The sequence below is a fragment of the Stegostoma tigrinum genome, chromosome 6 (genome assembly GCF_030684315.1).
Source record: "Stegostoma tigrinum isolate sSteTig4 chromosome 6, sSteTig4.hap1, whole genome shotgun sequence".
Classification (NCBI taxonomy): Eukaryota; Metazoa; Chordata; class Chondrichthyes; order Orectolobiformes; family Stegostomatidae; genus Stegostoma; species Stegostoma tigrinum.
This window is the reverse complement of record NC_081359.1, coordinates 22,745,051-23,033,408: the sequence shown is the minus strand read 5'-3', so window position 1 is coordinate 23,033,408 and position 288,358 is coordinate 22,745,051.

The window sequence follows — 288,358 nt, the reverse complement described above, 5'->3', positions numbered from 1 at the left end:
TATTACTCACCAGGCTGCAACTCACACACAAGCAACTTTTATGCGCACTCGTACAACACAGAAATGCTGAATATGTCACCCCTTTCAACCCTTTATAACAGAAACTCACGTTCATATGGCACGTTTAAGTTTTGAAATTGTCCCAATCTGGCTTGGAGGTTGCACATTGTATTAGTACTCTTATGGGGAAAAAAATGGATTAATTTGGAAGAGCTAGCTTGAATTTCTAAAACAAACTTGTGTTTGACTAACTGGAGTCTTTTGAAGAGATAACAGAAAGGTCAATGAAGATAACACTGTTGATGTGTTGTACACAAATTTTCGAAAGGCATTCATTATGAAAGCACACAACAAACATGTGAGGCAAATGATAGTTTATAGAATAAAAAGGGCAGTATCAATGTGGATATAAAATTGGTTGAGTTATGGGAAAGGGAGTAATGGTCAATGGATATTTTTCAGATTGGAGGAAGGGTTTTACTGGAGTTCCCTGGGGTCAGTGTGGAGAACTTTGCTTTTCCTGATATATGCTAATAATCTAGATTTGGTGTGTAGGAAGCCATTTTAGTATGTTCAAGTGCTACAAACATTGAAAGCGCTGAAAACAATGAGGATGACAGTGTCGAACTCTTAGAGAACACAGACAATTTGGTGCAATGGCACATAAGTAGCAAGTTCAATGCAGATTAGAACAAAGTGATGAATTTTAGTCGGAAGAAAATGGAGAGACAATATTGAATAAGACACAATATAACATACAATACTTCAGGAAGGTTCAGAAGCAAGGCACCTTTCTCGATATGTGCACAGATCATTAAATGTGAAATCAGGACATATGGTGTAAGGAGTGCTTGCCTGGTTTACTGTTCACCAGCTCCATGGTTCTGACACTGGCCTTACGTAGTGGAATCTGGTGTGGTGGAAAAAACAGAGGCAGATGCTTCAGAGGCAAAAGAGAGCTCTGATTTTATTGAAAAAAAAACAAAATTTAATATTTACAGAAAACAAAAAAGTGAACCTTTCTCTGACTGAGACCCACAGATCTCCCAGTTAACCGAACTCCAGTTAAGCCTTGCCGACTCGTTACAGTGGGTAACCGTTACTTATGCTGACAGGAGAGAGACTAGGAGAGCCCATGTTGACCTGAAGTCCTATTCTACTTCCCATCCTGAGGGGTGGCCTACACCATTAGCCCTGAACCCCACCTTCCCCCATCTACGACTAGCCAAGCTGGTTTATAGGGTCTCGATGACCTTAGGCTCACTCCTGGTGTGAAAATGTGGTTTTCATGGAATCCCTACAGTGTGGAAACAGGTCCTTTGGCCCAACAAGTCCACACTTACTCTCATAACATTCCATGCAGACCAATCTACCTAATCTACATCCCTGAACGCTATGGGCAATTTAGCCTGGCCAATCCACCTAGCCTGCACATCTTTGGACTGTGGGAAACCAGAGCACCTGGAGGAAACCCGCACAGACTAGGGGAGAATGCACAAACTCCACTCAGAGAGTCACCCAAGGGCAGAATCAAACTCAGGTACTTACTGCTGTGAGGCAGCAGTGCTAACCATTGAGCCACTGTGCCGCTGGATCTTGTCCGTAGTCTCTTGCCATAGATGGGACTCTGCAAAGGGCCGCAAGTACCAGTAATGGTCAGTCTAGTGGTGTCCGCTGATGTGGTTAGAGGAGTGGGACCGGCCTGGTGAGTACCTTGGTGTTTCTTTCTTGTATTGGTTGTCCTTGCGAGTAGGTTGTTGTTGTGGATGGTGGTGGATGTTGCTGGTGTTGCCCCGATCAGAGTTTGCTGTCTCTGGATGCTTTCAGTTGCATCCCAACATCGAGTGGAGGTTTGCAGTTAGCTGCTGATGTGCAGTGGTTGGTATCGCAGTGCTGGTCTCACAGAACCCAAACTCGCAATGCCCGACTTACAGTGCAGGGCTCTCGGTATACTCACTCTCTTTCTCTTCTCCTCTTCCTGCTCTTCTTCTGTCACCTGCTTCTCTTTCCTTCACTGCTGTGCTGGTCTGGGGTCTCCAGCTGTACCCAACCACAGTCCCCTTATCTCCTCTGAAATCAGTTAAGCTATTGTTTCCTTGTTTTGAGGGTGAATGGGCTTCCCGAGCACTGGAGTAGGTGTGAATCGGTTTTCAATTGAAGTGAATGGTTTTGATGGTTTTGGAATGTTTGACATTTCCCTTGGATGGGTATCCATTCAGTTTCACATAGTAGTGTGAATTTTTGTTTTACATCCAAGATGAAACAGGTTTGCACGTAGCACAATGGTGTGGAAGGTTCGGTACTCTTGTGCCCGAGCACTGATGGAGAATTCAATGGTTTTGTACTTCTGTAGGCTCCAAAGGGTCTGAAGTTTTTGATGTTGCTTGGTTCCCACAAACATGCTCGCATTATTTAAGTTGGGACGTGAATGGGGGTCTTCCTTCAGTTTCTACAAACTAACCCCCATTCCAGACATCTGCCCCGGGCTTGAGTATATGCCACTCTGCCCCAGTTAGCCTGTTCCTAGCTCAGTTGCAGCCCATGGTTTCTGGAGCCCTAAAAGCTCAACGAATTTAATCCAATGTCATTTCCACAATTTCTGCCTTCAGAGGGTTTTAAACTCAGGATATCTCCATGAACAGATGGAGATTTTTGCCACACCATACAGTAGAGAGGGGCAGGCTAATAAAGCACACAATGTCCTAACCTTAACTTAATCAGGGCACAGAGAACAAGGGCAATGAGTTTATGCTGAACTTATTTAAGACACTTGTTCAATATAATTTGGAGTTTTGTGTTTAGTTCAGGGAGAGAATTTATAAAAAGGGTGTGAACATTTTGAGTTGAATGCAGAAAAGAATTACAAACATTGTTCCAGGAATAAAAAACTTCAGTTATGATGATAAATTGAGAGCTTGGGACTGTTGTCCTTGAAGAATAAAAGGACATCCAACAGATTTTTTCAGAATTATGAAAGGGCTAAATGGAATATTAAAAAATGTTCCTTTTCAAAAAACCTATTGAGAATGAGATGGAGTTAGTAGGAACTGCCAATGTTGGAGAATCTGAGATAACAAGGTATAGAGTTGGATGAACACAACAGGCCAAGCAGCATCAGAGGAGCAGGAAATCTGACGAAGGGTCTAGACCAGAAACGTCTGCTTTCCTGCTCCTCTGATGCTGTTTGGCCTGCTGTGTTCATCCAGCTCTACGCTGTGTTATCTCTAGAGAATGAGATGGCCCAGGATTTGAAGAAAATTGCAAAATAGCAAATATGATATGGGATAGACCTTTCACACACACTGAATAGTTTGGGTTTGGAATATACTGCCCGGAATTGTGATGGATGCAGGTTGAATTGAGGCATTGAAGAGGGCATTAAACCAATGTGCAAGGTTGTGAGGAAAAGGAAGGAGAATTATATTTAGTTGTGATGCTCATCAGAATAGCTCAAGACATCTGTCTGCATTGTAACAATTCTGTGACGGCAAACTTTACAAAACAAAATTGGACATCAAGTCATAGCAGACAATACTTAGTACAGGTGAGCAAAAGCTTAAACAATGCAGTTGGTTTCCAATTGGGACTTAGAAGATGAAAACAAAAACAGAAGTCAAGAGACAGATAGACGCTTAGTTTGTGAGTTCCAAACCTTCGGACCAGATAGCGAAAGAAACAACTGGCGATGGTAGAGTGATGAACATGATTGGGATGCTCTGAGGAAGGGTCACTGGACCCGAAACGTTAACTTTGTTTTTGCTTTCTTAGATGCTGCCTGTCCTGCTGAGCTTTTCCAGCAACTTTGATTTTGTTCATGATTGGGATTGAGGAGGTTATGTAGACAGAGCTGATTCCTCAGGAAATGATTTATAAATGAAGATGAAAAGTTTTAAATTGTCTCATTGCCAGAAAAAGAGTCCGCACTTGGGTGATGTTATAATTATTGCTTTGTTGGTATCGTACAAGCCACTGAACTATTCCCACTACATTGCTTCTGACATACTGTTGCTAGGCATATCTACAAAGTGGTCCATTAGTTTTAAATTTGTTTCAGCTCGTGCACACTTCCCTTTTCGATTCTGAATGTTTTAATTTATAAACAATAGGCAGTCCAGCACAGTTAGAGGTTATGTTATTGCAAAACTACAATAGTTATTTATTTAAAAGTGCCAAGCTATTAACTATAAATGGATGATCAAAAATTGAAAGGAAGTAAGGATACAAGATAAAGTTGAAAATAACATACTTATTGCAATGATTGCATAGATCATTGCAGCTCTGTTCATTACTTGAAGATTCCAGCTCCAAAGTGAGTAGTTGAAAAATTAAACTTCAGCCAGTATAAATATTGAGTTATCCCAGGTCTGGGAACAGACTCTTCCATGGCATTTCATTTGAGGTAATTTGCTTTTAACTGACTCAGCCTTGAGCTCGGATGTCTCTCATTTTAAGAGAGAAAAAAATAAAAATCACTAGAAAAGCTCAGTCGGCCTGGCAGCATCTGTGGTGAGAAATCAGAGTTAATGGGCCCAGTTCTAAGGAAATGTCACTCAACTTGAAACGTTAACTCTGATTTCTCTCCACAGGTTCTGCCAGACCTGCTGAGCTTTTCCACCAATTCTGTTTTGTTTTTGATTTACAGCATCCAAAGTTTTTTCCATTTTCATGGCTTTCATTTTGACTGGTTCTTCATGAGATGGGAAGTGCTATTCATAACTTGAGGGAAATTGTCAATAATTTAGTTGTCACTCTTGGAAATTTTCATTGAATTTCAAAAGGCTTTTTATGATATTGAGACAAGTACAGATTGGTTGCGATACTGGCTCAATCTAAATAAGTAATCATGTGGCTTTTGGGAAACATTTTGTCAGATTCTTTAGGCTGAATATTATATGTTTATGTTGGAAAAGCCTGAGTTGCATCACCTACTTTGGAGGGATTCTTGCTGGGGGGCACAGTAAGTTTTCTCACTATGTTTTTCTGAACTCACTTCATTCGCAGATAGTAGTAACTACAGATGCTGGAGAATCTGAGTTAACAAGATGTGGAGCTGGATGAACACAGTAAGCCAAGCAGCATCGGAGGAGCAGAAAGGCTGCTGTTTCAGGCCTAGACCCTTCTTCAGAAATAGGGGAGGGGAAGGGGGTTCTGAAATAAATAGGGAGACGGGGGGTGGGGTGGATAGAAGATGAATAGAGGAGAAGATAGGTGAGGATACAGACAGGTCAAAGAGGCAGGGATGGAGCCTGAGAAGGTGAGTGTATGTGGGGAGGTAGGGAGGAGATAAGTCAGTCCAGTGAGGACAGACAGGCCAAGGGGGCGGGATGCGGTTAGTAGGTAGGAAATGGGGGTGCGGCTTGAGGTGGGAGGAGGGAATAGGTGGGAGGAAGGACAGGTTAGGGAGGCAGGGACGAGCTGGGCTGGTTTTGGGATGCAGTAGGGGGTGGGGGAGCCACACCTTGTTATTTCACTTCATTCACAATTCACTCTAACCCCAGGCAACTGTCTCATCTGATTCTGTCCGCATTCTACCGTGCACTGTTCCCAGAACAATTCAACACTCAGTGGATATCCTGGAATCCAGGAGCACACTTCAAGTTTAGGATATCTTTTAAAGCCCTTTGTATGCCAGACAAGCCCAGAGCTGCCCTGCAAAATGTCTGAAATTTATCTCAGCTTTTTTTTAACAAACAATATTATTGTATATGTGGGAAATATAAACTATTAACAGTTGTGCAGAGAATATCATGGGGAATATAGAAGAGACTAAGTCGGTATTGGCTAAACTGTGAAAAAGAACCAAACTTTGCACAAATGAAATCACTGAGTTTGATTACTGCGTTTAAGATATTTAGTATGATGAAATACTGCCAAATCAAATCCAAATCTCTGTAAGTAATTTTAAAGAGCAAATGAATTAGTTATTCAAGGTTGAACCATGCCCTTCATTTGATTTGATTTCCTAACTTGGGAATTTGACATCTGCTCTTTATCCAGATGCGGAATATATCATTTCATTTCCACACCTTTTTTTTTTAAATGCCATGTTAATTTGAAATTTGCAACTCTGTTGATATGGTTGACTGCAGAGACTGTGCAATTATATATATATAAGTACTGTTCTATTTGGCTGGATGGGTGAATTCTATGAAATCAGGCATGGACAAATGAGAAGAAACTAGTGCTGCTGAAGACTAAAAATTCCAGACCCTGCAACTTCAAATAGGTTCACATTTCAAACTGAACTCACAAATTACAAAAGCTCACAAACTGTGGAATGGCTCTTTAGAGAAAATGGCATGCATTGTACTAGCAGGACATTAATAATAATAATAAATGATTTCAGGAAAAGAATGACTTGGTTTGACTTTTAACAACCTCAGGGTGTCTACAAGAATCTTACACCAAGTGAAGTGGTTTTTACTTATTAGTCATTGCTATAACATTATTGTAGGATGCATGACAGCCAAACTGTGAGATCTCACAAACATTGGTGCTATAATGACAATCAGTTATAATTATGATGTTTAAGAAATAAATAGTGGCCAGAACCATATTTCTTCTTTGGGCTTTACTGGCTGGGCCAACATTCCATAACTGCCCTTAACAAGGGTGAGTGTTGGAGTTTCAGTGAGATGGTACAATACTGTTACAGGATGGGTTTCAATGAAAGGAGCAAGGTGTGAATTGGAAACTTAAGCTAAAAGATCAAGAGGGAAAGGATCCTGTGGAAGTGGGGATGGAGGGTGGTGAAGGAGTAGTAGAAATTAGTAAGGAGGCAATCCAATGGGTTCAAACACTCATTTAGTAGGGTCCCCCTTGCCCACTACCTGTCCACACAGAGAAAAGTACTGGTCTGCGGCTTGGTGTAGGTCTCCCTCATTGATAGTTAAACCTACAGGGGTGAGATGAAGCCTTTAACTGGAAATTACTTATCTACTTAAGTGCATCAATTGGCACACATGTCAACATCTCCCTCCCCTTTCTCCACAACTACTCACTACCCCTAATATCTTTTGAATTATTTGGGGAAGAGGCAGTCTTGTTGACATGGGCAGGTAATGCAAGGATATCAAACTCAACAAATTTGTGTTCTTAAAACTAAACCTGATTCTACCTTCTCCTGAAATTCATGTGTATTTTCCTGGTTGACTTCAAGGACTTGGAACCCTGCTCAATTTTCTTCCTTTGTAGAATGTGACGTGGCTTGTCCTTTCAATGTTAACATTAACTAATATCCTGCATACAGGGCTACGTGTGCTGGCACTAGTCTATCTGTGTGACTTCAGAATGTCCCATCATTGCAATTTTTCAGTTAAATTGGTCACAAATGAGCCACCTGACCTTTACAAACACATCTGGTGTTGTTTCTTCTGCTGTTAAGCAACTCAGAAATGATGAGTAAGAAACAACCGAAATCTGTGTCCAACATTCTGGAGCTGCATTACTATTCAATGAAATTACAAAGCAGCAAGAAAGTGAGTTGGGTACCATCAAAGTTTTGCAGCCTCCTGTTGGTCACAAATTTGAAGCAGGAATAACAATTGCATCAGGACAATTGAATGAGGAAATTGTCGAAAGCATCTGAAAAATTATAAGATGTCAACCAAAGGCTAAATTGCCTTCAATAAACAAACTAGAGTGGATAGATTTCCATTCACATCAAGAAATAATAACGAGAAGCAGATGCAAACTTATCCAGCAGGTTACACTCATTAGGGAGTCAAAAGAATGGAGCTCTATATGAAGGTAAGCAGAACTGGACAAACAGTGAATATCACTTTGGAAGATAGGAAGGGTATCCCAGGAAAGGAAACAGCCTGACATTTCCTTGTGGGCCCCAGAGGAACACAGTTGATTGAACCTGGCCCATTAGGAAATCATCCAAAAAATTATTTAGGTCTCTCTTGGATTTACTGTGTGTTATGAAGGTGTGTTCATTTTTGATGTTTTTGGAGGACTTGTGTCCAAAGTTTCGTGGGAATTGAGAAGGATTGCAGAGTACTGGGGAGATATTATGTTTCTTCTAACAAAAAAACACTATCGGTCAGCTTTTTTCCCAACACTGCTTACAGTCATTGATGTGTATAACACAGAAACAGACCCTTCGGTCCAACTCATCCATGCCAATCAGATATCCTAAGTTAATCTGTCCCATGGGCAAGCATGTGACCTATAACTCTCTAAAACCTTCCTAGTCTTGTACCTATCCAGATGCTTTTAAAATGCTGTAATTGTACCACTTCTCCTCCACATTCTCTCGCAGTTCATTCAATACATGTGCCACCCTCTTCATGAAAAAATTGCCACCTAGGTCCCTTTTTAAATATTTTCCATCTCACCTTAAACCTATGGCCTAGTTTTGAATCCCATATCCTAGGGAAAAGACCTTGGCTGTTCACCCTATCCATGCTCCTCATGATTTTATAAGCTTCAATAATGTCATCCTCAGCCTCCAATGCTCTAAGGAAAATATCCCCAGTCTCTTCAGCCTCTCCATGGAGCTCAAACCCTTCAACCCTGATGACATCCTTGTAAATCTTTACCTGAACTCTTTTAAGTTTATCAACATCTTTACGATAATTGGGAGACCAGAATTGCATTCATGTTTCCAAAAGTGGTCCAGCCAATGTCATATACAGACTCAACATGACCTCCCAACTCCTATACTTAATGCACCACCCAATAAAGGCAAGTGTGCCAAATGCCTTCTACACTACCTTGTCTACTTGTGACTCCGCATTCAAGAATCTATGAACCTGCACTCCAAGGTCTTTTTGTTTGGCAACACTTTCCAAGACTTTACCATTAAGTGTATATTTCCTGTTCTGACTCTCCCTACTAAAATGCAGTACTTCACACATATCTACATCTTGGAAATCAATGTTTTAACTCTGTAAATTACAAAGGCTGTTGGTCTGTGAAAATTTCTGGATTTATTAGAAGCCTTATCCAGTTTATGTTTATTAAGGTGTATAATTGGTCAAATCAACAACTGGATAAAACATTTAAAATAGTGTTGTGGTCAGAGGAATGGTGTGATGAGAGAGATTCCTCCAATCTCGATCATGACAACTGTTTAAAGGGATTAACAGTGCAGCATGGGCAAATAAAAATCAGGTTGGAGTTTCAATAGCATAACAACCTGAACTCCAAAATATCAGTAGGGGGCCCACTTTTAAGTGATCTGCCATTGACAAAGGCCCCAGTAGTTAAAATGGCAGATGCACAGAGAAATAGACATCCACTATCTTGTTTCCCATATTACCTCCAAGGTTAACGGCATAACTGCAGAGAGGCCAGTATCCCATCACTAAGTCGCCCTATATTTACTTCTGCACAGTAAAGTTCCTGGAACTGAGGAGATTCTAAATCTCCCGGTCATATTGTTCAGCCAAGGCTTTCCTCTTTTGTCCAGGTGAACAACCCCAATTAAGGACGTCATAGTCAATTAGATCCACCTGGCTCCAATCACTGCAGATAATATTCAGTCAAAGTGTGTTTTTCATGTTTATGGTGTTGTGTCTCACCGACTTACTGTCCTTCTCAAGTTACCTTTAAAAAGGTGGTTTCTTGACCCTCTGCTGTCCATGGAATCCAAATTCAATTTGGATTCTGGACTCCATGTGAATCATGCTTGGTCAGATACTACTAACTGTGTTTTTCATTGTATTATATATGAATAATATCACATATGAATCAAACTGACAGAATATTGCCATTGCAAAGATGTGTCCCTCTGATCATACTGAATAGTGGAGTAGGTTCATAGAACTTGGAACATTACAACACAGTAGAGGCCCTTCAGCCCTCAATGTTGCGCTGACCTGTGAAACCAATCTGAAGCCCATCTAATCTACACTATTCCATTATCATCCATATGTTTATCCAATGACCATTTAAATGCCCTTAAAGTTGGCGAGTCCACTACTGTTGCATTGGGCTCAATGGCATACAGCCCGAAACGTCAGCTTTTGTGCTCCTGAGATGCTGCTTGGCCTGCTGTGTTCATCCAGCCTCACCTTTTATTATCTTGGAATCTCCAGCATCTGCAGTTCCCATTATCTCTGGCATACAGCTGCTGCTATTTTGTTCTCTGAGTGAAGCTGAGAAGATCCAGCTGCTTGACAGCTTTTTGTTTAATTCAAGGGATATGAGCAAAACTGACAAGTCCACCATTTATTGCTCATTCTCAGTTATAAACCCACTGATTATTGGTGGTTGTTACTTGTCCTCAAAAATCCCTTGATTTAACATAGCTTTCTACAGCGACACACCAATACTGGCATTTCTTAGGGGAGGGAAAACAAAAACCTTCACTCGACAAAATTGGCACAAATCCAGCCAAGAGTAAAAATTTGATGAATTAAGCTACGGTCAAAAAAATACACTTTAAACATTTGTAATGGGTAAAAGTGCAAAACAGATTACTGTGATTTACATTTAATTAAGCATTCTAACACGTGTTAAATAAGCCAAATAAAGTGTGGAAACGTGCCATCAGTAAGTTATGATCTGCTATCCAGAAAGGAATGATACATGTGTGGAAAGCGAACTATGATTTCTGGTCCACCCACACAGATTACTTCTTGCAACTGTACAAGCTGGCTGGGGCAATTAAATGAGGTTTAATTCACTGATTAGTATGTTTACCAGGTACGTCCCTACACTTAGTTCATTTATTAATAGACTCACCAGATGTCCTCCTGTTTATACTTGCTACCGGATCGGCTATAGAGAAAGCTGACCATCAATAAAAAGGAGGTAAAGATTAGAGGACTGCTGGTGTCACAAGCAAATGGTTCTGGAGTTTCAAGTTGGGAGTCTAATCGACCTAATCTACCTGAGATTTGTATAAGCATGTGCGAGTCCTGCCTGACTCAGACAGGTGTCACACAGGCTTGAGAAATCTGGCACACAAAAATTGCAACAGATTGGGATGAATCACTGCATTTCCACAAGGCAGCAAGAGTTAACATTATATTCCTGCACCACACGCCATTCTAGGTCTGAAGCTAAAATCCACAGATTAACAATGTTTTATGAATTCATCTGGGACAACAAGAATAATGCAAAAATTAGATCAAGTACTTAAGGAAAATAAAAAATACATTTTCATTTACACAGCATCTTTCACCACTTCATGCTGTCCTAAAGGGCTTTACAGCAAAATGGTTTTGGATATTGCCTGCTGTAAGTACACTAGTTCTTTCTTGTTATAACTCAACAGCCCTTAAAGTATTAAAGGCTCCTGTGTAAATTGTCACAGCAGCTCACCATCAGCATGTTTTACTTAACCAGAGGAGAGTAACACTCAATATACAAGATTAGATAGATTTCTGAGATTATGCATTGCCTCCTGACATTTCAACAGCTTTGCTGTGGAGAGTTGGTTTTTCAGTCGCCATAATGATTAAAATGGAGTCATAAAGTGGTGGAAAGTGAATGATAGTTGGATGGGGAGGCTGAATGATGCATTGACCCTTCGTACCAGTGCAGTTTAATAACTTTCTGTCTGTCTCCATCATAGAGAAACAGGACACGGCTCTATGGCACCACCTGCATGTAAGCAGTAGCAGAAAGCAGAGCACAATAACCTTTTGCTACTTCTCCTCTTTCTACCATTGCTGATTTTCTCTGCAAGGAGCACCAAGATGTTAGTTGCATACACTGGAGCAGTTGCAGAGGGCTGGGGAGCAAAAGTCTTATGGAAAACACCCTTCTCTCACGCCAACCCCCTGTTAATCACTGGACTAAAGCCTTGGTCCAATTTTGGGCCTGTTGAAAAATTGTAAACTAGCCTCTGGGGCTGTTTTAACACTCCTACTTTGCCTTCTCTGTTCAGGTGCTTCTGCAATTTAGCTGGTACTCTGCTTTGCAGCAGACATGGGGCCTATCTTTCTGTTGAAAACCCCAATGACAAATTCCCACACAGTTAATTATTTGTAATCCAGGAAAATGAGTTGAGTCAAAGTTCTAAATTTACTCACATTTGGGAACATACCTGCTCGAAAGAAAGCCTCAGCTTAAGTCCTCCAGTGTACGTTTAAAGCTTCATCATAACAGTAATGCGACACTTTTCAATAATTGTCACAGTGCAGAAACAGGCCATTCAGCCCACATGTCCTTACGCACATTTATGTTCTGCACGAACCTCCTCATAACCCTCTTCATTTCATCCTATCAATATATCATTCTATTTTTTTCTCCAACACATATTTATCTAGCACCTCTTTGAAAGCAGCTATGGTGTTCATTTTAACCATGCAATGTTCCAGATTTAAATAGTTTTGAAATTCAAATACCTTTGTGGTGCAGCTGTTTGAGATGATAATCATGTATCTGTCTGTCTCTGGTCATTTATTGGATGCTTAAGAGCTTGATATTTTCAATGATCACAAAACTATCTTCTTCAACAATTGCAGAAAATACGAGTGATACTCAGCAGATCTGCCAGCATCTGTGGACAGAGACAAACAGTTAACATTTCGAGCCTGGTATGACTCTTCTTCAGAATTGTTCTTCGATTCCTTGCAGATCTGTAAACCACAGTATTCAATTTTACTAAATGACTAAGTAAGGAGATTTCTAACAAGTTTGCGCTGTTAGTAATTTTTATTTAATTCAAAGCATACTCCCCCCAAAATAACAGATAAATCATAGACAGCAACACTGAAGAGTAAATGCAACAAAAAGTATCTGTGAGATTTTATAGCCAGCCTGGACAACACCTATTTTAGTCACATGGTTGTAGAACATCAGTTTGGTAGGTGGTGTTTACAGTAGTGGATATAGATTGAGTGTGATGCATTGAAGAGAAGATGGTGGCACTTAAGCTGGCAGAGTGGAGAAGGTCATTGGCTGAGACTGCAGTGAGCCAGGAGCCAACCTCAGACCAGATTGACATGATTTGGTATCGTGGCACAGACTACTGTCATTGAGACAAGAGGAAGTCCCATTTTTACACTACCCTATGTGACAAGATTTCCATGACACTGCCACAAAGTGGGCACCAGCTTCCACTGCGCGCAATGTCTGAGGAAAATATCAGAAACCATGCAATGCAGCTCTAAAGCTGACAGTGCAAGTCCAGATGCACAATGATCTTTTAAAGGTGGTGCGGGTGCAAGGGATGACAGTGAATTTGGAGTTATGTGCAGAGTGGTGAGATACGTTGGGAACAGAGCTTAGTAAGATGAGTTTGAAATCGGGTATGAGGGGAGCCATGTTGGGGTGGTCTAGGTAATCATTAAGAGAATATTCTTTATTGTCAATGTACTCAAATACAGAAGTGTAGGAGTACAGTGAAAAGTTTTACAGTTCACCTCTTATGGCACCATCTTAGGTACAAAATGGGTTTGGTAAGTTATGGTGAGAAAGCCTGCTAGGCTTCATGGTAAGAAAATCTCCAGAAATGTCAATGCAACTTGGACTTGAGCAAAAAAATTAAGATTCAATTCTAAACGTGTATCTCAGTCTAACGTTTAGCATTTTCTTCACTTCATAAGCTTGTTGGAGCTTTCAACATTCTCTGACGCTTATTATTTCCCAAGATCTTCTCTCATAACTTATGCAAAAACTGTTACATTCTCTTTCCGGTTTAACTAAGGCAAAACTATTGCAGTTAATTTTTACAAACTAAATTACCTTTTTCTCATATCATTGTTGGATGAACAAAGCTAAGCTGACATATATTGACATACATATTAAATGCCTAAATTTTTAAAAATATCTTCCTTGGAACCCTCTATGTCTTCTCCCTTTCCTCTCTTTGTAAGCTGTTCCAAATTCTAGAACCCTGCCAGATCTCATTGCATCTTCTCAATAGTGATCATCCACTAGAGGCAAATACACATCCAGTTATCAACACATTAAGCCTGGTTCTCCTTTCCTATGCCTGTTTCTTTCTGTTTAAACCATCCCTTTAAATGCACCTGATAAATTGTCTCTTTTAGATGCTAATGTAAAGCTATCTTCATCTCACTTTATATGGTTTGGAGTGAAATCTTGTTTAATGATGCTGGGAGAGTTTACCACATTAAGGAGATTATATAATTGCAAGCTACTGATTGTGATCAGTTTCCTTTTCTGTTCCTATCATGACCTTTACTTCTTTTCAGTCTTTGCTTTTTTCTTTCCCTCCCTTCCCACAGCACTTTTGGAAAGGTTAATAAAAAGCTGACAATTTATTCACGTCCGATGTGAATGCTTCCATTTAAATTGAAATGCCGCCTTCAGGTCCTGCAAGCTCTTGCAGTCTCTCCTTCACTGACCCCTCTATCCCACTACACAAGGCACCAACAACACAAGGTGCATATTCAAAATGGAAATAGGCTTGGCATCATTGTAGCAGATGAGCCAGGTCTGCACTGTGTTGCCATGTTTTGCAGTCCAGCTTATGCACCTATTAGGATAATCATAGAGATATTATTGGCTGACAAAAGTTGCGCTTCAGATGCCTGCAGTGATGAAATGACATATTACAATATGGTCCCACCAGAGCATCCATGCTCAATTCTATCTTGCGTAAGCTCCACAACTTTTCTATCCTGCATGGAAGAAGTAAAGAAGAAAGTCAATTTTCAATATGCTCCATCCATTAACAAGTTTACAGAAGATGGCAATGCTAAAATAATTTCCAGCCTATGTCCTTAAAGGATGTATTGAAATAAATGTCTGAGCCACCCAATTTTACAGAATTTATAGCTCATAAGCAAGTTATTCATCCAAAGTGATATATGGATATATGCTCAGAGATAATAGGAACTGCAGATGCTGGAGAATCCAAGATAACAAAGTGTGAAGCTGGATGAACACAGCAGGCCAAGCAGCATCTCAGGAACACAAAAGCTGACATTTCGGGCCTAGACCCTTCATCAGAGAATATACGCTAGTGTTTATGTGCTGTTAACCTTATCATCATATCCTTCTGTTCCATTTTCCCTCAAATATTCATTTCAACTACGCCATAGTTCCATGTTCCTACCACTCGCTGGATAAAGTACATTTTCCTGAATGTTTTATTGGATTTATTACCAACGATCTTCTATTTAGTATTGCTGGTATTGCTCTCTCTCTTATCACACATTTTGCAAAATTTACCCCACTTTCACTTAGCTTACATACTTCCAGTCACAACAATGAAAAATCATATTTCCAAATACTGCAATTGCAAAATAATATAATAACCTGGAATTTTATAAGTCAGAATACGATTAACAGTGAAATATTATGACAGTTATCTGCTTTAATTGGCATATGTTAAGGAACTTAATTACATTTATCTATTAGTAATTGTTATTCTCATCCTCACCTTATTAAAAAAAGGATTATATGTAAATAAAAATACTGTTTAAATTGGTAAATTAGTGTAATTCAAAGCATGACAGGTGTAAGCAATGTACATTTTTCATGCTGAAACACAAAATAACTGTTCGGAGGCATTTTAGCAAGAAAACAAATGTATTGAATCTGAATATTAATGTTTGTGTGTTCTGCATGCTAACTAATGATGCTAACAGCACAGTCTAAAACCAATACACAATGTTAGTTAGCATTGTAGGCCAACAGCAGGAACTTAATGGGTCTTTTTATTGTTTATGTTCCATCTCCATATGGTTTGAGTAAAACAGAATTGGAAAAGAATCTGAATGAGCATTGTTGTAATAAATTCAATAAATAAATAAGTTGCTGGTGAGAATATATTGCATCTAGACAGGGGATATAGGACAGTTTAGCATCAATGCTGACAAATCTATGTTTTTTTATGATTTGTGTTGTTTCTAAATTTCAAACTTAAAGTGGCAGTTCTTTCGGAAGTTTAGTTTTGCAGATTTTTATGCCTTTCATAAGTTCTGCACATCATTAGCACCAATACTGTTAGGCATTCATGACAAATGTGTTAATTAAATAGATGCAAATTTTCCCAGTTTTGAAAATTACACAAGCATCTTTAATTTTCAAGGGAGCACTCCCAGCTCAACAAACCAAAACATTAGTTCAAGAATCTGCAAATGTGAAGTACACACCAAGTTTCCGAAAAAAGACAAAATCTGAATTTGGCTTGGACTGCCTTAAAGGAGCTAACACAAGTGGATGTTAAATAAATTTATCAAAGATGAAATACATACAGAAATAACCTATTTGGCTATTTCAGATTGACGAAATCTAACTCCTATGTTGCCTTAGTCTAAGCATTTTAATTTCCATTGCAATCCATAACATACAATCTTATAACATATTGATATAGATTTTGCCTTCACCAGAAAGTTGCATCAAATGTTTTGCCCACAATTGGCATTCTATATTGGACCATAATAGTCATTTTAGCTCAAGCATTTTTAGAATTAACATACTATCAGTGAACGGTAAATCTGCAAAATGCAGCACCTTAACGTAAAAGCTGCAAGACTATTGGATCACCAATGGGTAATTTAGAAAATGAGAGTAAGAGACAGAGAACAAAACAAAAAGACATAGACAGGCAAAGTATGAAGAATAAAAGAGGAGAAAGTACAAACAATGAAAGTGAAATGCAGTCTAAAGACAGCTTTTGGAATTACCATCTCCAATATGCTTGCATCTGCAGAACTAGGTTTGAATTGAACTATGGTTGGAGTCGCCAGAGGAATAATAAAGAGAATACAAATAATCATGCCACATTATAGTCCTACAGGTTTATTTGAAACCACAAGTCTTCATAGCACTGCCCCTTCGTCCGGTGAAGGGGCAGTACTCAGAAGGCTTGTGATTTCAAATAAACTTGTTGGACTATAATCTGAAGTTGCCTGACTTCTAACCTTGTCCACCCCAGTCCAATGCCAGAACCTCCACATCAAAATTATCAGGCAGTTGGAAATAAATGTAAGCACAATAGCTTGAAATTGTCAGAAATATAAGAAACCTAAGCTGAGTATTATCAACAGGTTTGCAAGTTTAAAATAAATCTCTCTCCCTACTCCTACCAACTATCTTTCAGCAAATTGTCAATTAATTTTCTCATTTTTAAAACAGTGGTGGCATATTTCCTCACTCCCTCTTGCCTGTGAGCTCTGACTTTGGCAAGGCTGCAACAACACTGTTGTAAAGTCAACCTGAAAGCAGGGATCACTTGACATACTCTTATGGGTGCCTGTGTGTATGGAGTTTGCACATTCTCCCAGCATCTGCCTGGGTTTCCTACAAGTACTCCAGTTTCCTCCCACAGTCCAAAGATGTGCAGGCTAGGTTGATTGACTATGTCAAATTGCCCATAGTGTTCAGGGACGTGTAGGTTAGTTGGGTTACAGGGGGATGGGTCTGGGTGATTTGCTGTGAGGGTCGGTGTGGGCTTGTTGGGCCAAAGGGCCTGTTTTCACACTGTAGGAATTCCATGATTCTATGATACATAAGGTTGGGTTGAAAGTGGAATGCTTTGTAACACAGGCATATTTGCAAAGATAAAGCATAGATTTGATTAAAAAGATAAACAGATTATTCAGTTAGCAACAACTTAAGTATAAACCAACAATGGGTTGCACATTTAGCAATGTCACTGCTTTTAATGTAGATTCCCAAAGTCTGAAACTGGCGTTAGCTGTGTGGACCTCCTTTGTGAAGCTGATTGCTTCGCTACCCAGTGGCTCTGGAGTTGTAGATCATTTTGCTTCTTTGAAAATCTCTCTAAGGTCTCAATAGACAATAGACAATGGACAATAGGTACTGGAGTAGGCCATTCAGCCCTTCGAGCCAGCACCACCATTCATTGTGATCATGGCTGATCATCCACAATCAGTATCCTGTTCCTGCCGTATCCCCATAACCCTTGATTCCACTATCTTTAAGAGCTCTATCCATCTCTTTCTTGAAAGTATCCAGAGAGTTGGCTTCCACTGCCTTCTGGGGCAGAACATTCCATATACCCACCACTCTCTGGGTGAAGAGGTTTTGCCTCATCTCTGTTCTAAATGGCCTACTCCTTATTTTTAAACTGTGTCCTCTGGTTCTGGACTCACCCATCAGCGGAAACATGCTTCCTGCCTCCACAGTGTCCAATCCCTTAATAATCTTACGCCTCAATCAGATCCCCTCACATCCTTCTAAACTCAAGTGTATGCAAGCCCAGTTGCTCCAGTCTTTCAATATATGATAGTCCTGCCATTCCGGGAATTGACCTCGTGAACCTACGCTGCACTCCCTCAATAGCAAGAATGCCCTTCCTCAAATTTGGAGACCAAAACTGCACACAATGCTCCAGGTGCGGTCTCACCAGGGCCCTGTACAGCTGTAGAAGGACCTCTTTGCTCCTATACTCAATTCCTCTTGTTATGAAAGCCAGCATGCTATTAGCTTTCTTCACTGCCTGCTGTACCTGCAAGCTTGAGTCTCCTTCAGTATATTGCATAAATTTAATGTCTATGTTGTTGAAACAGAAGTTTTATTCACAGACAGCAGAAATTCAGCAGAACGTCTATTCTTGTTCCTGATTTACAGCACCCACAATTCCTTTGGCTTTTAATTAAGTTAATTAGTCCATTAGAAAGAGCATAAAAGATGCACTGAAACTTTATATTGCAAGTATTCACTAATTATCCAACCAAGATAGCCGCAGATGCTAGTAGGTCCTGTTCAAACGTATTGCTAATGGAAAATTAAGATATCCAATCAGATGTTAATTGAACGTATTCAAATTTTCTGCCTTATTGGCTGGAGTAGTTACTCCAGCAGTAATTACTCCAATGTAGCAAATGTGTCCCCTGTCATCATGCTCTCCTCATGGTTTAATGATTCTTTTGTTTTAAATTGCATTTATATAGCACCTTGCATACCACAGGATACACCAAAATGCCACACTGCCAAACAAAAGCATTTGTGGTGTAGTAACTGTGATAATGTTGGAAACATCACTATCAATGTGTCATAAATTTCGATAATCTGTTTTTGTGATTTCCATGGAGGAATAAATATTAGCCAGAATCCAGGAAGAATTTCCCTTTCTACTTCAAAATATGGTCATCAGTACATTATATTCTTAATTTACTGACAGAGCCTGAGCATAATGTCTAATTCAAAAGTGTCATGACAGCAGGTTAGAATTCTGAAGTACTATGAACTTTCAATTCTAAAATGAGTGTTTTTTAAAAAGAGGGCTGATATGGTCAAAGACGGCTACGAAGATAAATTAAGTATTTGAATGGAGAGAGAGACTCATAGAATGTTGCACCTATGGGTCAGAAAGGAATTACAAAAACAACCCTTCAAAGGCAGGTACAGACTCCTAAAAACTGCGATATCTTGTGACTCACAAAAATAACAAGGCATTGACGACACACTGCTCAACAGCAAAGCACCCTGCTATGGATTATATCCCAAACTGTAGGCATAGTTTCTGTTTATTTCCCTTTGAAGAATTCACAAGGGTAATAATTAAAAAGCCAGTTTTAACTTCACTGGAGTGTACCAGTAGGACTGAACATTCTCATGTGTACAAGTTTGTTTTCGAATGTTCGCATACTGTGAGGATCACAGTCAAAGAACTATCCCTAGTTACTGTCATGTGGCAAATAAAGATCACTTTCACTCCAAGTGCCAGACATCAGTTAGATAGATGTTCGACAAAAGGATGACAAGAGGACCTTCTCTCACTTTGAAAGCTTGACTTTCATCATGGTTGAAAGGAATCAGAACTATAGAATCTCAACAAAATTGTAAAACTAAGGATCATAATGCCTGCTCTTCATTAACAATGATAATGTTAACTTACAACCTTTACTGAGATGCTCGCAGCAATTAAATATCGACCCTGTATGAGTAATTCAGAGACTGATCTGCTGATCTGTGTATTTTTAACTTTTATCTTTTTGGACTCCCCTCTCATTTCTAATCTGTGCATATTGGTGTTATGTTACTTTTTTTGCATTTAATGAGTAATTAACTCATTCTTTGCTAACTGAAGAAAGCCTGGTTAAATTGACTCCTTTTATAACATTAATTCATTTGAGTTTGGGAGAAATGCATCCTCAAACAAAAGGGTCCATTTTTAAATGAACATTGTGTGACAACACAGGGGGCAGGTGAATAAGAAGGCAAATCAATTCTCCTCACTTGATACCTGGAACATTTCAGGTATCCCATCTGGAACCATGACAAATTGGAAAACTTGACCAGATTCTGAGCATAACAAAAGGTAGGAGGTCTAATAATTTGACCTGGATTTTGTTCTCAAGCCTCTGGAATGGGATTGGAAACCATAACTGCTTAAATCAGTGTTATGTGTATATATGAGTCACTGCTGATACTGGAGGAAGACACTACCAAAGATGACCATACGGCAGAGGTAGGATTGGCATTGCTTGTGCCAGGCTTTGCATGTAAACATTGATTGGCTACACAGGTGATTTACTGGTGGTTAGCAGTTTTAAAACAAAACAAAATTCGTAGTAATTTGGTTGTGGAAGGATAAAAAACTTTCAGTTGTGTGTCATAGTACTTCCAGATAAGTAGAGAAAAAAGACTGTGTATTTCCAAAGGCTAAATTAGCTGTATCAAATAATTTCTTTTTTTTTGTTTGAAGTTTCAAGATGATACAGAAAGGCTTCATCACCGAGCTGCAACAAAGTTCTTGACGTCTCTGATGATAGTATACTTGTAAATTATACCCATGACCTCAAACAGGTAGCAAAAAAAATGAAGTCGCAACAAGCAATTCTTCATATCAGAACAACAATGCAAAGTTTCAAAACAGAAGTTTTCCGTTTCGATCTCATGATATATCCTCATGTTGTTTGATAACTTGAAAAACTGCTGAAGTCTGCTTCGCCTGTGTGATTTTACTCCTCCATCAACATAAAGCTGCCAGTCAGAGTTTCTACCTGTAATGCTCATTTTCCATTTCATAAGTGACTAACCAGCACTTCACAAGTCAAGAACTAACTGGGGCTATTCATTCAAATGTGGAAAGCTCTTTGTGTATCTTCCTCCCATTCAATAACAAACACCTAATGAGGGTCATATGGATTGCACTTCTTATCTCAGCTTTAATTCTACTCAGCTGTACTTCATTCTTCATGTTGCTAAAAGGGCTCTGACAAGGTGTCTTGTTAATGATGATGAAATTCTCTGTGTTTGAATTATAATTATATACCTAAAAGCATGCTGTACATCTCGAAGTAGAGATAGCTCAACATGATTCAAACAGCTTTAAACATTCATTCATGGCCTCTGAAAGCAAAGTTGTCCATTTCTTCTTGAGAACATGTTGGTGAGTAACTGTCTTGAACCATTGCACTCCATATAAGTTGCGAGTCAAAAGGCGGGGATGCTACGTAAACACTACAAGTGTTGAGGTATGATGTTTACCAATGGGTGTTTGCTCCCTTGTGTTCCTGCATTTTTCATTTGAATATGAGAACAGAAGAAACAGGAGCTGGAGGCAGGCCATTTCACCATTTGAGCCTGCTACATCATTCAATAAGGGAATGGCTTTTCATTTACCTTTTGTTCACTTCAATGTATATACACCGTATCCCTTCATTTCCTTAGTTTTCCAAAATATAGTGACTGTTGTGTTGAGATTATCACTATTTTTCTTTCATTATTTTTGATTTGGAACTGTGAGTTGCAGTTGAGAATTGAACGTTGAATTTTGAGCAGCCACTTGCTTTAGTAAAGAGGAGAGAACAAAGGGTGGAATTTTGTTGTTGGGAACCGGCATGGAAAGATAATGCAAGTTAATTGTTGATCAAAAGACACTGTAGGTGTGTGGAAGAATGGTCAGTAGCGTTATAAGAAGGTCAATGGTTTCTCTCTGTCAAGATGAGTTCCACGTTCTTTAATCTGCAACTACATACTCACTCTGTATCTGCTACTGCACTGACTTGTCACCAAAGCTTACGTTCTACCACTCCAACTTTTGCATGCAATGTCATCCTTCACTCATTCTCCCCTTCCTAAACTCCCATACCATGAACGTTATATGGCCTCTCCACTTCTTCACCAGCTTTCACTCACCTGTACTAGCTGCAAAACAATGCCACCAATTTTGCCTCACTCAACCCCTCTTTTTCTCTCGGTGCAGTAGAAGGGAGCCAATAACAGTTTAGAGTGAGAACATGCAGGTGGTGGGGAGCCAGGCATTAGGATTCACATACAAGGAGAGAATCATTGTCTTCATGGGAGAAAACTATGACTGCCAACCAAGTAAGTAACCATTCTTCATTCCACTGGAACTCATACATTTAACTCTCTGGTCAGTCTCATTCATTGGATACTATGTCTTACCTCTGGCCATAATGCCTGCTCTCTCAGATGTCTCATAGATACAGAAATACCATCTCCACAATGAAACACTCAGTTCTTCCAAAAGCCACCAACTTGATCCATGAGAATGATCGTACTGATGTCTTCAATATAAGACTACCTCCTGCAAACCCCACCAGGCCAGATACTGAGAACATTAGACTTGGAAGGTGTGAGTGCAGAATCTGGTTAGCCACTCACAAGCAGAGCTCTGCAGTTAGCTGTGGAAGAAACTGCTGGAGACCAGTTCCTGCATAGCCCCAGATAGGAGAGGACCCAGTGGTGTCAGCAATCAGCATGTTCGCCAACATACACAGAGAGGAACAGGAGCACCAGACAGGTACGTAGAATGCAATGACCTTTATTGTCCAGAATCTGCAGTAATGCAGTGAGTCAAGTCACCATCTGTCTCCATGAACAGGCTGATGGTTGCTCTGGAGGACCAGGTCCTGCTGGCAAGGTGCATACACTTGCTGTGCACTTCTGCCCTGCCTATCCACATAAGCCCCTTTCATGTTGAAGCTGAGGATGATCAACATACTTCTGGCAAGAAGACCCGTGGTATATCTGGCCCATCAGACATAAACACCTCTGGAGTCATCTGGTCAAACCTCCAGAGACAATAGGCCCCTTCCATTCCTGCTGCAGAAACTGAGGAGTACCTTAAAACATAGTGGAGGAGAGAGGAGGAAGAATACTGAGATATTTTGGTAGCTTGGGTGAGAAAGCTTTGTGTTTTGCACTTTCCTGTAATTGTCACGGATATCCAGTTATACATAGTTGTACATCTCTCTCTTTGTAGCCCCAAATAGAATTACCATTGCATCAGGCACTACTTCATGGCCATAGACAATATTTCAAGCTGAGAGCCTGCATCAGGTTGATCAGGAAATACGGACCCCACAGCTCTGTGCCGTGTGCAGTACATAGATCTATAACCCATATCGCAGGGTGCTGAATTACCTGGACAGAGTGGATGTTGGGAAGATGTTTCCATTGGTAGGAGAGACTAGGACTCAAAGGCACATTTTTAGAGTAAAGGCAAGACCTTTTAGAACAGAGATAAGGAGAAACTTCTTCGGCTAGAGAGTGGTGAATCGAAGGAAATCACTGCCACAGAGGCCAGGTCATTGAGTACATTTAAGACTGAGATAGATAGGTTCTTGGTTATCAAGGGGATCAAGGGTGAAAGGGAGAAAATGGGAGAATGGGGTTGAGGAACTTATCAGCCATGATTGAATGGTGGAGCAGACTCGATGGGCCAAACACCTAATTTCTGCTTCTATATCTTATGATCTTATATTGCTTTCCTTTTAAATGCCAGCATATTAATAGGTTCTGCCTTTCCCTTCACCCACTTCACAGGTTGAGTTACTGACCTAGTCCACGCTTAATGTGACTTTCGATTTGTGGCCTGATGGAAAGTGATAGTGAGTGAATCTTGGCTATTAGCAAACATCAAAATTCCTTCCTTGTAGCCCAGCCCATAAATCCCAAATAATTTACATCTCCTTATATCCCTGTCCGACCTGTCTACATGAGCTTGCATCTACTTAACTCACTCAGCTCTTGGCTTATGAAGTGATGGTGCCAAGAGTAATCATTCACTGTCCCTCCCTTGAAGCCAGGATGTTCCTGACCCTGGATGAACACCCTCTCTCATGAACAAAAACAGAAGTTGCCATAAAACTTCAGCAGGTCTGGCAGAATCTGTGAAGAAAAAAATCAGAGTTAACGCTTTGGGCCCTGTGACCCTTCCTCAGAACTGAAGGTAGTTGGGAAATGTTGGTTTATATGCAGAAAATAGGGAGGGGGGTTCTGTAGCGAGTAGGCAATAGGATAGAGCCTGAAGAGAGAGAGAGAGGGAGAGCAGCTGGATAGACAGTGGAGTTGATAGCAATCAGGCTAGGAGCGTGAATAGCTGTTAATGGGGACTGTTAGTGACTGACAATAGGTAGTGTGTAATAGCAGACTATGTGATAACAAGGCTAGGATGGGGGCTAGAACATTGGAGAGTTTGGGCCCTAAAATTATTAAACTCAATATTGAATCTGGAGGGCTGCAGGGTGCCTAAGTATAACATGAGGTGTTGTTCTTCTAACGTGTGTTGAAATTCACTGGAACACTGCAGCTAGCCTGAGACGGAGATGCTGGCCAGGAAACGGGGTCTTGCATTAAAGTGATAAAATGTGAGGCTGGATGAACACAGCAGGCCAAGCATCATCTCAGGAGCACAAAAGCTGACGTTTCGGGCCTAGACCCTTCATCAGATGAAGGGTCTAGGCCCGAAACATCAGCTTTTGTGCTCCTGAGATGCTGCTTGGCCTGCTGTGTTCATCCAGCCTCACATTTTATCATCTTGGAATTCTCCAGCATCTGCAGTTCCCATTATCTCTTGCATTAAAGTGGTAGGCAACTGGAAACTCAGGCTCTTTTTTGCGAGCAGAATGTAGATGTTCTGCGAAGTAGTGAAACAGTCTATCATTCATTTCCTCAATTTAGGGAAGACCACATTGTGAGCAGCGAATGCAGTAGACTAGATTGCGGGAAGTGTAAGTTAGTTCACCTGGAAGGTATGTTTGAGTCCTTGGATAGTGGGGAGGGAGGAGGTAATTGGGCAGGTGTTGTACCTTCGCTGGTTGCAGCGGAAGGTGCCGTAGGGCTGTTGGGAGTGAAGGAAGAGTGGACCAGGGTGTCTTGGAGGGAACGGTCCCTGCGGAGGGCGGACAAGGGAGGGGAGGGGAATACGTATCTGGTGGTGGTGTCTCGCTGGAGGTGGTGGAAACGGCATCTGATGATCTTCTGGATGTAGATGGTGGTGGGATGGTAGGTAAGGACAAACGGAACCCTATCACTGTGGCAGAAGGTAAGAGAGGGTGTGAGTGCATGAGTGTGGGAGATCGGTCCGATCCAGTTGAGGGTCCTGTCAAGAACGGAGCTGGTGAATCCTTGGTTGAGGAAGAAGGTAAATATATTGGAGGCTCCGTTGTCGAACTTGGCCTCATCGGAACATATGCGATGGAGACGGAGCTAATGAGAGAATGGGATGGAGTCTTTACAGGAAGTGGGATGTGAGGATGTATAGTCCAAGTAGCTGTGGAAGTCTGTGGGTTTGTAATGGATATTAATGGCCAGTCTATCCCCAGAAATGGAAACAGAGATGTCGAGAAAGGGAAGGGAGGAACCAGAGATAGACCACGTGGAAGTGAGGGCAGGGTGGAAATTGGAGGCGAAATTGATGAAGTTTTCCAATTCCTGATGAGAGAGGGAAACAGCACCGATGATATCATCGATGTATCGGAGAAAGAGTTGTGGGTGGGGGCCGGAATAGGACTGGAACAAGGAATGTTCCACATACCCCACAAAGAGACCGGCATAACTGGGGCCCATGCGGGTACCCATAGTCACTCCTCTGATCTGAAGAAAATGAGAGGAGTTATATCCATACTTTATTATGTCACTATCTTACAGATAAAGTGGCTCTCACAGCCCCAATTTCAAAATTTTCGTACTCCCTTTCCCCCAACTGCAGCCTCAGTTCCTAAGATTAACTCATTCCCATGGCAACACCAACTTGCACCCATCCTGCCCTCCTTTCCTCTTGGTTTCTGCAGTCAGAGCAAATGGACTGACTGTGTTCCACCGCATGAATGACTGCCCCAGGGAGAAGTGCCCAGCCTCCTGACTGATGGCCGTACTATTCTCTAACCTTGTTAGCTCTGGCCCAAGACTGACCATCATACAACTACAAGACTGATAATGACCCAATCCCAAACTGCCAAAACATGGAACCCCTGTCTGAGAACACTCCAGATCAACAGATGGCTGTATTACGGTTCTAACCATTTCAAAATGGTTGTCATGGTGCACTGGTATCAGGGGAACCAATTGAAACATTAGCTGAATGTCTCATCTGTGTGGTTTCATCGTCTAAATACAGCTACTAGAATTGTTTGTTGACATCTCGCTTAGTAAAGACCAAGCTTTTCACCAGTTTTGTGGGCCTTTCACCTACAAATACTGCTATCGACTGGACCTCTCTGCCATGACCTGTAACATGGTGGAAAGCCAATTAAGTACTGTTGAGGAGGTAACAAGGTGTAGAGCTGGATGAACACAGCAGGCCAAGCAGCATCAGAGGAGCAGGAAGGCTGATATTTCGGGCCTAGACCCTTCTTCAGAAATGGGGGAGGGGAAAGGGGTTCTGAAATAAATAGGAAGAGAGGGGGAGGTGGATATAAGATGGATAGAGGAGAAAATAGATGGAGAGGATACAGACAGGCCAAAGAGGAGGGAATGAAGCCAGTAAAAGTGGGTGTGGGTGAGGAGGTAGGGAGGAGATAGGTCAGTCCAAGGAGGACGGACAGGTCAAGGGGGCAGGATGAGGTTAGTAAGTAGGAGCTGGAGGTGGGGCTTGAGGTGGGAGGAGATCATAGGTGAGAGAAAGGACAGGTTAGGGAGGTGGAGCTAAGCTGGGGTGGTTTTGGGATGCAGTAGGGGTAAGGAAGATTTTGAAGCTTGTGAAACCCACATTGATACCTTTGGGCTGCAGGGTTCCCAAGCAGGATAAGAGTTGCTGTTCCTGTAACCTCGAGTAGTATTGTTGTGGCACTGCAAGAGGCCCAGGATGGATATGTCATTTGCAGAAAGGGAGGGGGAGTTGAAATGGTTTGTGACTGGGAGGTGCTGTTGTTTACTGCGAACCAAGCGTAGGTGTTCTGCAAAGTCGTCCTCAAGCCTCTGTTTGGTTTCCCTGATGTAGAGGAGGTCACAGTGGGAACAATGGATGCAGTATACCACATTAGCAGATGTGCATGTGAAAAATCTTCTTGGGGCTGAATGGGGGTGATGGGCGAGGCATAGGGACAGGTGTAGCACTTCCTGTAGTTGCAGGGAAAAGTGCTGGGTGTGGTGGGGCTGAAGGGGTGTATGGAGCAGACAAGGGAGTCACAGACAGAGTGGTCCCTCTAGAAAGCAGACAAGGGTGGGGAGGGAAACATGTCTTTGGTGGTGGAGTCGGATTGCAGGTGACGGAAGTGTCGGAGGATGATGCGTTGGATCCAAAGGTTGGTGGGGTGGTACGTGAGGACGAGGGGGATTCTGTTTGGTTGTTATTGTGGGTAGGGGGTGTGAGGGATGTGTTGCAGGAAATGTGGGTGACATGGGCCGAGGGTGTTCTTGACCACTGTGGGGTGGGGGTGGGGGGTGATGTTGCGGTCCTTGAAAACCGAGGACATCTGAGATATTCGGGAGGGAAATGCCTCATTCTAGGAGCAGATGTGGTGGAGGCGAAGGAATTGGGAATAGGGGATGGCATTTTTGCAGGAAGGTGGTTGGGAAGAGGTGTATTCTAGGTAGCTGTGGGAGTCAGTGGACTTGAAATGGCTATTGGTTTCTCAGTGGTTGCCAGAGATGGACACAGAGAAGTCCAGGAAGGAGTCCGTACTCCCTGGACTGACCTATCCCCCCCACCTCACCACCTACACTCACCTTTATTGGCTCCATCCCCACCTCTTTGAGCTGTCTGTCTCCTCTCCACCTATCTTCTCCTCTATCCCTCTTCTATCCGCCTCTCCCTCTCTCCCTATCTATTTTAGAAACCCCATCCCTCCCACATTTCTGAAGAAGTGTCTAGGCCCAAAACATCAGCTTTCCTGCTCTTCTGATGCTGCTTGTCCAGTTGTGTTCATCCAGCTCTACACCCTGTTATCTAAGCACTTTTGAAGCCAAGCTACTTCTGTGTTAAAAATATTGTTGCCAGTTTTCATTCAAAAAGGTGCATCAAACAGCAATGAGTTAATCACTGGAAAATTTATTTTTTCACGTGTTGTCTGAGGAATGAATATTAGTAAGACCGTGTCGGGGAACTCATGTGCACCTCAGAATTGTTTGATGGATTATCTCACATCAGTATAAGATTGCAGGGGGTGGTGGCCTCTGGTTTAACATTTCACTGTAAAGGCACCTCCAACAATGAATAATTCTCCTAGTATTGCACCTGGGAGGCTCAGCCTGTATTGTGTAGTCAAGTCTCTAGAGTGTGAGTTGAACCCACAACTTACCGTGCAAACGTGCAAGTACTATCCACCAAACTATAATGCAAGCCAGCTCGGTGATTTTACCATGTCTACTTACATTTATAGACATCTGTGCTTGGAAGAGAGTAATCAATCATTTACAAAGATTGATGGATTAATAGCAGCAAAGCTCCTTCCATAACAGCCATGAATATCAAGTTCACCTTTTTTCTACTTCTTTCATAACGACTACAGCCTGTTGCAGATATGCATTCAGAAACTCCTTTACTATGCAGCACACAGCATCACGGTCTCCCTGCATAACTTTGCTGGTATATGCCATAAAATGATCCCTGCAATGGAATTTCTACTTACCAAACTTCAAAACACTGTCAAATGTCAGTGATATTTTCAAATGTCCTGAAGCCAAAATTAAAAATGTGTGTCATTTCACACACTCAAAGTTAATCAACAATAAAGCAAGAAATTAAAAACTGGAATTTTAAAATAACAATCCCAACAATCTGTTACATTTTCAAGGCAAGGAAATGTTAATGGATGAATGAAAATTCTCACGATCTGCAATTAAGCCCTAAGACTATTCACAGTATAAATGTGTTAAATAAAAGGTCACACATTTCCATGTATAATGGTCTGTTCATTTATTTTTACATAAATGCTATATCAGAACTTTAAAGTGTGACAACAGACGCATTAATCTATTGCTCTCCTTCAGATTTCTATTGACCTGTTGAGCATTATCATAATTGCACTGGGGAGCATTTTGAGGGTCTGTTGAACATTTTCGATCATTTCAAAAATATCACATTGTATTCATTGTTTAGAAATACTGAACCATGTTAGCACTATGGTCATAGTGCCAATGAAATAAATACACAAGACATGTTTACCTCTCTCTGCCTTCTCCACCTCTGGTACTGGTAAACTAGAGGAGAGACTAGAATGTACTATATAATTAGTCTGGTACTATATTTAGTTACACTGAAATGGAGGAAGCAGACAGAATATTAACTTGATGGTGGGGATGTAACCAACATAACTGGAAAATATGTGAACACTGAGTCCATGCTGCATAATATAGCAGTACTTTTTTCCAACTTAGAAGCAAAGAAACATTTCTGAATCACGTAAACTTTAAGTACATTTAAGACATCATTGGACAAGCATATGGACGTACATGGAATAGTGTAGGTTAGATGAGCTTCAGATCGGTATGACAGGTCGGCACAATTCGTGTAATGTTCTATGTTCTATGTTCTATGTATATATTTATGACGCAGGAATTTTCATTGGCTCTATCAAATCCAACCAGGAATATTTCTCTTAAATTTCTTCATTGTTACAACATTCCATTTTCAACATTGGACTATCATGTTGCATGAGGCACAATGAAATAAAGTTATAATTAAGTAATTCAAATTGATTTTGTGGCTCATTCTTGATTAGTGCCCAAGAATATTCACTATCATGACATGCATAATTATGTCAGTTAGTAACATGGGCAAAGGAATCATACAAAGAATGTACATTCCTTGTCATATACCAAGCATCTTATTATATGTGTCCTATTTTAGTGTTCACCTTTTTTTAAGAATGTCTCATGTATTATTTTAAATTTATTTTTTAGGTTTGGGGCATCACTGGTAAGGCTGGCATCCTACTTTGCATTGGAGAAAGTAGTGGTGAACTAATCATTTTTAAAATTTGTTCATGGAATGTAAGCTTTGCTAGCAAAGAAAGAATCCCATCTCGAATTGCGCTTGAGAAGATGTTATTGAGTCATGAGCCACTGCAATTTTTACCTTCAGTGTAGATGAGTGTAGATATAGTTCCAAATCAGGACGATGTGTTACTTGGAGGGGAAATTTGATGGTGTTGCTCCTCTGCCATTATTCCAAATGGAAAGCGGTTTGAAGCAGGTCTTTTAAAAAAAAACAACAAAATTTTGGCTTGCAACGTCTTGTTGATTGTCAGAGTTCTAATTTTGCTCTCCGTGATGGTTCTTAAACTGGCAGTTGCAGGCTTTCCAATAATTTCCTTAAATCTCTCAATTATGATAAACATGTTAACGAGTGTCTTGTTCTTTGTACTAGTTTCAACTATGTATCACTCCAATCAGTCAAAACATCTTAAAGAATCACTGTACATCCAAACATTATGAAAGATGCAAATGTATATAATCCTCTTGTTTCCCCCAGTGTAACTCAATTGATTACCAGCGTAATTAACTGCTGCTCTGTGATGAGACTTCTATTGCAAAATTGGTTGAAAGCTCTCAGAAGCATTTGCATCTGTTTTGTCAGATGTTCCAGACAATCACGCAAGAGGACAGCAGAAGAGTATTTTCTTTTTGTTCAAGATAATAAAATGTGAGGCTGGATGAACACAGCAGGCCAAGCAGCATCTCAGGAGCACAAAAGCTGACCTTTCAGGCCTAGACCCTTCATCAGAGAGGGGGATGGGGAGAGGGAATTGGAATAAATAGGGAGAGAGGGGGAGGCGGACCGAAGATGGAGAGTAAAGAAGATAGGTGGAGGGAGTATAGGTGGGGAGGTAGGGAGGGGATAGGTCAGTCCAGGGAAGACGGACAGGTCAAGGAGGTGGGATGACGTTAGTAGGTAGCTGGGGGTGCGGCTTGGGGTGGGAGGAAGGGATGGGTGAGAGGGAGAACCGGTTAGGGAGGCAGAGACAGGTTGGACTGGTTTTGGGATGCAGTGGGTGGGGGGGAAGAGCTGGGCTGGTTGTGTGGTGCAGTGGGGGGAGGGGACGAACTAGGCTGGTTTAGGGATGCAGTAGGGGAAGGGGAGATTTTGAAACTGGTGAAGTCCACATTGATACCATATGGCTGCAGGGTTCCCAGGCGGAATATGAGTTGCTGTTCCTGCAACCTACAGGTGGCATCATTGTGGCAGTGCAGGAGGCCCATGATGGACATGTCATCTAGAGAATGGGAGGGGGAGTGGAAATGGTTTGCGACTGGGAGGTGCAGTTGATTGTTGCGAACTGAGCGGAGGTGTTCTGCAAAGCGGTCCCCAAGCCTCCGCTTGGTTTCCCCAATGTAGAGGAAGCCGCACCGGGTACAGTGGATGCAGTATACCACATTGGCAGATGTGCAGGTGAACCTCTGCTTAATGTGGAATGTCATCTTGGGGCCTGCGATAGGGGTGAGGGAGGAGGTGTGGGGGCAAGTGTAGCATTTCCTGCGGTTGCAGGGGAAGGTGCCGGGTGTGGTGGGGTTGGAGGGCAGTGTGGAGCGAACAAGGGAGTCACGGAGAGAGTGGTCTCTCCGGAAAGCAGACAGGGGAGGGGATGGAAAAATGTCTTGGGTGGTGGGGTCGGATTGTAAATGGCGGAAGTGTCGGAGGATGATGCGTTGTATCCAGAGGTTGGTAGGGTGTGTGAGAACGAGGGGGATCCTCTTAGGGCGGTTGTGGCGGGGGCGGGGTGTGAGGGATGTGTTGCGGGAAATACGGGAGGCGCGGTCAAGGGCGTTCTCGATCACTGTGGGGGGAAAGTTGCGGTCCTTAAAGAACTTGGACATCTGGGATGTGCGGGAGTGGAATGTCTTATCGTGGGAGCAGATGCGGCGGAGGCGGAGGAATTAGGAATAGTGGATGGAATTTTTGCAGGAGGGTGGGTGGGAGGAGGTGTATTCTAGGTAGCTGTGGGAGTCGGTGGGCTTGAAATGGACATCAGTTACAAGCTGGTTGCCTGAGATGGAGACTGAGAGATCCAGGAAGGTGAGGGATGTGCTGGATATGGCCCAGGTGAACTGAAGGTTGGGGTGGAAGGTGTTGGTGAAGTGGATGAACTGTTCGAGCTCCTCTGGGGAGCAAGAGGCGGCGCCGATACAGTCATCAATGTACCGGAGGAAGAGGTGGGGTTTGGGGCCTGTGTAGGTGTGGAAGAGGGACTGTTCTTTTTGTTTCTTTGTTTCTTTTTGTTCAGTTGTGTTTTGATACTTGTCATACATGTTGCTGTACTTGCTTTTGTAATCCACATGTAGAAATTGTTACAATTGTGCTCATCTCCATCACAAAGCAAATGGATTAGTAACATGACATAAATTGCATTTAAAAGAGTATAGTCATTTATTTATTAGAGATAATGGGAACTGCAGATGCTGGAGATTCCAAGATAATAAAATGTGAGGCTGGATGAACACAGCAGGCCAAGCAGCATCTCAGGAGCACAAAAGCTGACGTTTCGGGCCTAGACCCTTCATCTGATGAAGGGTCTAGGCCCGAAACGTCAGCTTTTGTGCTCCTGAGATGCTGCTTGGCCTGCTGTGTTCATCCAGCCTCACATTTTATTATCATTTATTTATTAACTAATTTAATTGTGTTCTCATAAATCATTGATGATTTCCAAGACTTCTCCACTTCCTGAAAACTGCCTGATTTTTATCACTGGCAATTTGTTGCCATATTTTCAGTTGCCTAAGCCTTCAATACTGGAATTTCCCCCTCAATGTATCTACCTTTCAACATCTCAATTTTCTTCTTTTATATTCTTTTATATTCAACATCTCAATTTTCTTCTTTTATATTCCTTACGATCCATCCCTTTTTAATATTATTCCCGAATATTTTCTTATCTAGCACAATCAAATTTTGTGGCATAACACTTCTGCAAAGCCTGTTGGTATATTTAATGCAATTAGTTCAAAGACATCTCTGCAGGAATTGCTCAAGGTGGTGTCATAATGTCTTCAGATGATCCATCAAAGGCTTTTCTTCCATCATAAAGTCAGAAGTAGTGATATTCAAGATGATGACACATTTACAGTTTACACTTGACAATTTACACATCCTCAAATACTGTAGAAATCAATATCCATAATTATGCAAGGCCTGGCCAATAGCCAGACTTGAGTTAACAAGTAATAAGTGTAGTAATGCCACACAAGTGCTAAACAATGACCATTTCCAATGAGAGAAAATATAAGTATTACCTCCTGACCTTCAGCATTACCATTGCTGAATATCATATTATAAACATTCGGGTGACTACCATTGAGCAGAAACTGGACTGGACTAGTCATATAAGTAACATGACTACAAGAACAGGTCAGAGGTTAGGAATTCTATGGTGAGTAATGCATCTCAACTGTAAGGCACAAAAGGGAGTGTGATGGACTACTTTTCACTTTCCTGGATGAGTGCAGCTTCAGTGCCCCATTCCAGGCAAAGTATTTAACTTGGTTGACATTATATCCGAGATAATGGGAACTGCAGATGCTGGAGAATCCAAGATAATAAAATGTGAGGCTGGATGAACACAGCAGGCCAAGCAGCATCTCAGGAGCACAAAAGCTGACGTTTCGGGCCTAGACCCTTCATCAGAGAGGGGGATGGGGTGAGGGTTCTGGAATAAATAGGGAGAGAGGGGGAGGCGGACCGAAGATGGAGAGAAAAGAAGATAGGTGGAGAGAGTATAGGTGGGGAGGTAGGGAGGGGATAGGTCAGTCCAGGGAAGACGGACAGGTCAAGGAGTTGGGATGAGGTTAGTAGGTAGATGGGGGTGCGGCTTGGGGTGGGAGGAAGGGATGGGTGAGAGGAAGAACAGGTTAGGGAGGCAGAGACAGGTTGGACTGGTTTTGGGATCCAGTGGGTGGAGGAGAAGAGCTGGGCTGGTTGAGTGGTGCAGTGGGGGGAGGGGACGAACTGGGCTGGTTTAGGGATGCAGTAGGGGAAGGGGAGATTTTGAAACTGGTGAAATCCACATTGATACCATTAGGCTGCAGGGTTCCCAGGCGGAATATGAGTTGCTGTTCCTGCAACCTACAGGTGGCATCATTGTGGCAGTGCAGGAGGCCCATGATGGACATGTCATCTAAAGAATGGGAGGGGGAGTGGAAATGGTTTGCGACTGGGAGGTGCAGTTGTTTATTGCGAACTGAGTGGAGGTGTTCTGCAAAGCGGTCTCCAAGCCTCCGCTTGGTTTCCCCAATGTAGAGGAAGCCACACCGCGTACAGTGGATGCAGTATACCGCATTGGCAGATGTGCAGATGAACCTCTGCTTAATGTGGAATGTCATCTTGGGGCCTGGGATAGGGGTGAGGGAGGAGGTGTGGGGGCAAGTGTAGCATTTCCTGCGGTTGCAGGGGAAGGTGCCGGGTGTGGTGGGGTCCAACCTGTCTCTGCCTCCCCAACCAGTTCTTCCTCTCACCCATCCCTTCCTCCCACCCCATGCCGCACCCCCATCTACCTACTAACCTCATCCCAACTCCTTGACCTGTCCGTCTTCCCTGGACTGACCTATCACCTCCCTACCTCCCCACCTATACTCTCTCCACCTATCTTCTTTTCTCTCCATCTTCAGTCCGCCTCCCCCTCTCTCCCTATTTATTCCAGAACCCTCACTCCATCCCCCTCTCTGATGAAGGGTCTAGGCCCAAAACGTCAGCTTTTGTGCTCCTGAGATGCTGCTTGGCCTGCTGTGTTCATCCAGCCTCACATTTTATTATCTGACATTATATCCATTGCCTTGAGCACTCTTTCCCTTCATCACAGAACTAACTGTGCATCCCATTTACAAGACATACTTCAGCAACTCACCACAGCTCTTTCGACAGGGTCCTCCAAACAGATTGAGAACTGTTTCGGTCAGGAAAGGAGGACCAAAGGATTGAATATTAAGGGGGAAATGGTATGAAAATAAGCCTGCAGAGAACATAAGAGCTGATTGTAAATGCTTTTTATTGAAATGTAAGGAGAAATAGATTGATGGAAGCTAATGTAGGTTCCGTACAGTCAGCAAAGGAGGAAATTATAATACAGAATGAAGAAATGGCTGACAAGTTAATTTCATACTTTGCTTCTGCCTTCACAAAGGAGTACACAAATAATGCACCAGAAATTATGGAGAACATAAGGTTTACTGAGAAGGAGGAACAGATGCAAATCTGTATTGGTAGAGAAATGGTGTTGCAGTACTTGATGGGAATAAAGGATGATAAATCACCAGGATCAGATAATCTGCATCCCAGAGTACTTAAGAAAGGGCCCTAGAAATATTGGATGCATTGATGGTCATTTTCCAAGATTCTTTAGACTCTGGAACAATTCCTATAGATTGGAGTGTAGCTATTGTAAACCCATGATCTAAAAATGGAGATACAGAGACCAGCCTGACATCAATAGTGGGGAAGGTGTAAGAGTCTATTATCAAGGATTTTAATATAACCGGGAGAGTTTATCAGGGAAGCCACTTGACGTGGTTTATTTGAACTTCCAGAAGGCTTTTGACATTATCCCACATAAAAGATTAATGTGTAAAGTTACAGTGCATGGGATTGAGGGTGATGTATTACATTGATAGAAAGTTGATTAGCAGATGCAAAACAAAGTATAGCGATACATGGGTCTTTTTCTGAATGGCAGGCAGTAGCTAGTGGTTATCACAGGGATGGCATTAGGACCCCAGATATTTACAATACGTGCCAATGGTTCAGATGAGAGAACTAAATGCAATACCTTGCAATTTGCATATAACATAAAGCTGAATGGAAGGGTTAGCTATGGAAGGAAGATGCAGAGGCATTATCGTGTGATTTGGACAGGCTGAGAAAGTGGGCAAATGCATAACAAATGCAGTATAGTGTAGATAAATGTGAGGTTAGCCACTTTGGTAACGCAAATAGAAAGGCACATTATTATTTGAATGGTTGTAAATTGAGAGAAGGGAATGTTCAATGATACTTGGGTGTCCTCATGCACCAGTCACAGAAAGTAAGCATTGAAGGTGCAGCAGGCAGTAAAGAAGATAAACTGTACAGGCCTTCATAGCAAGAGGATTCAAGCCCAGGAGCAAGAATGTCTTGGTGGTGTTATACAGGGCATTGGTGAAACCACAACCTGGAATATTGTGTGCAGTTTTGATCTGCTTTTCAGAGAAAGGAAGTTCTTGCTATAGAGGGATGCAGCAAAAGTTTACCAAATTGATTCCTCTAATGGCAGGACTGATATATGAGAGATGATTGAATTGTTTAGGATTGTATTTACTGGAGATTAGAAGAATGAGGAGAATCTCAGAGAAACCTATCAAATTCTAGCAGGTCTAAAGATGTTAAATGCAGGAAAGAAGTTTCTTATGATGGGGGAGTCCAGAAGTTTAAGGATAAGGAGTCAGTCTTTTAGGGCTGAGATAAAGATAAATGTCTTCACCCAGACAGTGTGATGACTCTCACTACTACAGAAAATGGTTGAGACTAAAATAATATGTATTTTCATGAAGGAGGTAAATATAACACTCATGGCTAAAGGGATCAAAGGATATGGAGTATGGCAGGATTAGGGTATTGGGTTCAAAGATCAGCCATGATCTTATTGAATGGCAAAGCAGATGTGAGGAGTTGAATGGCCTACTCTCATGCCTGTCTTCTATGTTTCTATGTAAACCTACACTCTTTACCATTTAGAAGGGCAAGGACAACAGAGGGAGCACAACAAACTGTATGTTCCTATCTAAGTCATGCACCATTTTGACTTTTATCAACATCCTGGAAGTCGCACCTTAACAGCACGTGGGTGAACATGCCCCCATGGACTGCACCAATTCAGGAAAGCAGCTTATTATCACTTTCTCAAAAATAATGAGAGAGAGGCAAGAACTGCTGGCCTAGCTTGCAGCAACCACATCTAATGAACAAATATTTTAAAATAAAGAAACAAACACAGAAGATGGTGGAGACACTCAAGTCAAATATGACTCTGCTTGGGCATCCTCTATTCCAGCTTAGTTTCTCTAGCATTCTCAGTATTTGATTCAGATTTCCAAGCACTCACAGTATTTTGCTTTTATTTTAAAAAAAATGAAGTTGAGAGAATTACTTAGTTACAAAACTAGGTTTGAAAAATGACCATAATTTATCTTGTATACTTCTGTTTTAATCAATCACAAACATTGCACCTAGAATTATTTCAGAATCTACTAAAACTGAAAAAAGCAAAAATTGTCACGATATTTATTATCACAATGTGTCATAACTCATAACAAATTTGAGCACAAAGTTGTTTGCTAGGAATTGAGGGTCTATGATTTTGCTGTATAACTTTGGTGGAATTTTAACAGAGACACAATTTACTGCAACTTTAATGTGCATTTATACAGTACTTTAATAATCATAAATTGACCCAAGATGCTTCATCAGAGTGACATCATACAGCATTTAACATTGAAACATATAATGAAATATTATAACAGATGACCAAAGGCTCCAAGAATTAGTTTTTAATTTTGCTCTAAAGAAGGAAGGAGAGGTTGGGAGATAGAGAGAGCTAAGAAGGGAATTTCAAAATTTAAGGTCTAAATCACCTGAAGCATGGATATCATAAGTAAAGCAATAGAAGTCGCAATTGTGGAAGAGATCAGGATTGGAGGAGTACAGGTTTTCAGGCTGCAGGACATTACATAAAAAGAGAAGGGCGATGTCATTGAAGGTTTTGGAATCAAGAATGAGCATTTTAAGATCAAATCATTGACAGATGGGAAAGTCACAGTCAATCAGCAAGTACAGGTATGGTGGCCGAGTGGTACTAGCTGCGAGTTACCATACAGGCAGCAGAGATGCAGGTGAATTCAAGTGCAAGGTAAAGGTTTGTCAAGGGAATCCTAACTGTACAAGTGGGATTACAAAAAACTTCTATCTAACTATGGGTCCAAGGTTTGGTAAACTCTATAGCAAGAAATGATGCAAATCTTTGTCACAGATAGATCTATTGTAATTTCTTACTGATCATGATCAGCGTACACTGTATGGATACACTAGCTGAGGTTACCAAGGTTCCTTGTTCTCAACCTCATCCCTTGCCCGAGGCATGGTGACTCTCAGGTTAAATGAGTACCAGTCATCTCTCTTTAATGAGAGCAGTCCTCTGGTCCTTTGGAAACAAGGCAACTTTACCTGCCACTCTGTGCATGATTGGGATGTGATTTCTTAACCACAAACTGACTGCCCTTGTTTAAGTAATTTCAGCAACGAGCTTTTTTGTAAATTTTAAAATAAACAATTTTATTTATTTTCACACGTTTACCCTGGATACGTAAAACAATTTTTTTTAATGTTATGGAGAGAGGTCTGAGTGACATGTACTTGCAACACATGACCGTCTGGAGCTGAAATTATGAAAGGTTACATGATTTACAATGTAACAGTCTGCTAGAGTTAAAAATTTCAAACTATTTGCTGAAATTTCATCATTTCCTGGATCATAATATCCTGAATGTTAGTTCTCTTTATAATGGAGTAGTGAAACAGGTTTCTTTGTATGTTTTTTATAACCACTGCTGGTAAACAATTTAATATTCACTGGATTGATAAGCATATTATTTCAAGCAAATAAAATGTTGTGGTCAAACAAGGACTGTGAAGGGAAGGGTGCCATCTTACCACACCTAATCTAATTATAACACTTAAAAGTTACAATCCACATAGAAATCAATAACTTATAGAAATTTAACTTTTCAGTGATTAATTGGAAGGATTAAATGAAACAAGCAAACTAACAGCAACAGTGACTAAACACTATTTCAGCAGGCATACTATATTCATGAGAAAAGCCTGTACAGTGATCATGTCACTGGACTAGTAACTCAGAATCCCAGGATAATTGCCTGGGGACATGATTTGAAATCCCAACACAGCAGCTAGTGGAGCTTAAATTCAATTATTTAATAAAGCTAGCCCCATTTTGATCTGCAGGGCCTTCAGGTTGGTTCTGAGAAGTGGCATGCAAATTCATGCCATACAAGTTTCAGGTAATTAAAGCCTGCAACAGGTAAGAATACAAATATCTCCCTTTGGCATTCTAAGGCAATAACTTTGCCAAATCCCAGCTATCCACATTGTAGGATTATCACTGATTAGAATCTGTACTATATCAGCAATATAAACAATTTGGGAAGCGAGGAATTCTGATGCAAATAACTCACCTCTGGACTCATTCTGGCCATTATTTACAGGGCAGAAGTCAGGACAGTGATGAAATATTTTCCAAATGCCTGGATGAGTGCTGCCCCATTAACCCTCAAATGTCATTATCTCAAGGATAAGGGCAACAGAGTCATGGAATCAGTACCTGCAAGTTTCCCTTCAAATCATGCACCATCTGAATTGGACCCTATATCACTGTTCCTTCAAAGCCATTTGTCAAAATTATGGAACTCCCATCCCAGGACAACTGTGGATGCACTTAAGCACATAGAAGAGTTTGAGAGGTCGCTCCCCATTACCTTCTCAAATGCAATTAGGGTGTGCAATAGGTGTTGGCTTTGCCAAAAATGTTCAGTCCCATAGAAAAAAAACTTTAGACTGTGCCATAAAGAATGCATGTACAAGTCTATTTGGGACAGAAGAGTATACAGGTAATTATGGCTCAGTTGATTGAGCACTTATCTCTTAATCACACAGTTACAGGTTCCCAAGCTTGCTTCAGAATTTGAACACGTAAATCAAAAAGCTGAGACTCAAAAACAGTACTGTTGGAGGTACTTTTTTTTAAAAAATGTTTTGGTAAAACAATGCCCAATTTGCCTTCTCAGGTGGGTGTAAGATATTCGATAGTGGTGGTTTGAAGAAAAAGAGGAAGTTATCTCCTGTGTCCTGGCCCATTTATGTCTCAATAAACAAAAACATTATCTGATCATTATCAAATCACTGCTAATGGAGCCTTTCTAGCTGCAAGTTGGCTGTTATGCTTCCGACAATAAAGCAGTGAATATATTTTGAAAGCACTTACTTGTCTCGCTCTAAAGCACTTTGAGACAACTGGTGCTCATGAATGCTGTTATATGAACACAAGTTTTTATAAATTGTGTAACAAACATTATTTCATATATATATATAGTAGAGTAAAACTGAACCAATTGAAGTGGTGAGAGATGGTAAAAATGTGGACAATGTATTCATCGTTGATTCACACTTGGATTCACATGTGTAAACAAATGAAGGGGTGCTTGTTAAGATGTGTAAAGGTCATGTTAAAACTTTTCCTGAGAGAACAATGTTCAATTGTGCAGAGTGGACCTGAATGAAAAGTAAAGTATGAGTCCCAAGCTCACATTCAGAACAGGGATGTCATGCCAAGAAAGGTCAAGGAACTATTGAAACATATTCAGTAGTAAATAATACAGCAGCCAGGGTCAGTCATTTGATGGTGCAGAGATAGCTGGAGGAATAGATACCCTTAGAGTGTAGGAGAAATTGAAAATACACAATCCACAAAATAAGCTACTCCTGTGAGTGAATCTATCTCAGCAAAGTCACTCACACTGAGAATGCCACAGGTTCATCACATGGTGAAGCTCAGGCTGTTAGAGAATTGGTTCTTCTGATTCACAAAGACCCGAGGCAAACTCAATTATTTATGCTGCAGCATCACTGAGTCAAATCCCATGACTGCCCTCAATTTGTATGCTAAAGACATTTTTTGAAAAACCAATGGAGACTTGGTAGGTACCATTTATTATACCATCCCATGATCCCAAGAATATGTCGCCCCATTTTATTCAGTTCATATGCTTTATCAGTTTATAGTAACTGAAGTAGGTGTAGGTGCAGAAGTGCTTTTCTATTTGGGTTGTTTTGCCCCTCAAATACAATTCCCAGTGTAGTTAATGAAAATGTGCCATTGCAGGTTTGCAAAATATGGACATAACAATTTAATGTAGCCATCGGACAAACCACTGGGCATTTCCTGAAGGATTCATCTTATCAGCTGCTGCATATGAGCAAAGGATTCACAATATCCTTGAATAGTCAATTGTGGACCACAAGGATATTGGTCCTAATGGTGGCCTTTCATGTTGAACCTATTGGAGTTTGCTGAGCAGGAGGAAGTCTGTTATTTACATGGGTAGATGGGAATAAATGCTACTTTGACATTTCTCTAGTACCTGCTAAAAAATCACCACCCACTTACTGGGGATGATACTTCCTAGGCTTTCCCTAAAACCTTGCCTTGGAAAAAAAATGGATTTGCCTAGATTGGTTTCCATTGGTGAAGCCTATACCTCAACTGTTTGAAACCAACATGCCTCTATTTGTTTGCTTTACAGGCCACCACTTAAAAGCAACAAAGAAACTCCAGTCACTCTTTGAGCTTTTCTGGGAGGATGCAAATGGTCTAATTATTGATTTGTGTGGAATCTCAACTTTCCTATTAATACAAGTGTGAAGTGTAGCTTTCCACCTCAATAAGTTGGATTATTCAGTATCATGATATTCAGTCTAAGTGGCTCCTCTCATGCAAAATATGTTGGTCAGTCGCCATTTAAGTAGAATGGTAATAATTACTGAATCACCCATGCTAAATGTATGTTGAACTCCATGTATCACTGCTTTGTCCAGTCACTTAGTCCATCAATAACTTTTGCAATTTTATGCTTTCATCTGCACTGTCTGTGCAATGCTGGCTAACTTCGTGTTGGCAGCATATTTTAAAATATGACTCCCCAAGTCTTTAATAAACAGTGTGAATACTCAAGGACTCAACGCAGCATCTTATGGGATACCACTGGTCATTTCCTGATGATTTGAACACTTATGTTATAATTACTTTCTGTCACCTTTCACACAAACAATTTCTTAACCATGTCAGTAATTTGTCATCAATTCCTTGGACTTCTATCTTAATTAATGATCACTTATCTGGGTGGGGCTTTGTCAAATATCTTCTTGAAATCCTTATAAACATCCATAGATACTACCTTGAAAGTTGCTCATTCCAATGTCTTTGAAAATTGTTATCATAATTAATTTAAAAGTTTTGTTCTTAGGTGCTCTTTTGCCCAGGACACACGACCTTACCATGATACAGATGATATGGCATCTTTGCTTTTTAATATTGAGTGGTACTGTCTAAAGTAAGGTAAAGTTCAGGTATTTTATGATAAATAATGCCTGTCATTCTGCAAAAATTGACCTTGTGTGGAATATTTTTCCAGGAAATCAGGACACACCAGAAACTTATAGGTGACAAAGGTGGTGTTTTGATCTACTGTGGCTCGCCTGCCTTTAGATCAATACTTTGTTAAAGGAGTTTAAATGTCTATTTACCCTGAGGCCGTTAAAACTCTCGATGCTTAATTAATTGTGCTCCTTCACTCATGAAAGAGGCAACATGTCATTTTGCTAAAGAAGTTGCAATCAGTGACACCTCAAAGGAAGAGGCAATCGGAACTGCAGATGCTGAGGAATCTGAGATAATAAAGTGTAGAACACAGAAGGCCAAGAAGCATCTTAGGAGCAGAAAAGCTGATGTTTTGGGCCTAGACCCTTCATCAGAAATGGGGGAGGGGAAGAGGATTCTGAAATAAATAAGGACAGAGGGGGAGGCAGATTGAAGATGGGTAGAGGAGAAGATCGGTGGAGAGGAGACAGGCAAGTCAAAGAGGCGGGGATGGAGCCAGTAGACCTGAGTGTAGGTGGGGAGGTAGGGAGGGCATAGGTCAGTCTGGGGAGGACGGACAGGTCAAGGGGGCGGGATGAGGTTAGTATGTGGGAAATGGGGGTACGGCTTGAGGTGAGAGGAGAGGATAGGTGAGAGGAAGAACAGGTTAGGGAGGCGGGGATGATCTCAGCTGGTTTTGGGATGCAGTAGTGGGAGGGGAGATTTTGAAGCTTGTGAAATCTACATTGATACCATGGGGCTGCAGGGGTCCCAAGCGGAATATGAGTGGCTGTTCCTGCAATCTTCGAGTGGCATCATTGTGGCACTGCAGGAGGCCCAGGATAGACATGTCGTCTAAGGAATGGGAGGGGGAGTTGAAATAGTTTGCGACTGGGACTTGCAGTTGTTTATTGTGAACACAGCGCAGGTGTTCTGTAAAGCAGTCCCCAAGCCTCAGCTTGGTTTCCCCAAAGTAGAGGAGGCCACAACGGGTACAGCTGATGCAGTATACCCCCTCCCCACCCTTTTCTGCTTTCCAGAGGGACCACTCTCTCCGTGACTCCCTTGTTCGCTCCACACTGCCCTCCAACCCCACTACACCCGGCACCTTCCCCTGCAACCTCAGGAAATGCTACACTTGCCCCCACACCTCCTCCCTCACGTCCATCCCAGGCCCCAAGAAGACTTTCCACATCAAGCATATGTTCACCTGCACACCTGCCAATGTGGTATACTGTATCCGCTGTACCCGGTGTGGCTTCCTCTACATCGGGGAAACCAAGCGGACCACTCAGCCCCCTCAGGTCTGTTCCACCACTGGATGAGATCGTGACTGACTTGGTCCATATTGTTTCATAATTTTGCTTAAAAAGGTTATGTCTCTCAGGTTTGAAATTAACAAATGAGCTCTCCTGCACTGTTATTTGAGGACGAGAGTTCGAATTATTTGTCTTTAGATATCCATTGTATTTAAATCATATCATCTAGAAAATAACCTGGTACGTCCGTTTTCAGTCCAAAATGGATTATTTCACACATGCTTCCATTGAACTCCATCTATCACTGTTTGGCCTATTCACTTAGCATAAAGTTGCAATGGATATCGATATACTATCATCTACTCTGTCTGCAATGTCACCTAGAACAAAGAACAATACAGCACAGGAAAACACCCTTCAGCCCGGCAAGTCTGCACAAACACATTTAGCCCTTCCAAACCAAAACTGTCTTCGCTTACAGGGTCTTTATCCTTCAATTTCCTTCCTATTCAAGTATTCATTCAATGTTTCTTGAATGCTGCTATTGTGTCCACTTTCACTGCCTCCTCTGGTATTACTTTTCAGGCACTCATCACCCTTTGTGTAAAAAAACTTGCCTCACACTTGACTTTTAAATTATCTGCCACCATTGCACCCTGAACCCATACAAGGCAACATCCCAGTAAACCTTTTCTGCACCCTCTCCAAAGCATCCACATCATTCTAGTTTGTGCTATGCACCTGATTTGTATTCGCAGAAAATTTGGAAATGTGACTTTCCAAGACACTAATAAACAATGTGAATACTTGAGGTTCTAGTGCAGATCTTGTGGAACATCACTGATCCCCTCCTGCTAGTTTGAGTGCCTACATTATCACTACTTTCTGCCACCTATCACTCAAACAATTTCCCAGTCATGTCAGTATTTTGCTGTTAATTCCTTGGGCTTTTATCATAGTCAACAAACAGTGAGTGGGACTTTATCAAATGTTTTCAGGAAATCCATATAACTGACATCCATAGACATTCCCCTGTCCACTACTTCAGTCACCTCTTCAAAAAAATTCATTGAGTAGGCCTCTTCCACCATTCAATGAGATCATGACTGATCTCTGACCATGACCCTATGTAGCTGCCTTTGGCCCATACCTCTTAAACCTTTTGCTTATCAAAAAAAAAACTATCTCAGATTTCAAATTAGCAACTGATCTCTTGGACATCTCTCCTGAGCAGTCACATAACTGTAGTCAACAGAATTAAGACATCTTTGGTGAGTTTTGCATACGTGCTTAAAGCTATGCTCAGCTTTCACCACTACTCCAGTTACAGGTTGTCTGGTTCTGCTAGAATTTAAGAGGAATTTTGAGACATTTTGGGAGACTTTTTCAGACAGTTTCTCAATAGTTCATCAGCATTTCATCAACACTCATTCTGGAAATTGATAAGTTCAACTACGGCAGTAAATGTTGTTCAATTGTTTGAAAATCTGACTGTTACTTAACATTTACCACAGATTTTCTAACAGGGCTGCAAAGCTACCAAACACATCTCTATGCACTCCTGTTAGGCATTTCCTGAAGGGCACTTCATTGAAATTCTCATTTGAGACCTAAGCAACAATATTCCAGCGAGCAGACATCTCTACCACCTTCATCCCCTGACCTGATTGCAGCCCATTTCGTCCTAGTGCCTTACCATGTCAGATCCCACCTCAAACCATCATCTAAAGTATACGCAGTGTCATGTCTGAGCTGGTAGGTGAGTGTGGGAGTGAATAATGGTGTTTCCATGTGAATCACTGTTCTCCTACACTTTTATTTCCACCACTGCCTGACCAGATTGCAGTACCTTGACACTTAAAAGGTAAAAAGCACAAAAGAAGGTTTATGAGTGTGGTACATACACATGTGTGTTTTGCATACTAATGCCATCTGCCACTTGGGAATCAGAAGAGACTGTGGAAGAGCAGAAATGTGGGATGTGAGAAAGTGCATTAAATAGAAGGATGCCATCTGTTTCAATGTTTTTGGCCTTGACGCTGACTCCAGTTTCAGTCATTGTTCTTTCCAATGGTGGTAAGTATTAACTTGGCTTTGAGGACTGGAATATGTAATTAAGTCTGTCCTCTATTCGCCACCTCAATGATTGTGAATTTCCTTGTCCATAAGACCATAAGATATAGGAGTAGAAGTAGGCCATTCACCCCATTCAGTCTGCTCCACCATTCAATGGGATCATGATTAACCGAATAACCCTCAACTCTATTTTCCTGCCTGTTTCCCATAATCATTGATTGCCTTACTGATTAAAAACCCATCTCTTTCAGCCTTCTACTTAATGGCCCAGAGCCTTCTGTTGTAAAGAATCCCACAGGATTAACTATCCTCTGAGAGAAGAAACTCCTCCTCATTTCTGTTTTAAATGTGCAATCCCTCATTCTGAGATTATGCCTTCTGGCCCTAGACTTTCCCACAAGAGAAGACAAACTCGTTGCACCTATTCTTTCAATTGTTTTAAGAATAGTGTGTATTTCAATAGGGTCACTGCTCATTCTTCTAAATTATAATGAGCACTGGCCCAACCTGCTCAACTTCTCACAAGATAGCACGTGTCTCTGTCCTGCAAGAAAGTTGGACATTTATCAATGAATAGGGTACAATGTATTTCTGTGATGTAATAATTATTTTTCAGTAAGTTACAATGTGCGCAAGCTACAAAATGATGGATTGAGTGTTCAGAGCAGTAAGAATAAGCAAAACTATGAACATTATTTGCCTGAGCAGGTTGGTAGCTGAATCATGGAAGTGTGCTGTATTGAGCAATGTGTGCGACAGTGATATAATTAGTGAGACAAGGCATTTGAAGGTAAATTCACTGACCTTGATTATTCAAACTTTTATGATACCACTTATAGATCATGGGGAGAAAATCCAGGTATTGGCCTTAAGAGCTATCTCCATCTGACATAGTTTATCTCCTGCAGATAGAAGTCCTATCACATTCTTCCATATTCTCCACTAAGGCACCCACTGCAACAACAAATAATTTTGGAGTCTGTGTGGTGCCCCGCCATACCATAATTCAAAGTTCTTCTTGCTCATACTCTCTTCTACAAATGATTTTGTTAACTGCATCAGTAAGAATTCACTTTGTATTTTTGTCGAAGTTTGGTGTGTGGGAGATACTGGTGCTGTAGCCCACAGAAATTATGCAAACCAGGATGAAGTGTAAAATTTACACCGTCCTGAACTTCTGAAGGAATATCTCAACTTAGTAGCACTTCAACAATTTCTGCTTTAAAGACCACTGGTGACATTATCCTTCTAAAGGTGACGTCCTGCCTGCTTATTGCTGGTAGTGGAAATTCCGCAACAGTGTATTAGGTGTGATCTAAATGTATTAATGCTTTATAATATGAGGTTGGTATGAAAGCAGTCAGAGATCCAACAGAATCTCATTCTCACCCATCAAGCTGAAACATGAGTTCTTGTTGTTCTCTCCATTGCTGCTGCCTGATATGCTGAGTCTTTCAAATGTTTTCTCTTCTATTTCTCTCTATCACTCCCTCACTCAGCATTATACTGTGTCTAAATGCCTTGTTGCAACAATGAACAATTCTTCACCTATTCCATTGACTCTGTTTAATTATATCCAGCCTCTCAAATGGAAATTTAAGAAAAACTGTAAAATTTCAGTCTCTTTCTGACATTGTCTACCATAGGATGAGTGAAAACAAACACAATTAATTGTTTAGGTTATAATTTAAATGTTTTAATAAAAAGAAATAACTTACATGTATATTGTACCATTTTCAACCTCAGGATGTCTTAAAGTGTTTTATCTGCAATGAAGAGGTTTGAAAGCAACATTGTTTGCTGTAAATGGTTATGTTTCTGGCAGTTGTATTATCAAATTCATTTTTCACTGATTCAACCATTAGACCATTTAGTCTTACTGTTCTAATTGTCAGGCATTAACACCAATGAATAAAAAGGCATACTTTATTTTTCATCCAAGTATATTTCCATCATTAATGCATCTTCCAAAATAGTACTGTACATATATCAGCTTTAGTCAAACATCATTTTACATCACCAGTAGTGCTCAACTTCCCAAACTATAATAAAAGCAAACTATATCTTCAGGAGTGGACAGGCTTATGAATCTTATTCCTAATGGAATACATAATAAATAATGCATGAGTAGTATTTTAGAAACAAAAAAAACTCATTTTTGATTTCACCTTATTGACTTAGACTTGTGTGACCAGTGTTTTCTCATATCTGCTGCCGAGATGCAGAAGCTTTTTTTTAAAAAAATGACTGCTCCATTTTACAAACAGAATATCCCAAAGGATTGGAATTCAATTCTTTAAATTGGTTTTCCAAGACATCTATAAGGTGTCACTGCGTATTTATGTCAGGTTTTATCCAGCTAATGTTGCCCATTGGTCTCAGGCATATCATCAGGATGCACATTCAGTTTGTTATGTTCTTCAAAGAATTCTTTGTTGTCTTTGATGCTTAGTTAGTTTAGTAGAAAGCCAATATGTAATACAACAATGCAGCTACATGGGAGAAATGATGTGCTAATCATATAGACAGTAAAGTAGTGCAAATTATATCTTGATTGGATTACTGAAAATAATATTATCATCCAACTTTTACAAAACAGTGTAACATTTTGCATTTTGTTTTTAACAGCTTAGGCCTTCCTAATGTGCAATCTTCTTGTGCAGCCTTCAATTTCTCTGTCACTAAGTCCTCCAAGCTAGCTGTAATATTACCAGCATTTATTGTTTTAAGCAAAAATAATGAATAACATAAACAAAAATCGACAAAAAAAATTCTAAAAATACCATGAGCACCAAATGCACTATTCAGGTTATCAGATTATTGAACAATTGGTTTCATTAAATCAATTCATAAAAGGAAGAGATCTTTTGGCCCATCAACTTCATGCTGGCTATCTGCCGTGTAATTCAATCAGTTTCTTTCTGTTGTTTCATTATTTTCAACCTGCAAAATTAGTTCGCCTAAGTGCTCAAAAAATGGTGCAACTAATTTACAAAGTTATTTGCTCACAGTGTCTAGATGGTGCGTATTTATGAACAGAATCTGCCTTGCTGCTTGGTGCCCTTGCATACTAAGTTCAGACTAGTGCTTAAGGCAAAGAAGCAGGATGATATTTCTCAGGAATCCTACATGTCAAAAATACATGTAGATTGTTTAGAGGGAGAACCAACAATTAGTCACAGCATAAAATTTACCATACATAATAATATGCCTTAAAATATCTGTGTTTGATAATTGTCAGTCGTACCTTTAAAATGTTCAGTATTTTGCCCCACCAAACAGATCTCCTCAAACTTGAACGTTTGCTTCATTTTTAGGCTGACAAATCAAACAATGCAAATTTAATAGTGTGCTTTTATTAGAGACCAGGACTCGAGCCGGGATCTAACTTTTTTTTAGCTGTATTGATGTGAAAAGAGGAGGAATTTCCATAATCCGTCTACAACAGACTACTTTCATGAATTACTTGATCATATTATTTTGTCATTGCCTGGGAACCAAGAATAATTCTGACCATTGCCTCTGCCCTGTTTTAATCAGTCTGCTCATAACCTTGGGTCCTGTTAACACTTCACTGAGCTTTGTTACCAAGTATGCCAACACCCCTTCTGCAACACCACCTGATGTTCATCCTGCATCAATTGAAAACCTCATTCATGTCACTTTTTACCTTTAGACTTAACTATTCCATTACACATCAGATCAGCTTCTGACTGTGCACCGTCCTTAAATTTGACCCCATGCAAAATGTTACTGCTTTTTTTGTAACTGGAACCAAATCTGTTGACCCATCATTCCTGTACCTGCTGATCTACACAGGTTATCAAACAATCCAATGTCTTGAGATTAATATTCTCAACTCTGAAAATATTTTTGTGATTTTTGCCCTTCCAGTTTCTGAAATGTCCTTCAGATACAGCGACCTTGAAAATCTCTGAGTCTTGTGCATCATATTTTTCATTGCACAGAGAATGGTGGTCATGCCTTCAACCAGCCTAGTCTGAAGCTCTCGAGTTTCCTCCCTAATCCTTTCCAGTTCCAGATTTCTTCATGTTTGATACTGCTTTAACAAACTTCCTTGGAATGTCTATCACAGATAGATAGAGCTCTTAAAGATAGTGGAATCAAGGGTTATGGGGATAAGGCAGGAACAGGATACTGATTGTGGATGATCAGCCATGATCATAGTGAATGGCGGCGCTGACTCGAACGGCCGAATGGCCTACTCCAGCACCTATTATCTATTGACTATATATTGTCTAAATAGAAACAGAAATATATAAACAAAAGATCAAAGAGCTGGAGGAGACCACTTGGAAAGCTGAGAGAGCCATGTTCTGTTCAGAAGGGAATCAATGGTGAATGTATTGTTTTAAATGTGCCTTCTTGCTATATAAGATCTCAGTTAGACTGTTTCTCTAGCCTCAGCTCCTTCTGTCTTTTTGTTTTTTAAACAGATCTAGGTATCTTTGTGCACGAATCACAAAATGCCAAAGTGCAGGTACAACAAGAAATCAGGAAGATCAATAGAATATTATAGTTTATTGAGAAGGAATTGGAATGCAAGTGAAAAGTTATGAGAAGGATTAAGAGGCTATCCTTCAGTTATACCCAGCTTTAGTGCAACCACATTCGGAATACTTTGTAGAGTAAGTACTGGTCACCGTACTTATGGCAGGATGTTACTGCATTGGAAGCAGTAAGTTTGCAAGGTTAACACAAAAACAGGCATTCTATAAAGAAGAGTCACTGGGCTCGAAACACTGACTCTGCATTCTCTCCACAGATGCTGCCAGTCCTGCTGAGTTTCTCCAGCAATTTCTGTTTTCATTTCAGATATCCACTATTCACAGTTCTTTTCTTTATTGTATTAGACTAATACCTGGAATAAGTGATTATCTATAGGAGAAATGCTAGACTGGCTATGCCTGTCTCCTGTAGTGCTTGGAAGAGTCAGAGGTGATTTAATAGAAACATGCAAGATCCTGAGCGGGCTTGGCTGAGTAGATGTTGACAGCACATTTCCTCTTGTAGGATAACGTAGAACTAGGGGCCTGAGTTTAAAAACAAGGTGGTATTGTATAAAATAGAGAATAGGAAAGTTTGTTTTTCTCTCAGAGGATTGCGAATCTTTGGAATTTCCTTTCTCAAAAGGTAATGGAAGCAGAATGTTTAAATATATTTAAAGCAGAGGTAGGTAGAGCTTTCTGAATTTGTTGTTCAAAAATCAAGGTTTGTTGTCTAATGTTAGCTGCTGTGATAAACTGTTTGTTGCAAAGTTTGTTTCAGTGCTGCAATCAGTGAGTCTGCTGTGTTGTTGAATGAAACCTTTGCAAGTTAAGATATCCTGAATAGTAGACTAATCGGAATAAATACTTCTTCCCTTTGAAGTTGAATAAATCTATTGGTAGTCTTTTCGATGGCCTGCCTGAAAGTTTTGAGAAAAGTAATGGTTCTGTTAGCACATGACAGTTTATGATATATATTTGATACAATAAGATGAAATTATAAATTTTCTTTCAGAATGTTGGCTACAGTTCTGTCAGCTCTCACTTTGCATTTTGTGACCCCTAATTACCCCCATGGAATCTCTGTGGAAACTCTTTTCTGACAGACTTTGCTATAGCAATTCTACAGTCATGTGCCAATAGATTTTCCACAGTTGTGAATTGGTGTAGTTGCTTGTGATAATTTATAAATACTTGATCTGCTGGATCATATTTCAACCACCCCTGCAGACAGAGTTGTTAAATTTTTGTACACTCCTCATCTGTTTACAGAATTGCATGAATTTCTGATTTTTCACTCAGTACCTGCAGTATATTAGTCATTGCTGTAAATGTGACGCCATGTCATTGATAAAAATTAAATCTTCCTTTTCTGTTTGATCCATTGCTGCCTTTGAGGATACTTCACTTTTGTTTGTGCCTTGTCTGGAATATAGATTATTAAGTAATCATAAGTCATCAGTTTAAGCCTGAAATATTGTCATTTTTGACTGGGTTCTTGCAATCTCCTTTGATCCTAATAGTGTTATTAATGCCTTACTTCTCATTTCACCCTGGAATATCAATCCTATGAAGTAATCTGCAAATGTTACTTATCCCAATGTTACTGGCAAGGCTTCTTTTTCAATTGTGTGTACCTCAGTTCAATTTCCATTCAAGGTCTCTGTGTGAGTTGTATAAGTTTGTTCAATCCATCAGTTTGAATGTGTATAAAGACTTCTGGTGCTGGGATTTTTACATCCATGATTACTATGATAACTAAAGTTATATTTTAATGAGCCAGAGCTAGTGGAGAGTGTTATAAAGCAGAAGTTGACCCCCCCTCTGATAACTAAAACCAAAACACCCAGAGAGAAGCGCCTCATTCAATAATCTGTTAAAAGGAGTGTGAAAAGAGGCGTAACCACTCCTGACACTCACTTTACAATCAACAAGTAAAAACTTATTTATCTAATTCTAACTAAATTATTAACAAACTGGATAAAACAAGATTTTAGATACTAACTATTCCTGAATGAAACAAGATTCTAATTGTATGCTGTTCCAATATATACCAGTCCCACTTATATAACACAAAAAAGAATTTAGTCTCTCGAAATTGCAGCCAGGTTATGGGTCTTTTTGATGAGTTTTCTCTCATTTCTCATTTTTTTTCTCAGTTCTCTCTCATTTCGGTACACTCGGACAATGAATGTCATCAATTTAACTAGGAGGACAGGACCACCCTAGCCCAAGCCAACCATGGACATGCACAGGAATTCCTGTGGGCCTCATTCTCCACCCATAATGCAATCAATAAACACGTGGAATTAGTTCTCATACACAAACTCTTGCCAAAAAGAACTAGAAATGATACAAAACACCTCAACAGACGGGGCCATGTAAATACTAAGCAGAGCAGAACAACATCGCTTCATCAGAGGCAGCACTGATGACGCTGCCTAGCCTGGTGACAAAACATTTGAACTATAAATAGCCATCTTGGCAAGTGAATTAACAACATCATGAGGAGGAATTTTTTTCAGCCAGAGAACGGTTAGTTTGTTAAGCTTTTTGTTGCAGAGGACTGTGGAGGCCAAGTCACCGTATATAAGATAGAGACAGATAAGTTCTCAATTGATAAGGAGATCGAAGATTATGGGGAGAAGGCAGCAGAGCTGCGTTGAGGAATATATTAGCCAAGATCGAATGCTGGAACAGACTCAATGGGCTGAATTGCCAAATTCTGCTCCTATGTTTTATGGATATAGTTTTTGATGAACATCATCTCATCTATCAGTTAGACTGTCAGCCATCCAGACTTATTACTGAGCTCAACAAATTCTGTTTGGCTGACTTGTTGAAGATTCTTTTATTCCTGTCTATTACTCCTCCAGGCCCACCCTCAGCTTCCTCCATTTCCATTTCAATTAATTTTTAATCAACCTGTTTAGATGTGTTAGGGTACGCCTCTGGAATAGGTGTTCATGATCCTAGACTTCCTGGCTCAGAGGTAGGGGCACTATCAGTGTACCACAAGCCCCACTACTATTTCATTCTGCCGAGCACCATCAAAGCTTCTGATAATTGACAAAACAGCCTGTGGCAGGTGTTTCAGTGTTGGTTAAAATCTGGATAAAGCTACACTGAGATGCTACACATGGCTCAGAGATAATGGGAACTGCAGATGCTGGAGAATCCAAGATAATAAAATGTGAGGTTGGATGAACACAGCAGGCCAAGCAGCATCTCAGGAGCACAAAAGCTGACGTTTCGGGCCTAGACCCTTCATCAGAGAGGGGGATGGGGGGAGGGAACTGGAATAAATAGGGAGAGAGGGGGAGGCGGACCGAAGATGGAGAATAAAGAAGATAGGTGGAGAGAGTGTAGGTGGGGAGGTAGGGAGGGAATAGGTCAGTCCAGGGAAGATGGTCAGGTGAAGGAGGTGGGATGAGGTGAGTAGATAGGAAATGGAGGTGCGGCTTGAGGTGGGAGGAAGGGATGGGTGAGAGGAAGAACAGGTTAGGGAAGCAGAGACAGTGGGGGGAGGGGAAGAACTGGGCTAATATCCTTGGCACCAACACCTTCATCCGCCTAGCCGAACTCGTCCTCACCCTCAACAACCTCTCTTTCGATTCCTCCCACTACCTACAGACAAAAGGGGTGGCCATGGGCACCAGCATGGGCCCCAGCTATGCCTGCCTCTTTGTAGGCCACGTGGAACGGTCCCTCTTCCGCACCTACACAGGCCCCAAACCCCATCTCTTCCTCCGTTACATTGAAGACTGTATCGGCGCCGCCTCTTACTCCCCAGAGGAGCTCGAACTGTTCATCCACTTCACCAACAATTTCCACCCCAACCTCAAGTTCACCTGGGCCATCTCCAACACATCCCTCACCTTCCTGGGCCTCTCAGTCTCCATCTCAGGCAACCAGCTAGTAACTGTTGTCCATTTCAAGCCCACTGACTCCCACAGCTACCTAGAATACACCTCCTCTCACCCACCCTCCTGCAAAAATTCCATCCCCATTCCCAATTTCTCCGCCTCCGCCGCATCTTGACCATGTCTCCTGCATTTCCCGCAACACATCCCTCACACCCTGCCCCTGCCACAGCCGCCATAAGAGAAGTCCCCTCGTCCTCACATACCACCCCACCAACCTCCAGATACAACACACCATCCTCCGACACTTCTGCCATCTACAATCCGACCCCACCACCCAGGACATTTTTCCATCCCCACCCTTGTCTGCCTTCCGGAGAGACCACTCTCTCCATGACTCCCTTGTCCGGTCCACACTCCCCTCCAACTCCACCACACCCGGCACCTTCCCCTGCAACTGCAGGAAGTGCTACACTTGCCCCCACACCTCCTCCCTCACCCCCATCCCAGGCCCCAAGATGAATTTCCATATTAAGCAGAGGTTCACCTGCACATCTGCCAATGCGGTATACTGCATCCACTGTACCCGGTGTGTCTCCCTCTACATTGGGGAAACCAAACGGAGGCTTGGAGACCGCTTTGCAGAACACCTCCGCTCGGTTTGCAATAAACAACTGCACCTCCCAGTCGCGAACCATTTTAACTCCCCCTCCCATTCTTCAGACGACATGTCCATCATGGACCTCCTGCAGTGCCACAATGATGCCACCCGAAGGTTGCAGGAACAGCAACTCATATTCCGCTTGGGAACCCTGCAGCCCAATGGTATCAATGTGAACTTCACAAGCTTCAAAATCTTCCCCTCCCCCCATTGCATCCGAAAACCAGCCCAGCTCATCACCACCTCCCTAACCTGTTCTTCCTCCCACCTATCCCCTCCTCCCACCTCAAGTTGCTCCTCCAGTTCCCACCTACCAATCTCATCCCGCCTCCTTGACCTGTCCGTCCTCCCTGGGCTGACGTATCCCGTCCCTACCTCCCCACCTATACTCTCCACCTATCTTCTCCTCTATCCATCTTCGGTCTGCCTCCCTCTCTCTCGCTATTTATTTCAGAGGTCTCTCCCCATCCTCCTCTCTGATGAAAGGTCTAGGCCCGAAACGTCTGCTTTTGTGCTCCTGAGATGCTGCTTGGCCTGCTGTGTTCATCCAGCTTCACACTTTGTTATCTTGGATTCTCCAGCATCTGCAGTTCCCATTATCTCTGATCACAAAGTTATAAAGGACTTACTTGTACGTTTAATTATATCTTGAACCTTTAAGTAAACCACTGAAATGATTCTGGCTCCTTAGTTGTTTCTTCTTTCCCATGGATTTAAAATTAGGGCTTTTTATTTTTGAATAAGTAGATTAAGTGGCTTAAGCATAATGATGAAAATCTATTTTGGAGATTTTTCAGGAATTAATTCTGTTGCCCTTTTCATCTTGAATTTAAAATCAAAACTCAGGTTTAGTTCTCTCTTGACTTTATAGAATACATTTATTTTGCACAATATTGTTAGATTCAGAGCTGGCACATATTTGTTCAAGCTCGTAGCCTAGGTAGGGATGAAGGAAAAGGAAATGTCTTGCCTCTGTGTACACAATATTCAATACATTTGCTTCTTTGTTTGTCATCATTACTTGTTGAAGCTGCAGCTTTGTTTAGCTTCTTCTCTGGCTTTCTTCTGGCTGACCACAACCCAACATCATCCATCCATCTGATTTTTCTTTATCCTTCAATTTACCTTCAATTGCTGTCAGGATAACAGTGTCAGTTTTTATTTCTGGTGTCTAAACCTGGTAAGCTTTCTCTTTCTAACTGCACTTAGCAACTTTTTTGATTTCTATCTTTTTACTCTTGTTCGAGCCCTTTTATTTGTCTTTCTGTCCATCAATCTGAATCAGAGCATCGTCCAACAGAAGCATTTTTCAAAGGCTGTCAACATCCTCTCATCCTCTTTCTTCGCAGTCTGACGTTCCCATCCTTAGATCATAATCCTCAACACAAATAACTATACCAAGCCATTTTTCAACATTATTAGTCACAAAAAAACTATATTGAGCACTTTTATTTGAAAATTGCATCATATCAGTGCAGTATGCATTAGAGATTGAAAGATGATCACAATATGAAACATTTTGTTGATAACCTTTACCTGAAATTGGGCAGAAAAGAAATTGATACTAACTTACTATTTTCCATTTTAGGATTAGTTACCACTTGGCAAGATAACTTATTTCTCCAATGAAACAAATGTTCATAGTATTACAAAACTGTTTCCAAACCACATGTGCATCTTATGTAATGTAAAAAAAATTAAAATAACATTGCACTTGTGGTCCTATCTATGATTTATCCCCAACAATGACAATTCTCATTTATGGGATAGCTTTAAGATATTGAAACATCTCAATGTGTTTCAAAGGAGCGGTATCAAACCGAAATTTACATCAAGTCGCGTATAAGGAGGTATTGGGGAAGTTAACCAAATGTTGAAATTTTACGTGCCACCTCCAGATGTGCTTTCGCAGAAACTGATGTCTCATCTGCTATATTTCATTAAATAAAACTAAGAACCAATCTACTTATTAGCAAGCCAATTGGCCCCAATAATATGCTGCTCATTCCATTACACAGTAGGTGTGGCCAAACTCTTAAAAGCAGGCAATGTTTTTTTTCTTTTGTAAGTTTTGTTTTAAATGAAAGGGAGGCTACTATCCTACTCCATGCGTCTAGGTAGCCTCCGCCAAAAACCTACATGTTGTCTTAAATCCATTAATCTATTCCTTTATTCCCCACCAACCACTCGCCCCCAACCTCACCCCACCACCCCCCACCATGCTGGTCAAATCATGCCACCTAACACCCAGAAATGACCTCAAGGGGGATTCAAGGGGATCAATTGGACTCTTGCCTTACTCTCCTCATAATGCTCAGTACTTGGTTTTCGGTGTTGGCAGAACTGCTGGAGCTACTGCCTGATCCTAGGGGTGAAAGTCCCACTCACCGTCAATTTAGCTCATCTACAGTTTGCTATGGCTGCAGGTTGGCCTCATCTCAGTCTGTCAGCTTGCTGCTGACTTTCCTTCCAGCAGGGGATAAATAGTCCACCCCTTGTAAAAACCTGTTTCAAAACTGATTCAAAAAAATAGAATTTAATGTGTGTCAGGGTGCAGGACAAAAGAGTTGGAGAAGCAAAAATATTTAGGGACGGAATTTGAGTGTTTAGATTTAGGCAGCCAACTACATAGCTGCTAATCTTAGCACTGTAATGATCAAAATAAATTGCATAAATTACCATCTCCTTCAGGGAACCCCGGGTTGATAATTTGCAGGTGACCTGAAGATCATTTAAAAGGCCTCTGCCCACTGTGAAAAATTCAATTGCTGAGGATCATTGAATAATCTGGTAATGCCCGCTATCTCTACAGAATTGGGATATGCTTAAAATCACCAAAATACACAAATAGTAGTTCAAAACTTCCCCTTTCTCTGAGGCTTTTGTGGGGTGAGGTGCAGTTGGGACAAATTGAGAATTTTTGGCCTCTCTGTGGCTATTTTCTCACCCAATCTTATTTAATATCACAGGTCCAATTTTAATACACATATCTATAAAGACACCAGTGCCAACCACTCTTGCCCACATGCATATATTCCAGGTTCCAGACACACACAAGCCGAGAGAAAATCCAGAAGCAAGTATTGCTAATTTACTTGAATCACTCATGGGCTGAATTAATGTTCTCCAAATGCCTAGGTCATCACATTATTATGTCTTCTAATTCCCATGTCAGAAATAATCACAGTTTAGATGTAGAAAAGTTACAGCTCTTTGTGTTTAATATCATTTGTCATTCTGCTTGGTAAGACTACAGCTTTAGACTGGTGACCTGTTACATGTCACATGATTCCCCAGTGTTGTCATGAATGTAACCCTTCTGGAATATTTATACTTAACAACTGGCTTCTGGCTAATTAGTCCCTAGCTGTTTACAGACAGCGTAACAATGTGTAATAAACCTGTAAATACTGGAGTTCTGAACCTTATTTTAAAGTCCTCCTCCATATTATTCATATGCATCTGTGTCTCCCATCTTTTTAAGACATCAGCAAAGGATTCTCGGTCTGATTTGGATTAATCACAACATATCTGTTCTTTCACAAGAGCAGTACAACTTATTACAATCCCCAAACATAAAATATCATTTCTTTTTGATATCATCCCCATCTACTAAACTGAAGCACTATTGCAATTTAGATGGACCTGCATTTTTCTCTTTTTTATTACAACAGGTATTAATACACAATATTTGAATTCTTATAACAGTATTCAAATAGAAAAACTATCATTTGTTCTTTGGCTCAAAGCCAAAACCAATCAATTCAAATACCAACATCTTCTAAATTGCATATTTGACTGACAACACTTATGACATGACAAGGATACACTTTATCCCCAATTTTCTTTGTTCAAACAAATTTAAAATGCATCAGAAATTGATTTCCATTTCAGTTACTAGTCAGAGAAAAAATTAGGCTAGACTATAGGTCGAAAGACATGTAGCATTATGACTGAGGGACTCTGCCTTCATCACTGCCTGCAGCTAGAGTTAATACAGGAGCAGGGTTTCTATCGTTTGTTTTTCTGAAGTCAGTAAATAATGTGTTTATTGCAGATCTGGTACTTTGAATAGCATGGTTCTTTTTAGCTACTTAGTGTTCAATAAATGTGTCTAAATGTGTCTAGCATTACTAAAGTGAGTACGTCTCCAAGTTTCTTCTTTGGCTGTAAAGAGCTTTGGTTCACCCTAAGGTTGTGAAAAATACCATATAAACCCTGGCATTTCATTTAGTAGATTGCCAACAGCACAATCTAACTCAATATTTATGATTCAGTATACTGTTAGCAAATAACCCACTTGAGGATATGTGATATATTTGGCAAATAGTAACGCCATGACAAAGATTTCCAGTGAAAATTCTGGGCTTGCCACAATAATCTTCCAAGTACCGAACAATAAAAGTGTACTATAGATGGTGAAGAACAAAGAAAAGGCCTAAGATTCTGAGGTGAAGAAAATCATCAAATTCAAAAAGAAAACTAATTTGGCAAAATGTTAGTGGTGCATGTTGAAAATGTTAGTGGTGGAAAACTTTTCTTGTTAAGTTCCTTTTCTAAAGTTTGGCCCAACCACAGGACATGATCTCCAAATTAGGTGGAATAAGGAGGCAGGTCCAGAGTCCACCCCAGCCAGGGATTCAGCTCCATGCTTTTGGCAACAGTCTGTGGCACACCAACCAAGCCAACTGTAACGTCCACCCTAGAAAAGTCTTAGTTTCCGTGGCCACAAAGAATTTTATCTGCATGTAATAGCCTGGAGCTGTGAATACTAATAATACAGGTTCCAATGTTTTTTCCACCACCTGGTGGCTGACCAGGAATCTCTCCTGTTTTTCTTGCCCATCGTTGGTGTATGCTGAGAGAATTTACAACCTGATAGTCAAACTGTTTTGTTGCATGGTGTATCCAAGTGTTAGAGTGAACCTGAACCTTCTGGCTTACAAACAGAACTGCCATTCACTGTGTCACCAGACCTCAACCATCATTGATTTTAAAGGTGAAATAAATTGATGTGTAGGTAATAGCAATACATGTATTTTTTTTTGAATGTCTACAAGAATTCAATGCTTTGTCTTCATTGAAACACAGAAACATAGAAAATAGGAGAGGCATTAGGTCTTTTAGTCCTTCAAGCTCACTCCACCGTCCAAAATGATCATGGTTAATCACCCATCTTAGTGTCTTGTTCTCACTTTCTCGTCAGATTTTTTGATCTCTTTATCCCTAAGAACTATGCCTAGCTCCTTCTTGAAACTATTCAATGTTTTCACCACAACCACTTTCTGTGACAGAGAATTCCACAGGCTCACCATTTTGTTGGTGGAGATATTTTTCAACTCAAAGCTTAATAGGCAAATCAAAAACAAAACAAAAATATAGGTCACTTAGAAGGGAAGAAGTGAAATGCTTTGAAGAACAGAAACAAAGTCACAAACTAAAGAGACTGGAATACTGATGTGAACTCAATGTTGATGATAAGAAAGGCTGGTATGGATTTGAAATGGAGAAATGCAACTCTACATTGCAAGACTGAATGAATCCATTGTTAGCTAGCCTTCAGTTCACTGAATCACTGTGGTACTTCTCTGTAAAGCTAAGACAGTAACACAGCTGAAGGTCAACTCAGCATACTAACATGTTGTGGTCAGGCGACTTATGGCCTTCGGGACTGTCAAAAGTATATCGATATCTTTTCATGAGCATGGATAAAAACTCGAGATATGGAAGTCAAGTTTAAACCTCAAATTGCAAACTGCATAGCTGGAACAGGTCATATTCGTGCAGACAGGCCTTAGGCAATCAACTTCCTGTCAAAACCAGACAGGCCTGGAGATGTCTGGCCATATGCGCAGTTTCAGAATGAAATGTTGGTTACACCTCCAGTGAACCTACTTTCTTAGAAGAGTGCCATGCAGAATTGGTGACACCCAGCTCAGTCAGAGGCCAGAGGCATAGTGTGACAAAGACAGCACTTGACAGTGGAAGATTCAAAACTATGTTTTGTGACCTCCAAATATGGAAAGTAATTACCTCATTGAATCTTCCTGCCCCCACCCATTGCTCAAAATGACACGGATTTGAAGTCTTTGCAAAGAGCATGAAGCTCACTTAGCTTTTTGCACCTTCATCAACAGCATCTCCAAAAAGACTGCCTTAGTGAGATGGCCCAAAAACTAGAATCAGCCCAAATTGCTGACTGCAAATCCTGAGACGTCAGCCATCTCTTAAAGAAAGAGGAACAACTTTTCCCGGCCTTATTGATTGGTTAATTCTAGTCTTTTCAGACAAACAGTTCAAGTGGTAGGAACCTACAGATAAGGTGAAGTGAATACTTAGAAGCACATGTCAGAAGTAGACAGTGAGTGTAAATCTGAGACTGTTTACTTAGAGATTTAAGATCGTTTAGTGGAGAATCCTATGAGGGGTTGGTAGACTTTGATAGAATTTAATTACCTTCTTAGAGCCTGATAAATATTATTTTTCTGGATAAAGAGGTCAATGAAATTGTATTAGACCTTGCCCGACTGTTGCCCACTTTGTCCATCTCACCATGTAATGCGCCTGAGTTAAAAAAGGGTTAATCGAAACAGGTCAAGGTTGGATAAGACACATTTACCCATCTTTCACTTCACAACACTGCAGGCTGCGAAAGAATGTTCAGATTCTCACATTGTTATTTATCTCAGGACGTAAGGGGAGAGCAACCATGTTTATTTGAACTCAGCAAAGTCCTTAATGTATTGCCTTTCAGACATTTTGGAGTCACTCTGCATTTATGTGACCTTCGGGGAGACATTCATTGCTGTTACAAAAAGCGTAGTATCACATAGTAGATATGTGAACCAATAGCCTCATAGTAGCATGCTATGAATAATTCAAGTGCAAGCAAAGGATACTAAGTTAACTAAGGAGTAATAAAAAGAAGAAATGAAATGCAGACACTGTAGCATGATTGTCTTTCCTTTTAAAAATACAAATAAAATGTAAGTTTCATGAAATTTTGACTGTTTTATGAATTGCAATCTTGTTTTTGTCAGAAAACTGTGTAACAAAGCAAGGAAAGCCAACTCGCAGAATGACATAATTTCTGCAACTATTTCATGTAGAAAACCTGAAATCATTTCATGCTTCAAGCATCTGCAGTGTTTTGCATTGGTGTAAAATTTCTGCTACAGAAACCCAATGGGATTTGATGCAGCATATTTCGGAAAACAGGTTCAGAAGGCACAATCACCAGGGACTTTAATTGCGTTTTCTACCATAGCATGTCAAATTGCTGCTTCCACAGAAGAAATGAATTCTATGGCCATGTTTGTTTGCAAATAACAAAAATAACATTGTTTTAAGAACAAAAGGATGTAACAAATAATGATAGGAGTAGATCATTCGGTCCTTTGAGTCTGTTCTGCAATTCTGTATGATCATGTCTAATCTTCCACGCAGGCTTATTAAGTATATATACATTGAAATTTTTCATGCATTTTTTCACATGAATATGAATTTTAACAAGTAAAATGGTGATAGCATTAAAGGAAATAGATTTTTTAAAATTATGTTAGTTCACTTATTAGTCAGATGTCAAAATTCTGAAGGAGATGTTTTGGAAAAGCTGTTTCCCTCAGCAATGTTTAAAGTAATTGGCAAAGTAGTTAGACATGAGATGAAATGATTTTGTTTTGATGCAGTGAATTATGACCTGGAGTTCATTACATGGAAGAGTGGTGAAAGATTCAATAATAGCTATGAAGAGGGAATTGGGCAAGCACTTGAAAAGGATAGAAAATATTGGGCTTTGGGGAATGTTTTGGAACTAATTCGGTAGTTCTTTCAAAGAGCTGAGTCAAGCTTGATGGGCCAAATGGTGTTCTTCTCTGTGACTTGATTCTATGATGTTGACGGTGTTTATCTACACGACATGAATGCTTTATACACTGTTTTCCACATCGAGGAGGCCAGAACATAATAATAAAAACAAAAACAAAAATTGCTGGGAAAACTCAGCAGGCCTGGCACCAGCTGTGGAGGCAACACACACCTAATGTTTCGGGTGCATTGATCCTTCTTCAGACCTGACAGTAGCTAGGAAAAGGTGGTATATATACTGATGAGAATGGATTGGGGGAGGGAGCAGGGGGTGGGGGAAAAAGGAGTGAGCTGATAGGTTGAGTAGAGAAGGACTCCAGAGAGAAAGAAAGATGGTTAGGCAGACGGAGGTATGGATGGTAATAAACTAGGGATGAAGGAAAGCTGGTAAAGGGGATCATAAATAGGTGAAAATGGGTTGCCTGTGCTAAAAACAGGACATGTCATGATAGCGGTAACAAAGTGTGAAGCTGGATGAACACAGCAGGCCTGAATTGTTGCTTGGTTTGCTGTGTTCATCCAGCTTCACACTTTGTTATCTTGGATTCTCCAGCATCTGCAGTTCCCATTATCTCTGATCACACGTCGTGACAGGGCCTGGGGACTAAGAGTGGGTAAAGGACATGGAGGCGGTATTTGGACTCTAAAATCTCTCTTAAGTCTCTGTTTCCACCTACCTACTTACTTCCACCACTGTCATCAGCATATATATCATCGTTTCCTAAATACTAACACCAGACTCAAAATGGTAACTCTGCTTTCTCTCCATAGATCCTGCCAGGCTTGTTGAGTTTCTCCAGAAAAAACAGTGTTTTCTTCAGATCTTTAGCGTCTGCAGTTCTTTGTCTTAAAATAGAGTAAAGAAAATATATGATGATAATCTGAGTCATCGTCTAATCTCTGTCTGCTTTTCTCAAACCTGAGTTACATGATTCTAGCCCCTCACTCCTTTCTCTCCCTTAACATGCCTCATCACCTGAAGTGCGCTTTCTACAGCCGAAAGCCTCATGTCAGCTGTGGCTCAGTTAATAACACACCTGCTTCTGAGTCAGAGAGTTTTACTCGGCTTCTGCTGACATCTAAGTATGATTCTAGGCTGACACTCCAGCATAATACCAAGGGATTTGGAGCTGTTGACATTCAGACAAGATGCTAACCGGCTCCTCCATCTGCTTTCTTAGGACAATGTAAATGATCATAGGCAATTGTTGGGTGGGAGGGTGAACTGCAACAAGGATGCAGAGGATGTAAATTGGGAGAGGGGACCTGTGCAGACAAGAGGGGACCTGTGTGCCCTTATCCACCAATAGGTGAAGGTAAGCATACAGTGCAGCAGGTGATAAAGAAGGGAAATGGTATGTTGGCCTTCATTGCGAGAGGTTTCAAGTACAGGAGTTCTGAATGTTGTTATAGTAATACTAGGATTTGGTGAGGCCACATCTAGAATAGTGTGTGCAGTTTTGGTCTCCTTCTCTGAGGAGGGATGCTCTTGCAGTCGAGTGAGTGCAGCCACCATGTATCAGGCTAATTCTGGGAATGGTGGGGCTGGTGTCTGAGTAGAGCTTGACTAGGTTAGGATTGTTTTTGCTGGAGTTCAGACAGATGAGGGGGATCTCACAGAGGCTGTTAAAATTCGAACAGGACTAGACAGGATACCTGCAGGGAGGATATTCCCTATGGTGGGTGCATCTAGAGCCAGGGGTTATACTATGAGGTAGACCATTGATGATGGAGGTGAGGAAACATTTCTTCACCTAAAGAGTGGTGGGCCTGTGGAATTCATTACCACAGAAGGTAGTTGATACCAAAACATTGAATGTATTCAAGAGGTGGCCAGATATAACACTTGGGATGAAAGGGATCAAATGTTATGGGGAGAAAGCAGGATTAGACTATTGAGTTAGACAATCAGCCACAATGGTGGAACAGTCTCAAAAGGCTGAATGGCCTCCAACTGCTCCTATTTTCTATGTTTCAATGTTTTAATAAAGCAAAGAAGAGCAATAATTATTCCTGGTGGTCTGGTGAACATTTGTCCTTCAATTAACATCACTTAAATAATTAATAAGATGGAATTTTCCAGTCCCACTGGATGTGAGAAGGATAATGGGCAGGAGAACTTGAGAGCTAATAGATAATTTTCTCATTGGCAGGATAATCTTCTGCATTTAAGTTTGCCAGTCCTGCAAGGCAGCAAACCTCCCGTCTGCATTTATCTGTAAGTCTGTCTGCAAAAGTTTGCATATCATTAAAAGCACAACTGCCAGAATTAAGCGCTGACTCACAATTAACTTCTGTCCAATTGATAAATCCGTCCTTTCAAATAATCTAATGATATAATTGTTCCTGATGACCTTCACTTCTTTCTTTTTCTGTTTGTCCTTGTAATCCTAGAGCTTTAAATGGGCCTTACTGAGGCAAGGCACACTGCCCATCACGAATGGAATGATAGACCTCACAGTTTTCTGAAGGGTCTAGGCCTGAAACATCAGCCTTCCTGCGCCTCTGATGCTGCTTGGCCTGCTCTGCTCATCCAGCTCTACACCTTGATATGTCAGACCTCACAGCAGTTTGTTTCCTGTCCAGGTGTTTCAGCTGATGGCTTGCAAGCAAGAGTCACAGGAAACAGTGCGTTCCTTACATGGCCCTTACTGCAGTAAACTTATTTCTGGATATGTGTCTGGTTGACTTGAGGATGAGAGGATATGTTTAAAGAGACAAGCAATGAGCTTAATGTTGTGGAGTTAGAGTTGGAATTTTGGAATTGGGCATCCTATAGTTTGTGGGATGGGATTTTAAGGGAAGATTATGATGGGCGTGATATCAAGGAAAGGAGGTTAGAGGGCAAGGAGGGCCATTAGAAATACGATAAATAATGGACCTGGGGTTAAAAGCAGATGGTTAACATATAAAGCTTAGAATATTTGATTGACTGAGGGTTGTTGTCACATTGGTCATGGAGCCAGTGAATGAGAATCATGATGAATTGTGTTCCCTTCTCAATGAACCTTCTCAGCTCTAGAACTCATGTCATCAAATTCCAATGAAATCACATGAAGGCATAGAGTTGCAGAATATTGTCGACTGATTGCCATCTCATGATATCTGAGTTGTGGGTGCAAGCACGGAGAAAGGGGGAGAAATGTAAACCATATTGTGCCTTGTTCATGTAGGGAAACTATGCCAAGGTTTGGAAGCTCTAACCCTGTCTGTAAGCTCCTGCCAGACAAGGGGAAGGTGGGATTGTTGGTAAGATATTTGATTTGTCTTTCATGCCTAGGCAAGAATAGAATAATCTTATATTATTACACAGTTCTCAGAAAGGCATGATACTTTTAAGATCACTAATTAACATTGTAATACATGACATTCTAGAATAAAATATTTCCATCCTACTCTCACTACAGTCAGTTGTTAGTCAGCTCATTAGTCAGCCAAACAACTTTGTACATATGTTCGTATGCTAAGTAAGGAAATAATAGACTGCACACATATATCTGAGACACAATAACAGTGAACATAATCAGTCGATATGCTTCCAGATATTTGACTCAAAGGAAGTACACTTTCAAACAAAAACAAAAAGAACTGCAGATGCTGCAAATCAGGAACAAAAACAAAGTTGCTGGAAAAGCTCAGCAGGTCTGGCAGTATCTGTGAAGGAGAAAACAGAGTTAACGTTTCGGGTCAGGTGACCCTTCCTCGGAACTCTGAGGAATCACCAATTCACCATTTAAGTTGAAAGCTGAGTTCTGAGGAAGGGTCACCGGACACGAAACGTTAACTCCAGTTTCTCCTTCACAGATGCTGCCAAACCTGCTGAGCTTTCCAGCGAGTTTGTTTTTGTTCTTGACACTTCTTTGCAGTATGTATTACATGAACTAACATATAGAAGACCTCAAAGCATAAACTGGTGATAAGAGTGGCAGGAAGTGAACACGAAAAGACGCTGACAGCAAAAGTATTTAAGAAGTGGTGACAGCAAATTGGTACCAAAGAATAGAAAGATAAATGCAACAGTTGTGAAAAGTTATTTTTTTTAGCAGTCACCAATTAACCATTTAATTTGAAAGCTGATATTGCAACCAAGACTGAAGGCTACAGTTGTACTGAAACAAGAAATGATTTGAACTAAGTTATCTCTCTCTCTCTCTCTCAAACAAACACACACACACACACACACACACACACACACACACACACACACACACACACACACACACACACACCTGATTTGATTGAAAGAATAGGAATAGGAATTTTCAAAAGTCCTGAAAATATAGGTACAATCTAAAAAAAACCATAGAACAAAATATAGATAAAAACACCGAATTTAAAAAAATTTTAAAAATTATTACTCGGTAACTGAGCCTAAGTTGGCTCTAAAACAGATGTTGGTGGAAAAGCTCAGCAGGTCTCGCAGCACCTGCAAAATAAAAATCAGAGTTAACATTTCAGGCCCAGTGACCCTTCCTCAGAACTGGCTTGAATTCAGACCGTACCATCAATACCAGGTTAAATTATTGACCAATTCACATACAGATGTCAACACAAATGTATAGAATGTGATTTCACTGATGTTAACCTAGCTGAAAGGTTGTTGGAACTAGTCATTGCCATCACATCTATCAAATCTTTTGAAAGGCACTTCCAGACAAACCTAAAGTTTACATCATTAACCCACTGCTAATAGAAGGACGCAAGTGCAAAGCAATTACAGTAGGCAGTAGCATTTGCAGCCGTTTGGTCCTGCAAATGGTATTGTAGCTGTCAAATATGAGCATTAAAGTGTCCAAGTCTTGAAACATTTGTAGATTGTCTCATTTACAAAAGCACTCCCCAGCATCTTGTTACACATGCAAGTTATGTTGTATAAGAGGACATCAGGCTAAAGTGTGCAACGTGTCTAAGTGTTCATTGAAACACAAAGTACAACTCAATTCTGCACTGCAGCATGTGAAGAAGACCCAACCAAGGAGCAATTCCAGATTCATTTCCAAACTTTCATATGTGGCTCTGAGACATGTCAACGAAGTCTAACAGGTAAACACAGTGATACAATTTGCAGAGTCCAGTCAGGCAGCACACGTTGTCAACCTAACACTTAAGATAAATATCATCAGAAAAGTTTCAGAGACAGTTTGGGATTTCCATCAAGTTTCCAGGTCAGCGACTTATTAATGCGTCTGGGAGGTGACTGATGAATTCTTGATGTGGTGCAGAAATTAGTGAGGATCCTATTGGATGTCGGAGGCCAGGCAGTAGGACAGTGGAATGACTGCTACGGGAGGATTTCCATAAGTGCAAGGTACTAAAGATTGCAGCCACAATACCCTCAGAACACCCTGGATGCAGCCAACCATCTTAAGAACATTGGGATAGAAATAGGCTATTCAGCCTAACGGGACTGCCCAATCCATTTAATATGATCTGGCCTGATCAAACACTTCAGTATGTTTTACCCTCCTTATCCCCATTATCCTGTCTACCACTGAAAATCAGAACTCTATAAATTGCATTTGTTAAATTTACTCATAAGCCAGGCTTATGACATGAATTCCAAATGTTGACTCTGAGTAGAAAACATCCTCCTCATCTCAGACCTAATTGACAGCCCCCTTATTTTTAAGTTGTATCCCTTGGTTCCACGCTCCCAAACAGTGGAAACAGCTTACCTGCATTTACCCTGTCAAGGCCTTTTTAATACTGTGTCATTTTCAATGTGATCTCCTCACATTCAACGAAATTCCAGAGAATGCAAATTCTATTTTCCCAATCTTTCTAAATAGGACAGGTCCACCATTTTGGGAAAGCTTCTTGTGAACTTTTGTTACACTCCTTCCATGGCAAAAATATCTTTAATGAGATAAGGAAACAAAAACAGCACGCTATACTCCTGGGGTACACTTGTTGCTATACAGGTGGAGTAAAACCTCACTTCTGCTGTCCTCAAATCCCCTTGCAGTGAAGGAATACATTCCATTAACTTTTCTAATAGCTTGCTACACATGCATGATAGCCTTTGGTGACTTATTGACAAGGACACCTAGGACGTTTTGTACATTTACTCTTCCCAATGTGTTACCTTCTAAGAAATACTCTTTACATTTGCTTATCCTACCAAGTGTGATCTTAGCATCACATTTTTCCCATTATATTTCAATTACCACAAAGGATTTAAAATTGGCCTAAGGGGCAACTATTTCAAGCACATGTGTGGAATGAACAGCTCGAGGAAGTGGTGGAGACTGGTAAAGTTACAGCATTTAAATGGCATCTGGATGGGTATATGAAAAGGAAGGGCATAGAGGAATGTCGAATGCTGACGAATTAGGCTCAATAAATTTAGGATATCTGCTCGGCATAGACAAGTTGGACCGAAGATCCTGTTTCTGTGCTATACTTTTCGATGACTCTACGACTCTATGTTCTAGTCCATTCACAAGCCTGTCTGAATGCTCCTAAAGTAGCTTTGTGTTTTCCTCGCAACAAACATTTCCACTTCACATTGAATCATCTGAAAATTTAGAAATATCACACTTGGTTCCCAATTCCAAATTATTCATACACATATTGTGGACACCTGGGACCCAAGCACATTTCCTTGTGATATCTCACCAGTCACAGCCTTCCAATGTGAGAATGATCCGTTTATTCCTCTAAACAGTGTCTGTTAGCTAATCATTCATTCATGCCAACACATTATCTCCTATTATAGGTGCTGTATTTTACTAATCAGGCTCCTGTCGGGGGCATTATCCAAAGGCATCTGAAAGTCTAAATATACTATGCCCATCAGCTCATTTTATTAATCATGATGCGGGATATGGTGGCTCAGTGGTTAGCACTGCTGCTTCACAGTACCAAGGACCAGGGTTCGGTTCCACCCTTGGGAAACTGTCTGTATGGAGTTTGCACATTCTCCCCATATCTGAGTGGGTTTCCTCCAGGTACTCTGGTTTCCTCCCACAGGCCCAAGGTGTGCAGGGTAGGTGGATTGGCCATGCTAAGTTTCCAGTAATGTTCAGGGATGTGTAGATAAGTTGGGTTATAAGGGGATGGGTCTGGGTGCTCTGAAGGTCAATGTGGACTTGCTGGGCCAAAGGACTTGTTTCCACACTTTAAAGGTTCTATGATCTGTCCTACATTAGTAACATCTTCAAAAAGTCCAATAAGTTTGTCAAACATGATGTTCAACTTGCGAATCTCTGCCGACAATACACAATCTGACCATTATCAACCACGTAGTATTTAGTATTTTCCTTCCTATCAATTTAAGGCTAACTTGCCTGTACATCACTGTCTTTTCTCTTGTTCTATTCTTCAATAGAGGGATGACATTTCTACTTTCCAATCTATAGAAATCATTTCAGATTCAATAGAATTTTGGAAGATAATCAGCAATCTATTGGCTATCTCTGTAACCACTTCCTTCAATAGTCTGGAATATAGATTATCAAATCCTGAGCAATTATTAACTTTCAGACCCATTTATTATCTAGTATAATCTCATGACTACTAATTTCCGCCAACCCCTCATTCTTTTTATCCGGTTAGGCCTCTGGTTTTAGAGGCTTCCATTATTTCCCTCAGTGAAGACAGACACAAAGTTAACATTTAGATTCTTTGCCATTTTTGTAATTGCCCTTAAAAATTCTCTTGACTCTTAAATGTTTCCTTTTTACTAATTTATAGGTTATGGACATTACTGGCCAGGCTGGTGTTTATTGTTCATTCTTAATGGCCTGAAGGCCAGTCAAGAGTCAACCACACTGCTATGGCCTGGAGTCACATGTAGGTCAGACCTGGTAAGACCAGCAGAATTCCTTTTATTTTAAGACAATCAATAGTGGTCACTGTTAGACCTTATATTTTTAGTGCAATTATATATGTTGTTCTTCAAAACTGAGAACCTCTTTTTGAGTATACTGATCTCATCCCTCATTACCAGTGCAACTCGACTTCCCTTCCTTCCGGTCTGTCCTTCCTAAATTTTGAATATTCTGTTCCTTGTCCTAGTCGCCACATGACCATGTTTCTGAATTGACATCCCTATGTATTTCAATTTGTGTCTTTAGATTGACTACTACATTGTGAATCCTGCACACTTTCAGGTAGAATGCTCTTAACTTTGTCTTTGGCTTTAATTAGAATCCTCCCAGTGTGGAAACAGGTCAATTGGCTCAACAAGTTCACATCAACTCTCTGAAGAGCACCCCAATCAGACTCACGCCCCTACCCAATCCTTATACGCCTGTATTTCCCCTGGATTATCCACCTAACCTGGATGTCCAGAGGCAGGATACATCTGGAGTGTCCCAATATAAATCAAGGGTATTGGGCTATGACTCCTCCTTCCTACTCTGGAACCCTGCTCACAACCTCTGTATCCCTGAAATGAAGAGGTGCCTGGAGTGAAGTTAAGCTTCTTCACTTCTTGCTTTTCCTTATCATGCTGTGCACTCATGCAGGTTCAAGGCCATGTCCAGCAGCCACTCTGTGTTCAGGTGGAGCCAGCGCTCAAAGGCAGCTGTCACTTTTTCAATGGACACAGTTAACTGCTCACGATCCAAAACTACAACCATGAGCAGAATCTAGACAGTTTCCTCCAATTTTCAGTGAAGACTGCTGACGGCCTTTGATATCACTGTCTGATGTTCCCCTGCCAGTCTCTGCAAGTATAACATGTAACTTTCAACTGAGTACAGATGCCTGACTTCCAGCAGCCCTCTAAGTCTCAAAGGCCTGTTCTGCCCTTCTTACAGACAAATAACTGCACTTCAGCTGCATGTCATTGACTTTGAGATCTTTGAGGCAACATGAATATGTGAAGGGTATCTTATTAATACAAGTCTCAGTTTTTTTTTCCATTGCCTGTTGTGTCATTGCGTAGATGCAATTATTCTTTTCCTGTCAATGGCAAGTAATGGCGTTATCAGGCTTGGCTTCCAGGTGAGGTGCAGTGCTTTGGACATGCCTCCCCGCAATCCGTCATCTCTCTTGTCCGTCTCCAAAGATGAACCACAGCTGGTGAAATGGTGGAAAATGAAATATCCGGAACTGCTTCCCTGACATTAAAGGTTTTACATTATTCTTGAGCGTTATAAAGAACTTACACACTTTATGAGACCAACCCAATCCAGCTGATCAATTTGTCTGCTTCCTTAAAGGGAAAATGTAAAGGTCTGTGTGCATCACCTAAGTTAGCACAGCTCAGTGAAACCAGGGACCATTGCCCTGTCTCTTTGATTTTAATGGGAACATAGATAATAGCAGAGGGTTATGTTAAAGAATTAGCATTCTGGAGGTCTGGACTAAATTTTCAGAAATTTGAATTCAGATCTCATCTTGGCAGCTGGGGAATTTAAAATAATTAATGTATCTTGAATAAAATGCTAGTTTTAGAAACTATGGGATTGCTGTAAAAACTTATTAAGTTTGTTAATAGCCTTCAAGGAAGGAAAACCAACAACTTTACTGGGACTGCTTTATATGTGATTCATGTTGACAGCAATGTTGTTGCCGATGAAACATTGAAGCAAGTTGTAGAAAACTACTAGAGGAAAGAAAATGGCTGAGGGTGTACCTGCGCCATGTGGAACAGAGTGATTCATGAATGTAGCTCACCACCATTTTTACGAAAGCAATAATGGCTGAGTAATAAATGCTGGTAGTCACAAAAATAAATCTATTAAAATAGATCACTGTGATTGTATTCGATGCCTACATCTATCATTCATTATGTAAAGGTCCTAGTCAACGTTGCAGATAAACCATTTTGATGGAAAAGTCCTTTCAAAGAGGAGATTGTAGGCTCATATCTGTTAGCAGTGTTGCATTGATAATTTCTCGTTAGCGGCTCCTCTAAAAGCTTACAACATACCTGTTCCTTTACGAGGGGAAGACGGGTGAGAAGGATGCAGTATCTGGTTGTGGGGTATACGGAAAGGTGAGAACATACGCATGAACTAATGGCATCTTTTGGCCAAGGTACATTATGAGCCATTTCTTCTTTCTCTGCTTCACATCTCAATCAAAAATGTTACTGAAGCTGATCAAAATGCATATTAAAAAGACCATTGCAATCTGTTGATCTCCCCATTACAGTGTGAAGCACGTCAGCTGCTGAAATAATACTTGGAAGCATTTAAATAAACTTAGGTGGCAAATTGGAAAAACTAAGTATCTTATCCATTGCAAAACAGAAGGGACAATTTCCGAGGAATTACACTTAGGCCGCAAACATGAAGTCTAAAGCTTTATTAGTCCTCTAAAGGTGTAAATGAGAGGAATGACTTGAGTCAGCACCATATGATCAAGGACAATGGTGGCTATATCAGCATTGCCAATTGTTATGAAGATCCATTTAATTCTCAAACGTTCTTTAGGGAAGGAAATCAACTGTATTAACCCAGTCTGGCCTGCTTGCAACTCCAGAGCCAAGCAGTGTTGTTGATGTTTCACCATTGACTGCAGTTGCCTAGAATTTTGTGTTCAAAGACAATCAGGGATAAGCAACAAATGTCAATCTTGCCATCAATGAAAGCACAAATCCAATACAAGATTAAAGAAAACCGCTTACATCTTTTTTGCAGAGATAGTAGGAACTGCAGATGCTGGAGAATCTGAGATAACAAGGTGTAGAGCTGGATGAACACAGCAGGCCAAGCAGCATCAGAGGAGCAGGAAAGTTGATGCTTCGGGCTGAGACCCTTCAAAAATGGGAGAGGGGAAGGGGATTCTGAAATAAACATAGAGAGAGGGGGAAGCAGATAGAAGATGGATAGAGGAAAAGATAGATGGAGAGGAGACAGACAGGTTAAAGAGGCGGGGGTGGAGCCAATGAAGGTGAGAGTGAGAGTAATTCCCCACCTAAACTCTCCTTTACTGGCTCCACCCCCGCCTCTTTGACCTGTTTGTCTCCTCTCCACCTATCTTTTCCTCTATCCATCTTCTATCTGCCTCCCCCTCTCTCCCGATTTATTTCAAAATCCCCTTCCCATCCCCCATTTCTGAAGAAGGGTCTAGGCCCGAAACGTCAGCCTTCCTGCTCCTCTGATGTTGCTTGGCCTGCTATGTTCATCCAGCTTGGCACCTCGACATTTTTCTTTCTCTCTTTTCAAGTTAATGAGCCAAAGTAAGCTCTCAAGATCTAAAGAGTTCAATGCAAGTGAATTACAATAATTGATTTTTTAACGTGTCCAATGAAGGTTTCAGCTCACTAAATTAGAATCTAGCCTCAAACATGGTATTACTGATATATGTCATAAACCCCTTGAACTTATTTTGCACAAGAGAACAGAAGCCAAATGATGAGGATACATCATTCCAATGATGTCAGTTACTAGGAAAATTGTTTCCTTTAATTATCATTCAAAGATTTAATCAATATTCACATTAGCTCGAGATAAACTATTTTCTAAATGGACTTTTGACACCATAACTTCAGCTTACTGCCTTTGCTACAGCCTATGGGACTTGTAAGCTGTCAACACTCTGCTGATAAATTACACCATTCACTTCTTGTGATAACCACATCTTTCTTTAAAATTCCTTTATACATGTTGAAATCTAAAAGGATTCAACTTCCCTACATCACAGTCATCCCAGCAATCCTCTGGGATTAAACTGTTATCAATAACATTTGTTCTTTGACCATCCCCTCCCCCTTGTTTATTGCCACAGTCCAAAAAATCCATCTGATTGCTGGTCCTTTTTATTACAACAGTAACGAATGCAATGCTTATCAAGTGATTTTCTTGTAAATGTGCAAATTGTTGTTAGGAATCCTCAGATAATGGACTCAATAAGAAGCCAGGAGCTACTATTCCTATCATAGTGACAGAACACGAAAGGAATAAGGGTCTTTGAATTTATATACCCATCACCCACATCTCTGTTCAATTACCTCTGATGCAATCACATCCAGTAAATTTGAGTAATTCTGTTATTTCCTAATACAGCATGCAGTTAGGTTGCAGTAAATCTGATCGAGTAAAGCACTTGTAGCACTACCAAAGAGCAATGGATAAAAGGTCAAACCATGGCCTTGCAGTAAGCAATTGTATAATGGACTGTCTACAATAAAGGAAATTAACTCCATAAATAATGTTCACCTTGTTAGACTTCTTTCAAACATTGCTTTTTTATATTATTTATTACATTCAGCCATCAAAGGTTTTAAGAGTTATATCAATGATATAAGTAAATCTTAAATACATGTCCACTATATTCAGGCTTTTAAAATTTTATCAATGCTTATTGAGGGAATTGGTTGAAGAATATCAGATCTATCCATTGATGTTGAACAATAGCATTTTAATATAAATTCCTCTGAATACATTGTATCCCTTTATTCTTGAATTGAAACAATTACTGGTTTTGAATTATCAAAAAGCAACAACAGAATTTACAACGTGGGACAAAATCTGAAGTACTTTGACAACAAAGTGTAAGCTATCCAGTCATAGACTGTGGACTAAATGACCATAACTTCTAGCTGGAAAGAAAACATTAGTAGGAATAGTGTTCAGGGATACGTGGATTATGGGGGAATGGGTCTGTGTGGGAAGCTATGAGTGTCAGTGTGGACTTGCTGGGCTGAAGGCGCTGTTTCCACGCTGTAGAGATTCTATGAAATCACCATTGTCTTGTCAAATTGTCAAGCTGCTCTCTCATGAGAGAGAGATAACTAGTGGTGGATTAACCTGAGGGTCACCATTCCTCAAGTGAGGGGTAAGGTTGAGAATGATGGTCCTCTTGGTTATCTCCAATGATGCAGGAATTAAATCCATGCATTGGCATCATGCTGCATCTCAAATTAACAGTCCAGGCATTGTAGCTCACCAACCCCTCTATCAAGATTATTTAACACAGATTTCAAAAGGGAAAATCATGCTTGAACAACTTTATGGAAGAAGTAACAGGAAAGGTAGATCTAGGTGATAGAGTAAATGAAATATATCTAGGCATCCCAAAAGGATGTACTAAGATTTCATACTATACACTCAAAACAAATGCCATAGAAAATTGAGTCAGCTGACAAGTACCAGGATATCTTGGCTACAAAACAATAGATAGTTAATGTCAAAGCTGGCAACAGAGACTGGCAAGATATGGAAAGGGCTGTTTGACAAGCATGGGTGCTTTGAAGGAAGACCAAATCACTGCAGATGCTGAAATTTGTACTGAAAACAATAAATGGTGGAGATCACAGCAGGTCAGACAGCATCCATGGAGAGGCAGCCAGCTAACATTTGAAGTACAGATGTAAAGTGAAGTATGGAGGGGGCAATAGTCATGGGTGATGTTGTGACAATGGTGGTGGCAGATGGCAATAGTTTAGATCAATTGATCGGAATGTGAGAATGGTAGAACAATGGTGTGTCTAACTGCCAGAGTTGAAAGAGAAGACAGTCCCACTGGGGTGGGGGTTGGGGAGAGAGACCATGTGGTTAGAGAATGTAACAAGTAAAGCTAAACAAAAAGGAAGGAATGGAAGTTGGTCCACAATTTGAAGGTGTTAAACTCAATATTAAGTCCAGAAGGCTGTAAAGTGCAAAGTCTGAAGATGCACTATTGTTGCTCCAGTTTACACTGTGATTCATTGGAGCACTGCAGCATGCTGGGTACAGGCAAGTCGGCACGAGAGCGGGACCACCTACAGGAAGGTCAGGGTCATGCTTGCGCGCAGACCAGAGATGTTCTGCAAAGCGGTCACCCAGTCTGCGTTTGGTTTTTCCAATGTAGAGTAGGCCGCATTGGGTGCAATGAATACAATACACAAGACTGGAGGAGGTACAGGTGAAATGCTGCTTCACCTGCTGGAAAGACTGTTTACGCCCTTAGATGGTGAGCAAAGAGGAGGTGAAGGGACGGGTTTCACACCTCCTGCGGTTACATGGGAAGGGGGTTGCTGTTGGCGGTCACGGAATGGACTAGCATTTCCTGGAAGGAACAATTCCTGTGAAATGCAGACAGGGGGAGCGAGGGGTGATGAATTACGTAATGGTGTTTTTTCTGGAGTTGTCTGAAATGGTGGAGGATGATCCTTTGAATACAGAGGCTGGTGGGATGAAAAGTGGGAACCCAATCACATTCTTGTGAGTGATGGGAAGGGGCAAGGGCAGTAGTGCGGGTGATAGGTCAGATGCTGTTGTGAGCCCTGTCAACTACAATGGATGGGGAACCATAGTCATGGAAGAAGTAAGCCATGTCAGCAGCACGATTTTGGAAGGTGGCACAATCTGAACAGATGCAACATAGGTGAAGGAATTGGGAGAACGGGATGGAGTTCTTGCAGGATGTGGGGTGTGAAGAGCTGTAGTGAAGAGCTGAAGTGATTTGAGGATTGTTGTTGATAATTCACTAAGACAATTTCAAATAGGGGATTGGAATTCTGCTTTTAAAATTTGCATGCTGTATCAAATTGGTTAGTCAGGGTAAAATAACATAATACAGGAACACATTAATAAACTAACAAAATGGGTGTAGAAGTTAACAAATTAATTTCAATACAGATTTAGTGGCACATTTTCGTGGGAGATATAAAGAGAAGAATTACAAATTGCAAAGTAATTGTCTAAATGGAATTGAACAACTAAAGCTATCTGGAGTTACAGATGCACTAATGACTAAAAGTACTAATACAGAGTAATTAGGGCATGTGAAAGCAAACAAAACATTGCAATTCAGTTTTAGATAGTTTTATAAAATAGGGAAGTTAGGTTACATGACATTTTGAGTATAGTTTCCGTATTATTACAATGATAGAAAGACACTGAAAAAAAATACAAGGAGATTGACCAGTTTTTTAAAAATCAGAACCAAAGAATTACCATTCAAAAAAGATTCAACATTTTGAGATTCTTTACTTGAGAAAAAAATAAATAGGCAAAACGCTGCAATTTCCTAGATTTTGTCTGTGTCAATTTTGGGGAGATTCATGGAGTTTCCCTTCATAAGCCTAAGGAACTTTTCACATCCAACTCCCCACTGTGAATACCATGGGCTATCAATTGTGGCTAATGCCTTAGTTATGCTAACCATCATGTTGCAAGATGTTCCGATTGCTGTTTAATTAGTTGTTACCACTAACTTTATACAGCAGGAAAAGTCAGAGATATTTTGAGCACCCGAGTAGATGCAAAGTGAGTGAATGCAAAGGAACCAAGTGAGCAACCCTGAGATACACATCGGAGCAGTTCATCAGGTGTGTGCCTGCCCCTGTATGCAAATTGTCCTGGTAACAGTATTCCAATGAAAGGTCCTGGTATTTTCCAAATGTAACACTGAATTGCAGAGCCATATTGAGTGGTTTGGAGATGTGTCTTGAGGCCACAGAGAGGTCGGTACATGTCTGATGCCATTTTCCATGGACTGAGGTAGGAGTGTGGGCAGTCTTTGGAATGGTGGGGTCTGCTACCCAAGATGGAGGTCCAGAGGAACAAACAGTGAGCTGGAGTTGCCAGTTGGCCCTCTGAATTTCATTTCAGGAATTGTCACTGTCTCCTTTCTGACCACGGTAGTGGAATAGGGAATTTCAAGTTTTTAAGAAGATTTGTTGCTTGGGTTGTGGATGAGGTTGTGGATTTGCTCACCAAGCTGGTGTGTTTCATTCCAGATGTTTCGTCACCCTGCTAGGTAACATTATCAGTGTGCCTCTGGTGAAGCATTGGTACTCTGTCCTGCTTGTTATTTATTCCCTCGGTTTTCTGGGGTGGTTGGCATTACTTCCGGTTCTGTTTTTCAGTGGTTTGTATATCAGGTCCAGTTCAGTATGTTTGTTGACGGAGTTCAAGTTGGAATAACAGGCCTTCGGGATTTCCCTGGCATGTCTCTGTTTGTGCAATTATGTATATATTGTCCCAGTCAAATTTGTGTCCTTCTTTGCCCATGTGTATTGCGAGCAGTGAGAATAGGAAATTTCATGTAAGTGAGGTTGCTTTATATAATAATGCTATATTAACTTGTGCAAATAAACCTCTTGCCTCTCAAAGGTGAGATTTTTGCCTTTCAAAACAGTTGTAGAATTAATATTTTTGCTCACATCATCAAGAATTGCATTATTGCTGATCTCACCCTATCTCACCAATATACACATAAATTAGGGTCAGGAAAGATTCTACCCAAAACATTTGTTCAATGCTTTCACCATTTTCTCATTACCCATGAAAAAGTTCCCTGACTTATTTTTTTTTAATCGAAAAATGTTCATTTTAATTATGTTTTTCCTTTTAATGACTTGTAAAATCTCTTAATCTCTGTTTCTATATTCCTAGCTAGTTTTCTCTCATGCTTTAATTAGTCCATCATTATTAAGTTTTTTAGTCATGGTTCGCTGGCATTTAAATTCAGTGCAATCTTCTCAGCTGCCATAAATGTTCACAGAATTCAATGCTTTTCCTTTCAGTTTAATGTTATCTATTATTTTTTCCGATAGCTAAGGGTGGTGCAATCATTGACTCAATTCTTTTTTTGTTGGAGTGTGTCTTTGCTGAGTGTTACAAAATATTTCTTTAAATATCTGCTACTGCATTATGACTGACCTATCCTTTAAGCTATTTTTCCAGTTCATTTTATACAGCTTCAATTAAATATTTCCTCTCTATTTACCTTATCAAGGCATTTAATCATTGGAAACATCTCAAGCAGCCTTGTCTGTACAGAGGAATGAAAGCTTTTTCTCAGCAAAGAATCCGAAATGTTTTCAGCAAAATAGAAAAAAGTGTATTTCCTATCATTTTCTTTCATAGCTCTAGCTATCTTTTAATAGTACAAGTGTAACTGGGAGATGAAATATGCTCTTCTCATTCTTGGAAGATGATGAAGCTACAACAAGCAGTGTGCAAAAGGTTATGGTGAGGCAGGAAAGTGAAGTTACAGCCATAATCAAATCAGCCATGGTCTTATTGAATGGTGGAACTGGTTTGAGGGGCTAAATTAATTTTTACAGCAAGAATGAAAAAAACAGAATAATAATCAAATGGAGAACAGCTGTAGAATCGTAAAGTGCAGAGGGTTCCAAATAAAAAACCGAAAGAAATGCGGATGCAGTAGATCAGGAGCAAAAACAGAAGTTGCTGGAAAAGCACAGCAGGTCTGGCATCATCTGTGAAGAAAAAAGTCAGAGAGCTAACGTTTCGGGTCCACTGACCCTTCCTCAGAACAGAGGGTTCTAGGTGTTTTGGTGCATGAATCATAAAAAAGTAGCATGCACGTACAAGTAATTATGAAAGCCAGTGGAGTGCTATGCTTTGTTTTAAGAGATATTCAACATAACTGGAAGGAAAGTATGATACAATTGTACAGGGCATTTGTGAAATCACATATTGATTACGGGGCTGCCATTTTGGTCTCGTTGTTTAAGGAAAGATGTACATGTGTTGGAGGTAGTTCAGAGGAGGTATACCACCTTGCTTGGAATGAGCAATTTGTCTTATGAAGAAAGTTTGGAAAGACAGGGATTTTCTCTACCATAGTTTAGTGGAGTGAGGGGTAAAGTGAATAAAATCCAGAATAGCCTTGACAAGATATTAAGAACATGTAAGAAATTGGAGCATGTGATCAGATTGTTACCTTAATTAATGATCATACTAAATAATTCAATGTTTACACTTAGTGCTGTGTTTTTTTAATTGAAAGGCATTAATAATTTTGTTACAAAGTTTACATTTGCAAATTCTTTATTTTTGCGTTTCACAATTCTGTAACAACCTGATGAACTCTGAAGTATGCATGAACCCTTACTGTTCAATGTGCTATAGAATAATCTGCTGTGGGGTTCTAACGCCCATTATCACATCTCTTGAATACTGCAAACTCACAAGTGTTGCCACATATGTTAATTCTATTTGGGAAGGCAATCAAATGCACTGTAGTGAAATTAGAGCAATCATAAACCGACAAACAAACTTAGTTTTACTTGAAATGTGTCAATGAACAAAGTACAATGTTCCATTCAAACTTGATCCAGTCAATCAATTCTGTGCTGCTCCATATGATATGTAAATAATGAATTACACATTTTTACTATTTTGTATGAGCCCACAAGTTTTTGATTTTGGAACTGACTTCCAATACTCATTCTGACTGTTGCAGTCTGCTCAGTAATAAAGCAAAGCTTTGGCTCTTTTTTCAGATATTGCCACTTCAATCTAGTATTCAAGTCCATTAACTTGAATGGGAAATTTCTTTCATCGCCATGCAGGCATATCTGAATGGAAACCAAGACAAGGCACTTGACCTGTTCACTCAAAATGCATAGCTATTAGAATTGAGTCTGTTCTCTCAACTCTATTGTGCAGGACCAGCAGCGATCTGGTTGCAGTGTGTGGTGGCAGTCACCTTCTGTACTCATCTGCTGTAGACAAGCCTTGAAGAGAGACTATGCTGTTTGTCTTTTTAACTTGATTCTTATATTTCTGACCTATGGATACATTGAGTATAACTGTAATGTAAAGATTGTACTTAGGTACATTGACATAAGAAGGCACCAAGTCTTGACATTATTACCCTGTAACTAACCTGTACCTGAAGAAGCTGTACCTAGGTACCTTCGCATCTAAGGTGGCACTGTAAATGGCAACTCAACTTTTTCACTGTACTCATTTGAGTAAACATGACAGAAGAGCCAATTTATTCATTCATTCATTCATCCTACATCTGAGAACTGCCTCTGAGCTCTACAACAGACTGAATTATGGAATCTTTAGTCCAGTCAGTTCAGATAGCAAACACTGTTGCAAAGAAGTAAGATTGTGTAATTTATTATTTCGATGTTAAGTGGAGAAACATAGAATTGATTTCTGTTTTGAATATAGCTGGAGATTCAATTTTCTTTATTCACACATTTCATGGCAAATAAATCTATTCTGGACTTCAACAATGTACTTTAGAGCATACTAGCACCTTTCATTAGAATGCTGTTGCGAGGGTACTTTGTGCATAAGGGTAAACACCCATTTTATAGTCAAGGCTTCTTGCTTGCTCTCCTAGTGCTCACTCTGCACTTACATAGATGCTCACTGCATCTTTGACTTACTTTGCTTTTTCTGTGTTTTGTCTTCTTCAGCCAGACCGTAAAGGTTCACAATACTTTTGTCTTTTCTTGCTGCTTGGTACAGAGACAGCTTGTCACGGCTGTCAACAGTAAAGGGTGTGGACACCTTGCCTTGCAGCATCCTGTCACATCAATCTTACACCTGCAGCATGTGCCAGAGGCATGAATGGCAAACACATGCATATGCTTCAGGCATGCAACCATGTCTCAAACTCTATGAGAAAGATCTCACCAGGATATCCATAGAGTAGGTAGGCAGTGAGTAGAGTGACTCAGGCATGGCAAATAATGTTACCAGTCACCTACCCTGAGAAATCTAGCTGTCATGAGGCCATAAAATGCCAGTCTGCAAATGTAAACCAGAGTGGAAGCTATTAACATTCTTTTTGCATAGATTTCGTAAACAGATGTAAAGGATAACCAGCCTAAATTTCTAGGTATAAATGCAGAGAATGCTAGAAAATCTCAGCAGGTCTGGCAGCATTTGTGGAGAGAGAAATAGAGTTAACATTTTGAGTCCAGCATGACTCCTTTTCAGAAATGAATGGTATTGATGTTTTTTAAACTTTTGACAGAGGCGAAGGAAGAGCAAAGAGCAGATGATGTAGATGCCCAATGGAATAGGCAAAGGATTTGTTAATGGCAGTGAAAGTGAAAAGAAGATGTAAAGTTGGTGTAAATTAGAGCCTGAAAGGGAGGGAATTGGTTCCTCACTTCGAAAAACAAAATAAACAAAACACAAAGAGGTCAAGGTTGCAATGGAGGGGTGGTACATAGAAATGAAAAATAAATATCAAGCAGTTAGTTTCTGAAGGTATGGAATTCAATGTTGAGACCTCGAGGCCTAAGTAGAAAATGAGACCTTGTTCCTTGAGCTTGGGTTGTGCTTCATTGGAAAATTGCAACCAGCCTCAGACTGAAATGTTAGCATAAGAGCAAAGTGGTTTGCTGAAGTAGCAAGCAAATGGGATGAGAAGGCCATTCCTATGGGCAGAATCTAATTTTCTGCCATGTGGTCATAAATTTCTAGTTAGCCTTACTTTTGACAGCTCCTTTTTTTATCCCAACAAATCGCATGCATAATTGGAGCTTTGTGGTTTAATGGTGCATTGTAGCTTGAACTTAGTGAAACAAAAAAAACCCTTCAAGACAAAAGAGGCAAAAATCTCAAAGGGAACAATTTTAACCATAGCTTGGGCAGGCAATCAGGTGGAATGCTGATTCCACATCCAACACATTGGGAAGTTTTTTTTAAACTAATCCCAGAAATTGAGTATCTGACAGGATTAAGCACAGTCTTAGTTTTACAATCCTTGCCTGCAACTTCTGCTTCCCTTGCTCTGCTATCCTGTAACCAATTTTGTTCTCAGCTAAAGTGAACAAGTAATGTTGAGCAGGTATAAAATTAGTATTCTACCAAATCCTGTGGGTTTCTCACTCAGTGAGTTGCGATAGCATTTCCTTTACATATTTCAGAATTCTTCCCCTAAATTCCAGTATTCTGTAAATTTCAATGTGAACCCCTCTTCATCCTTCCAAACCACGTTGACTATATTGTGGAATTATGTGAGGTTTGCTACTTTGGTAACAAAAACAGGAAAGTGAATCATTATTGGAATGGCAAAGTTGCTGGAAAAGCTCAGCAGGTCTGGCAGCATCTGAAAAGGCAAAAAACAGAGCTAACGTTTCAGGTGCGGTGATCCTTCCTCAGACCTCTGAGGAACCATGGATAATTGGGACTGCAGATGCTGGAGAATCCGAGATAACAAAGTGTGGAGCTGGATGAACACAGCAGGCCCAACAGCATCTTAGGAGCACAAAAGATGCTGCTTGGCCTGCTGTGTTCATCCAGCTCCACACTTTGTTATCTCTGAGGAACCATAGCTTGGGCTATGGTTGTGAGGAAGGACCATCAAACCCAAAACGTTAACTCTGTTTTTAACTGCACAGATGCTGTCAGACCTGCTGAACTTTTCCAGCAACTTTGTTCTGGTTCCTGATTTACAGAATCTGCAGTTCTTTTGGCTTTTATTATTGAAATGGCTATAGGTTGGAGGAGGAGACGGTACAATGAAATCTGGGTGCTGTCATACACAGTTGCTCATGGTGAGCATGCAGCTGCAGCAAAGGGTGAAGAAGGCAAATTGCGTGTTGACCTTCATAGCAAAATGGTTTGAGTATGGAGCAGGGGTATCCTGTTGCAGGGGGAGGTGATGGCCTTGTGGTATTATCGCTGGGCTGTTAATTCAGAGACCAAAGATAATGTTCTGGGAACCCAGGTTCAAATCCTGCCATGGCAGATGGTGGAATTTGAATTCTACAAATATCTGGAATTAAGAAGCTAATGATGGCTGTGAATCTATTGTTGGAAAAACCCATCTGGTTCACTAATGCCTTTTAGGGAGGAAAGTGCCATCCTTACCTGGCCTGGCCTGGCCTACATGTGACTCCAGACCCACAGCAATGTGATTGACTCTTAACTGACCTTTGGGCAATTAGGGATGAGCAATAAATGCTAAGATAATAAGGTCTAGAGCTGGATGAACACAGCAGGCCAAGCAGCATCAGAGGAGCAGGAAGGCTGACGTTCCGACCCTGCTTCAGAAAAGTTGGTTCAAGGCCTGAACGTCAGCTTACCTGCTCCTCTGATGCTGCTTGGCCTGCTGTGTTCATCCAGTTCTGCACCTTGTTATCTCAGATTCTCCAGTATCTGCAGTTCCTACTATCTCTGGGCAATAAATGCTGCCTGGCCAGCAATGCCCCTCATTCTGTGAATGAATGAAGAAAAAATAACATGCAGGGTCCTGTTGAGACCACACCTGGAATATTGTGCAGTTTTGGTCTCCTTATGTGGAGAAAGATTTTATTGATAAAGAGGGAGTGCAATGAAGGCTCACTAGACCTGGGATTCCTGAGACAGTGGGGCTGCAGCATGAGGAGAGGTTGAAGCTTTCAGCATTATATTTACTCCAGTTCAGGAGAATGAGGGGATCTCATAGAAACCTATAAAATTCTAATAGGGCTAGATAGGGTAGATACAGGGGGAACCTACCAATGGCAGGAGAGTCCAGAACCAGGGCCATAGTTAAAGGATACAAATTAAATAAATGGCTGAATGGTCTACTCCTACTCCTATTTTTGAAGTTTCTACATTTCTACAGCAGCTGGGAGAATCTGACTCGCATTGGATGAGAGTTATGCCACTGGGGCGCAGTAGATAGTTCATGAGGCAAGTTTGGCATGCTAGACTAAGAAAATGCATTCGGCCTGGCATGAAATTTGAGGAAAATGATCATTTGCAAAAACAGGAGAATATTAAGACTGTTGTATTTCACTGTTTACATGCCAATTAAAAATGCTCCAAAATTCTTCATCCTACAGCATTCAGGATGCATGTCATGCAGTGCCCCATGGGAAGACACAGATCCACCAGTAATTTGGTCTTTAGCATGCTTTCACTTGACATTGTGATTTGTTGATATCCCAACAGCATGGGAAACTCTTCCCATGGTCATTTTTCCCTTTAAGGCTGCCACACATTCTGAGACTAAAGTGCACCATGGGTATGCGCTTCTCTTCTGTTTAAGTAGCACATATAAATGAAAGGTTAATCATACAGGGTTCCCTTCTTTACTTAAATGCATGCATCAAATAAAGTAAATCATAAAAATAGTGTTTCAAAGGCAAAATTCTCACATCACACAAACATGGCTAAAATGTTTGGATTCAAGTGCAGTACATACATCACTGCACAACACGACAACGGGCCACCCAGCTTCAATCCACTCCACAACAGTCAGCAAGATGTAAAAGTATCTAATTTATAGCTATAATGTACAAAAGCTGATGACATGAATCATATAAATTATATGCTGCGCCTGAATTTGTTGAATGACATATGCATTCTATTTACCAAGGAGGTCTCTTATAACTGATGAGTAAATTTAGCTGGGCTTCTTCATTAATGGAAATGCCTTCTCTTGATCAACTTGGGAGGGGTGAGATGTGTGAGAATATTTAATCTTGACATAATTGCCAAGGGCATGATCTGCCTGTCATTCTAAACCAAGAATGATAGATTTCTGAAATCACCGTGAATTTGTTCTCCTCTACCTGCAACTACATGTCAACAATGGTCAGGAAATATATTTGCACTGCAGTTTATGGCATGTGAGCAGGAATGGAGAAAACAGCCTTTAAAAACCATGATAACAAGGTGTGGAGCTGGATGAACGCAGCAGGCCATGCAGCATCTTAGGAGCAAGAAAGCTAACGCTTTGGGCCGAGATCCTTCATCAGAAATGGGGTAAGGCAAGAGGGTTCTGAAATAAATAGGGAGAGAGGGGGAGGCGGATAGAAGATGGATAGAGGAGAAGATAGGTGGAGAGGAGACAGACAAGTTAAAGAGGCGGGGATGGAGCCAGTAAAGGTGAGTGTAGGTGGGGAGGTAGGGAGGGGACGGGTCAGTCCAGGGAGGACGGACAGGTCAAGGATTTGGGATGAGGTTAGTAGGTAGGAAATGGAGGTGTGGCTTGAGGTAGGAGGAGGAGATGGGTGAGAGGAAGAACAGGTTAGGGAGGCGGGGACAAGCTGGACTGGTTTTGGGATACAGTGGGGGGAGAGGAGATTTTGAAGCTTGTGAAATCCACATTTATACCATTGGGCTGCAGAGTTCCCAAACAGAATATGAGCTGCTGTTCCTGCAACCTTTGGGTGGCATTGTTGTGGCACTGCAGGAGGCCCAGGATGGACATGTCATCTGAAGAATGGGAGGGGCAGTTGAAATGGTTTGCGACTGGAAGGTGCAGTTGTTTATTGCAAACCGAGCATAGGCGTTCTGCAACACGGTCCTCAAGCCTCCACTTGGTTTCCCTGATGTAGAGGAGGCCACAACGGGTACAGCAGATGTAGTATACCCATGTCTGGGCAGAATAGTCACTAGAGGTGGAGTGCAATTACATGGAGTTTTTGCTGCCCAAATAGGGTAGAAATATTCAAACTAACATTCAACTCATTGTTAGTACATAATGGGTTCCTGGAGGGTTTGTCAAATTTATTTACCTCATCATGTCACAGCATTGAGAAACAAATTTGTAAGACAGTTATCCATCACTGCCAGGAGCAGGGTATACTCCTTCTCACTTGCTATATCTTTTGATTACTTATTCAGCATGTATTTAAGCTTTTGCATTGTGACTTGTTCTCAAACCTATGTTATCTCACTGATAATATACAATCACAGACCAGGCACTGGTGGAAGATTATAAAGAAATCTCACTTGAATGTTTTTGGTGATAAGCAAATGTCACAAAACCAACAATTGGATGGTTAGATGTGAAAAATAGCCATGTGATGCTACAGGATGTTCTTAGAGCTTAGAACATAGAACTATACAGCATAAGAGTGGGGCCTTCAGTTCATAATGTTGTGTTGAACAAGATGCCAAATGAAACTAATCCCTCTGCCTGCCATTGCTCCATATCCCTCCATTCCTTGCACATTCATGTGCTTACCTAAAAGTCCCCTAAATGTCCCTATTCTGTTTGCCTCCACTGCCTCCCCGACAATGCATTTCAGACTTCCACCACTCCCTGTGTAAAAAAACTTGCCCCTCACTTCTCGTTTGAACTTGTCCCCTCTAACCTTGAATGCATCTCCCCTCATATTAGATATTTCACCTCTGGGAAAAGATTCAGACTGTCAATCATATCTGTACATTTCATAATATTATTGACTTCTATCAAGACTCCCCTCAGCCTGCAACACTCAAGGGAAAACAACCCAATTTTTTCTAGCCTCTCCTTATAGTTCATACCCTCTAATCCAGACAGCATCTTGGTAAACCTCTTCTGCACCTTTTCCAAAGGCTCCACATCCTTCCTGTAATGGGGTGACCAGAATTTAATGCAATACTTTAGATATGGCCTAACCAAAGTCCTACAAAGCTGCAACATGACATCCTAACTCTTGTACTCAATTCCCCAATCAATAAAGGTAAGCATGCCATATGCCTTCTTTACCACTCGATCCAGTTGTGTGGCCACTTTCAGAGAGCTACGGACTTGAACCCCAAGCTCCTTCCGTACATCAGTGCTGTTCAGGGTCCTGCTGTTAACCCTATACTTTTCCCTAACGAATGATCTCTCAAAGTGCAGCACCTCACACTTACCCGGAGTAAACTCAATCTGCCATTTCTTCACCCATATCTGAAAATGATCTATATCCTGATGTATCATTTGACAACTTTCTACAATACCCACAACTCCATCAATCTTTGTATCATCTGCAAACTTACTAACCTACCAATCTACATTTTCATCTAAGTCATTTAGATATATCACAAACAGCAGTGGTTTCAGTATGATCCCTGTAGAACACCAAGTAGCCATGGACATCCAGCCTGAAAAACACCCTTCCACTAATACCTCTGTCTTCTATGGGCAAACCAATTCTGAATCCATGTGGCCAAATCACCAGGGATCTCATGCATCTTAGTCTTGTGGATGACCCTACCATGAGGGACCTGTCAAATTCCTTACTAAAATCCATGTAGAGAAAATCCACTGCTCTACCTTCATCAATAACCTCTGTCACTGCCTCAAAAAATCCTACCAAGTTAGTAAGCCTTACACAAAACCATGCTGACAGCCCCTAATTAAGCCATGCTTTTCCAAATTTGTATAAATATTTTTCCTAAAAATGCTCTCCAATAGGTTCCCAGTCACAGATGTGAGACTCACTGGTCTATAGTTTCCTGGGCTATCCTTGTTTTCCTGCTTGAACAGAGGAAAAACATCAGCTACTCAACAGTCCTTGGGACCTCTCCAGTGGCTAGCAAGGACACAAACATCTTGGTCAAGGCCCCAGTAATCTCCTCTCTTGTCTCTCTCGATAACCAGGGTTAGATACCATCAGTCCCTAGGGACTTATCCACCTTAATGCTGTTCAAGAGATCCAATGCTGCTTCTTTCATGATCTCAAAATGCCTTACCATATTAGCATGCTCCATACAAACCTCATTATCCTCCATATCCTTTTCCTGGGTGAATACTGATGTAAAGTACTCATTTAGGATATCACCCACATTCTCTGTCTCTGAGCATATGTTTTCCCCCTTTATCGTTCAGTGATCCTACCTTCTCCCTACTTTACTCTTGCTTTTAATTCATTTCTAGAGTTCCTTGGGATTCTCTTTAACCCAACTTGCCAAGGTCATTTCATAGCAGCTTCTTGCTTTCCTAATGCACTGTTTGAATCCATTTCTGCTTTCATTATAGGCCTCACCAGCCCTGTCAAATTTTAGCTTCTTAAACTTTAAATATACTTCCTTTTGACTAAATTCACAACCTCCCTTCTTATCGAAGGGTCTCTTACCTTGCCACCCTTATCCCTCCTCCTTATTGGAACATGCTGATCTTGAACTCTTTATCAGCAGATCTTTAAATAGTTCCCACATGTCAAATGTAGACTTGCTTGATAACAGCTCCCTCCAATTAACACTCCCTAGCTCCTGACTAATATTGACACAATTTGCCCTCCCCCAAATTCTTACCTTCTCACAAGGAGCTAACTTACCCTTATTTATAGCAATCTTAAAAATTAAGGAGTTGTGATCACTGTTACCAAAATACTCTCCCACTGAAAGGTCAGTCACCTGGCTGGAAAATGTTGGAAGGAAAGCATAGTAAGCACAGCATGGAAACCATGTTTCGGGCTCACTCAAGACTCTTCATCTAACCTTCTGCACATAGTAACCAATGGTAATTGCCTCAACTACTCTTTATCTGCCCTCAAAGTTTGCCTAAGTTCCTTATTGGTGATTTTAAAAAAATTATATTTAATTATTTTTCAATAATTTGATTGCTTATCGCCAAACATAATAAGGCGCTCAGTTTGACATCGGAGCAGACAACACCAACATGAAATTGATTACCCTGCTAAAGGCTTAATTACTTTGATGGTGTTTGCAGAATATTTACTTCATGCAGCAATGAACAACATTTGATCTTATACACAAGTGGATCAGTTATCCGGGCAAACTGAACGCCAGCTAGTGTTTGATTAATTTGTAATTTGCATGTATGTACACATAAATACTGAGAGAAAAGATCTGAAGTCTTCCAGAAAGCGTGATTCATTACAGATTATGGTGTGACTCAAAATATTAGTTGGTTCTAGCACTGGAGGAAGCATGTTAATTATCTGCTGAATTTTTGATGTTACTTAAGAACAATTAAGCAGCAAAGCCAGAAGTACAACATGAATTTATTGGATAAATACTGTATCTGTCAAATATCAAGTACTGGTTCTATTTAGGCAAATATTAATTAAAATCTATGGGGAGATATTTGTGCCAATCGATATCTATTTGCCTTATGAAACCTATCTCCCTGTCTGTTATCACTTTTTAAAATCATAGAAACTTAATAAAAGTTTAATTTAAATAAAGATCTACAGAAAAAAAATGAAGAAAAATATCTCTATTTTCAATTCAAATTCTGGAATATATGTTCTATCACTGATGGGTAGACAATGAGAAAATTGTTCTAAATATGAAGACAGGGCAGGCAAGTTCAGTTTTCTTCATTTGGCTGACAGTCTGTATTATGTTATGAGAACATTCAGCTGCAACCTAGCAAGTTGGAAGCAGTGAAATCAGTCAAGTTGTTAATGAAAGCTGAGCATTTAGATCTATCAAGGAATGAAAACCTTAAACATGAAGAGATCAGAAGGAGGGGTGCATAGGACATTTGATCTTGGTGCCATTGGTTTTATTCCCTAGCAGATACCTGTATGGTTTGAGGAAGAGCGATACACAACAATTCATCATTGAAATTTAATAAAATGTAATCTTAAGAAGTGAAAAAAAATTGGAAAAAGTGAAAGAGAAAATAAACAATCTGTTGTTCATCTGACTACCTCAAGAAGACAAGCTCCATGACAGGAACATTATTAAAAATAGAGTAACACTATTGAAAGAAAGCATTAAAATAAGTTAAATATTAACATATATATGAAAATGGAGAGAATGCATGAAATCTCTATTTCGAGGAATATTTAAGGAAAACCAAACTAAAACAAACCAAAAAAGGATTGCATTCCACTGAAGATAAAGCACGAACCTTTGAAGTAACAAGCAAAATATTAACTAGGATTGAGTGAATGTTGCCACAAATGCCGTAAGATAAATGTAAAGACGAAGAATTGAAAAACAAAATAATTAAAGTGCGGTAGCTTTCTTTTCTTCTTGCATGGAAGGAGAAAGTTTATATCTTGCATATTTTTGGATGTCCACAATAAATTATAGCCAATTCAATTATCAAAGTGTTGCAAAACTATTACCATTTATCATCGAACAGATATCTTCTACTTTTCAATTGTATTCTGCAGGCATAATGGAATGAGTGTAAGCATGCTCCGAGTAGAATGATTAATGGATTGACATGTACAAGCTATTTCTCTTCTAAGAATTCCAGTCAGAATAAAACTAACAATCATTGAATTTAATTACGCGTTTTCAAATCTTTTGGGTATCCCTTCTGCAAGATTTTTCAATCTGTTGCTCTGCTTTTTTTGCTTCATATTTGTCATCTTCCATTCTTCTCTGGTCCCTCCATCTTACTCTTCCAAGCCAACATTGCCTCACCAACAAAAACAGAAGGCGCTGGAAAAGCTCAGCAGGTCTGACAGCATCTATGAAGTGAAAATCAGAGTTAACGTTTTGGATCCGGTGACACTTCCTCAGAATGTTGCCTCACTTTGTTTAATAAGACAGTAAGGCAAAGGAGCAGAATTAAGCCATGTGGTCCATTAAGCTGGCCCACCATTCGATCATGGCTGATATGTTTCTCAACCCATTCTCCTGTCTTCTCCCCGTAAATAAAACCTTAAGACATAGGCATAGAGTTTGGCCATTTGGCCTAATTTGAAGTTGTGAGGAGGAAAATGATTGGGCAAGCCAGCTCTAAAGGGATTCTTGTCCCCTTCTTGTCACCCACCCAAACAAATACTGGGTGAAAACCTCCACTGGGGATTTTTTGACTTGATAAAGAAGGCCCTTTTAGTGGTCAATTGACAGAGATTTAAGGTATTCACCTCACCAGCTTCCTGGTTATGTTCTTTCCTGACTGCTTTCCTGACTGGCTAACTAGACTAACCTGCCTGCTGAATTGTGAGTAGGGATGTTTCACCTCCCCCAGTCTGGTCTGGAGAGGTAGTGAGGGTAAGGAGAAAGGGTGGTCAAGGGGATGGACTCTGACATTTACTCACTTGCTCTCATATCTGACACCCCTAGACCCACTTTCCTCACAGTCACTTCCCATGAGAAGCAAATGAGGAAGATTCACCTTCTTGTTGTTGGATCGTCTGAAAAAATATATACATTAGGACCCCTTGAATTACATATATTCAATGGCCTTTAGGGCTTAGTTGTTCCTGGTTAGAGATTTGCTGGCAAGTTCAGGTGAGCTGGGAAGCCAGTGTCAAGACCAGTGGCAGGCTGAGAAGCCCTCAGTTTTTTGGGGGTCAGCTTGTAACAAGCTGATTTGTCCATGGTAAGGAAGGCTTTATCTTCAGTGCAAACAATAGGTTCGTCAAGATCTAACATGTATCATCCCATACTTTGTCTGGTAAAGGAAAAATCACAGTCGTGGAACAATTTTGTGGACAGCAAGCTCCTACAAACATCCATATGATATGTCAGATAATCTCTTTTCGATAATGTTGATTAATGTACAAATATTGATCAGAACACCAGAGACCACCTTCTTGTATTCCTTCAAATCATAAAACTTTCAAGTGAAAGGGCAGACTGAATGGTTCAATACTTCATCCAGAAGGCAAGATCTTTATTAGACTGTTCCACAGTGTCGAATTTGAACTTTGTGCTCATGTCACTGAAGTGGGACATGATCAGCAAACTTCTGATTCAGATCCAAGTAGGGAACCCATTCAGCCTTGGCAAGGAACAAAAATAAATTTAATGCAATTCCTTACCTCACTAAAATGAAAACTCACTTCCTTTACACCACTTTTATTGCAAATGTACTTAGTGACAGATTTGACAGAATGATACTGGAGATGAAAAGTTTCAATAATTCTACTGGAGGGGAATCAGTAACCAAAGGTTATATGCTGGCAATATTTTCAAAAAGGACATGACAGAGATGGGGAGCATTTTTTTGATTTCAACAGTCCTGCTTTAAAGCATCATATAAGCAAATTTAATCATTCAAAAGGAAATTGGATATTATCTGAAAAAAAAATATTTTCCAACAATGGAAAAAGACTATGATTCTGAGAGCCAATAAAGGCACGATGAGCCAATTGGTTCTGAATATGCTGAACGATTTTTTTTTCACCTTAAATTCTAGTGTTTTGTTATATTGCTAAAACAATGTCCATGGAATGAACATTAATTTTAATTAATTTGATGTTCAATTTTAATAGCAGACCACAAAGAGTTAAACAGAGCTAACCCGACATCGGGGAGGGAAGATAGCATCATAATAACACCAGGGAGAGCAATGCCTGTGTAGTTTATGATGAGAATCTAAAACTTGAGATTAGGTAACTCCCTTGTATCTATTACTTTTTATAACATATTTCGTTCCTTTCCCTTGAGGCTTTATTCTGTTTTCTTTCTACTTTTGCGCTAAAGTCAGCTGTTGATATTTTGTCCAAGGGACACTTTATTACCATTTTGATGAGTAGTTATTCCAATTTAATTGACATTGGTGGATTAAGCTACAACCGTCAATACACTTAAGTGTATTGCTATGTTAACTGCTATGTTAACTGACCAACAACATTCTCTTGTTATTTAGGGCAAAGGACTTGTAAGTCAATTGAAACCATATTAACCTATTTGAGAGCACTGATGTTGCACATATCCACCATATGGAGCTCACAGCAACACAGCGGGTTTCATTACAGTGTTCACAAATCGCATGTAGCAAACATGGAGGTCGACGTAACATTATAGCAATCAGCACTGCAAGAAGCAGGACCTTTTATCACACTTAATTTAAGAAAACCTGCTTTACAGATGCTTTGGCGTGTGAAGAATTTCGAACCTGTTTCCAGTTCGATACATGACACACTGGTACTTTATTCATACCTATCACCATGTGGTTGTATGTAACTCATGCACAAATGCTGTTAACCAATTAAACCATATGCCTACTGGAATATAGCAGAAAATACTCAAGGAAAAATGATCCAATTTGTTGACAAAATAGCCCATTTCACTTCTCTGGATCTATGGTAGGCACGCTGATCTATCAATGGAAATATCCCTGGATAAGCAATGTATATGGCAACACAAGTTATGGATGCCCACCCTGTGATGTTCATGTAACCAATATGGTCATGTCATCATCTGAATGGTGTATCGTGCTAAAGTGACATGTAAATTGATCGCCAAATATGGTTCAGAAACGGATGCATTTGACAGCTATGGAAATATTCAAGAGTTTAAAAAAAGTACCTGTTTAGAAAGAGGCATTGAATCTATTTCGTTTGTGTCAGCTTCTGGGACCTATGACCAGATTGACCCATTCCCCTATTCTTTCCACAAAGCATTTTCAAATCTGCATCCCCAATTTTTTTCTGAAACTTACGGTTGCATTTCCCTTTATTATTCTGAGTCAACATGAAATACATCCTATTTTCCCTTAGCATTTTAAAACACGGTCAGAGACCTGAATTTTCTAGATATTGACAGTTCAGCTATTGGCTACAATCTCATTCTATTTAATCCCTCAAAATTCCTCATAATTTCAATCACCTCCATATTCATACCTTTCCATATCTTCTGATTACTTGAAATAGGCATCGTGTAAGTTTCTAACCCATTTATGTTTTTTTTTAAATCGCTCTTTGTGCATAGCCCATGAGATCTAAATGATAACCTTCTGACTTGCTGCTGCTGCGCAAACTCAGTTGAATAGTCATGGCAATGCTTTCAGATATGTTTGGTGTTGAAATATTTCACTATTTTAAAATCATTGCATTATATTCTGAATCTTTGAACATTTATACAGTTACAGACTATGTACAGCAAACAACTGGGGAGGCAAATGATGTGTTAGGCCCATATTTCCGTTCCTAAGTCAAGTGGGCTCTTAAAAACCAATTTAAAAACAAACTTCTCATTTGTGATCTGGCCCTGGGCTGTAAGGTGACCCAAGCACACTTAGAAGGCCAGGGGATGTTGCCCTGCTGTAGAAATAATGTTGTCAAACTGGAAAGGGTGCAAAATTGTTGACAAATATGTTACCCTGACTGGAGTGTTTGAGTAAAGAGGAGAGGCTGGACAGGTTGGAACATTTTTCCTTTGAGCGTAGGAGGTTAAGAGGTGACATTATAGAGGTTTATAAATTCATGAAGGGAAATGCTGAAGGTGTCATTCACATAGCGTATCCATAGTTTTGGTTGGATTTGTGGAAGGGCCATGCTTCCAAATCTCTGCTTCACCACTTTGGCTATTAGTCTGGAGATAGGTGATCCCATGGGTGTCCTATTGATATGTTCATATATTTGGCTGTTAAATGTGAAGTGGTGGTGAGGCATAGGTCCAGTAGCTTCAGCATGTTGTCTGTGGAGATGATGTCAATAAGGTCTTGATCTTGTCATAGTAGTGTTGTCAGTGTTTCTCTTGCTAGTGCTATGCCTTATCAATGTGAATAGGGGAATAATGACAAATGATGCCTTGGTCTCATTGTCACCTATTCTTTTGTCCTTGATGAATAAGGAGAATCACCAATTTGATTGGGACAGGCAAAACAGAGAAAGGCATGGGAATTCCTAGAAGCCTGGTACTCCACTAAGAAAGCCATCCACAAACACAAAGAGCTCAACCCCATATACATTCCACTGCGAAGGGAAACTGGAGATGAGGTAATCCAGCTAAACGGACACCAGAGTTTAAATACCAGGCAGGAAAATACAACAGCGCTTCATTGGAGGCTGCACTGATGATGTTACCCAGCAGGGTAATGAAACGCCTGTGAAACAACAAACCAGCTTGATGAGCCAACCAACCATAACATCCACAACCCAAGCTTCAAATCTACTCCAAAATCTTAAAGTGTTATGTGTTTTAATTATCAACACTCTTAAACAAGCATGCTTTTGGGCTGAAAATGCTGGAGCTTAATTGCATGCATTTCTTGCTGTTCTCAGTGGATGTTTGACTGATATGTCATTGCTTAATACCTGATTCTGTGCAACAGTGAATGTCACGCTCTAATGCATATTCTTATAACAACTAGTACTTAGCTCCTTACCAAAACAAAATCAAATTGCAAAAACGTAAGGAAGACTTGCCAAGTGGATATAAAATTAGCTTGACCACAGAAGACAACAGGTGGTATTAAGGGCAGTTTTTCAGACTGAAGACCTGTGGCCAGCAATGTTCCACAGGAACTTCTGGTTTGTCATTGCAAACTGCTTTGGATGAGAATTTGGTAGGCACAGTTTGCAGATGACGCCAAAATTGTGGTACAGTTGATAATGAAGAAGACAATCTATGATTACGAAGGGATCTTGATCGATTGGGCCAGTGGGCTGAGGAGTAGAAGATGGAGTTCAATTTGGATAAATGTGAGCTATTGCATTTTGGTAAAACAAACAAGGGCAGGACCTATATAGTTAATGGTAAGGCCATGTGTAGTGCTATTAAACAGAGAGACCTAAGGGTTAGGTACATTGTTCTTTGAAAATTACATCACAGGTAGACAGGGTGATTATGAAAGGGGTTTGACATGTTTGTCTTCATTGCTCAGAGAATTGAGTAAAGGAGTTGGGACATTATTTTGTGGTTGTACAAGACATTGGTGAGGCCACTTTTGGAATACTGTGTACAATTTTGGTCAGCCTACTAAAGGAAGGGTATTGTTAAATTGGAGAGGGTTTAGAAAAGACTTACCAGGATGTTGCAGGGCTGGAGAGTTACAGTTATAAGGATAGGCTGGACAGGCTAGGACATTTTTCACAGGAATGTAGGAGGTACAGGGGTGACCTCACAGTGGTTTATAACATCATAATGGGCATAAATAAGGTGAATAGCAAAAGTTGTTTCTCTTGGGTACGGGAGTTCAAAACTGGGGGGCATGTGGAGAAAGATTTAAAAGGGACCTGAGTGGCACTTTTTCACACAGAGGATGATTCATATGTGGAATGAACCACCAGAGAAAGTGATAGATACAGATACAGTTACTAGATTTAAAAGATGTTTGGACAGACATATGAAAATGAAAGATTTATAGGGATATGGGTAAATGCAAGCAAGTGTGACTAGTTTAGTTTGGGAAACTTGTTTGATTCAGATTAGTTGGACCGAAGAGACTGTTTCCATGCAATATGGCACTATGATTCTATGACTCTACAATTATTAATTATAATCACCTTTATAATTTTCTAAGTTAGATTAAAATAATTAGTGTTTTCAATTCTGTATTCTGTAATTTCAATTTCCTCAATAATGAAATCTAATTTTTTGGTAATAACAATACTAAAAAGGCAATTAAACCCTTTTGTAGGTAGAAGACAAAACTGAGTGGTATACTCAGTTGTTGTTTCAACAAAGCTCTATATAATTGTTGGCAAGCTGTCCTTGAATCCCATATGATCTAACTTTACTAATTAGTGTACCATGTGGAACCTTATCCAAGGCTTTACTAAAGTCCATGTTAGTAAAGTCCTGAGGGAGGGTAATACCTGAAACATTGACTGCTCTTTTGCTTCAGCTGCTGCCTGGCTTGCTATGTTCTTCCAGCCTCCTGTTTGTCACACTTGGATTCCAGCATCTACAGTTTTTATTTGCCTCTATCCATTTTGACTTTATTTTTCCCTAATCGATCTTTTTTAGTCACATCCTCAAAAAACTCAATCATGTTTGTGAAATACGATTTCTCACACACAAAGCCATGTTGACTATCTTTAATCAGTCCTTACATTTACATCATGTAAACAGTGCTAAAGCTGAGAGAATAATTATCAACTATATCTTCAAGGTAACAATGTTGATGCAAGATTATTTAGATTGTTGAATGTAATTCAATGAAATGACATGAACTTATTTCCTGGGGTAAGAAGTGTTGGCTTTTCAGAAAGTTTTATGCGGACTATGCCTATGGAGCATAGAAGAATTTGAGGAGATATCATTGGACCATAAATCATTTTTAGGGGGGTTGATAAGAAGAATGTTAAAGTTGCTGCCCTTGGGTGAACATATAGATGGATGAATCATAAGGCAGAATCCTGTAGGGGCTTGATTGATGTGGGCTGCAGCGTGAATTTTGGGACAGAATCGAGTCAAATGTCCATTGAGGCATATGTTGACATCTTGAGCATCTTGCTATATCTTTTATTCATTTGCAAAGTAGTGAGATGAGTTGGGGGGTCCATGCCTCTGCTATTCAGGGGCTGTGTCACAATTAGTCTTGTGGGTTCACAGAGACTAGTTCTGGACACAGGGCTAATGTGGCATGGATTCTACTTACAGCAGGTGGACTACAGCAGTTCCAGAAGGCAGCTCACTAGCATGTTCTCGAGGGCAACTCGGGATGGATAATAAATGTTAGCCCACAGAATATTGAGCGAACATAAATAAACAAGGTGTACAGCATCAATCAATTGTCAATGCATTTATCAACCAGGACTGTCAAGCAACTGGGCCAAACTCAGTTCATCAAGCTCTTACATAGAAACTAAGATGAAAGCAGGTGGGAAACAATGAGAATGTCCTGCTGTGGGATGGAGAATCAGGAACTTATTAGTTGGGATGGGGGTCTGCAGACTTGGGGTAAGGGAGAATGACAACTGTAAAAGCATTCGCTGGGAAGGCAGCTCAGTTGTCCCTGTCCATTGGGCTTGTTGAAATGGTCCTTTTGGCTTGTCAAAACTTGTTAATCATTGATCTCTCCCTCTTAAGGTTTTTTTTTACTTCCTTGCAGGAAGCACAGAATGATTAGGTGTCTGATCTGTTGGTCAAATGTTATACATTCTGGCAACTGATGAGGGAAACTTTCTTCAGATTTTAGGTAATTTTTATCACAGAGGCAACCATAATTCCAGTGTTCTGAAGTATACTGTCTATCTTGTTTGTGCAAAAAAACTGTTCAGATATCCAGAAGCCAATCACATCGTTCTTGGCAAGCAAATGGCACTTGTAATCAACAACTGGTCATCGCACCAAGACCAATCGACTATTTCATGCTGGCAGATTCTTATTTTTGTACAAACTCTCTATTGCCTGTTCATCTATAACTAAATCTGTCCCAGTGGTTGGGTAAACAACAGTTTAAACACCATTACAATAGGGGCTGATAGCTTGCTTTTCAAAACACTTCCAGCATGGGCAGTTTTTATAACAGTCTTTCTTCCCCATTTCAGTTTGCAATCAAAAGCACTGAGAATTTATAAGTTATTGTCTTTACAATGAAAACACCTAGCATGTATCTAGCTATATGCCAGGATGGGAAGTATGACATGCACCTGTGAAGGCTCCTGTAGATGGGTTATTCGGGGACTGTGGAGGTGCAAAGCTGATGGGGTCCATGCAAGGGCTAACAAGATGGGGATCTGGATGTTTGCAGCATCACCAATACATTGTGCTGAAGGCTGTAATCCACTTGATGAACAGCATCCCATGTCGTCTTCCATTGTGCTGGAATTCAAAAGTATGCAATGAGAAGAAAAATGGTCATGACCACACCTAGAAATAGTTGGGTAAGTAACTTGGCCTGAGAGGGAGGGGCTGTGGATCTCAGTGATATGAAGCCCTTTAAAGGCCAACAACATGATGCAAAAATCATGCACTGCACAGGAAACAGGCCAGAAGTGTCCTAGTGAGACTAATGCATTGTTTCTATGTGTGCTCCACACATCCCCAAGCCTCAGACATCACTAATTACCTCATACACATGAGCATTTTTAGACAAAGCCGTCAGAGAAAGTATAGAGACTCCACAAGCTGTTGGGCAGTTCTTTCAACATGACATGTAGCGCTATATATGCCTTGGCCATCTTGTTCCTACATGCTGTAACAACCTTTGAACGCAAACACCGATCCATGGTTCATCCTGTGAAGTTGGGCATCATGTTTCCAAAGTTACACACAGAGTCAAATAATAGACGTATAATAAAGACAGTGAAAGTTATACAATCCCTGGATAGTTGTACCTGGAAAGAGAGAGTGGGCAAAGTGGGACGATACTCGAATGTGTTTTGAAGCATGAGAGGTGACCTCATTGAAATTTACAAAATACTTGTGAAGCATAGTCTGGGTAGATGAGAGGGAATCCTTTTACTCGGAGGGTTGAGAAGCTTTGGAATTTTCTGCCCAGAGTGCTGGGAAGCTTAGCCAATGAGCATGTTTAAGGTAGAGGTCCACAGATTTCTGATTACCAATGGCACACAGGATAATGGGGACTGGATGGGTAAAAGGCATTGAGTGTACTTTTGGGTGTACAGCACTCTTTTATAAATGGCACATGTACCAGGGTTTTTGGTCTTTTTTATGAACATCTGCTAAATAATAAGTTGTTGTAGGTAATAAGACAGTGATGTAATAAGACATGGGGGATGTTTAGGGGCTAGGTGGGTAATGAGCCAAGTTAGGAGAAATATGGAAAATAATCTCACTAGGCCTCACAGTGAAAGTCCCTCCAAGAAAATTGACACAGATCAAAAAAATTCAAATCTCCTGATAAGAGTTCAGCCACTTTGATTACGATGAGAGGTAGCTTCTGAAATCAGATGGGTATTTTGAATTCATCACCCAGTTAACACTGAACTCTCCATCATTGAGTCTATTCCAGACAAAGAATGATAGATTTTGAGCATCAACAAAATCTTGGTGTCAACCAAGAAGTAGCAGATCAAATTTGATCTAATTGTGCAGCAGAGCAGCCCAACCAGCATTATGACCAAATCCTTCTTCTACTTCACATGTCCTCATGTTTTGTACTTTATCTAAAGTTGAAAAACTCAATATCGTGAAGCAATGTTCAATGCATTTACTTTCTGCATCAGGCCTTGCAGAGTGGCAGATCAACACATCACTGGAACAAATCTGCAATCCACAAAGAATATAATAGACCATTGAACACATTTAATAAAATACTTACATCTAAAATTATTTTTATAATTGTTTTTATTTGGTGTATTTCACTATATAAAATGGATATCAACAATCATTTGTTAACAAGTCAGTCTTTTCATTGCAAGATAATAAAATGTGAGGCTGGATGAACACAGCAGGCCAAGCAGCATCTCAGGAGCACAAAAGCTGATGTTTCGGGCCTAGACCCTTCATCAGAGAGGGGGATGGGGAGGGGGAACTGGAATAAATAGGGAGAGAGGGGGAGGCGGACCGAAGATGGAGAGTAAAGAAGATAGGTGGAGAGAGTATAGGTGGGGAGGTAGGGAGGGGATAGGTCAGTCCAGGGAAGACGGACAGGTCAAGGAGGTGGGATGAGGTTAGTAGGTGGCTGGGGGTGCGGCTTGGGGTGGGAGGAAGGGATGGGTGAGAGGAAGAACCGGTTAGGGAGGCAGAGACAGGTTGGACTGGTTTTGGGATGCAGTGGGTGGGGGGGAAGCTGAAATGTGGACTGTAGTCCCTTGGGCTTGATCTGGTTCCGTAGGCAGGTGCTGAGGAAGGTGATGTGGCTGTGGTACCTGGTTTGCTTCAGGACATGGTCGAGCAGTTTCAAGGCCGAAGAGATTACAAGAGAGTTGCAATGGGAGAGAGATTCCCTGAGGTTGGTCCGGAGGGAGGAGGGTAACTTCTTCAGGTTAGGCATCCCTGGAAGAGGCTTCGCAGTGAGGTTAAAATAGTATCAGAGATAATGGGAACTGCAGATGCTGGAGAATTCCAAGATAATAAAATGTGAGTCTGGATGAACACAGCAGGCCAAGCAGCAGCTCAGGAGCACAAAAGCTGATGTTTTGGGCCTAGACCCTTCATCAGAGAGGGGGATGGGGAGAGGGAACTGGAATAAATAGGGAGAGAGGGGGAGGCGGACCGAAGATGGAGAGTAAAGAAGATAGGTGGAGAGAGTATAGGTGGGGAGGTAGGGAGGGGATAGGTCAGTCCAGGGAAGACGGACAGGTCAAGGAGGTGGGATGAGGTTAGTAGGTAGCTGGGGGTGCGGCTTGGGGTGGGAGGAAGGGATGGGTGAGAGGAAGAACCGGTTAGGGAGGCAGAGACAGGTTGGACTGGTTTTGGGATGCAGTGGGTGGGGGGGAAGCTGAAATGTGGACTGCCTTGAAACTGCTCGACCATGTCCTGAAGCAAACCAGGTACCACAGCCACATCACCTTCCTCAGCACCTGCCTACGGAACCAGATCATCCCCAAGGGACTACAGTCCACATTTCAGCTTCCCCCCCACCCACTGCATCCCAAAACCAGTCCAACCTGTCTCTGCCTCCCTAACCGGTTCTTCCTCTCACCCATCCCTTCCTCCCACCCCAAGCCGCACCCCCAGCTACCTACTAACCTCATCCCACCTCCTTGACCTGTCCGTCTTCCCTGGACTGACCTATCCCCTCCCTACCTCCCCACCTATACTCTCTCCACCTATCTTCTTTACTCTCCATCTTCGGTCCGCCTCCCCCTCTCTCCTTATTTATTCCAGTTCCCTCTCCCCATCCCCCTCTCTGATGAAGGGTCTAGGCCCGAAACGTCAGCTTTTGTGCTCCTGAGATGCTGCTTGGCCTGCTGTGTTCATCCAGCCTCACATCTTATTATCTTGGAATTCTCCAGCATCTGCAGTTCCCATTATCTCTGAGTCTTTTCATTGCATGATGTTTTCGAATGTGTCTTTTCAAACATCACGCTCCAAAATTTCATCAATCCAAACAATTTTATTTAAACATTGTTACACCAAACACATGGTTGAAAACTATTCTCTCAGGCTTTGGATTTGTTTATGTGATGCTAAATGAATTTAGAATCTTAATATTATTATTAATTATAATCATCTTTATAATTGCCCTTATTAGAATAAAGTGTTCAGAGTTTTCAATTTCTGCATTTTATAATTTCTATTCACTCAACACTAGATTCTACACTTTAGGTTGTATATTTCAAATTTGATTGTGATGACACCTTTCAACAACTTAGATTTTTTTTGTGCTTTTAACGTATTAAAATAGCCTAACAGTAGGAATAGCAAACGACTAAAACACTTGATCCCATAAAGCATCATTAGGACAAGTGACATAAACTTGACAAAAAAGAAATAGATTTTAAGAAGCTTCTTATATTTCTGTTATCTTTAAACTTATAGTTCAATCAACCCAAATCCCATTTTTCATCTAACGACACTGAACCTTTAATGTCCAACTTGCACTAAATCCTGTTCACCCATCGCCTTCTGCGAGCTTCACAGAATTTTTAATTCTCGCCCTTTTTAATTCAAATCTCTCTATGGTTTCCCTGTTTCTTTTCTATAATCTCTTTAAAGACCAGAACCCTTCTGGTGTCTGCACTCCTTCCAATCAGGCCCCCTTCATTGTTCCCAATTTCAATTGCTTCACCTTTGGTCACCACTCCTTCAACTGCTGACGCCATCATTCTGGAATTTCTCCCTAAAGTATTTTTGCTTCTACCTTTCATTTCTCTATTACGGTGTTGCCTAAAGCTTAGCCTTTGATTATGTCCTAATATCCCCTCAATTACTGCTAAATTTGAAGGCACTCCTTTGAGGCAACTTGGGGTGTTTTATTCTGTTAAAAAAGTGTTATCTAACTGTTGGTTATTGCTGTTGTTAAAGAAAGAACACAAGACAGGCAGCATGGTTTAGGCAGGGACTTCTAGACATTAGGACCCAGCTAAACACATAGCTATCAAAGTGGAGAAAGGTACAAGGTTTTCAGAGGATTAAAAGAGTGGAGATGATTACAAATATAGGGAGGGGCCATATAATAAAGGAGCTTGAACACCAGAATTAGAATTGTAAAATTGAGGTATTGCCTGATGAAGGTTAACATGATGACATGAATTTGTGGCTATGTGAGTTCCAGCAATGCAGGACAGAGAGGAGTGGGGTTTAGAGTGGTCAGTGTAAGCCAACAAGACTATAATTGATGGGTGATGTGATTTATCATGATTGAGGGAATGGAGCTGCAGTTTACAGAAAATGAGAAACATGTGCTTCAATTTTGAAAGTAACAAATGCTTGTTTAATGGTTTAAATTGAAATTTGCTGAAGCATGGATGGCAATGGGCCATATTACCAAAGTAAACATAAACAGTTTTGGCGAGGGGCTGGATGTTGAAGACATGTGGATTGCATGTTTTTCACTATAATTGGAGATGTGGGTAAAAGTGTAAGCGTTCATCCGTTTCAAAATTACTTTCTCCCAATGTCCCAGTCACAAATGCAGAGACAGATGTGAGCAATGGACAGACAGGTCAGCTTTCCATCTGCTCCTGCTTCTCTTCTGATATACTCATTCTGGTGCTTTTAATAACAGAATGTTTTAACTCAAATGTTTTGTAATAATTCTGTGTAGGAGGATAAAACAAAGGATAGACCATAAGATCGTAAGACATAGGAGTGGAAGTAAGGCTATTCAGCCCATCAAATCCACTCCGCCATTTAAATCATGGCTGATGGGCATTTCAACTCCACTTCCCTGCACTCTCCCCGTAGCTCTTGATTCTTTGTGAGATCAAGAATTTGTCGATCTCTGCCTCGAAGGCATCCAACGTCCCAGCCTCCACTGCACTCCGTGGCAATGAATTCCACAAGCCCACCACTCTCTGGCTGAAGAAATGTCGTCTCATTTTAGTTTTAAATTTACCCCCTCTTATTTTAAGGCTGTGCCCATGGGTCCTAGTATCCCCACCTAACGGAAACAACTTCCTAGCATCCACCCCTTCTAAGCCATACATTATCTTGTAAGTTTCTATTAGACCTCTCCTCAACCTTCTAAACTCCAATGAGTACAATCCCAGGATCCTTAGCCGTTCATCATACGTTAAACCTACCATTCTAGGGATCATCCGTGTGAATCTCCGCTGGACACGCTCCAGGGCTAGTATGTCCTTCCTGAGGTGTGGGGCCCAAAATTGGACACAGTATTCTAAATGGGGCCTAACTAGAGCTTTATAGAGCCTCAGAAGCACATCGCTGCTTTTATATTCCAACCCTCTTGAGATAGAGGTGGCACACGCCATGTTTGGCAGAGAAAGACTGTTAAATTCAACTGACTCATATGAATATTTTAGTAACATAGGGTAGTATTTTCAATTTCCAAAAACCCTAAAGAGATAATTTACTGAAGAGCAACAAAACACTCAAGTGTTTGAATCCGTTTGTTGGACAGTTTAACAAATATCCAGCAATATTATACAATAAGTCATACTTTTCAACATCTTGACACAAATGAATGTTTAATGCTTCTAACACTCTAAGGACTAAAAAGACTGGCAAAGTATATCTTGATTATACTAATATGCCTCAACAGTTATCTTCCTCAAAACTATACAGGGACATTATTCTTATGCAAAAGACATCAGTTCCAAACTTCACATTTCAAATTTTGCTTGAGTGAAAGATCAGAAGGGAGAATAATGGGACAATCTTATAAAATATTAATGTTATACTACTCAAACTATGTATGTTGAATGGTTCAGTGTCCAGACAAAATGAAAAAATAAGTTTACCATGCCCATAGAGAGGATCAACATGGAATGTTTCTTTTCACCCATAACACATGTATCCAACAGTTGGTTCTCAAATGCCCAATGCTTTAAATTTACCTGCAATTCTGAAGAAAATAGAATAACCAACAACACATAATAGATTAATATGCATTTGAATAACTTAGAGACTGATTTCCCGACCCTGCAAAACTTGTTCAAAAGTGTGTGACTAAACAAGTATTAAAGAGACGGCTATTTTGAATCTAATGAAAATACATATCTGAATGAAATCCAGTAGAATAGAATCTGGTAATACGACTGTAACACGGCAAAATGGCAATGTGATAAATTTCAAGCAATTTCCTCAGAAAACTCTGTATATGGAACAAAATGGAATAGCACAATAAAATATTCTTTATAACTCAAATTAAAGCACCACGAAGCGCCAAGAAATATGGAATTAGTAATAGTTTAACAAGGCAAATGAGAGATAATTAGCCAACAAAAATGTATTTATTAGTGTGCAACCTCACGCTCACATAAAAATAACGAAGTGTAAAAGTTAAATGGTGGTGCTATGTTGCAGATACTGCATATACCTCTGTCATGAAAAGAAACTGAAATACATTAGTATAATCAGAATACAACACAATGTTTGTTTTACTGTACCATGGGTGGATTAGTGGAATATCAATAAGTACATCATGAGCCTATAATCCTAATGCAGAGGCATCTTTGTGCATGTCTTTTTTATTTATCCTTTATGTTGTTAGTCTCCAAAGACTTCAACAGAACTGAGCCAGCAGATGTAAGAATGACTTTGAGCTACCTGGCTACATTTTGAAGAAGCCACCTTTTAATTTTAGCCTTCAGGGCATGGATCGAATTGTGCAGCAAAATATTTAGATGCTGTAACTGACATCACTGGAGTGTAGCAGTAATATTTTTGCTGCAAAGGACTGTAACGTAATTAAAGAAATTCCAATATAACACAACATAATGTTGAATAGTATGATATATTACCATTAATGAACACAATATGTAGTGTGTTATGAACAAAATTGTTCTTGGCAATTTTCATATAAAAAATGATCCCCAGACAAGGTAAGAATAATGGCAGAAAACCTGAAATCAAATATAACAAAAATGCAATTTAATTTATTCAGTGGTTCCAGTTATCAGGCAATAACATATGAGTATTTGAACTGCTATCATAAACAGTGAGGGTGGAGCTTCAAAGGTTTAGAACATTATCTCAGTCCCAGGTCATCAAACTAACTTACCATAAATCATCAAAGTATGTTAATCTGTGAACTACATTCTGTTTTATTATTGTTGCAGGGGTGTCATGGAAATTGCATTGAAAGGAAGAGTAGAAAATTAATTTGTGACTTTTCGAGCAGAAATACTCTGCTGCTCAACTTAACAAGTAACGCTATACAAAATTGTCTCATAACAGGTGATGCTAGGATTTGTTTCACAGACTACTTTCTTCCAAAATATTAGCTTCTCTATATTAATGCAACAAAATTAAATTACGACAAAGGTACAACAAAGTTTCACGTGAAATTACATTGAATCTAAAGCACAGAAACAGAAGGCAGAAACAAGGGTCTATGCCATCTATTATGCTCCACAGAAGCATTTGCCTACCTCACCAATCCAGCCCTAATAAGTACATAGTTGCCTGCCTTGGAAAATAAGGCATCAACCATCCAGATGTTGCATTTGTGGTCAGCTGATTCTGAAATTGTGCATATGTTTCCCATAAGTCACATGAAAGATTTTGAAGCAAGGATGTTGAGAGAAAAGGTATCTGACAGCTGTTGGTAAAATGTTTCCACCAGATCCAAATGGCTGTAAGTCTTCCTGCCACAGGCTAAAAATATCCCCGAGATACGATCAACAAAGCCTGAGCACTCCTGACTTGCTGGTTTTACCAATGCAAACTTTGAAGTGGGGAAATTGTCAAAACAAATTCAAATGACAGTAAATCTTCTTGCTGCAGGCTCTGAATTTCTAATGTGACCCTCCAGATACCATTCAAGAAGTCTGAGCACCCTTTATTGCAGATTTTGGCAAGTTTTTGTTATATTTTTAATGGGAATGTAGTCAGTGCAGGTTGAGACAACATGTATTGTCCATTCCTATTGCCCTGGAGAAAGTGGGGATACACTACCTTCTTCAATTGCTGAAGACCTTGGAGTGTAGAGATACCTACAGTGATGTTAGGAAGGGAGTTCCACAATTTTGAACAAGCGATGGTGAAGCAAGAACAGTACAGTCCCAAGTCAGGGTGGTATATGTGTTAAAAGGGAACATAAATGATGTTCGTATACTTCTTGCATTTCTATACGATAGAAGTCATGGATTTGTAATGTGACTGACTGAGAACATAATGAGTTTTGCCCTATACTTTTCATAATGTACATTCTGTTGCCACTAAAAATTGTTCATGACGGGAATGCATATTTAAGGTAAATAGGGTGCCAATTAAAAAGCCTGCTTTGTCCCAGAAGGCTTTGAACTTCTTGAGTGTTGTTGGAATTGCACCCATCTAAGTGGAGAATATTCCATCATACCCCTGGCGTATGTCATGTGGGCAGTGGACAGGCTTTAGGTAGTCAGGAGATTGGTTACTCACCACAGTTAGCCTACGATTTGCTCTCAAGATCATAGTATGTTCAAAGATAATGGGAACTGCAGATGCTGGAGAATTCCAAGATAATAAAATGTGAGGCTGGATGAACACAGCAGGCCAAGCAGCATCTGATGAAGGGTCTAGGCCTGAAACGTCAGCTTTTGTGCTCCTGAGATGCTGCTTGGCCTGCTGTGTTCATCCAGCCTCACATTTTATTATCATAGTATGTTCAAGGCTGGTTGAGCTCAGTTTTTGGTCAATAATAATTCCTGTATATTCATACCAGGGAATTCAATTAAGGCAATATTATGGAATGTAAATGTGTAATGCTAAGCTTTGTCTTGATGGGGAGAGTCAGTGCTTGACACTTGCATTGTGCAAATATTACTTGCCATTGGTCAGCCCAAAGCTGGATATTTTACAGGTCTTGCTGCACATGGGACATGGACTGCATAAGTATTGAAGTGTCACAAATGGTACTGAACATTTTACAAACATTACAAAAATCCCCACTTCTGAATTTATAATGGATGAAACAGCGGAAAATTCTTAGTTCTAGGGCAGTACCCAGATTAACTCCTGAAGTCATGTTCTAGAGCAAAGATGATTGATTCCTATAGCCACAACTATTTTCCTTTGTGTCAAACATGTGTGCAACCAGTGGACAGTTTTCCCCTGATTCCAATTAACTTCAGCTTTGCCAATGCTCCCTGAAGCTAGACATAGTTTAAATGCTAGATTGATGCCATGCGCAGTCATTCTTATTTCCCCTCAGCTCTTCTGTCCGTATGAACCAAGGATATAATGGGGTCAAGAACTCAACGATCCTGGCAGAAACCAAACTAACTCTTAGTGAACAGGTTATTATTGAGTAAGCGCTAATTGAAAGTCTTGCCATTGACCTTTTCCATCTCTTTATTGATTATCAAGAGAAGACTCAGAGGGAGGCAATTGGCTGTGTTAGATTTATCTGCTTTCTGCGAACGGATCATACCTGGGCAATTTTCCACATTACTGGGTAAATGCAATATTGTACGTGTGGACTTGGTTAGAAACTGACATCTGTGATGTTTAGGACCTCAATAGGGGGCACCAATTAATCATCTACTTGACAGTTCTGACTGAAGATAGTTGTAAATACTTCAGCCTTGTTTTTTACACTTGTATGTTTGGTTCTCACACCATTTAGGACACGGGTATTTGTGAAAACCCAACCTCATGCTAGTTGTTTAATTGCCCTTATTAAGATGTGTCAGGACTGCAGTGCTTAGATCCAATCCGATGGCCGAGGCATTGCTTAGTGCTGTCTATTGGATGTTGTTTCCAGTGTGTGGCATGAAAAAAAATACCATTTTGTAGCTTTGCCAAGTTGGCACCACATTTTTTCAGTAGTCCTCGTGCTGTTTATGTCATGTCCTCCTGCACTGTTCATTGCACCAGGGTTGATCTCCAGGCCTAACGCAATGATAGAATTCGAGTTATGCTGTGCCCTAAAGTTACAGATAGTGATTTAATTCAATTCTGCTGCTGCTGATGGCCCACAATAATACATGGATACTCAGTTTTTAGTTGATGAACCTGGTTAAGTTCTACTCCATTTAACATTTTGGAAGACTCCACAAAGTGATGGACAGTTGCTTCAATGCGGGGATGGGAATTTGTTTACACAAGGACTTGTGGTAGTCGCTCCAACTGATATTTTCATGGATAGATGCACATGCAACAGGTAGTTTGGCAAGGGTGAGTTCAAAGATGCTTTTCCCTGTTGTGATTTCCTCACCGCCTACTGCAGACTCGGTCTAGCTGCTATTTCCTTCAGTACCTGATCAGCTCAGGGATTAGTGGTGCTACTCAGCCATTCTTGCTGATGAGCATTGACTTCCTCAACTTAGAGTATATTTTGTGCTCTTGTTATCCCCACAGGTTCCTCCGATTGGTGGCCTAGTGGTTCATCAGCTGAGGAGTGTGGAGTTTTATAGATAATCAGCAGGAGGTTGAGTTGCCCAAGTTTAACCTAATGCCGTGAGACTTCATGGCATCCACGTTCTAAATTCAAAACTCCCAGGGCAACTGCTTCCCTACTGTACACCACTTCTGCTGGTGGTTCAGTTCTGCTGTTGGGACAGGATGTATTGAGAGTGGTAAGGATAGTGTATGGGACAATGTGCGTGAGGTATGATTCCATGAGTTGACTAAGCCAGGCTGTTGCTTAACTAGCCTATGAGACAGCTCTCCCAATTTTGCCACTCGTTTCCAGCTACCTGTAGAATTGACAGCACTGTTTTACTTTTGCCATTTCTGGAGCCTGAGTAATGCTGAGTAGTCAGTTCGGCTTTAGCCCATTGTTTAAGTTTTATAACAATTGTGTGCAACTCAGTGACTTGCTAGGCTGTGTTCGAGGATAGTTAAGAGTCAACCACATTGTTTTGGTTCTGGATTCTTTAGTGGGCTAAACCAGGTAAGGATAGCAAATTTCCTTCTCAAAAAGACATTTATGAATCGGATAGATTTTCAATGACAATCACTATGTATTTGTAATCAACAGGCTTTTAATTCCAGATCCAATGCAGAAAATGCTGAACAATCTCAACAGCTCTGGCAGGATCTGTTTCGGGTTCGGAGCCCAGTGTGACTCTTCTTCAGAATACTACAAGTATCAGAGTCCAAACCTAAACCCTGTTTTTGTCTCTCCTCAGATCCTGCCAGATCTGCTGAATTTCTACTGCATTTACTGGGTTTGTTTCAAGTTTCCAGCATCTTCAGGATTTTATTTTTTTTTAGAATTCCAGATGTTGAATTCAAATTTCAACTACTTTCAGCCGTTGTCCCAAAACATTAACTTGGTATTCTGAATTACTAGTCCAGAGGCATTATTACTATGCCCCAACTCTCCCAGATAAAGGCTTTGCCTTTCTGCTTTCCTTTCCCGCCTGTGGGCTGAAGGATCTGAAGAGAAAAAGTTTTTTGGCTGGTGCAGTTTTCAGTGTGCCTGTAGGATCATTGATTTACATCCAACTGAAGCAATGCAAGTGGTTCTCTTGTTTCTCCTGATGTATCACAAATGGCAAATGGAGATGAAACACTCAAGCGGTTACCTCCAAATTAATTGAAATTACCTGCAAATTCATGAAATTAAGCTCTTAGAACAAATACAATGAGCAAAATCCTTTTGGGTCAGGAAGCAGATGTGAGCAGCAGTCAGGATTACGGGAATACTTTGCCTGTCATTTCTTCAGTCCCCTCAGTTGTCACTGTTGTCCTGCCTTGTTTTCACTGTTGAGTTCCAAAAAGCCCAGGAATACCATATCATCACCTAGAAGCCAGTGTTAAAGAAAATGCTCTTACTCACCAGTATATCACCTGTGAATTAAGACTCCACCTCACGCCAGCCCTGATGATGGCTTCTGGAAGGTAGCTTAGCATTGCAGTTAAAACAGGAAGTCACTGGGTTAGTGACAATGGGAACTGCAGATGCTGGAGAATCCAAGATAATAAAATGTGAGGCTGGATGAACACAGCAGGCCAAGCAGCATCTCAAGAGCACAAAAGCTGACATTTTGGGCCTAGATCCTTCATCAGAGAGTCACTGGGTTAGAGTTAGATTTCTAATGCTCTGAAAATTGCAGCAATTTTATCCTCCAAACCAGTTTAAACCTTTAATTTTTGGAAGTTAAAGAACCCTTCATATTCTTTTATGAAAGCAATGATGTTTAAAGATACGAGGTGTTTCACATTTCCAAATACAAATGTTATTTGTTATCCGGTAAAATAGAATTGTATTTTTCTGGAAATTGTCACAATTACCAGAGATACACATTTGGTATATAATTTTAGTGGAGAAAAATTGATTGAAGAATAATCTAATATGAATGTTTGAAGATTGCACTTTCATATGCCAGTGCTATACTATGACTGAAGTCTATCACATTTGACAACATTAACAAGCAATTTTCCAGCAAGAATTAAATAATAAGTATATTTGACATTCTGGAATGGCATTTTACTTTAATATGTTTTTTTCCAGTTACTCTACATCTCTGATATATTTCAGTTAAGCGATTGAATTTATCCAGGCTAACTAGGGTTAATATTTCTTAGCTTAATAAAATAAAATTAGACAACCTTTGAAATGCTATTCCCTGATGTCTTTCCTAAAGTAAAACAGGGCCATGCTCAAAAATATTTCATTGAATTTAAGGACTGTGAGTTATTCTGAAATTGTGAACTGTTGGCATAGAAACATCAGACATTCTTTCTTACATCCCTATCAGTTACACAACAGGAAGGCTGCATTCCTTGTGCAGGATACTGCCTCTCCTTAGAATCAAACGTTTTCCTGAAGACAAATTTAATTTATTATTTTAATTATTAAGTCAAATGATAAAGTGGCCACCAAGTGCAGAGAGAGATGCAAAAGCAATAAGTAATTGTTTGCCAAGGACGTAGGGATAGGTGAGGTTTGCCAATAATAAACGCTGTAAACACAACTTAACACCAGTTGACCCAAACCCGCCAAGATGCATTGGATTGCCTCAGTGGAATCAATACTGCGTGGGTCAGAAGGGAATTCCGGTAAGTTAAATTGCAGGCAAGTGTAGAGATAACTCATCAGGGCTCCTCTGGTACAGTGGGAGTGTCCCTACTTCTGAGTCAGGAAGTCTAAATTCAAATCTCAATTACTCCAGAGCTTTGCATCAATAACTCTGAGGAGTTTCATTCAAAATAGCTTGTACTGCTCAAGTTTTCAGAATTTACCAGTAACGTGGAGTACACAAGGAGATACCAAAGTCATATTTCAAAGATCTTACTGCCAGGATCCAGATTTAGCCCATGACATGAGGCTAGAATAACAGTTAGAACCCACAATTGTAATTCTACAAAACCTTTAGCATTCCATACAACAAAGTATTGTATAACCCTCTTTGGAGCATTATTAGCAAAGGGCTACATAGCAAGACATTAGGAGGCTGAAATTCAAATCTAAGATCCTACATAACCCTGGGATCAAGTTTGTGAACAAATAATCTGTCAACTTCAATTTCAAATCAATCTTATAATATTCTCTTTATAATGTTGAAAATTTTGCATTCAAAAATTGAAATGATGTGTCCCCTGGTGACCGTTGCTTGTTAATTATTATTTGTCTCATCAGTTAATTGGTTAATTTTGATGCCCAGAAATAATGAGATGGGGTTTGTGGCTACAATTTTACCTGGATATCCTTGGACAGGGAACACATGGTGTCTACCGGTAGTGGCAAAACATATAAATTGTTGCAGATACCTGGCTACCACAGGCTGGAATGCATTATCTCCCCCTCCAAGTTGTTTTAATTTAGTCACTTCCTTTGTATTCTGCAGTATGACCTTTTTTTTGATATGCAGCCCCCTGTGGGAAGCATGTGTCAATTTTTAATTGGGTAAATTGATGAATTGATGATGGGTTATCCAAAGAAAAAAGAAAAGAGCTGAATTTCACAGCTACATCCATGCCTTAATCTCCTTGGAGAGAGAGTGTGCTGTGTGCTGAGTGTGCTCAAGTACCACTGAAGCTTTTAGATAGAATAGGAAACCGTGAGGCTGGGGTACATTAATTCACCCTCCAAATTCATTTCAGAAAGACATGGGCACTACAAGGATTAGTGTGCATTATCTACCCTCAAAGCTATTTTGATTTAGTCCTTCATTGCTTCCCCACCACACTCACAAGCCACCCTTGATCTTTTGTTGTTACAATACCCTCGATGGGCAGTTTTAGTAAATTGGATGATTGGATGATTTGTTGGCTGGGTTCTTAAAATGAAGAAAACAAAATAAAATGAGATAGACTACTGAGATAACTAGGTGTAGAGCTGGATGAATACAGCAGGCCAAGCAGCATCAGAGGAGCAAGAAAGCTCATGTTTCGGGTCTCAACCCACTGGTCCCGAAACATCAGCTTTCCTGCTCCGCTGATGCTGCTTGGCTTGCTGTGTTCATCCAGCTCTGCACCTTGTTATCTCAGATTCTCTAGCATCGTCAGTTCCTACTATCTCTGAGATGGACTTCTGGGATCTTGTGGTGTTGTCCCTGTAGCTGGGTCAGAAGGTCTAGGTACAAATTCCACCCATCCTATACAGTTTCCAACATCTTAAATCTACCCTCGTAACTGAAATAAATTGCTTCTGCAATCTCTTCAATTCATTCACATTGTTCCTATAATGCGATACCCACAACTGTAAATGATACTCCAGCTGAGGTCTAGCAACTGTCTTATACAAGTTCAAAATTATTTCCTTACTCTTGTGGTCTATGTCCCTATTAATAAAGCTGAAGACACAATGCTTTATTAATTGCTCTTTCCATCTGTCCTGCCACCTTCAATCAGCTACGAGCACACACCCAGGTGAAGAAGATCCAGGAGAGAAAGGCGAAAAACAACACTTTACCGAATTATATTTTAACCAGAAAACAATGGTAAATCTCAGAATGTCTTCTCATAAGTCAGTATGTGGAGATCAGTGTGTGAAACAAGCAGTGCAAGTGCCTTTTAATATTGTTAAATAACATATGAAGCAGAGATTATAAGAACATTCTTGGAACAAAATGTCCAATGCAAGACACCTGATCACTTTAGAGTATTGTAAATGTGAACAGATTGTATTTCAATGTTCCCAATGTTACCTTGTGAATTTTAACTTTATTTTGTCTTTTCTTTTAAATAAATGTAATTAAAATAAATATTTTCTTTTGGAATAAAAGTTCCACTGGTTTCTGACTATCAAAAATCCACATTTAATAAAAATCTCTTCATGAACTAATAATGATTGGAGAGAAAAATGAAACCATGTTGACTCAAAATTAACCACACATACAATGAAACAGCAACAACTCCCTTTCCCTCCAAGAAGTAGGCTTGGATTTCTAGAGTGCTATTTGCAAGCTGACTTCATATCTGCACTATTGACATTTTAATGCTACTTCATTCTCTATTTATTCCTAAAGTACGCAGGTCTAACTGAGTTGTGATGTCTTTGTCTGTTCTTGATCTATTCAAGCCCAGGCACGTTAGTGGTGACTGGTTTCAGGCCCACTAAAATCTCTCAATTTATCCCTGCCTACCAAGAAACAATATATTGTAATCTTGTAGTTCTGGTCTGCAAAAGCGTCTTATTTGACTATAACACAAATTAGTACATCCACACACTTATTATGTACAGTTCAAATGTGGATTGATAAAGAGGAATACCTTACATGCTGTGCCAAAATTAACAGCTGAATGAATGTTAAAGTAATAATGAAGCTCAGACATGTATTATCTTAATCTCCAAACTGCACTATTTAATTAGGTACTAAGAACTGGCATTATATTTCACCCTGAGGATCCTGCAGTGAAAGGAACTTTTGGTGCCATTTTTAATGAAATGTTTCCTTTTGCAAAAGCAGTGTGATTTCAGCCAAGAACTTCATTTTTATAAGTGGTAAGCTCTGAAGGATCATAGATTTTCAAAGGATTATCATGTATGAATAATTTTAAAAAGTACTGGAAGTTCTGGGTAGAAGAAAATGAAATAGCTTGTGGTCATTTAAGTCTTTACATAAGAAATAGGTTTAACTTGGACCTACAATGTGTCATGTCATAGAACAGGAAACTGGAGATATTGTTGTTGCCCCACTAAAATTGACCTGAGGCATGTTGGTATAGAATCTTGAATTACACTGATTTTAGTCCCAGAAGATGTACAGCAGCATTTTTGTCCTGAAAGTTCTTCCTGAGAAAAACCTTTAACTAAGCCTTTGGGTCAAACTTTGCTTTCTCCCTAAATAAAGAGTTAATATTCCTAATGTTACAGAAAACAACAAATCTGTCATTGAGCCAAAAAAATCAGCCAAATTAGTTCGTGCTAAATCAGTCAATTGTAAAACAACTATGATGAAGACCCTTCCTTATTTAAAAAAAATGTGAATGCTCCCTCCATAGGTACTACCTGACCTGCCCAGTATTCCCAACATTTTTTTGTTTTGCGATAAGACTTTTTACACCTGTTGGTCAATTAAATTGCTGCTCAGATTTCAGTGCACAGATCTTTTCTGTAACTGCAGTACAAGTAACTGTCGGCCTACTCTCTCATTCGAGAGAGACAACTGGTGGAAGTTTAACCTAGGGGGCACCATAACTCACACAAGGAGACAGATCGAGGAAAATGCTGCATGGTAACCCAATGACATTGCAGAAATTGAACCCTGAACGTTAGCAGTACACTGTGTCAAAAATAAAACAGCCATCCAGCCAATTGACCTACTCAACTCTCAAGCAGTGAGGGGCAAAGAGAAATTGCCACCATTTTCGAACAATAATCATGTCTCCTGAATTAGAGATGACAGTCTTTACCAGGAGACATAGCACTGCAATTGTTATGCTTGTGTTTAAAAATTGTTAGAAGGATGAACTCAGCAATTATATGTCAGTCAGTTTAAGACAGTAGTGGGAAAGCTTTGAGAAGTTGTGGTCGAGGGCGCAAGCATATGGATTAATTCAGGAAAAGGAGCACAGATTTGTCAAAGGCAAAACAGGTTTGATGAACTTGATAGAAGACTTGCTGTGCTTACAAAGACTTGATTGGGGTAATCTAGTCAGTGTGATGTATGTAAACAAGTATGTAGAAATGTTATATATATACTTGTAATAGTTTTGTTCGCAAAATTGGAACCCATTAATCACGAGCGATACATCATTGCCACAAAGTTCACTGGGTGGCAGAAAACAGAGATGAATAGTGAGAATTATATTTTTGGACAGGAGCAAAGTGGAGTTCAAGGGATTTACAGAGAAAATTTCAAAATTTGCAGAGTACTCAAAACTCGTAAATGATACAACCTGTGAAGAGAAAAGTGACAGACATCAAGAATTCACAAACAGATTGGTAAAATAGATTGACAAGTAATGCATGGAGTTTAATGCAAAGAAATGTCAAGTGACATATCTCAGAAGCAAGGAAGAGCAAAGGCAATAGAAAATAAAACGTACAACTCTTAAGGGTTAGCAGATGAGAAAGAATCTGGGAATTCATTGCTAGTGACAGACTATATTGAAAAAGTGGATGGAAGACATAAAGATCCCATGGATTTATCATAAGAGGCATAGAGTAAAAAGCCAAGAAGACCCTTCATGAAATAATGCTTTAGCCTCAACTGGAATATTGTGCCCAATTCTTTGAGACTCACTTTAGAAAGGATATTACTGTTTTGGAGGTGTACAAAAACAATTATGAGAATAATTCCAGAGCGGTTTTGAAAAATCTAGGTTTTGTCCAGTATTTTTTGCTCAATCCTGCAGGAGTCACTGTACCATTCAAGTCCATCAGCTATGTGCATGCAATGTACAATAACATCCACAAGCACAGAACCCAGGCTACGTATGTAATTCTGTGATTTTGTAGCCATATAACCAGTTGCTATTGTAAATAACCTTCGAGGCATCTTCTCAACAAGAAACCACCCACGTTTCTGTGATATGTGTTAAGCAGACTATCATCAAGAAAACATCAAAGCACAACAGCGAAGAGGCTAAAATAGCTGGCGGAGAGAACAGAGCATCTAGGATAGGATAAAATGCCATACGGGAGTCTAGAAGTGGGAAGTAAAAACTAAAGGTTTCACCATGCTAGGACTAGGCCATTAGTAAAGATTTATTCCTTATTTTTTGGATAATAACTAATGCTCTCGAACAAAGAACGATGCGAGTTGCAGAAACTTCCCCTGGCTGACAATCCATTTTTCTAATGCCAACTAAGAAATAAATATTGGTCAGTACATACACTGTTAAATTTTCCATATTAATTTATGGGATCTCTTCCATGTTTATGGGGAAAAAAAAGAACTATATGTTACATTTCAGTTGATGCCTTGACAGATTTCATCAAAAGGAGCTATCAACATCTGCCAAAATGTTCAATTTGTTATGATTGACCTGTTCAAGCAGACCTTTTGCACTACAACACTACAAATGTTAGAAATTTGTGTCACCAAAATAAAGTCTTATTTCATATGCTTAGCTTGGCTCTAAATAGACGAGACAGTTCATAAATGCATGCATCTTGGAATTAAAGAGTTTGTTGGATTAAAACAGATTCTTTAATATTAAATACACAAGTAAATGGGTTAATTCTAACATTTTGTCCCTAGTTAATCCAATCAATGAAAGGTTTTTCTACCCTGTTAATAGGATTCTCTCATGTATCAATGTTAAATTAGAATCTTGGGAGTATGTTTAGGTGCATGATAGGCTCTCAAATGAGCATAAACCAAGGGGCGCTCATTAATGAAGGTTTGTTTTCCCATGGAGGTGAGAAATTCCTAAATTTGAAAGAATGTGATTGGTATGGTAACACAGATCATGAAATCAGCAATGCAAAAGAATTTTACAGGGGGAGAGATATGCAAACAGAAGGCTAGCAAATAAAAGAAATGGAAAAGATGAGACAAGAAGAAACGTGAAAAGAGAAGTGTATAAAATTGCACTTGCTATGAATAGAATGACGGTCAGTGAATGAGAAATGTCAAGAAGTATTGGCAGGTTTTAGATAACACTGAATATTAAAGTCTTGGCAGAAATGAATTCCACCATTGAATGACATGGTTTATAATTCTTCTATCAGGATTATAGCTTCCAAGAGGTGATAAAATGAAGAAATGTCGGAGAAGAATCAAGCCATTTTGGCAAGAAAATGCTTAGTTTTGTGAGATGACTCCTCACTACAGTTCATTGTAGCATAAGATCCATCTGGGAGATTGGTGCCATCATCTTCTTTCTGGTAGGAATGCATATGGTCTACTGCGAAGGAAGAAAACCAAACTGATAGTCTAATAAGAAGTTATTGTTTTAAGCGAGATGTAGTCTATTACAAAATAGCTGTTTGAAGCAAGTTTAATAAGCATGATAGGCATAGTTACAAAGAATATGAGGGAGACCTCAAAGTTCAGTTTGATTACTTCCAGCTTCTGTGCCCCTTAACATTGTTACTGAAGCATGCCTCATGGCGTCTGCTTTGCATGGCAGTAATGATGGATCTGAGCTATAAGAGCTGTTCTTTTGCTTCTAACCTTCTCAGTCAGTAATAACGTTTTCCCTTGGAGGCTTGGGTATCTATTTGCTGATCAGCTGAATCCTGATTCAGGTCTATGCAGACCAATCATTGGCACCTTCTGATACCGCAACTGCCATGGAATGACCTTTATTACAGATCCAGTGAGTTCTTTACTGTCTTGTTGCTATACTTTTCTTATCAAGTCTGAAATAATTTTACCTTGATCCAGTAGGGTGCGGTGGGTATTGGATCATGTTGCGTCTGGCGGGGCTGTTGTGGATGTCAGGCCAGCTTTGCTGCCAATGGGACAGCTCGGATCTAGTCCAGTCCGGAGGTGAAAGATGCCCAGCGAGATTCAGAGCTGTAAGTCAGGTTAGAACATGCCTGGCAGGTATGGTGAGGGGTGGGTGTTGGAGGATGGTTGTCTCTTCAGCTGGGAGAAAATAAAATTGGGTCGAATGGAGCGTGGTGTTGGGTTAGAGTCTGGAGGCTGTAAAAGGACTCAGGGAGGCCAGTTGTATGTGTGAGTTATGATGGCTACTCATGAATTAATATAATTAATAATCTAACTTCTCCTGAGTAACTAGTCTATTTAATTTGATTGAAACCATCCAGATTATCTGATTAAATCAATAGTTCCTGGTGCAGTAGAACTGCCAAGTGGAAATGTCAATTTCCCAGGTATTCTTTCGGGTTGTGCCGTGATGAGGATTCCTCGGGGTGTCCACGTGGAACTCTTGTCCACATTGGAATAATAACTATCTGGTGAGCAGAAAATCTGGGAACAACGTTCATATTATCAGTGTAACTTGCACATTGCTTCCAACATGCAATAAACGGTATTTTGATTAAGACAAAAGCCTTTTCCCATTAGACTGAAATGTTCTTACTGTTGAGTGCAGAGACTGTCCTGTTGAATCTTGCCACAAGTTTCTGTTCTATGGAATTCTTGAATGTTCTACTCTTCCCACTGCTGGCCGTGCACATGAGCAGGATTGTTAAATCTATATCTGAAAAAATCACTAGCCCTCCACAACTGTTCATCTGAGGCAGCTAAGTGGGATCTGTGCCATACATTCTCATGCAGTGTAAACAACTGTGTTGGAGAGATCATCTTCACTGTTGCTCATAACAGAAGATGTTTGCTGTTTTCATCCCTTTTCAGGGTATGGACATACAGAGCCCAACTGCTCAGCTGAAAGAGAAGAAAGCCACTTGGCATTTTCAAAGGAGAGATTTCCAGCATTATTTTGTTTCCATCTGTCTCTCAGACCTGCTGCAGTGCTCCAGTGAGGCACAGCACAAGCTGAAAGAACAGCACCTCATTTCTCGCTTGGGAAGTCTGCAGCCTTCTGGACTTAATATGAAGTTCAATAACTTTTGGGCTAGAGGCAACTTCTCCCATGTCCTTACCCCAAACCCACACTCCAAGCCTTATTATCACATGGTCTGCTATCATACTCAAGCCATTGTAACCTTTAGCAGCTATTTATTCCCCCAGACTGACCTTTACCAACTCCTTTGTTTGTTCTACTGGTTTCTCTCTCACTGGGCTCTATCTGCACCCATCTTTTATTCTCCTTCCTCCCCCTCACATCATCTTCTGCATAAATGCCAGCTTTTTCCTGGCTACCATCAGTTCTGAAGGAGGATCAGTGGACCCAAAATGCTAAGTCTGATGTCTTTCCACAGGTGCTGCCAGACCCGATGAGTTTTTCCTGCAATTTTTCTTTTTATTTTTGATTTCCAGCATCTGCAGTTCAGTTAGTTTTTAGCCACATCCTGTCTTATCATATTAATATCTGCCTTCCTGAAATTCAAAACATTTATTTTCAGTCCATCTTTGTCCTTATCCAAAATTGCCTTAAATATCAGTGAATTATGGCTACTATTTTTGAAATGCTCACCCACTGCCACATCTACCTCTTGTCTGGCTTCACTTTCTAACATTAGGTCCAGCACCTCTGCTGTATGACTTCCTAAGTATGGCTTAAAAAGCTTTCCAAGACACATTTTAAAAATTCTGCGCCCTTTAAGTCTTTCATGCTTTCTGTATCCAGGTCAATACTGCGGAGGCTGAAATCCCCTGATATTATTTTGACAAGTATCAAAGATTTGCTGATATATCTGTCTTTCTACCTTTCCTAACTATTTGGAAGGATTTATAGTACATCCTTTTTTGTTTTTCTGTACTACATTTATGGTGTCATTTTAGGAAGTTCCTAAGATATTATCTCTTCTTACTGCAGAAATTGACTTGTTAGTCAATATTGTGACACCACCTCTTCATTTATAGCAACAACCCTCCTCCTGATTCCATCCTCCTAAATATTGAGTTGACAGTTCTGTCCCTCCCTCAACAATGTCTCCATGATAGCAATGACATCACAGTCCCATAAATGTAATTTGAATATTAAAACATTAGAACATGTAACCCAAAATGCAAAAAAACGATCAGAAAGCAGCAACTCGCTGTAAGAGCCAAAAATGTCCAGATACAGGAAGGCCTGAGATATTGAAAAATGCTGTGTGTGGTCAATATTGGATTTATTTACATGAAGTCAATAATGCAGGGAAGAGACCTCTACTGCTTGCTGCTAGACCGCAGCTTCAAAGCTAATGAATAATTCAGAGATATAAACTAAAATGTAATCAGCTCATTAAAATAAAGTGAGATTTTGAAATGGCCTTTTGGCCATTTCCCATTGAATAAATCGGCAGCATTTGCAATCTAGTCATCAGCCATCGGGGTTCCTTATTCATTCACAATCTATTTGTTTACATAGAAAGAATTACATAATCCCATACTTTGACCTTCTAGTGCTTGTTTTGCCGCAGACATTCCTTTATATTGCACTTCTAATCCATCCAAATCTTTTATACCTATCGCCCAAGACATACAGGTGTGAAATGGAATGCAAAAATCAGTGACAAATATTATTACGGTATTATGAAAGGTAAACAGAACAGAGAGGCAGGCAAGATTCACAGCTTGCCTATGTGACACAACCACACCCACAAATTCATGTGTCTGACCTGCCTCCAGCTATTCCCTCCAATAAACGTACTAGATGGGACCTTCCCAAGCCCTGAAAATGAGGGCTGGTGATTGGTGAGGCAGTGGGGAAAATAGGTGAGATCAGCAGAAAAGAAGAACTCAATTTTGGGAAAAAAGTTTCCTGTTTTTATTGATTTGTGACATGTGGGCATCATTGATTAGGCCAGCACTTATTGCCCTTGCCCATTTGCCCATTCAATGGTGGTGCTGAACTGCCTTCTTCAACCACTGACGCCCATTTGACAGAGGAGGACCCATTAGGCCATTAGGGAGGGTGTTCCAGGATTTTGACTCAACAGCCTGAAGAAATGGTGATCTACTTCTAAGATGGTAAGGTTCTTGGATACAACCCTTCCAGGTGGTGGTGTTTCCATGTATCTGTTACCTTTGTTCTTCTAGTTGATAGAGTAATGGTGGGTTGGAAGGTGCTTAACTCCAATAGAGTCTTGAATGATGAGACAAGAAACTCGCTGTTGAGAAGTCTGCGGCATATTTTGTACCTACTTTGCATGCATTATCATTCCATTATACCATAGTTGATTTCAAGTTTCCTATTCTCCCACCCACCAGGTAGAAACTGTATCAGGACAATTCGCAACATTCAACAGAGCAGTTACCTGGCAACACCATCTTCTGAAAATAGAACAAGTGAAATTCTTGTGGGTTGAGGAATGGGAGATGTCACAAAGGGTCCCCAGTTACTCCTTGAAATGATTTACTGGATTAAAAATTCAGGGCATCGCTCAGGAAACGATGGTGCGGTGTTAATGTTGCAGGATTTCTAATCCAGAAGCCCACGCTGATGTTTTGGAAATAGTGGGGATAGTTGAGGGAAAAAGAATCAAAGAAGTGCCAGAGGTTAGTATGGCAGCCAAAGATTGTGGCAATCAACTAGAAAAGAACTGCTGTAATGAAAGTAGGCATTGACGGTAAAGCTACATGCAGCTAGATTTATTTAGAAAAGCCATTAAGGAAATAGAAATCATTTATTACGGCTGTGTATAATGTGATTTAACCCGTAAAATAAAAGGCAACCCTCATCCCTTTTAACCACAAAGTAAGAATCCTCTACTTTGACCACAATAATTCTGGATAATCCTTTACTGGCAGCACAGAGCTGTATCCCTACTCTTACTGTAAAATAAAAGCCTTTTAAAGAAAGAGAATAAATAATCACATTAGGAAATGGTGGCAGCAGAAATAGTATTGCGAGGGTAATTTAATTTTAGAGGTAGTCCAAATGGAACACAGTCTTGGAAATGATTGACAAAGTAACTTTTAAGGTTCAGAATTGCTTTCAAATTAAAATCCACATCAGAAGTGAATAAGTTACAAGGAACTAGGAGTATAGCTGATGACGTTATAGCTAACCAGATGTAAAATAAGCTGCAGATACTTTTGAGGAAGGACTGAAAGCGTTTAACAATTACTTTCAACTCAAAACTAAGCACAATCATTGAAAGAACAAGATTTAACAGAAGAGTTCAGCACCCAGGGAAACCCTTAGATGGTTTCATTAATGATCTCTACGGACTGGTGGAGGTATGCAACTGTGCTGATTTAAAGTCAGAGTCCACAAGAAAAGATCCGTTATTGGAATTATTTTTGGGATCTTTGTCAAATTAATTACAGTCAAAGGGCCTTTGACTGACAACAAAGCCGTACAAGTAGCAATTGAAGTTGTAGTGTGGAAGTAGCACAAAACAATCCGATAAAGAAAAGATCAAATTTATTAAAAGAGATCAGCAGAATATGTTCAGTATTTAAAGTGGAAAACCACAGAAGGCACATGACAGAAACCAGTGTAGCAAGATGAGAAGGCATCAGATGCCAAGGTTCCTCATAAAGACAGTGAAGGATGAAATCCTCACAAGTAAAGGGAGTGCCCAGACATAAAGGAAGTATTATGTGGAACGCAACAGGTTACTTCCAGAAAATATGACAAAGTAGGACATTGTCACAGAAGGGCAAGAAGTCAGCAAGTTGGGTGACGTGGTGGTTCAGTGGCTAACACCAATGCCTCACAGCACCAGGCACCCGGGTTCAATTCTGCCCTGGGCTTATGTGGAGTTTGCATGTTCTCCTTGTGTCTGCGTGGGTTTCCTCTAGGTGCACTGGTTTCCTCCAAAGATCCAAAGATGGTTACAAGGGATAGGGTAACTGTGTTGGGTCTGAGTGGGATGCTCTTCGGAGAGTCTGTGTGGAGTCAATGGATCGAATGGCCTGCTTCCACACTGTAGGGACTTTATGATTCTAAGTGCAGAAAAGTTAATAAAGGTAGAATATTTCTATAATAGAAGAAAAACATAAAGTGCTCCTTACGCTCAAAGATGTTAATGATGAAGAATTTCATGACATTCATGGCCTTGGAAGAAATTCTGATGGAAGGATGGATGTAGGTCAGTAATTGGTACACAAAGATCGAGTAGTTCTGTTCCCAAGTCTTCAGCCACTTTTTGGGTACTTTCTTGGCATTGTTAAGCAACTGTTCCAAGGCCTTTTGGGACTCAGTGTTCTTCATTGGAGCAGGCAACTCAAGCATGAATTGAAGTAAAGTGTTTCCAATTTTCTCATTTGATTGACCATTGAAAGTGATGTGGAATGCTTTGATTTGGGTGTTTAATGTCAACATTTATTGTGAAATGTTCATTGTTATGAGATTTTGTTTGTTGACGGAATGTAAATGTAGTAATTAGGGTTTTATGAATTAGAATGTTTATCTCAATATCTCCAATATACTATGTTTTATTGAATGGAACTTTATTTTTCTCAACCGTGCTTGGGTCCTGAGATTGGCCAAAGGTAGAATTGGTGTGGTGGATGAAAGGGCAAAAGGAGGGAGGTGGGATTCTTAACTTGGCATGAGTTCATAGTAAGTTGACACTGCAGTACCAAGTCCAAAGGATGGGTACTAGTGCAGGGACTGGCATGGGATGGTAAGAGTGGTCACGTAAGTAGGAAGAGGGGCATAGGTCGGCATGGAGCGTCTTGGGCGTTGCACATGTGCGGCTTATGAAGGCAGCTGGCCATTTGTATATTCAGCTGATTCTACTTCTGTGTGACTTTGGTAACGTCGTTATTTTAAACTGCAAGTACACAACTGGAATAAGTAAGAGCAGGTCTGAATCTTATGGATTAAGCCGGGGGGACGTTACAAAGCATTAGATGGCAAGAGTTAGCATGGAAATAGCATGGTATATGGTCAGAGTGCTGAAGAAATGCTTTTAATTCTTATTTTCAAAACTTTGTATGCAGCCTCAAAACCCTATTGTAATCTTTACATTAATTCTGACTCTACAATAGGTATGCATATTTAGAAATTCACATGTTCCCTCACCCCAAATTTGGAAGACAAGTTTTTCAAGTCTGAAGAACATGAGCAAATCAATTGGTTAGACTGAAATTCCCAAACTCCACCACCGAGATGTGAGTTCACTTGTTCAAATTACTAGGTCTTTAGCATAACCACAATGCTACCACACCCTCACCATTTGCAGTTTTAAGACTTAAGTGGCAACATTGTGGCTCAGTGGTTAGCACTGCTGCCACTCAGGACCAGGGACACAGGTTTGATTCCAAAGTCTGATGACTGTTTGAAGTTCGCATGTACTCTCCGCGTCTGCTTGGGTTTCTGCTGTGTGCTCTCGTTTCCTCCCACAGTCCAAAGATGTGAAAATTACATGGATTGGCCACACTAAATTGCCCATAGTGCCCAGGGATGTTTAGCTTAGGCATATTAGCCATAAAGAAATGCAGATTTATAGGGTAGGGGGAACGGGTCTGGCTGTGATGCTGTTCAGAGGGTTGGTGCGGACTTGTTGGACCGAATAGACTGTTTCCACACTGTGGCGATTCTTTGGCTTGAAATGATGGAGTGGAAAAACACACTGACTGAGATCAAGTGAAACTGCATGACTGATTGAAGAGTTCCTAGCAGTGATATGTAATAATGTCAACAGGAAATTAAAACAGCTTGTTTACCTTCAAAACAGTGAAAATTTCAATTAAAGAACAAAAATTCCATCTGAAGCAGTGAGAGTTTAACAAGAGGGGCCTAGACAGAAAAGAAAGTGATTGAAGAAGGATCTGAAGGAGTTTTTTTTAAAGCTCACAATGGAGTTTAATTCATCTCACAAAGCGCAACAACTCCGAGAATTTCCATTTGGAAAATAAATTCAGTCATGGGTAGCTTATATGTGATACTACTTTCATTCCAAGTCAGCAAGTTGAAAATAAAAGTGCTGAGATAACAAAGTGTAGAGCTGGATGAACACAGCAAGCCAAGCAGCATCTCAGGAGCACAAAAGCTGACGTTTCAGGCCTAGACCCTTCGTCAGAGAGGGGGATGGGGAGAGGGAACTGGAATAAATAGGGAGAGAGGGGGAGGCGGACCAAAAATGGAGAGAAAAGAAGATAGGTAGAGAGGAGAGTATAGGTGGGGAGGTAGGGAGAGGATAGGTCAGTCCAGGGAAGACGGACAGGTCAAGGAGGCGGGATGAGGTGGTAGGAAGGGATGGGTGAGAGGAAGAACAGGTTAGGGAAGCGGAGACAGGCTGGGCTGGTTTTGGAATACAGTGGGGGGAGGGGTTGAGCTGGGCTGGTTTTGTGATGCAGTGTGGGGAGCGGAAGAATTAGGCTGGTTTTGGGATGCAGTGGGGGAAGGGGAGATTTTGAAGCTTGTGGACTTCACATTGATACCAGTGGGCTGCAGGGTTCCCAAGCGGAATATGAGTTGCTGTACTTGCAAACTTCGGGTGGCATCATTGTGGCACTGCAGGAGGCCCATGATGGACATGTCGTCTGAGGAATGGGAGGGGGAGTGGAAATGTTTTGCGACTGGGAGGTGCAGTTGTTTATTGCGAACCGAGCGGAGATATTCTGCAAAGCGGTCCCCAAGCCACCACTTGGTTTCCCCAATGTAGAGAAAGCCACACCGGGTACAATGGATACAATATACCACATTGGCAGATGTGCAGGTGAACATCTGCTTGATATTTAAAATCATCCTGGGGCCTGGGATAGGGGTGAGGGAGGAGGTGTGGGGCAATTGTAGCACTTCCTGCGGTTGCAGGGGAAGGTGCCGGGTGTGGTGGGGTTGGAGGGCAGTATGGAGCGAACAAGGGAGACACAGAGAGAGTGGTCTCTCTGGAAAGCAGACAAGGATGGGGATGGAAAAATGATCATACAACACATCATCCACTGACACTTCCGCCATCTACAATCCGACCCCACCACCCTAGCCATTTTTCCATCCGCACCCTTGTCTGCTTTCCAGAGAGACCACTCTCTCCGTGACTCCCTTGTCCGCTGCACACTCCCCTCCAACCCCACCACACCCGGCACCTTCCCCTGCAACCGCAGGAAGTGCTACAATTGCCCCCACACCTCCTCCCTTACCCCTATCCCAGGCTCCAAGATGATTTTCCATATCAAGCAGATGTTCACCTGCACATCTGCCAATGCGTTATATTGTATCCATTGTACCCGGTGTGGCTTCCTCTACATTGGGTAAACCAAATGGAGGCTTGGGGACCGCTTTGCAGAATATCTCTGCTCGGTTCGCAACAAACAACTGCACCTCCCAGTCATGAGCCATTTTAACTCCCCCTCCCATTCCTTAGATGACATGTCCATCATGGGTCTCCTGCAGTGCCACAATAATGCCACCCGAAGGTTGCAAGAACAGCAACTCGTATTCCTCTTGGGAATCCTGCAGCCCAATGATATCAATGTGAACTTCACAAGCTTCAAAATCTCCCCTTCCCCCCACTGCATCCCAAAACCAGCCCAGTTCTTCCCCACCTCCCACTGCATCCCAAAACCAGCCCAGCCTGTCTCTGCCTCCCTAACCTGTTCTTCTTCTCACCCATCCCTTCCTCCCACCTCAAGCCGCACCTCCACTTCCTACCTACCACCTCATCCCGCCTTCTTGACCTGTCCGTCTTCCCTGGACTAACCTATCCCCTCCCTACCACCTCACCTATACTCTCCTCTCTACCTATCTTCTTTTCTCTCCATTTTCGGTCTGCCTCCCCCTCTCTCCCTATTTATTCCAGTTCCCTCTCCCCATCCCCCTCTCTGATGAAGGGTCTAGGCCTGAAACATCAGCTTTTGTGCTCCTGAGATGCTGCTGGGCCTGCTGTGTTAATCCAGCTCCACACTTTGTTATCTTGGATTCTACAGCATCTGCAGTTCCCATTGTCTCTAATAAAAGTGCTGAGTTTAGTTGAGGAAACAGAGAGAGAGAAAAAAATCAAATTTAATTGTTGTTCTGTTGTCCTTTCTACACATATTGGATCTGGTATAAGAAACATTGTCATGTAACGCATGGAATGCGTTGCCAGCAGCAGTTGTGGAAGCAAGGTCATTGGGGCCATTTAAGAGACTGCTGGACATGCATATGGTCACAGAAATTTGAGGGTGCATACATGAGGATCAATGGTCGGCACAACATCGTGGGCTGAAGGGCCTGTTCTGTGCTGTACTGTTCTATGTTCTATGTTCTATGTTCTAACCTTGGCTACGATGGGTCAATTTTTTGGCAAATTGAGTTGATTTGGGAGTTATATAAAAAGTGTGGGCATAATCTGAGTTTAGGGCAGTACCATCTCATTCTTTGGCTTTCTGATTTTCAGCACTATCATTTGAAGGATCATGCTGGTGCAGATTGTAACCATGCACTCAGAAGTCCAAATCTGGCTACCATCATTGCAGAGTTAGGTATATCTGACATCGCCTCAATTTTTAATGGATTTGGGCCAGGTTTTTAAAGAATTGCGACTTACAAGACATTCCAGGATTGGGAATCATCATCTACATTAGGGAAACTTCTAAAAGACAAGTTCAAATGTCCACCACATGCTCCTCATGAGGCTGCGAGATGATGGCACAGTGGGCCATAAGGAGTGAGAGGATGGATAAAACCTAGCAAGAAAAGCAGGAGGTGCAACGAGGATGCTTAGGGGCATGAGATGGAATGGATGTGGCATGACTATATGCTGAAGAGAATGTAAATGATAATGAGAATGGTTGAACGATTTGGACAGAGTGTAGATGGGATTTGCAAGAATGGTTCCATGGATGAGATCAGGATAGATTGAAGAAGTTGTTGGAAAAGCTCAGCAGGAATGGCAGCATCTGTGAGGAAAAACATCAGAATTAATGTTTCGGGTCCGTGACCCTTCCTCAGAACTTATCATTTGTTCTGATTTACAGCATTCACATGGTTCCTTTGGTTTTTATTGAAGAAGTTGCTACTGTTCTTTGTTCTTTGTTCGCCTTGGAGAGAAAAAGGCTGAGAGGAGGTTTGATAGATTTGGTCAAAATTATGAGCAGGTCTGGATAAAGGAGATAGGGAGAAACTGTTCTCGCTCATAAAAAGAAAAGGGCAAGAGGGCATTGATTTAAATTAATGCCCAAACAATGCAAAGCTAATCTGCGAAAAAAATTTTTTTCACTCAGCAGGTAGGAAGGGTATGGAAAATTTTGGAATTGTCATGGAGGCCGGTTCATTTGAGGCATTTAAGAAGCTTTTGAAAGATTATTTGGATAGGAACAGTGTGCAGGAGTATATGAAAAAAGAAAGAGTTTGGCACGAGGTGTTGATGCCCATTTGAAGGGTCAGTACAGGCAAAATGCGCTGAATGGCCTCCTTTTGCACTGCAACAATTGTGTGATTCTGAATCTGGCACCATTTAACCATGATGTAATAGCAACATCAGCAATTATCTGTGTGTGAAATATTGCAAGGAAAGGATAGAATAGTCTGTATTAGTGAGGCATGCCCTTGCAAAGAACAGGGCTACGTAAAATAGTGCAAACAGAAACACACCAGAGTTGGAAGGCAGTCCCTCATAGGGGAGGGAAAATCATTACCGACCACAATCTACCAGTTGAGACAGCAATAGCCAGTTCTCTGATCTGAAGAATAGAACCTTGAAATACCAGCCCCAGGAGAACACAAACAAATTGGTCAGGGTGGGGTAAGGATGTGTGAGCTATAAAGGATTCCAGATCTGTTTGTTATTGCAATGGAGATGAAGTCACACAACAATGGGGCAGGTTTTCAATCAGCAATCCTCAGCAAAGAAGATTGCACCTCAGGGGCCCATATTTTCTGTAAGTGGCTGTACAAAAATGGGAAATTTTCTGGTACCCATCTGTAGGGCTTTTGGTTCATGATCAGTAACCTTCTAATTTTTAGGTGGTTTGAATCACCCTCGGATCCCTGCTCCTGACACTGAGCTTAAATTTAGGAATGTGAAGTGAAGAAGCCAGTAGACAAGTGTTTCAGAGCAAAAGGGGGAATCTCTGTGTTTCTTAAATACAAAGGTGAGTAAATCACAAGAAATAAAGAAAGGCAAAAGTAATACACAGAGAAATAAAACAAAGGTGAATAAAAGAGTTAAAAAGGCAAATTCAAAACAGTGAAACTGACTCTTGAGGAATTAGGTTCACCACTGGGGATAAACACAATATTGAAACACAGCTAGCTGTTTCCCCTTGATGTAGCCAGTGCGTCACTGAAAGCTTCAGATGATGTTCAGTCTGGTTTGAGAACTTGGGTTTTCTTACTTTGTGGTGGTTTTATGAGCCAATTTTCACCTTAGGATGTGTCTGACGCCTTGTCAGTTATGTCAGTGGGTTTTCGGAGGTCATTGCTCGTCAGATCTGCTGGTCGCAGCTGGTTGACGTTGGTTCCCCTGGTACAGAACAGCCCTGAGTCAGCAGGTTTCATGGAGATAGGTGTGCAGATAGTTCTTGGGGAGAGTAGCTGTCTGAGATCCCTCTTCTATTGGTAGCTACAGGGATGTGTCTGTCTCTCTCTCTCCCCCAGATCAGGGCCAGCAGTTATACAGGTCGTATGCTCCATTATCATCTCACAAATTTGTCTTATCCATTGTAACACAGTGTGGAGCTGGAGGAACACAGTAGGCCAGGCAGTATCAGAGGAACAGGAAAATTGATGTTTCGGGTCAGGTCTGAAGAAGGGTCCCAGCCTGAAACGCCAGCTTTCCTGCTTCTCTGATGCTGCCTGGCTTGCTGTGTTCCTCCAGCTCCACACTGACTATAGCATCGACAGTTCTTACCGTTTCTGTCTTATCCATTCTGTTTCTGTTGTCCCCTTTGTTGTGAATTGGCTTCCTGATCATTTTGAGTCGGTGTCATTGTGTTTTGATTCAGTGGAAAGTCCAGTATTTCTGTGAATGAATATTAATTGAAGTTGAAATACTTTGTACCTCGGAAGAGCCCAAAATGTCTCAGGTTGTTGCCTTAGGTCTGGTTCATTGCTCCCTTTGGGCTAAGACGTGAATAGGATTTCTGACTGAGCCATGGTTCCAGACAGCTATCCCCTTGATTGTGTATTCCAGAGCATAGCCCAGCTGCCTTTTTTTTTCATTTTAAATGTTTTGTTAGAAATCCAACAGTTTTGGCCCAGTATTTTAAGTGACAGGGATTTTTGTTCACTCTTACACATCCCATGAATAAAAATCCTGCCCAATATAACAATAACCCACTTTCTGATATCCCAAATGCTAAATGCCTTACCACCATTGAGATATTGGATAGTTCTTTTCCCCCAACACTAGCACAGAAACAAACAAAATATGCATTGATTCTGGAAAAAAATAAGTCCCTTAACTTCTCTCAGTCTCTAGCGTCCTAAGACATTTATCTCTTCTACTAGAGTTGGCATTCTGCTAGAGATAATGGGAACTGCAGATGCTGGAGATTCCAAGATAATAAAATGTGAGGCTGGATGAACACAGCAGGCCAAGCAGCATCTCAGGAGCTTTTAAATTTAATTTTCCTTTCTCCAACATAACAGAAGGTTAAGAAAAAGTAGAAAATAAAAGACACTCATTGTATAGAGTGTATGGCTCTAAAATGGTTCATCCAGAGAAGTGCATTAAACACTGTCAATTATGAGGACATCATATTTGTGGTAACCAAAACAAAGTTGCTGGAAAAGCTCAGCAGGTCTAGCAGCATTTGTGAAGGAGAAAACAGAGTTAACATTTCGGGTCCGGTGACCCTTCCTCACAACTGATCGTAGCCGGGAAAATGTCAGGGTATTTGCAGAAAATAGGGAGGTGGGTGGGACAGGGAGTAAACGATAAGATAGAGCCCAAAGACAGAGCAAGACAGTTGGACAGACAAAGGAGTTGCTAACGATCAGGCTGGGAGGGAGAACAATTGTTAATGGGGACTGTTAGTGACTAACAACAGGGGGTGTGTAGTGGCAGGCTATGTGTTAACTAGGCCCAGTGTGTGGGGTAGGTGGCTGGGACATGGGAGAGTTTAGGCCTTAAAATTATTGAACTCAATATTGAGTCCGGAGGGCTGTAGGGTCCCCAAGCAGAAAATGATGTATTGTTCTTCCAGCTTGCATTGGACCTCAATGGAACACTGCAGTAAGCCAGAGACAGAGATGTTGGCCAGGGAGCAGTGTGATGCGTTGAAGTGGCAGGCAACAGGTAGTTCAGGGCCTTTTTTGCAAGCAGAATGTTGATGTTCTGCGAAGCGGCCGCCAAGTCTACATTTCGTTTCCCCAATGTAGAGGAGACCACATATTTGTGGTCACATTGGTGATGTTTGTTTCGCGGTCATCAGTGTATATTTATTTGATGTAACTGTGCTCACGACAGCTCTCATAGGATAAGAAACTTACAGAGAGACAACGTGGTTTTGAAAACTCCAATATATGTTGATTTCAGCTTGCTTTTATACAGGATTATTATATTCACACTGTATTAAGCTAGTATTTGATTACTTATTTACTGAAGAAGATCATGTTTCTAATATGATATCATGCATCAAGTGGTTCCACAAAAAAATGATGTCTGAGACCATTGTACCCTCAGACACATTCCATGATGCACTGTTGATACCATAAGCATGTCTCTTAAAAGTGCACTATATATCGGCCATATGACAAAACACAACATTCTTCTTTTATCAAAGAATCAAAAAAAATCAAGTAGTTATACATGGTTGTACAAAGGCACATGTTGTCAATTTGATAATTAAAGGTGAAGTAGAGTTTGCAACATTGACATTTGTTACTTTAATGTAATACTTTGGAGGTCTGGCAATTCATCATCAGTTGGTGGTCATGTACGTATCTAGATCAGGACAATCTCCACGTGTGACATAAATAGACCCAAATAACCATGCCTGGATAATGTTAAACTTGCATTTTGTGTTGTTAAATGTCAATCGATGTTGTAACATCACTGTCATCTGTACGTGAAGATTGTGACCGCGTTCTTCCTTTGTCTTACCCATGACTGTGGTATTATGAGCTATGCAAAAAAAGCCAGATATATTTTCAAAGATTCCATCCATGTGTGACACTGAGATGGGCATGAGCTTACTGAAATCTAAAATGGTAACGATCAGAAACAGCACCATCAGAAAAGCAATTTAAATGGCTAGTGAAGCAGATGTCCAGAAACAACATAGATCAAATCTAGGAGGAAAAGATCATTCTTGTCTCAGGAGAACTGCAAAATTTATTCAGATTTTAACGTACAAAATCCGGAAATACAATCATGAGAAACTAATACAGCAAGCAGGAAAAATACCAAGCACTAACAAGTAGAAGTGACAAACACAAGAGCTTTTTTTTTAAAAAGATAAAAGGTTATTTTCTGAAAATGTTGAGAAATAACACACAGTCAGAGAGCAGCAAGATGTCAAATAGTTACTCATGCAAAGATTTTACTGCGGTAGATCAGGCTACAGTAGAATAAAAGCCAAGGTTATGCCAAAGGGAAGTTAGTGATCCAGACGTACAATTTTGGCAAAAAGAAATGTTGGCCAATGAACATTTCTCCAATTTCAGGCTTGATACAGGAACAAGCATCGGATTTTAATTGTTCATTATTGGGATGTAGGTGTGATGCTCAGCATTTATTGCCCATCCTTAATTGCCCTCAGTGATGAATTGTCCTCTTGCACTGTTGCAGTCCATTTGATGCAGCGATACTAACAATGCTATTAGAGAGGGAGTTCCAGGATTATAAGCCAGAAATATTAAAGTAATGGAGAAATATTTCCAGTTCTAGATGCTGAATACTTTGGTGGAGAACTTAGTTTCTGGTATACCCATGTATTACTGCCCTTTTCTGTCTAATAGCACAGGTTGTGGATTTAGAAGTTGTCCAGGGAGCATTGGTAAATTTCTGCAGTACATCTGGTGGATGGTACTCTATGTTGCTTCTGAGCATCAGTGGTGGGGAGAGTGGTTATTTAGGAATGTGATACAATCAAACAAGCTCCTTTTTCCTGGATGGTGTCAAGTTTCTTGAGTTTTGTTGGAGCTATAGACATTTGGCAAATGGGGAGTATTCCATCACACTCCTAACTTGTGCCATATAGGTGGTGGACAGGCTTTGAGATGTCAAAGGTGAGTTACTCTCTTCAGAATTCCTAAATTCTCACCTGCTTTTGTGTCCAGAATATTTATATGGCCAGTCCAATTCAGTTTCCTGTCAATGGTAATTACCAGGATGTTGATTGTGACGGATTCAGCAATAATAATGTTATTGAATGTTAATGGGTGATGATTATATTGTCTGTCATTGGAGATGGTCATTTTCTGTCATTTGTGTGGTGAGAATGTGACTTGCCACTTTTCAGCCAAAGCCTAAATAATATCCAGGTCTTGCCGCATTTGTAAATGGATTGCTTCAGCATCTCAGGAGTTGCAAATGCACTGAATATTGTTGAATCATCAGGAATCATACTCACTTCTGACCTTATGATGATGGAAAGGCCATTGAAGAAGCAGCTAAAGATGGTTGGACCGAGGATACTACCCTGAGGAACTCCTGCAAAGTTTCCTAGAACTGCGATGATTAACCTCCAACAAACACAAATGTGTTCCATTGTGCTTGCTATATTTTTGCAATTCCCATTGACTCTAGTTTTTCTGATGCTCCTCAATGTAAAACTCAGTCAAATGCAGTCATGATGTCAAAGGGTGTCACTCTTGCCTCACACCTGGAATACTGATCTTCTGTCTATGCTTGAACCAAGGCTTTAATGAGGTCAGGAGCTGTGATTCACCTTTTTCAGGTAATTTGGCTAATTTTGAGCGTGACTCACCTGCTCGGCTCATTTATTTTTAATTTGATCTTAAAGTAGTTTTCTGATTACTTAAACATGAATGTGGAAATGTTTTAGAAAGCCTCAAAGGTAGTCCTTCTCAAGGGCACTGGAGCACTGAACAGAAAGACTTTGCCATTTTGTCATGAAGCTGTACACTTTAATTTTGAAGATATGATTTTAAACTCATTCTGCTGCTGAAACTTTTACAGGTGGAATTGAGACAAAACAGACTAGTTAGGAATACAAACGCTACATCAAGTTGGGGTTAAGGAGGGAGCTGGATCTTATAGTATATCCTGGCTTTCAAACCTCGGGAGAAAATGTGAGGGGATCATTGGGGCTCATATGTTAGAGGACAGGAGTGGAGAAAATGAAAGCCATGGGTCTGATATGACCATAGGGAGCTTGTGCCTCCAATGGGCACAGGGGTCCCGCAAAGAAAGTTCATTCCATCTTTGACAACCCCAGACCATTCGGTAAAATCCCGCAGGCAAGCCACCTGATCTGGGCCGCTCTCTGCCTCAGGTTAACTATAAGCATGTGCAGAATGAGACACCTAAGAGGCCATTAGTTGACCACAGAAGAATCTTCAGTCGGCCCAAGAGTGTATAGGATACCTGATGCCTCCTTGCCCCCCTGTAAAACAGGAGACAGGTCAAGGGACTGGGTAGGAAAGCAGTTGCTGCAGTAATAAAGAAACAAATAAATCACACATGGTTTTGGCAGACTGGATAAATATGTACTGAAAGATTTCCTGTAATCCAGAGCCATCAAATTATTATGGACTTGGAAAGACATTAACAAAAGCAAATTATTGGATATTGACACCATACCATCATAGATGGACCCACGCGAAAGAAACTCTTAAAATACATGTTGGAGCCAGTACTTCTTGAGACTTTGCAAGAGTACATGAGATTAATGAAATCAAGCTGCTTTCTTCAAAACTTTCTCTCTGTACCTCAAAGAAACAGACCTCGTTCCCACGGAAACAACTGCAGAGATGAAGAATCAAAAACGGAAAACTCTAAAAATAATGGTAACATGCATTGTTGATATTGCATCCTAGGCATCAACTGGCCAAATTTGATCTCAGGTTAAAACCTCAAGGACATCCAATGAGTTCTAAACTGTACATTATTTTATCATCCTTTGTACTGGATATAACTTTTTAAAAAATTTTGTACATATGTGTCTGTGTTTGTGTACACAAGTGCTGAACTGAGATTGACTGAAATTGTATCTAACATTTTTCTTGGGATTAACAGGTAATGAATTTGTTCTTTAATCAACTGAAGTAAATCTTGCATTTAGTTCGTTATTGCTTACTGTAAAAATAGCTAACCACCCTCTTTATTGGATGACATCATTATGAAAAAGAAAATTTTTTTGTGATTAAAGAAATTAGAAGAGACGAGTCAATTTACCCTTTCTTACCTGCCTGTAACATATTATACAAACTAAAGCACAGAAACAGGATTACATCGGTTACATGACACATAAACAGGACAGTCAGTCCAACCAGTTAATACCATCACTTTCTTATATGAAATCATGGGGTGTTGAATGGTATTGCCCAGGATGCAGTTAGGAGTCAACCGCATTGCTGAGAGTCTGGAGTCACGTACAGGCTAAACCAAGTCAAGATGGCAACCACATTCCCTAAAGAAAGAATCTGCTCAACAAGCATTTCGCAGTTCTCATCAAATTCTTAATCCCAGATGATAATGAAATTTAAATTCTACCTTTGCAGGATTTGATTCTGATTCCAGAACATGACATGGATTAATAGTTCAGCGATAATACCATGAGGCCAGCACCTCCTTGAACACAAGCTTCATTTCAGCTTCCTCCATTCTTTCCTCATCCAAATTCATCATTGTAACCTTTTCGGCACTTCATATGTTTGTCGAGCTTCCTCCAATATGCCTGGATACTATTTGCTTCAACCATATTATCAAGTTCGACAATTTTATCATTCTCCGCAATATAATTTATTTTAGATTGTTGTCTTTGAAGTAGTGGCTTATTTTCATTGACTTGTGAGACACGGACATCACTGGCTGGCCAGCGTCTATTACCTGTCCATGATTGCCCTTGAAAAAGTGGTGTGAGCTGCTTTCTTGAACAGCTGCAATCCACAAGCTATAGGTTGACCCATAATACCCTGAGAGAGGGAATTCCAGGATTTTGACCCAGCAACACTGCAAGAACAACAATATATTTGAAGTCAGGATGGTAAATGGCTCGACAGTGTCTTGAAGGTTGTGGTGTCCCCTTATACTATTGCTCTGGTCGTTCTAGTTGAAACTGATCACAGATTTGGAAGATGCTGTCTAAGGATCTTTGATGAATTTCTGCAGTGCATCTTGCAGATATAATGCACTGCTGCTACTGAACGTCAGTGGTGGAGGGAGTGATAGTTTGTGGGTATGAAGTCAATCAAGTGGGCTGCTTTGTCCTGGATGGTGTCAAGCTTCTTGAGTGTTGTTAGAGCTGCACTCATCCAGACAAGTGGGGAGTATTCCATCACACTCCTGACTTGTGCCTTGTAGCTGGTGAGTAGGCTTTGGGGAGTTAGAAGATGAGTTACTTACTTGAGTATTGCTAAATTCTGACCTGCCTTTGTAACACTGTACTTATGTGGTGAGTTCAGTTGAGTTTCAGGTCAAAGGAAATCTTCAGGTTGGTATAATAAGGGACTCAATTGTGGCAATGCCAATCAACGTCAACCAGTGGTGGTACATTGTTTCTTGTAGGAGATGGTCACTACGTGGCATTTGTGCAGCACTCATGTTACTTGTCACGTGTCAACCCAAGCCTGGATATTGTCCAGGTCTAGCTGCATTTAAACATGGACTCCTTCAGTATCTGAGAAGTCATGATTGGTGCTGAACATCCTCACTTATGACAGAAAGAAGCCCATTCATGAAGTCGTTGAAGATGCCTGACCCTAAGACAATACACCTATAGGGATGACCTGCAGCTGAATGACTGCTCTTCAACAACCACAACCTTTGTACCTGGTATGAATTCCAAACAGCGAAGGGTTTCCTATTGATTTCCACTTACTGTAATATTTCCATGATTTCTTGATGACACATTCAGACAAAGCAGCCTTGATGTAAAGTGCAGTCACTCTCAGCTCACTGCTGGAATTCAGTTCTTTCTGCCATGTTTGAACCAGGACATTAAATAAGGTCAAGAACTGAGCGGCTCTGGCAGAATCAAAAATGAACATCAGCTAACATACTATTACTAAACAAGTTCTGCATGATAGTGCAGTTGATAACACCTTTCACGAATTTACAGGTGAGAACAGGTTGTTTGAATGGCAAATGTATGGTTGGATTTGTCCTACTTTTTGTGCACAAGACATTCCTGGGAAATATTCCACATTGTGTGATAGATCCCAGTTTTGCAGCAGTACTGGAACAGCTTAGCTAAAGAGTGTGGCTATTTAGGGAGCATGATTCTTCAGTATTATTGCTGGAATATTGTCAGGTCCTACTGCCTTTGCAATATCCTATACGTTCAGCCTTCTCTTCAGATCACGTGGAGTTAACCTATTTTGCCAAAAACTGGTATCTCTGAATCATCCACTCAGCACTTCTGTCACAAACTCAACTGGTTTTGCCACATAAACTCTGTGGCCACAAGGAGCAGGTCAGAGGCTAGGAATAATGCAACAAATAACTCACTTCCCGAATCGCCAAAGCCTATCCACCATCTACAAGGCATAAGGTAGGAATACTATCCACTTGCCTGGATAATCCCAGGTCCAACATCACTTGACAAGCTTGATGCTATTTTGGATAAAGCAGCCTGCTTACATGGCACCACATCCACAAGCAACCATTCCCTCCGTCACCGATGTCCAGTAGCAACAGTGTGTGCTATCTACAGGATACACTGCAGAAATTCACCAAAGGTCCTTAGACAGTGCCTTCCAAACCCACAATCGCTTCCATCTAGAAAGGCAAAGGCAGCAGATACCTGCCAATAGCACTAACTGCAAGACATTCACCATCCTGACTTGAAAATATATCGCTATTCCTTCAGTATTGCTGAGTTAAAACCCTGAAATTCCCTCCCTAAGTGCATTGTGGGTCAATATATAGCACATGAACTGTAGCAGTTCAAGAGGGCAACTCACCATCACCTTAGCAAGTGCAATTATGGACAAGCAATAAATACTGGCCAGCCAGCAACACCCACATCCCACAAGTGAATACAAAAAGATATTGGTAACAAAGTGAGGGGCTGGATGAACACAGCAGGCCAAGCAGCATCTTAGGAGCACAAAAGCTGACGTTTCGGGCCTAGACCCTTCATCAGATAGAGAGGCTAGGCCCGAAACATCAGCTTTTGTGCTCCTCAGATGCTGCTTGGCCTGCTGTGTTCATCCAGTCCCACACTTTGTTATCTTGGATTCTCCAGCATCTGCAGTTCCCATTATCTCTGATCACAAAAAGACATTGGTATCAGTTTCAGGAATTCTTTAATTTGCCTCATCATAGACCTGCAAAGTCCCTTTCAAAATGGTTTAGATTTTGCAAGTCACTAGAATTACAGGTAGAGAAACAAGTAGTTAATTCAGTAGTGGTATTTGTGCAACAGAGCCAAATGTCTTTTGACTCTCTTAAAACATCATTCGATCAGAAACACCTTCAAATCTGGACCAGATATTGATATTATCTTTTCACCTTCACCTTGATTTTGGAGCTAAGAACTGTAATCTTACGTTCATTAATTTCCATAAGAACTGCAAAAATATCATTTGAAGTTTGAAGAATGAGTGATGATCCATTGTAATATGTAAAATTCTTACGGGGCTCAACAGGGTAGATGCTGAGAAATGTATCGTTCAGTGTGATATATAGAATTAGGGGACACAGTCTCAGAGTTAAGGATGCTTAGTCACGTAATATATTCATGAATTCAATAAATTGATGGACTTTGGGTAGAAAAAGAGAATATGAGGGAAAATGAAGCTGAGGTAGAAGATCAGTCGCGATCTTGCTGAATGGTGGAGCAGATTTGTTGGATTCAATGGCCTCCCCTAGCTTCTTTTTCTTAGGTACTTTATACTATCACTGCAATATTATTTTAAATGGTAGACCCATCTAAAGGTCTCCAGGAAAGCCTTATGGTGGGAATTTACTATGTGATTTGCAGAAAAAAAGGCATGCTGTCCCAATTTCATATTTATATTCTTTGCAATCTAAAGCATAATCAGTTTGTTTTTCTCACTCATTATTCACAGAAGCTAACGTGATCATACACCAGTGCAATCATACCATTGATCGACAATAATTCACTTCTTTCTATGATGGTATAGATATTTCTCAGCATGCGCAAAATAGTGATTGCTCCCTTTTTGCTCATTTTGTTTTATTTATAGCCCAAATTCTGATAATAAAAAACATTAATCATAGCAGACAGAGAAATCTTCTTCACTGTTTTTTTTTCCAGGTGCCCCTCATGTGGCTTCCTCATGATCACTGATCCTCACTTGCGTTCTTTTCCAGGCAACGATAACTTATATCAATAGAATACCTTTGATATGGCAAAACATCATGAAGTACCTCACAGGGGAGTTGTTATATAAAGTCTGACACTGAGCAATGTAAGGAGATATTTGGCCAAATGATTTAAGGCTTACCCAAAAAAGATTAGTTTCATGAGAAAGAAAAAGCTAAAATTTACAGAGCAGTATTCACAACAACCTGTTGTCTCAAATAACTTAGATTACTGAAAAACTTCTGTGGTATCATCATTGTCATAAATTAGAAAAGACAACAGTTAATTTCCCACAAAACAAAATGTGATTGACCCAAATGTTCCAGAGTTATACCCCTACTTCAAAAGTCGATCAGGCAGAAAACTACTACTTACCTACTCATGGTTTGCCTGGCCAAAAATCCAGTGGGGAATCCAAAATAAATCCTTCTACACCAGAATCCACAGAATGAACAGCCGAAAGAACAGTCCAGAAGCCATGCCCCCCACCCCCACACGCCACCCCGTTACAACACTAGTTGCATTATTCAGATAATGAAATGTTTTTGGGTCCAAAGCTTCTCATTGTGTTAGTTAAGGAGTGTGTGAGTCGGTGAGTGTGCAGGTTAGTGCTTGGGAAGGTTGGGTGATAAAAGTGGTTGAGTGAGTGGGGTGATAGGTAGGTCAGGTGGCCAATGAGTGAATGGCAGAGTGTTGAATGGATGAGCTGTTGTGTGGTGGGTGGTTTGGGTGGCATGGTGGCAGCATGGCAGGGGGGTCAGCTGAGTAGACAGGTTAGATTGAGAGAGGTTATTAAGTCAGGGACTAGTCGTGTTGGCATTGAGTGTTTGGAGTCTTGTGAAGTCAGATGGTCAGACTAGTCAGATCAGAATAGAAGGAGTCTATGGGATCTATGGGGAGGTCAAGTGTCTGGATGATTTGGGTCTGAGGGGAGGACTTAGGTCAAATATTATGTAACTGTCAGTTGCACATTTATCCAGAATTTCGATAAGGATTTTTCTATTTAACATTTGTAGATTAGTTAAAGAGATTAAGTAAAGTGGAACTGTCCAAAATATCTGATTCTAATTTAGTGTCAGCAATTATTTTGGCTGGTCAGGGATCAGTGGAATTGTTCAATGGAACATTGAACTTCCTGGAGTTCGATTCTAGTGGAGCTTGTAAATTTGATTTTCCATGGGGTCACTGGGGAGAGAGAGAGAAAGAGATAATTTCTGGTACAAATCTCCAAAGTTAGTGAAGACTCAAACCAAGACAGTACTGATCCAGAGATAACACAGTGTGAAGCTGGATGAACACAGCAGCCTAAGCAGCACCTGAGGAGCAGAAAAGTAGACGTTTTGGGTCGAGATTGCTGCTTGGGCTGTTGTGTTCATCCAGCTTCACACCATGTTATCTCAGATTCTCCAGCATTGGCACTTCCTTCTTGCTCTGTAACAATACTGATCCAGATTGCCTATACGTAGACAGGCAGAGGCATCTATGTTGAATAATGAATTTGCAAACTTAGGACAATTGGAGTACATTTAAAGGGACGTGTCCAAGAAATCTCAGCCCATGTAAGAATCTTTGGCACATCACTGAGACCAAGTAGTTAAGCTTCCAAGTTTTGCTACTTGAGAGCTTTGGAGCGTAAGCCCAGTGGGTATAGGAAGAAGATGGAATTATGATATCAATTTAGAATATACACAATTATGTTGATTGTATTTTTATTACCAACTGTATTGCACTTCACTGAAATAGTACTCAAAACCTTTTATACCTACCTGAGAAATCAGAAAAGGCCATAGGTTTAACACCTCATCTGAAAAAACAATGTCAGATGGCTAGTCGTGTCAGGGTGATATCAAACATCAGATTTGTATTAAGACCAGGATTTGAACTTTGTGATTTAGAGGGAAGAGCATTACCAATTCAGTCATGTCTTAAGGCATTTGAGGCAGAAAGAGATGAAGACATGGCCATGTGATGCAGTGGTAATGCCCCTGAGCCAGGAGGCCTGGGTCCAAGCCCCACCTGCTCCAGATGCAATAACATCTCTGAAAAGGTGAACTAAAAATATCCAGAGGGCTGAATTAGGGTGGGGCGTGGTCTCTTGGGGTGCAGTTGTAGAGTCCGAACCTCTAAGTAGAAGGTGCAGATTGAAATCTCATTTGCTCCAGAAGTGTGTATTAACAGGTTTATTAAAAAAAACAAAGAGATGAATAGGTTTAGGGAGGGAACCCCACAGAATAGGGCCCATCCTTTGTTTCTCTTCCCACAAAATTGCCAGCTTCAGATGGATTGTTCACTTTTTCTGAAATAGCCATCACCAATTCAGACCATTTCTTCATCACAACAAAACTCTTGAAACTATAAATAGAGTCTACAAGAGAACTGTGAACAGTCTCCATTTGGAGAGTGTTACTGTTCAAGATAAACTTCATTTTGTTTCTCTAATTTCAGCAAGACATTTATGAGGAGAGCTCAACAGAAAACCATCTTACGAAATGAAGGGTCTAAGCCCGAAACATCAGCTTTTGTGCTCCTGAGATGTTGCTTGGCCTGCTGTGTTCATCCAGCTTCACACTTTGTTATCTTGGATTCTCCAGCATCTGCGGTTCCCATTATCTCTCATCTTGCGAAATAAACCTACTTTAATACCATCATTCAAGATTTGAATTCCAGTTTCCTTCTGTCTTGGTCTCAATAAAGGCCAGTAACTTTTAAATTATTTTATGAGACTATATAAACTCAGGTATTTACTAACAGATGGAAAAAAAAGCTTCATGATTTAAACAAAGGGATTTTTGACAATAAAAAGCCAAAGAACGTGAATTATAATAACATTGTTCCAGCTTAAATAGCCAATGATATTAAAGAAAATAACAATACAAGGAACACACTTACTCATATACTAAGCTGATTAATCCTTCCATCAGCCTTCTATCCTCAGTAGATATTCTCCCCAAAACTCTCTAATCTTCAAGATTTGCTAAGAATCAGATTTATTTCCCAGGTTGAGGTATTGTTTTGTATGTCTGAGATTTTATGGGCCTTTCATTTACTTTTGGAAAGCTTATCCTGCAAATCTTTCAAACATCCTCAGATTTCAAACTTTATTGTCAACATAGATATCTGGTGTCTGGTGTCTTCAGTGTAGGCACCTTGGGTCAGAAATCTGTTGATGCTTATATTCCTTAACCAGGGACATATACCAAAAAGTTCTTCCCTTTTCATTACCCTGAGCTTGACTTGAACAGAAATTTATATCAGTGTTGGTGAGTCCTTCAGTTAATAAAGGTTTTATTTCTTTCAGCCAAGTTCAACCCAGTTCAGTTGACTGAAATGTTTCCTTTGTGCCTGTTTCTTGCAATTTTTAAATCAGCTGCTTGAATAGAGAACCACCTTTTCCATAGATTTGCCTCCATAACTAAATGCTGGTTATCCTGCTATTCTGTTGTTCACAAAGAACATAAGAACTAAGAGCAGAAGTAGGCCATCCAGCTCCTCGAGCTTGCCCCGCCATTCAATAAGATCATGGCTGATCTTTTTGAGACTCAGCTCCACACCTTAACCTTTAATTCCTTTACTGTTCAAAAATGTATCTAAATTTGCCTTAAAAACATTCAGTGAGGTAGCTTCATTGGTCAGGGAATTCCATAGATTCACACCCCTTTGAATGAACAAGTTCTTCCTGACTTCAGTCCTACATCTGCTTCCCTTAATTTTGAGGCTATGCCCCCTAGTCTGAGTTTCATCCGCAAGTGGAAACAACCTCCCTGCCTTCACCTTATCTATTTCCTTCATATTCTTATATGTTTCTACAAGATCTCATCTCATTATTCTGAATTCCAATGAGTGTAATCCTAGCCTACTCAGTCTCTCCTCATAATCCAACCCTCTCAACTCTGGAAACAACCGAGTGAACCTCCTCTGCACCCCGAACCCCCCACACACCCACCACATACCAGTGTTTCCCTTCTCAATTAAGAAGACCAAAACTGCACACAGTACTCCAGGTGTGGCCTCACCAGGACCCTATACAGCTGCAGCATAGACTCCCTGTTTTTAAACTCCATCCCTCTAGCAATGGCAGACAAAATTCCATTTGCCTTTTTAATTACCTTCTGCACCTGCAATCCTACTTTTAGCGATTCATGCACAAGGACACCCAAGTCCCTCTGCACAGCAGCGTGCTGCAATTTTTTACCATTTAAATCATAGTCCATTTTGCTGTTATTCCTACCAAAATGGATGACCTCACACTTATCAATATTGTACTCCATCTGCCAGACCCTTGCCCACTCACTTGGACTATCTATATCCCTCATGGAGACTTTCAGAGCCTTTTGCACTCTTTGCTCTACCACTCATCTCAGTATCATTTGCAAATTTTGACATACCACAGTTAGTCCCCAACTCTAAATCATCTATGTAAATTGTAAACAATTGTGGTCCCAACGCTGATCCCTGAGGCACACCACTAGGCACTGGCTGCCAATCAGAAAAACACCCATTTACCCCTACTCTTTGCTTTCTACTGGTCAACCAATCCTCTATCCATGCCAATACATTACGTGTAATACCGTGCAACTTTATCTTATGGAGTAGCCTTTGGTGTGGCACCTTGTCAAATACCTTCTGGAAAGCCAGATACGCTAAATCCACAGGTTCCCCATTGTCCACTATGCTAGTAATGTCCTCAAAGAATTCCACCAAATTAGTTAAACATGATTTAACCATCACGAGTGTTTCCAATGGGACAATTTATATCCAGATGTCTTGCTGTTTCTTCCTTAATGATAGGTTCAAGCATTTTCCCCACTACCGAAGTTAAGCTAACTGGCCTATAGTTACCTGCTTTTTGTCTACTTCCTTATTTAAACAGTGGCGTCACATTGGCTGTTTTCCAATCGGTGGGAACCATCCCAGAGTCCAGTGAACTTTGGTAAATAATTACTTGTGCTTTTGCTATTTCCCTCATCACCTCTTTTAGTACTCTGGGATGTATTTCATCAGGGCCAGGAGATTTGTCTACCTTTAGCCCCATTAGTCGCCCAGCATTGGCTCCTAAGTGATAATGATAGTTTCTAGATCCTTACCTGCTATAACCATCTTGCCATCAGTTTTCGGAATGTTATTTGTGTCTTCCACTGTGAAGACCAACACAAAATGACTGTTTAATGCCTCAGCTATTTCCTCATTCCCAGTTATTAAATTGGCCTTCTCATCCTCTAAAGGACCAATGTTTACCTTCACCACACTTTTACGATTTACATGTTTATAGAAACTTTTGCTGCCTGTTTTTATATTTTGAGCTAGTTTACCGTCATAATCTATCTTACTTTATTTTATAACTTTTTGTGTGGCTTTCTGTTAGCCTTTAAAGATTTCCTAGTCTACTAGTTTCCCACTAATCTTTGCTTTTTCAAATTTTTTTTTAATCTGATACTTTATTTCCTCAGATGGCCGTAGCTGACTATTTCTTTTCCCACAGTTCTTCCTTATCGCTGGAATATACTTCTGCTGAGCACTGTGAAAAATTGTTTTGAAAGTCCTCCACTGTTCCTTAATTGACCCACCACAAAATTTTTGCTCCCATTTTACCTTACCTAACTCCTCCCACGTTGCTTCATAGTCTCCTTTGTTTCATCACAGGCCATCGGTACTGGATTTAACCTTCTCACGCTCCATCTGTATTTTAAATTCGACCATACTGTGATCCCTAACTGTGAGATCATTAATTATTCCTCTCTCATTACACAGGTCTAGATCTAGGATAGCCTGCTCCCTCATAGGTTCCATTGCATGTTGTTCAAGGAAATTATTGCACATGTAGTCTATGAGCCCCTCCTCAAGGTTGCCATGACTGACCTGGTTTGACAAATGGATATGTCGATTAAAATCCACCATGATAATTGCTGCACCATTTTTGCATGCATTAGCTAGTTCTATGTTTATTGCCCAACCTATTGTTAATATCCCAAACGATAGGATCACAGAATTATTGGAACACAAATGATTCCAGAATTTAGGTTCTGGTTCTTAAAGGGCTGATGTTAAACTTGTGGAAAGATTTTCCCCTTGTTCAGACTTCCTGAATGAAATTCACAGTGCATGGACTTCCATGACTTGGAATGACTTTTCTCAAACAATTTTGGTTCTACAACTCATTAATCATGCACCCGAAATCTTGGATGCCTTTTATCCTGGAATCAGCCTTCAGGAGAGATGTAGGCACTTATCGCTGCTGGGATTTTCAATTGTTCATGCCACTGGTACTACATTAAGTTTCAGTTGCACAATGCTTCAAATTCAGTAACTACCCAGAGGCCAGTTTGGAGCCAACTGCGTTGCTGGAGGTCTGAGATCACATGTAGGTCACATCAGGTAAGGATAGAAGATTTCCTTCCCTCAGAAGGATACTATTAAGTTAGAGAGGGCTCAGAAGTGATTACCAGGATGTTGTCAGATTTGTGTTACAAAGAAAGGCTGGACAGGCTGGGACATTTCTCACTAGAGTGCTGGAAGTTGAAAGGTGACCTTATGGGCATTTATAATATCATGAGGATGTAGCCATTGTCAATGATGGGTGTCTTTTCTGTTGGATGGGGAATTTCAAGACTAGTGGGCATATCCTTAAGGTGAGTGGAAAAAGGTTTTAAAAATTCATGAGGGACATTTTTTTACACAGAGAGTGGTTCGTGTGTGGAATGAAGTTCATGAGGAAGAGGTGAATGAGGGCGCAGTTAAAAAGTTTAAATACACTTAGATAAGTACATGAATAGGAAACTTTAGAGGAATGGGGGCAGGAGTAGACAGACGGGGCTAGTTTAGTTAGGGATCATGTTTGACATGTTCTGGTTAAACCGAAGGGTCTGTATCTGGGCTGAATGGCTCTACGACATGGTCACCCTGAGGCTGGCTGTTTTCCATTACAGAAAAGGAACCCACTGAACCCTCAGAAAATGCACCAGCAAAGTGCCCATCTACCTCCTCCATAAGCTTAGAGATTCTCTCCTTGATGGGTACTTTGTCTAGACATGAATGTCAAACACAATCTAGTTGAGTACATCACTGCCACAACTCCTTCATGGTTGGAGAGCTGGACCTCCAGATCAGAATCTGTCCTCCCCATGGTCAGAAATAATGACTGCATATGGACACTGGAAGGAGCAAGAAAACCTACTGTGGACTTTTATGTGGCATGGGTGAAGCATCATTACAAATAACCTATCGCTTTTGTGAATACATGTTTACTTCCACTCTTAAAGTCTTTGCTTTAGTATAATTTTTGCTGGCAGATGTGGTTCAGCTCTACCTTGTGAGAGATGAGCAGCCTTTTCAGATATCTCAAGGGTGAAAGAATCATGTTCATTTTTCACAAGCAACTAATTCCTTGACATGAGGTAATGTCAGGTACCATGTATTCTTGAACTGAGATGTTGATAACTGAATCCAAGGCATTGTACTTTAATGTGGACAATACTAAGGCTAAATTCAACACACAGGCAGTGGGCCAGGACTTGACCTGCACACATCAGTCCACACTAATGACCATGTCTAATGAGTTAGAGTACAGAATCAGTGAGGATTACACACATCTCTGCATTCAAGGTATCAGCTTTTCAAGGGAATGTATTGTCATTTAAGGCTTAAACATCCACTCTGCCTCACAGCACATTGGTCTGTCAAAAAAAAAATTCACAACATGCTTCCTCTCACATGTTTAATGCTATCATAGAGGATGCTCAAGCATTTAAAAGACAACACAGCAGTCACTCTGAAACTTTGAAGAGTTTGTAATGATTGAATACTTAAAATCAAAACAATTTCTAAGGGTTCCTTTCAATCTGCTGGCTATCATCAGAGACTTTGCTACATCGCACTTAAATGTGATATCCTGACAGGAGCTACTTAACCTTAACATCATGCAATGTTGGTGCGCTGTCTCACTGGCTACTGTTTTTTTTCCTAACAGTCAGTAGAATCTGAAATGTATTGCTAGTTGAAAGTTGGGTTCAGGAAAAGATATGAAGTGTACATTCAGATGGATAATGAGTCATTTTCAGTGAAAGGTAATGGTCAACATATCATTTATATTAAGCAGAGTTCCATGCCATATAGCCAACAGACCTTTAAACAATTAAACAAAGTCCAAACCCAAGTTCATTCATCCTGGAAATAGTTGGAACTGGAGAATCTGATATAACAAAAGGTGTGGAGCTGAATGAACACAGCAGGCCAAGCAGCATCAGAGGAGCAGGAAGGCTGATGTTTAGGGTTGAGACCCTTCTTCAGAAATGGGGAGGGGAAGGGAGTTTTGTAATAAATAGGGAAAGGGGGGAGGCGGATAGTAGATGGATAGAGGAGAAGATAGGTGGAGAGGAGACAGACAGGTCAAAGAGGCAGGGATGGAGCCAGTAAATGTGAGTGTAGGTGGGGAATTAGGGAGAGGATAGCTCGATCCAAGGAGCGGGATGTCCACTTACCTTGAATTCATTTTCTCCCCCTTTGTCCAGGAACTCCCCATCTTTGTACGTGACACCACCCACACCCTCCACCTCCACCAAAACTTCGGATTCCCTGGTCTGCAACACCTCATCTTTGCCATGGACATCCAGTCCCTATACACCTGCATTCCCCATGCAGCTGGCCTAAAGGCCCTCCACTTCTTCCTGTCCCGCAGGACTGACCATTCTTCCTCCACTGACACCTTTATCTGCTTTGCCAAACTCGTACTCACTCTCAACAACTTCTCTTTCAACTCCTCCCACTTCCTACAGACAAAGGCAGTGGCCATGGGTACCCACATGGGTACAAGCTATGCCTCTCTCTTTGTCGGTTATGTGGAACAATCCCTCTCCCAAAGCTACTCTGGCCCAATCCGCTATCTCTTCCTCCGTTACATTGATGACTGTATCGGCGCTGCCTCGTGCACCCACGAGGAGCTCGAACAGTTCATCCACTTCACTAACACCTTCCACCCAAACTTTAAGTTCACCTGAACCATCTCTGATACCGCTCTCTCCTTCCTGGACCTCTCTATCTCCATCTCTGACATCCACCTGGAAACTGGTATCCGTTTCAAGCCCACTGACTCCCACAGCTACCTAGAATACACCCCCTCCCAGCCAGCTTCCTGCAAAAAGGCCATCTCCTACTCCGCTGCATCTGCTCCTGAGATGAGGCTTCCCGCTCCCGGACATCCCAGATGTCCTCATTTTTCAAGGATAGCAACTTCCCCTCCACAGTGGTAGAAAACGCATTTCCTGCAACTCATCCCTCACACCCCCACTCCGCAATAACAACCAAAACTGAATCCCCCTCATCCTTACATACCACCCCACCAACCTCCGAATCCAAAGCATCGTCTTTTGACACTTCCACCATCTGCAGTCTGACCCCACCACCAAAGACATTTTTCCCTCCCCACCCTTATTTGCTTTCTGGGGTGACCACTCTCTCTGTGACTCCCTTGTCTGCTCCACACTCCCTTCCAGCCCCATCACCCCCGGCACTTTTCCCTACAACGACAGGAAAGACTACACCATCCCCTACACCTGCCTCCTCACCCCTCCCCAGGCCCTAAGAAGACCTTCCACATTAAACAGATGTTCACCTATACATCTACTAATGTTGTATACTGTATCCGCTGTTCCCATTGTGGCCTCCTCCACATTGGGGAAACCATGCGGAGGCTTGGGGACCGCTTTGCGGAACACCTACGTTCGGTTCACAACAAATAACTACACCTTCCAATCGCGAACCATTTCGACTCCCCCTCCCACTCCTTGGACGACATGTCCATCCTGGGCCTCCTGCATTGACACAATGATACTACCCAAAAGCTGCAGGAACAGCAACTCATATTTTGCTTGGGAACCCTGCAGCCCAAGGGTATCAATGTGGACTTTACAAGCTTCAAAATCTCCCCTCCCCCAACCGCATCCCAAAACCAGCCCAGCTCATCTCCACCTCCCTAACTATTCCTCCCACCTCGAGCCCTACCCCCATCTCCTACCCGTTAACCTTATCCCGCCTCCTTGACTTGCCCATCCTCCCTGGACTGACCCGTCACGCGTCCCCCCCTACAGCTCCCCAACTACACTCAGCTTTAGTGGTTTCATCCCCGCCTCTTTGGCTTGTCTGTCTCCTCTCCACCTATCTTCTCCTTTATCCATTTTCTATCCGCCTCCCCCTCTCTCCCTATTTATTTCAGAATCCCCTTCCCTCCCCCATTTCTGAAGAAGGGTCTCGACCGGAAACGTCAGCTTTCCTGCTCCTTTGATGCTGCTTGGCCTGCTGTGTTCATCCAGCTCTACACCTTGTTATCTCATTCATCCTGGAATTGGGTTTACGTTAACTTCTCTCTGCCATCTTGGCCTTGAGAATGCAGTGTTTTGACGCAACCACTTGGTCAGGCAACCTGTCCAATACCCTGATCGTCATTCTCAACTTGATCCTTAGAATATTACTGTTGTCCCCTCACATTGCCTGCATCCAAGATATTACCGCGTTGTCAGCTCCATTTGTGAAGTTTGGATGGTGCAGACAAATTTTTCTGGATATACTACAAGGCTCTACACCTAAAACAGGCCTCTGGTCTTTTCCACTCTGGCCCAGGTAAAAGTATGTGCAATGTTGTACTTTCATTCTGCATCAATTTTCTAACCGTATTTGGAGGGGAGTGTGCTCGTTCCTATCAACTTGGGGCGACACAGTGGCATGATTTATGAAATGAGTTGGTGGAGGCTGATACAATTACAACGCTTAAAAAGGCATTTGGATTGGTAAATGAAGAGGAAGGATTAGAGAGGTATGGGCCAAATGCTGGCAAATGGGACCAGAGTAATTTAGGATATTTGGTTGGCATGGATGAGCTGGACGAAAGGGTCTGTTTCCATGCTGTACAGTTCTATGAATCACTGACTATATGTTAGATTGCTGACAGTTTTCAGGATATCTCAGATGGACCTCCAGAATTTGCTGGAATTTGCTGACAATGGTGACATAGAATTTGAACTTTAATGGAGTGGAATCCTTTTCTGTTGACAAACTCTGCAGATCATTCATTCAGCACATTGAAAGCTGAACAAATGAAGCCTGCACCTAAGGGAAGCCAGCTATGTTGGTGAATATCAAAGTAGATAAGCAGGAGGCTGGAAGAACACAGCAAGCCAGGCAGCATCAGGAGGAGAAGTCAATGTTCTGGGTATTACCCTTCTTCAGGACTGGACGTGGGGTTAGAAGTGAATAGCAGAATGGTGATGAAGGGTGGATACGGTTGGAGCTGCTTTGTTCCACTTAATTTTGAAGAAGTGAATGAAGATCCATATTCTGGGAAAGTGCTCGTGATTGCTTGAGGCCATTTCTAAAGTGTGTTCTTAGACAATGAATTACCTACTGATGACATTTAAATTGAAGCCAGATGAATGGTGCTACTAAATCAGTGGATGCATGATTACTGCAGCGGAACCTAGTTGACTAATTGCCTGCCCCCACAAAGGTGGGAGCAATTCTGCCCACACTGCATGCAGTGCCAGCTATCTAGTGTTGCTGTTAAACCAGTGTCTTTCAATCCAACTTGGCAAGTTTCCAGTGATAATGGGAACTGCAAATGCTGGAGAATCCAAGATAACAAAGTGTGGAGCTGGCTGAACACAGCAGGCCCAGCAGCATCTCAGGAGCACAAAAGCTGACGTTTCGGGCCTAGACCCTTCATCAGAGAGGCAAGTTTCCAGCTTTGTTTCAGTGAGAGTGAGGTGCAGACTCTGTTTGTGGCAAATGCATTTTATCCCATCTCCCCAACCCATTCCATGTTCCCTTTCGTCATGCTGCTCCTAAGGCTAATATGACTTTCAGTTTCCCACTGTTTCCAATAGGCCACTTTGTGGAAAATAATGATTTGAATTTCTGGATACAAAAAAAAATCTGTTTTCGGGTCAAGTGACCCTTTCTCAGAATGGGACCCAAAAAGTTAACTCTGATTTCTGTTCACAGATGCTGCAGACCTACTCAGCTTTTCCAGCAACTTCTGTTTTTGTTTCTGATTTACAGTATCTGCAGTTCTGTCTGTTTATTTTAATGGGATTTTGCATGTCTTTTCTCAGCATCTTCCATTCTTCAATGCCAATTTCATGAAAGGCTTAATTCCCATTCAAGCGGGAATCATTACTGAAAGTGCGACAATCCAGAAGTTCATGCAAGAATTCTGCTGCTGAGTTAGTGCAAATATGAAAATAGGAGTCTGAATTGTACAGCAGGTGGGAGATCTAATTCCTGCTGAGACCAGTGTGAAAAATGGTCAGATCAAATTCTGGGCAAGTTTGGGCAATCAGGTGTCTGATACAAGGGGACTTTCAGTTGCAAGGTGGGGAGCAGCTTCAACGGAAGGGAGGCATGAGCTCAGTTGGCTGGGGAAAAAAAAACACCCCTGTTTCTCCTGGACGAGAAATAGTGCTGTAAAATAAGGTTTCTCCCTTTTACTTAAAGTTTTCCTTGAGCTGCCACGTTTACAGAAGCTGACAAAACTTGGCTAGCCATGATTTAACCAGCAATGTGCACATCTCATTATAATATGTAATAGGGAAAAGGGTGTATTCACTGATCACTAAAATTTTGCTTCTGCTGAACCAGAAAGAGGTGTCTTAGAGTTACGATTTTGAAGGAATTTTACATCACACCTGATCCCAATTCACCCAAGTTTCGTGGTTAGAATTATCCCTGTTGTTCCCTCTTCTGGTCCAAAAAGGAGTTTGCAACGTCATCTGATCTCAATGAATTTTCCCAGCAGGCCTTGCTTTGAGTTGGCAGCCAGTGATGCAGAAAGGACGATGAAAATAACCTTCCCACTGCTTCTATGTGTATTGCTGCCAAAGCAATTGTGCGTTCAATTAATGCCACCCTTGCCGATCTCTGTTGAATGACAGCTACAAACTGGTATCCTCACTCTCTGCAACAGAGGCCATTAGTGCACTGAGAGCCTTTGCCAACTACACTGAAATGTTTCTTTAATTAGGACTTGAGCTTTGATTTATGTTTCACTAAGTATTTTTAAAACATGATTCGCATTCGCCTTGAGTTCTTTTCTTCCACCGCAACAGTCAATTTAATTTTGTGATGGTGGCAGTAACCAAGGACTTCTCACTAATCATGTCAATTAGCAGACATTAGTAGAAATTATTTTCTCACTTGTGACAGCTCTTCAGTCAATTGCATTAAGCATTTCATTCCAAGGCGAGGAAAAAAAAGCAAGCTGGATTAGTGCCAGTTCATGGTGAGGCATTATCTCTGCAGAGCCCATTAACTATATTACAAATGACTGAGAAATGCCAAAATCAATGTTACTTTGCATTGCTTACACTGCCACAAGTTATCAAAGCAATCCTTCCTGCATGATTTTTGAAGCATTTAAAGAAGAAGGAATGCTTTCAACATAGTGTTGTGATGTGCAATCAACTAAGTCAATTATTGTAATGCCCAGAAGGCATGAACAGGAATCATAAATTATTTCTCTTAATTCTAATCGCTTGAGTATTTATTTATTTTTATAAATTGACATTTATATGCCTCAGGATGGCTGGTAGCAATTACAGAATGTACTCCAGAAACTTTCACAGGACAAATTGAAGGCATCATCTTCCTGCAAATACATATCTTTGCCTTGTAGAGGCAAACTAGTCAAAACAAAACAAAGGAACCCTAATAGCACCAAATCCACGACACTTGAGCTAGTTGTTAACAGCCCGACAGTTTATTGTTTATGATGCACAATATTTTTTGACCATGTATCAAAAGCATCTTGTTCACTAAAGTGACTCATCAGGAACTCTGATCACAAGTCTGAAATTAATGGTTTTTTGATAACTTTAATTATATCGCATTTTTCAGTCTCTTTTTTACCCTAGGACAGAAACCAGCAAAGTAGCTGCAAGCTTAGATATAACCTGCCTCTACTCTCAAATTCTCTTGAAATCTGATAACCAAAAAGTATCCTCTATTTCAACAGTTGAGTGGACAAGTTACCAAACTTTAAGGATGAAATTGCTGTGCCTTCACTGGCTGCCACCTACATCTGAGCACTAATGAAAAGGTATTCTGCAAGTGCAACCAACTGCAAAGACTCACAAGGCGTTAACTTAATCCATTCTGCATGAATTAATACTAATATCATTGATTTTTCAGCAGTTCATAATTATAACTTCTTGCTATTCATTTTTCTTTCTTTCACCTTTGTATGTTCCTACATCTGAGTATGTCACAATAATTTCACACCCCCACCCCCACCAAAACCAAGGTTTAAATGCTGTAAACCTAATTTTGTTCTGACACAAACAAATTTACTGCAAGTAATTCTAAAATTTGACTTAACAAGCAGAATATAGGGAAACCTGTCACGGCCGATTTCAAAGGAGAAAAAGATTTTGAAAACTCTGAAAACCTTCTCTCTTCCAGACAGAGGAGCAGGACCATAAAATAATTCAATTCAACTCTCCATCTTTCCCTTGATGCTGTGTCAAAATAAACAAAATGTTCCAACTTTTGCAGAAGATACTCAAATGTTGTTTGTGGGATATGCCAAAATTACATAACACATACAAGGCTGAACAATTAATCAATTCAGTGAGAGAGACAAATCTGCACTATCCAAAAAGAGACAAATTTTGAAACAAGCTTTCACGAAAAAAAGGCCCATGCCAAGTTATGTCGCATTGTATGAGGCTATACTCCCCATTTCCAGCCTTGCTTTTCTTATACCCAAATCCTGGATCACATAACACTGTTAGGGATCATACTGCTCCAAACACTATGGACCTGCACATCTAGAAGATATATAATTGACTTCAGTCATATGATTCTCCGCCAAATTAAAGTCCAAAATGTCTCAAAGAGACTGAAATAATAAGATCATTTTAATCTTGCCTGATATTTTTTCAACAACTTTGCGTAGTTTTATGTTGAGAAGGAAAACACTTTGCCTTAAAGCTATTATTATGCAGAATTAATATTTGCACTGATGCTTCTTATTCAGAGTTTAACAATGGAAAGATAGATACTTTTGTTTATAAAAGCACCATTATATTTTCTAAAATTTGATTCAGGATTTTGATCTGAGACTCATTTCTCTGTGATTTCATGTTATATCCATGCTCATGTTTGTCTCTTTGCCAGACATATTGCTTACTCAGTATCATGCTGTAATGTTAAGCAGCTATGTTGAAATTGAACGGAATTGACACCTGTTTTTCTTTCAAGTGAAATTTTCACCATTTCCTTCTCTTTAACAAAGTGAAATACAAGTAGAGTATGTAGGACTATAAACTGTAGGCATATTTGTAATTGCTATTATTTACATCCACAGCTAATTGTCGCCACTGAATTATTGTTACTCGAATAAGGTAACAGAAAACAGCTTGTGACAAACAAGAACTGAGATGATTTCCTGAAACATGATGGCTTAATAAACACTAACAGATTGACCGTGACTCACCATGTATTATAGCATTTGTTTCCTCTTCCTTCAGTCTTTCCAGTTTCTCCCTTTCATATCCTCAAGGTATTCACTTGTGCCTGCATGTTGTGTGAAAAATTAACCCACTAAGAGAGAACAGGGAAAAAGAAAACATCATTGTATTTTAACTCCAGATCATGGAAATAAACTTTCTTGTTCATTGGAATGACTTATTCTACTAATCAGTCAAGTCTGTTCAATCTTTTTTTGGCTGGTTTCACATTGAATAAAACATTTTTCCTCAGGCCACCTGCCAATAATGCAAAAAATCCAATTCTCACTTGCACAATATGTGTATCACTAGAACGTGGTTGCCCACAGTTGAATATTCACTGACTTCAATTGAGGTTCACTTTACATCCTTCCATTCTCCAGGGTGTCAATGATGTTTTCATCCCGAATTTTTCATGATTTTGGCTTTTATATTTTTGCAATCCCAAATTTAATTTTTACAACACAACTCCTGCTATAGCTGCTTCCATCAAGCTTGTGTTCTTCTTTCATGACAAATAGCTTTGAGCCCTTAAAAGCCTAAATCTATCAATGAGCGAATATTGTTGCCAGATCTGGTGAGGCTATTGTTATATTTCTACCGCACCTAAGTGTAAAGCAAAACAAATAGTTACTTGGTAAGTATTATCCTTTTCAGCCCTAGCTATCAAGCTAACTTGCTTCTCTAATTACCATCATTAAAATAGATTAATATAGTTATTCTGCTTTTGTCTTCCCTAACTTTAGATAAACCATTTTACATGTTCTTTTTTCTCCTCTGTCTTATCATTTTCTGCTTTGAAAATCCCGTCTTCATAATCACGATACTCTTCAAAATGTTGGGAAGCACAACCACCAGGCTAAGTGGGAGAGATTTCAAACAGATCGAGCTACACGAGACTGAGTATCTGAGGGCACTGTCAGCCCTCAGCTGTAGCAGATTTGTACTGCAACACAATCAGTAACTTCATGACCCAGCGCATCCCTTGGTCTGCTATTACCATCAAAGTAAGGGATCACCCTGGTTCAACGACAAGTGACTCATAGAATCCCTACAGTGTAGAAACAGGCCTCCTGGCCAAACAAGTCCACACTGACCCTTGGAGCATCCCATCCAGACCCATCGCTCTATAACCCACCGAATCTACTCATCCCTGAACACTATGGGCAATTTATCTTAGCCAATTCGCCTAGCCTGCACATCTTTAGACTGTGGGAGGAAACCAGAGTACCCGGAGGAAACCCACGCAGACTCAGGGAGTGCAAACTCCACACAGACAGTTGCTTGAAGGTGGAATTGAACCCTGGCACTGATCCACTTTGCCTCCCCAAAGTGCTGGAGGACAGCACCAGGCATACCTAAAAATGAGGTATAAACTTGCTGAAGTTACAGTATAGGACTACCTCCATGGCAAATGGCATAAGCAGCAAGTCCTAGACAGGGCTAATAATCAGTAACCACCAAATCTGACCTAAACTGTGCAATCCTGCCACATCAATTTATGAAATGGTGTGAATGGGGTGGAAAAGTGAACAATCGAACAATTCACTGGAGGAGGCTTTGTGGGTGGCATGAAGGCTCAGGTTGGCTCTGCTGTCTCACAGCATCAGGGACCCGGGTTCAATTCTAGCCTTGTTTCACTATTTGAGTAGCTTGCAAGTTCTCCCTGCATCTGCATGGGTTTCCTTCCACAGCCCAAAGATGTGATGTTTATGTGGATTGGACATAATAAATTGTCCATAGTGTCCAGGGATATGTAGGTTAGCAGGATTAGCCATGGGAAATCAGAGTTATAAGATCGGGGTTGGGTATCGGTGGGACGCTCTTTCGAGGGTTGGTGCAGACTCAATGGGCGTATTGGCCTGCTTCTACAATGTCAGGATTCTATGAATTAATCAGTTGAAAGTTTAAAGCTGAAGTACTTGCACCATTCTTCAGTCTGAAGTGCTAACTGGATGATCCACCATGTGCTCCTTCAGAGATCCCCAGTGATGTATCAAAGATGCTAGTTTTCAGCTAATTCAGTTCATTCCACATGATGCCAAAAAATAGCTGATGGCCTTAAATGCTGCAGGGCTATGGGCCCTAGCAACATTACAGAAGACTTGTTCTCCAGTACTCGCCTCACTCCTAGCCAAGTTGTTCATCTTCAGTTACAACATGGGCATCCAGCTAACGATGTTGAAATTGCTCAGGTATGTACTATGCTCAAAAAGCAAGACAAATCCAATCCAAACTGGCCAATATGAATAGAACTCCAGCGAGAAGGTGACAGAAAATGCCCTTAACATAAGGGCATTTATTGGGCGGCATGGTGGCTCAGTGGTTAGTACTGCTGCCTCATAGCACCAGGGACTCAGATTCAATTCCAGCCTCGGGCAACTGTCTATGTGGAATTTGTACATTCTTGTCGTGTCTGCATGGGTTTCCTCTGGGTGCTCTGGTTTCCTCCCACAGCCCAAAGATATGCAGGCTAGGCTGATTGGCCATGCTAAATTGCCCATAGTGTTCAGGGGTGTGTGGCTTAGATGGGTTATAGGGGTTTGGGGTCTGGGTGGGAGGTTCCAAGGGTTGTTGTGGAGCTGTTGGGCCAAAGGGCCTGTTTCTACCTGTCGAGATTCGAATAAAGGATACTTTTAACCAAGTGTGGCAAAACTAGAGTCCATGACAATTGTAAAAAAAAATCTGACTGCTGGTTGGAGTGATAAGTGGAATAAAGGAAGATGGTAATGGGTGTTGAAAGTTGGTTATTTCGGTGTAGGACATCTTTCCTGAAATTCCACGGGGTCCAAGCCTCAGCCCAACTATTTTCATCTGCTTCATCAATGTCCTTCCCACATCGTAAAGGCAGAAGTGAGGATGTTTGCTGGTGGTGGTACCATTCATGACACTTCATCCTCATATAGCAAAGCTTTCTTTGTCTCGATCCTGCTGCATTTGGACAATATCCAGATCTGGCTGACAAATCAGAGGGAATATTTCACTACACAAGTGCTCAGTAATGACCATCTCTATTCAGAGAAGAATCTAACTATTGCCTCTCGATATTCAAAGGCAGTGCCATTGCTGAGATCACCCACTGTCAAAATCACAGGGGATCCCATTTGCTGGAAACATAACCACAAATCTCTGCAACTATTCACTCCCCACACCATTGACACAGACACATCAATGTGTGCCATCTACAAGATGACATGTGGAAATTCATCCAAAGCTCCTGAGACAGCACCTTCCAAGACCATGGTCACTACCATGTAGAAGGACTGGAGTAGAAGATACTTGAGAAAGCCACCACTTGCATGTTCTCTACTAAGCTACTCACTATAAGGCCGTAGGGCATAGGAGATGTAGGCCATTCAGCCGATCAAGTTTGTTCTGCCATTGAATGAGAATATGGCTGATCTGATAATCCTCAACTCCACTTTCCTTCTTTTTCCCCACACCCTCTGAGTCCATTATTAATTAAAAATCTATCTTAACCTTTAATATCGAAATAGCCAGTCTCAATAGCCCTCTGCAGTACAAAAATCCATAAATTTGACAACACTTGAGAGAAGAAAAAGCCATTCTAATCTCTGTCTGAAATATGTGAAGCTGTCCTCTGATCCTGGACTCTCCCACAAGGGGGAAACATCATTTTCATATCTCCCTTGCCAAGTCCTCTAAGAATTTTGTATGTTTCGATAAAGTCATCTCTCATTCTTCTGTATTCCAATAAGTACAGGCACAAACTACTCAACATCTCCTGGTAAGATGATATGCATCTCCCCACTTTCGGAAAATATACATTTTGAGCTGAGAATATAATGTGTCAAATAGAACAAAGTACAAATAATTCCTTCTTTCACCTTGAAGGGAGTGTTTGAGTTATTGCAAGAAGGGAGCAGGCTAAAGGACAGTTTAATTTCAAGACTTTGCAACACAGAGCATTCAGAGTCTGAATACTTGCTAGCTTCACTAGCATTTTCAATATCTTGTTGCATTTCAAAATCTATGCTCTACGTCACCGATCAGCCATGTCCTCATTTATCTTACTTTCCTTTTACTCTATTCAACTTTTTTCTTCATCCAGCTCAACAGACCTGACCCAATCACATTGGTTTCTCAATTTTATAACAGTGTACACTGCTCCAACCTTTCTGTTTGGACCATAATATTTCTTGATTTAATTTGTGACACACATCAGAAAATACTTTTCAAAATAAAATGCATCTCTCCACTAGGACATCATAAGAATCTATTTGCCAAAATGTTGCCCCGCTGTCATGAAAGTAACAGCTGCTCTGACAATCCAAATAATCTGTAACAAAAATATGCAAGGCATTTCGGATTCCAAACATTACTGTGTTATTCTGTCAACCATCCTATCACTAATTGCTGTGCACAACAGAAATACTCATGAGACCTCCACCAATTGATAGAAGTCCCCATTCTAAAAGCAGTGACTGTTCAATAACTCTGTCAAGCGGATCAGCCATCCCAAATGGGAATCTGCCTTTGCTGTGGATTGCTTTGAGTACATCATATAGAAATAATAGATGTGTAAATAAAATTCTAAGTTAAGAGTGCTTGTTCCTGTGAGCCATTTGCCCAGTATGCGATTAGATGTTTCAAGCCTTTTTGCTCTTTGAATTTTCCCCTGAAGTTATGCATAGATCCATCTCCTTATTTATTCCCCGACTATATATTATTTCCAAAATATTACTGAGAGTCAGGCAATAACTGCTCTTACTTCAGATAAAGACAGATTGAAGCAGACTGACAGTAGGAAAAGTCTAGCCAGGTAGACCAGACTTATGTGTTGTATAAACACCTAGACACCACAGTAGGCAAAATCCATGTGAATAGAAAAATACAGGCTTGATTCCATGGTAGCAACTCGGTCCATGGTGACTACAGTATTAGCATAAATCATCTTGGTCCTCAAATTTCACCATGCAAATAGTTTAAAAGAGCAGACCATTCAGTCAATTGAGATTGTCTTGCCATTCATTGAGAACATTCTGTACCTGAACTCCATCAACTGCTTTGGGGACATATATAAAGCCTGAACATCTCCATTTGAATATTGGCATAAGGAACATGCTTCAAATATAATATATTTTGCATAATACTATTGTCTGTTATTTTAGTACAGAATTTTAACGTTTTCTTTTGGAAATTACAGTCTCAGTTAAAAACAACTAAGGAATTTACATGTTTATGTTAAGTTATTGTTCAGTTAAGATATTCACATTCTCACTAGAATGGGACCACAATTTCTCCACAATGGGACCACAACTTCATCACCATCTCACTAAAATGGGATCGCAATCTCACTACTACGGGACCACAATCTCACTACAATGGGATCACAATCTCTCCACAATGGGACTTCAATTTCATCACAATCTCACTACAATGGGACCACAATCTCACTGCAATGGGGCCACAATTTCACCACAATGGAGCCACAAGCTCATGACAACGGGCCCACAATTTCACCACAGTAGAACCACAATCTCACGACAATGGGATCACATTTTTACCACAGTGGGACCACTATCTCACTACAATGGGACTACAATTTCACCACAGTGGAACCACAATCTCATGACAATGGGATCACATTTATGCCACAATGGGACTACAATCTTATGACAATGGGTCCACAATTTCACCACAATGGGACCACAACCTCACCACAACAGGACAGAACTTGTTGCAACCAAGCATCAGCCATTTTCTGTACATGGCTTAAGCTCAAAAAAATCCATAGTTTTCTTGAAAATGTAAACAGTACAGAAATGGAAACAGAGGGTCTGAGTCCAGAATGAACAGGACGACCAACATTATATCAACTTCAGCGAGATTTAAGGATTAGGAAATAAACAAACTGAGAATGGCAGTGTTTTAAAGAATGTGAATTTAACATCAAATGAATGAACAGAAGGAAAACTAAATAGAAAAAAGAAAGCTGAATTAAAGAGAGAGGTAGAGAGAGAAAAAAAAGAAGAAAAATTAACAGAAGGAAAATTGCAAATTAAAAGTAGATATTTTTCAAAATTTAGAAAAGGATTTCACAGCCTTAAGGATTGGATCTGTACACTTCTCATTGACAAATACTTGGTTCTCAAAATGATAATTAGCTGTCCCAACACTTATTAAGGGATTACAGTATTCTCATGTTTGTGAACTTCCCTTAAATATCTACAACAGATTTTATTTGCAACTTTCACTCAAATATAGTAATTTCACAATGTCAAATACATGTCAACAGTGAGGCAAGAATAGGGGTGTAACTTTCTCAAAGTTTATGATGAAAAGGTAGAAGTCAGATAGCAACTTCTAGATCTTATTATTATGGTTATAACACTTTAGTGTATACTTTTGAATTCCATCTTCTGATTTCAACAATTGGACTCCGTGGACGAAATGCCTTTAAAAATGGAAAAAACTTTGACTTAAAGTGGCCACAAAACATCAGGAAATCACAAGTGCCCCCTGATAAAATGATCAATAAACACAAACCAGTCTGAACCAAAATTAATCTTGTCATAAAAATGGCATTGGCACACAATCCATTTCTTCTGCTCAATTTATACTTTTTGAATGCGCTTCACATCCTGAAGATAAATATACAAATATATATTTCAGCTCAGGTGAATTTGAGCAGAGCAGAAGGAAAAAATTTGGTTTGTTAAAGTAAAACCAGAAGACTTTGTCTCTCTCTCTCTCTCTCCTTCCTTACTCCTACCCACCCAACACCGACACCCCTGCCTCCCAGCACTTGCCCTACCCAGCAGCAATGCCCCGCAATTTTCTGTTTCTTGAAAGGCAACATTTAGGGAAAAGCAAATCAAAGAAACATCCATTCGTTGAGAATGTAAAGATAATCACGAATGTTGCTACTGCTAAGGATACAAGTAATCAATCAAGCAGGCATGGCCTCAGGTTAAAATCTAACACCATATGAACTCTATGACTTAAAAATGCAGAGGATGCTGGATTACAAAATGGTGCCAAGCTTGGTTGGAGTTGTCATCCTGTGTCAGTCTTTTTTCAAAAGTGTGTAAAACTAAGCTGCAATGTTGAAAGACGGTCAACCATCTTCTCTGCTCTGTCAGGCTAAGTGCACTCTGCTCTCTAAAACTCACATTTTATCTCTGCACTGTCTCCAACTCCCTTCCTCATGCTCTGACACTCTCTGTCTATAGCATGTAACAGCTTCTCCCAGAGGCTCTTGTTACTCTCACTCCCCCAAACCATTAAGCTGCATAACCTCTTCTCTGAGAACACTTCAATGTCTTTCTCCCACATGCACAAGCATTAACAGCCATGCTATCCACTTGCGACTAACTCATTCACATCCCTTATGTCATTCCAGGAGAAGAAAGCCCAAAAGAGGTTGGGGGTCCCTAATGTCCATGCCCTCACTCATTATGAGTCTCGTCTTCACAGGAGAAGACAGGGACCACTCCTGTGGGATATGCAAAGATAGCCATGTTCCAGCAACTGAATGTCTGCCATTTGTCATTTCACTGCAAAACTGACAATAGCTTGGGCTCATTATCTTGCATTGGATACCATTTCTAACTTCTAGCTGGGATGCCTTCTGCCTCTGTCTCACAGGTAGAGTCACCTCCTACTTCTATGGAGAACTGGATGTCTGCCCCATAAGGTACATCCTCAACCTTTGAGGGCAACTGTGCTCAGGCCTCAGAGGGAGCATTGGCACCTATTCTGGTGCTTGTTGGTCTTCGAGATCAAGGAGTAGACCTTGCTTGAGTATTGCAGATTGTCATATTCCAAGGCCCAAGATTATGTATTGAGGGACACACTAAAGCTTGGGGTAGCTGCCACCAAGGCACAGTGGAGAAAGACCGCTGTCTAAAGTCTTTCTACTGCAGTTAAATGGGTGGTCTGTTCAGTTATCGGACACACTCCTCTATGCCGATGCCTCAAATGTACATAATTATAGTCTTGTATAAAAGAAATGCCTCGGGTTGATTTGTTGGATAGTGTCAACTCTAATGTTTGCTCGTTTCTCCTAATGCTACTATATAGAACTGAAATGCTTTGGTGACAATGTATGCATATCCAATGTTTTTTTGAGTAAAGTATATTTTTGAAAAAAAAAGTCAAAATTGATTCTGATACTATCACCCTGGTGGAGGTGATGAGCAAGCAGAGAGTGGGATTGCAGGCTGGTAAGCATGGCGTGGTGGCTGTCAGCAGACAAGTGAGGGAGAAACACCCAGACCACTGGCAGTGGAGTATTGATGAAGACAAGGCACCCGCTCAGCCCCCAGCAGAAAGAGCCCCTATGGTTTCGTACTGAGGAACTCCATTCACATGTACAAGGTCTGGAGAGGAACGCTAGCAACTGGGACGCGGTGGCCCTTCTAGCCTCAAAGGTACACCAGTGAAAAGAGTCACCTGACAGTCTGTCTGCATCTATGGCCGAGTGGGCAGCGGACATGAAAAGCCAGGTCCAGTACTCTCAAGGTCAGCTGAAGAGGTGCACTCACCTGTGCATCATTGACTCAGCCACTGGTCCTCAGGACTGAAGGTACAGTGAAAGGGGGAAAGAAACCTTGTCCAGGGTGCCCCATCCTCACTTGGAGACAGGGCATTTCCAGGAGACACTGGTGAGAGGTGGAACTATACAGGCTCCTTGGTTGATTCCTCTCAAGATGCTGCAGTGGTGGCCAGGGCCTCAACATCCACTCTACCTGAGTCCTATGTCAGGTTTTCCTGACATTGAGTTTGTTGGTCAGGTTTGGCAAACTCAGAAGCAAAAGTACAATCTGTGCCAAAGAGTTTACTAAGCATTAAATACCACCATTTGACATCTTGCCACTGTCTGGCATGAATCTTGCTGCATTGCTTGTTTAATACATATGAAATGGAGTGAGGTGATCTCAACATTGAGGTGGCCTCCCCCAACCTCTTGCCCAATTCTGCCACATATGTTGCCATTTTCCATGTCATGCGGACCCCCTACAAAATTCTGCACAATATCTTCATTAAGGTTAGCTAAGAGGGTTAGCACAAGAGGATCCAATCCAGCCCTCATTACTGAACAGAACAAAATGCACATTTACTCACACACCTGTCCCTTGTTGTACTATCCATGTTTAACTAACAAGGAGTGCCAATGTCTTAATTTGACCGTGGGATTTGGCCCACATTTTCATGAGCCTTAAAACCGGTTCATTTTGCCATGAACTCAGCATTTAGTCGCTTGTTTCTACACCTAAAATTTTGAGTTTTAAAGCAATATGCTTCTATGTACTAAAAGAAAATAAGACCGAGCATCATGCTATGCCACACTTTTTATCAATATGCAATTGCTTCAGGCAAATACAATAATTCCTTTGTGAAGCATGTGATACTTTTATTCTGCAGCTGGCTTCACAATGTCCTCCCAATCTATGATCAATTTACTTCTAGCTCCTCTATTAAGTAACATCAATGTTGATTTTACATTGTTAAGATAATTGAACATAGAAGTTACAAATAACAGTATTAGGTTTTATTTTAATCATCATTTGGACAGATCCCAGACACCAATTGAGTTTTGCTTTTGTGGTCTAAGATTTTATCTTGATTTGTAATTTTATCCTTCTTGCTCAAAATTAACCAGAAATCTATATGTGACAAGGTCACCTTTATCCTTCTGTCAATGGTTTATTACTGTATTTATCTAGCACACAACTAACATAACTAAGACATTATCTGTCATTATCAGACAGCTGAACTCAATTTCAGAACATTGGGATCAAATAAGATCAATGAGACGACAACCTTTTGTCCAGCCCATTGGGTTGAGTATCATTGATGCCGGCACTGGTTCACTGACAATGGTGCAGCAATCTGTTTGCACTTGAGGAGAAAAATCAGCCCTTTTTTTACCAAATAGAACAACTCAAGATTACAAGTCAACAAAGAAACATTCCAGAGATAGAGGGAACTACAGATGCTGGAGAATCTGAGATAACAAGGTGTAGAGCTGGATGAAAACAGCCAGCCAAGCATCGTCAGAGTAGCAGGAAGGCTGACGTTTTGGGCCTAGACCCTTCTTCAGAAAATGATTTTCTGAAGAAGGGTCTAGGCCCGAAACGTCAGCCTTCCTGCTCCTCTGATGCTGCTTGGCCTGCTGTGTTCATCCAGCTCTACACCTTGTTATCAAGGAAACATTCCAATCACTCAAGGTTGATGCTCAAAAGCAAATTCAGAATTTAAAAAAAATGTGGTGTCCTGAAAAGGCAATAGTAGGTATCTTTTCATGGCATGCAGTGCTTTCATAAAGCCCAGGACCACGTATAGATGAAGGTCAACTGGACAAGTCCCTCAGCTCACAAGATAGGTCCCTCTTAAACATGACAATGTCATTCAACAACAACTCCTGAACTATGAATTCACAACCACAGATAATAATCTCCAAGATATTGTCTAAAATCCTGAAATCGAATGCCTTGGTGCGTCCAATGAGAGAGGAGCAGCCAGCAAATCAGCAAAGTCTGAAGCCCTAATGTTTTCTAAATATGGTCCTCAAAGTTTTTGCTTTATTCAAGCTCAAAGTACTCATTCTGCAGATCTGTGGGGAAAAAGAACAGTGCCTCACAAGCACATCCCCTCAGATCACACACACACACACACACACACACACACACACACCTTGAAGTCTTGATCCAACGAAGGGGCAATGCTACAATAGCTAGTGATTTCAAATAAACCAGTCGGACAATAACCTGGTGTCATCTGACTGCTGACCTCCTTACTTCTAGGTTAATATGGCTTTATTCAACTTGGTACAAAATTTGTTTCATTATCGCTCCTGTGACGCACTTTGGGAGGTTTTATTGTGATGAAGGTGGTATTTAATTGAAATCAACTGTTATTCAGTATACGCTTGGAATATTGTAACTTTACAGCACAGAGTGAAGCAATTTTGTTCAATTTTGTCCTTATTAATTCTCGTCAGAGCATTCTAGGACTCAAACCATTTATTTGCTCTGTTCCTGATTATACTGCATTATCCTCTGCATCCAAGTGCTAATCTACTTTTATATTACAGAAAACGGGATCATGTTGCTAAAGGCTTTTGTTTTTTGTCATGCATTTATCATTTATCAGGACAAACTCTAGAGCGCCAAAATTAAAATTATCACAACAATTGATACTATAGAAGGAAAGAGTTCCAATTGATGAGCAAGTGAATTAATTTCCAAGATTTTCCTTTTGGTTGCTTATAATAGACAAAGTAAGATCATACTCAACCAGTCTGCACTCACAAAATTCAAAACAAAAAGTCTTTTCCTAGATATGCCTCTAAAATTGGGCAGCACTTACTGGACAATCCTGTGTGTCAAACTCTTAATGCGAAACAATTATACTGGCTACATGCATAATACACTCTTGCACAGGGACCAATCTCTGCAAAAATAAGCAGGAGTATGTTGAAGCCTTTTTTGAATTATCCGAAGTAGCCAAGTAACTTATTCTCTGTTGCATTCTCTATCGCAAAGCCTCAGCCAAAGTCAACTTGCAATCAGCGTCTTTATTTCCTTTACTGTAGATGGTTGTAAAATTCTGAAATTTGATATTCTTGCATTTGTTCTGATGAGCGCAAAACAAAAAACTTCTGCAACTTGTTAGCTTTCAGGAAAAGTCAAGCCTAGTATCACCAAGTGAATATCTAGTTTTGTCGTTCATGCCATATCACAGCCTGCTTTGTCTGTTTCTTGTAGAAATGATCACATTTTAAAATAATTATGGAAGAATGAATCACTTTTATACGAAAAAACTGTTAACAAATAATTGAGAAATTTGTAATTTTGGATTAAAAAAACAATTCTCTTGCCAAAATTCTCCGGCATCAAGCTGTGGTTGACCAATGTTGTAACCAAATAAATCATGTTACAATTTGGACCTATCCTGGTATTTGTGCTTGTATGAAATGTTTTACAACCGCCTTTGTTTAGATAAATTTGATGAAAAACACATGGGATAAAAGCAAAATCTCAAGGAAGCCAATTATTTTTTCACAAAGACCATGCTGATCTTCGTTTAGCTTTACACTTCATTGGAAATAATCATAACATTTGAGTTCCTATTGGGCAACATTCTTTTTTGGAAAATAATCCTTTCTGGATTCTTTGACATGCATATCCATGCAACATTTGAAGATGTTTGTTTATTCAAACTAAAATTGCATGAATGTACTTGAGAAATGCCTTGAGGAATGATAACATTTTTTTTCAATTAAGTCAGTTGTTTTAGCTAAAGAGTGTTGTTCTTCTAAATATTTGCACAATTTCTACATGACCGATCAACTTGGCAGAGAAACCAAATATGCTATGTTCTGGAGTGCATCTTGACCTACTACTGAACCAAAGGTTGCGCTGGATGGTGTTGTCACTGTATTCTGGCTTATTGAATGTATTGTGAGCTTTCATTTCGTTTCCATTGCAGTAGAATAAACACTCTATTAGACTGAAGCTAGGGTTGTAAACTGTGATCAGATTTATTGAACTTTAAACATATAAATGAACATTGTTCAATATAAACAGCCAGATTAACAGCAATTACAGACTGAACTACTTGGAATATTGAAAACAACAAAAATGCTTCTCCTGGGCTATTCATTACTATAAATCGGAGGTAGAAATTCATATCTTCTGACTTATCCATGGACCTTCTGAGAGGATTGCCTCTAATGAGAGTGAAACTGAAAGGGAAAATGTAAGAAAGATAAAATATGAGAAAAGAGGAAAGCAGTTGACAAAGGAAGGTAAAGAGCAACCAAAGGAGAAAGAATGGAATATGAGAATAAATTTGAGGTGCAGAGATCAGAGAAAAAGAGACAGAGGGGTAAAAGAGAGAAAGACAGAGAAAAAAAGGCAGGGCAAGTTTAAGAGTGCTTAGAGAGAAACAAAAGAGAAAAAAAGGGCCAAGGCTGAAGAACAGAAAGAGAATGAGATGAAGAGTGATAAAAGAAACCAATTAAATAAGGATGCATTTTCAAGCTTTAGGATATTCCAAAGTATTTGAAAAGTCAATTAGTACAGCTTCAGCTGTTATGGCTCAAAATCATGGGTGGCATGGTGGCTCAGTGGTCAGCACTGCAGCCTCACAGCACCAGGGACCCGGGTTTGATTCCCGCCTCGGGTGGCTTTTTTTTGCGGAGTTTGCACATTCTCCCTGTGTCTGTGTGGGTTTCCTCCAGGTGGTCCGGTTTCCTCTCACAGTCCAAAGATGTGCAGGCTAGGTGGATTGGCCATGCTAAATTGCCCGTAGTGTTCAGGGGTGTGTGGGTTATAGGCGGATGGATCTGGACGGGATGCTTCATGGGGCGGTGTGGGCTTGTTGGGCCGAAGGGCCTGTTTCCACACTGTAGGGAATCTAATCTAATCCTCAAAATGAAGTATTGAAAAACAAAGGGATATTCAGATAAATCAGAATGATGTTGGCCTGCCCAAGGAAAGCTAACAAGTAAATATGCAAAGGAGAGGAGGCCAAATATCAGACCCTGCCAGACTGGTGTGAGGGAGCACTGGGTTAGAACTGATTCAGTTGCACAGTGAAATACCCAATGACATTGTGAGAGAGTCAATTACCTTCTCCCACTGCTAGGGTGAGTGCCACCATCTTCTCTCCATTACTTTCCAATCACTATCGCTGCTATTGCACACAAATACTACCAAGGCCAGAGTCCACCTGTCTCAACGCTGAATATAGCATCTTCCCACATTGGCGCTTACCCACAAATCCCTCCATACCACCTCTGGATCCCAACATTCTGCATTCAACCCCAGATATATTAAGTTCCCCAGATTTCCTCAAGCAGCAGATAATTCCCTTTGATAATTCATGGCCGGATCCCAGGAATGATTATGGCCTACCCTCTTGAGTGAGTTAACCAGACATCTCTGAACAGTAGATAGTAGGAGCTGCAGATGCTGGAGAATCTGAGATAACAAAGTGTAGAGCTGGATGAACACAACAGGCCGAGCAGTATCAGAGGAGCAGGAAGGCTGACGTTTCAGAAGAAGGGTCTAGGCCCAAAACATCAGCCTTCCTGCTCCTCTGATGCTGTGTTCATCCAGCTATACACTCTGTTATCCCTGAACAGTAAGTGACCAGACCCTGACTGATAGCAATACAGCTCCCTGGCTCCTGGGAGTTCAGAGAGATAGCCCTGACTCACCTGGACAATTTATGCTACAACTACAGGCTTATGCTAGCCCACTCCTGGGATTGCAGGGCTATGAACTCTTTGACGATAACCACGCTGAATGGACAACAAACTACTTTGTCCAAGCTCCTGGACTCGTGTCAGAAGTGGCCCATTGTTTACTTTGCTTGGACCTCTGCCCTAAAGGGCATCTCGCTGGGCTATCTGAAGGTCACTCTTGTTAAATATTAAGACATTGCTGTTTGCCTTAAGTGTATGCAGTATGCTTGCCATGTACATGGCTCACACATGGCTCAGGTGTAACATTGACATAGCATGGTCAAGAAAACACAACAACGTCTTTACTTCCTCAGCAGGCAAGGAAAATTTGGCATGTCGACAAGGACTCTCACCAATTTTTATCGATGTACCACAGAAATCATCCTATCTGGAAGCATCACAGCATGGTGTGGCAACTGCTCTTCCCTAGACAGCAAGAAACTACAGACTGTCATGAACACAGTCCAGTCCATTCATGCTAATGAGCCATCCATCCATTGTTTGTATCTATACTTCCTGCTGCTGCAGAAGTCAACCAATCTAGTCTAAGACCCCTTCCATCTGGTTATACTCTCTTCCATCAAGAAGACAAAATTTTGAATACACGTATGAATAGATTCAAAAACACTTCCTGGCTGTTATCAGACTTTTAAACAGAACTCTGAAATATTAATTTGGGTCTCTCTCTCTCTGCACCTTCTCTGCGGCTGTTCTGCTACCCTGATGCACTTTGTATTGTACAAACCTGCCTGTATAGCACACAGGACAAAACCTTTCACTGTCTCTCCGTACATGTGACAATAACAAATCAATCTATTAGGAGTGCAGTATGGCAACATGTCTATCCCCTTGACTGATGCCTGCTGATAACATGGACAAGCTGCCTGGTTTGCTGTCTGTTCTAAAAAAGAAGCTGGGATTGAAAAACTGTGAGCTTTTAAGGTCTGGTTGAGGGGAAAAGGCAAAATAAGGCACAGAAGCTATGAGTGTAGCAGTGAGTGAGCGCCAAGAGTGACAAAGGAGATCTGAGATGCACTTTATTCCAAATCATGTCTGGCTATTTGTATAAAGTGTCCTCTCAGTAGCATTGCAATGGAATGCTCAATAGTGTAGCATTGATTGATGTACAGTAACATACTATAAGTGTGTCGGAGATGTACCATCATTGTGCAGTGAGTCTGGTACGTATCCAATGTCAATGTCCGTAAATGTGGGGTATAGGTGATTGCTAATGCTGGCCAATGCTTTTCAAGTTCTGGGTGTTAGGTGTCCAAGACGAGGTCTGAAGCAGCAACTGATGAGCTGGAGTCAGCAGGTGACTGTTCTTATCGTATGAATTAATTCTTTGTGTCTAACTTCTGTCCGGCAGGTGGGAGGAGAGGAACCTGAATATTAATGAGGTGAGATTAGGAAGTATTGATGATGACAATGTGTAACAATCCATGCAAATATTTCTCTCACTGGTCACTGTGGTGAGAGTCTCATCTCACTGTCCAACAGTTGGTTGGAAACTAAAACGTTTTGAGATCGATGTGAAGAATGTTCTCACTGCACATCAAACTCAATTTTCCCAAATTTCTCACCATTTGGCATATTCCTCATGCACTCATGATTAAGTGACCAAATTCAACTCTAGCTTCATTTACAAATCTGCTGATGATGCCACCTTAGTCGTCGAATATTAAACAACAACAAAAAAAAGATAGCAGCAAAGAGACAGACTGCTGACCTTTCTCTGACCGAAAACAGAAAATTCTGGGAATCATAACAGGTCAGACAGCATCCATAGACACAGAGCAAGCTAACATTTTGAATTTAGATGGCACTTCATCAACGCTTTCTCTGCACCTTCTCTTTAGCTTAACAGTATACTCTGCTTTCTGCTCCTTTACCCTGATGTACGTATGCAAGGTATGAAATGTCTGGATGGCACAGAAAATAATACCTTACACTGTATTTTGGTACATATAACGATAATAAATCAAATCAAATCAAAATGACCCATGCTATTCAGGGGCTAGGGAAATCCTGTCCCAAATATTGCATTTACAAAGTTATGAAAAAAATAAACAAGCACAAATAACAGTAAAAATGAAATAAATGGAATGTCTGCTATGACAATCGTAAATCAGGCCTTTGCAGTTTTTTGATTTATTCTGCATAATATTAAATCTGAAAATTTGAGATTCAAACTTTTGGGATAGACTTTTCTCTGTTATGCCGAAAAAACCCTTTGGATTGTGTGAAACTGCATGCTAAATACAAAGATGGCAACACAAAAAGCCAAACAAATTTACATTGAGAAAATGATCATTTTGGAACTGGGAATGATTTCTCTGACTGAACTGTGGACAATAGATTCTTGAGGATCAAACCTTTGACTTACTTTGTCTAAACAATGAAACCTGAATGTTTGCTGTATTTCAGAACCAAGAATTGAATGCATTCTGATCATTTCTTCTTTGCTGGACGGCATTGTTATTTGCGGATTGTGAATAGGGTATTAATTCACAATGACACATACAAAACCACATTGTGATCAACAGGAAAGGGTGTTGATTGTTGGACATTCAACAAATCTTAATTCATTTGACGGTCCATTTGTTACATGGAGCAAAAGCCTCATAAATGCCAATTATTTAAATTTCTTTACCTTGGTAAATCAATGACCTAGACATCCAGCCCCATACTGAAGGCTGGGGGAAAATAGAACTATAACTGAGCAAAATATTTCTGTGTTGAGGGTGCCAATATCGGCAGCAGTTTCCCATTGTTCAGCAGACAGTGACTGGAATAAATACAGCTGGACCCAAATAGCTGTGAGAAGCAGGGAGAAGCCATGTGCCTCCATATAGAAAATATCAGGCAGAACAATTGCTGAATCTTTTAGAACAGACATGAAAGAATGTTCTCCTACCTGCTTCAAAGTATTTAGAAATGCTGACAATGAAGTTTAAAGATGGTAGCATTAAAATCAGTGAGATATCTTGGTCAGCTCAATGCAGTATTCCTCAACATCGTACGCTCTTTTTCAGCATCGTCCCTTTTGTAATGCTATTTTAGCTTGATTCCCAAAAATCACTATACTTTCCTGCCTTCCTTTTCAGTTTTGCTCATGCAAAGCTTTACCAGTGGTACCGTTAAATGGATTAAACAAATCATTTCACACTTCATTAAGGAAACTACTCAATAGAGGGGCTGCTATCGATCAGTTTCTTTCAGTCATTTTCATTGAATGAATAACTGTTACATTTACTAATGATTTCACTGCATTGGATTAAAAGGAGCATTTTGCATCAGTTTATATCTCTTACCTTGCACGCTTACAGTGATTCAGGCTGCTATTGATCAACAACATTTGGATTTCAATAAGCTAATCTTTTAAGTCATTCAGTCGAACAATATCTCAGTGCAACAAGCAGTCTGTTCTCTTACACTAGTTTCCTTGGTTCTGGGAATGGTATTAAACAGAACTAAGCAAAGAGGAAAGATCAAATCGAAGGAAAGGAAGATAAACTTTCATGTATAGGTAACTAATGCCCAAGTATCAGAAACATCTTACTTCATGTACAATTAACTACTGAATAGTATAGCCAATTACCTATTTTTATCACAACAAATAGGGCTAGCACAACAGCTCAGTGGTTAGCACTGCTGCCACACTACGCCAGGGACTTAGGTTCAATTCCATCCTTGTGAGAGTGTTCGTGTTGAGTTTGCATATTCTCTCTATGTCTGTACAGGGATTTCTCCAGATGCTTCTGTTTCCTCCCACAGCCCAAAGATGTGTGGGTTAGATGGATTGGCTATGCTAAACTGCTCATAGTGTCCAGGAATGTGTAAATTAAGTGGATTAGCCATAGGAAATGCAGAGTTGCAGGAATGGGCTGCGCTGGTTGGGATGCTCTTCAGACAATCCCAGTAGGTGAATAGCCTGCTTCCATGTTGTAGGAATTCTATGATATATCACAAGAGTTTTATACATTGACCAGTGTCTCACAAACAGAGTGACCAATTAACAGGAAATCAAAACAGCAAATGTGAAAATACTCAGCAAGTCAGGCAGCATCTGTAGAGACAAAAAAAATGTCTGTTCACATGTTATTGTATTGTTTTGTGGTTTTGGTTGAGGAAAACCTTTGAACAGGATTCTGGTATCCTGCTTCAATTCCCTTGGGATTCTTTAGTTAGGTCTAAACAGCAATCATAACTGATAAGATCATATTGCTTTCAGTATAATTTTTCCTTTGCTGTTTCTGGCATCTGTTGTCTTGGAAACTGCAAGGAAATATTATGCATGAATACTTCCTTGTTTGTTTGTGTTGCGATGTTTTATTAAGCAGTGCAAACTTCATTACCAATACAAATATTTCTACAAGGCTATCTGGCATGTGAATGTATGTTTCACACTTGGATATTGCATCTGAAGCTAAGCAACGCTGAATATTGTCATGATAAATCTTGTCTCTGTCTTAATGCAGTGAGGACTACAAAAATATGTTGCATGTACGACTTTCCATCAGATTTTTTTTTCAACAAAAGTCTTTTTAAGTTTTAGTCATGTTATACAAAACATAAAATGTCAATGAAGACATTTTCTCAAAAGTTTCCCACAAATTTCTACCTTTCATCTACCGCTGAGAGTAAGCACTCTTAAATGAGCCCAACTATCTTTCATCAATAAATGTACCATTTCAAAGTAATTTATAATTTAGTACCCAAATGAAATTCATGGGTTGGATCCACAAAAATTTGGAAGGTTAAGGATTAATTGAATGGAGGTTTTCAAGATCTTAAAGGAGCAAAAAGAGTAGAGAGAAATTCTTCCTGCTTTTTTGGAGTGTCCAGAACTGAGCAGCACATTTTATAAATTAGAGCCTGGTCTTTCAGAAATGAAGTTAGGAACATCTTTGATAGCCAAAGGCAGGTGCAAGTTTATAACTCTCTTTTACATTCCATAGTGCTTGACCTACTATTGTAAATTTTAAAATTGAAATTGTTAATTTTTTTACCAGAAGTTATAAAAAGGGCAGTGCAGAGCATGTGTCTCTCTTCTCTGCAGCCTTCTGGATTTATAATACACCATTTTACCTTTTTCCCAATCTCTCTGAAAATAATACCTCACTGTGAATCGAACAAACATTCCTTCATGCCCTCACAAATGACCATTTCCATGTTCAAACGCATGATCTTAATCAAGAAAAGAAAATTAATATCAATTGAAAAGCTGGCTTAAGGCAAGCCAGGGTGAACAAAAAACAATTGTTATATCAGAAAACTACCTGGAAATATCAACCTATGCACTCTAATTGTTTGGAAAATTTGGCAATGTCCTGAATTTTCCCAGCCTTGAACAAGGTAGGCAATAGCAATATGGTAAAATTAGGCAAAAATGAGCTTCTCAATGTTAAGAAAAACTAATCAGATTTTCCACCGAAGGTTTGAATGGCAGTTTGCTATTCTCCCGCACAATGGAGAGAAACTAATTAGTGACAATATTCTGACATGACATTCGGAGTAGGGATCCTGATGGTTCCAGCTTGTTCATGGTATATCTTCAACTCACTTGGAATACAGTTGTCCACATCAACACTGCATTGAGGAGCACAATACCTTGCTTGGTAATACCAGGCCACTTTCTGTGCAGTGCCAAGTACACATCTAATGCATCAGAGCAAGTTGATCCTTAGTCTTTTCCAATATGCTTATTCATTTTGCATCACTTGTGCACAGCATTTTTGCCATGTCTTGCATTGCTTTTTGCATTTGCCACTTCTTTGAAAACTAATAGGTTCACAGTACTTATTCCTGACTTGACATTTAGCACTTTCGCAAAGCCAGGTAGCATGTCATGGTCATCTGTAGTGAAGGGGTTAAAAATTGTGAAGGGAGGAACTCAACATTATAAGGAGAAGATAGAGGATGGGTGGGGAGGGGAACTGTGGGAGTGTGATCATCAATGGTGATGATTGCCCTGGCTTTGATAGGGGGAGTTGTGCATTATTGAGTTCAGCATGATTAAGCTGGAGCTCAGGAGTGAAGTGGAGAGATAAGCATTTAAGTAAACAGGTTGGATGGAAATATGAAGAATTCAAAGCTGATGGCTTTGAGAAGGCAGGCAAGGCCGAAAGGAATATCAATTTTTAAGTGGGTCATCTGGACTGAGAGGCTGAAATCTTTGATTCACTCCATGGAGGATTCTTTGAATCCTCATCTAAATCACAAATGTGTAATGGAAATGAACACAGGGCTGCCACCATGCAAAGAATGGGTGGAAGAAGTGTTCCATTACTGATGGGAGGGGGTACTCCACTTTCGTATAATGTGAGGCCCTTTAAAGGGGAACAGCATTAGAAGGGCACACACATGTTCAAGTCTCTGTTGTGATGTACTGCTGTATTTGGGCCTTGTGAATTGATCTACTGTGTCGACGAAAAGTTCAGGCCACAAACAATCTTTACCACATCATTTATCATTACAAATCAATCCTTGTAATGGCTGTGAACCACAAGTAAATGTCATGCAAACTTTAAAGATTTACCTCCACTGTGAAAGGTGCTATCACTTTCCATAGTTCTTGAGGCTGAACAAGGTGTGGGACAAGCTGACTTCACACTTGTGAGTTTCAAATGCCCATACCATTACCCTTAATGCAGCACTGCATTTCCCTGACACTGTGAGAGGTGGAGGTGGGGGTAAGGTTCTCATTATTGCTACCACATGTACAATCTCCAATTGTATGTTTGCCAGAAGTCTCAAGCAACAATAGGCTTAAATCAAGGCAACAATGTACAAGTCTCATGTCACTGGGCCTCTTGCTTCCTGCCTCCATAGCTCAATTTTTGGGGGACACTGTTCAAAAGTTTTTTGTGTGCGCAGTAACTGCTGAATGCTGACATTACTGAAGAGCTGCTTTGTTTCTGATTATGTGCACAAAGCTCATTCGAACCATACCCATGGGATCCAGGCACTAAAGCCATTGAATTAAGGGCTGCTGCACAAATGAATAAGGAACAATGCACCCGGAAGCCCAGGACCAGTAACAACCTTCAGCAGATGTAGCGCTGACAACTGTTGTGGAATCGGCAGCCACAAATGCCCTAAAAATGCAGTGAAAATATGGGGTAGCCAGAATCATTCACTTTCCATGGAATCCCATATAGATGCGACAGCAGGCAGTGCTGCTATTCTGTTTCTGAAGATGGAGATCAGAATGCCATATAGTGCTGCCCAAAGTATCTGCAATTCAAAACGTCATGGAGAGGGAGCAAGTAAAGGAAGATGCCACATGCCACTGTGAGACTGGTCAACTATGACCCTTGGGAGGAGGTAGGTGCCAGAGCAGAGTTATACTGAGTGTGAGGTAGCAGAGAGAAGATGTTGATAGTTACTCCTGAACTGCACAAAATGTCACTGATCGACTTGTTGCGAGGCTGGGCACTCCCCTGCACTAAAGCCATCAAACTGACCCCGATGGTAACATCAGACCAGGCTGACAATGTCTGGGGCTGTGGTCTCCTCTGCCAATGTCAAGTGAAGAGATGACCATCCTTCCTACCACCCGATCCACCGTGAAATCCAGGTTTCTGTCAACAAATTCCTGTCAATATCCTTCTATTGATTATTTCTGGGGAAATTCTTCACATGTTGCAACAGTGAGGAGCAGTTCCTGGCTTGTGACGATTGACCAAGTGCACAGTGGAGTTCTAATATGGTGTTGCCAGCTGGGACCCTGGATGGTCCTGGTAGTGGCCAATTAGTCTGATGTCTTGACAATATTCCCTTACTAAGAGCTACAATAGAAGGTTTTAATCTAACCTTTGAGATAGCATTTACTGTTTTGTCTTTGCTGCTTTCATACAGCTGGATATTCTACATCGTTTTTTTTCCCAATAAGACAGAATCTAACCATTGCTCCTTGATGTTCAGTTGTGTTACTGTGCTGAATCCCTCAGTATCAATGATGCGGGGCTTACCATTCACCATTAAATGAGATGGACCTATCATAATAATACTGTGGCTATAAGGGCAATTCAAAAGCTAGGATTTCTGAGGGATGTAATTTACGTGGTTTCCAACTGCCCAACCATCATCGACAAGATGCAAATAAGGAGTGCAATAAAATACTCTCCACTTACCTGTATGGGTGTAAATCCAGCAACATTCAAGAAACAAAACACCATCCAGGACAAAACAAACTATTTAATTAGTAACTCAACCAACACCTCAAGATTCACTATCGATGCCGCTGACTCACAATGCAGTAGTGGGCACTACTTACAAGATACACTGCAATAACTCTTCAATGCTCCTTCAACAGTACCTTGCAAATCCACAGTCATTGCTGCCTAGAAGGAAAAGGACAGCAGATGCATGTGAACACTACCAGCCGCAAGTTGTCCTCCAAGCCATGATTTAACTGAATTGGAAATATATCACCGTTCGTTCACATTTACTGGGTCAAAATCAGTTCAGGCAGCACTTTAGGTGAACATTAACATGAAGGTTTGCAGCATTTCATGAGGCTGATCACCAACAAATACTCCAGATAAATTATGGACAGGCAATGAATGCTATCTTTGCCAATGATCCCCACATCTGCTGAATGACTTATAAAATGCCCATGTTTCTAATAAGTTCAAACTGTTCCCATAAAACATGATTGTGAGCAAAATACAATTGTTCTCTCAGGCTGATGTGAAAGATTGGCATCATTTCAACAATGAGCAAGGACTCATTTCTAGTTTCCTGGTCAATGGTTTTAGTCTGGTCAACATCACTGCAAAAATGATTATCCGATCAATATCACATTGCTGTTTGTGCAAGTTGTTGTGAGAGAATTGCTTGCTGTGTTTCTTACATTATAGCATTGACTACATTTTATTGGATGTAAACCACCGAGGAAGACTCTGAGGTTGTGAAAGGAGCTATATTGAAGGAGCTATATTGTTTTTATCTATTTTATGAATGTAACATTCAATATAAATTTTCAAAGATAAGATTTTCTTATAACCTAAAGACCACTTAATTAAAGAGAAACCAAAAATTGTTTAATTTATAACTTATCTACATACAACCAGTGAAGTGACTGAACAGAAGAACAGTGAATCTAATTGCATATGTTTTAAGTCTGTCAGTGATCTTTCATGGGTGATGATAATGAACATAATAAAAAGATTGCAAAAGGATCTCGCTCTGTAAGAAAGTCTGAAGATATTCAAAGTGATTTAACTTCAAACCTTGTGCTCTCAAGATTTTCAAATTGGTCTGGAAATAAGAATCAATGCCACTGCTATCACAGTTCCATTGAAAGAGTCATTCAGTACCTCATGCATCGAGAATCATATAACGGCTATGAAATCATGACTGTCAGAAGCTGTAAATGCCAACAAGAAATGATAAGTTACCGCTTGTGTCACTACTGTTAGTGAAGTGTAATATGACTTTGCTTTCTGCATGTATACATATTATTTGGCAAATAGTGATTTATATAAGGCCAGATACCATTCTGAGCAGTGCTGAAGTCATAACAGCTCTTATATTACAATTTCTGCAATTGCAATCCAAAATTTGTGACAAGGTTCTATATATTTCCCATAAGTTCTTAAAATTGCTATTGTTTGCAAAACAAAGGAAAGCAATTTGGCCCAGCATTTAGTGGTGGCTTTTTGTTGAAAAAATGCAAAACTGATTTACTGTTCTATTCTTTAACTAAAAGCCCTTGTCTAACTCAGCATCAAAGATTTATCCAGTTTTTCTAAATGTTGCACTGATTTGTGCCTAGGCCACTGTCCATAGTAAATGATCACAACAGCCCTATGTATAAAGATATTTCTGCTATCCTCATCAACTGGTTTAACATAACCTTAAATTCGTGAGCTCAGTGCTATTCTACACAAAGGAATAATAAGGAATATAAATAAAGGAAATATTCCTTACTTTTCAATGCTATTAAAATCTATCCTTACTGTTAAAATTTGCATAACTTTTTTTCCATCTCCCCCTTAAGTAGATATCGGCCAACATTATACATCGTTCTTCATAACTACACATTTATAGTTGATAAATCCATGTTGATAAAACTTAGCTCTACCTCTGCCAACAAATCTGTACATGACACTTAAAAAAAAACCCTTCTTTACATAAACCTACCATTAATTGACACTTTTCCAGTTACTAGTGGTGTACAGCAAGGCTCGGTGTTGGGTCCACTGCTGTTTGACATTTTTATAAATGACCTGGATGGGGGCGTAGAAGGATGGGTTAGTAAATTTGCAGACGACACTAAGGTCAGTGGAGTTGTAGATAGTGATGAAGGAGAGAGACAGAGATAAGCTGCAGAGCTGGGCTGAGAGGCGGCAAATGGAGTTTAATGCAGACAAGTGTGAGGTGATGCACGTTGATAGGAGTAACCGGAATGCAAGGTACTGGGCTAATGGTGAGATTCTTAGTAGTGTAGATGAGCAGAGAGATCTCGGTGTCCATGTACACAGATCCTTGAAAGTTGCCACCCAGGTTGACAGGGCTGTTATGAAGGCATACAGTGTTTTAGCTTTTATTAATAGAGGGATCGAGTTCCGGAATCAAGAGGCTATGCTGCAGCTGTACAAAACTCTGGTGCGGCTGCACTTGGAGTATTGTGTACAGTTCTGGTCACTGCATTATAAGAAGGATGTGGAAGCTTTGGAAAGGGCACAGAGGAGATTTACTAGGATGTTACCTGGTATGGAGGGAAGGTCTTATGAGGAAAGGCTAAGGGGCTTAAGGCTGTTTTCGTTAGAGAGAAGAAGGTTGAGAGGTGACTTAATTGAAACATATAAAATAATCTGAGGGTTAGATAGGGTAGATAGGGAGAGCCTTTTTCCTAGGATGGTGACGGCGAGCATGAGGGGGCATAGCTTTCAATTGAGGGGTGAAAGATATAGGACAGATGTTAGAAGTACTTTCTTTACTCAGAGAGTAGTAAGGGAATGGAATGCTTTGTCTGCAACGGTAGTAGATTCGCCAACTTTAGGTACATTTAAGTCGTCATTGGATAAGCATATGGACATACATGGAAAGGTATAAGTTAGATGGGCTTCAGATTGGTATGACAGGTCGGCACAACATCGAGGGCCGAAGGGCCTGTACTGTGCTGTAATGTTCTATGTTCCATGTTCATTCTATGATTGGTTTAGAAAAGCTAACATATTACTGACTTTTAATGGCTTTTATTTCTCTACCTGTACTCACAAGGCAGAACTTAATGAAGGCAGCAGAGTTGTCTGATGTTCACTGATAAAATTAATAGGGATCCCACTGTCCTAATCTCTGGAAGACCCAAGGAAATTAGGCAGTAGGAGCCCTACTGTCAGGTCTTTCAGATCCACAGAGAATATTTAATTCTCAAATTTCTTCCAGGAGGGTGGAAATCCTGCATTTGAGAGCGAGCCACTTAGAAACTAGGGCTTTCCCAGCATTGGTGGTGATATTGCTGGAACAAGGTGAATGTCAGCACAATTGGGGCCACAAGGAGTGATTTTTCAGTTAAGACATTGATAGCTGATGAAATAATGTCCTTCTCTACAGACACCCGCATCTATTTATTGTTAGGTCCCTTGATCAGGCGCTGAGCCCCTTTGAATGAGGGATGTTGTCACCTTCACCCCACACTGTCAAAAATGCTTTAGGTAAGCTTGACAATGTTTCTTTATTGGCCTCACCACATGATGAGTTACAAGCCCAGCAATAGGTGATTGACCACCAGTGACAGCAGAATGAGGGCCTTCACTAGACAACAGTTGCCTGTTTGAGGCTTTCAATTGAATTGAGGGAAAGAAGCCTCCTGCATGTTTTCCCGTCCTGGACTTCATTGTTATTGATCAACTTTCCCTTATTTCATATGTTGACTATTTTTTTTTAGCAAACTTCGATATTAAAAATGTTCTGGAAATCCATACACACCACATTAATACTACATTTCCTTTATCCTTATAATTAAATATTTTTCATAAAATTCTATTAAATTTGTCACACATGAGTTGCCTTCAACAAAGCCTTGCAGGCTCTCCATATACTCCTTGCATTTCCAAGATCGGTTATTTTTATTTTGCATTAGGGATCCCCGAACTTGCCCGTGAATTGTAGTCAACTTTGGTTTTTCTATTGTCACAAATATACTGATCGACAACAATGATTTTTCTTTATTTATTCACAGGATTTGGGCACCTCTGGCTAGGCCAGCCTTTATTGCTCATCCCAAATTGCCCAGAGAACTGTTGAGAGTCAGCTATATTGCTGTGGGTTTGGAGTGGCATGTGGGCCAGACCAGGTAAGGACAGCAGTTCCCTTCCCTAAAGGAAGCTAGTGAAGTAGATGGCTTTTTTTCTGAAAATCGACATTGGATTCATGGGCATTATTAGACTCTTAATTCCAGACTTTTATTGAATTCATGTTCCACTATCTGACATGGCAAGATTCAAACTCAGGTACCCAGAACATCACCTAGATCTCTGGGTGATTAACAGTCCATGGATAATACCACGAGGACCATTGCCTTCCCATATTATTACATCATATTATACCAAATATCAGTATAAAAGTATTGTTGGCCCTTTACTTGAAGATAATGTACAGTCAATGTTACCTGAGTAGCTACTTAGACATATCTGATCTTCAGGGACGTTTGCTGTGTTCTGCTTGCAGAGTCATGGAATTAGACAACACTCCTATCTCACAGTGGACAGTGAAAGACAACAATTTGAGATATACCAATATGCATCACTACACAAGTCGCTGGTCTGTCATTACCTTAGCTGTCTTCCAACTCTTTAATACCAATACCCACAAAATCCACTTCCGAAAGAGATTTATTTTGACCTAATCTTGGGTCTAGGCCCAAAACGTCAGCTTTTGTGCTCCTGAATGCTGCTTGGCCTGCTGTGTTCATCTAGCTTCACACTTTGTTACCTTGGATTCTCCAGCATCTGCAGTTCCCATTATCACTAATCTTGGGTCTGCCTGGTTTGCACTACCTAATAGAAGCCAAACAGACGGCCTTAGTGAAATATTTAATGAGGCTCATGCAAAATATAGGTTCCATCTGCCATCAGAAAATGTGCCTGCAAAGAGAAACTCCCACCTGCTGTCAGACAATGAGACTGGCATTGTACCTACCTTCCTGCTTTGCCAAATTTAAAAAAAATGAAATATTTTCAATTTGACCTACTTTCAGGGACCAGTTGAACAATTCCAGAAACAGGGCTTTGGTGAAAAAAGAAGATGCAGTTCCTTGCAATGACTGAACAAAGTTGAGAACAACTAAAATATAATAAGTGGTGAAAGCAACATAAAAATAAACAGAGATACCAAGGTGTAGAGTTGGATGAACACAGCAGGTCAAGCAGCATCAGAGGAGCAGGAGCGCTACTGTTTTGGGCCTAGAAGAAGGGTCTGGGCCTGAAATGTCAGCTTTCCTGCTCCTCTGATGCTGCTTTACCTGTTCTGCTCATTTAGCTCTACACTTTGTTATCTCAGATTCTCCATCATTTGCAGTTCCTACTATATCTAAAAGATAAACCGTTTATGAAGAAACAGAGAAGTTTTATATGGCAAAATAATGTGTTGCAATTGTCTTGCTTTACTCTAATTTTATGATTCTGTCTATCCATCATATTTTATTCATTTATACATTTTAACATAAGATTGTAGCTCTAGATAATAAGACATCATAAACAACTCCTAGACTGATGGTTTGCATTTTCCTCTTTCCATCAACCTCATCTTGATCATTATTATCTGCTGGGGAAGGATAGCACTGTGATCAAAGTTGGCATTGGTTTTTAACTTAAATTCAACATCGCAGTGACAACCAGAAAGGATTCAGAAATAATTACTGCTCAGAACATAGCATTAGAATTACTGATGAAAATTGTTCGTCTGGTCTACAATTGATTTAAAAAGCTGAACATGACCAATTTGCACCTAAACCACAGGCAAGCATTTGTGTTGCATTTTGGAAATATTTCTGTGGAAATGGAAAGAATTGTAGTTTTAGCACTACCCATGGGTGTTACAATTGATTCTTCGGGGTCAACTTTCATTTTCCAGAGAACGTTTCTGCATTGAGCAGATTTTACTACAGACCAAGTGAAGCCTATGAACCAAGGCTGAGAACTGATGGTGAATGCTTTATTGTCAAAGTAATTGGATTTCATTTGAAATCAAATTTTTTTGGAGAACCAGGATAGGACATGAGAATAAGCATGATTAATTCTTGGTTGGAGACGGATGGTTTGAGTTCAATCAAAGTGATTGTCACTGATGGGTCTGATATTGCGTTGGCAATTAAGACTTAATCAGCAAATGCTGGATTCAGGTTTGTAGTCAATGCTGAACTGACCTTGTATGACATTTCAAGTGATTGTGGTCATGCTAAAAGAAATGGATGCAAGATTGATTTGGAGTGAGTCTTCATTTTGTGGAGTGTAACTTTCTAAAGGCTCAGAGGGAAAGTGCTATTAAGAAAGGCATAATTAAATCTTCTGGAATTGTGACACAGACAACACTAGAGAATCATTTAATGGCAACACTAGAGAGAAGTTTTCTAAAGTGCTGTAATAAGAATTGATTCTCGATCTTTGAGAAGGACGTTAAAGAAAAGGTTGACTTTGCTTTGTGGACTGGGAACTGAATCCTCTGTTAGCATGAGTCGGATGAATCAATGTACTAATGTACTGACATACTGCCACCGTACTTCCTATCCAACTGGTCCTCTGCTTATCTGCTACCCTGGTACCCTACCCCCACCCAAGTAGCACCCCTTCCCTCTCAGCACCCTAACATCAATCTTATCTTATATACCTAAAATTTAAATTCAGTTTTTACTTCAGACTGTATTTGAATATACTGTCAGAATTCTTACTATATGTTGGTGAAAATTAAAATAATATCATTAATTAGTTATGTAACTTAACTCATAAAAGATATTGCAGGGAATGTAGAGGTAACACAGTGTGAAGCTGGAGGAATACAGCAGGCCAGGCAGCATCAGAGGAGCAGGAAAGTTGACATTCCGGGTCAGGGCCCTTCTTCAGAATTTTCTGACTCCAGCCTCTGCAGGCCTTACTATTTTGCAGCAAATGTAGATGCTCCTTGGTTTAAGCAAACTCATCTTTTCCAATAATGGTTTAATATTAGAAGCATGCATGTTCTTCACAATCATGCTTCATGTGTTGCAAAAACGGAATAATTAGACTGCTTAATCAACCGATACATTATCATTATTTTTATTTACTGTGGTCACATAAGTTAAGTGCAAAGTAGAACTTATCTCTTAACATTCAAACTTCATTTTGTGTGAAAGTGTGTGCACATGTACACATTGTATTGGTGTCAGTTGGGCATTGGTGTTGGATCCTTGATGAAATAATCTATCAGTTAACAGAGATGAGTAGTAAAATGAAAATTTCAAAGATCAACTTAATATTTCATGCACATACATTGGGCATAGTTGGCAGAGATATTCCTCAAGCAAACTGATGCCAGGCATCAATATCACAGAAATAGTAGGAACTGCCGATGCTGGAGAATCTGAGATAACAAGGTGACGAGCTAGATGAACACAGCAGGCCAGGCCGTACGGTCCAGATCTGAAACATCAGCTTTCCTGTTCCTCTGATGCTGCATGGCCTGCAGTGTTCATCCAGCTCTACACCCTGTTATCCCAGGCATTAACTTGCCTTGAACAAAACCAGAAAGTGTTGGAGGTACTCAGCAGGTCTGGAGTGTCTGCAGAGAGAAAGGAGAGTGAAGACCCCAAAGAGGTGTCATTGGTGCTGAATGTTGACTCATTCTTTTCTTTTCATAGATGCTACTTGCCGAGTTTGTCCAGTAAATTCTATTTTTGCTTCCGATTTCCAGTATCTGCAGTTCTTTTTTTTTCTGTTTAATATATCTTGATTGCTCTGTTTCTACAGAGCAAAAAGGAAAGCTTCAATGGAAATTCTACAGATGTGATCGTCTAGGAAGTGGCTATGAATTCTGAGCTCAACCACTCTGTTCAGACAATCTTCTAATGTAGTATTTGGGGAACAAAGAACTGTACAATATGGCTCTAATTATTAAAGAGCTTCTGTTTGGTCACTGGCCAATTGCCGTCATATGTTCCTAATGGTCTAAAGCAATATTCTATGCTTTATCAAAATCTCAATACAGCCTAGTCCAATTCTCCTGATTGAAACAAATTGTTGCTTCACACTGTGGTGCAAATTGTTTCCTGTATGGATGTTATCATCAAATGCGCATGGTTTTTAAGTTTTGCCAATTAACAGTGGAGAGTTTTTTCCATGGAAACAATTTGATGCAATATCGCTTTTTTTCACATCAGGGTCTCTGTTTCCATTTCTGATCCCCATATGTTACAGCCATGCTGATTTTTTTTTTAGAATGGTGTGACATCAAAACGCTTGCATTTGCGTAACTACTTTATCATGGAGCAATGTCTCAAATCCCTTCATAGAGGCACAAGCTTTACAAGCTCTATTTCAGTTACATTTTAAGGGGGAACTGGATGTAATGCATGAAAGAGAAAGGACCAGAAAGATACGCTTATCACGCGAGGTGAAGTATGGAGGGAGGGGGCTTAGAATAAAGTCATTGGCACAGGAGATCCTAAGGTCATACCTCAACAATACCTTTCTGAGGGCGAAATAAGAAACAAGACTATTGCGGATGCTGTAAATTAGATACAAGAATAGAAATTGCTGGAAAATCTCAGCAGGTCTGGCAGCACCTGTGGAGAGAAATCAGAGTTCATGTTTTAGGTTCAGTGCTGAGGAATCTCTTTTTTTTGTTCCTTTCTTAGCGCTGTTGTGGTGCAATGTAGTATCCCCACCTCTGAGCCAGGATGCCTTTGTTCAAGTTCCATATGTTCCAGATGTATGTCATAACTTATTTGCGCAAGTTGCCCAGAAATATCGAGACCATGTGGGCAAACGGACTGTTACTGTAGTGCAAATCTATGCAATCTTGTCTTCATGACTTATCTTGGTGTTCTTCCAGAGCTATAGATAGATTCTCAAGAGTAGTTGAGAAGACACAGGGCAAAATTTTCCGCTGCCTTGAGCCAAGTGGGAGATGTCGAGAATATTGGGAAGATAAGGCAACAATGACACCAGATTCCTGGTGTTGAGAAATATATATCTGAATTTCCCCTTTGGTTTACATAGCAAGCTGGGAATCTTGCCAATGAACAGTGACTACCTTAGTTCCATGCACTTAAATTTATTTATTAGCTAATCTCCCCTCATTTTAATGGAGGGGAAATGGCCTCGTGGCACTGTCACTGGATTAGAAGTTTAGAGACCCAGGTAATGGTTTAGGAACTCATGTTCAAATCGATAGTATTTGAATGTGAATTTTAAAAATCTGGTGTTTAAATCTAAACTAATGTCATAAAAACCCAGCTGCTGCACTTTACATAGTTAAATCTGATGTTCTTACATGGTCTTGCCTACATGTTATTCCAGACCCACAGTGCTGTGGTTAACACTTACCTGTCTTCTGTCATTCAGTCATTCAGTTCTATCAAGTTACTAAAATGTCATAAAGGAATGAATCAGGTTGGATGATCTGGCATTAAATTAGGTGCTGAAGAAGACAATGACAAACTCAGCCTTGGCCACCTCCCAAAATTCTCTTGATGAACACCTAGTATGTAATTTGGAAGAGCTGTCTCATTAGACAACTAACAGTCTGACATAGTCACCCTCATGGAATAGTGCTTCACAGATAACATTCCAACAATACTGTTACTATCTCTGGGAATGTTCTTTCTTACTGACACAGCTAATATTCCAGTGCAGTCGGTACCATTCAGGAAAAGGTGGAAGCCAGGTAAAAATAATGAAAGGAGTGCAATGCCTCACCAATGCCCCACCCACACCTTTCCATGATCACCACCCACTCAAAGTGTACCAAAGCCCACAGTAGCCACATCTGTCTGAACAGTCACCTACAGACTCATCCTGAGAGTGGAAAGTGAGTCTCCTCTGCAATGGATGAGAGATAATTATCACAGTTGGTGGCGCAAATTGTTGGAGGCAATTTGCTTTCAGGGTCCTCAACATTGACTCCAGAACTTTATGGCACCAGGTCATATATGGACAAGGAAGCCCCCTGCTGATTACCACACAACTCCCACCTACACAGCCTCACTCTGCCTTCACTCACCTGTACTATTCCATGTGGAAACAGACTTAGAAGAAGCACTGACAGTGGCAAGAGCACAGAATGTACTCGGGATGGGGGATCTTCAATTATCCATTAGCAAGAGTGTTAAAAGACATAGCTGCTGCAGTGAGTTCTCGGAAGTCAGTGAGGAAAAACTGACCTCACCCTCACCAATCTAATAGGGAAAACGCTTTCTGTTTTTAGTCATAACTGGTACAGAGGAAAACAGTTATTGGGTGTCAATTATATTAGCTTCAGGATATCAGCACTGGAGTTCTTCAGGGTAGCGTTTTAACCACAGATATCTTCAGCTGCATTACTCATGACTATTCTCCATCATTAATGAGAGGTAATTGTTAATGATTGCACAATGTTGAGCACCATTCATGACTCTTCAGATACTGAAACAATTCCCATCTGATTGGGCAAGAAAAGGACAATATCCAGACTTAACATAGAACATAGAACAGTACAGCACAGAACAGGCCCTTCAGCCCACAATGTTGTGCCGACCAATGATCCTCATGTATGCACCCTCAAATTTCTGTGACCATATGCATGTCCAGCAGTCTCTTAAATGACCCCAATGACCTTGCTTCCACAACTGCTGCTGGCAACGCATTCCATGCTCTCACAACTCTCTGTGTAAAGAACCCGCCTCTGACATCCCCTCTATACTTTCCTCGAACCAGCTTAAAACTATGACCCCTCGTGCTAGCCATTTCTGCCCTGGGAAATAGTATCTGGCTATCAACGCTATCTATGCCTCTCATTATCTTGTATACCTCAATTAGGTCCCCTCTCCTCCTCCTTTTCTCCAATGAAAAGAGACCGAGCTCAGTCAACCTCTCTTCATAAGATAAGCCCTCCAGTCCAGGCAGCATCCTGGTAAACCTCCTCTGAACCCTCTCCAAAGCATCCACATCTTTCCTATAATAGGGCGACCAGAACTGGACGCAGTATTCCAAGACAACAAAATGTGAGGCTGGATGAACACAGCAGGCCAAGCAGCATCTCAGGAGCACAAAAGCTGACGTTTCGGGCCGAGACCCTTCATCAGAGAGGGGGATGGGGTGAGGGTTCTGGAATAAATAGGGAGAGAGGGGGAGGCGGACCGAAGATGGAGAGAAAAGAAGATAGGTGGAGAGAGTATAGGTGGGGAGGTAAGGAGGGGATAGGTCAGTCCAGGGAAGACGGACAGGTCAAGGAGGTGGGATGAGATTAGTAGGTAGATGGGGATGTGGCTTGGGGTGGGAGGAAGGGATGGGTGAGAGGAAGAACAGGTTAGGGAGGCGGAGGCAGGTTGGACTGGTTTTGGGATGCAGTGGGTGGGGGGGAAGAGCTGGGCTGGTTGTGTGGTGCAGTGGGAGGAGGGGACGAACTGGGCTGGTTTAGGGATGCAGTAGGGGAAGAGGAGATTTTGAAACTGGTGAAGTCCACATTGATACCATTAGGCTGCAGGGTTCCCAGGCGGAATATGAGTTGCTGTTCCTGCAACCTTCGGGTGGCATCATTGTGGCACTGCAGGAGGTCCATAATGGACATGTCTTCTAAAGAATGGGAGGGGGAGTGGAAATGGTTTGCGACTGGGAGGTGCAGTAGTTTGTTGCGAACTGAGCGGAGGTGTTCTGCAAAGCGGTCTCCAAGCCTCCGCTTGGTTTCCCCAATGTAGAGGAAGCCACGCCAGGTACAGTGGACGCAGTATACCACATTGGCAGATGTGCAGGTGAACCTCTGCTTAATGTGGAATGTCACCTTGGGGCCTGGGATAGGGGTGAGGGGGGAGGTGTGGGGGCAAGTGTAGCATTTCCTGCGGTTGCAGGGGAAGGTGCCGGGTGTGGTGGGGTTGGAGGGCAGTGTGGAGTGAACAAGGGAGTCCCCACACTTGCCCCCACACCTCCCACCTCACCCCTATCCCAGGCCCCAAGATGACATTCCACATTAAGCAGAGGCTCACCTGCACATCTGCCAATGTGGTATACTGCATGCACTGCACCCGGTGTGGCTTCCTCTACATTGGGGAAACCAAGGGGAGGCTTGGAGACCGCTTTGCAGAACACCTCCGCTCAGTTCGCAACAAACTACTGCACCTCCCTGTCGCGAACCATTTCCACTCCCCCTCCCATTCTTTAGATGACATGTCCATCATGGGCCTCCTGCAGTGCCACAATGATGCCACCCGAAGGTTGCAGGAACAGCAACTCATATTCTGCTTGGGAACTCTGCAGCCTAATGGTATCAATGTGGACTTCACCAGTTTCAAAATCTCCCCTTCCCCAACTGCGTCCCTAAACCAGTCCAGTTCGTCCCCTCCCCCCACTGCACCACACAACCAGCCCAGCTCTTCCCCTCCACCCACTGCATCCCAAAACCAGTCCAACCTGTCTCCGCCTCCCTAACCTGTTCTTCCTCTCACTCATCCCTTCCTCCCACCCCAAGCCACATCCCCATCTACCTACTAATCTCATCCCACCTCCTTGACCTGTCCGTCTTCCCTGGACTGACCTATCCCCTCCTTACCTCCCCACCTATACTCTCTCCACCTATCTTCTTTTCTCTCCATCTTCAGTCTGCCTCCCCCTCTCTCCCTATTTATTCCAGAACCCTCACCCCATCCCCCTCTCTGATGAAGGGCCTAGGCCCGAAACATCAGCTTTTGTGCTCCTGAGATGCTGCTTGGCCTGCTGTGTTCATCCAGCCTCACATTTTGTTGTCTTGGATTATCCAGCATCTGCAGTTCCCATTATCTCTGCAGTATTCCAAGTGTGGTCGAACCAAAGTTTTATAGAGCTGCAACACGTTCTCATGACTCTTAAACTCAATCCCCCTGTTAATGAAAGCCAAAACACCATATGCTTTCTTAACAACCCTGTCCACTTGGGTGGCCATTTTAAGGGATCAATGTATCTGGACACCAAGATCCCTCTGTTCCTCCACACTGCCAAGAATCCTATCCTTAATCCTGTACTCAGCTTTCAAATTCGACCTTCCAAAATGCATCACCTCGCATTTACCCAGGTTGAACTCCATCTGCCACCTCTCAGCCCATCTCTGCATCCTGTCAATGTCCCGCTGCAGCCTACAACAGCCCTCTATACTGTCAACGGCACCTCCGACCTTTGTGTCATCTGCAAACTTGCTGACCCATCCTTCAATCCCCTCATCCAAGTCATTAATAAAAATTACAAACAGTAGAGGCCCAAGGACAGAGCCCTGTGGAACCCCACTCACCATTGACTTCCAGGCAGAATATTTTCCTTCTACTACCACTCGTTGCCTTCTGTTGGCCAGCCAATTCTGTATCCAGGCAGCTAAGTTCCCCTGTATCCCATTCCTCCTGACCTTCTGAATGAGCCTACCATGGGGAACCTTATCAAGTGCTTTACTGAAGTCCATATACACCACATCCACAGCTCGACCCTCATCAACTTTTCTGGTCACATCCTCAAAGAACTTGATTAGGTTTGTGAGGCATGACCTGCCCCTCACAAAGCCGTGTTGACTGCATTTGAGCAAGCCATGCTCTTCCAGATGGTCATAAATCTTATCCCTCAGAATCCTTTCTAACACCTTGCAGATGACAGACGTGAGACTTACTGGTCTGTAATTGCCGGGGATTTCCCTATTTCCTTTCTTGAAGAGAGGAGTTATATTTGCCTCTCTCCAGTCCTCAGGTATGACTCCAGTGGAGAGCGAGGATGCAAAGATCTTCGCAAGTGGCGAAGCAATTGCATTTCTCGCTTCCCAAAGCAGCCGAGGACAAATCTGGTCCGGGCCTGGCGACTTGTCAATCTTAATGTTTGACAAAATTTTCAGCACATCAGCTTCCTCTATCTCTATCCATTCCAGCGTGCACACCTGCTCTTCAAAGGTTTCATTCACTATAAAGTTTGTTTCTTTTGTAAAGACAGAAGCAAAAAACTCATTTAGGGCTTCCCCTACCTCCTCAGGCTCCACACACAAGTTCCCTATGCTATCCCTGATCGGCCCTACTCTTGAACTAAAAAATGCCAAGTAGTTGTTGCCACCTTCAATAAGATATCAATCAACTGGGTTACTTTCATCATTGCCCAAAGACGGATATTGCTGAATTCCTCACTTTCAACATCCCTGAGTTACCATTGACCAGAACTGACTTGCATCAGCAGGTGATTCTAGTCACCCTGCTATTCAACAGATGTTGTTAAATTTGAAAGGGTCAAAAAAAAATTTACAAGGATGTAGAGGGTTGCAGGCTTTCAGCGATAGGGAGAGGCTGAATAAGCTGGGACTATTCTCTCTGGAGTGGTGGAAGCTGAAGGGTGACCTTATAGAGCTTTACAAAATCATGAGGTGTGTGGATAGGGTGAATAGTCAAGATCTTTTTGGTGGTTAAGTCCAAAACTTCCTGATTTGGAAGTCTGTCCCTGTTCCTTTAGTAGTGCTGGGTCAAAATCTTGGAACATCTTCTCTAATGACATTGTAGGTGTTCCAATACCAAATGAACTGCAGCAATTCAAAAAAGAGCTCACCACCACTTTCACAATGGCAATTAAGCAGTAAAGAATCACAATTGTAGCACTGCAGGTAGATTTAGAACAGTGGCTAAGAATCTGCATGAGTAACTCATCTCCTGAATCCCTGAAGCTGCTTCCCATCTCCAAGGCATTAGTTGTATGAGTGGTGAATTATTCTCCATTTACCTCAATGATTGCAGCTCCAACAAGAGTCAAGGAGCTTGACACCAGTCAGAACAAAGAAGCTTGCTAGATTAGCACCACACCCTCAAATACTAAAGCTTAGTGTACCATCTGCTGATGCACTGTGGAATTTCATCAAGGCTCCTTTGATAGTACATTCCAAACACATGACCACTACCATGTAGAATGACAAGGACAGTGGATACATGAAAAACCTGCACGTTTCTCTGCAAGCCACTTGGGGAGGCAATGGCCCAGTGATATTATCACTGGACTGTTAATCCAGAGTCCAAACAACATTCCGGGGACCTGTGTTCAAATCCCGTTATGGCAGATGGTGGAATTTGAATCCATAAGAATTTAATGATGACTGAATTCATTGTCCATTGTCGATTGTTGGAAAAATCCATTTGGTTCGGTAATGACCTTCAGGGAAGGAAACTGCCATCCTTATGTGGTCTGGCCAACATGTGACTCCAACCCACAGCAATGTTGTTGGCTCTTACCTGCCCTCTGGGAAATTAGGGGTGGGCAATAAATGCTACCTAGCCAGTGATGCCCTTATCCTGTGAATGAATAAAGAAACAAAAACTCACCATCCTGATTTGGAAGTCTGTCATAGCACCAGGCCAAAATCCTGGAACACCTTCTCTAATAACCCTGTGGGTGTCCCAATAGCAAATGAACTGCAGCAATTCAAAAAAGAGCTCACCATCACCTTCACAATAGCAATTAAGCAGCAAATAATCACGACTTTAGCACTACAGGTGGATTTAATTTGCCCCGTCATGTTTTTAATGATTTACTGAGCAAAGCGTAAACCTCCTGCCCTTCTCTTGTAATTCTGAGCATTGCATGATTATTTTAATAAATATAATGCCCTCTTAACTGTCCCAATTGAAGCTGCCTCCACCACACTTCTGGGCAGTGCATTCCAGATTCTAACTACTCGCTGCGTGTTAAAAAAATATACTTTTCACCTTTCATTTACTTCTTTTGCAAAACACTACAAAATTCTGTCCTTTTTGTTCTTGATCCGTATGCAAGTAGAAACAGCTTCTTCGTATCTTTTCTGCCCAGACCTCACAAAATTTTTAAACAAATGACCTCCTGGCCTTCTCCTCTCTCAATGTCTATCCCTCCTTATAAGTGAAGTAGCTGGTTCCTGGAACCTTTCTTGTAAACCATGTCAAATGAATGATGACCACCCTCAGATTATTTGATCACCCTTTTAAACTCTCTCTAATTCCTTCCTATGGTGTGGAGCCCAGAAATATGCACAATACTCCAGTTGAGGAATAACCAGTGTCTCATATGATGTAATCATAATCTGACTCATCTTGTATTCAAAACCACATTGACTGAAGCCAAGAATACTAATTTCTTTTTAACATCTTTCTCTACTTATCCTGCATCCTTTAATTATATATATATACATATACATGTAAAGTCAGACCTCGTTACTCCCTCATACTCTCTGGAAAAGTATGTCTTATTTTATACAGTTGAACCAGCAATGTGTATATCCCCGAATTAATAATTAAAAGAAACACACCTGCAGCATGTTCTAGCAATTTATATGGTAACCACACCGTATGTTCTTCAATGAAATGGCCTTGTTGAAAAGTCAAGTGGAACTACTGGAGAGTTGGGACTATGTGTTAGTCATGGGGTATTACACAATCAGTCAAGGGACTCATCTAAACTCAGTCCAGGAACATGGCCATACTCAGTCTGAGTTTGGTCTGACCAGAATCCACGGACCCGAATTTCTGTAATCCAAGACTTTACGCACAGTTAGTTCTGCAGATCAAGTGCAAACTATTCGGGGATTACAGGCACGTCAGTCGGATTCTGTGAAAATATAAGGCCAGAGGATGGTCTATCCTCTGCCAGGGCTATCTTCCTAAATCAGTCTGTAGGGGGGTAAGCCTTGGTCAATCCTACATGTCTATGCGGTAACGATCAGCAAGCTTATCGGAAAGATTGGGAAATGCAGGAATCACAAGTCAGTTGTTATGTCCCTTAGTCTGAGGGCATGATGATAGTGAGCAATTCAAAGCAGAGTTTGGGATTTCACAGAGCTTGGAAGAGAGCAAGGCGCTACAGAAAGGGGTTATCACAATCATTGTGCTTTCAACAGGAGAGCGTGCGGCTCCAAAAAACACAACAATTCACAAAGCCATGGACTCAGGGGAAAGATAGTTTAGATTATCTGATCACTCATCTGGAATGGAAGCAATGCTTGGAGGACATCTTGTTGCCTTGGTTAACATGCAACAACAGTTTTGAAGAAGACATCAATTACAATGTCATCAACAAGAACAGCAACCCCAGAGGTTGCTGCACAGCCTTGAGAGAGGCAAGCAGTTGTTGAAGCTCCTTCAAAAAGGCAGAGGAGATTGACTGGAGCCCAAAACAACAGACCTTACTGTCGTTAATAAATAACAGTGTAAAACACAGCAAAGGCACAGATTATGGCTGTTTCAAACTGTTGGTACTAAATTTTGTCATCTTTTGAAGCAGAATTTATGCTAAGAAGGATTGTGTGACCATCCCATCTCAATGTACTTCAAGAGTACATTGGTCCTGAATATTTGTGTTGTTTCTTGATTCCAAAGAAGTAAGTGGGAACCCATGTAGCAACTCCCACTCTATGACCCACAAATACATGTGGAATGTCACTGCTGCCATTTTCTCCACATTATACCCATTTTCCACCACTAGGAGAATCAAGACAGTGGAATTTTCCAACATTACTGGCTTCTCCCAGATGCAGGAAGTTATAAACTGCACTCACACAATATCAAGAGCACCCTATTACCATCCTGAAGAAGTCATCAACCAAAAGGCTTTCCTTTCCATCAGTATGCAGCTTATCTATAACCATTGGTAGCAGATTTTAATGCATTTTAAAAATCATGGGAGCTGTAATGATTCACACACGCCGAAGAATTCACATGTTCCTGTCTCTCTTCAAGGTCATCACAACATGACAGGGATGGCTGCTTCTCACCATATGTTACTGATGGTACCTTTACAAAACCGATGCAGAATACTACCCATGCTTCTACCAGGGCCATTGTGAAACATGTGTGCCACTCAACTGAGCTGTGTTGCCATGTGCTGAATTTACTTCCCTTATAATAATTCGATTCTGCTTTGGATTGTTTACATTACTTTATTGAATTGGGCTGGAATTTCTCTTATTGCTAGTGTTCTCAGTTAAATCTGAGAATAGTTGTTTCTTTAAAATAATATCATTTTCCAATTTACACAAATTTAAAGACATTACCTTAATTTCTTACCAGAAAATGGACATGCTAAAAGAAAGTAGAAGGAGAAAAAGCCCTTCCACCCCACCCCTCACCAAACACCTACCTCAGCACACTTTACTTCTTGCATTAAATATCACTTAAAGCACCTTCCCCAACTGCACCAAATTCCTACATTGAATCAAAATTCATAGAAGTACTCAAAACAGCCTCCATTTTTGCTTTACCCAGGTAATTTTCCTCACAGTGACTGTGCACCCTTAGACAGAGAGAAATTGGTGGCACGTACACTTGAGAAGGACCTTAACCTGCTTTCCACATGACTGAGCATTTCTTTAAACCTGGGACACTGCATTGCGTCAGGCTATTATGTCCGTCCAGGCTCCCAGTGTCTAATGGCTTGGTCCATTTTTGTCAGTCTGGAGGAAACAGCACAGCTCGAGCACCTCATTCACCAACACCTCCACATCCCATTCAGGGAAATAGAGTGATAACTTTCCTCTCTGGGTCATTCGCTTGGTTCCAGTGGTGTAACAGCATGGTGTGAAGATCAGTTTCTGGCATGTAGCACCTAGAGTATAACAGAGGTGGGGTTTCAATATGGCAACAGTGACATCCTAAAGTCCAAGCAACAACAAACCTTTCTGTCAATCCTGCCTCATGATTCCATGAGGGTGGCACTTTGGAGAGCAGTTCTATAATAATGAGCTGAAGTGCTGGGTGAAGGGATAGTCTGAAAGCTGGATGAGTGAGTGTTGGTGACAGGAAAGTCTGTAAGATGGTTTGATGTTCAAGTGAATGAGTGTCAGTAAAGTTTCAGTAACTTTTGTGTCAAGGAGATCAGGTTGGATTTTCATAGGTTGAGGGGTAGTGAGGCATTTGAAGTAGTCTGTGTGACTGATATGAACATCAATAGCATAGTTAACAATGGAGAACAGCAAATTTTATACATTATAGCCTTTTTAAGGCCAGAAGAAGAGGAATAGGAATTGGCCATTAAATAGGATCATTGCTGATCTATTATTTCTCATATTCACTTCCCTGAATTTTCCCTATTGATCAATTCTGGGTGAATGTCAAGGAAAGTAAATCAGAATAGTCTGAAGTCTTCACTGTTAAGTCAGAGTTCAGAACATTTTTGGAGGGATCCAGATGCTGGGTAATTACCTTTCATTAGTTCAAACTTCCATGGCAGCTCCTGTGTCATCAATTTGAACCACTGAGGGTTCCAGGGCACATCTGTCAGGGTGCATCTGGCCACCAACTATCTGGGGATTGGGCAATTTGGGCCAGTGTTTACACTGCAGTAACCCTGCAGAAATTCATCCCGCATGTTTCAACACTGTAGGAGAGACTAAAATGGTTCTTTCCCATTCTAGAATGCTCCTACATTGCTTTGACATTTTTTCTGAGTATTTCCACTATTTTTGAATAGAGGTGCTAGGTTCAGCTTTTGCTTTTTAGCTTATTAAAACTATATATCCAGCTTTTGAAGAAAGGTGAAATAATTTACTTATTTACTATTTGATTTTTGTATTAACTTCTAAAAGGCATTGCTTAGGGACAGAAACCAGTCACAAGTATGCACTTTAATTGAAGAACAGCTCATTGAATAATACACTCAAGTCCTCTAATTAAATGATTTTTGACATTCCAAATCTTAATTTTCATTTTCTGATAATTACCTGAAAATCTTCTCTCTGAAGCGTTGCTTCTTTTATTTTCAAACCTTGATCTCTTCATAGCTCAATTCCCTTCCCCGACTCAAGTATCTGTGCATTCCTGCACAAGCTCTGATTACCCAGAAGGTAATCGTAAAGGAACTCATGCATTGGCAATGTAGAATGGAAAAGGACTGTGTTTAATTAGAGGCTACTAGTTGTTGTGGAAATCCACTTACTGCTCTATGTTGTACATACATACATGCAACACTGCAGGGATAAGATTTTAAAATGCACGTAATTCTGACAGCCTAAGATTTGAGTTGGCAAAAAAGCTAAATGCAACAGTTTGACATAACTAATGCAGGTTGATTCACAAGCTTGACAGTGATTGGCACATAGCTATACAGTGTAAACAAATCTCAAATCAATTCAGAGCTCCTTCTCCATCTGATAAGAAAGTGATATGATTTTCATCAGTTGTTCACTGTTCCTAACTTGACAGATTATTTAAAAATTGAACTGTTAAAACAATTAACTTGCCTTTTTTCCTTCTTGCTGCTTGCATGGATGCCACATTCCCTAAAGCTATATATCTTACACCAGACTGACTTCGCATGCACAAAGTGGTTACCGAGACTCCTTCATAAAGACTCTGCAATAAATTGGAAATAAAATTGGGTCTACTATTTTTTCTAGGATATTTTTTCTTTACTCATTGACGGAATTGTGAAATCATTGGCAAGGTCAAGAATTGTTGCCAATCAATAATAGTCCTTGAAATCAGAGGCATGCTGGACCATTTCAGAGAGCTGTGAAGAGTCAAATATGTTGCTGTGAGTTTCAAAGTAATCTGTCAACCAGGCCGGGTATGGATGGCAGATTTCTTTCTTTAAAGGATATTAATGAACTCAATGCAAGCTAGAAGAACAACACTGCATTTTCTGCTTGGGGAACCTGCAGTCCTGGGGACTCAATATTGAGTTCAATAATTTTAGGGTCTAAACTCTCCCATGTCCAAGCCCCCTACCACAGACATCAGACCTTGTTGCCCCAAAGCCTACCATTAAACATTACCTGTTATAAGTCACAAATAGCCCCCATTGACAACTATTTACTCTCCCAGCCTGATCATTATCAACACTTTGTCTGTCCAACTGCTCTTCTTTCTCTTCAGGCTCTATCCTATTGTTTACTCCTTACCCCATCACCTCCCCTATTTTCTGCATATAAACTGATGTTTTCTCAGCCACTGTCAGTTCTGAGGAAGGGTCACCAGACCCGAAACATTGACTCTGTTTCTTCCTTCACAGATGCTGCCAGACGTGCTGAGCTTTTCCGGCATCTTCTGTTTTTGTGCCTGATTGACAGCATCCACTGTTCTTTCAGTTTTTAATAAACTATTTGGGCTTTTACAAATAATTCATGATAGTTCTTACATAATGATTAGGTTCCCTACAGTGTGCAAACAGGCCCTTCGGCCCAACAAGTCCACACCACCCTTTGGACCATCCCACCCAGACCCATCCCCCTATAACCTACACACCCCTCAACACTATGGGCAATTTAGCATGGCCGATCCACCTAACCTGCACATCTTTGAACTGTGGGAGGAAATCGGAGCACCCAGGGAGAATGTGCAAACTCCGCACAGACAGTTACCTGAGGCTGGAATTGAACCCAGGCCCCTGGCACTGTGAGGCCACAGTACTAACCACTGAGCCACCGTGCCACCCACGTATATGTCATTATATCATGACAGAGACTAGCTTTATAGTCTAAATTACTTGAATTTAAATTCTAACAGCTGCAATATGGGGAATTGAACCCATACTTCTGGAGCATTAGATTTGACCTTTGGATTACTAGCTCAACAACGCTAACATTATATCAGCATATCTCTGTAATGAATAAATTCAAATCATAGAATTTCAGTGCATCTGACTAAAAAAGAAAACTACTTTTAGATAATATTAGCTGCCAGTTTACCACAATATTGCAAATGAACTTGGGAAGGCTGCAAAATATGAACTCCCGATAGTCTGACAAACTGTACATGAGACGATCACACTATATCGTTGTTATAACATTTAAGAAATGTTTGTCACAGGCAAGAAGAAATAACTCACAAACGTTTGCGTTTTAGTCCAAAGAGATTTTGGTAAAGACAGATGTAAACAAAACTTGGAAATGTAAGCTTGAATTAAGTCAATCAAAATTTGAAAAATAATAATGCAAAAAAGAACCTGACTTGGCAAATTTGTTGATGCAACAGTGTGACACTAAAGGAGCACTGCAGCATTAGACGGGCTGTCTCCATCAGATGACAATCTCCCTCCTCACCCAAAGTATTCTTCCCCGCACCATTCCCCTCCCCACCTGCCTCACAAGGTTCTACTAACTAGTCTTAGTGAGACTCTAACCTTGCCTTAATCAGGTCAGCACTACCAGTCTCATCAGCTTAGAGGGGACCTGCAGTTCCAGGATTTACTACTGGCGGCGAGTTTAGCCTGAGAGTTACCACACCTCAGTTGAGGGGCAAGTTTGGTAACGCAGGACCTTCATCATAATCTGAGCTTGTGCAAATGTTAGCGAGAATGTGAGGAAAACTCTGCTTCCTCAGTGGGTCAGTAATTGGATTTTTAATACACACCTGAAGAGGACTTTACTTTGAGCCTTTCAATCATGTGGCACTCTCTCAGCACCACATCAAACTGTTAATTATAGGCTTAAGTTCCTGTTATGATTTGAGTTTAAAACCTTTTAATTCAGCAGTGGGTGCACTACCAAAAAATGACTAAACAGACATTTAACAAAATTCAGAGTTTACAGTGAATATGGTAGGGAGTTGGCTATGTTGCTTGTGGGTCTTTGGGTAGGATGCTTCCTTTGCTACAGTTGAAGAATACTTAGCTGTACTTTAGAGTGTTCTGAGTTTTTGAAATGCATGATATAAATTATACTCATTATAACTCTGAGAAGGCTATTTGACCCATTGAGTCTGTACCGACAGTCAAAGCAATGAGTTCCATTCTCTTGCTGTATAAATGAAAGTCATTCCTTATTTTCTTTCAGGTTATAATGTAACTCTGAAACTGCCTCTTTACTGAAATATGTCTTTTTTCTGCGTGACTTTTCATTGTTTGTTTGGAAGGTAAATATTTGTGTGAGCATGTTTTCTTCTGGAACCTGCTGTACGTTCAGGCAGGCTGCCCCAGCACAGCTATAACACTGGCATTGACCTGACAATTGGGAAATTGCCCAGGTACGTCCTGTGCACAAAAAGTGGGATAAACCTAAACTGGAAAATTGCCACTCAGTCGACTCTCAAACACGAGTGAAATGTTGACTTGCCGAGCTGGTTTGTTGTTCTGCAGATGTTTCAATACCATGCTTGGTAACATCCTCAGTGCAGCCTCTGATGAAGCGTTGGTGTATTTTCCCACCTGGTTTTTAATCTCTGGGGTTCTTTGCAATGGATAGCCTCACTTCCGGGTTTTCTCTGTAATGGAATGTATATGGGATCAAGTTCAATGTGTTTATTAATAGCATGCTTCATGGAGTGCCATGCTTCCAGGAATTCTCATGCTTGCTTCTGCCCCGTGTGTCCCAGGATCTTGGTGTTGTCCCAGTCAAAGTTGTGGTTCTCTTTGTTCATGTGGATTGAGATGACTGAGTATTGGTCATGTGTTTTTGTAGCCAATTGGTGTTCATGTACTCATGTTGTTAGTTTCCTTCCTGTTTGTCTAATGTAGTGTTTCTCACAGTCTCTGCAGGGGATCTTGTAGATGACATTCGTCCTGTCCATGGTGGGGAGTGGTCTTTAGTTTGGGTGAGCATTTGTCGTAGGATTAATGCGGGTTTGTGTGCCACTCTGATGCCCAGCAGACATAGGAGTCTTGTGCTGCGTTCTGACATGTTCCTGATGTAGGGTAGTGTGATGAGTGTGTCAGGGTGTGTAGAATCTTTCTGATGCTGTTCCTGTAGGCATCTGCTGGCTCAGTTCTTCAGATATCCATTATCCTTGGACACTTGGAAGAGGTATTCCTCCTCCTCTTGGCGTAGTTCCATGTTACTACAGTGCGTTTTTGCTGTTTTAAATAGTGTTCGCACGCAGCTTTGTTTGTGTGTGCTGGGATGGTTACTATTGACGTTCAATTCCTGGTCTCTGTGTACACCTGAAAGTACACCGAGAAGCCACACACACAGACCAGGTATTGAATTTCAATAGTGACTATCCCAGCATTAGCAGTTCCTACTATCAATGCATTATTCACACTTAGTTTTTCACATTATTAACATAAAGTTGCATTAGTTTTTAGAAGTACATTTATTGGAAAACTACATTTTCAAAACAAGATGCCATGTCCAAGTTTATTAATATGTGTACAAGTAATATTGAAGCTAAAATTCATCCTTGGAGGTGATGTGCTTTGAGATTCTACATTTGTGTCAAAACATTAAAAAGAATAGCATAAATGCAATAGCTAGGATATGTCACTGATGCCATTGTTTGAACTTCTGGGAAAATTACAATGGTGGAGAGCAGTAGTTCCCAGAAACGTCAGTAAATGGTTTTTATTTTACATTCTCATTTATGTTCCCAATTTGCAAAACACTCTACAACAGAAGAATTTGATCTTTAAATAACTGCAGCATTTGAGAGCCACGTACAGCACATTTCTGGTTTGAGTTGATAAGTCATAAATAACATTTACACTACACAAATGCTTGGCAATGATCATCTCCAACAAGAAAATGCAATCATCTCCTCTTGGCATTCACTGGAATTATCAAATCCCCAAACATCAACACCCTGGAATTAACACCATTGACTAGGTACTCTACTGAAGATATTATCAATACTGTGATCACAAGAGCAAATTAGAGGCTGGAACTTCCTTAGCTAATAAATTGCATTCTGAATCTCTAAGTCTATTTAACAATCAACATGACACAAGTTTAGAATACTTTCCACTTTTCTGAAGGAATGAAACTCCAACAATTTGCAGGTAAATCAGCGATATTCACACTGAAATAGTCAACTTTCTCAAATCTATTAGTCACCTTAAATGTTCATTCCTTACACCAAAGATAGGCAATAGCAGCAGCAGATATCATTTACAAAATAGAAATGTAGCATTTCACGAAGGATCCTTCAACAGCACAACCCAAATCTACTGCCTAGACAACTGCAGGCAACAGAAGAAGTGGCATAATTTCACCATATTAACTGCAGCACTATAAAGAAGTTGTCTGAGTGACATCTTCGCACACGGGTAATTGGGAAGAAATAATAAATATTGACATTAGCGAAGAGCTAAGTTTCATGAAGTAGCATAAAAAAATTTTACTTCACTTCAGCAACCATCATTGTGGTCTTATAGAGACAATTAAGTTAAACATCATTTCATCTCAATTACAAAACAAAACACAAACCATTATATGAAAGAATTGTGATAAAACAGCTTAAGCCTGACTTAGCATGAGCAATGTCAAAAAGACCGGTAACATTTGAAGTCATTGGAGATCTTCAACTCATACTTCATCACAAGTAATTTTCTATGTATTTTTAAATTTGAATAAAAACAAATCTACTCCTATCCTGCTACTTTTGCTGAACCCTAGGATTAAGCTTGAATCCACAATTATTGTCTCATTGATTTCAGGATATTCCTGACATTAATTAGCATCTGGTTGACATCAGTGTATATCAATTTAAAACAAATAAACTCAGTGGCCTTAAAGCAACAGGCCAGACAATTTCACACGGCTTCACTTAAACAGCCAAATGAATGCTAATACTGGATGTTAATTGATATAATGTCATACCACAGAGGATGTATTAACACACTTTACGTTCTCTGTTACTCACTATAAATGAATACTCATGAGGTAAACATTGCCCGAGGACATGTTTTATGGATCTTGTATACTATGGATTTCATTTACTTTGTGGGCATTTTAAGTCCACTGGTTAAAATGTCTCCATTAGCATCCTTATGAAGTGTTTCGATTGTGTAACTTAGGAGGTTCCACTGGTAGACGTGTCAGTAATCAGAAGAAGAAATAATGTTTTTCAGTATCTAGTGCCTCCAATCGTTTGTGAGAATGATGTTTTGAATTTTATTCCCACCTAGTTGCTTCCTACTGTAGAGTCTGTTTAGTAGCTTTGTCCTTATGGGCTTGGTCAGGAGCAATGCTTTCAAGCCACTCTTGGCAGTGGATTTTGAAATAACCTTTTCCTGGATACATTCATGCCCCCTTTCCACCCATGGTTCTTTCTCTTAAGTTTTCTTCAACATGGAGCACTGACTGATCAGCCAAAGGAGGAGGGCATGGGGCAATCATGAGGTCTGGAGCCAATGTTGGGGGCTTCCCAGGAAACCCCCATACAACTGTAAACCATTGTGCTGCCTTCTCTGCTGAGTTTGTGTTGTCAGTGAGACAGGAAGGTGAGGATATTGTTCGAGTCATTGTGTGTAAAGTATGACTGTGAGTCTGCTGCAATCGCCTGAGAGACAACTCTCTCAATTTGGGCAATAGCCCGAGGGGTTGGAAAACAGGACTTTGTGGGGTCAGCATGACTGCATTTGCCATTGTCATTTCTGGCGCCTTAGTTGGTGCCTTTCTGGTTTCATTTCTATTTTTATTTTGAGGCTTTTTATTGATTTTGATACAACTGAAATGCTTGCTGGGCCATTTTGGAGAACAGTTTAGAGTCAACCACATTATAGTTTTCGATTTGGATGGAGCCAGACTAGGTAAGAAAATGAAGTAGACAAACAGGAGGCTGGAAGAACACACCAAGCCAGGTAACATGTGGAGAAAAGGAGCCGTCAATATTTCAGGTATTACCTTTCCTCAGGACCACTTTGAAGAAGTTGTCTGCATTCCTCAGACATGAACTCAGTGAGTGCCTTTCACACTGCCACACTGCTATGACCTCTTCAGCCCTTCAGCTCTTCAAACACATCATCAAACAAACCCGCTACTACAGTCACATGACCTTCCACAACAATTCTCCTTTCCTCCAGATGCTGCCTGCTTTTTTGTGCTTTTCCAGCCTCCTGTTTGTCTACATAAAAACCCAAAGAACTGCAGATGCTGTAAATCAGGAACAATAACAGAAGTTGCTAGAGAAGCTCAACAAGTCTAGCAGCATTTGTGAAGAAAAATAACAGAGCTAACATTTCAGGCCCGATGATCCTTCCTATTCTAAGGCTTTTTGCCTCTACATAGGGAAGGCCGACTTTCTTCCCAAAATTGTGATATTCTGGAGACAATCACATTTGCTTATCCAGCAATGGTATCACCATCTCATCGCCTCTCTGAGGAGATCAGAGAATTAGAATTGCCTAAGCCTTCAGCATGCCTTAGTTCCCCTATTAATTCCCAGCCTGTTTATAACCAGGGTGTATTTTTAACAGTTCTGAGAAAGGGTCACCAGACCTGAAACCTTAATTCTGATTTTTCTTCACAGATACTGCTAGGCCTGCTGAGCTTTACCAGCACCTTCTGTTTTTGTGCCTGTATTTTAAATCATCCTACAGATTATTTGTCTGCAGCAGAAGCAACATAACATCTTTCACTACAATGTCAATTATTAGTTTTATTTGCCCCAGTCAAAGAGCACAGAAATAAAGTGCTAACAAAGTATGGAACTGGATGAACGCAGCCGGCCAAACAGCACCTTAGGAGCACAAAAGCTGACATTTCGGGCCTAGACTCTTCATCAGAAATGGGGGAGGGGAAGGGGGTTCTGAAATAAATAGGGAGAGAGGGGGAGGTGAATAGAAGATGGATAAAGGAGAAGATAGGTGAGAGGAGACAGACAAGTCAAAGAGGCGGGGATTGAGCCAGTAGAAGCGAGTCTACGTGGGGAGGTAGGGAGGAAATAGGCCAGTCCGGGGTGGACGGACAGGTCAAGGGGGCGGGATGAGGTTAGTAGGTAGGAAACGGGGGTGTGGCTTGAGGTGGGAGGAGCGGATAGGTGAGAGGAAGAACAGGTTAGGAAGGCAGGGACGAGCTGGACTGGTTTTGGGATGTAGTAGGGGGAGAGGAGATTTGTAGTCCAACAGGTTTATTTGAAATCGCAAGCTTTCGAAGTGCTGCCCCTTCATCAGGTGAAGTGTCAAAGTAACACAGCGCACTGAAAACTTGTGAGTTCAAATAAACCTGTTGGACTATAACCTGGTGTCGTTTGACTTCTGACTCTTAATTGTAGCCAGGAGCCTGTTTTGGAAGCACTTCAAATCCATGCATTTTGAATGAAACCTGGATTAGCTGTGAGAAGAACTTTTCAGAGAGTTGCTCCATAGTAATGATTACCAGTTAACTTCTGAATTTCAACTTCTTGTGGTAGAGACAAGGATTCCAGGCTCAAGACCCAACGGTTTCTGATACGTGTCATAACTTCCGAATTATTTGATTTTAAAAATATCATTTGACTGTGTGCATATCATTCCTTCAGACTATAATTGGATATTAAAATTATTCTTTTCTGCCTTTTCTCCCCTTTATACTATTGTTCTTTCCCCTCTGTTTCTCTTTTGATCGCTCATTTGATACTTAAATGCACCCACTCTAATTTACACACGGTGTTTACATGATTTAACTTTCTAGTCTTTTGCCTGATGTTGGTACGAGTACGCCCTGTAGTTGCTTTGTTATTCAGACCCTGATGCCAATTTTATCCTCGTTGTTACATCATCTGTGACTTACACCTTTTTATTAAATGATATCTAATCAAAAGCACTCATGTCAATTGAACTGACATGTGACACAATCTGCATGACAAAAAAATGGTGGCTCTTTGTTTCTTCCAGTTTGACAGATATTGACCACATTTGTCACTTTGGAATAAACACCAAGAGCATATGGAGAGGTCAGAAGAGAGAACTTGATGTGGCGTGTTGCTGGAGAATGCTTTGTGTTACTGTAAAGAACAGTTATAGTGTAGATTATTGTATCTTGAATGGAAATTCTAATTGTGATTTTTAAAACAGCAGATCTAGATTGTTACAGGGATGGTAGGAACTGCCGATGCTGGAGAATCTGAGATAACACAGCTTGAAGCTGGATGAACACAGCAGGCCAAGCAGCATCAGAGGAGCTCGAAAGTTTGACATTTTAGGTTGAGACCCTTCTTCAGAAACTCCTCTGATGCTACTTGGCCCGCTGTGTTCATCCAGCTTCACAATATGTTATCTCAGATCTAGAACGTTGTCAGGCGAGAACAGCTTGTGACTTTGCTCACTTTGTTTTGGAACAATTGCCTGAATGGCCTTGTTTAATAACGTTTAATAACATACTGCTTTGTGAACAGTCTTTAAAAGTTAAAATATTAAAGGAATTAGGATCGCATAGGAAGGTTTGCTGGTGAAATACTTGAGAGCTGATCTAGTTGTTGACTGGAAGTCCAGAATTTCAAGATAAGTAATGAGAAACAGAGAAATGAGAAACACTCCATGATAATTGTTTGCTAATTCTTTGAATTTTTGGAAGCAAATGCAAGAGACCTTTCGCATTGTGTCCATTGGATCGTGGACGACGAAGAATTGATTATTAGCTCTCCCCTAACAGCTGCAAACTGATCCATCCAGACAAGGTCCCAGGTGGAATGTGAAAATCCAACCAGCTCATTTCTAAGCTGAAGTCTCAGCAGATGGCTGTGTCAGTGGGAAGCCAGTTGTGAAATTTCCTCCGCATGCACTAGCTGCAGGTTTTTACGTGATGCTTCAGGTCGAGCTGTGTGGGAGTAGTCAGCCAATCATCCTCACCAGATACAAATGGGTTTTAAACTTTTGATTGGCTGTAATAAATTCTAGTCCTTGGAATAGGTTTGCTGTCCATTAACTGCCTAAAATGATTCTTTCCCCATTAATACCTCAGGCAGGCTCTTTTCCATCTCTTTCAAATTCATTACTAAAGGAGCTTGTTTTCACACCCTCTTAGTGGTATATCTGTACCCAGCAGCTTAATTGAGCACAAGGTCAATATGTTGCAAATAGTTAGAACAGAAACTGATAATTTGGTATATGTGCATGATGTGATTGTTTGAGTGGGATCATTTGGCAGATTTTGTTACATGTTTCATTTTCTCTGATCAAATTATAAACAAAAATATTCCAGCTTTTGATTTAAGAAAAATAGTTTGGTATCTCAAACAAAGTAAGTCAGAAAATGTAATCAGTTGGCGATAAGATCATTAACCTCTCCATTTTTAAGTTAAAACCTCCCCACCTCTGGAAGTGGCAAGAAGGAGAAACCATTGATTGTGTTCACACTGGCAAGTCACTTGCCCCCTTGCTACCTCATCAATTAAGTCCTGAATGAGTAGGCCCATTGGGGACTTTCTCAACCCACTGCCAACTAAGGCCCTTGATTAATCAGTTAATGGCTGCTTCAAGGGCCTCAACTCAACACCATCACAATTTTTAAGCTTAACATCTTGGTGGGTGACAAAAGATGACCACAAGACATGAGAGCAGAGGTATACCTTTCAGCACATTGAGGCTGCTCTGCCAATCAATGAGATCCTGATAATCCTAGTCTCCACTTTCCATCGCTATCCTCCTAATCCTTGGTTCTGGATCAGATGAAAATTCTGTCTATCTCAGTCTTGAATACATTTTATCACCCAACTTCTACAGCTCTCCATGGTGAAGAATCCTACACATTAATCAACCTTTGAGAATTGAAACTTTTCCCCCATCTCTGTCTTAAACGGGTTACTCCTTATTCTGAGATCATGTCCTTTGTTCTTAGACTACCCCAGAAGGGGAAAGAGCCTCTCCCAACTTACCCTGTCAAATATGATAGGAAAGTTTCAAAAAGATAGTCTCTCATTCAAAATTGTAATGAATCCAATCCATCTTTCCAAGTTTATCCCTCCTAATCCAGGATCCATCTATTGAACCTTCTCTGGACTGATTCCAATGACATACATCTTTCCTGAGATAATGGGACCAAAACTATTCACTATTCCAGGCGTTGTATAACCAGTACCTCGGATACTTTTTAGCATGCTCTGCCTATTCTTGAACACCATTCTCTTCCGAAATAAATGTTAACATTCCATTTGTTTTCTTACTGAACTCATATACCTGCTGAAAATTTATGTTTTGGATGCATGCAAGAAGACTTCCAAATACCTCTGTGCTGCAGCTTTCTGCAATTTAATAATATTCATCTCCTCAACTCTTGTGTCCTTGGGGAAGCATGATGGCTCAGTTGTTGGTACTGTTGCATAGCTGCAGGTTTGATTCCACCCTCGAGGGATGGTCTATATGGAATTTGCATATTCTCCCTGTGTCTGCATGGTTTGCCTCTGGGTGCTCTGGTTACCTCTCACAGACCAAAGATATGCAGGTTGGGTGGATTGTCCATGTTAAATTGCCCATAGTGTCCAGGGATATGTAGGCTAGTTGGGTTAGCCATAGGAAATGCAGGGTTACAGGGATAGGATAAAGGGTATTAATCTGGATGGGACGTTCTTCGGAGAGTCAGCATGGAAATGTTTGGGCCAAATGACCAGTTTCAACAAAGTAAGGTTTCTATGGATTCTGTGGAAAGTGCATAACCTTATATTTCCCCATATTTTATTCCATCAGCCAAATTATTCCCATTCACTTAGCTTGTCTATACCCCTCAACCATCTGAGTTATTCTCTTTACTTGTCTTCTCATCCATTTTTGTCTCATCTGAAAACTTGGCTAGTGATTTGTTTTTTTTCATCCAAGTCAATAGCAAATTCTGCAAATAATTTTTGCCCCAGAAATTATCTAAGTGAGTCTCTGTTAGTTACATGTTGGCATCCTCCAAATGAAACCCCATCCTTATTCCATCACTCTGTTCTTTCCATACTGAGATTCCAGCTGCGACAACTCCAGCTTTTAGCTTACTAAGAACCCTAAAGAATGGAATGTTATCAAACATACGCTGGAAATCCAAATATATCTTATCTACTGATTCCCCTCTATCTATACTACCTAAACATTATCAAAACTTCTAATGAATTTATCAGGCATGCATTCCACTTCATGAAACCACATTAATGCTTCCCAATGTATTATGAATTTCTAAATGCTGTGATATTGCATCTTTTTTACAATAGCCTCTAACAATTTCCCAATAAGGTATGTTAAGCTTACTGGCCTAAAGTTATGTTTTCCTCCAATTTTTGAATAAAGGTGTTACATTGGCAGTCTTCCAATTCTCTTGCACTTTTCCAGAATCTAAAGATTCTTAGAGAATTACTACCAGGGCATCCATTATTTCCAAAGTTACTTTCATTCAGCATTCTTGGATACATCTTATTCATTTCCAGAGGACTTATTGATCTTTAAACCAATTTGTTTTATTAGTACTTTTGTTTTCTTGAGATAGTTATTGCATTCTTTTTCTCCTTCTTATTTTTTGTGCATTGATTATTAAATATTTTTAAATGTTAATACTCTCTTTAACAAAAACATACTGTACAGTATTTATTCAACTTCTCTGATGCAACTCGTTCCTGCTATTATTGCCTTTGTGTCTAATAAGCTTTCTGCCTTGATATAATTTATAAGTTTACCCTCAGTTTATTTCTCCCACTTTTTTTAATTGTTTTTGACCTTTTGGTATTCCAAACTTCCCCAAACCTCTAGTATGTCTTTTTTTTTGCCATAGTGTTTTTATTTTCAATTTAATGCTGTCCTTGACTTCTTTAACTAGCAACGTTTGACTTATGTCTTTCTTAGAATACTCCTTTCTGGAACGTAGAATCCCTACTGTATGGGAACAGGCCATTCAGCCCAGTGAGCCCACACCAACCCCCCAAAGACCATCGCAACTAGACCCATCCCTACCCCCTGCTCTATCCTTGTATTTCCCATGGCTAACGCACCTAACCGACACATCCCTGAGCACCAGAGATAATTCGGCATGGCCAACCCACCTAACCTGCGCATCTTTGGACTGTGGGATGAAACCAGAGCACCCAGTGGAAACCCACACAGACATGGGGAGAAGTTGCAAACTCCACACAGGCAGTCCCCTGAGTCTGGAATTGAACTCGGGTCCCTGACGCTGTGAGACAGCAGTGCTAACCACTGAGCCAACATGTCGCCTGAATTTCTCAATCAAATATATGTTTTTATCATGAACTATTTTCTTTAAACATCTGCCATTTTTCTTCTGCTGCTCTGCTGCTAAATTCCTTTCTCAGTCCACTCAAGCTAGCTTTGCCCTTACATTTTTATACTTAGCTTTTTTGAAGTTTTTATCACAGCCATAGTTTCCCCATGTTCTTATTCCCATGCACCCCTGAACCCCAAACTGAGTAATAAATTTTATCCTGTTCTGGTTACTATTTTTAGGGAATCTTTTAGCTTGATATCATTTATTAAACTTGCCTCAATGCACATAACCAGATCCAAAATAAACTGATCCCTGGTTGGATCTGCAACATCTTGTTCTTGGAACAAAATCAGCAATTATTTGCAAAACTCAGAATTGCTCCAATAAAGAGCCACTAAGTCTGCCTTCTTCCCACCACTGTTACCAGACCTGCTGAGTTTTGCCAGTGCTTTGTTTTTGTTTCTGCTCTCCAGCATCTATAGTTCTTCATTTTGTTTTATTATTCTGGGAAACTGTCTTGACTGCGCTCTACATTCATGTTTGTGGCTACCTCTGCAAATAATTAATGCACTGTTTTTGTTATATGTCATCTCTATCTCCTGGTTTATTCTCTGCCCTTTGTGTAGCTATTGTTTGGGGCATGGAGGTTTATAGAATGCCCCTACCAATTCTGCCTTCCCTTGTTATATCTAAGTTCCACCGATATGGATTCTACAGCTGATCAAAAATATTTTCTTGCTGCCATGTTTATTCCATCCTGTACAAAAAAAAATCCTGCCACCTTTTCCATTCTTGCCAGTCTCTGCAAGAAGCTACATGCCCCTCAATATTTAATTCACAGCTTTGATATTCTTGTAGAAACAATTTGGTCATAACTACAAGATCACATCCATTATCCTCTATTTGTGCTGTCATTTCACTTATTCTTGTGTTCAAATTTGAAGGATATTGAAAATGTTGGTTTTCATTTAATAATGTTTCCTCTTTCGACCCAACTGGCTATTTTCCATGTGTTGACAGTCTCTGTGCCTCTCTGAACATTATAATTATTGAACATTTAGAGGATTGAGGCTCCTCAAATGTAATCTTTTGGGTCCCTATATCTGCCTTGCCTGCTGTCATTGCCCTTCTGACAAATTGGCTTACTGCCCTCTGAAGCGAAATGCCCTCTTTCTTGATGTGGCACAATATCTGCAGCTCACACTCCAGCTCCATAAATCTCTCGAGGATTTGAAGTTCCTTGAGCTGAGACACGTTCACTCCAGTTCATCTTGGTGTCAGCAGCTTCCACATGCTGCAGCAACAACACAAACAATCAAATGACTAGTTTTTCAAGTGGGAAACCAAAGTGATCTGCCTGCCAGATTGGGGATCTCCAAATGGGATCTATTGTCAATGAATTGCAGGCAAGGAAGTTGAGTCTTACAGCCGCACAGCTTTCCCTGCTGCCCTGCATCCCATGACAGACATAAAAATAAAACTTGCTGCAGAATCCCCTGAGAAATGGATCTTGACCAATGGTTTTTGGACCTGGACGTTGGCAGTTTGTTGATGTGGGCCATCAGTGCCAAGGTCTGTGATCAGAGGGGAAACTCTCCCAAACTCCGCATGTTGATTCTTACTAAGCTGATTGGGACTTATGTGTCCCATAATGTGTCCCTTATGTTTCCCTAATATGCCCATCCTGACGCTATGTCACAAAAGTGGTCAGTCGTACCCTTAAATTTGAAAAGGAAGCATTGGAATTTCAGGTACTAGTGCTCCTATCTGCATCCCTCATCTCTTCCCATCTATCCAGCACTTTTCCCATTCTGAAGAAGAGTAATATTGGCTCTACCTTGATTCTGAGTTTCTTTTTCCTTTCCTGCCAGACTATCTAAGTTTTTCCAGCACTTTGTCTCTTGATTTTCAGGTGTTTTCTGACTGCACCAAACTCTGGTACTTACATTCTATCATGTACAGCTCTGTGACATCATAAACTTTGCACCAGAGTCCTAATGTCCTTGTAGAATACTATGTGCACACAGGAGAAATGAAATCAATCAGCTGCTCTGAGGCAGGAATTACTCTGCCGAAGTGAGGGGCAGAAGTCACGATACCAGCTAATTCCTTAGAATGTTAAATGGCTTTGGGAGCTGCTGTGATTTGTGTACTTCTTAGATCTTGTTGTGTCCACTGCACAGGAAAATGGGGTTTGGAGATAGTATCCCATCTAAATGGCAGCAGCTTAGACAGAAATGGGCTGCTGCTGTAATGCACTGGAGTGCCATTAGATTTATGTGCCCACATCTTGGAGAATTGAACCCAGAAACATAATCCACAGGCAAATATAGTACCCGCTGAGCTGCAAGTGACCCCACATTCTCCCTTCTAATTAATGTTTCCATTAAAAATTACAGAACTATAAACAACAAGCCTTAACAAGATCAATGGGCTAATACATTACATGAAAATGAATGCTATCAAAAACTATCTGGCAGTTCCCCTCCCCACTTCTATTCATTATGAATTACTAGACAGAAATGAGAGAAAGATGCAAACTTGGTTAAAAAACATCCTTGAACAGTGTGTGTTATTTATTTAAGTACTCATATAATATAGAGTTTCTCTACTGGGCAGTTATGGATTTTTTATGTTTCTCTTTGGTATATGGTCCAACATTTCTTCTAGTGGTTTCCTGATCAATAATATCAATGAATTGATTTATCTTTATCTGTTTGATCTGTTTCAATTCTGAACACTTGGTTACTGTGTCTTTTTTTTAATGATCATTCCTTCTCTTTGAACTCCACTGCTTCCCTCGACTTTAGCTCCAGCAGTTCTAGTGTTCTAGTTCATTCTAAATTTTTGTAGCCCGGTTGTCTCTTTGCTGTTCAAGTTGTTGATGTTTTGGCTAAAGCATCCAGAGACTAAAATGGAAGTTAATCTCCTAATCTTTGATGACACCTGGTAATCTATTCTCTTGTGGTGGTTTCCAGTTATTGTAAATTATTGTTTTGTCTGGTGGGAGGGCTAGATGCACAGTAGACCGATCTATATTTTCTGTCTTTCTGATACTGAAAGAGTACTGTCACCAATACAGTTGAAGGTGAGTCAGCTGCTACAATGTTTGGAAAATGCATAGTATACATAGTATACAAGAATTTCTGTGATTAGGAGTTGTTTGATTATGTTGAATACTTCCGTTTTTTTAAATAGATATTTCAACACAAAGGTTTCTCAAAGAGTCATTTACTCCTAAGCTTATGGAAGAAAAGAATTTCAACCTGGTTCTCCAGCTTAATGTTTCTTGGTAATGGAAAATCCCTATTAGCCATTTTTCTTTTGGGAGGTGGAGTGGTTCTTGCTGTAATTCAAGTGTTTTGGGTTATGTTTGCAAATTAAAGTTTTTTTCAGTGAAAACCTTCTCAAATCTGGAGTAATATCAGTGTTCTGAAGTATTCTTATCAAGCATTTACAATCGTATTTTTCTTTTATGACTCCATGTATTAATATGTTATCCACATGACATTATTCCATAAATGCCCTCCAATACATTTGCTTTTGTTCTCTGGGAAATGCCTCCACCAGAGAATCTGCCAAACAATGGGCAGCATCACCGTTTGCTCTCAGTTTACTGAAGATGTTGCATCTTGCTGGCTTTGATAGCTTTCCACAGACCGAAGCCATTGGTTGAGCATTAAAGTTCGTTCATTAATTTAATTGAATTGGATCCATATAGACTCTGTTGTGAACCATTGGGCACTGGTACTGTAATCACTCCCAACACCATCTCGCTGCTATAGTAATCTGTGAAATTGTTACTTCGTTGACTATAGAATATATTATCTTCTTTAATTTTATCTAAATGTGAGACAATTAAGTTGGATACAAAGTTGGTTTGGCCATAGAAGACAGAAGGGTATTTTTCTGACTGAAGGTCGGTGACCAGTGTTGTTCTGACCAGTGATAGAACCTCTCTTGTTTTGTAATATGTGTAAATGATTTGGATGAAAACATAGTTGGGCTGATTTGTAAGTTTGAAGACAGCACAATATAGATCCTACCATATAAGAAGTTGGATATTTGTTTGGAGAAATAACAGATGTAGTTTAACCTGGGCGAGTGTGAGGTGATGCATTTTGAGAGGTCAAACTCAGGAGGAAAGAATGTAGTAAAGGGCAGGAGCCTTTGGAGCATTGATATACAGAGGGATCTTGGGATGCAAGTCTACAGCTCCCTGAAAGTGACAAGTGGTTAAAGTCGTAAAGAAAATGTATAGCATGCTTGACTTCATCATTTGGGGCACTGAGTATAAAGGTTGGCAAGCCTGTTGCTGCTGTATAAAACTTGGAGTGTTTGTGTGTAGTTCTGGTTGCCACACTGTGGAAAGAATGTGGAGGTGTTGGGGAGGTTGCAGAAAACATTTATAAGGATGTTGCCAGGACTGCAGTGAATTAGCCAAGGGGGAAGTTGTAGAAAATTGGATTGCTTTCACTCGAGCATCAGAGGCTGAGGGGTGACTGATTAGAAGCATATAAAATAGAAAGAATTAGAGAGTTATCTTTTCTCCAGGGTGGAAATGTTAAATACATAGGTTCAATACAAGACAGGGAAATTTTAAAGGAGATGTATGAGGAAAGTTTTTTGCACTGAGGGTGGTAGCTGCCTGGAACATGCTACCAGGGAAGGTGATAGAAGCAGATATGATAGCACCATTTAAGAGGCATTTAGACAGACACATGAACAGACAGGGAGTGCAAAGATACAGGCCATGTGAAGGCAAATGGGATTAGTTTAGAATGACAGCTGAAGGCTGTACTGTGCTGTTTCCATGTTGTGCTGTTCTATGTGGGTTTGACACTTTGTATACAAGCAAATTTGTTTTTTTTCATTATCCCCAAAGGTAATATGGTATTCTTTTAAATTCCTCAAATCTGAAAACTTGCTTGGGAATTCACTTTCTTTTAATCTACGCCTGAAATCTCAATGATCTTGATAATTAATTAATTTCAGCTTTAAACATACATTCCTGTTAACAGCAAACACTGTGTATCTGAATAATATAAAGAAATTCCAAAATTTCTTTTGGTTAGATTTGACCATTTCAGACTCAATGATGTCCCTCCAGGTCCCTGTACTTTCATTAAAGATAACCGTCATATAATCTTCTTTAGCCATTTAAGATGTTTGTTGATATCAAGACACATCTCCTCAATGAAAATTGTAAACTCAAATCGCCCATTTACTTCCAGCTTAATGTGTCAGTATTTATTCCTGGAATTATATTTATTTCTCCCAGAATTTGTTCTCTTTCCCACTGGTTGGGATGGTTCTACTTCTTGAATCTAATAGGTTTCACAGGCTTTGCCTAAACTTCACTGATTTTTTAAAATATTATATCTCCAAATACTGTAGTTCTGGCTTTGTGCTCTCTTTCCCCATCCCAGTCATACTGTTGGGCTGTTGTTCTACTTGTTTGGCCTTTTCCTAACATCACTTTGAGGTGGCAGTTGACATGCTATTCTATGTTTTTGTGGGCTATGCTTTTCACAAATCTTCTTCCCTGAGGCCTAATGAATTGCCTTTCCATTTCTTCCATGGGTATTTTAATATTTTCTTCAATGAGCACCATGTTCTGCCTTGAGTTTAATTTGCCTGTAGAGATCTACACTGCTTTTTCCAGTGTCAAATCCTTTCCTGTTTGTAAAAAAATCTGAAGCCTTATCGGGACATTCTGACTATGATCTAGTCATAAATTAGTTCTGAATTCAACCCTTTATGCACAGTTCTTGGCTAGCTGACAGACTGTCCATGAAACAATCTATACTTCTCCCAGAATAAATAGTGCATGTTCTTGTGTTAGATTTCTCTTCACTCCAAAGTATGCATTGAACACCATAAAAACTTCAGACAACTCTGCACTTTCAACAAGATCCTATCTTGCAGCTACATCATTCATGTACTGACCTGATGTGCTGCACTGATCAATTTGCAGCACCCCCTTTTGTTTTTCTAAGTCTAACAATTGCAACTGGCACCTGTTTTTAAGTTTGGTTGCTGTTTCTTTGTCAACATGTTTTATCATGTGGAATCTGTCTAACACTAACTTCCAGATATTACTGAAGTCAATATTTAAATGACAATTACATTGTAGTCTGGAGTCACGTGTATGCCAGCCCAGGTAAAGGCATCTGTTTCGTTTTCTAATGGACATTGGTGAACCAGATGGGCTTTATCAACAATTTGCAATGGTTTCATGGTCATCATTTGACTCCTAATTCCAGATATTTGAATTCAAATTCCACCATCTACCACAGCAGGGAATTCAGACCTGGATCCCCAGAATTTTACCAGGGTATCCGGATAAATAGTTTAGTGATAATGCAATTAGGCCATCACCACCCATTATTACTACATGTAGTGCACATGACTTTTCAGAAAGCATTTAATAAGGTGTCACACTGAACCTTATTGTCCATGAACATGAACATGAATAGAAGATTAATAGACAGAAAACAGTTTATGTAAGTAGATCACCTGATTGACAAAATGTGACAAGTGTAATACCATAAGCATTAGTGCTATAGATACAATTATTTTCGGCATTTATATAAATGTTTTGGATGTCTCATCTATAAATTTAACTGCCACACCTTTGATCCCATCAAAGATGGGGAAGAAAACATGCTTTGAAGAAGACATAAAGTTGCAGGGTTTTGCTTAAGATTGACTTGACCAAAATCTGACAGATGGACAAAAATGTAAGGCATTTCAGCTTGTGGGAAGAATGAAAAAACAGGGTGTTGCTTAAGTGGAGATGACTTCAGAGTTTGAGCCCGTACAGATCTGGGTGTTCTCGTCCTAGTAGGTGAACCATAAATTTAATCGCTTTGCTGTACTTATAATTTTAAAACTAGTGAGATCCTTATCTTGAAAATGATTGTATAGGAAAGGACGGATGTTACTCCATTGTACGAGTTATTGGTGAGACCACATTTCAAATACTGTGTGCAGTTTTAATATCCTTTTTTATTTAAGGATACATTTTAAATGCATTGGAGGCATTTCAAAGGAGCTTTTCTAGTCTGATACCTAGAATGAGTGGGTTAACTGATATTAGGATGGACAAGCTGGACTTGTTTTAACTAATAAAATGTGAGGCTGGATGAACACAGCAGGCCAACCAGCATCTCAGGAGCACAAAAGCTGACGTTTCGGGCCTAGACCCTTCATCAGAGGATCTAGGCCCGAAACGTCAGCTTTTGTGCTCCTGAGATGCTGCTTGGCCTGCTGTGTTCATCCAGCCTCACATTTTATTATCTTGGAATTCTCCAGCATCTGCAGTTCCCATTATCTCTTGTTTTAACTAATGTTTGGAAGAGTGAGGGATGACTTGATTAAAGTGTATAACATCCTGAATGGTCTTGAAATAATGGACGTGGAAAAAATATTTCCTGTTGTGAGTCAGTTGTGGACTTGGGGTCACTGTTCTAAAATCAGATTTTTTTAAACACTTAGATCTCTCTGCTTCAGAAGGCAGGGTCGTTTAAATATTTTTAAGCGTGAGGTAAATTCTTGCCAGGCAATAAAATCAAAGGCTATCAGTGATAGGAATGTGAAATTGGAAGCACAAATAGACTAGTCATGACCTTATTAGGCAAAGCAGTTTCAATGGCCCCATTGATACATTCATTTGATACTCTATTAGAACTTTTTATTTACAGTCGGTATGTTATCACTTGTCTCTGACAGAACTTCTGACTCCTTCAGTTTATCTACTGCACATAACCATATCACATCATTGTGCTGATGTCTCGTTTCACTGAGAAGTTGGATTCTATAGCCCCAAGTCTTTTCTCTGTACATACATCAATAAACCTTCCTGTGTGGTCCCTGGTACCAGCTGCATTTCTTGTTGTCCTGGAACAACTGACTGTAATATTTTGCTGTTCATAAATTGATTTGAAGTAATGATAACAGGGCAGCATTGAACAGAATTGTTCAAATAAACGATCGAATGCTAAATATTGAGATAACAAGGTGTAGAGCTGGATGAACACAGCAGGCCAAGTAGAATCAGAGGAGCAGGAAAGCTGGCGTTTCGGGTCCAGACCCTTCTTCAGAAAATGGAATTGGTAACAATATTTCCTCTTGTGGGTCAGTTGTGGACTTGGGGTCACTGTTTTAAAATCAGATTTTTTTAAGCAGTTAGATCTCTGCAGAAGGCAGGGTCATTTGAATATTTTTAATCATGAGGTAAATTTTTGCTAGGCAGTGGAATCAAATCTAAAGAAGGGTCTAGGCATGAAACATTAGCCTTCTTGCTCCGCTGATGCTGCTTGGTCTGCTGTGTTCATCCAGCTCTACGTCTTGTTATCTCAGATTCCCCAGCATCAGCAGTTCCTACTATCTCTGAAATGCTAATCACTCCTTATTTTCCTTCTTTTTGCCTTACATTCTGGTGTTGTTTTGGGAATGAGGATGTGGAACAAATGCAATGTTGAAAAGTTCAATGAGGCACTTTTAATTATAAATGATTTACTTCATCGGGTTTAATGGAAATTAAATGATGAAGTCTTATTCCGTGTATATTCTTTCATGGCTAAAAATTTGTTATACCCTGCTTCAACTATGAAGTAATTCAATTGATGATGAAGTGAGCTTAGGTAATAAGCACCTTATTAAGGTGCTTTTTATGGATGCTTTCTCATCAACCTGTTCAGATATGTTCTGACATTTCCCTGGAACGGATAGGAATTGAACCCAAGCCTCCTGACTCAGAGACAAGAATAAGAGCCCTACGTTTGTACTGGGGCATTTGTGAAGTAGCAGTATCACTCTTCCCTGGTGGGCCAGGTTTCCAGCATTCAAATGCCTCCTACTCTAGACGTGTATGATAATTTCTCCAAACAGCTCAATTAAAAATGTCTATAGGCTTGTATTGCAGAACCTCCATTTTATTGCATTTCAAGAGCCTCTCAGAACTTGCATTTGTGCAACAGATCAACAATAAAACATTAAGATGGCCCAAGGTAGAAATATCAAAATGATGGAAGCAAAGGCACATTGATATTGGGTGAACTGACCAGGTTTGGCCAAAATTTGGGGCTTAAGGATTCTTTGCAAGGAGAAAGATGGAAAAGATCCAGGAAGACAGTTTCAGAACTCAAGACTTAAGTCCACTCAAAGCTTCGCCTCCAATTGTGGAGTGAATAATGACTCACAATGATGCTGGATCTTTTTTTCAAAGAATACCTTGAGCTGCACATGGCAGTCTGTGGTCAGAAAGTGAATGACAGCTGAGCAAAAGGGTTGGGCTGCTTTCGTTTTACAAAAAAAAACTTTCGCCAGATTTGTATATTTTTTTGAAGTTCTACAGTTACTGTGAGCATCCGGCAGCATATTAAATGTTCTGGGCCTGAAATTTTCAATAATGATTATCGAGTGATTTTTGCCTCAAATTTGCATGTCTTATTTGGAATAATACTCACGTGCCTTCCAAGGTGCATGAATAATCTGCTAACAAGGGCTGTGGTGTTATACTCTTACAAAATGGAGCAAATCTTCTGTACACATTTTAATTGCTGCAAGTAGAGGCCAGAAACAAACTATTCCCTGTAAGCTACAACCTTCAATCAATTACAAGGTAATTGTTCCCCTGTAGAATAGCTGCTAGTTGTGATTCTTTAATGTTCCTCTCCAGGGTCAGGAAAATGCATAGGCAATAGTTTTTTTTCATCTTTCTCAATGATTTTGTACCAAAATGGTATGCTGATTATAAAATTGCTTTAGGCCTGGCATTGCACAATTGCTGTGTCTGACTTTCTGTGCTCAGCTTTGCTGCAGTTTCTCAGAAATAAAGTCATGATCTCTCTCTCTCTCAAATGCTCCCTGCACTAATGTAGTCTATATTTTAATAACACTTGACAGAGTTATTTTTGCCAAACATCACTGCTCATTTTTTTGTCCTTTAAATTGATAACCCCTTATCACAGATCATCTAACTGGTGGAAATTACCTTTTCTAACCTCTTCCAAACACTCTGGGAATTTAATATCATCTTGATGTATGCCTGCCACAATGTATTCTTTCTGATCATTGTTGGCTGTCACTACTTAGTACCTCGAGCCCACAGTTGTGTAAAATGTTTCTAATTAGTTTAAAATGCCTCTTCAACTTACAATACATTTAAAACAAGTTTTTGTGACTTTATTGTAAAAATCTCAAATTGTAAATATTTTTACAAGCATGTTTAATTTGTCACCACTAAATATGTAACTTGCATCCATCTGAGTCTGCAGGCTGAACTTTCGCATTCAAGGCAGGGAGCTTGTGTTGGGAAATTTCCTAACTTGCTGAACAAGCTGCTTAGATGGTCCACAGTTTTGTTCTGCGAGACTTTTCTTCTCAATACTTTCCTCAGTTCTTTTTAAGCTCATGAACTTCTGACTCTCATACAGTACTCTCAAACCAATCGTCATCAGCTTCCAGCTATCTAATGTCACTCCCACCTATTGCCTACCCCATACTTTGAGACATGTGAACCCTTCCTGCTGATTTTTTTTAAATATAGAGTCCGAAAGCCAGCTATGCATTCATGACCTCAGCTGTGAATACATTCCTCTATTGAAATGGTAGAACAGATGATCATGGATTCTTCAAAGAGGCACCAGATTGCTTATCAACCAAAACAGGCCAACAGTCATAGAACATAGAACATTACAGCACAATACAGGCCCTTTGGCCCTCGATGTTGTGCTGACCTGTCATACCGATCTGAAGCCTATTAGTTTACTTTTTACCTTTTATTGACTTAGGCTACTTTTACAATAGTAAAAATGAAGAGGTTGTATGTTTTTGTTAAATCATGAAAATCAAAAACATATTAACCTTATCACATGTAAGTTGTACTTGTTCCATCACTTCCTGACACACACCACGGGTTAAGATATGAATCATCTTAGAAGGAGTCTGTTGAAGTTAGCACTGGATGAGCTGAATTCAAGCTTGTGGCCTCTGTTTTGCAAGCCTCATCTCCTTTCTGCTACAGGCATGAATGAGATATGTTGTAAATTTGGGTGTGGATTGCATGTCAAGGTCCTAAACAGCATTTCAAAATGTTTCAGAGTCTACCTGATTGTGACATCCAGTCACGCATCTCAAAACATGATCATGAAGTGATCTTGTGAAGATTCAAGTGCAAGCAGGGTTTTTTTTTCCATTTGTCTTTGGCTAAGAACTTCCAATAGCTATTTTAATGCACTCCGACCTAATATTAGAAAATTTAAGCAACCCCCAAATGATGTGCAGGAACCAAAATACCACTGGTATATCAGACTCTCACAGAAGGTGGGAGAATATACATTGAACATACCACAGAATAACAAAGAGTTGTTGATTCCACAATTTTTTTTTATTTCTCCTCAGCAGACAATAAGAAGCAAAGTTGATGATTTTAAAAGATTAATGCTGAATACATTCATGGAATAATTCTCCAACTCCATGTTTCCTCCCCCAGTCAAAACACAACAGTGGCATTAATTTGTGTAAATATTATTCTTGTCCTGAAAAGCTGCAGTGGCATGCACTCTGGCTTTTACATTTGTTGAAAGTTGAAGTAAAATCCAGAAGAGCTTGAATTCAAAGTACGCTCATGCCTTGCAGGGCAATTATCATTTTATCATCTTTTCTTTTGACTTTTTTTTACTTTGCTATAGCCTTCCAATGATGGATAGATTTTTCTGATATGACTGATTGCGGATACCTTTTGTCCCTTAGCAGTCATTTCCTTTTGGTTTTTGAAGGCTAGTGGTCTGGTGTGAGTTGTATGTCTAAAGAAATTTTAAAATTACCCATCACAAAAGAAGGTTCATCTAACCTATTCTATTTCTACCACTAGTTGTGCATGGAAACCCATAACTATATTTCCAGCTATTGTACAGTACAATACAATGAAATTTATTCGAGAACATTAAAGAAACTTCTTTGGACAACTCCCAAGCAAGTATCTTTCTGATTTGTCTAATACTTGCCAGCTTCAAGACATCAAAATCAAGAAGAAATGATCTGGGAGATTGTATTTTGATTTAGAGCTCGTTACAACAGAATATTCATGAAATCAGTATAAGTTTCATGCCTTTGCCAAATTCATTTCCAGTGGTAGGATCACCTCAACTGCCTAGCTGATCTGGTGGCAGCATCAATGACTACTGCCTTTACAGTTTGGAGCAGATGTGAAATGATGAGGATCATTCACAAGCAGGAAGTTGTGATCTGAGCAATAAGCTCATCATTCTTGGAAATGAACATACTAGACCTCCATTTTGCAGCATACAGAATGAACAAAACTACTTTGTTTCATTCACCAATTTTTTTTTGTTTTCATCCTGCTACCTAAGTGTCAGACCCAATAGTTCCTTCAGAAAGGGAGATGTATAACTACTTGAAAGTAGACTGCAGGGTTAAAGGAGGCAGGGTGAAGAAATTGAGGATAACAAAGTGTGAAGCTGGATGAACACAGCAGGCGAAGCAGCTTCTCAAGAGCACAAAAGCTGGCGATTCAGGCCGAGACCCTTCATCAGAGAGGGGGATGGGAAGAGGGAACTGGAATAAATAGGGAGAGAGGGGGAGGCGGACCGAAGATGGAGAGGAAAGAAGAAAGGTGGAGAGGAGAGTATAGGTGGGGAGGTAGGGAGGGGATAGGTCAGTCCAGGGAAGGCGGACAGGTCAAGGAGGTGGGATGAGGTGGTAGGTAGGAAATGGAGGTGCGGCTTGAGGTGGGAGGAAGGGATGGGTGAGAGGAGGAACAGGTTAGGGAAGCGGAAACAGGCTGGGCTGGTTTTGGGATGAAGTGGGAGGAGGGGAGAGCTGGGCTGGTTTTGGCATGCAGTGGGGGGAGGGGACGGGCTGGGCTGGTTTTGTGATGCAGTGGGGGGAGGGGAAGATCTGGGCTGGTTTTGGAATGCAGTGGGGGAAGGGGAGATTTTGAAGCTTGTGAAATCCACATTGATACCATCGGGCTGCAGGGTTCCCAAGCAGAATATGAGTTGCTGTTCCTGCAACCTTCGGGTGGCATCATTGTGGCACTGCAGGAGGCCCATGATGGACATATCGTCTGAGGAATGGGAGGGGGAGTTAAAATGGTTTGCGACTGGGAGTTGCAGTTGTTTATTGCAAACCGAGCGGAGGTGTTCTGCAAAGTGGTCCCCAAGCCTCCGCTTGGTTTCCCCAATGTACAGGAAGCCACATCGGGTACAATAGATACAGTATACCACATTGGTAGATGTGCAGGTGAACATCTGCTTAATATGGAAGGTCATCTTGGGGCCTGTGATGGGGGTGAGGGAGGAGGTGTGGGGGCAAGTGTAGCATTTCCTGCAGTTGCAGGGGAAGTTGCCGCGTGTGGTGGGGTTGGAGGGGAGTGTGGAGCGAACAAGGGAGTCACGGAGAGAGTGGTCTCTCCAGAAGGCAGACAAGGGTGGGGATGGAAAAATGGCTTGGGTGGTAGGGTCGGATTGTAGATGGCGCAAGTGTCGAAGGATGATGCGTTGTATCCAGAGGTTGGTGGGGTGGTATGTGAGAACGAGGGGGATCCTCTTGGGGCAGTTGTGGCGGGGGCGGGTGTGAGGGGTGTGTTGCAGGAAATGTGGGAGACGCGGTCAAGGGTGTTCTCGACCACTGCGGGGGAAAACTTACGGTCCTTGAAGAACGTGGACATCTGGGATGTGCGGGAGTGGAATGCCTCATCCTGGGAGCAGATGCGGCGGAGGCGGAGGAATTGGGAATAGGGGATGGATGTTTGCAGGAGGGTGGTTGGGAGGAGGTGTATTCTAGGTAGCTGTGAGAGTCGGTGGGCTTGAAATGGACATCAGTTTCTAGTTGATTACTTGAGATGGAGACTGAGAGGTCCAGGAAGGTGAGGGATGTGTTGGAGATGGCCCAGGTGAACTTGAGGTTGGGGTGGAAGGTGTTGGTGAAGTGGATGAACTGTTCGAGCTCCTCTGGAGAGCAAGAGGCGGCGCCGATACAGTCATCAATGTAACGGAGAAAGAGGTGGGGTTTGGGGCCTGTGTAGGTGCGGAAGAAGGACTGTTCCACGTAACCTACAAAGAGGCAGGCATAGCTGGGGCCCATGCGCATGCCCATGGCCACCCCCTTTGTCTGTAGGAAGTGGGAGGAATTGAAAGAGAAGTTGTTGAGTGTGAGGACGAGTTCGGCTAGGCAGATGAGGGTGTCAGTGGAGGGGGATTGGTCGGGCCTGCGGGACAGGAAGAAGCGGAGGGCCTTGAGGCCATCTGCATGAGGAATACAGGTGTATAGGGACTGGACGTCCATGGTGAAAATGAGGAGTTGGGGGCCAGGGAATTGGAAGTTCTGGAGGAGGTGGAGGGCGTGGGTGGTGTCACGGACGAAAGTCGGGAGTTCCTGGACCAAAGGGGAGAAAATGGAGTCCAGATAGATGGAGATGAGTTTGGTGGGGGAGGAACAGGCTGAGACAATGGGTCGACCAGGGCAGGCAGGTTTGTGGATTTTGGGAAGGAGATAGAAATGAGCCATGCGGGGTTGGGGAACAGTGAGGTTGGAGGCTGTGGGTGGGAGGTCCCCTGAGGTGATGAGGTCATGGATGGTGTTGGAGATGACGGTTTCGTGCTCGGGGGTGGGGCCATGATCGAGGGGGTGGTAGGAGGAGGTGTCGGAGAGTTGGCGTTTGGCCTCGGCGATGTAGAGGTCAGTGCGCCATACTACCACTGTGCCACCCTTGTCTGCGGGTTTGATGGTGAGGTTGGGGTTGGAGCGGAGGGAGCGGAGGGCTGCCCGTTCTCCGAGGGAGAGGTTGGAGTGGGTGAGACAGGTGGAGAGGTTGAGGCGGTTAATGTCTCGACGGCAGTTGGAGATGAAGAGGTCGAGGGAGGGTAGGAGGCCTGGGGGTGGTGTCCAGGAAGAGAACTTGTGTTGGAGGCGGGTGAAGGGGTCAGTGGAGGGAGGGTTAGGATCCCGGTTAAAGAAATAAGCGTGGAGGCGAAGGCGGCAGAAGAATTGCTCCATGTCCAAATGTGATTGGTATTCATTGATGTGTGGGTGGAGGGGGACAAACATGAGCCCCTTGCTAAGGACTGGCAAATCATCCTCTGTGTCAGTGGGAGGTCTGGGGGCATGGTGAAGATGCGGCAGGGCTCAGCGTGTCTGTCTTCTCTGTGGTTGCTGGCTGTGGACGTTGTGGGCGGAGCGATTAGGTCGTCGGCTGTGGGTGGGGTTCCATCGACGTTGACTGTTGGTGAGGTTCCGTCAGCGTCGGCTGTAGGCAGGGTTCCGCTGGCATCGGCTGTGGGCGGGGGTCCATTGGCGTCGGCTGTGGGCAGAGAGGAGTGGGTGGCAGCAGCACCCCCTCCCATTCCTCAGACGACATGTCCATCATGGGCCTCCTGCAGTGCCACAATGATGCCACCCGAAGGTTGTAAGAACAGCAACTCATATTCCGCTTGGGAACCCTGCAGCCCAATGGTATCAATGTGGACTTCACAAGCTTCAAAATCTCCCCTCCCCCAACTGCATCACAAAACCAGCCCAGTTCGTCCCCTCCCCCCACTGCACCACACAACCAGCCCAGCTCTTCCCCTCCACCCACTGCATCCCAAAATCAGCCCAGCCTGTCTCCGCTTCCCTAACCTGTTCTTCCTCTCACCCATCCCTTCCTTCCACCTCAAGCCGCACCTCCATTTCCTACCTACCACCTCATCGCACCTCCTTGACCTGTCCGTCTTCCCTGGACTGACCTATCCCCTCCCTACCTCCTCAGCTATACTCTCCTCTCCACCTTTCTTCTTTTCTCTCCATCTTCGGTCCGCCTCCCCCTCTCTCCCTATTTCCTCCAGAACCCTCTCCCCATCCCCCTCTCTGATGAAGGGTCTAGGCCCGAAACATCAGCTTTTGTGCTCCTGAGATGCTGTTTGGCCTGCTGTGTTCATCCAGCTTCACACTTTGTTATCTTGAATTCTCCAGCATCTGCAGTTCCCATCATCACAGGGTGAAGAAATTGGCCTATTCAAACAGGAATTTTCAAACCTGATACTCATGCAAGGGGCTGAATGGCTGCTACACTGTACAATTTTGGATTACCTTCAGCTACCATCTGTTGGACAGCTGCCCAATTGCAGTAACTGATATAGTGAGTGGGAGTCTGGCTTGCTGGACTGACCATGTTAAAGGATAGCACCATTGCTCAAAACCACTCATCGTAAATTCTTTCAAATCATCAAGCAATACCTAGCTATCACATAAAATTGGGGACTGCTTGAAAATAAAATAAAATCTCCAAGAACGCTACTTCAGCTTTCAATAAATTTAACTCAGGCGATATGCCCCAAAAATCCCAATTCTCACTTTCAGTGGAATTCCATTGACCATTGTGCAAGTTTTTATCATGGACAGTTGTATTACATTATAATTTTCCCCAACTTGCAGAGCAGACAAATGTGTTCATCAACTACGTAAACAACCAAATATAAAACATCCATCTAATTAATCTTTTACCCTTGGAAAAATAGATCATTACTGTCCTATTTGCCTTCCATCCCCATGAAAAGCCTGTTAGGCATCCCTGCCTAACATAATGAAGCAGAAGAGGATGGTCCACATTGTAAATCTTGCTGGCAGATGAGTTGGATCTAATTGAAATTGATTTCCACTTGTCCCAGCAAGTAAGACATTCTCCAAACTCCAGTGGAAGGTTTTGATGTTTTTAGGAAGTACTTGATAGTTGAAGAAAGGAATTAGTACCAAGTGACTCACTGAGATTGTGGGAGGTAGAAGAGCAAGCAATTCATGCGGCTCTTCCCAGCAGAAACTAAATGGATATCTTCTCTGAATTTGTAGATTTGGTTGACTAAGCTTTAATGGTTTCAGTTGTGGAATGAATTTTGTTTCAAATGATCCAAAAGTATCCTCTCTACAAAAGCTGTATCTGACAGGTTTGGTCCACTAACCATTGAAGTTGAAACTAAGTTATAAGTGATATTCCCTTGGGACTTTCTGTAGGTGAAGGGAACCGTTGGATTTGGTACCTGTGTTGATCAACCAGGTGATATCATTGTTTCAGGAAAGCTGAGTGAATACCAAAGTTAACGTAAACTGAGACAAGCCAAGGAGAACTGAAGTCTTGTGCAGCATGAGAAAAGACCAGGTATGCTGCATTGAAAAGAGAAATAGATGAGGACGTGTTGGTGTTACAAGTTAAATAGAAAGAGGTGTAATGGAGGAAATGTTGCAGAGGAAGTGGTGCATGACCAAGAAGCAGCTGTAAAAGGATATTTGGTGAAAGTCACATTTTGCATGAGTGAGACACTTCCACTTGGGGAGAGTTTCTATCCCAACATGCAGTGATAAAGTGACAAAATGAGGCATATCAATGAATCAACTCATCTAAAGAAGTGACAGGGTTCAATAAACTGAATGTTGAATAATATTACATGAAACAAAAATACTGTTGAATCTCCAGCAATCTTCCCGAAACTAAACTCTCAATGGTAATTTAAATGCAAAAAAAATCAACTATCAATCGGATATACCAGATGCATTATAGGTTTACACTACATATGTTAGAATAAATGATTAACCAACGGTTGTTTTTATGAGTTCTAAATTGTAATGATTTGAATTTTGTATCAAATGCCAGTTCTCTCCTTGCAGCAAGGATGCATTAGATGAGAATTTTTATCTCTTCAGTTGCTTCCTCACTCTCATCAGGCAGAAATTTCTACTCCTTTTAGTGGTGTGGATAATGGTGAGAAATATCGGAAAATAGGACAAAAATTAGTGTGAACAGAATTTCCAATTTTTCTCATTAGTGTTTTAAATGGGGTGTTCTGAAATTCCCTCATGATTGGGGATCACCCTTATTTCAATGCATTTGTATCTCATTATTAGCTAATCCCACTGCATTTTAAATGCAACTTCCAATTCTTCCTTATTCCCCAAGAAATTAGACTGTGCCAATTTCCAACATGAAAGTCTGTGTGGTTCCCTTGCTTCTCTGGGCTTACTTTCAACTGACTTCATAACAATATGTTCCTTGTATGCGACCTCCTCCATTTTTCATCCACTCAATTTGGCATCAGCAAATTTCCAGCCTCACCACCACACCCTTGTGGCTGGGGTGATTCCAGACTCCCAAAACACTGCTTCCTTGTGGAGCGAAGTGATATAATAATGGTAAGCCCTATCATTGCTGGGACATTGGATTATGGGATCATCCCTTTGTCTTTCTTTACTGCTTTGTTTTACATTCCTGCTTTCTCCCCCAACCCCCGCAAAATAATAATATTTGTTGCTCAAGAAAGCAAAAATATATTGCAAAGGTTGAATTCTTGATCCTTGTAGCTGCTTCACCCTTTATAATGAATTAAAAGTTGTATCATTTACACATCCCCAGCTAAAATGAACATTTCAGAGGACAGTCCACCCTTCCAATTTGTAGAATTACATAATATTTTACGGCACAGATTCAAGCCATTCAGCCCAAATCCATACTAACACTAATTAGCATGTCATCCCATGACTTTCTCACCCATATTTATTGAGCTATTTCCTAAATGTAGCTAGCAATGCAAACTGGTGACAAATATCTCCTTCAATATGATCTTGCATTGTTCCATACAAAATATGCAAGTGTTGGGAATATTAAAATCAAAAAGAAATAGAGTGTGATCACAAACCAGCAATGAGCAGCCATACATTATTTTTCTGAATTAAGTTTGCACATTTTTTTATTAGAAATGGTGCCAGAGACCTGATTCCAGGAAACCTGACCTCAGTTGCTAGGATTGTTGTCGTTACTGTTGATGTTGTTTCTTAATTCACAATCCCACACCCAGCATTCCCAACCTGGCCAGTTCCATTGCAGGCATAGCATATATTATTCCTCCACAACTTTCATGAAGTCAGGCCAGGTTTTTCAACGCCCCAGGAATTCATGAAGTGTAGTTGGCATGAATCAACCTTTTCAAAAAGATAACTTCAAAAGGTCCTACTCATGCTGCCCACATGGCCTCTACTGCCTACCATTGCACGGCCCTGCACCCACGCCACCCCCAACTCCCATGCACCCTAGCCAGGCTATGATACCTTCAAAACCATTCATAACTATATGTTATACTTTATACTCAATAGAAGAAATTAACCTTTGCCAGTTAAGTTTTAAGCAACCTTAATGATTCCTCCACAACTTTTCATTTAAAACAAAACTCCAATCACAAGGAAGCTAATAAGTGTCATTCTGGGAACGTACTTGAATAGTTTTCCATCAGCTGAGATCACAAATTGAGCCCTCCAGGGAAAGAAAAGTAACATATTTAAATGACTCTAGAGTGGAACTGACAGATTTTGAGAGCCCTTAAAATAGGCATTTAAAAATTACAATGTGGCACAGGCCATTCAAATACTTTGGATGCTTTGTCTTTCAATTAAATCATGGTGATATGTAACTTTATTCTGTCTTGCTCAGTCGCCAGGTCTAGCAAAAATCTATCACTATCTGATTTTAAATTGATTATTGATGGGAGGATTTTTTGTGAAATAGCTTTAACCTCTCTTAAATGATCTAGTTCATATTTTTAAGGTCTTTCCCTCAGCTCCCTAACCAGTTTGAAATATCCTTCATGATCTGGGATTTCCTGTATATTTGCTTACAGATAGATCATAAGCAGGTTTAAAAATAATAGTGGCCTAATAGATTGGATAACCTTAGTCATGAATGAATTGTGCAAACAGTCACACTATCTGATCTCCTTGTCAGTTTTGCATCAATTCTTAAATCTTCATACAGTCCACAACTGGCCAAGTCTCTAGATTCTTTTAATTGGCTGTGGTCTGCTGATTCAAAAGGTGAAAACAGACTCAAAGGTATTGCAGGAACAAAAGTCATTTTCTGTTTTTAATCAAAACTTTTTAAGTTACTAAATTGTTTAAAATGTTTGTTTCCTTTGCATTTTTATGGTGCAAGACACAATCTAACTTGCTAAGCTTTCTTGATAACTGATCCCTTTCAATACGTTGGCCACGTGTTGTTTTAAAATTGATTTTGCTAATTATTTTTGTCTTTCAGAATTTAAGAAAAATATGGGGCTGTATTTTACATTCAGATCTGGGTAAAATGAAGGCTCGATGCATATAATATGGCAGGAGCCTTCAATCTTCATGGATTTTGTTTGATTTGGATAAATATGCAGGAAGACAACATTAATTCTGTGGAGTTGGATGATGGTGTTCCCAACTGTTGAGGGTCAAATCCAGCATACAAGGAGCAAGAGTCTTATTGTGTGATAGAAAAGTTTGCTCCATTTTCAGGTATTCTTTATTGCTTTTAAAATTTTGAAGTAAAAAGTAACACGAGAGTTGTTGGGATATTATCCTGCAACCACAGTTCTGGTCAGGTAGATCATTGTGGCAGAGCAGGGAGCATCATGTCATCAAGGGCTTTGTTTCACCATCTGCCAGAAGACCATCTCCTCATGGCAACAGGCCATCTCTTCAAAGCCATGAGGCTGCAACAAGATGAAAATTCCACTTGGCCTCTGATCAATGGCCTTAATTCTCCTCTAAAATATTGAATCAAGCGAGCCACCAGACAGGTTAAGTCAGAAATTGTAAATTCCAGGATGTGCATATGGTTAGCATATTGTCTTCAGACTGTCAATGCTAAATTGTATTTTATGTAATCATTCCTCAATGATCCCAGCCAGTTACTGATTTACAATTTATCTTCAGTGTTTTAACCCTCCAGTATTGCCTTTTTTGTCCATGTTCAAAAAAACATAAAAACACAGCAGTTATTGCCAATGGTCACACTATAACAGTAAATTGTATTAACATAAAATAGTGTTTTATTTTCTGATTTACTACGATAAAATGCATTTATATCTACAGTGCACAAAGATCCCAGGCAATTTCCTAACTAACTTCAATATTTTAATATTTTAATATTTTTAATATTTTCAGTCTTCAATATTTTAATCCTTTAGCCTAGTATTTTGTTTCCTTTTTGGAGAGGGTCCTTTTTTCTTCTCCTGAATATGTAAGTTAAAATTATTGGGCTTGAGCCCCACTTCAGGAATGATGTAAATGTCTTTGAGAGCACAGAGGAAGTTAGTTCCAAGGATGAGAGAATTTAATTGAAATGTTGGATTGGAGAAGCTGGGATCCTTCTCTTTAGCAAAGACGATTGCAATCTGATCATGACTAGTTAGACAAAGTAGAAAAAGAAAAGCTGTTCCCATTTGCAAATGGTACAAAGACCAAGTTGGTACTGGCCGAGAGATACATTGAGAAATGTGACATGACTATTTTTAACACAGTAAGTTACAATGACCTGTAATGTATTGAACATGATGAAAGCAGAGATGATGAGAGATTTCAAGAGAAAATTTGTGAGCATTTGCAGAGAAATTAAACTTGCTGGGTTAAAGTTGTATTGATAGAATATAGCACAACTAACTGTCATGGACTTTGCAGTTAAGTGATCTCTTTTTTGTCACTGTGGTTCTAACTTTTCACTCTATATCAGTCTCCTTATTGGCCCTTTGTCTGCAACAAAAGTCTAACTATTGTGTCAGTAACATGAGATGACATAGTGTTCAGCTGGAGGAACACAGCAGGCCAGGCAGCATCAGAGGAACAGGAAAGCTGATGTTTCGGGCAGGGACCCTTCCTGAAACGTCAGCTGTCCTGTTCCTCTGATGCTGTCTGGCCTGCTGTGTTCCTTCAGCTCCACATTGTGTTAACTCTAACTCCAGCATCGGCAGTTCGTACAATCTCATTGTGTCAGTAAGTTCTTTTTTGCATTGAGCAGAAGTTTTGGTGCAAATACGTTTCAGATATCACAGCTGCTTCATATGGTTACTAGAAAATGTAAGCCACCAGCAGAAAACCATTGACATTGACTAAACTCATCATATCCTGTTGCCATAGAGCTCCAAAGAAAATTTATAACTTAGTTGTCATGACCATGGTCAGATTGTGATTTTACTTTTTTTTCAAATTAGGAGGAAGAAAATGTGAATTAAAATGTCTTGGGAGAGATTAATTTAGGATATCTGGTCAGCATGGATGAGTTGGAACAAAGGGTCTGTTTCTATCCTGTATACCTCCGTGAATGTATGATTCTACGTTCCCCACCTCTCCCCCCCCCACCCCGCCGCCCCAAGTATGGTAACGTCAATCAGAAGTCACTAACTGTTTAAGGGGAAATGGGGTTTCCAAAATACATGTATCAAAGTTATTTGGCAAGTGGAACAGCTTTCAGGAAATAATCAACTACATTACCTAATTTTAAAAAAAGCAAAACAAACTGACTTGGATAATTAAGAACCTATTGGACTGAATTTGTAGGAGGGGAATGCCAGAGGAACTTGAGCATTCAGAAAACCAGCTAAAACATGTTGTAGAATTTTAGGCAGGAAATTTCCTGTTTGCCAAAACTATTTCTACTTGCTGGGAGTATTAATGGCCAAGTAGAACACACCATGTTAATTTGTTTGGACTTGACTTGAAGAAAGCTTTTGACTACCAAATGGAAGGTTAGTTATTGAACATGAAAGCAATAAGAATTCAAGACAGAATGTGGAGGAATGGTTAATCAATAAGTGCAAAAAGTACAATAGTACACTGTAGGGAAGTGTAAAATACAGTCGGGTAATTATTTGAGTGTTTTCAATTGGCATGAGTGGACTCAAAAATCAGCTGTCAGTTGGTGCAATTTACTGAAATTTAAATGAACAAACCATAAAAGCAAAAATTGTATCTGAAGCCTTATAGAAAGATTTGGATCCATGTAAATTTGACAAACAAACTGGATATAAAGAGCTATCTGATGCTTTCAGCAGGAAGGTGCAAGTTTGAGTATCATGGGGACAAGTTTGTAATCCTACACTACACTTCACCTTGTGATAAGAATTTTCCACTGACAACACAGCATTGAAAAATACCTGTAGAGAATGGAGCATAGTTTGAAAAATATGCCTCTTTGTAAAATGTGAATAAAACTGAGTTATCCTGAGGAGATTCAGAGAAGAAGCTAAGATTCCCTGGGGCTGGGGAGTCTAAAAGTAGAGACCATAGGTTTAAGGTGAGAGGGGAAAGATTTAAAAGGACCTATGGGGCAACTTCTTCATACTGTGGGTGGTGAGTGTATGGAATGAGCTGCCAATGGAAGTGGCTACAAACGGGACTAGTTTTATTTACAATACTGGTCAGCATGAACATGAACTGATGGGTCTGTTTCTGCGCTATATATCTCTACGACTCTATGACCCTATGACTCTATGTATAGACTTTACATGTTGTTTCAAAAGTAATGAAGCAATTTAAATATTTGATAGAAAGCTAAAATGCAATGATAATATCTATATAACTGTATAAACTACTTTCTATGGAAGTTATTAGAAGAGGTTAGAATGCAGATAATACCTGTGCCCAAGTCTAATCATTATAATTGATAACGGGAACTGCAGATGCTGGAGAACCCAAGATAATAAAATGTGAGGCTGGATGAACACAGCAGGCCCAGCAGCATCTCAGGAGCACAAAAGCTTGAGCTCCTGAGATGCTGCTGGGCTGGCTGTGTTCATCCAGCCTCACATTTTATTATCTCTAATCATTATAACTTGTGTTCCAGTATGTTACAGAAAAAAGCAACACCTTGAAGGCTGAATGGGATAACAATGAGGTAACATTGGACAAATTTAAATTTGATTGTTTGGTGAGAAGTTAAGATCTAGATATTAAATAGCACAGAAATTTATGCATCAAATACTATTGTAAAGTAAACTACACTGGCCTAATCAGGTGAAAGAAATAAAGTATAATCTGAGATGATGCACATACGAGACATATCAAATTCCAGAGTGGAATGTGACTTGACAGACACTAAGTTTTAAAAAAATAAATTGACACTGTGGTTACCGTAATGGTGAGTCACTAAACGTATCAATATGGCGCTGTCAATGTACTGCTATCAAAAGGACATAGGTTTATTATACAAAATAAATCCTTTATGTAATACTTGACAAATTAGAAATATCTTAAACAGCATAAGGATTCACCCCTTAATCCCAAAAGTATTTTCAGATAATTCAACACCAATGAATTATCACTCCTAACCTCACTTCAAAATTTCTAACTACATTGACTGCAGTGTTTCATTTTAGTGACTTACTGCACATTCGCAAGATGTGATTCTATTTCTCCCCAGGACAATAAACAGGCTCACTCATTGAATTCTTTCTGACTTTTTGTACTTTCATTTTGCTAAAACACCTTAAGACTTCTCTCCAGAGTTGATAGCCTGAAGATTTCCACAAGCTAGACTGCATTTCTGATGGTATAGATTTTTTTTTCTTTCTGAGCTCAACCTGCTCATAACTTCTGGCCATCTGTCTTTTCCATGGGTCATTATTGCGCTTATTGTTGACTTGAATTTTTATCTCACCAGGTAACTTGTCAAGCCATTTACCTTGAGCCACACAATTTCCCAGAAAGTCTCTCTAGAACGCTCTGTTTTAAGTGACTCCCTGACCCTTAAAAAAAATCAAACTTTCATACCACTCCAAATGAAAAATCTACATTTCCTGATTTATCGAATGAAAGTTCCTTGATAATAATGTTGCTTAAACTTTCAGTACAAAAATGTAGCCTAAATGGAATGAAAAATCAACCATACAGTGATAGAGAGAAAAATGTTTAAAATACATGTAAAACTTGAGATTTAGGAACTACTGAGATTAAGTTTTGATGGATGGATTGCTTTCTTTCTTGGATATGACATTTCAAATGATAAATTGATCTTTTAAATTCATCCAATTGTAGACATTTTAACAGTGTACACTTAGCACTGCTTAAAAGTGCAACCAGCTGCAGTGAGTCTATTGGGTAGAAATAGGTCATTCATTCCATTTTATCTCACATACACTCCACACACAAAGTTTAATTGTATTCATCTATCAGGCTATCTTTGTTATGTACTTGTTCATTTAGCTCTGCATTCAATTGCACTTTCACTACTCATCTAAACCATTTTGTAGTTTCTGATGATTGCCTATCAGATTTATTAACAGTTATCTTTTACAATGGCTTTAGTTAGGGGAAAGATCCTGAAGTTTTGTACCAGGTAGCTTTTTGACTCTCTATTTTCTGAAGCAAACGTTTCCTGACTGTTTAGACTTATCTGATAGTTCTCTTCCCGTATCATCCTTGTAAATCTTTGGGTTTTGTTTTGCACTTTTTGCTATTGTCTCTATCCATTTATTCTTTATTAAGGGGACCAGGTCTGTTCGAAATATTCTAGTGAATTTAAGCAAGGTTCTATTCTGGTTAAATTAGGACACCGCTGTTTAATTCTAGCCCTCTTGGATTATTGATAATGCTAAAAGCATCTTGATCACCTAAAGAGCAATTCATTACTTCCTGGCGATGGAAGTGTGCAATAAAATATGTTCAAAGTGAAAAAGGCCACTTGGAGCAAAAACCCTGGTATGTAAATCTTAATTAAGAAAGCATGCATGTCAACCACATGTTCAGTGCCTTTTTTGTATTGATGATTTGTTAAATACTGTAACAATGACTTTTATAATGTGAAATAATTTTGGCACATCAAGAGATTTAAATGTCATGATTTCCCACATTAAGGCCAAAGTTGCTACCTTGCAGCTATTGATTCTAATATTTTAAATCTTCAACTGTCTAAATGTGACTATAACTCAGAAGTCCTTAGTTGATTGTAAAGAAATTTGAGTCAACCTGAGGGAGAGATTTGTTCTCATAGATCGTGATCCATTGGGAGCAATGCTGTGTGGTGATCCTTTCTGTGTTGCTACCTGCTCTGAGGAATGGTGCAAGTATACCTTGCACAAGTGAGATTCCACACAGCCCAACTTCCTGAACAGGTTTCAATTAAATCCCTGGCATTTCTTTCCTTTCACTCAGCCCACCTTTACTTTCAGCAGATAGCTTATGGAAGGAGCAATGAACATTTGCGTTTTTAACAGTGTAACATTGAACTAAGATAACAAGGTGTAGAGCTGGATGAACACAGCAGGCCAGGCAGCATCAGAGGAGCAGGAAGGGTAACATTGAACTAAAATCTTTTGCTTTTGAGCATGGCTCATGGTGCAGGTGCTAACTAAACTCTGAATGCTGATAATTTAATAAAACATATTTTGGATTAAGTTGCTTCTTAACCTCAAATCTCCTTAAAACAATACAAATGGGTAACATTTTTGAAAGTTTTTTTTAACTTATTGTCTTATTAAATATTTCATTATATATTCTTTGGTGGATTCTCATGGCAGACACAGAGGAATTCATCAGACAAATGAGACTCCAGGAATTCTTCAAGGAAGTGTACCGAAAGCTACAGACAACTACCTGGCATTCTGACCAAAGAACACACCTGTAAACTGAACAGACTGGTCGAGCCTATTGATCCAGTCCTTCAGAGTGCCCTACACACTCTCATTCCACGTACTTCCCAAATAAGGGGCTTCTATTTCCTTCCAAAGATACACAAAGCCAACACACCAGGACGTCCCATTGTATCAGGCAATGGGACCCTGTGTGAGAACCTCTCTGACTATGTTGAGGCATCTTAAAGCCCATTGTACAGGGAACCCCCAACTTCCGTTGTGACATTACAGATTTCTTACAGAAACTCAGCACCCACAGACCAGTCGAACCAGGAACATTCCTTCTCACAATGGACATTTGGCACTCTACACCAGCATCACTCACGATAATGGCATTGCCTCAATAGCTTCAGAACTCAATACCACCAACTACCCATTTCCAGACACCGTCCTGCAACTCATCCACTTCATTCTCGGCCGCAATGTTTTCAGCTTCAATAATCAGATCTTCATCTAGACACATGGGCCAGCCAAGGGGGCCAGATTCGCTCTCCAATATGACAACATTTTTATGCACAGGTTCGAACAAGATTTCTTTGCTGCACAGAACCTTCGACCAATGCTATACACCAGGTACATTGACGACCTTTTCTTCCTTTGAACTCATGGCAAGGAATCACTGAAACAACTACATGGCCATATCAACAAGTTTCATTGCACCACCAGACTCACCATGGACTACTCTTCAGAATCAGCCTCATTTTTGGACACACACATCTCCAGCAGGGACAGACACCTTAGCACCCCAATCTACCACAAGCCGATAGGTAACTTAATGATGCTGTACTTCTCTAGCTTCCACCCTCAACATATTAAAACAGCCATCCCCAACAAACAAGTCCTGCACATACACTGAATCTGTTCGGATAATGAGGAACAAAACAGACACCTGAATGTGTTGAAGGATGTCTTCGTAGGAACAGGATATGATGTTCATCCATCACCAGCTCCAACATAACACAAAAAAAATCATAATGAGCTCCTCAGAAGACAAACATGATATCAGTCTGCTAAGGTGCCATTCATCGTCCAGTAATTCCCAGGAGCGGAGAAACTACGCCATGTTCTTTGCAGCCTTCAACACATTATCGATGATGATGAGCACCTTGTCATGATCTTTCCCATGCCTCCACTTCTTTCCTTCAAGCAGCTGTCAAACTTTAAATAGGCCATTGTTCGCAGCAAATACCCCAGCCTTCAGAGCAACATCAACCACAATACTTTACAACCCTGTCACAGCAAACTCTGCAAGACATGTCAGATCTTTGACACGGGCACGACCATCACATGTGGGAACACCGCCCACCACGTACACAGTAGATACTCATGTGACTCAGCCAATGTTGTCTATCTCGGGGCTGCAGGCAAAGATGCTCCGAGGCATAGTACATTGGCGAAACCATGCAAATGCTAGGACAACAGATGAATGGACCCCACACAACAATTGCCAGATAAGAATACTCAGCCCAGTGAGGGAACACTTCAGCTGTCAAGGACATTCAGCCTCGGATCTTCAGGTAAACATCCTCCAAGGCGGACTTCGGCATGCACAACAACGCAGAGTCACTAAGCAGAGGCTGATAACCAAGCTCAGTACCCATGAGGACAGCCTCAACTGGGATCTTATATTCATGTCGCACTGCAGGTGACCCCACCACACAATACACTCTCACACGCACACACCACATACAGGCTTTCATAAATACTTAAGCACATACAAATCATCTCTCATATACACACTGACTCTCTCTCTCTCTCTCTCTCACACACACACACACACACACACACACACACACACACACACACACACACACACACACACACACACACACACACACACACACACTTCCATATACATTTTATTTTGATCAGTAGGCACACAATTTATAGACAGTGAGTCTTAGTCAATATGATGTTTTATTAATCGCTACATTAGAAATAAAACCAGTCTGATTCCAAACAAAAGCACAAACAAATTCTAAACAAAACCTCACACCTAACATACATTGTCTGACTTAAACTGTCACCTTTTCTTCACATTGATAAAACCTTTATTTCTGTCAGGGCTGTGAGTTGAAATGAATTCAGGGATTTACGGATACATATTAATCAATTAAAACCATCTAACTGACTAAAGATTTAACAGAATCTTAGGTTTATTTAGTAAATCCTCATCAATGGTATGAACCTTTGATCATTTACTTATTAATTCTATGTCTGATACTACCTCTCTCACTAACATCTGAAGAAGGACTGAAGCTCCGAAAGCTTGTGATTTCAAATAAAACTGTTGGACTATAACCAAGGACCGCAACTATCCCCCCACAGTGGTCGAGAACGCCCTTGACCGCGTCTCCCGCATTTCCCGCAACACATCCCTCACACCCCGCCCCCGCCACAACCGCCCTAAGAGGAACCCCCTCGTTCTCACACGCCACCCTACCAACCTCCGGATACAACGCATCATCCTCCGACACTTCTGCCATCTACAATCCGACCCCACCACCCAAGGCATTTTTCCATCCCCACCCCTGTCTGCTTTCCGGAGAGACCACTCTCTCCGTGACTCCCTTGTTCGCTCCACACTGCCCTCCAACCCCACCACACCCAGCACCTTCCCCTGCAACCGCAGGAAATGCTACACTTGCCCCACACCTCCTCCCTCACCCCTATCCCAGGCCCCAAGATGACTTTCCACATTAAGCAGAGGTTCACCTACACATCTGCCAATGTGGTATACTGCATCCACTGAACCCGGTGTGGCTTCCTCTACATTGGGGAAACCAAGTGGAGGCTTGGGGACCGCTTTGCAGAACACCTCTGCCCGGTTCGCAATAAACAACTGCACCTCCCTGTCGCAAACCATTTCCACTCCCCCTCCCATTCTTTAGATGACATATTCATCATGGGCCTCCTGCAGTGCCGCAATGATGCCACCCGAAGGTTGCAGGAACAGCAACTCATATTCCGCTTGGGAACCCTGCAGCCCAATGGTATCAATGTGGACTTCACAAGCTTCAAAATCTCCCCTTCCCCCACCGTATCCCAAAACCAGCCCAGTTTGTCCCCTCCCCCCACTGCACCACACAACCAGCCCAGCTCTTCCCCTCCACCCACTGCATCCCAAAACCAGCCCAACCTGTCTCTGCCTCCCTAATCTGTTCTTCCTCTCACCCATCCCTTCCTCCCACCCCAAGCTGCACCTCCATCTCCTACCTACTAACCTCATCCCACCTCCTTGACCTGTCCGTCTTCCCTGGACTGACCTATCCCCTCCCTACCTCCCCACCTATACTCTCTCCACCTATCTTCTTTTCTCTCCATCTTCGGTCCGCCTCCCCCTCTCTCCCTATTTATTCCAATTCCCTCACCCCATCCCCCTGTCTGATGAAGGGTCTAGGCCCGAAACATCAGCTTTTGTGCTCCTGAGATGCTGCTGGGCCTGCTGTGTTCATCCAGCCTCACATTTGATTATCTTGGATTCTCCAGCATCTGCAGTTCCCATTATCACGGACTATAACCTGATGTTGTGTGATTACTGACCTTGTTCACCCCAGTTCAAAACTGGCACCTCCACATCACTTCCATTAAGAGTGGCATGGTGAATAGGATGCCAAGCAGACAGACAGGTAAGCTGAGCAGAGCGCAGGTGTGGCACAAATGTTTCTCTGGCATGCAGCTGTATGGCTGGCATGCACTGAGTGTGTGCCAAGAATCTTTAAATGTCACGCTGATGGCATCAATAGATTAGCCTTTTAATTCCCATATTGTTCCCCAAAAGCATTGTTCCCCAAAAGCTGCTTTGTTGGTCCGTAAATGGGTACATTTAGATGACACTCTGTTTGGTGATTCATTTCATCTGGGAATGTGGTCAGATTTGATGGAGCTCTAGCTTCTGGCTCAAAGTGTTAGCATCTGACTGAATCTTTAAAGCAAATTTTCTTTGTTCTTGAGTTCTTGATGCAATTTGTAGTTGAGGTTCATCTTTATGAAAGGCTGGGCAATTTTAGTTTGTATTGATTGATGGGATGAGGGCAGCACAACTCAGGTCAGCATTTATTAGTCATGCCTAATTGCCCAGAGGACTGTTACGTGTGAGCCAGGTTGATGTGTGAATGGAGCTTTTTGTAGGCCAGACCAGGTAAGGACAGCACTTTCCTTCCCTAAAGGACATTAGTGAACCAGATGATTTTTTTCCGACAATTGACAATGACTTCATAATCATCATTCAATGGTTCATTGGAGAGTGCAGGAGGGCATGCCAGGAGCAGCACCGGGCATACTTAAAGGTGAGGTGTCAACCTGGTGAAGCCACCAAACAAGACTACATGCACACCATCAGCAAAAGCAGCAAGTGGTAGACCGGGCTAAGTGACCCCACAACCAACAGATCAGATCTAAGCTCTGCAATCCTGCCACGTCCAATAGTGAATGGTTGTGCAAAATTTAAAAACTCACTGGAGCAGGGGATACTCCACAATATCCCCACCCTCAATGATGGAAGAGTCCTGCACATCAGTGCAAAAGATAAGGCTGAAGCTTTTGTAGTAATCATCTGCTGCAAATGTCGAGTGGGTAATCCAACTTGGCCTCCTCCAGTCGTTGCCAGCATCACAGGTACCTGTCTTCAGCCAATTCCATTCACTCCATGGGATATCAAGAAACGATTGGAGACACTGGATACTGCAAAGGCTATGGGCCCTGACAACATTCCGGCAATAGTACTGAAGACTTGTGCTCCAGAACTTGCCGCTCCCCTAGCTAAGTTGTTCCAGTACAGTTACAACACTGGTATCTACCTGGTAATGTAGAAAATTGCCCAAGTATGCCCTGGATATAAAAAGCAGGACAAATCCAACCTGGTCAATTGCCACCCCATCAATTGACAACCAACTGTCAGACATATGTTAGAAGCATTCTATAGAAGTGTAACAATTGAATGCTACTTAAGAAGTCACTTTTATTTTCTTAGCAAGATATTACTGTTTAAGGGGCAAAAGGTGCCATGAAATCTTTAACAAACCAGTTGAATTTTACAACAAGAACAGTGTTGAATAGATTGAGCAAGCGATCTGATGAATGTAGATTCATCCGAATTGATACATTGTGCAAGTGTGAATCTCGTCTGGTTTCTAAAGCATTGCATGTGCTCAGTCAATGTTACTGGCCAGTAACTCTTGTGCTTCAATCACAATGTTGTAAAGAGGGAGACATATTTGTCACTGCAGTATTGCATTTAAATCCCTTAAACTGGTTTCGTACTCACTGAAAGAAAAATGCTAATGAGTTAATGTGAAACCAAGTTAATAAATGCTTTTCTTTCCATATAGTCACAGGATATAGAATGAGGTGGAAGATTTTACTCCAAAGCTGCTTTAAAAAAATCCATTTACGCTCAAGAACGTTCTACAACTTGATAGCAAATCTAGATTTTTTTATTGAACACTTCAAAATGAAATGAAGAAAGATCCCAGGGCCCAGATGCAACTTCCATGGTAAAGGATGATCCTATTTATCTGATCATTGCAAGAGTTGAATAATTATGGTCCACAATATTAATCACTGTTAGCTTAGCATGGAAGAACGAAGTTAATTGTCGCAAATATTACTGTTATATAAGACACAATCCATGGATCAAAGGCATTCCAACGAAAATTGTTGATTTTATTTTGAAGGACTGGTCTTTGCTGTAAATAAATATTCAGGCTGAATTTTATGCGGTGCTAAAATGTTAACGGAGCAGCAGTGGTCCAGTTAATGATTCCAAAGGATGCCATGGAACCTCAGGCTCTGCCTTTAAGTTGACCAGCAGGTCTGTAATCTCAGATAATACAGTGTGAAGCTGGATGAACACAGCAGGCCAAGCAGCATCTCAGGAGCTCCTGAGATGCTGCTTGGCCTGTTGTGTTCATCCAGCTTCACTCTTTGTTATCTTGGATTCTCCAGCATCTGCAGTTCCCATTATCTCAGGTCTGTAATTTCACCAAGTCTGGCAAGAATGCTTGCAACCGATGGACTGCAGGCAGTTCTATCATGTGAAGAATCACACATCATTACCAGGCTTGGTTCTCATTGAGGGGCTTAGGGTGTTCAGGAAACTGTCCTCAATGGCTTCATTGAAGCACGAGAATTACTGGCCAGTAACATTGACTGAGCACATGCAATGCTTTAGAAACCAGAGGAGATTCAGCGATAATTAGTGTTTGAGCCCCTCAAAAGGCCCAAAGGCAGACAAATCATTCCCAAACACCACCACAACGCCTTCACTCTTTTCCTAAACCCACTCCATATATTGAAGTCCCTAAAAGTAGACGGAGAGAGAATATTCTGTCTCATATTCAATAATATCTATTTCAGTAAATGCATGAAAACTTTTGTGTGCCAAAATTGTGAGCTCAATTTGCATTATAAAATTCTTAGACTGGCAATTTTTAAATTTGTTTGCCAGCATAAATACTTTCAAGCATACTTTCAAGACCAAGTATGAATATTGCAAGTTTTCAGTGGCAGGCCTATTTAAAAATTACATAAGTTGCAGTTCATTGTATAGACCTGATAGACCTCATCATGACTATTATTGTTTGTGACTAGATTTGGGACATTTGTGACATTTTTGTCAAAGATGAACTGAAGAGGAAAGCTTGTGTTTTTTAATCCATCACTTGAACATGATGGCTTTTTATTACACTATTTTCCATCTCTAGGCCGGAGAGACGTAAAAAGCAAGGCAATTGTTACTGGTCACAATTATGTTTGTTGTGAGTTTTTGCGTAAAGTCAGTGGAAGATCAGAAATCATGGCCCCACAGTCAAATAGCCCATCATTTTATAACCTAAGGTTGAAGGGATTGGTTAATGAGTAGAGATTAAGTAGACTGGCAGTATGCTCATTGGAATTTAGAATAATAAGGGGGCAACTTCTCAAAGCATATACAGTTATGAAGGGAACAGATAAGACAGAAGCAAGGAGGTTGTTTCCACTGGCTGGTGAAACTAGAACTAGGCAGCATAGCCTCAAAATAAGGGAAAACAGATTTAGGACTGAGCTGAGAAGGAACTTCTTCATCTAAAGTGTTATTAATCTGTGGAATTCCCTGCCCAGTGAAGTAGTTAAGCCTACCTTGTTGAATGCCTTTTAAGACAAAGATAGAAAGATTTTTGAACAGCGAGGGAATTATGCTTCAATGCAATCAGGCGGGTAGGTGGAACTAAGTCTATAAAAAGGTCAGCCATGATCTTATTGAATGGCAGAGCTGGCTCGACAAGCCAGATGGCCTATTCCTCCTCCTTGTTCTTATATTCTGATATGCTTATTCCAGCATAATTTACTGTCTTCAGAGGAATAACTAACAGCAAATTATGTTGGAGTGCAAATTTATTGAAAAAAACTCTCCAAAATGCATAAAATGCTAAAGCATTACTGACCAAATGGAATGACAGATATCCATGTTTTAATCATTTTGGCAGCCTTAGATCTGAGAGAAATTGAAGAATCAAGTATTAATATCTTGTTCACTGTCGGCAACAGGAATTAAGAAGCAAGAGCAAAAGTTCAAAACAAATTTACTAATTACCAGTGGGTAATTCAGTATGCTTACAGTGAAATTTAACACCTCCCTTTTTTTGTGTCTCACTTTTCATTTAGACTATTAGTTAAAATGCCAGTATTGTGGCACTTTACAAGCAACAGATAGCTTCAATTTTCCTCTACACGTCCAGGGTAGTGCATTCATTAAATTAAGTGACTTTAAAGCATTTATTTTCATTTGCATTTCTGAAGGCAAGCAGATGAAATCAATTATTTCTTAAGATGTTAAGAAAACCATCAGCAACAATCAATTTGGGAAGTTGCAAAAGGAGCCCATACATGAAGGTTTACTTTCTTCCCAACATTAGCAACAGATAGAAAGAGAAAAAGCAATAGATTGACTCAATATCATGGCTATTTGCAGTCTCTCTTACATTACAAAAGTGACTAAACTTCAAAGGTATGAAACATTAGATGACGTTATTATTTTCAGGGTGAACCTTCTGACTGTAAACATGAGAGTTCCTGAGACATCATTTAAAGATCCAGTGATAACTGTCTATGCTTAGTGACAACTGTCAATAAAGCAAGATATTGACCAAAAACCACTGAGCATATTTTGTAGTTTTATATCCTTTCTTTGGTCAAAAACTAATAATTATTGGCAAAACAGTTTTTCCCGAAGTTAATCTCTGCAGAATATTTTTTTCTTTCAATTAGTTTGTATTAGGGTTATTTATGATAATATTTATTAATTTTTATTTTAAGCAGTGTAGTGAGTTTTATATCTAATGTCCTAGCTTCACAACTCAAAAAAAACATGTGTGATAGATTTAGAATTTTTAAAATAAGTACTTAATTCATTATTCTGATAACTGGGTATGAAATATCAATCAGTTAGAAGTAGACTAACAGGATGAGAAAGAGTGCACTTCTTCAACCTCTTTTATACAAAATCCACTTCTTCAGCTAAATGCCCATGAGATTTTGATTATTCCTGAATTTAAATTTACTTAGTACTTCTTCACTCTGTCCATTTGGTTGTATTCCCTTTAACTAGGATGACAATTTAATAGCTGTTATCTTCATATTAATTTTAAGATTTGAAATCTCACATCCATGCAGTGAAAGGCTCCACACAAGAAGTTTATAAGTGACCTGCATCTAAGAAAACACGTTGGGTGCCGTCCGTACTTCCTTTCAACAGACTCGAGAGTGGGAAATTGCTTAGCTTTTCTTTAAAGAGTCACAAAGCTAGTTTGTGGACATATTCACTCCCAGAAATTGATGTACATTTGCATTACATTACATTTCAGGAAGCTCATTCCACATGCGAACCACCTTCCGAGGTAAAAAAATTGCCTCATGTCTTTCTTAAAATTTCTCTCCTCTCACCTTAAAAATGTGACCCCTACTCTTGAAATCCCACATCTTAGGGTAAAGACAATTGTCATCAAATCTATCTATATTTCTCATTATTTTATAAACTTCTATCAGGTCGCCTCTCAACCTCCTAAGCTTCAGTGAAAGAAGCCCCAGCCTATCCAGCCTCTCTTTATAACTCAAACTTTCCATACACAGCAACAACCTGGTAAGGCTCTTCTGAACCATCTACAACTTGATAATATCCGGTCTATAACTGGGCGACCAGAACTGAATGAATTTTCCAGAACAGACCTCATCAATGTCCTGCAGAGCCTCAGCATAATGCCTTAACTTCTATACTCACAGGACTGAGCAATGAAAGCAAGTGTAGCAAACACCTTTTTAACCATCCTGCCTGTATGTGATGCAAACTTTAAAGAGTTATGTACTGCACCCCTAGGTCGCTCTGTTCTACAACACTACCCAAGGCTCTGCCATTAATTGTATAAGCCCTACCATTGTACCAAAATGCAAATTTGTTGCATTTATCCAGTTTGAACTCCATCTGCCATTTTTCAGCCTGTGAACCCATTGAATCAAGATTCCTTTTTAAATCCTGAAAAGCCTTCTTTGCGGTCTACAATGCCCCCAATTTTGGTGCCTTATGCAGACATTGTGCCTAGCTAATTCAGAGTAGACAATTGAGCCTCAGTGTTTCTGCAATAATATTTATGTGCAAGAGGATTGTGTACAAAAGTTGGAACATGGCTCTGTTTACCATATCTTTTGAAATACACTGCAATAAGTTGTCTTACCAGGAAGATGCCAAGTGATATCCCTTGGAGGTGTTAGGTTCCTATGCTAGCCTGCAACTTTGTGATAATACCAGAGTGTATGCAAGATCTAATAACTGATATAATTAAAAAGCAGTGGAAAGCGATTCCATGCCCAGCTAAGTGATTTTTTTAAAGGATTGTGCAATGGTCCAAAATGAAGTCTTATATGTTATGCAATTTAATGGCAATCAGGTACATACTAATTGTGAACTTTTAAACTATTTGATCTACAACATTTTTCCACTGTGCTGCACAGAAATCTCAAACATCAACAGTTTATGATTAAATTAGGTTTGACTGACAAAAATATCTGTTTGGTTTCATGGGTCAATTGCACATCAGAAAATTACTCTTTACCAACTTGAACAGAGTGTTCTCACTTTAGATAGGGAGTAATCTCATTGAATAGAACTAATTGGATAGATGGCTGTTCTTTAAATCTGCGTCCTGTCTCAGTATTCCTGGATCTTCCTTTATCTGGGCAAATTTCTGGCCCTTTGGGCATTTTTTTTTCCGCAGTGGGCTGTGGTTGTGTTGTCATTGAGTATATTCAATTCAGCGTTCCCCTAATCTTTTTAGATACCAGTAGAACCAAGGGATGTGGGGGTAATGGAGGAGGGTGGTGTAAGTTATTATGGAATGACTGAACAGCTTGGGTTAAATGACAGTTAATGTGCACAAAATTTGCATTGGTTCTGATTTTCTTGTGAAAAGCAAAAGCTGCACAAAGTGGAATCTTTGAGAACTGGGTTGAGAACCTACTCCGTAAGGTGCACTTGCTTTGGTTGATTCACAGTAACTGCTGACAGTCTTAGATCTACATTGTACACCATGACAATTGAAGTAGACTGATATCAACTCAAGATTCGGAAGGACCAAAAGCTATTAAAAAGATGGCATTTCTACTTCTGCTATTACAGTCAGCTGTTAAAAAAGTAGTCATATCTTGCTATTACTAATTCATAACTGCTTAAGCTCAAGGATACAGTGATCAATTGCTTCAAATTAAAGGCATTTTTTCTCAATTTTTTTCATTTAATGGAAAGCAGCTCTGCAGTTCTAGCCTAATTGAGGGTTCATATGTTTAATTCACGTGCAATTGAAGATGTCTTTTTAATGAACAAAGACAATTAAAGCTATTTTGGGCATTTACTTCCAGTCATTTTTTTTCTCTAATGAGTTCACTATCTTTACTTACTTTATGATCCTGCCTCTATAAATGCCACTCTCAGCACAGAAAGACTTTCGTTAATCAAGATCGCGACTAAATCGCAACCCTGTTCGTTTAAAAGGGAAAAAAAATCAGTTGACTGCGACTAAAATTGTTCTAAATTGTAAAATAATTTCACCAAAGTTTTAAAAGTAGCAGCAATTACATGCAAATTTATAAGCCACGCATGCCCTTATAATGTTAATGTCTGGGTGGCAATGATGGTTTTATTTTGTTTTAACGACCACAGGGCAATCAATAATCATCGATCATAAGTGCATGAACAATTACCTGAACTATAATCTAAAACTACAATGCTAGCCATCCATACACAATGTTTCAAGGTTAAATGTTATTGCATTAATGTGTTCTGTAGCCAAGGATAATTTTATCTTCATACTTTATGGTGTTTAACTTCAGTCTCAAGCCCGACAGTTGATTTTGATCCTTTAAAAGATTTTTTTTCTTGGGGGTTTGGTGCTCTTATTGAAATTTGTTTTAGTTATAAACATCTTCTTTCATCATATTGCAGTTGATTTAGCATGGTTGAACCTATGGGTTTTCTTTAGATTAATTGGCCCTGCAGGATTAATTTGGCATTACACTATTTTTGTGTAACAGTGAGTTCTTTTTCAAGGCCAAGGAGCTACTATTTGCCCCCAGATATTTTCTCAGAGGATTTCTTGTATCAAATAATGAGGATAAAATAAGAACATGGTGAAAAAGTCTTTACTGCAAGAAATAACCAGAATAATCATGAGCTGACAGCGGGGATTTCTATGAAGATCAATGAACACAGTGAATTCAAATTACTGAGGTTAAAGTGGGCTGGAATGATTATTTTCAACTGAAACCTGCAGCAGCTTACAAACTGGGCATCTTAAGGAGCTCACGTCAAATTTTTTACTTACTGGCTTTGCGTAGTTGTCAATCTATGTCCTAGACAATGAAATAGAATCCTATACCTTAATCAAGTCTACACCATTTGACTAAAGGTGTCAACTGAATTGCAGTGGCAGAAAAGAATTCATGCTTACTTATCAGACTTTCTTTCCTTAAAAAAAACTCAAATGCTGGTTAAATCTGGGAATTAGATTACGAGCAGCAAATGTGAGCTGGGCCGCGTAATAATGTGGCAGCCGTTGCTGAAGACATTTGACTCGCCAATCAAGATGTCAGCAGTCCTAAGTGCGATTACTTCATATGCCACTGTGTGTTAAACCTGCAATGATTTTAATTTAGTTATTGAAATTGGAAAATTCTGGAAAACACTTAGAAGGTCAGGCACCCTGGCAGCTGCGGAGATAGCAAAGAAAAATTAATCTTTTTAAATTTACAGCTGGAAGATCGTCGGTATTTAAGCAAAGCCAAGGGATGGAAGGGAGGATTTACTGGAGAATTGACAATGGTGGATCTGCCCTCCCCTTTGGCTTAAATAAAACAGATGTGAATATTAAAAATGATCATTGAGTTTGGTGTAGGAGCGTAGGAGGATTAAATCAGGCATTTATCTTGGTACATTTATTCCAGATAATCATCATAAAGGAACCAGAAGATGGCATCAGATCAACAAAAAGAAAGGTCTGCTAAGTGCTCGGATGATTTCCGTTTCAATGAAAGTTTTGGACTGGATTTTGTCGCACCGCTGCCGGGCACGTCTTCAGTCAGGGCATGGGGGAGAAGAAGCAAAGGAGGAATTTGTTAAAAATAAGGGTGGCTAGCTCATCACCAAACCCTGACTCAGTCCCTACATAAGGTAGGTGGGCAGGTACCAAAATCAGAAGCCCAATGTCATTTTGAAACATAGCCATTAACCTTGTCAACAAACCAGTTGACCTGAATATTGACTTATCTTGTAGGCAGGCAAATGTGAAGCTTTTATTTCCACTCAACTTTGTTAGCAGGGGGAAAATATCCTTTGAAATGGCTGTACAAATCAGGAGTATCTCCTTCACACCCAGAATCCTCCTCACTTGTCCTCCAAACTACCTCTGTGCATTCTTCCCCTCCCCACCACCCCGCCTTGCCCTTTCTATTCAAAACACAGAGCTTCTTCCAGAGATTATGGCTGTCTTCATCCTGAGTCCATATTCTTAGCAGCACCTACAATCAGCCCTGACATTGCTGGCACTGCTAGTGGTGCCAGCCAAACATATTGACAAAATAGATTCCATCTGTACTACTGTAACCCTCTTGTTTTAATGTCCCCTCTGTGTACAGAATGCTGAGGTCAAGTTAGTTGTAAAGCAGCTTTATGGGAAATTCAAATTCCGGCACAGATATCATCATGTAACATGTGCTAACCTCTCACATAACAACTCAACGCTCTCAATAACGCGTGCTTTATGACAGGGTCACTTGAGAGTAATGGCAGACTTTGGGGCTGGCTTTCAGATGGCCACTTATGCAGCACAGAATTTTTATTGGGTCACCTTTTTATATTGTATGTAATGTTCTACGAAGAGGTAGTGTGTTTCATACCCATCTGAAATCTCAAATATTCACAGTCACTAAAATACATTTGAAACTCTTTTGAGTGATGATTTTTTTTTCTCCCCTTGTCCAAGCTCTAACAGCTCATGCCCTTAAAGTAACTTGGGCATGTACATAGGTGTCATTGATTAGGTGGCTTGGGCCCCTGCCACATGCTCCCTCATGGCATAATCTAACAAAAATGAGATTGGGATGCTGTCAGAGGTTTCTCTTCCCAATTATGAGCTGGTTGCATGTGGATGGGGTTATCGCCATATAAGCTTATTGGCTGGTGTTGTGCATTCAACCTGATTGACTGACTTTTTAATGCACCTAGTCCCTCCATTTTTCCTAGATGGCACAGTAGAGGGAATGTAACAACTACGTGCAGCAATGATGAAAAATTTGCAGCAACATGATTTATGAAGCATGATTTTAGTGTGCTAATATGCCACCCATGGACTTTTCTTTAATATCACTTGTTATGATCAGATCCTGGTTGAGACTCCAGACTGCTAATGCAATGGTCAGCATGGAGCTGGCTTTTAATCTTGGCTCTCCTGATCTTTTCCCTTTTGTGAGTGGAATATACACAACATGTCTTCATCCAGAGTGCATTCTTTTATCAAAATATACTCCAATCAAACTTCTGGAGGAGGCAGCGTTAGATTAGGCATTTAGCCTTTTGCCCGAAGAGCTCCAAGTTTTCCAGTCTTACCTTTCTACTGATTTACTGGAATCTCTGAACATAAGGGTTTGGAATATTTGCAGAATCCCCTTCTCCAATGATTTACTTAATTGGCCACCACCATTCATTATTATGGAAGGAGGTTACACTGCATATGTTGGCTGTGAAATTGTTTAGCCCTGTCTATCACTGACGACTGATGCGGTTCAACACTCAAGTAGTCCTGTGTTGTAGCTTCACCAGGTTGACACCCCATTTTTAGGTGTGCCTGGTGTAGCTCCTAGCATGTCCTCCTCCACTCCTTGTCAAGCCAAGGTTGATCCTCTAGCTTGATCGTAATGGTAAAGTGATAGATATGCCAGGCCAAGAGATTAAAATATGTTATGGTGCACAATTCTACTGCTGATGATGGTCCGCAGCCCTTCGTGATTGGCCAATCTTGTGTTGCTAGGTCCATTTAGCATGGCGATAGTGCTACATGATTGGGAATACTCAATTCCACACAGCTTACAATCTGCACCCTTCTTCAGGAATTTGCCCAGAGCAATTCCTTCCCAACTGTATTTCATTGCTCAGCCACCTGTACAGGGGTCTGTCCTGATGATGAGACAGAACATACCCAGGGATGGTGATAGTGTTATCTGGGACATTGTATATCGTGTCTAATTCCATGGGTGTACCCATATCAAGCTATTGCATGACCAACCTCTGAGGCAGCTCTGTCAACTTTTGCACTAGGCCACAGATGTTCGTTTCTTTCTAGGTATCTAATGAATTTAAATCCATCTATCTATTGGATGCATGTTCATTTTTTTCCTGGAAAAACAATAAAAGTTTGATATGTCCACAAGTACTTTAGGATTCCTCCAAATTATGTGATACTCTATTCTTCTCATGCCTTTCAGGACACTTGTGACTAATCACCAACTTTATGTAATCATTTTACATGAATGCTCTTGATATTAGATACTATGCACTCCATCCGAATGGGAAATGATATGCTGGGCCAATGGCCCCATATACATTAATATCGAGTAGTTACCCGTTCGAAGCAGGAATCTAAACAATGTTGATCCTGAAAACAATCTGGAAGCATTTCTCAGATTTCTATTTTTGTTGCACTTCCAGCAATTCAACGAGCTGCTTTAATTACTGCCCAACCTTCAGACAAGAAAGATTAAGTAAATTATAATGCATTACTCATCAACTGAAATGGGGACTTTGCATTTAAGGCTCTACACTCTTGTAGTGAACAGTGGGTACGCTCAGTGAAAGTTTAATTGTTATTCAGGCTGGAGTGCAGAAGCCTTGACTCAGTTTATAAGAAGGTCAAACTGAGTGACTGCTGTTGTTTGGTATTGTATATGCCTAGAGAGCTTTTCTGTACTTTGCCAGTCATTACTATTTGTGTCTTTTTTTCCACTTGATTTGTGACACACATTTAAACAGAGATTGAGATGTCTGGATTGTGACACATTCTGCAGATAGCTGTAACAGACAGAAAGCAAGCAGCAAGTGCGAACTCATTTATATATTGAGTGGATCTCTTGTGGGATTTCTTATAGTTGGCTATTTGGCATGAGGATTGACTTTCGTTTGTCTTCACAAAATGTGTATTAATTTGGAAAGAAGAACAGGTTTTCTGCCATTAAACACTTCATACAAACACATCTGATTTTTTACCATCTTGCATTAAGATGCTGATATTATGATTTTTTTTATTTATAACAAAAGACACAGATACCAAGTGTTAGCATTTTAACTTGACAAGTTATATTAGTGTAGTGCCTTTAACATAATATAACTTCCTTACACACTTCACAGGATCACTCTAAAACAATGTATGGCACAAAATCACAAGGGGATATTGACTAAACTTTTAATTGGCTAATCCAAAGAGGTTTATTAATGTTTTGGAATGCAACACACATTTTGTGTTGATTAGTCAGCATATGCGAGGACCCTCTCAACTCTTAGAGCAATAGAGATATACTGTGCGGAACCAGATCCTTCGGTCCACCTCATCTATGCTGACCAGATATCTTAAATAAATCTAGTCCCATTTGCCAGTATTTGGCCCATATCCCTCTCAACCTTTCATATTCATATACCCATCCAGATGTCTTTTAAATGTTGTAACTGTTCCAGCCTCCACCATTTCCTTTTGCAGCTGGTTCCATACATGCACCACCTTCTGCATGAAAACATTGCCCCATAACTCCCTTGCAAATCTTGACCCTCTCACCTCAAACCTACGCCCTTTATTTTTGGACTCCCCCATCTGGGGGAAAAGACCTTGTTTACTTACTCTATACATGCCCCTCATGATTTTATAAACCTCTATAAGGTCGCCCCTCAGCTTCCAACATTTCAGTAAAAATAGCCCCGGTCTATTCGACTCCTCTCGCTATAGCTAAGAATAATAAGGTGATTATAATAGGGGATTTTAAGTTTTCTGACATAGACTGGGACTGCCACAATGTTAAAGGCTTGGATGGAGAGGAATGTGTTAAGTGTGTACAAGAGAATTGTTTGAGTCAGTATGTGGATGGACCTATTGGAGAAAGTGCAAAACTCAACTTCCTCTTGGGAAATAAGGCAGGTGTCAGCAGCTGAGCTCTTTGGAGCCAGTGACCATAATTCTATTAGTTCTAAAATAGTGATGGAAAAGGAGAAACTAGGCCTAAATGTTGAAGTTCTAAATTAGAGGAAGACCAATTTTAACAGTATTAGGCAAGAACTTTCAAGAGTTGACTGGGATCGGATATTCGCAGGTAAAGGGATGGCTGGAAAATGGGAAGCCTTCAAAAGTGGGATAACAAGAGGCTAAACACAGTGTGTTCCTCTTGGGGTGAAGGGCAAGGGTAGCAGTTGTAGGGTGAGCTGGATGACTGGAGAAATTGAGGTTCTGGTCAAGAATAAGAAGGATGCACATGTCAGGTTACACATAGCAGAAACCAAGTGATTCCCTAGAACACTACAAAGGCTGTAGGAGTATACTTAGAGAGAAATCAGGGGGACATAAAGAGGAGAGAGATAATGGGAACTGCAAATGCTGGAGAATCCGAGATAACAGAATGTGGAGCTGGATGAACACAGCAGGCCAAGCTGCATCTTAGGAGCACAAAAGTTGACATTTCAGGCATAAAGGGGACAAGTGGAAAATAGGGTTAAGGAGGCTCTAAAGGGATTCTACAAATACATTAAGGACATAAGGGTAACCTTACAGATCAGCAAGGCTGCCTACTGGAAGAATATTTTGCATCAGCGTTTACTGTGGAGAAGGATATGAATGATAACGAATGTGAGGAAATAAATAGCGACATCTTGAAAAATCTCCATATTAGACAGAAGGAAGTGCTGGCCATCTTAAAATGCATAAAGATGGATAAATCCATGGGACCTGACCAGATGTACCCTTGAACTCTGTGAGAACCTAGGGAAGTGATTGCTGGGCCTGTTGCTGAGATATTTGTGGCAATTTAATGATGTTTTCTTTGCAATATTGTTTGCAAACAAAAATTATGGTATTATCGGTTGAGAATATTTAAGGATGTCAACAGCAGACATTGAACAGGAGAGACTTGAGGCAAAATTCCTTCCCAAATAATAAAGAAGAGAGAAGGTGATAGAGTGTGGGTGCCACACTTTGGAGTGAGGGAGGTAGAAGGAAAGGCATTGCTGAACAAGGGAGAGAGAATGTATTTAATTGAGGGGGAAGGAACAGGACCAGCATAAACTAGCATGAGTAAGAAGTGTATAATCTTGAAGGGAATTTAATAAGATCATGTCTGGGTTGTCAATAAAACATGGTCCACATCAATGAACATTGTTTGGATATTTTAAATATGCCTGTGTGCAGGAGACAGTGAGAAAGGAAATACCTATACATTCCAGTTCCATGTGCTTTATTGTTAGCTCCTTATACCCACTCAGTAGCAATTATTAGAAGTGCAAAGGGATCTGGGAGTATTGGTCCAGGATTCTCTAAAAGTTAACTTGCAGGTAGAGTCCGTAATTAAGAAATTGAATGTAATGTTGTCGTTTATCTCAAGAGGGTTGGAATATAAAAGCAGCGATGTGCTTCTGAGGCTTTATAAAGCTCTAGTTAGGCCCCATTTAGAATACTGTGTCCAATTTTGGGCCCCACACCTCAGGAAGGACATACTAGCCCTGGAGCATGTCCAGTAGAGATTCACACGGATGATCCCTGGAATGGTAGGTTTAACATATGATGAACGGCTAAGGATCCTGGGATTGTACTCATTAGAGTTTAGAAGGTTGAGGGGAGATCTAATAGAAACTTACAAGTTAATGTATGGTTTAGAAGGGGTGGACACTAGGAAGTTGTTTCCGTTAGCGAGGGGGACTAGGACCCGTGGGCACAGCCTTAAAACTAGAGGGGGTAAATTTAAAACTGAAATGAGACAACATTTCTTCAGCCAGAGAGTGGTGGGCCTGTGGAACTCATTGCCGCAGAGTGCAGTGGAGGCTGGAACGTTGGATGCCTTCAAGGCAGAGATCGACAAATTCTTGATCTCACAAGGAATCAAGGGCTACAGGGAGAGTGCAGGGAAGTGGTGTTGAAATGCCCATCAGCCAAGCTTTAAATAGCGGAGTGGATTTGATGGGCCGAATGGCCTTACTTCCACTCCTCTGTCTTATGGTCTTATGGTATTATTAAATGTATAGGTAACCCCTTAATCCATACACCCTGCCCCACATCCAACACCTACATAACCCAATCACTGTACATCACCCATCCCATATAACCTCCAAGGTTATTGTGCATGAGGCTACAATCTCCAACAGTATCCCTCTGTTCTCCTGAGGGCATTTAGGATATATCTGCTCCCTGACTTTTTGCTTGAAAGGTGAGCATACTAGAGTGAGATGGCAGCCTCTCATGAAAGCTTGCACCTGAGCTGTGACACTTGCAAAGATCTGATTTAAAACAGTTTACTTGGCATTAGCCATGATATGAGTTGAACAGAGTTTGCCTTGTATGTCCACAATTTCCCCATGGAAGAATAATTTTTATTTTTCAGCAATTGCTTTTTCCTAGGCAGTTATAGGCGGCTGTGGCCTGAATGACTGACCAAGCTCTGAAATGACATCTCCCTCTTGGCATCCATGATGCTCTTTAGTACTAATTGTGTCAACTCCTGCTGATTGTGACCTTTTGAATCATGTTGAATATGTCCTGTTTCCTTCCACACAATTCTGCTGGCCCTTTTTTAAAAAAATTACCCATCTCTATCATTTTGTAGCAATCTCTACTGTGGCCAATGTATTTTATTCAACTTACCATGTTTCCCGCTGTGGGTTATCCCCACAATTTTGCAGCATTGTGCAAGGTTTCTCTATGAACTAGTGACTTGATTAGCCCTGCAGCCCTTTGCCCTTGACACTCTCCTGTTTGTGATCTTTTCTTCAGGCTTGTTCCACTTTATGTTTTTGTAGGAACAAAAAGAGCAAGTCTTTATCCTGGTCATGGTCTCTCTTCTCTCTATTCCCTATAGAGCTAAAAAAAGTTAACTATATCTAGAATAATAATACCTAACGTGCATCGGTAGGAACCAAAGAACTGTGTGTTCTGGAAATCAGAAACAAAAACAGAAATTGCTGGAAAAGCTCAACTGGTCCAACAGCATCTATGGAGAGAAATTGGAGATAATGTTTTGGGTTCAGTGACTCTTCCTTAGAATTGATGGTAGCTAAGAAAAAGTTGTTTTTTTATGCAGAAAATACAATGGAATGGAGGAAATAAAGAGTAAACACTAGGTGGAGATAGAGCTCAAAGACAGAATAACGGTTGGACAGAAAAAGGAGTGAATAACAGTCAGCCCAGGAGAGTAAATAGCTACTAATGGGGAGTATTAGTAGCTAACAATTGGTTGGCTGTGATAGCAGACCCCCTGCTTCATGGGAGTTGGGTAAGGACATGGGAGAAGGTGCCTCAAGCCCGAAAATTGTTGAACTCTGTATTGAGTCCAGAAGACTTCAATGTTTCCAAACAGAAACTGAGATGCTATTCTTCTAGCATGCACTGAGCTTCACTGGAGCACTGCAAAAAGCCCAAAGCTTTAATTCTGATTTCTGTCCACAGATACTGCCAGGCCTGTTAAATTTTTCCAGTAGTTTCTGTTTTTGTTTCTGTTCCCAGTATCGATAGTTCTTTCAGCTCTTACAAATGTTTGTTAGGTATTATCCTAAATAGAGGTAACCCTTTTCACCCTACACAAGAGCTTGATCATGACCAAGGAAAAGATTAGTTCTGCCTTGACTGATTTGAGGAAAAGTAGCAACTCTTAATTGGCTGGCATGAAGAATTGAGTTGGTGAAGTCGACTGACAATTTGAAGTTGGGGGCAAGAGAATGGACAATTAGAAGAGGAAAGGCTGTTTCTGTGCTAGACTTTATCACGAGAAATAAACTCTGGAAGGGTTGAACCTTTGTGACTGGACAAAGAATTGAATGTGGATGATTTTTCTGAAACCATTTGGTGGGCTGATTATGGTTGATTTAATGCAAATCTGAGCACCACAATCTTTTTTGATTTCACTTCAAAGCAAAGCCAATTCAACTGAAAGGTGTAAAAGTGTAAACTGAATGCATTTTCTTTTCATTACAGGAACAAGAATACCTCTGGGAAAAATTCAATCTGTTGCTTGAAAGGAATTGCTTCCCCCGTCTGGGAAATCTTGATAATGGATGCACAGTCTTAAGATAAAAGGAAATTTGACATTTAGGATTCAGATGCGGGGAGTTGGGGGTGGGGGGTGGGGGGAGGGCGGAATCTCTTTAGATAGTTGTGGATGCTATGTTGTCTTAAATATTTGCAGCAAAGATGGATTTTGGTGTATGGTCAGGAAAGTGGAATTGAAGTATCATCTGTGAAAACATCAATTTGTTGTACAGGCTTGAGCAGCTGAATGATTTACTCTTTGTCATTTTTTAAATTTGTTGATGTGAGTGACGTGTCTATTTCATCATTTATTGCTACCCCTAATTAACCTGGAGAAGGTATTAGTGATGTTCCTGTTGTTAATCTATAGTTCTTGGGCTATGAGAACCCCTAGGGTGCTGCAGGAATGGAATTCCAGGATTTTGACCCAGCAAAAGGAAAAGAATGATAAGACAGTTTCAGTTCATAATGAAAGATGGAAACATGGGCGATAGGTCAACGTTGCTGACTTGGCTTGCTTCTCCCATGGCCATGGCTTCCCACCTACTGTGGTTGACAGGTCTGTCAACAGCATCTGACCTATCACCCGTGCTTCCGCCCTTACCCCTTCCCATCACTCACAGCATGATTGAGTTCTCTTTGTCCTCACTTTTCATCCCACCAACCTTTATGTTCAAAGGATCATTCTTTACCATTTCAAACAACTTGAGTGAAAACAACCACTAAAATGCATCTTCCCCTCAATTACCCTGTGTGCATTTTGCTGGGATTGTTCCCTTTGAGACACCTTTGTCCATTCCATGACCACCAACACCAGCCCCATTCCCATGGCACCTTTCCAGGTATCAACAGCATGTTCAACGCCTGTCCCCTTCACCTCCTCCCTGCTCACCATCCAAGGGCTTAAACAGCTTTTTCAGGTGAAACAGCGATTTCACATGTACCTCCTCCAATCTTGTGTATTTTAACACAGCGCCCTGCTCGCATGCCCACTTGTCTGTCCTTGGCATGCTGCAATGTTCCAATGAATCACAGTGCAAACTGGAGAAACAACATCTCATCTTCAGACTAGGCACTTTACAGCCTTCTGGACTTAATATTGAGTTCAACACCTTCAAATTATGAATTATTTCTTACCTTTCATTTAGTTTTTTACATTCTGTTGTCATTATATTTCTCCCCTCTCACTATCCCAGTGTAATTGCCTGTCCTTTCCAGTCTAGCAGGAGATACACCATTGCTCTGCCATTCTCACATCCTGATGACTTAATCTGAACTATCACCATCTGTTCTCCACTAGCAACCTACACCCACTACACCCACATTCACCATCCCACTCCAAACAAAGTACAAAAGCTGTGCCCTCCACATTTCACTTCAGCTCTGATAAAGAGTCATCTAGACTCAAAACATTAGCTAGCTCTCTCTCCATGGATGCTGTCTGACCCGCTGTGATCTCCAGCGTTTGTCGTTTTCTGTACAGATTCAAGCATGTGCAGTAATTTACTCCTACATTTTAGAAGATGTCACTCCATACATCTGCTGTTCTCATAGGTTATAGGCGTTGTGGATTCGAAAGCTGCTTTTGAAGGAGCCTTGCTAAATTACTGCAGCACAAGCAGTAGATAGTACACACTGCTGCCACTGTGAGTTACTGATGGAGGAATTGAACTTTGGTGGCGGATGGTGCCGGTCAAGTCGACTGAATTGTCCTGGATGGTGTCCAAATTCTTGAAGTGCTGTTGGAGATGCACTTACTGAGTGAGCAGTAGATTATTGTATCACACTCTTGACTTGCACCTTACTTTTGAATTATGGCAAAAGATCTATTTTGTTAGAAAAAGAGACTAAAGGAAATCATCCCTCCAACAGCACAACATGGGGATTTTGCTTGATCAGGGCCAAAAGAAACTAATCAGACTATACTGTTTATATAAATGCTGTAACAAACCACAATCCCAAATACGTTTTGTTCCAGGGAACCCATTCAATTCTGTCATTAGTCTGATCCAAACTTGTAGACTCAGTGTACCAACACATGGCACGTTGTGATAATGATTCAAACCAGAATATTTGATATACTGATAAAATATTCTCTCAAATATCACGGTGTTGTCACTCAGTAGAGGAAGCATGTGCAACTCAGCAGTAAAGTTTTACCTGGAGGCAACAGCATTATCAGAAGGCTAATCACTTTTTGTACACGAAGTCCATTTTGTTAAACGTATTTCCCTCTTTCTGTTTGCAATAATTTGCTGAATGAATAATTTAAATGTGTTGCCGCATAAACTGCCTATTTCCATCTGTAATTTGCAGAAATGCTGTTCCAAATATAATCACAGCTGAAGCATGTTTCTGATGATGCATTCTGCAGAATTGTCTTGCAATGAGTGTATACGAATTCAGTACTTCACCTGCTGGAGGTCCTGTGACATAACAGTTAGCGCCACTGCTGCAGGCTTAGAAGTTCTGGCTTTGAGCCTGATATTAGGACGTCATGACCAAGAAAGGTGCAGTTAGAAGACGTCTAAACAGGTTGAGCATCAACTTGCAAATTTATGTAGCATCTGTCGATAACAGGTGGATAAGTAATTGGCTGAAGGAAGACAGGGGCATATGAAAACAGTCTCCTTTGAGAGGAAAATGAACTGACTGCTCTAAATGCCTATGTACATTTGTATAGAGAACTTAATTTAATGGTTAGCATTCCCAGTAGCATCATCAGAAGTCAAAACCATGTAGCATGAGGTCTTGTGATATTGAGATATGGTGTTCTGAGCCTGTTAAATGAAAGGTTTCAGGAGCGAGTTTGAGATTGTAGCCTTGTCATGACCATAGATAATGACCCTGGATCGCCAACTATGGACATATTGAACTTTTAATTGCATACTGCCTAAAGAATTAAGAGGTAGAGACAGACCCTGGAGTATCACACTGAGATGTGAAGGAAGCTTCAAAAGGATGAAGTGAAAAGTGGGAATTGCATTACAAACACATCTCTGATTTCCTGGGGTTATGGTGGACTGTGGGAGAAAATGCACCACTCTGAGTGGGAGACATTTTTCTGTTATCCCATTTCAAGATTAATCAAGGATAAGAGTTCAATCTTGGTCGGTGAATAGTGGTGGAAAATAAGGTACCTAATATGCTTGCCTGAGATCAAACTCTAGTGCGCGGCAAAGGTGATAGTTGAAATACCACACTTGCACCAACGCTGCATTGCAGATAAAAGCCTCTTTCACTCTTGAGTGCTAAAACCCAGCAAGCCAATCAAAAGGAGATGATACAAATGAATTTCATTTAACTTGTAAAGCTAGCAGTTTTGGAATTGACTGTGCAACTATTAATGTTTCACTCTCTACTCTTTACAGATGAGCTTGGGACTGATTAAATTGGAGATACATGAAGGCTAGCTTTGAAACAATTCAGGGATATTGGAGAAGGATTGTAGAGCTTAAGGGCATTATAGATGTGGAGGGTATTGAACCAGAAAGATTTACAAAGTTGAAACTTGAGGCATAATCCAACCAAGAGGTAACGTAGGTTAGCAAGCAAAAAGGAAAATTGAATTGTGTCAAGCTCAGACACACAGAATATTAGATCAGTTCAAAGTTGTGGACATTACAACACTGTGTGGTAGCCAAGAAAAATAATGTAAATATTCAAGTCTTGTAGTCACAAATGAATGGAAAAGGGTTTAGGCTGCATATGAGTTATGGAAGGAGGACAGTTAGAAAATGTTGCTGAGCTAGAATTACGTGAACTTGATGATCGTCTGAATGTGGTGGTGGAAATTAATCTTGGGTCAAATAAAGTTACATTGAAATTCAATTATGGCACTAAACATTGATTTTCTGGGGTATTCCCAAAGAACTTCTGTAACTTTGGCATGATCCTTAAATGAGTCGCATAAATAGCAATTTATATCATTTCTTTGGGTTCAGTTCTCCCAGTCTTCCACTAAAGTTACTGTGGCAAACCTCATCTAGAACTTAAGGAGTGATTGTTGAACAGTGTGAAGTGTCATTGCAAAGGAAGTGGGTTCATCCCTTTTGCATAAAGTCTTGTTTGCTTTCATTTCTGACGTTCTTTGCAAAAGGACAACAGGCCTATTTGTGCTTGTCTTGCTCCAGCGCATCTCACCCATTTTCAGGCCAGTTTTATAGTTTGAAACTGTTGGTACAAAACACAGTGCAATTCCGGTCTCCAAGCCTTATTCACTGATTTCAAGTAGTGCCCTGACTGTGTTCATTCTAAGGTCAGTTGTGAGTTAACCTCATGCAGATTAAGCTTTCCCAGTTCATTAAAAAGACAGACACTAATTTAGAAGGTTTAGGGTAAGTCAGTTAAATTATCATTGTTCTATAGTGATGCACTACATTCATGAATCGCTGCACAGAATGTGAGTTAACATTGTTATCCCATCTTAAATTCCATTTTCCGTGCATTACTTTGTCATAGCTGGGCAGGAAGGAAAAACGTTTGGGCTGCAGAAAGTTGTAACAACACCATACTAGTAAAATTTCCAGGTGCCCTACAATGTCAAGAGATTATTTTGGCCATAAGGAAATGATTTCATTTCTCAGAGGAACAGTATCTGTGGCCTTTATGTCGTCTCCAAGGACTCAGTGCAATTGTGCAGCATACTTCAAATGACCTGTGGCTGTGTTCCAGGGACATACAAGGCCACCAAGAACAGTGAATGAGACAGCTGCCAGAAATATACTCATCTTGACCGCTTTAAGAGGCCAATAGGGACATCTAGATTAACAACTAGTGCATCTGACAATGTGTATTTTTGTGTGCTATTGAATTTTAGGCAATCTAAAACCAACACGCGACAGCTTGAATTTGGAAGGAGTTTCTCTTTATTTTTACTGGGCTTCCATTACTCAAATCTATTTCTACAAGTGTCAAAAAGTTCAATAGAGGGTGATAAGAAATGAAAAAATCTGACTCATTGTTCAAATTTGTCCTGGAAGTTCTTTCTGTAACGCTATATTGGCAGGTTATTTTTCAAAAATACATTATTCCTGCTGAATTTTATCCATAGCTTTCTCATTTCTTTTTCAGGTTAGAATTTTAAGAGTGTAATTTGTGGGATTCTGTTGAGAAAATAAAGATGGATTTCCAGATCAGGACTTAAGGAATTGCGATTTGAACAATTGAGAAATGCCAACAAATTATGGAGATGACCACCATTCCCAATCCAAAATTGGTACATGTTATGTGTTTAAAGGCATGAAACACAGTTTTTATGTTTCCAAGTATTGCTAATACACAGTTAGGGGACCCTGGAGCCAACAGTCCTTACAACAAGTTGAAACGTGCAGCAAGACGACGCACTTACTGCTTCCACAACAGAAGCACTTGGGTATGAGAGCATTAGGATTCGAAAATCTGAAATAAAACACAAGTGTCAAGGGCAGCACCACGTCAAAACAATCTGCCACTTCTCACATAACATTGAAAACAAATCATTCGTATTTAACCTTGAAAGCAGTATTTAAATATTATTATTCTCAATATTAAATATTATTTATCACTGAGAGGGAAGCCAAGAAGAACATCGCAATTGAAATATTGAAGAAGACATTATGCAAGTGTGCTTTAGCAGATTTACTAGCAGAAAAGCCTTTCTGTATTTTTGTTCATGCAATGCGGGTTCTGCCAACAAATGCAACACTTATTTCCTGTCCTTAATTGAGAAGGTGCTGATGAATTGCTCTTGCTAAACTCTGTGGTCCATTTAATGAAAGTACATCCATAGTTTGATTGTGTAGGGAGTTGCAGGATTTTTGTAAAGTGATAAATGCATGGCTGTTATTTTCAAGCTGTGATGGTTGTGTGACTTGGAAGGAAGTTTGTAGGCTATGACATTCTGCTGCACCTGCTGGTTTTTGTCCTTCTCGATGATAGAGTTGTGGGTTTGGCAGGTGCTTTGGAAGAAACCCCGCAACTTTCAAGTTGTGCACATTGCCACCACTGTGACTAAATGGTGGAGGGACAGAGTGATTGAAGTTGTACCATTCAGCAAGCTTTTTGAGTGTTTTTAAGAGATGTACTCATCCATGGAAGTGGGGATTATCCCAATGGACTCCTGTAACTGTGGCATTATGGCTCTTTTGTTTTCTCTGTGGTATTTTCTTCCTTCTTACTTCTCAGCTTTAGTTTTTAATTTGTGGGCTGTGGTCTTGTAAAATTATGTAATATGTGATCAATGAAAATCATTCTGAAAAGCTGTTTTGGAGAAACCATACTATAATAAAGCTGTTAACCTATTCAGACATTTGAAAAATTGCCTGGAGTTAGTACTGGAACATTATGACCATAATCCTTGTTGCAGCGACAGTATTATTGCACCTGCCCTTTGATTCAGTCTAGGGTTGTCACAAAAGTGCATCAAGCTAAGGCCACTTAACACAAGGAGCCCAGCAGTTTGATAATAATATCCTTCAAGGCTTTTATTTTCACTTTCAACAAGTTAGTTCAGAGAAATCATTTAAAATTAATACCATGCAAGTTGCTGTGGGAGCAAGTATCAATCAGCCTGTGTAATTGTGCTGCTGCCCAATACCATCCACACACTAAAACCAATTCATTTTAGGTGAGATAAAAAGCATCAGATTGTACCAAGAGCCCAGTTGAAACCATGGATGTAGTCAATTATGCTCTGGAATTGGGGCGACAGCTTCAAAATTGTGCTGACTACTCCAGGAAATAGCAGCTACTGTTACTGTAGCTGATATTAATCCATTGCTCAGAAGGATGGTGTCGCTTGTGCTGGTAACATTATAAACCGAGATTTTTTTTTATAAATCTGCAATAACAATTATTAAATTAATGGCAACCATGAAAACATTGTCAGTTGCAGTAAAAATTCATTTGGTTCATAAACATCCTTTCGATTAAAAAACTTTGATCCTTTCTGACACAAAGCTACATGATGGACTCTTAGATGCCCCTTGAAATGACCTCGCAACCCACTCAACCATATAAGAACTGCTGTAAAGTCCAAGAAAAGAAATGTAATAGGATAGACAAGTTGGCATAAATCTAGGCACTAGAATGGCAAACACTGCCCTATCAACACTGCAAAAACCTCCTTATGACCATCTATGAGATTGTGCCAAAATTGGGGGAGCCATCCCACTCAGTCGAAGATATTCACATTCATGCAGAATCAGATCTTATCATCATCATCATCCCTGGGAATGTTCTATCCCACAGGCAGGGCAAAATCAACAGATGTTGGGTTTGTGACATAAAATCAGATTGGAATTGCCCTTAATGTCTTCTATGCTGATTCTGGAACCTGCAAAATCTGATGAAATCAGGTCATGTTCAAGAGTACCTCTTGCTGATTTCATCAGACACCACCTCCCTCAGATGTTGAATCAGTACTGCTCCATGTTCAACACTCGGATAGTGATGAAGCCAGCAAAGGGAAAAGCTTTGACCTAGCTCTTAACAATCTGTCGGCTACAGATGCATTTGCCCATGACAGTATTGGTAGGAGTAAACATCACACAATCTTCATGAGACCAAGACCCATCTTCACAATAAAGATATCCTCCATCTTGTGTAACAACACTGCCAGGCTAAGTAGGATAGATTTTTGAAAAGAACAGAGCTCCATGAGGCATTTCATTAGATGCTGTAGGACATGAGCAGCAGCAGAACTGTATTTGACCAGAATCTATAACCTTGTGGTTTGGCATGTCCCCGACTCTAACATTACATTCAACTGGGAGAGGGGATAACACAATTCAAAGAAGCATAGAGGAGGACATGCCAGGAACAGCACCAGGCATGCCTAAAAGTATCGTGTCTTCTTGTTGAAGTTACTATAATGGACTACTCGCCTGTTAAGTGATATAAGCAACAAGTGATAGCAAGGGCCAAGCAATCCACAACTAATAGCTCAGATCTGCATTTCTGCCTGCCCTTCTTCCAAGTTCAATCATTATTGATGGTGTGAAGAATTAAACATACCACTGGAAGAGAAGGTGCCATGACTGTCCCTGTCCATAATAATGGAGGAGACTAGCAAGATAATGCTGAACTATTTGCATCCATCTTCAGCCCGAAGTACTGAGTGGATGCTCAAACCCGACCTTCTCCTGAAGTCCCCAGAATCACAGAAAACATTCTTCAACCAATTCCTTGCAAGATACATGATGTCAATTGGTGATTTCAGACACTGGGTGCTGCAAAGATTATGGGCCCTGACAACATTCCAACAATAGCACTGTAGATCTGTCTTTCAGAGTTAACTGTGTCCCAAGTCAGGCTTTCCACACACTACAACACTAGCATCTATATGACAACATGAAAATTGCCAAAGTACTTTCTAACCCCAAAACTCAGGATAGAACAACCCAATCAATTACCGTCATTCGTTACTCTCAATTTATCAGCAAAAAACTGTTGCCAGTGATATCAAGCAGCACCAGCAATGCATAAGCTGCTAACTAAAATTGAGTTGGGGTTCTGCCAGGGCTACTCAGTTCCTGACTTCATTGTAACCTTGATCCAAACTTGAACAAAGAGCTGAATTCCAGAGGTAAAGTGAGAGTGGTTGCCCTGATATCAAGAAATCCTTGCAAAACTGAAGCCTGTGGGAATCAGGGGAAACATGGTCACTGCTTCGGGTTACATCCAAGATAAAGGAAGGTGATTATGGTTGTTAGATGTCAATCATCTCAGTCCCAGGACATTAATGCACCAGTTGCTCATGATAGTGCCGTAGGTCCAACCATCTTCAGCTGCTTCATAAATGACTTTCCCTCCATAATAAGCTCTGGCATGGGGATTTTATTGATGGTTACACAATGCTCATCATCATTTGTTACCCCTCCTGGTACCGACACAGCCCCTGCTCATATTCAGCCATACCTGGTCAGCATTCCAGGCTTGGGCCGATGCGTGGCAAGTAGCATTTTCATCACAAATACCAAGCATTTATCAATTTCCAATGCAACGTAGATGAGATGCCCCATAGTATATCACCCAGGCTTCCTCAACAACACTTTCTAAACCATCAACCTCTATCATCTTGAAAGAGAAGGATAGGTATATGTAAATTCTCTCTCAAGCCATACTATTCTCACTTGGACATTGCTGTTCTTTTGTTTGCTAAATGAAGATCTTGGAACTATTTTCTTAATGGTATTGTGGGTGTTTCTACATTTCAAGACTAGCATGGTTGAAGAATGAAGCTCTCCATCACCTTCTGAAAGGGAATCAGGGATGGGAAATGAATGCTGGCCCAGCCAGCAATGCTTACATCCAACGCATGAATGAATTTTTAAAAGGCTGTAATATTACTTATTGTACATTATGAGTTGCATTCTGTCCCCCCAGGAATGCCATGAAATGTGATGTAGCACCTGCCTTTTGCTAAAATGCTACTGATGTAAATCTTAATACCAGCAGCAGTCTGGTATATTACGAGCAATTAATGAGCCAAAAAATGCCAATGATTATGTCGAATTCAAACATCAGTCATTCTGTAGAATATGTCTCATTCACCAATTCTATTCTACATAAAGTTACTGGAACCACTATATAACACTTTAACATTTCTTTTTGAGCCATTTGATTTAAAGTGTTTGATTATTATTGCCATGGCGTTTGTCCGCTACAAAATATAGTTCCCTGACAATGAAACTATAATTTAAATATGATGTGTTGTGTTCCACACTGTACTTTCAATTTATTTTCATTCATTTTAGGTTTGGGTATATTGCCTTACATCACATTTCAAATAATCTTTCAAAGACTGTAACATAAAGTTTGCGAACCCAATTCATGCACAATCATAAAACAGTTTAAATGAAATTTTGAAGAAATTGAGACAAGAAGTGAAATCTTAAATCTGTATATTGTTTGAACAGCTTGGTCATCCTCTGAATAGATTCTGCTGTTGATCCCCAGCAATGTAGCAAACCTCCCACTCGGTGGATTGATAGTGTTTACTAAAACTAAGGTCTTTTTTTAAAATCAACTTTATTTCATCTTCAGTGCTTGGGTTAAGCCCGAGGAGTTAAAACTCCCAGTACTTTGTACATGCTTTCACTCAAACTGCTGATCACACAATAGGCTGCAGGCAAAAGCATTCCATCCTCAACCATGTCTTTGAAGGAGCTTGGATTGATTTTATATAGACAGAGAATCTGGGACCTGATTAATTAACGTAAAGGCTATTGGACAATAGCATGAATGCTTATCAGATAGAACCGGCAAATAGTGGTGATCTGAAATGCACCTTCTGAAAGAATGACAGAAGCTAATGTAGTTGTGTCTTTGAAAAAGAGAATTGATGCCCCTCTTGAAGGCTAAGAAGGAAATATCAGGGAGTAGGATTAATTGATGAACAGCTTCAAAGAGTTGAAACTGTCACAGTAAGCTGAATGGTTTCCTCTTGTCCTCGACCATTTTACAGTTTTATGATCATTGCTGATTATAGAGAAAGGAGAGCAGATTGAAGTACGTATTGGACCAGAAGCCTGGTGGGTCACTTGACCTGAGCGGATGGAATGGGAACATCCTTTAGAAGGTTTTCAAACTTATATTGAAGGAGATTTATGCTGAAGAAGGGTTTGGCTTATCCCTCTTTGGATAAAGTGATGGTAACACATGAAAATAAAGACTCATTACTGGGATGAAAGAATTCCTTTATGAGGGGAGATTAAATAGACTAGGCCTTTATTCTCTAGAGTTCAGAAGAATGGAAGGTGATCCCACAGAAATTTAGTCTTCCTAAGGACCTTGATTTTATAGTCTAGGACAAGGAATCTCAGAACAAGAACTTAGTCATGTACGATTTGAAATGGGTGTAATTTATTCACTCACGCAATTGTGAATCTTTATTATAACCTACTCCAAATAACAGTGCATGTTCAGTTGTTGATTATATTCAAAATCAATTGATAGATTTTTTTGATGACCTAAAGAATGAAAGAACATGAAGATAGCACAAAAAGTTGAGGATGACAAAGAGCATTGCTGTTTTGAATAGTTGGTGCCAATTACTGACAGCTTCTGCTTCATAGTTTGCCAAAATTCCTCTTTTATCTAAGTCTAATGGACCATTTAACCAGTGATTAGTACAGGAGGTACTACTGACAATCCTGAATGAGAAATGATACTTATACATCATGCAATAAACTGCTTCTTGTTATCAGTTAGCACAAGGTATTATCAAATTTGGCTCCTGACCATCTCAAGCTGTTATGTCTGAGATGAAACATCTGCCTCCAGTAGGATCTTTTACAAGACTGCTTGATTCTCCACCCAGACTGGCTGACGAGGTCAGCTTAATGTCACTTGCTTTCTATAACAAGGATCAAGCGTAATTTCATTGAATAGCAGAGCGGGCTCAAAGAAGGAATGGCCTACTTGCTCTTCCTTTTCTCAAGCTCTCTTTCAACTTTGTCTAGAACAAAAGTCCACAAGCCGTGATGCTGTTGTTCTATGGATTTTTCAAGATGGTGACAGAATAGGATGCTCCAACTGGAGCTCTGCTGCCTTTCCAGGTCCTTTGCCTTTCTCTTTCTTTTTCTCTTCTTTTTTCTGTGGTTTTTCTTCCCACCCTCCCCAACTTTTAACTTCTTAATCTTACCTGAAGGGAATGGAGAGTGGCGGCAAGTCCGAGTTCAGCCCAGCGTGGGAGATGGGTCAGAGACCATGCCAGTGTGGGAGGTGAGTTACAAGCCAGAGCCTGGAGGGGGAGACAGCCTGAGCCCGAGCCGGCCTGGGTGGCGAGTCCTGGAGGTGAGGCCGGTAGCTGAGTCCCAGTCCAGAAGCCAGTGTGTGGAGGCAGTTCAGCCTCATCTTTTGAACCCTATCATAGGTCTGGAATTAGTGAAAAGGATATAATTTGAGTACATTTTTAAAGATACTTTTTATTCTTATTCTGGGTTTTGGGTAATTCTAGTGCTTTTAAAAACTTTGCATTTCTGTGCTAGACTATTTTCTTTTTCTCTTTCAAACCTGTAACAAACACTTAAGGTCTCTGTTCCTAGGTACCCTTTACTTCAGATGGCACCAAAACTGCAATGGTACAATTTTTTCACTGTACTCATTTGAGTGCATGTGACAATAAAGGCTACTCTATTCTATTCTGTCGTTTAAATAAGTTATGGGCCCAGATTTAACCATTATACAGACAATTAACAAACTATGATGCATTTTTACATGCTACCACTTCAAGAAACTTTAGTTGCATTCACCTCTCTCACAAATAAAACCTAATTCTCTGGAAAGTCTAACACAAGAAGGTTCTGCTAAATTAAATGAAATGGGCTGCCTTTGCTCAGCAACTGCTTCAAATATTTACCAACACTATATCAGTGATGGTATGAGCTACTCCTCTGAGCATCTTTTGCCCCCAATCTTGTCATCAGTTTGAACTCACTGGCTTAAAAAGAAGGCTGTCCTGCACCACTAATTTGTTGCCAGTGGCCTAAGCAGAGAGTGAGACTTTTGCTCCTCGGGGACAGAAATGATCGGTATCTCAAACAGAACTACTGGTACCAGAACTCAACAGTGGATGCTGTTAGAATTGAAAGCAGGTATGTGAAGGACATCAATGGAGACCACATCCTGGTCAGTCTCATGTTTTTGAGTGGGAAGGGACCAAACAGCATTACAAGGGAATCCAGGAGCATTTCAGGAGATCATACGGGGAGGCACAAAGTAGTGCACCACGTTGAGGGTGGGTGCTCCTGATGCAGACAATATAACCCTTGAAAGACGCACCTTACTCTTCCTGCCCACTTTTCCACCACATATAATGAAAGGAACAGACTCTTCACCCTCACTGCCCACCCACACCAACTATCTTGAGGTGTGGGCAGTATAATATTCACGTCAGTTGACCCGATATCAGGACCATTTGGCTATTCATGATTAAATAAAAACAGAGACGCTATTGATTTCGGCAACCACGCACCTACAACATTCTAGAAATTTGGGGCTGCATTAGGTGGCAGCCATCCTGATTTACAAACATGAAAATGGATAGATAGTATTGCTGTAGAGAGTCATCACAGTTTGGTACATGAAGGTTCCCTTGACAATTTTATTTGTGGCTACTTATGAGCCTTCTTAACTAATTCTCTCACTCCCTTCGGCTGCAACTGTCATTGTATTCTAAAAAAGAAAAACTATTTCGGTCTGTAGTCAGGATGAGGATGGATTTTCGCAAAGTGGTTGATTTTTCTGCACTGGTGTGAATGGAGCATGATATGTAACAGCAATGATGTGTTCAAAGATTGTGTATCCATGATTTGTAGTACATTTTCTATGCCAATGATCGCTTTGGTTTTGTCTTATCTTCATATAATTGGCATCACAGTTTCATCCCACACACATTCACCTTCATGCTCCACATAGGCACACGCTTATCAGTTGATTTGCTGCTTAGGATAGGATCCCGAATGGGATGCCTTATTTCTGGACTTTACCTTTCAAACTCTAACCAGGCAGCAAGTTGGCTCAGCAGTTAGTGCTGCTGCCTCAGATCCAGCGACCAAAGTTCAATTCCACCCTTGGGCAACTGTTTGTGTGGAGTTCGCATACTCTCCCCTTATCTGTGTGGGCTTCCACCAGCTGCTCCAATTTCTTCCCAAAGTTCAAAGATGTGTAAGTTAGGTGGATTGACTATGGTAAATGCAGAGTTACATGGATAGCGTCGGGAGGTGGGTCTGAGTGGGATGCTCTTTGGGGTGTTGGTGTGGACTTGATGGACTAGATGGCCTGCTTCCACACTAGGAAATCTATGATTTATAAGTTGAACGAAAGCAAATCTCTCCCATTAATGTACTTTGAATAGTGTCCCAAAATACTCCACGCCCAATTCTAACATTGCCTTCAAAGAAATCATTAATTCAGGTTTGCCAATAGAGTGAGAAACTAATATACAAAATGAATGGATATTTCTTGTCCTATCAGTACGGCTCAGTTAGTTAGAATTCCGACCTCTGAATAACAAGATTCCGGGTTCAAATCCCTTGTGAGGGTATGAATGCAAATATCAAGATTGGCACTCCGATACAATAAGCTCTGTACTGCTGGAGGTTCAATCTTTTGGATGTAATGTTCGATGGAGGCTCCATCTGTCCATTCAGATGGATGGTCAAGATTGAGCGGCCTCTTTTCTCAAAGAAGGACCTGGTTCTTATGTTTTGCATTAAGCCTTCGGATATCTGGTTGTTACCTCACTGCGGTTTGTGGGAGTTTACTATGTCTGTTTTGGTTGTCATGCTTTTTTTACCGTACAAGTGGGCCAACATTTCAAAAGTACTTGATTGAACATAAAGGATCTTGAAACATGCAGTGATGGCGAATACCATTATATGAACGGAAGCTTTTCATTCTTTATCATTTATTTGTAGCAAAGATTGAGCTGGTAGTTTTTGAGAAAGATTTCTCTTATTCAATGCTTGAAATCTTTTGACAGAATTATTTCAAACTTCGCTTTTGTATCTACAGCACGGGGAAAATAATCAGACCCAGGCAGATAAGTTATTTAATTGCAGTTTACTGAACCGAGTTAATGAGTCTTAAGCTCTTACTGAATTAGCAAAGTGTCACATTGCACCATTTCCAATGTTTACATCAGAGGAACTATCAGATTTTAAAGAGCACTGATTTATTTTAGCAAAGTGCTTTTGCTGAAGTTTTCTGAGCCTATTGAAGTGACAGATGAAAATGAACCAGACATTGATGTCAATGCACCTTCCAAATTCGACTCATGCCTTGAGAGATAGGGATAAAAAAGAATGCACTCTGAAGAAGTGGGCTTGCAATGGAGTGATTTGAAATCGAAAATATAATACAAAGTTCCAAGTATTCCATTAATTAATGAAGAACTGACTGGGTTATTTTGTGTAATTCAAGTATTGTAACAAAATAAGATGACCTGAAACCACGCTTATTAATTAGAAATCAGCTTAGCTTAAAATTTGCACCAAGAAATCATCCTTTGTTCTCTTTTTCAAATGCTGATAGATTGCTGCATGTTTCAAACATTTTGTGTTTTAGGTGGACACTGCTTCTTGGTAGGTTCACGAGATCAGAGCAGGATAAAGCTTGCATTTGCTCATCGCCTTTCATAACTTTGATAGAGAGAGAGAGACCATAAAAGAATTTGTGAAAAAGAAAGTGTGATGATTTTAAAAGTGACATGTTGTCTGACAGGGAGCTAATAAAATTCAACAAGCAGAGGGTTAGTCATGTGCGTTACAGATCAAGTAGGGTGTCGGTTACTAAGGCAATGTACAATTTCACAAGGCAATATTGTCTGAAGATGGGGACAATGATCGCACTGGGTCTGGCCCTGACTTTCATTCCTATGTCAAACAAATGAAGTCCTGGCACTGCCAAAATGACCTTTAGAAATGGCTGCCTGCAGTACCATTTTTGGTTAGTGGGTGCAGGCTAGGAGGAGGTGGAGGATGCCAGTTCAAGAAAGCCTGCCTTGGGGCTCCAATACGCAGTCAAAGTTTTACAAACTAAGACTAAGAGATAAAAATTCTCTTCCTGATCTCAACCACACTCTCCCCTCACTCATTCCATTTCCTACTCTGTCAATGCATGCCACCTAATGCCCTGTCCATACCTCATTGTCCCTTCCTCGCAATACTACACCATTCCAGTGTACCCACTCCCTTGCACTTCACAATCCTGCACCACCTAATGTCAACAGGAAAATTGAAGCCCCTAACAGCTTCCTTTTCAAACTGTCAGTTTTGGCCCATTTCTACTTCATCCAAGTCATAGAGTCATAGAGTAATACAGCATGGAAACAAGCCCTTTGGCCCAAACTGGTCCATACTGACCATGATGCCCATTCAATTAGTCCCAATTGCCTGTATTTGGTCTATATGTCAGTGCTACTGCTTCTGGCATCAAAGCAGCATTTGACTAAGTATATTATCAAGGAACCTAGCAAAATATGAATCATGAGGACTCTGGTTGATCAATTGAAGACGGTGTAGGTTTTTATTCCCATTTTCCCAGGTCTGTCAGGTTTACTTTGGATATCAATAAACAAAGGCAGTTCTAACAACTCAGAGTTCACTACAAAAAAAACTGCAAGAATTTTCCCATACAATGTTTACAATCACAAGTGAATCGTTTCATCTGGGCTTGACCAAAGATCAGACCAGAACAGGTAACATCTCATTCTATCTCAATTTCTAGCTGTTGATCAATTCACCTCTTCCCCGAGCTAGCTAAATGCTTACTATGGGGCTCATGTCTTCATACTCCTTCTCTATTAATATAGTCCTCAGGGTTCCTCAGGGTCAAAAAGCTTTATCAATGACTTTTCCTCCATTAGGTCAGAAATGAGGATAATCACTAATTGCCACGTTCATCACCATTTGTGATGGCTCAGTTGCTGATGCAGTCCATGACCATATAATCAGTGTCTAGACTTAGAATGACAAGTAGTTTGAATCGTGCTTGCTGTGTAGGTGCCAGGCAATGATCATCTGTTATAAGAGAGGACATAATCATTTGTGCTTGATGTTGAATGACATTAGGACCACTAGTCCCACACTCTCAACATCCTGGAAGTTACAATTGACCAGAAAATGTACTGGACCAGCCTACACATATATTCTGGCTATATAAACTGGTCACAGTTAGGAATTCTGTGGCAATTAACTTGCATCTTGCCTCCCCTATGTATATCCAATATCTAGAAGGTATAAATCAGGAATATGATTGAATGCCCTTCCCTTGCTCGGATGAGTGCGACTCCAACAACACTTGAAGCTCCACACCATCCAAGTCACAGCAACCTATTTTGTTGTGACCATATTTTCCACCTTCAATATTCACTCCCATTGCCATTGGCCTATGGTGTTATCAATGTGCATTATCTACAAGATGATCTTCAGTAACTCAGCAAGATTCTTATCACAATACTTCCAAACCTGAAAGGACAACAGTAGTTGATGCATTGGAAAACTGCTGCCTACAAGTTCCTCTCCGAGACTTGCATTAGTCTGATTTCGAAATACATTGCCATTGCTTCACTGTCGTTCGGTCAAAGTCCTGGTACTCTTTTTCCAACAGTGTTGAAAGTGTCCCTATACATTAAAGACTGCAGTGGTTCAAGAAAAAAGCTCACTACCATCTTCACCATAATATTAGGAGAGGCCAATAAATGCTGGCTTAGCCTAGCCAGCGAAGCTGATGTCCCATAAATGAGTTTCAAGGCAGATTTTACTCATTTTCTGTGCACAATCATGCCAACTTTTCATGATCTCTAAGAGTGCTTTACTTTCACCAAAAAGTACAAAAACAATATTCTGGCTTCTACAAAAGTGTATGTTGTCTATCCAAAAGAAATGCACCAAAAAAAGATCAGGTCTTACCTGGTGTAACCTCCATGCTCTGGGTTCCATGCTCCAGGAACTCCTAAATCTCATTTCAGTGCAAGTAGCTGAACCATGAAATGGACAAGTATCTCTAGGAATCATGCATGCACAAGCGAGAGATGACCTTCATTTTTACTTCCATAAGAATGCAAGATGTGATGTTTACTGGGTAGGACTTTGGTTTCCTGGCAACTTCAGTGTAGTCAAGACATAATCCATTGATGTGAAATTATGGGCCTCCAACTTTCTTTCCATCTGATCATTGGTTATGAATCTATCTTGCTCTTATTGCTTACCATTTATATGATGAGAGGATTTGCAGGTGAAGTGTACCTTTCCCAAATTCTGGGTGGGACTTGAATCCAGAGCTTCTTGTCTGGAATCAAGGACAATATCATTTTGCCACAAGACCTTATCTGACAGGTGCTAGCTAAATGAAATTTGGTATCAAAAATGATACATACAAGTTTTGCATAAGCACAAAACTATGTTTATATATTTTAGAAGGGCGTACCACAGACATCCAGGATAGCACTGAAATCATCATATATAAAATATCAAATACATGACAAAAGTTTCAGCAACAAATGATTTAGAATGAGTAATGTTGTAGAATTGGATGCAATCTCAAAAATGAATTAAAAATACTGACATTAGCTTGGGACTCTTTAAAGACAACTCATGTAGAATTCCCATATCCAGTGTGACAGAGTTGAAGACATGAGCACGACCCTACCCCATGAACCAAGTCGTGGTGATTGTTTAAAAGGCCAAAGATGTACAGTTAGACATAATCTATGCCAAAATTGATACAAATCCTATTCTGTAATGAAATGATGGACATTTAGTCTCCAACTCTGTAATGATTTCCAGATGTTGATATTAATACCATATGCTGTCAGTATTTTGATGCCCATAAGAACTTCCTTTGCCAAAACAGGTGATACAAAGGTTTAGTCGCTTCAGCTAGATTTGAGAAACAGTAGGCTTAACTGCTACTAATGCTTGGGGGAATTAACAGAAGTGATATTGGCCTATCAAATTTTATTTTCAGACCCAAGCAAGTATTGGCCAAGGATATGATCTTGTTTTACATCATTTGTTTTGACGGTGAATAGATGAGTTACTGTCCAGGTACTTTGAATGGCAGACCATCACGATAAATTACTGAAATGCAATAAATTTGTAAATTACAGATTATGGTGCAGAAGGTGGCTATTGGGTCCATCATGTCTGCACTGCCTCTCTGTGCATTTTAAGTAAGCACCAGTCTCCAACCTGTTGTCGCCATAGTCCTGCAAATTCTTTCTAGATAAAAGCAACATCCAATGACCTCTCGAATACCTTGATTGAATATGCCTCCAGCACACCTCCAGGCAGACCATTCAATAACTACTCACTGTGCAAAAACAATCTTCTCACTCCACATTTGCTATTTTTGTAAAACACTTACAATTGCGTACTTGTCACATAAGCACAGTGTCTACAAGAGCAGGTCAGAGACGATGAATACTGTAGAGAGTAACTCGTCTCCTGACTCCCTAAAGCATGTCCACCATCTACAAGGCATAAATCAGGATTTTGATGGAATACTCCCCACCTGCCTGAATGGGTGCAGCTCCAACAACACTCAAGAAGCTTGATACCTTCCAGAACAAAGCAGCCCACATGATTTGCATGACATCCACTCCCTCGACCATGGACACTCAGCAACAATGTATATGACCTAAGAAGGTGCACTGCAAAAATTCACCAAAAATCCTTAGATAGCACCTTCCAAGTACATGGCCACTTCCATCTGGAAGGATGAGTGCAGCAGATACATGGGAACACCACCACCTTCAAATTCCCCTCCAAGCCACTCACTGTCCTGCCCTGGAAATATATCGCTGTTCCTTCATTGTTGCTGGATCAAAATCCTGTAATTCAATATGATTTTCTGGGTCAACCCATAGCATGTGGACTGTAGCTGTTCATGAAGGCAGTTCACTATTACTTTCTTAAGGGCAACTAGGGATGGTAAATAAATGCTTGCCAGCTAGTAGCAACAATGTCCCCCAATTAAATTAAAAAAATAAATATCCTCCAGTTATTGATCTGTTTACGTGTGGGAACAGTTTCTTTCTAACCGCACTTTCCCTGTATTTATCCCCATTCTCACTTCGCCTTCATGTCTCCATGGAAATTGGTCCAAATAATTCAACTTTTTTTTAACTCACAATTGAAGTGTCTCACCCTTGAAACCATTATCACAAATGTCTTATGCATGCACTCCTGTATATTCACATCCTTTCTTTAGTGTGATGCCCAGATATGCATACAATATTACAGGTAAGACATAACCAGGGCCCGATATAAGTTCATTATAACCTACCTGCTCTTGTACTCTATGTATCTATTTATGAAGCCAAGAATACTGTATGGTTTACGAACATCTCACTCGACCTTTCCTTTCACCTTTAATGACTTATTGTACCCAGATCGCTTTGCCACATAATCTAATTAGAACAGTGTCCTTTATGTTATTGTGTCCCTCCGTGTTCCTTGTACAAAACTGTTTATGATAATCGCTGAATTGAACTTCATCTACTCATGTATCCAACCAGTCCACGAATGTGTCAATGTCTTTTGAATTTCTACGCTATTACAGAGATTGGCTGCAGTTCACTTTTAGCCACTTTTTTTTAATGTGCCTGGAAGGTTAAAACACAAACCTGTGTAGGATATGGCCCCTGCTGAGAGGGGGTTGGGTAATCAATCTCTCGTCTTTCTTGAGGCTTTCTGTAGTGATTGTAAAGAGGTCAGCCAGGTGGATATCACAGAATATGAGTTCCCCGACTAGGGCTGTTCATCTGGTCCAATTCGGGAGCCCTGGTTGACAAGTAAAAACAGAAATGTTAGATGTTCTGTTCACTCTGAGAGCTGTCACTGAGGAAGCTGGATCAGTGCCAAGAGCTTTCCATGTATAAATAAAGGGTGGTTTGTTGATAGGGTATCAGCCTCTTTGGAGTTATTTTACTTTCTATCTGAAGTTTTCCTGCTTCTCTACAGAATTCCTGTTCTTTTCCAGAATTCCTCAACAGACAGCCAATGAGTGTACATACCACAATTGCTTTGATTGTAAAGACATTTTTTTTAAGTGTAATTAACATTTGACATGTTCACAGGCGACGCAGGGATATGATTCACAGTCATGACATCAGTGATAATAGATTAGCTGGCCATAATGACAATGACTACATTTCAGAAAAGTAACTTAATTAGTTGTAAAGAGATTTGAGATGCTTGGAAGTTGTGAGAAACGCAAGTCTGCCTTTTCACTGAGGTTTGTTGTGGTCAGAGAATGGTGGTGATGGGTACACATACTTTTCATGTTGAGTTGAGCCACTCTGTGTCGCTACGAAGGGTTCTTGGTACTTGCAATACAGACTCAACTGGATTGGGCTCAATTGCATTATCCCTCCCTGGAATCACAGTTTTTTCAGCTCTTTTTGGAGTTAAATTGGCTTAAACGTAACAGGCCTGGTAAACAAAACTCAGTCTTCATGGAAATATGTCAATTAAATGTCAGAACCAAGCAAGCTAGTCTTGTTGTGGTGCAATGTTGGTAACTAGCCAGGTACCTTCAGAAGCATCTGTGTAAACTGCAAGTGCCAATCTATCACTGACAATTGACAAAATTATTAACCTGAATCAGCTAATTTTGGTGAGCATAGCATGAATAGATTGTAATCATCTTGCGTAATCTAGATATGATTTGATTTTTGTGGTTTTCAATATGATTGCCTGTTGCATACAAAGAGCCTGGACCTTGTGGGGCAGATGCCTTGAACTTTATTTACAAGGCTACAATATCACAGATGTGCACAGATAAACAGCCCCAGTCAGGGAACTCATATTCTACGAGGTCGACCTGGCTGACCTTGTTGCAATCTGAAAGCCTAAACAAAGGTGAGAAACTGACTGCCCAACACCCTCTGGGTTCCACCTTTATTGATGTTACTGTGCATTGTGCACACAAGTGGATTTCTTCAAAACTCAGAGAAAGTGACTTCCTTCCCAAGGTGTGGTGACCAGCCTTAACACTGAATGCACACACACAATCTTGGGCCTCTGTGTTACACATCACATTTAAAGTTGTACCACTTAGTTCATATGCCCCTCATTTTTCTGCCAAAATACATCATTCTACATTTATTTGTTTTAAATTTAATCTGCCATTTTACTATTCTTTCTACGCAAAGTCAACTACTGTACATTGTTAATTGCTTCCCTGAGATTGGTATAATGTGCCTTGCACAGTATGTCAAAGTCCAGGTCAATTAATATGTTTCAAAAAGAGCAGTATGTCAAGAACTAAGCCTATGAGAAACTACACCATCGACCATTAGTCTGAAAAGCAATGATTTACCATTATTCTCTGCTTTCCATTTGTAAAACTATAATATTTAACCATGTTGCCATTGTCCCTTAATCTTTTATATTTTGCCTTCATCTGCTTCTCATCCATATTTGTATTTAGTGAGTTCCTCCCATACTTGTGATAATAAGCAATGTTAGACATGCTCAGATCCACCAATTGAATGAAGTACCTGATCGGTAACTTGGTTGTCAATTTTGCTTCTGAGTCGACTTCTGCACAGGAAGGAGCATAGGCTGAATTCTCAATCAGCATGAGAATCACTGATCTCAACTGGATGCTGAGGGTAAGGGTCACAGTTTGGCACTCTTGGACACGATTCAGGGAAGTTACCCAAGGTGCGTACCACACACACACATAACGCAGGAAATGACATCACCGAACCAAGGAAACCTAACCAGATAAATAGAAAGTGGGACATAACACCAGCGCTTCGTCGGAGGCTCACTGATGATGTTGCCTAGAATGGTGACGAAACGTCTGAAAACGAACCTTCCAGCTCAGCGAGCAAACTCACATCCAGAACACAAACATTATTTGAACATTGTAAAGTATTGGGTTCAAAATGCCATTCAACCCTGCCCCTCCTGCTTTCTGAGATCAGAGACTAATTACACGGGGAAACAATTACAATCCTCCTTGATCCATTAAAACAGTGTGCATGAGCAACTCTGTTTCCATTGTCTCCATTTGTCAGCTGGAGTTTGTCCTGTCCCTCACTGCAGAGGAGGATTGACCTGTAAGGTTAAAGTAAATGATGGCAAATCAAAAGCTGGATCTGTGACATCTACAATAGACCACGAGTGAACTCACAGCCAACCAATTATTTTACTTTAATTATTACTTTTCTCCCAAGTCTTGATGATCAATAAAGGAAAGGAATGGGTCCCTCTCATGCCACCTCACCAACAACAGCTCCAAACCACCACATTAGTCTACACTCACTCCCCAGAGTCCAGACTCGCTTTTCTCTCTGTACTGGTGTCAACTGATAAAGCTTTGGCCCAGCACTAATGTTAAGGAATAATGCTTCAGATAACTAACACCCTGAGGGTTCCCGATTTTATTTCCCTGCTCATGCAAACCCTGTTTTGTGTGTCTGTGTGTGTGTGTGTGTGTGTGTGTGTGTGTGTGTGTGTGTGTGTGTGTGTGTGTGTGTGTGTGTGTGTGCGCGCACATATCTAGCCATATCTAAATTAAGCCCTTGTGTAAAATAAAACGAAATCTGAATTGTCTGAAGCTTAAACATAATATTATAGTGAGCAGCTGTATTGCATATTACTGTTGCAGTGGATTCAGTAACTGCACATTATACGCCTTCATGAATTATAATTTCAGATATCAGCAGGCACAAAATTAATGCATATCCACTGTATTCATCTGTGGTTTAGTTTTGCACAAATGTTAATATGTTCATCTTAACTACATTATGTGCGCATGGAAAAATAGCAATGTGGACCGAGTGTGACATACTCCATTGAATTCTCCAATACTACGTTGCAATAGCAAATTCTAGATTAGTGTATTTCACATTTTCTGTACTCATCTAAGTCTTGATACATGGTCAAGGAAATGTTTCTAATCAATGCAAATGCACAAATAGAATTTAGGATATTTATACTTCACATAATTTTTAAAATGATCAATACTTTATCATTGTTCTCTAATGTCAATTCCAATGGCTCTTATTTTGCTTTTTCTAACTTCTGAATTTCTCACAAAACTTAAATAATAACAGATAACACGATTGTTCAGCCCTTTTCATAGCTGAAGAGTTCAGGATGGAAAATTGTTTTTACCCACCTAGTATATAACTCCCTTACAGACAGGCAAAAGATGTAATGTCAATGCAGGAGGTGTGGTACATCTCCGGCTCTTTCTTCTTTTCATATCTCGCCTTTAAGTTCTCTACTATTGCAAAGCAATCCACCTAGCACTGTTGCTCACTGCAACTGAAGCCAGTAAACATGAAGCTCTCTGTGACTACCTCCCACCCTAGATTACGAATACATCAATTTTCATCACCTGAAAGCTGGACTATTTGAATGTGTAATTTGCCCAAATATATTCAGTGATTTCTATGCATTTCCAAAAACCTTCTATGTTTCACAGCTTTAAGTTTTGATTTCATTTATTAAGACGCAACCTTGAAACCTTTTAAAGCAAGCTGAGATAAGCAAAAACGGATTCTGTCTTTTAAACTTCAGGCCTTTATTGCTCACTCAGCATAACTTAACATCTTCCATAAACATGCTAATGAAGTAATAAAGCTGTATTACTAAGATAAGCGCTTCTGAATTTCAACTCATTTCATGAGTGGAAAATTAACACCAATGTGTTGTTTAATAATCATTTGCTTGTTAACTCTTTAAGTCCACTTGGGGTAACTTACATCACTGGTACCTCTAGATTAGCAATAGACTATTTTATATTTTATATTTTCGGAAGAAGAATCATAGGGCTTGAAATATTAACTCTGCTTTCTATCCACAGACCTGCTGAGTTTCTCCAGTAACTTATTTTTGCTGTCATCTTTCATGAAACTCAGCATTTTCTAAGAAGATTATTCACAGCATAATGACAACATACTTATTGCAAGAATTGGTTCACTCAGTTGGCTGGATGGCTGATTTACAATGCAGAGTGATGCCAACAGCATGGGATTCATTTCCTTACCAAGAGAGGCCACCAAGAACACCTCCTTACCTGAGGTCTGGTGACCCTCAGTATAAACTCACCATTATTGCAAACAGGCATCCCCACTGTCATCTCATGGATAAAATGTTATGTCAATCACACTTCTACATTCTAGAATAAGTATTGGAAAATTTATATCTTAAAATCTTGTTCATTTCTCTATTTCTCCATGATCTAAACGGGTTTACAGGAACTCCAGTTTACAAATTTCAAACTTTAAAACACTCATACTTATGATCTGATACAGGAGTATACTTCTAAAGGCTCGCATAAGAACATTTCCTGCACTTTACAAACAGCTTCTTTTCATGGTCCTGCAATGTGTTCCAATGTGCGTGCATATTGACTTGTAAACTGACTCTAGAACAAAATCAGTTTGCAACTTGGGGACTGCCTGTATTATTAGAAACTTGTTTCCCTCATCAGATATGAAAATCATCTCCTCAACTCTGTCTTCATCTGTTTCTGTAAGTTTGCATCCCCTGCTTTTAATAAACATTCTATGATGCCTGTTCCCATTTTTAAATCATTTGAGATTTGCTACAGTTCTGCTCAGTTTGTTCCAAATTCAATGTGCTTATCACTGTTCCTCAGTGAAATCCATGATGACTGCATGCTCTGGGAAAGGGGAATTAGTTCACTCTAGCTCCACCTATACTTGCCTCCTTGACCTTTTGTTTCTGACAAATTTTTGGCAAACAAGACTTTGCACGACTGAATATTTGCTCTGAGGCTAGTAATGCACATGTTAGGAGTTCAATATTAAACCATTTATATTGAGCAAGTCAGTCACTTAGTAAAACGTTACTGGGCTAAAAAAGTTTTCTCTTGCTACAGGCATTGTTAATTTCAGCATTTTTAATTTTGCTTATTTAGTTGCATTTTTTTGAAAACAGGCATATTAGAAACTTCATATCCAAAACTATCCTACCTTTTCCTGGAAACTCAGCTGGAGTATTGTGTTCCATTATGGATATTGCATAAGGTAATGGTTCTGGAAGGGTTTGATGTTCTTATTATACTGGCTACGCTCACTTTACTGATGTCTCTCAGAATTTGGGTGGGGAAGGGAAGTTTTGCTTTAGGTTTTGGAGCCAGGAAATGATTCTGTACAAGCTCCCTAAAGTTTTGGTTCTTTTCTCTGACCAAATGTAGTTATTGCTATCAGGCAAGAACCTTCTGGTTATCTAAGAACAATACCTTTTCCAGCGTATTGGCTGTTAGTGTATCCTCTACAACTAATGACTGGATAAGCCCAAAACAAAACAAAGACAAGGAGGTTTGGTAGCAGAAAAATACCTCAAACAACCCTTCCACATTGACTTATACAGTAGATATCAGATACATATGGGATCAGGAATGGTCATCTGGGAAAACACCACACTCTGTGTTGTTCTTTGGGAAGGATGTAAAAGACGTTTAAGAGGATATAGAAAAGATTTACGAGAATGTTTCCAGGGATCAAGGACTTCATATGAAGATAGAGATAGGCTGGGGCTGTTACCTGTGGAAAAGAGAAGGCCAAGAGGAGATTTTGTAGATGTATTCAAAATCCTGAGGGGTCTGGACAGAGTGGATAGTGAGAGAACAAAAAAAATAGAGGTTGCTGGTAAAGCTCAGCAGGTCTGCAGCGTTTGTGAAGAAAATTCAGAGTTAACATTTTGGCTCCGGCGACCCTTTCTCAGAACAGAAGGGTCGAAGGAAGAGTCACTGGACCTGAAATGTTAACTCTGATTTTTCTACACAGATGCTGCCAGACCTGCTGAGCTTTTCCAGCAACTTCTGTTTTTGTTCCTGATTTACAGCATCCGCAGTTCTTTCAGTTTTCAGGTAGTGAGAGACTGTTCTGACCGAAGGGGTGAAAATCAAAAGGTGCAAATTTAAACTCTTTGCCAAATGAATCAGCAATGACATGACAGAAAATATTTTTACGCAGTGGTTAGGATCTATAATTTGACGGTGTGGAGAAAGCAGATTAAATTGCAGCTTTCAAAAAGGGAACTGGATAATTATTTAAAGAAAACAAATCTCATGGGAACATGGAAAAAAAGACAGGAGAATGGGGCTTGTTGAGTTACTCCTGCAAAAGCTGAGCTGCCAAGGGGCACAGCTATTTTATGAAACTTTACACATCCTACCCCATTTGCTCCTGAATCCTCAAAGTGGGCTGAGACAGAGACGGTGTATAACATCAGACAGGATGGAGGACAGTGAGAGGCAAGCCTATCAGCTTCCCACCTCCATGGGTATTTGACCAATAGCAGGGTTGGTGTCAATTGACGAGTTTAACCGGCCAATGGATGTGGCTTCCCACATCATTGCTTTCCGAGAAGGTGAGGCAGCTGTTCCTTATGCAGTCAGGTGAATCTTGCAAACTTGATATAGATTTGAGAGGTAGAAGCAGGAGGCTCCTTTCTAATCATGTTAAGGTGAACAGTTACCAACCCCCCCCCCCAACCCACACCACCCCCAAACTTTCCCCCACACAACCCACACCAACAAAATGCCTGACTCTGTTTTAACAGATCCTCCCGACCCATCCCAGCCATCTGACTGGCTGGCAGCCCTTACAGGCAGGACGTCCTCCCCTCAAAAAGGCAGTATAAGCTAAAGCTTTAATAAGCTAATTCCCCATGATTAGTCGTAGCTTCTTGGGTTGATAGAGATGCAATTGCCCTTTCATTTTATAATTGGTTACCAGGGTCAGTTTGTCATAAAATTCAGCCCGGTTCTAAAATATTATGACAATTCTTTAAACAACGAAGCAATCATTCTTCAAAACAATATCTCCATGTCTCATCCAAAAGATGTCTTTTCTGGAAGATTTTTGTGGTCAATCTCCGGGGTGGGATTTAAACCCAAAACCTTCTGATCCAAATAAGAAATTGACCAACCTAGACGTAGCCATCAGATTTTCTCAAAAATCAATAATTCCCTGTGAATCCGTCCCTTGTATTTAACTTGGTGCAACCAAGTGCAGTGATATAGAAATTTACAACCAGCCTGTTAACTTAAGAATTAGAATTGCATGTCAGTTTCTTTGTTTGCAATAAGAACAGTAAAAATAAACATTTCCTAATGAGTTCCTGGCTTCTCTCTGGTTTCGACCCAGCATATAACACTATCTCATTGTGGGTAGAATTCTGAAGTGAGTGGAAACAGAGAGTGTTATCTTCTTAAACCAGGCTTGTTCTCCAGTTGCAGGATGTTGTGACATCCAAGTAGCAGATGCCAAGTGTTTTGAATCAGGACTAATCCTCAAAATAAGGCTCTCCTCTGAGAGCTGGAGACTTCTGCTTTAGCTCAACACTCTACTGCACATCTTTCAGTTATTTTCAAAGATGCTAGGTGAATAGGAAGACAAGTCGTCTGGAGACTAGAGTTGAATGATGATAATTCTTAATTCAAGGCCAACTTCTGGGCTATTTGTAAAGCCCTTAGTTCTTTTCCTTCCCTTTCACACTGCTGCTAAGCAAAGCAAGTATAATACCAACCTGAAATGTAGAATGTATACAGATTACAGAAACAATCTTATTGGTTCATAGAAGTGTTGTTTTGGTGGAATGTTTATTTTGGAAGCACTTGAGCTTGTAGCTGTACAGTTGAAGTTTGTGATTACCATTGTAACTGATCCACTTTCCACCCTACAACAAAAATTGTCATCTCTGTTGTTTATTATGATTTGGAAATGGTGTTCGAAATGGACTTAAAGTTGCACTTGGATATTAAAAGCAAAATTGATGTTGATGTTCCTATTGTCATCTCTTTTCTTGACTGGTCTAAGGCCCTGCTTTATGGTGGTAGAGGGAGAGCATGAGTGAGTCTTTAATGAGATGCAGCTCTTATTTTAAACAAGATAATGATTGCTGTCATGCGAAACAGGTACAAGTTATATTACTAAGGTAAGCATTGACTAATTTCTCCCCCTTCGTAGAAAAGTGCTTCTTCAACATTCATAGTTCCTGGTCTGCCATGATGATCATTCTCACATTATCTTCTGCACTTCGTCTCATTAATCGTCCATTTGGGCTGTATGGCATCTGTCAAGTGGCAGTATGTGAAAGAATAGGTGGAAGTGTTTACCACTGCTGGGACTCCATGGCGTTCCTTCTGCTAATGCCATATTTAAACCTCAGCTCCATGTTACTTCAGAGGCTGCAAGCCAGGAACTAGCCTTGAATCTGTGGCCATGCTCAGTTATCCTCAAGGAAATAGCTGGGAAAGGTAAGTGTGCACCTCCTGTTCGTTGACAGGGACCTGGTGGTCCTGGTAGATCGAGTGAAGAGAAGTTGCTGTAGTTTGCTGACAAGCAAAGGAGGTCATGCCACCATACCCCAAGAGCTTGGACTGAGTTAGGATCCTGGATCAGTTCCGTGAACCAGTGAAATGAAATGTGCAGTAGTGCAGGGAGAAGGTTCACGATCTTCTGTGTGTTGCAAGGTTTAATGTTACCATCTTCTACTGCCACTTCACTCTGAGGGCCACCTCATCCAATTCTGCCATGGCATGTGCCTCTCACCATGGCTCATGGTCTACAACAGCCACTATTGTATGCATTATATTCACCCAATGGCTTTTATCAACCTCATCCACTAAGGCTACTAACTCCCCTGCCCTCTGTGATTCCTATTCAATGAAGACATCTCCTCACCTCTTATACTTGTGTATAGCCACTAGATGCTTTTCCGTCCATTTCTACCTTACTCCACTCCTCTCATTGTTTCATTGCAGAAATAGCTGGCCCACCACCCAGACTGACACATGTAACGTCTGGACTGGTTGCATTTCACCGACAGAACTGACAGTGGCACAATTCCTAGACTGCACACTGAACTCTGCTAGGACTAAGTGCCTGAAAGACTGTTTTAAAAGTTTTTTTTCCATTTACCTATTAGTAAGAAACCTCACAGCGCCAGGGACCCAGGTTCGATTCCAGCCTTGGGCGACTGTCTGTGTGTAGTTTGCATATTCTCCCCTTGTCTTCGTGCATTTTCTCTGAGTGCTCCGGTTTCCTCCCACAGTCCAAAGATGTGCAGGCTAGGTGGATTGGCCATGCTAAATTGCCTGTAGTGTTCAGGGGTGTGTCAGTTATAGGGGGGTGGGATGCTTCAAGGGGCGGTGTGGACTTGGTGGGCCGAAGGGCCTGTTTCCACACTGTAGGTAATCTAGTCTTAATTCCATCCTTGATTCTGTTCCTTTTCAGTATCACGGCAAGTCTTTGCCCCCCTCCCCCACCAAGTATGCATCCAATTCATTTTTGATCATTATTAAATCTGCTTCGATTAGCCTTTCGGTGACTCAGTGTAAACAAAAACCTAGTTCTTATCTTGCCTCTGGTTATTTTGCACAAAATCTTAATTCTGTATTCTCTTATTACTAATACTTTATTCTTGGAAACAGTTCAT